Below are 288,358 nucleotides of genomic sequence, written 5' to 3'. Positions count from 1 at the left end.
GTGGGAGAGGGACCTGGGACTGACATGTGAAACATTCACATTTCTAATTTAAATAAAAACATATATTGAGAAAAAAAGACAAAGGCTAACAGAATGGATTCAAAGACAAAATCCATCCTTCTGCTGCATATAAGAAACACACCACTGCTTCAAAGACAGATGCTGCTTCAGAGTTAAGGGTTGCGAAAAGATTTTCCAATCAAATGGACCCAAGAAACAAATGAGGGTAGCAATCATAATATTTAACAAATTAGACTTTAAACTAAAATCAATCAGAAGAGATGAAGGAGGTCATTTCATATTCATCACAGGAGAAATCCACCATGATGAAGTCTCAATTCTGGCGGTGTCATATTGGTTTTTCTTTTGTGAGTTTGTTTTTATATTGTCTTCTTCCCATCCCTTCTTCCAGTGGGTGCAGAAGGAGCCTCTTCCTCTCCTGGTGGATTCGGACCCAATGTTCCCTTCCATTGGGTGCAAGCAGGCCCAATATTCTGGTGGCTCTCCTCTTCCTGTGGATGGAGGTGGTCCAGTACCAGAGCCTTGGCATTCTCATGGTGGGCTGGACCCCACTGGGATGGGGATAGCATCCTCAGTGCACAGTCCCAGACCTCAACTGGCTCCTGGCAGGGCACTGGAATTCAGGCCTGAAACAGGTCCAGGCTTACCTAGTCCCACAGGCGGAGAGAGGGACTAGGATACTAGCAGTCTCTTGGTGGGTTGTATCCCACAGGCATGAGAACCTCAGTGTGCAGTCCCCAGGCCTCAGGTGGTTCCTCACAGTGCCTGTAGTTCCCTTTCTTAAGAGTTCTTTTCAGTAATCCTATCTGTCGCCTTGGAGGGAAAACACCCCTCAAAATATTACAACTTCAGACACATGCTATGCTTGCAGATGTATGAAGATTGTGTGGAATAACTATTCCCTCAATGAAATAACTGCTTGTATACACCAGAAACCTTTCACCCAGTGTAGATGCTAATCAACCTCCCAGTAGAGAGTGTAACTTTCTTTCCCCTCTTTCTATTTTCCTGTTTTTGGTTAGCAGTCAAAGTCCTCTGCATGTTACCCTGAAGCTCTAGGCATTCTCATTCTCTGCCTGAAGAAACATCCCCACCCCATGCAGATGCTTACAGACTTTGACTGCTGAGCCTGCCTCAAAGCATGTTCTCTAACCTGGAAAGCATGTCTTACTCTTTTTCTTTACCCATCTTTCTCTCCCTTGTTACCTGCTGAGATCTGCTCTCTGCCTCCCCTGTTGCTTTTTTTTTCTTTCGAATTCCTATAAAATTGTCCTCAACTTTCCTTTTAAGCCTGTTTTTACTTCTTTTATATATGGGATTTAAGAACCCATGAAAGAGACCGTGTGCTCCTTGGTCAACCTATTGCCCATGAAATAAATTCTATCCTATAGAATCACAAGAAATTAGTTCTCAAATAGTATGTGAGGTGTGCCCTCAAAAGGTATCCACTTCCAAATCAGGTAAAATATTACCCTAGTTACAAAAGAAATAAAATAAACAGTGCTTGGAATAATCACAAAAGATTTCAAAATTCTGTTTCAGCAACCATGCACAACTTCTGGGAAATCAGTAACATTCAAGCCTTCCACGAGGCAACACCCTTTAACTGAATAGTCTGAATTTGTATAGTTTCAGTTTCTAGTTTCAAATTTCAGTTTGGAGAATCCCATTAGCATTTCCTATGCTTGCATTTCATATTCAAGATCTCTGCCAGAGAGCTGGGAGGAGAAAGGAAATTCCAAGAGCTGGCCAGTATTTATGAGAAACAAGCACGCTTGCATTCTTGCAAAGTCCTCTTGGAAGCAGCTCTTATCAGCTCTTGATTCGTCTTGCCGCCTCAACTTTGTTAAGGTAAGATCAGGCATGGCTGGGCAGAGACTTTTATGGTTTAGTTTTTTAAATGTTCTATCCAGGACTGGATGCTCTTAGCCGGGGATGCCGAATCAGTTCTAGTGAAGACTCAATTGGAGTGTTGCCAGACAAACGATTATTCATCTGGCAGCCAGAGTGTTTATCAGTGCCACTTCTGCTAACTGACAGTGAGAGAGCAGCCTGGGTGGGGAGCAGGCTGAAAGCTGGGGATACCCTCCAGCCGTTTTGCCTCCCTTGATCCCTTACAACTTCTTGGCATCCCTTATCACCGCTGAAGTTTTCTGTCTTTGTTAAAACCCATGCCCCTTTCAGTCTGTGGCCTGGGGTTTTCTAGGACAGCAGGCAATTAATTGCCCCACTGGCACGAGGAAGAGCAAAGCAGGAGTTGCAATGTCAATAGCTAAGTTGCTGAAGAGAAAACAAAAATGAAAGAAAAATGAAATGTGAAACTCCACGGTGTGCAGGGAAAATGCTTTCTGAAAACAGCAGAGGGCTTTTAGCTTTGAGCAGTCTCATCTCCTGAAGGGTCCATGTTTGCTTTTCCTTCACAGTCACTCAGTTTTTAACCCCTTTTGTGCTGGAGTCTGTCTCAGCTGCGATGTTGTCCCTACTCTTATATATCGATTCACTCAGAAATTGCCCACCAGGACCACTCACTGTGGTCCGGCTATGTTTTAACTTCTCACCCTGTCACATCCCTTATGCAGGTCATATTTAAATATTGCTGTTAGCTGCTAAATGAGTACTTTTCTCCCCCTTTCTTCAAACTCAGACCAGAAGCAATACAAAATGAGGGAAAAGCAAATAAGAATAAAAATGCAAAACTTGAGCTAAAACCATAGCTACAATGATCTGTTTTCTTCCAGAAATTTGTCCCTAGAACTCCTCAGCATTTTCTCTCAGATTTCTTGACACTTCTCTTCTCCATAGTTCCCTCCCCCCTGCAACCCTGCTGTGAAGCTTTCTTGCTTCCCTTTAAAAAAGCAATTGTTTTATTTATGTGTTTGTGCCTCAGTGTATTTATTTACATCAAATGGGAGTGAGAAGAATATCAGGTCCCAAGGGACTGGAGTTGCAAGCAGTTGTGACTCACCTGATGTAGTTTCAGCCAACCCAGGTCTTCTGCAAGAGTCTCAAGTGCTCTTAACCACTGAGCCATCTCTCCATCTTAGCCCTTTACTGATGTAAATGCTTGTAGGAAGTAGGCTGAAAGAGTTGAGTGATGTCATAATGCTAATCAGTTGCAAGGCTGAGACTGGAAATCAATTCTAACTCACCACAAAGTCAAAATGTGATTCTAAAAAATAGTTTAAATATTATTTTTATTTTATGTATATGAGTGTTTTTTTTCTGCATGTTTGTCTGTGAAACATATGTGTGCCTGGTGCCCATGGAAGCCAGATGAAAGCATCAGCTTCCTTGGAACTGGAGTAACAGACAGTTGTGAGCCAGTATGTAGGTTCCTGGAATCAAACCTGGGTCCTTTGGAAGAGCAGTCGATGTGCTTCACAGCTGAGTCATCTCTCTAGTTCCCTAAACGTTGTGGGACTCTAACAAATTACAGAGAATGTATTCCTGAGTCATAAGCTGAGCTATCCAAAGTAGAATAGTGAATTTAAGATTGTGGCTAGAGAACATTAAATATGCAATGATATCAGAGATTTGGCTCCAGTAAAAAGCACTAAGGATTCTATTCAGATAACATTTTGTGCTAACATGTAAAATGCTATGATTACCAGAGACACACAGTATGAATGTTCTTCATAAAGGCTGGAAATTCACTCATACTAGGTTCTTCCTCCATTATTGACATCATCCAAAAACACAAGTGCCTCTAAGGCTCTACCTCACTTGTAGATATCACCTTTATTGTCCTAGCTAACTGTAGATCATCACTGACAGCTTCCTACATCTATATAATCTGCAAAATATCACTTTAATCCCTTCTGTGTATAAATAAGGCAACCAGAATTCTACTGATACAGGGTAGCAATATCACACCAGAAATGGTTAGAATGGACAGGAACTTGGCATACGATTCTCAGTTCACTGCTTTCCTGCATGGCCTTGCACTAGGCACTTACTAATGTCTGTGCCTTGCTGTGGCAACATCTGTGGTGAATCTTCCACTGCCTGCCCCGGTTCTTAACAAGAGGAGAAAAAAGTGTCTTTATGATCATTAAATACAACAACAATAACAACAACAACAAAACACACTTTTTATGACTACTGGTGCAACCAATTCAGATCTTTTCTTGTTAATATTTTGTAATGAAAAATGAACTCAATGAAGAGCATGGCTTTTGAACTCCTCTATTACACAGTCAGTACTAAAATGGAAGAGAGCTGTTCCCCTGATAAGTGAAGCCGAAAAGCATGCGTTACCCTTATCATTCCGCTTAACCTATTTTGTTAGACAATTGTCAGGGTACCGGCAATGATGTCTTTTCAATTTTTTGCCAATTACAAAATGATCATGTTTTGAAGTTTGGGACATTCATAACTATGTAAAGACATGGTGTTTTATTTTAAAGTATAGCTTTAATAAGTAAATGGGTAATTTCTTTGAAAATGATATATGTTAGAATTATGGCTTGGTGGCAATGAAGTAGTAGAGTTTGGTCGTATAGCTGAGTAAGAAAAAGGCAGCAAGTATAGTGACAAGTAACAGTCAATACAAGGATACCAGTAGGTGTAAGCCAGAAACATTAGCAAGCCAGAAGTCAATGGGATAAGCTAGGCTCAAGTTGTCAGTAGGTAGGCGAAAGATATGGGTTTCCCGTGTCTATCAAGCACTTAAGAGGAGGCAGGACATGCTATTATAAGTCTATGAAGAGGCAGAAACTATTGTAATTTTCTGTTTATTTTTAGTTTTTAGTTTTCAGAAACTCAGGAAATGCTAACAGGTAATTTGTTCCAGGATTCAGTGGGTAAAATGTCTTTCTTTAAACACTAGAAGTTTCAGGTCGTTCCATTTCTTCCCCTGCAGACAAAGTAGCATCTTAGATATGGCTCCAGAGACCCACATGCCAGAACCCATATGCCTCATTGGGAACAGCGGGGAACAGCTCGTGGCCAACCAGGAAGCCCTGAAGATTCTGTCTGCCATCACACAGCCTGTGGTGGTGGTGGCCATCGTGGGCCTCTACCGTACAGGCAAATCCTACCTGATGAACAAGCTGGCTGGCAAGGAGAAAGGTGAGCAACACCAACAAACTGGTTGGGTCCCCTCTATCCATCCACACTGTGAGCATCCAGCTCAGAGCGTGAGGAGAGGAAGTGGGGGATAGGTCTGGGTCCTGAAAGTTACTGTTTGTGCCACAGCTACTGTTTGCATCTTCTGATAGTGAAAGGGAAGCTCGCTATCTGAGACTTAGCATGTGTTTATTCCTCAACATCTTCCCCAGAAAAGCAAAATATATTTCCTTTATAAGAAGTAAGTCACCAATGAAATGAATTCAATGAAATACATTCAAACTATAAAGTTTTTAGAAGCATGAAATTGTGTTTTTTAAAAAGAACACCAGATCCCAACTTTAAGTCACTAATATTATTTGCCCATTTAGATCATCACTTGTCCTTTCTACTGTCTCATCATCTTGTTTCCCTTTCACCGTAGCTTAAATTCTCAGGGGAATTCCTGAATTTCAGATCCCTCTTTGCATCAATATCACCCACTTTGCTTTTCAGGCTTTTCTGTTGGATCCACTGTGCAGTCTCACACCAAGGGCATCTGGATGTGGTGTGTCCCTCATCCCCAGAAGCCAGACCACACCGTAGTTCTCCTTGACACAGAGGGCCTGGGAGATGTGGAGAAGGTAAGGAGAGAGGACTCTGTTTGCATTGGATTTATCAGATTTATCTCCCTGTGTCTTTAAATACTCTTAGTACAGGAATTTCTCTGCTCCCCACACATAAAATTGGTATTTCCAGTTGACCTCAGTGTACTTTTCTCCCCTTTATTTTTAATGGTGAGAGCTTGATACATGGAGTGAGAAAATCTCTTCATAAGGTAGACTCAGCACTGCGGGTAGTAGAGTAATGATGAACTAAGTACTGAAACATGGTGGGATTAAAATCACTGTTATAAACCTGTCTTGCAGAGAGCTTGTGCTAATAGTTGGCTGCTACTTAGACTGAGTTGCCTAAATCATACCTGTAGCACCTCTAGTTCCATGGTTTTGACAAAAAAGAAGTCTCTCCACGTGTTTTTCCGTTTGTCTTTTCTGACTCATTATGGACACAGTGGCCACACCGGCACTGTCTAGTTGCCCACTGATAAGCATTAACACACCACTAACCATGAATAAAGAGTTTGAGTCTGCAGCGCTTCACTTTTCCCCCAAAGTTCCCATCATAATTGGCTTCAAGCTTCCAATGTGGAGTCCAATGTGGACTTGGAGAGATGTGCCTTTTGTGAATCAGCATGGGCTGGTTCTTGGACATAGCTAGAACTTTTTCTTGAATAGCCATTGCGAAAAAGCTTTTGATAGCTTTTTCTTCATTTTTTTTGATTTGTCAAGATTCACAGATGACAAACCATAATTTGTACTTGATTCACTCAATCTGCATCCTGGGAAAAGTAGTTATAAACTCATTCTTCAGTATTGTCTTAGTGAGAGAAGACTGTTAATGAGATCAGCTTAAGGGTAGTAATAAGTCATTACAGATATATGTACCATGCACATAAAGCAGTTTTGCTTTGCCTGTAAAACTATTTTAAATATTCTGGTTGCCCCACTACTTTTACTCATTTTGAAGCTTTCTAAGAGACATTCGAAAAAAGAGTAGTGAGTTAGCAATGGAATGAATCAGTATCAAATTACCAAATGAGAAAAGCATGCAAAATGCATGCTTGCAAATGATTTCTGTTTTGTTTAATGTCTGTATATCAACATTTTGTTTGTGGTGATACTCACCCAAGAATGCCCTAAACCTAACTCAAATTTGCTCTGTTTTCTAGATTGATGAAAAGAGTGATACTCAGATCTTTGCACTGGCAATCCTTCTCAGTAGCATCTTTGTATACAACACCATGAACAAAATTGACCAGGGGGCTATTGACCTACTGCAGTATCCTTTTGTGGTTCAGGACAGCACTGCACTGGAGAAAACACACCATCTATGCAGCTTTGAGACCTTTTGGACTCATAACAACTAAAATACAGGGACTAAGGAGATGGTTCAGCCAGCGAAATGTTTGTCACAGAAGAATTGAGGACATGAGTTTGGATCCATAGCATCCATATTAAAAGCCAGACATGGCAGTGTGTACCTGTTACCCCAAGGCTGGGTGTGGGTGTGGGGAGTCCAAGACAGGAGGATTCCTGAGGCTTGATGGGACAGCTGTAGAGCCAGATTCAGAAAGAGACTCTGTCTCAAAACACAAGTAGAAGATGACTAACGTATATGCACATCTATACACACAGAATTGCACACACAAACACATATACATGAGTATAACACACACACACACACACACACACACACACACACACACACACACACACACACCAGGATTTTTTTCTTTTAGGCCATCAATCAGCTCCCAAATCATGACATGGAGACTTATTAGTTTTGTACACTCAGCCTACCTTAGGCACATTTCTGGCTAACTATTTTAACTTAAATTAACTTGTTTCTCTTTATCTTTTGCCTTAGGGCTTTTTACCTTTATTACTTCTGTATATCTTACTTTTACTGCTTCTTGTGTCTGGTGTCTGCCTGCCTTCCTGTCCTGGGCATGTCCCTCATTCTCTCTTCCTTCTTCTCTCTCATTCTTCCTTTCTTCTTTCTAGATATCTCCTCCAATTTATTTTCTCTGCCTGGCAGCCCTGCCCATCCCTCTCCTGCCTACCTATTGACTGTTCAGCTTTTTATTGAACCAATCAGGTGCCTTAGACAGGCAAGTTGAAACAGATGCAACACATCTTTACATAATCAAACAAATGCAGCATAAACAAAAGTAACACACCTTTACACAGTTAAAGTAATATTCCACAGCATAAACAAATGCAACACATCTTTAGATAGTTAAAATAATATTATACAACACACATTTTTTAGCTTTTCTTTTTTTTAAAACTTATTTCTCTAGTGAAGCCTGCCTAGTACAGGGTTGACTGGTATGTTTTCTTGCCATTTGGCCCAGATATTCCTGTGGGATGTGCACTCCTACCCCACAGGAGTGACAGGTGAAGTGTGTGCCAGCAGAAGAAAGGGAAAATCAAGGCTTTGTACTACACTTGAACCAGTGCTCCCTGAAGGAGTTTATGTACACAAAGGAGGCTGTCTGAATGTAGTGCAGTCTGTTAACCTGTGTGCAAATCCCACAGTGTGTCCTTTTTACTTCCTTTTGCTGTGTTCTTGATATTTCATTTTTTTAATTTTTATTTTTAAATTTAAATTTAGATTAGAAACAAGGTTGCTTCTCAAGTCAGTTCCAGGTCCTTCTCTGTTTCCCTCCCCCTCCTCCCGTGCCCTCCCCCAACCCCCCCAATATCCCCTCATTTCCCCATGGAGGGTGAGGCCCTTCATGGGGGTGTCCATAGTCTGTCATTTCATCCAGGGCAGGGCCTAGACCCTCCCCCCAAGAGTTCAGTGTGAGAGTGCATTTCACATTGTTGGATGGGAGTCCAAAGTCCGTGTGTATAATCGGGATGGATACTGATCTACTGCTCAAGGCCCAATAGATTACCTAGGCCTCCTCACTGACACGCCCATTCAGGGGGTCTTGATCAGTCCCATGCTGGATTCCCAGGCATCAGCCTGGGATTCAAGAGTTAACCCTTGTCAGGTCAGCTGTTTCCTGGGGTTAAACCAGCCCAGTCTTAATCCCTTTGGTCATCAGTCCTCCCTCTCTGTTACTGGCTTTCTTGAGTTCAGCTCAGTGCTTAGCCTTGGGAGACTGCCTGTTCTTCCATCAGCCACTGAATGAAGGTTCTGTTTCTCAGACTCTCTGGCCATGGGATTGTAGGCTGGCACTCCCCAGATCTATGTTTAAAATCCATATATGAGAGAGTACATGCCATGATTCTCTTTTTGTGACTGGGTTACCTCACTCAGGATGGTTTCTCCTAATGTCATCCATTTGCCTGCAAATCTTAGGATTCCATCTCAGGATTCCATTGTTTTTTTCTGCTGAATAGTACTCCATTGTGTAAATGTACCACATTTTCTCTATCTACTCTTCGGTTGAGGGGCATCTAGGCTGCTTCCAAGTTCTGGCTATTACAAATAATGCTGCTATGAACATAGTGGAACAGACATCCTTGTTGTATGAATGGGCATCTTTTGGATATATGCCTAAGTGTGAAGTTGCTGGGTCTTGTGGTAGGTTTATTCCCATTTTTCTGAGGAATCTCCATACTGATTTCCAAAGTGGCTGAACAAGTTAGCACTCCCACCAGCAATGGAGGAGTGTTCCCCTTTCACAATATTCTCTCCAGCATAAATTGTCATTGGTGTTTTTGATTTTAGCCATTCTGACAGGAGTGAGATTGTATCTCAGAGTTGTTTTGGTTTGCATTTTCCAGATGGCTAAGGATGTTGAGCACTTTCTCAAGTGCCTCTCAGCCATTTTAGACTCCTCTATTGAAAACTCTCTATTTAGTTCTGCAGCCCACTTTTTAATAGGGTCCTTTGGTGTTTTGGAGACTTGCTTCTTGAGTTCTTTGTAAATTTTGGAGATCAACCCTCTGTCAGATGTGGGGTTAGTGAATATTTTTTCCCATTCTGTGGGCTGCCTTTTTGTCTTGCTGACTGTGTCCTTTGCCTTACAGAAGCTTCTCAGTTTCAGGAGGTCTCATTTATTAATTGTTGATCTCAGTGTCTGTGCTACTGGTGTTATGTTCAGGAGGCTGTCTCCTGTATCAATTCGTTCAAGGGTACCACCCACTTTCTCTTCTAAGAGATTCAGTGTGGCTGGTTTATGTTGACGTTTTTGATCCATTTGGACTCAAGTTTTGTGCATGGCAATAAACATGGATCTATCCGCATTCTTCTACATGCCAGCCTCCAGTCATGCCAGCACTATTTGTTGAAGATGCTTTCTTTATTCCATTGTATATTGTTAGCTTCTTTGTCAAAGATCAAATGTTCAAACATGTGTGGGTTAATATCAGGGTCTATCTGTCTATTTTTGTGCCAATACCAAGCTGTTTTCAGGACTATAGCTCTATAATAGAGCTTGAAGTCAGGGATGGCGATGCCTCCGTACGTTGCCTTTTTGAACAGGGTTGTTTTGGCTATCCTGGGTCTTTTGTTTTTCCATACAAAATTGATTATTATTCTTGCAAGGTCTGTGAAGAATTGTGCTGGGATTTGAATGGGGATTGCATTGAATCTGTAGATTGCTTTTGGCAGGATTGCCATTTTTACTACATTGATCCTACCTATCCAAGAGCATGGGAGATCTTTCAATTTTTTGAGGGCTTCTTTAATTTCTTTCTTTAAAGATTCAAAGTTCTTGCAATACAGGTCTTTCACTTGTTTGGTTAACATTACCCCAAGGTATTTTATTTTGTTTGTGGTAATTGTAAAGGTTGATGTTTCTCTGATTTCTTTCTCAGCCCTTTTATCATCTGTATATAGTAGGGCTACTGATTTTCTTGAGTTGATCTTGTAGCCTGCCACTTTGCTGAAGGTGTTAATCAGCTGTAAGAGTTCCCTGGTAGAGTTCTTTGAGCCATTTATGTAAACTATCATATCATCTGCAAACAGTGAAAGTTTGACCTCTTCCTTCCCAATTTGTATCCCCTTGATCCCTTTTCCTTGTCGTATGGCAATGGCAAGAACTTCAAGTACAATGTTGAAAAGGTATAGAGAGAGTAGACATCCTTGTCTTGTTCCTGATTTTAGAGGAATTGTGTTGAGTTTCTGTCCATTTGGTTTGATGTTGGCTGTTGGTTTACTGTATATAGCTTTTATTATGTTTAAGTATGTTCCTGTTATCCCAGATCTCTCCAAGACCTTTATTATGAAGGGGTGTTGGATTTTGTCAAAGGCTTTTTCAGCATCTAGTGAGATGATCATGTGATTTTTGTTTTTCAGCTTGTTTATATGGTGGATTACATTGGTGGATTTTCGCATGTTGAACCATCCCTGCATCCCTGGGATGAAAGCTACTTGATCGTGGTGAATGATTGTTTTGATGAGTTCCTGGATCCGATTTGCCAGTATTTTATTGAGTATTTTTGCATCAATGTTCATGAGGAATATTGGTCTGAAGTTCTCTTTCTTAGTTGTGTCTTTGTGTGGCTTGGGGATCAAGGTTATTGAAGCCTCTTGGAAAGAGTTTGGCAAAGACCCTTCTGCTTCTATTGCATGGAATACTTTGAGAAGAATGGGTATAAGCTGTTCTTTGAATTTCTGGTAGAAATCTGCACTGAGGCCATCTGGACCTGGGCTTTTTTTTTTGGTTGGGAGACTTTTGATGACTGCTTCTGTTTCCAAAGGGGCTATAGGTCTATTTAAATTGCTTATTTGTTCTCAATTTAATTTTGGCAAGTGATAGCTATCCAGGAAGTTGTCCATTTCCTTTAAATTTTCAAATTTTGTGGAGTACAGGTTTTCAAAGTATGACCTGAGGATTCTCTGAATTTCCTCAGAGTCCGTTGTTATGTCCCCCTTTTCATTTCTGATTTTGTTAATTTGCGTGTTCACTCTCTGCTGTTTGGTAAGTTTGGACAAAGGTTTGTCTATGTTGTTGATTTTCTCAAAGAACCAACTCTTCGTTGCATTGATTCTTTGTATTGTTTTCCTAGTTTCTACTTTATTGATTTCAGCCTTCAATTTGATTATTTCCTGGCATCTACTCCTCCTGGGGGAGTTTGCTTCTTTGTGTTCTAGAGCTTTCAGCTGTGCTGTTAATTCTCTAGTATAACTATTCTCCAGTTTCTTCATGTGGGCACTTAGCGCTATGAACTTACCCCCTAGCACTGCTTTCAAAAGTGTCCCATAGGTTTGGATATATTGTGTCTTCATTCTCATTGAATTCTAGGAAGTCTTTAATTTCTTTTTTTTATTTCTTCTTTGACCCAGGAATGGTGCAGTTGAGCATTATTCAGTTTCCATGAGTTTGTAGGTTTTCTGCAATTTGTGTTGTTGTTGAATTCTAATTTTAATGTATGGTGGTCTGATACGATGCATGGAGTTATTCTAATTTTTTTGAAGCTGCTGGGGTTGGATATGTTGCCAAGTTTGTGGTCGATTTTTGAGAAGGTTCCATGTGGTGGTGAGAAGAAGGTATATTCTTTTTTATGTGGATGAAATGTTCTATAGATGAATGTTAATCCCAGTTGGGCCATTACTTCTATTAGCCCCTTTGCTTCTTTGTTGAGTTTCTGTCTGGTATTCCTGTCTAGTGGTGAGAGTGGTGTGTTGAAATCTCCCACTATAAGTGTGTGGGGCTTTATATGTGATTTAAGTTTTAGTAATGTTTCTTTTACAAATGTGGATGCCTTTGTATTTGGGGCATAGATGTTCAGGATAGACACTTCATCTTGGTGGATTTCACCTGTGATGAGTATGTAATGACCTCCTTCATGTCTTTTGATTGATTTTATTTTAAAGTCTAATTTGTTTTATATTAGGATTGCTACCCCTGCTTGTTTCTTGGGTCCATTTGATTGGAAAATTTTTTCCCAACCTTTAACTCTCAGGTAATGTCTGTCTTTGAGGGTGAGGTGTGTTTCTTGTATGCAGCAGAAGGATGTGTTCTGTCTTCGAATCCATTCTGCTAGCCTGTGTCTTTTTATGGGTGAGTTAAGGCCATTAATGTTGAGGGATATTAATGACCATTGATTACTCATCCTTCTTCGATTTTCAATGGTTGTTGTTGGCGGAATTATGCGTGGAATTCCATCCCTTTGTTCTTTTGGCTGTTGGTAGAGAGGGATTCTCTAATGCTTATGTTTTTCTGGTTGTAGTTAACTTCCTTGGGTTGAATTTTTCCTTCCAAAACTTTCTGTAGGCCTGGGTTAGTGGATACGTATTGCTTGAATCTAGTTTTGTCATGGAATATCTTGTTTTCTCCATCTATAGTGATTGAGATCTTTGCTGGGTATAGTAGTCTGGGCTGACACCCATGGTCTCTTAGTGTTGGTAGAATATCTATCCAGGACCTTCTGGATTTCAGATTTTCCATGGAGAAGTCAGGTGTAATTCTGATAGGTTTGCCTTTATATGGTACTTGGCCTTTTTCCTTAGCTGCTTTTAATATTCTTTCTTTATTCTGTATATTTGGGGTCTTGATTATTATGTGATGAGGGGACTGTTTTTTTGTGGTCTCCTGTATTTGGTGTTCTGTAGGCTTCTTGTACCTTCATTGGCATGTCTTTCTTAAGGTTGGGAAAGTTTTCTTCTATGACTTTGTTGAATATGGTTTCTGCCCCTTTGAGATGGTTTTCTTCTCCTTCTTCTATACCTATTATTGTTAGGTTTCTTTTCATGGTGTCCCATATTTCCTGGATGTTTTGTGTTAAGGATTTGCTGGACTTAAGATTTTCTTTGGTTGATGAATCCATTTCTCCTAGTGTATCTTCAACACCTGAGATTCTCTCTTCCATCTCTTGTATTCTGTTGGTAATGCTTGCATCAGTAGTACTTGACCGTTTGCCCAGTTTTTTTATTTCCAGTCTGTCTTCAGATTGTGGTTTTTTTTTTTTTTGGTCTCTATTTCAATTTTCAACCCTTGCACTCTTTGAAATATTTCTTGCAATTTTTGGTTTATCTTTTCATCCATTTGTTGCATTTTATGAAATTTTTGGTTTGTTCTTTCTTCCATTTCTTGCATTTTTTTGGTTTGCTTTTTCTTCCATTTCTTGCATTTTTTGGTTTGCTTTTTTTCCAGTTCTTGTATTTTTTGTTTGCTTTTTCTTCCATTTCCTACCTTTTTTGGATTGTTTCTTCTTTCATTTCTTGCATTTTTTGCTTTGTTTTCCTTCCATTTCTTGCATTTTTTGCTTAGTTTCTTCTTCCATTCCTTGCATTTTTTGCTTTGCTTTTTCTTCCATTTCTTGCATTTTTTGCTTTGTTTCTTCTTCCATTTCCTGCCTTTTTTTGGTTTGTTTTTTCTTCCTCTTCTTGCATTTTTTGGCTTGTTTTTCTTCTATGTCTTGCATTTTTTTGGTTTGTTTTTTCATCCATTTCTTTGAGGGATTTTCCTATATCCTCTATTAGGGCCTCTATCATTTTCATGAAGGTGGTTTTAATGTCATTCTCTTCTGCTTCATTTGAATTGGAATGTTGGAGTCTTGCTGCTGTGGAGTCTCTAGAATCTGGTGGTGTCATATTTGTTTTTTTATTGCTGAGTGTGTTTTTGTATTGCCTCTTTCCCATCTCTTCTTCCAGTGGGTGGAGAAAGAACCCCTTACCGGTCTGGTGGTTAGGGGACCAGAATTCCCTTCTGGTGAGTGCTAGCAAGTCCAATAATCTGGTAGTTCTTCAATTCCTTGTCCTCATTCTGATCCCTTGGGTGGAGAAGAAGGCTAGGAATTTGGGGTGCTTAGCCTCCCACCTGGTCCCCTGGTCTCTTTGCTGGTTCTGCTGGTTTCCTGGTCTGGTTGGTGGGAGAGAAGACCTCGAATCTGGGGTGCTTGGCTCCCACCGGGATTGGAAGCTCTGTGCAGTTCCCAGGCAATCCCCAGCACTGGAACACAGTCCCAGATGCAGGGCCTGTTGTATCTGGTCCCACCGGAACAGCTGGTCTACAACACACATATTAAAATATGATACAGAGTAGAAGCACAAGGAAATGAGCCCTCATGCATGTCACCATCACAGTGTTAATTTAATTAAGTGCAGACAGGAAAGGAAGAGGTTTAGGGAAGCATTAGATACAGCCTTGCTTCTGCCAGTTTTCCTCAATTGTGTCTCAGCACCGTGACAGAACTGACAGATCTGCTCCAGACAAGGAACTCCTCCGACCTTAATACAGTTAGAGAACCTGCTGACATGAGCTTCTTTCCGGACTTGGTGTGGACTCTCAGAGATTTCTTCCTAAGTCTGGAAACAGACGGGCATGCCATCACACCAGATGAATATCTGGAGAACTCACTGAAGCTGAGACAAGGTAGTAGAGCAAAGAATGAAAAGCACCCAGGAACTTATTTTCTTATAGGCATCTAAGTATATATTTTTCTGTATTTACCCAGCAAGCACTTCCACAAAATAACAATGAATATTTAATTTAGAATGAAATAATAGATTCAATATTAAATTCCATTTGTCTTCAGTTATTGAAACAATTTCTCTTCTTTTTTGTTTTCTTCCACTAGTTAGTTTTTAATCTTTATGCTTAATGCAACACTAGGGTTAAGGACATTTACTTAAATTAATTAGATTAAAGTGGATGTGAATTATAGTATAGATAAATCCTGTATTTCCTTCTCCAGGTAGTGATGAAAAAACTCAAATATTCAACGTGCCCCGACTGTGTATTCAGAAGTTCTTCCCAGTGAAGAAATGCTTTGTTTTTGACTCCCCTGCTGACAGAAATAAGCTTTCCCAGCTTCAAACGCTCAACAGTGATGAGCTGAGCCCTGAATTTGTGCAGGAGCTGTCAGAATTCTGTTCTCACATCTTCACCCATTCCAAGACCAAGACTCTCCCAGGAGGCATCCAGGTCAATGGACCTCGTGAGTACTTTTCAAAAGGATTTTATTCTAACTCATCATAAAGAATCAAGGACACGTAGAATTTCTTTGTTGATTAATTGATAAAGGGGTCAGTCATTGCCAGGATGGAAATCCAATGTGACATGCTGACAATGTTACAGCAGATACCAGGCACACCTCTAGTGTTGTTTTTCCATAAACCCTCCAAGTCACATAAAAAAAATCCTAAGGATGAAGATGTCATGTTAGAGAAGTCTTACCCATTTCCTCTTAAAACATATGAATTCATGTGGGTTGACAATATATCCATAATATATTAATTAGATTTTTATTATGTGACACAGTATTTGATATGCACAAGATAAAATAAATGCATACAAGTTTCCTGTAGAAACATAATTTTTCTGTTGAAAAATTCTACAGATGTTGAATAGAATCCATTATTGTTTATGATTCTGAAAGATGTCTATTCCAGCTCTTTAATGAAGTTTATCTTAACTGCATGTTTTAGAATTTGCAAATATTATGAAAGGAATTTGTATTGCTTACATGTAGAAGCTGGCAAAGAAGACAAAGGAGTTTTGATGAAGAATAAGGTCTAGATTGTTGGATCCTATTTACAGAGGAAAGTAACTCATACCACTTTAACCATGATGAAATAAATCAAAACGGGAAAATATTTGAATGAGATAGAAAACAGAGAAGTAAAAAGTATTGGAAGCTTAAAGAAACAAAAGTCTAAAATATTTTAATCAGATGAACACCCATAATTTTTAATGATCATCTTATTTCTCCAAGGAGAAGGATAAAATGCAGGTCATCACATATATCTTGAGAATTCCTCTATTTTCTTCTTTCATCCTAACTTTCTTCTTTCAAAAAGCTAACTTGATTAGCTTTTTTGTTGCTATTTTGATGTTTTTCCTCAAAGAACCACTTGTCTTTTTCATCTCATAGTTCTTCAAAATAATTTTTCTGGGCCTCTTGAATACTATGAAGAATGCTGAAAAATACAGGCAATACATAGTTAACATTGTCAGAATGATTCCATATACATCTTAGACTCCTTTTTTAAAATTAGACAAACATTTCTCCTTCTGTGAAGGTCTAGAGAGCCTGGTGATGACCTACATCGATGCTATCAATAGTGGGGCTCTGCCTTGCATGGAGAACACAGTGGTAACCTTGGTCCGGAGAGAGAACTCGGCAGCAGTGCAAAGGGCTGTCACTCACTATGATCAGCAGATGAGCCAGAGGGTGCAGTTGCCCACAGAGACCCTCGAGGAGCTGCTGGACCTACACCGGACCTGTGAGAATGAAGCCTTGGAAATCTTCAGGAAGGATTCTTTCAAGGATGAGGACCAATGTTTCCAGAAGGAATTGAAGGTCATTATTTTCTGTATTTGTTTGTAGACATCAGGTTCAACAAAAGGCAAGAATACTTTTACAATTGGTAAAATAGGATCAATTAAAAAAATCAGTTCCCACTACTTTGGAAAGTGATGACAGTCATTTATGTGGCAGTAATATGAGTTAATTTGAAAAACAGGAAAGCCTGAAAGGAATCTGGCTTCAAGGATCTTGACATTTATTTACACACACACACACACACACACACACACACACACACACACACACACACGCACACGCACACACACACACACACACACACGCCTCACATGTACCATGTTATAGTCATGAAAAAAACTTGAATTTATTGTACCACACACAAAATCATCATTAACAATGTATTTATTTTTTATTGAGCAAGTATATAGAACTGCCTTTTCATCTAATAAGATATGATGAAAGTAGGATTAATAGAATAGGCAGATAGTGCAGCTAGTGATTCAATTTCACACACCTAGATCTAGAAAAACTCTGAAAAAATGTTAGACAGTTGGTTGTGTTTAAAATTATGGTGCAAGTGAGAGATCTAAAATGATAAAATCACATCTAGGGTGGAAATAGCATCTTGAGAAGAGTTTCAAGTAACCTCAATTAAATTCAGTGGGATACACACACACACACAAACACACACACACACACACACACACACACACACACACGAGAGTGACTTCTTGGGAATAAGAAGGGTTTTAGTAGATGGAGGTGAAAAGAGGAGATTAAATAGTGGGGGTAAACATGAGTAAACATCATAAATGCACAAATGCAGGAAAATATCAAGATAAGATGAGTAGATTAAAAATGCAAACATGCTGGGCAGTGGTGGCACATGCCTTTAATCCAAGCACTCAGGAGGCAGATGCAGGCATATTTCTGTGAGTTCAAGGTCAGTCTGGTTTATAGAGCTAGTTCCTGGATAGTCAGGGCTACCCATAGTAACCCTGTCTCAGAACAAAACAAAACAAAACAAAACAAATAAGAGAGGGTATTCTACTCACAGAAGTTCTTTCTCACTGTTCCTTAATAAACAAGGTAATAAATCTGCTGTTAAAAAGGAAGACATTTCTAACTGCCAAGTAAACATAACTTTTCATATAGTTTTATCTTTGCAACTTTTACAGCTTTGATAAGGATATAATTTTACATATATTTCTTTAAGTTTCAAAGAAAATAAAATGTATATTTCTTTTGAAAAACAATGTCCAGAAACATGGAAGTGTACTTAATATCTCCATGTTTTTTCCCCTTTAAAGACCCTACTAAGTGCAAAGCAGGATGAGATTTGTAAGAAGAATGTGGAAGCCTCTGCAAACCACTGCTCAACCCTACTTCAGAATATTTTTAAGCCCCTGGAACAACAAGTGGCACAGGGGATCTATGCTACACCAGGAGGCCACCGTCTCTTCCTTCAGAAGATGGAACAGCTGAAGGCACAGTACCGTCAGCAGCCAAGGAAGGGAACACAGGTACCTTCGTTCCTGGTACAGGAGCAGCGATGTGCTTTATATCTCTGTCCGTGATTTACTCTTCTGTTGAGTGAACTGCACTTGGTACAGATGTTATAGCAGATAACTTCTACTTCAGCCACAGCTGCAGATGAAAGCAACGCATCACTGTAATCACTAGACTTTGGTTGTAGCCATCAGCATTTATGAACATCAAAGGGGCTGATTAGGTTACACAAGATAGAATCTCAATAAGTGAAGCCAATTTAGGGAAAGCTAATAATTGACAGGCTTAAAAGGTTTTTATTTCAAGTATAGAGACATGCCAGAGTTCAAATGATGTCATCCATTTTCTTTCTTTTTATTTCTTTCCAAACAAACCCTCCTTCATTTCCCTGAGTGTTGGCTTTATTTTTAAGTAGCCTGGCACCCCCACTCCATATGCAATACACACACACACACACACACACACACACACACACACACACACACACACCCAAAAGCCTCTGATATGGCTCTAGTTTAGCTTGTCCTTAGAGACTTATATCTCAGAAGAGGGCAAGCATATCTATTCCAGCACCCATATTAGTTTTTAAAACACCCAATTTTCGGTGTTTATCCACATGTAAATAAGATTGTTAGGTGTAGCATCCCTGGGTGCTCTGATTGGCCATGCCAGCATCATTCCCATGGGTGAAGATTGATGGACAGACCCATCATGTACAGGCTGAGCATCCCCTAGGAGGGAAAGGTAGTTGGAGAAGAAATAAAGACATTTTCCAGGTTGCAAATTAGCATTTCCTAGTTGTAACAGCGTGTTTTGGGGTTCCCAGGCTGAGGAAGTGCTGCAGGAATATTTGAAGGCCAAAGAACAACTGAGCAATACAATTCTACAAACAGACCAGGCTCTCACAGCCAAGGAGAATGAGAGAAAAGGTGAGAAGGAAATGGAGGCAACGTACCCTGTACAAGAAGTTAATTAACACGGCCTTCCTGTGCAAGGAGAGGCCCACTGTACTCATCCTAGAGACTTGTGACTTTCCTTTCTCCTCAGCGGAACAAGCCAGGGCAGCAGCTGCAAGGGCTGAAGCACAGAGGTTGCGGGCGATTCGAATCCAGGAAGAGCAGAGGAGAGCTGAGCAGCAGAGACAGTATCAAGAGGAACTGAGGCAAATAGAGATCAACAAAGCAAACTTCCAGGCACAGCAAGAGAGGATCAGGAAAGAGAGGATTCAGGTACTTGTGAATTGTTTCCTCTTGATGTTACTCAGCTACTCAGTCTCCGGTCTGTTAAGGTGACAGTATGATGGCCCATGGGGAAAGACAGTCTCAAGGGGTAGCTCAGGGCAGAGACCCTGAAGCCAGACTGCTGGATGTCAGCCACAAGCACTGCCTTTTACCAAATGTGTGTCTATACATGTTGTCTCGCATCTGTATACTTTAGTGTGGCGTAGGGGCAGGAACAACACATACATTACCAGGTTACAAGAAATGCTTTAATGTTTATGTTTAGAACAATGTTTGGCACAGAGTATACATAATCACTTATTAAATAAAATCGAAAGCATTTCTTGATTAACAACCTCTTCTGTTTGTCACTTGCTCTGGACAATCATGCATCTTGATCATGGCTTTTTTAAAATTCCTGTCTTGCCTTGATCATTTCTCATTCAGTTATTCTTAACTTGAAGTTATACTTTAGTTTTATCAGCACTCAAGAAACAGTAGTCATTATTTAACACATACAAACCCCTTTGTATGCATTCTCTGATCTAAATAGTTCTGCCATGAAGCAGTTGCTCCCAGTTTCCAGGTGAATTAGGTGAATTTCCATAAAAATAACCCAAATACTGGCAGCACACAGGCTTGCAAATAGAATCTCAAGCATTGCTGTGTCTGCAGAGATGGTGTGACATTCCTATCCCCCACTCATAAACAAACTGTCCTTACCCACCCTGATGACTGACCAGTATATCTACAAGTAGTAGCTTTATCAGAAGCTACTCAAACATATTTCTGATATACCAGTGCTTTCCTGAAAGGCAGAGAGGACAATCACTCCTGTCAATGTAAGTGTGGCAACCTGGACCCTACTCTTTAGCTAGGACTCAGATGGCTGCATTTGACCCTCTGGGCAGCGTCGTGTCACTCTGAGTATAGCCTCTTCTTGTAGAAAAATGTTTGACAATATACCAAGTGTGAATGAGATTGCACATGTGATTGAGATTGCCAAGGCAATTTTTTTTGGTCTAAGAAAGAAGGGTACATTGGGCTGGAATCCTGAAGACACCACCATTTCAGAGATTGAAACGGGCTGTGTCTGGAATGAGAGGCCAAGTGTGAAAATGGATAGAAGTGGGCTGCACACATATGAATGAAGTTGTTCAGGGATTGTCTGTTGCTACCATAGAGCAATAAGGATGGACAAATCCAATGGCTTAGGAGTGAGGAAAGAGTCTGGTATTTTTATTTTTGCTAAGCTTTATCATATTTCTCCTTATTTCTTCTCAGCAAGAGGCTGCGAGGATCAGAGCAGAACAAGAAGCTAAACTCAGAGAACTCAATCAACAGCTTGAGGCTGCAAGGGCAATGAACCATCATCACTCGTCAGGCAATGATTGCATCTTACTCTAAAGCACCAAAAGCCAGGGTTTCCCATTCTAACTGCCCCTCATTGAAGACACAAAGGAGCAAGTGACTAAAAGACTTGAGACAACCACTGGTTATAAAACTCCAATGCCCCCTGTCTGACTGCTGTATTTGTCTCAAGGTATTTTACACTACCTAGGGGATGTTAATTTGATCAACATCTTGGACTCACATGTGTATCTCTCCTGCTGGTAGACACAGAAAGAAAGTACCAATGAAAAATCAGAAACAGTGTACATTTCTCAACTGGATGGAGGCCCTTAGTCTGCGGGCAGTGTGGCTCTTCAGTAATGTTAGCTGGCCATTTGCACGTTCTCTTTCCTCTGTGTTTCTTCTATGGGAGCGCAATCACATTATAGTCAGTCTTGTCACATGCCCAGCTATCACGTCACTCACTTAGAGGTAGATTTGTTTCTATTGATTGTCTTCTCTGCCAGCTTCACGTTCACATTCTATCTTTTGATATGATCATTACAGAAATTCTTCTTCACCAATACAGTGTTTTTGATACACAGAATTGCTAACTGGCTCTATTTTCATTTTTCTTCCTTAAAGTCTATACCTGCCCATGTTTATTGCTCACTTTCTACCAGATTCTTAAACAGTAGTCATACTTATATTTAATCATTTTAGTGATTTAAGATTCAAACATTTTAAATGATTTTTTTTTTTGGTTTTACGAGACAGGGTTTCTCTGTATTGTTTTGGAGGCTGTCGGTCTAGCCCGGCCTTGAACTCACAGAGATCTGCCTGCCTCTGCCTCCCAAGTGCTGGGGTTAAAGGTGTGCGCCACCACTGCCCAGCCAATATCTGATATTCTAATTTTATCTCTATTCATGGGTCTATTTACTTTACCTCTTTAAAATAAATAACTGTACTTGGTTTTTCTGTGTGTCTCAAAATTCTTTTAATTGAGTGCTGTGCATTGTTGGTTACATAATTAAGACATAGATTTATGCTTGGAATATGCATACCCCTTTTATATCAAAATGTTTCTGGCAAGTATTGGCTCAAATGTAGTTGCTCAGATGGAAATAGCCTTAGTTTGTTCTAGTAGAATAACTCTTGCCTGTATCCACCAAGAGGACAACAGAGAGACAGAGAGAGAGAATTATTTGCGTAAGTCTCATTCTGTTGCTCAATAAAATGGAATGTAAATGTAAAATGCCCTAAATTGATTCTCCTGTAGGCCTCAACTGTATATACTAAAAATTCTTGCTCACACTGAAATTCACATGTAATAGGACAGAAGCATCCTAGCAGAAACAAGAAATGAAACTGAGATAAAAATGTAGCATTTTCAGCATTTACAAATATGATTGATTAGGATTTGTTCTTGTTTTAAATAAATGTTTACCTTTGAGCTTAAATAGGTACTACTTCCTTTAGAGTAGGAACTCAAGTTAAGCTAGCTCCATGACATTGCAGTCCAGATAGACAGCTCAGAATAAGCAGAGGAAGCAATCTGCAAGAACATTCAACAAAATAAGTGTTTTTACTTCTGCATGATACCACTTGGGATTTTTATATACAAACCACATCTAACTGTCTATCTATCTATCTATCTATCTATCTATCTATCTATCTATCTATCTATCTTTCTATCCTGCATCTATTATCTGTCATCTATGCTATTTTGATGAAAAGAATAAATTCTATTAATAACACCAGCACTTTTTAAGTAATGGTGAGGGTATAAATGAAAGAGAAGAAATGAACATAAAATATGAATTCCACACTGGCTGTTGGGTAAAAACATGAGAAACCTGCTTAGGTGACCAAATAATAGCATGTGGTCGGATGTTGCATGCCATGCCAGTGATTCAGCCTCTCCGTTTGGTCCCTGAACACTCCAAATCTCAGGACACACAGCTCCTTTTGGGCATTCACCAGGGGCTGTAGCAAAGAGCAGAAGCGTACAGCCTATTATTTGTCTACCTATGGTGGACTTACAGAATGAGAGATCAAGCCCTAGATCCTCTGCTGGTATATGTGCAGTGGTTTCCTCCTGGCTGCTACATTCAATCTCAGATGCTTCTGGACATTTCTTTTGGGCATTGCAAAAATAAACAATATGCTCATGTTATAGATGGTTTAGCTGCCAGAATTCGTACTTTTTATGTTTTTAAAAAATTTTTATTTTTAAATTTAAATTAGAAACAAGGCTTCTTCACATGTCAATGCCAGGTCCCTCTCCCTTTCCCTCCCCTCCTCCCACGCCCTTCCACCACCCACCCAATAACCCCTCCTTTCTCCAGGGAGGGTGAGTTCCTCCATGGGGGTGTCCATAGTCAGTCATTTCATCCAGGGCAGGGCCTAGACCCTCCCCAAGAGTCCAGGGTGAAAGTGCATCTCTCATAGTGGGATGGGCACCCAATGTCCATTTGTATGCCAGGAATAAATACTGGTCAACTACCAAAGGCCCCATAGATTGCCTAGGCCTGCTCACTGACACCCACATTAGGGGGTCTTGATCAGTCCCCTGTTGGATTCCCAGCCATCAGTCTGGGATTCAAAAGCTACCCCTTGTTCAGGTCAGCTGTTTCTGGGGGTTAAACCAGCCAGGTCTTAACCCCTTTGCTCATTAGTCCTCCCTCTCTGCCACTGGGTTCCTTGAGTTCAGCTCAGTGTTTAGCTGTGAGAATCTGCCTCTGCTTCCATCAGTCATTGGATGAAGGTTCTGTTTCCTAGACTCTCTGGCTGTGGGATTGTAGGCTGGCACTCCCCAGATATCAGGGTTTAATATCAGGGTTTTCTATTCGATTCCATTGGTCTACCTGTCTATTTTTGTGCCAAAACCAAGCTGTTTTCAGGACTACAGCTCTATAACAGAGCTTCAAGTCAGGGATGGTGATACTCCAGATGTTGTTTTGTTGAATAAGGTTTTTTTTGGCTATCCTGGATCTTTTGTTTTTCCATATAAAGTTGATTATTGTTCTTTCAAGGTCTGGGAAGAATTGTGCTGGTATTTTAATAGGGATTGCATTGAATCTGTAGATTGCTTTTGGCAGAATTGCCATTTTCACTAGGTTGATCCTCCCTATCCAAGTACATGGGAGATCTTTCCATTTTCTGATGTCTTCTTTAATTTCTTTCTTTAAAGACTCAAAGTTCTTGCTATACAGGTCTTTCATTTGTTTGATTAGCATTACTCCAAGACATTTTATGTTGTTTGTGGCAATTGTAAAGGGTGATTTTTTTTTCTGATTTCTTTCTCAGCCCTTTTACTGATTTTCCTGAGTTAATCTTGTATACCGCCAGTTTGCTGAAAGTGTTTATCAGCTCTACGAGTTCCCTGGTAGAGTTTTTTTGATCACTTATGTAAACTATCATATAATCTGCAAATAGTGAAAGTTTGCCCTCTCCCTTTCCAATTTGTATCCCCTTGATCTCCTTTTGTTGTCATATTGCTCTAGCTAGAACTTCAAGTACAATATTAAAAAGGCAAGGACAGCCTTGTCTTGTTCCTGATTGCAGCGGGATCATGTTGAGTTTCTCTCCATTTAGTTTGTTATTGGCTGTTAGTTTGCTGTATATAGGTTTTATTATGTTTAGGTATGCTCCTGTTATCCTGGATCTTTCCAAGACCTTTATCATGAAGGGGTGTTGGATTTTGTGAGAATTCTTCTGCATCTAGTGAAATGATCAGGTAATTTTTGTTTCTCAGCTTGTTTACATGGTGGACTACATTGATGGATTTTCGTATGTTGAACCACCCCTGCATCCCTGGGATGAAACCTACTTGATCATGTTGAATAATTGTTTTGATGTGTTATTGGATCGATTTGCCAGTATTTTATTGAGTATTTTTACATCAATGTTCATGAGGGATATTGGTCTGAAGTTCTCTTTCTTAGTTGTGTCTTTGTGTGGCTTGGGTATCAAGGTTATTGAAGCCTCTTGGAAAGAGTTTGGCAAAGACCCTTCTGCTTCTATTGCATGGAATACTTTGAGAAGAATTGATATAGGCTGTTCTTTGAATTTCTGGTACAATTCTGCACTGAGGCCATCTGAACCTGGGCTTTTTTTTTTTGTTCAGAGACTTTTGATGACTGCTTCTATTTCCTTAGGGGCTATTTAAATTGCTTATCTGTTCTCAATTTAATTTTGGCAAGTGATATCTATCCAGAAAATCATCCATTTCCTTTAAATTTTCGAATTTTGTGGAGTACAGGTTTTCAAAGTATGACCTGATGATTCTCTGGATTTCCTCTGTGTCCGTTGTTATTTCCCCCTTTTCATTTCTGATTTTGTTAATTTGCATGTTCACCCTCTGCTGTTTGGTAAGTTTGGACAAAGGTTTGTCTATGTTGTTGATTTTCTCAAAGAACCAACTCTTCGTTGCATTGATTCTTTGTATTGTTTTCCTAGTTTCTACTTTATTGATTTCAGCCCTCAGTTTGATTATTTCCTGGTGTCTACTCCTCCTGGGGGAGTTTGCCTCTTTGTGCTCTAGAGCTTTCAGCTGTGTTGTTAATTCTCTAGTGTAACTATTCTCCAGTTTCTTCATGTGGGCACTTAGTGCTATGAACTTCCCCCGTAGCACTGCTTTCAAAGTGTCCCATAGATTTGGGTATGTTGTGTCTTCATTCTCATTGAATTCTAGCAAGTCTTTAATTTCTTTTTTTATTTCCTCTTTGTCCCAGGAATGGTACAATTGTGCATTATTCAATTTCCATGAGTTTGTAGGTTTCCTGCAATTTGTGTTGTTGAATTCTAATTTTAACACACAGTGGTCTGATAAGATGCACGTAGTTACTCTAATTTTTTTGTACCTGTTGAGGTTTGATAGTTTGCCAAGTATGTGGTGAATTTTTGAGAAGGTTCCATGTGGTGCTGAAAAGAAGGTATATTCTTTTTTATGTGGAGGAAATATTCTATAGATGTCTGTTAATCCCAGTTTGGTCATTACTTCTTTTAGACCCTTTGCTTCTTTGTTGAGTTTCTGTCTGGTGTTTCTGTCTAGTGGTGAGAGTGATGTGTTGAAATCTCCCACTATAAGTGTGTGGGGCTTTATATGTGATTTAAGTTTTAGTAATGCTTCTTTTACAAATGTGGATGCCTTTGTATTTGAGGCATCGATGTTCAGAATTGAAACTTCATCTTGGTGGATTTCTCCTGTGATAAGTATGTAATGACCTCCTTCATCTGTTTTGATGGATTTTATTTTAAAGTCTAATTTGTTAGATATTAGGATTGCTATTCCCGCTTCTTTCTTAGATCCATTTGACTAGAAAATCCTATCCCATCTGCAGGAGGAGACTTTAGGACTGTGCCCTAGCCATGTGGCACGCCAGAGATGCATATAGATGTAGTAATGAAATGGCAGTGAACTGCGCCACTAACTACACCCACTTTGAGCATGACCAGAGATGCATACAGATGTGGTAATGAAAGGGCAGTAAACTACGCCAAATGCCAGGCCCACTTTGAGGCATGGCTAGAGGCGTGTAAGGAGGTGGGAATAAAAGACCGTGCAGCAGATCAGCACTCTCTCTTTTCGGCTTCCGGGTCTGTGGTGAAAGCTACTTGACACACCTGTGTTGCCCGTATTATCTTGTAAGTACTTTCTATAATAAACAGTTACCTATACCCTCAACAAGTATGCCGTTTATTGTTACAGCTACATCCAACCTTTAACTCTGAGGTAATGTCTGTCTTTGAGGCTGAGGTGTGTTTCTTGTATGCAGCAGAAGGATGGGTTCTGTCGTCAAATGCATTCTGTTAGTTGTGTCTTTTTATGGTCAAGTTAAGACCATTAATATTGAGGAATATTAATAACCATTGAATGCTCATTATTCTTTGATTTGGGATGGTTGTTGTTGTTGGAATTGTGTGAGGAATTCCACCCCTTTTTTGTTTTGGCTGTTGGTGAGGTGGGATTATCTAATGCCTATGTTTTTCTGGTTGTAGTTAACTTCCTTGGGTTGGAGTTTTCCTTCCAGGACTTTCTGTAGGGCTGGGTTAGGGGATATGTATTGTTTGAATCTAGTTTTGTCATGGAATATCTTGTTTTCTCCATCTATAGTGATTGAAAGCTTTGCTGGGTATAGTAGTCTGGGCTGGGATCTATGGTCTCTTAGAGTTGGTAGAATATCTATCCAGGACCTTCTGGCTTTCAGAGTTTCCATGGAGAAGTCAGGTGTAATTCTGATAGGTTTGTCTTTATATGTTACTTGACCTTTTTCCTTAGCTGCTCTTAATATTCTTTCTTTATTCTGTATATTTGGGGTTTTGATTATTATGTGGTGAGGGAACTTTTTTTGTGGTCCACTCTATTTGGTGTTTTGTAAGCTTCTTGTACCTTCATTAGCACGTCTTTCATTAGGTTGGTAAAGTTTTCTTCTTCGATTTTGTTGAATATATTTTCTGCCCCTTTGAGGTGGATTTCTTCACCTTCTTCTATACCTATTATTCTCAGGTTTGGTCTTTTCATGGGGTCCCATATTTCCTGGATATTTTACATTAGGGATTTGTTGAAGTTAAGATTTTCTTTGGTCGATGAATCAATTTCTCCTAGTGTGTCTTCAACACCTGAGATTCTTTCTTCCATCTCTTGTGTTCTTTTGGTTATGTTTGTATCTGTACTACCTGACCATTTGCCCAGCTTTTCTATTTCCAGCCTTCCTTCAGATTGTGTTTTTTTATTGTCTCTATTTCAGTTTTCAACCCTTGCACTCTTTGAAATATTTCTTGTAATTTTTGCTTTGTCTTTTTGTCCATTTGTTGCATTTTTTGGTTTGTTCTTTCTTCCATTTCTTGCATTTTTTGGTTTGCTTTTCCTTCCATTTTTTGCATTTTTGTTTTTTTTCTTCCATTTCTTTGAGGGATTTTCCCATATCCTCTTTGAAGGCCTCTATAATTTTCATGAAGTTCTTTTTAAGGTCATTCTCTTCTGCTTCATTTGTGTTGGAATGTTGGAGTCTTGCTGGTATGGAGTCTCTAGACTCTGGCAGTGTCATATCTTTTTTCTGTTGCTGAGAATATTTTTGTATTGTCTCCTTCCCATCTCTTCTTCTAGTGGATGCAGAAATAGCCTCTTACTGGCCTGGTGGTTAGGGGATCAGAGTTCCCTTTTGGTGGGTGCCAGCAAGTCCAATACTCTGGTAGTTCTCTTCTTCCTGTTCTTAGTCCTGGTCCCATGGGTGGAGAAGACGACCAGGAATCTGGGGTGCATAGGCTCCTGCTGTGGCAGTCCCCAGGCACTGGAAGGCAGGCCTGGATACAGGGCCTGGTTTCCCAGGTTCCATTGGTGGAAATGAAGCATTTTTATGTTTTTTAAATATAGCCATACTTAATGTTCCATAGATCCACAACGATATGGAATATTCCAATCACTGTGGATTAAATATCTGTAAAAATTATCTATCAGGTTTGCTCCTATTTCTTTATCTTGTACTTTTAAAAAAGTGTATGATTCATGCATACATCAATATAATATACTAGAATTAATCTTACTTTAGCTAATTTATAGTTAAAAACTCTTAGGTTTCCTTATCTCAGTCTCCTTTTCAGTAAGAACAAAAGTGAAAAATAAATAAATAACTACTCACACTGTATAACTTTGGATATATTTCTTTTATTCCTTCCTTTAGAACTTAGGAATATACATCTGTAATGCAGCACCTACACCTAGGACTCAGAAAAAATTGTGGAAGAAGACAGAAAGCTTGTAAGATGCAGAGGACCAGGACCCCTGCTGCTAGATAGTGTCCTCTAGATAGAACAGGGAAAACGTGCCCAAGAAACCATAACAATATTGTTGCTTGAAAAAGATCAGTATGATGGCAACACCAGATTTGATGCTAACATGGACAGGCAAAATTCTACCTGATTTTACTCCTACATGAAGAGCTACAGGAAGTCAATGACTGCTTTTAGGGAGAATAGGTTTCTCACCAGGAAGAACTTCCACATAAATTGTCAAATCCCAAGTGGTCAATAATCTTGGGCACATGTATATATGAGCAATGCTAAATGGACTCAGCAGAATGTGTATATATATATATATATGTATATACATATATATACATATACATCTCCTATATATTGTATGCTATATTAATTAATATATCAATCAATGTACATTTTGTTTACTACTGGATTCCAAGCACAGAGAACCAAGATTTGTTCCTCCCCAACTAAGATGGTATTGGATCTTATCATCAAATTTACAGTTTCACTCCTATCTGTCAACAGTCATTTTGGCTCTCAAGTTTCATAGCACTGTTTCCCTTATCTAAATTACTTTTTATTTTATGTAATCCTATATTCTTCTAATTCTGCCAGAGATGGTTGTATTAGTTACATTTACGTTTGCATGTTTGTCTCTGAAAAAGTCATACTCTTGACCTATGAAAATATTTATCTGTATATTGAATACAGTGTCTAGCTTTTCATAAATGGTTACTGACAGTTTGCTGAATTTAGTTGAGTAACATGCATGCCCCAATATAACCACAGTTAACATAGTTTTGTATAGAAATATTTTTAATGCTGTACCTATTATATTCTAATGGATAGTACTAGACATTTGACTCACACTGAAAAATGAAATTTTCATCCCCTATATACATAATAGTATAACTGAGGTTTGAAAAGAATTGTTGCTAATATACACATTTAGATTTGAAATTTTTGTTTGTCTTCAAACTTTTGTGATTTGTTTACTATTGAAAGACATAAAGCCCAGCTCAAATAGTTAATAAATGTATAAGAAATGAAGAATGTACTCCTTAGTCCCTTGCCCTTATGTGCCTTAGAGTAACCCTAAGGATGACTTGTGGATCTTTACCCTTTCTGTGCTTCTGGGAAATAGTTGTCTACAACAGCATGAGCACCATATGCCTCCAGGCCCTGTAGCAACTGCAGTGTCCTTTCAGGTACCAAACTGCCATGTTTCATTGAACTTCGAGTAATGACAGCTGCAACTTTCTGCTTTGTTGTTACTTAATTGTTCAGGTAAAGGAGACAGTAGACAAATGTAGTTTAAAGTTTTGTTTGTAAATATATAATATAGGCATTTTGAACCAGAGCTAATACAGGTCAAAGCCTCTTTGATCTGCAGAGAGAGAGAGAGAGAGAGAGAGAGAGAGAGAGAGAGAGAGAGAGAGAGAGAGAGAGAGAAGTGGTGGGGGAGCGGGGCAGACATGTTTGCATGCTTCTTTCCAGATCTTGTTTGTTCTGATTAGGGTTCCATTCTGTATGTGGAAACAGAGAAATGGTCCATGTGTAAAAAAGACAACCTAGAGAAGATCTTGAACTGATTCCAGGTATCGGAGCAAGGCCTGGGAAGGGAAAGATTTAGAAGAAGGCAGGATCGTCTAAGATGCATTGTTTTTCATTGACATCAAGTTTTGAGAGTGATTGAGGTCCATGATACTGGTAACTGGTGGTTGGTTCCTGTGGACTGTTATTACTTGAAAAATTCTAGTTGTTGTGGTTTCAAATCATCTAGGAAATTTATGACTCAACATTGGACTAAGTCTGTTAATATAATTAGTACTGAAACGAACATGTGTAGAGTGCTTTCAATTTCATAATTGCCCAAGGCTTATAAAATCATGCTCTTTGTTGTGGTTTTGCCCTGTCTTCACTAGTAAACATAGCTCATCAGACTTGAAGGTGCTATAAATACAAAATCACAATGAAATCTAATGATACTTAAATTATTTTATTCATTATATTTTACTACTGATGAACTGTCTCATACTTCAAACAAATGAAATTTAGGCAGCAACTGGTTGAGAAAAATCGTAAGTATAGCTTTTTAATAAAATCTTTAAATCCCTCTTTTTATTTCTTCATATGGTCATCTTCATTCTCTAGCCTCATATAAAGAGTTATTTTAATATTGTAAGACTAACATGTATTATTTACTAGTGTAGATTACTGATGGCATCTAGAGAGGATATCTACTTCATTTGTTCATTTCCTTACACATTATGTGAATTTGTGTGTATTTGAACATAACATATATATCTCAGAGACATATAATAGGGTTTGGACATGTCTGATAAATGTGCCATGGAGATGTGAAAAAAATACTCAAGTTTCTAGGTTAATTTAAAGGAAGTGGGTGGAGATGTTTATGGTAGTTTTTGCTTATATTTAGAATCTACCTCTGTGTTGATCTCAACAACTTTTATTTTTATCCTGACATTTTTTTGCTTTTAAAATACTGTCCTTACTTCTCATATTATTTTATTTTAAAGTCTCCTTTTCATTCCTGACATGACAATAATAATTAGATATACTTCTGAGATTTTAAAATATTCATCAACTATTCAACAAATATTTAACAAGAACTCAGGGGCAGACACAACACAATGGCTGAGTAAAGTAGAAAGTAAACAACTGGCAGAATTAATAATGCAATTCAATGTGTATCCTAGCAATTCAAACCACAGGGTATAGTAATCCACATTGCTGGGGCATCTGACAGGTCCAGCCATCCTGAGAGGGGTACCTGTGTATTTGGGAAGGAAATATACAAGGGACAAGACATAGAATTGGTAGAGCACCTGGGGAATATCAGGATGAGCCCCAAGTTTATTATTCAAAGTTCTTATATATCCCAACCAAAAGTAGGGGAAGGCAAAAGACTTCCTTACCAAGATACAAAGAACAAGCAAGCATAATTACCTTCTTAAAGCCCAAAATATCAACTAAGTGCATCCTAAAACAAATACCCCGTTGTCAAGGCAAGCCACACAAGCCACACCTTAGGCCAAACCTTCTGTTGTTTCACCTTGAAAGAGCAATAGTGGGCTTGAACTCTCTGACCTCAAGTCAAGATGAAGCAGAGCCAATTTTATCGGCCCTGACAACAGGGAAAGGTCAGGAGAGCTTTCTAGGAAGGGAGACAGAGCATTGAGATGAAGGGACAACACATGTGCTAAGGGTTAAAGGACAGACAAGCAGCCAGACAGAGGAAAGTTAATGTACAGATATGTAAAAAATGATCAGTTAGGTGCTTAGGGAGCTGTGCAGCAATCTGGCTGTCTGGAACCTGGTGTAAGCTGTGACTATGTCATTGGGGTAGTAGGGTTCTAATGGGCTGAGAGGAAAGCTACTGTGGGGAGGACTCACATCTCACAATTAGTTGGACTTTAGTTCCTTCATGGCCAGAAAGAAAACACAAGGTGTCTCAAGAAAGGGTGCGAACTTTACTGGTTCCAGTATATGATTGTGCAGAACAATGATGCATTCCGAAAGAGGCTGAAACCGTGCCTGCTGTTTCTTGTGCTTCCTTGGGCAATAGTGTTGCTCTGGAAATTCCTGGACAGTAAGGCAGAGGTGTGGAAATCCATCCTTTAGTTAGCACTTTCACTGATGAATCTACACAAGGTATTGGGCAGAGCTCACTTCTTAGAAGGCTGGATAGGAAGAATTTCCTATAGCTGAAGGCATTTCTCTCTTTCTAAGCAATGCACTCTTTGCTGAATCTGAAAACAAGCGAAGCTGTGGTTGAACGTCAGCTGAGCAGGGTCTTTCCCACCACAATGCAGAATCAGCTCTTGATGGTTCCGGAGAAAATAGCTCAGGCAGTCGGTTGTCTCTGTCTCCACTGCCCCTGCTTAGCACCAAGTGAACATTAAGGAGACACTGAAAGAAAGTTTAAAGAACAAGAAGCAGCAGTAAGCTGTGGGCACTAAAGGGGGGAAGCTTCAAGGTGAGTATTGGCCAAATGAAGGAGGAAATAGAGAGGGAAAGAGAAACCCACCTGAGAGCAGGAGAAGATGCTGGAACACTCATGGCTCATTAAAGTCTCAGGTCCACCTGGATTCTCCTGCAGTCCTTGAACTCAAATTATTCCAGTGCTTCCCACATGCTGGGTCATTGTTTGCTGATGATTTCCAGATGATCTCATTGTGCTCCAATTGAACAGGGTCATAGTCCTACATTCCTGTAGTGTTTACCATCTTGCAACAGTGATCAAGTCAATCTGAAACAGATCCATTTGGTCTTGATAAAAGAGTGTCACAAAAATAGTTTTTTAAATGAAAGCTATAAAACTTGTATTTTTCGCTGGGTGTTAGTGGTGCACGAAAGCTATAAAACTTGTATTTTTCGCTGGGTGTTGGTGGTGCACGCCTTTAATCCCAGCACTTGGAAGGCAGAGGCAGGCGGATCTCTGTGAGTTCGAGGCCAGTCTGGTCTACAGAGTGAGTGCCAGGATAGGCTCCAAAGCTACTCAGAAAAACCCTGTCTTGAAAAACAACAACAACAACACATTTTTTTTTCCCTAGGATTTGCCCAAATCATTGTGTCTTCCATTCAACAGAATGCATTCATGTCCTAGCACTGAGCATGACAACCAGTAGTCAACAGGGTTCACAGTTTCCATTGTTTGACGGAAAGTGTACGTCAATAAACTAGCAAATGGGAAGTCAAGCCTACATTCCCCACTGAAGGGTAACCTTAAGAAATACTAAGGGATGATTCTCAGGCCTGTCCTAGTCCTTTGTTCTCCTTAGCTCAGTAAGATGACTCTTAGGGAATCCTAGGGAGGCAGCAAGCATGGACACTGTTCTGGTCTAAATATATATGTTCCTTAACCAAACACGAGGATGCATCTCAACCACAAAATCACCCAAAATGAAATGCACCAAGACACTTAACCAACCAAATATTACAGCTAAGTGTGTTGTATGTTAGCTGGCATCTGGGAAAAGTTACCTAAAACAAAGCTCACTTAATTGTTTCAAAACATCTCTTGAAATTGCTTTGTTTTTGCCTTTAAGAAGCTCCCGGTGGTAACACTCTCACCCATGCACAGAGAGGAATATGGTAACAGTGCAATGCATATCTCAAAAGGTAACGCTAGCTGCTTGAAGAGGTAACTATGTTAACTCAATCTACACCATACATCATGTGATGTATACAATCTGTATACATGCGTGGAAACATCCATTGCCCTGTTAATATGTACAGTATTAATATCCCATATGAGCTGAAAAATTTTAAGTTAAAAAATCTCCATTTGCATCAGGTTCTTTGAATAAGTTAACAGCTCACTGTGGCAGGGTCTAGCACATCCTTGTTGCAACACTCTTATTCGCCAATAAAAGTCAATATTTGGAGAATCAGCAAATTTGCTTTCGTTTTCGTCTGATCGTCTCTCAGGAAACTATGAACTTTCCTCTTGTCTCCCACAGATTCTGCCTTCTTTCCTGGAAACGGTGCAAAACTCAGAAAGCAAGCACAAGCCAATGTAGTTTCGATTTCAGTTCTCTATCCCCACAGCTGTGTGGATGCAACATCCTATTTGACTCCGACCTTTTAAAGAAAAGAGCTTTACCGAGGAACCAGGCGCCACAGCAAGCCTAAGGGTGCTGAGCCCCGGTAGCAGAGAATCGTCCCTTGCAATCAGGTGAGTTCCCTGCGACTCGGTACCCAATGTACACATCTCTAAGGGGCTGCAGCAAGGTCTAGAGGTCCCAGGGCGCACACAAACTGTTCGCTGAGTGCAAGGTGACACAGGCTCGTGGGCGGTGGTGCCAGGAAGCGGCTCTGTAGTCACAGGGCATGTGGACAGCGCTGCTTTCGCGGAGTAACAGTCACAGCCAGGCATGGAGGATGCCCGGTTACAACTGGATCATCTGCTCCAGGCTGCGCAATCCTATGCACATCTTCACCATAAGGGGGCGAAGTCCTTTCTACTGCAGAGGGACCTAATGCCAGGCTCCAGGCAGAGCTTCTTTCTCACCACAGTGCTTAGTTGCTCCCTCCCCATGGGCTGCCTGGGGTTGAAGAAACAGACAGACTGAATACCCAACGCAGGTTTGGCGCATCTCCGTGGTACCAGCTGCACGCTGGCTCCCTGTGGTGTGGAATCAATCACACTCTTTTTTTTTTTTTTTTTCTCATTGAAGGGGTTTATTGGAAGGAAGAATCCAGGAGAGTGTAGCACGAACAGCAATCACACTCCTCTTAACCAAAAGTTAAAAACAGCCAGCTCTCATTGGTTTTGGAGTGCTTATTCCAGAGAGATTCCTGAAACATTGTCAGCCAACTCCAACAACAACAAAGATGAAATAAGCAATAAACAAAAACTTAAGTTCATGAGCGCATTTTATAAATACATGCCAAGTGACCTGCCACTAGAGGTGGCTTGGAGATCTCAACTGAGAAAGTTTTTTTTGTGTTTGCAGGTTACCGTGGCATTTGGTGCCAGCATGGAGGCTCCTATCTGTCTAGTGGAAAATGAGAATGAAGAGCTGAGGGTAAATCCCAAAGCAATAAACATCCTTGAGAAGATTAATCAGCCTGTGGTGGTAGTGGCCATTGTAGGACTGTACCGTACAGGGAAGTCCTACCTGATGAACAGGTTGGCAGGACAGAACCACGGTGAGTGCCTCCTCAGACAGAGGGACAGAGGCCATTTGCTTAGAAGCATCCACAATGCAAACTCACCATCCTCTCCTGCTCAGATCAATTCTCATCACGTTCCCATTTTTCTCATCTTAGGTTTACTATGGAGTCAATGCAAACGCAGTTCATTGTATTTTGTTTATTAAAATCATGAAGATGGGTGGAAGGAAGAAGGGAAGAAGGAAAGGAAGGGTGGGCAATTGGATTTTGAAAACTACTCTGTGAAGCTGAAAAAGAGAGAAGGAGAGATAAATGGAGAGAAGGAGGGAGAAGAAATGGGAGAGCAAAGAGGGAGGATTTGAGTTTATGATATTCTACTTGGGTTATCTTTTTATTTTTCTGCCTCACTTCATCATGACATTTAAACAACTATATACATGTTTTCTCCTAAGCCTTTTCAAATATATGTAACGGAGCACACAATTACATAAAATACAGTGTATGACATAATTAATAAGGATAATTCTTATTTCTCTACTGACCAGGTCAAAATATAAAACTTTGTTAACATCTAAATACTTTATTCTTACCATCTTATACTTTCCCAAGACTTATCAATATTCTTATTTTCATGAAACTTCCCCCACTGATTTACAAAAGCAATTGTAAAATCTCACTATGCATCTATAAAAATCAGTTCACTTTGATCTACTTTTAAACTTCTTAAGCAGTAGATGTATACATATTTACATAAAACAATATGTCTATTTTAATGTATCAGAATTCCTGTGTTGGATGTATTCTGATGTCTCTGACTTATTTTGCTCACAAATTAAGAAATCCGTCCAGTTTGTCATAATTATTATTGAATTACTTTTTAAAAAGTTCATAGTATGTCAATATGTGAAGGTGACATCTGCTGTGGTGAGCACTGATTTCTTTGTAGAGCTTATTTTGGGGGACAAAAAATTTCCCACGCAAGCTTGCCTTTATGTTGGCACATATTTGCACAACCTTCTCTTAGTGCAACATAACCAGAAGGGAATCTAGATTTCAGGACTTTTGCATGTTCAGTGTTTCCTGATGACATCAAATTGCTTTTTAAACTTTATGTGTAATTCACACGTTTATTAACAACAGTAGAGAATTCTGTACTTCTTTATAAAAATTCCATCATCTGATTTTAATTTGTGTTAATATGGCGATTTTGGCTCTGTGCCATTAGCATATAGACAAGGTGGGACAGCTCTTCACGTATTGAAATTTGTATATTTTACTTTAGAAAACATACAAAGTCTTTCAAAAATTAAGTCTTCCTATAAAGAGTGTGCAGTGGCTATTTTCCTCCTAATATCTTGTACCTGAATCAACCCAGTGCCACTGTGGGTAGAATTCTGTCTCCTGTATCCTAAGGATTCATATGCATGCATGTTGCTTTCTTATTCTCTCTTGCAGGCTTCAATCTGGGCACCACAGTGAGGTCTGAAACTAAGGGCATCTGGATGTGGTGTGTGCCTCACCCCACCAAGCCAAAATTCACATTGGTGCTTCTGGACACAGAGGGTCTAGGTGATGTGGAAAAGGTAAGTCAGAGAGTTATAGGGGCTGGTCTTGATTTTTGTGTGCCATTTGATTGTTGAAGGCGCGTTGTCAACTGTGAGGTCATTGAACTTTGAATCTAACTTGCAGGTAGTAGTAATAGCTTTGGATGGAGGGCTAACCATTTCATCATGGGTTATAAAATTCTCAGTAACCAAGCCTGTATTAAACCAAGATGAATTCTTGTAGAAGCAAGTTGTAGTCTGACCTAAGCTTTGCTTCTATTTATCCAAATTCAACATTTTAGGAATATCAAAATAGGGAATATCAAAGATTTCCTGCTGATACATCAGGTCTTATAGGAACCAAGTCCATATGTTTCACAAGAGCAAGGGAGAGACACTATAGCTTACCCTGATGACAGCATAAGAACCATTGACTCTGGAGTTTATGGAATTGGGTAGTATCTAATACTATTTTCCTGGCTTTCACTTATAATATTTTTATTTACTGAGTATTGATCTTCCCTCATGTGTGATTTATTTAAATCTATAATTACATTTACTAGCATGTATTTGAAAAGAAGCAGATATCTTCCACGCCATCCAATCCCAGCTACACAGTCACCTTACTATGAAGTTACATAGACCTTCTTGCACTTACTAAAATTAATCATTTTCTTCATGTACTAGCATTCCATTCTGATTTTTGCACAAATGATCATCATGGCTGTATTTCTATATTTATAGGTCTGCCTCTCCCTGTTGTTACATGAAAAATTGCATTCACACAGATCATTGTAGTACTTGGTGTTTTGTAGATGTTTCATGGATAATTGTTGAATTTTAATAAATATTCCTACCTCTAATATGACATAATTGATAACCTGTTAATTACATGGTATGTTGATATTGCACATACACTGTGTCTTAAACACTGTAGTAACATTGATAGTGTCATTGATTTTGGTTATGGGAACTGGTAAGGACAGTTTCAACACTGAAAAGGAAACATGAATTTTTTATTCTTCATGACATTATTCTTCATCCTATTACTCTGCTGTGTTTCTGCTTAAGCAGCAAATAGACAAATGAAAGAATGGAGGTTAGATTCTGAAGTCTCTTGTCCTCATGTGCTTTCCAGGGTGACTCTAAGAATGACTCTTGGATCTTCGCTCTGGCTGTGCTACTAAGCAGCACCTTTGTCTACAACAGCATGAGCACCATCAACCACCAGGCCCTGGAGCAGCTGCAGTATCCTTCCAGGGACCCAACTACCATGTTTCATTGATTTAAGAGTGACAACTGGGAGTATTGCTTATATTACTCAGTTCTTAGGACTTAGGAAAAGGATATGTGGGACAACGAAGGTGCTTATAAAATGAGTTTGTAGGAGAAATCTGGGATGGGGGAGGGGAGAATGCTGCCTTTTATTCCTTAGCGAAGGTCCCAGCTATGTTACTGAACTGACAGAGCTGATCAGGGCAAAATCCACTTCACTTTCTGAAGAAATGGATGACTCTGATGAGTTTGTGAGTTTCTTTCCAGACTTTGTCTGGACTGTTCGGGATTTCGTTCTGGAGTTGAAGTTAGATGGATGCGTCATCACAGCAGATGAGTACTTGGAGAATGCCCTGAAGCTGATTCCAGGTATAAGAGCCTGGCTTGGGAGGAAGGCTCTAACTGCCTCATTCAGTATTTGCCATAAATGTCCTTTCACTCTGACTTGAACTTTAAGCCAGCAGTAAACTGATAACTAAAAAGCAATTGATGTATGTTTTCCATGGTTATTATCCTGGAAAGTCTTCAACTGCTGGAGTTTAAACAGAATGGAAACAATCACTTTATACATACATACATGCAAAAATACGTACATACATACATACAGAGTACACAGATCACATAACATCACATGAAATGAAGTGATCTACTCCAAATTGTAATTCTTTTGTACAGTTTATTTTACTACCACTTAGCTACTTAAGATTTTTTTCAGATAAAGGATATATTATGAACAGGTAAGAAAAAAATTGATATTTCCTTTCAATAAGATTCAAATCTTTTGTTTTACTTTCTTAACCTCTCATTCTCTTGACAGCCTCACAGTTAATATATTTGACATTATATATATTTTCGAATATTCAATATTTTTAGTTCTTGAGAGAGGAATCTCTGTAATTTTATTCGTTCATTCATTTTTTTTCTCTCAACAAATGATCATTGAATACTTATATGGCACGGAATTGCTCTAATTCCCAGTCAAGACTAACAGACTCTGATTTAGGAGAGAGAAAAGGTCTTTATATTACATTAAGTTAATATTATTCATCATAATTGTCAAGGAAACAGAATCTCCTAATATATTTATGGTGTGTGTCTATAGGAAGTGGATATCTGTGCTTTTCTGTCTTGACCTGATATCATTTATCACCTTTCTTTTTTCCTGATTGCATCTTATTTTTCTTCTGCATCACTTCATTTTAAGGCCCAAATTTCATTTCTGACCAGGACGTAGGCAAGTCAGAAAACTTCTTCTAACACTTTGGTTTCATTAGTTAATTTTCCCGTCAATGTTTGTTAAATTCTTAATCAACCGGGGTCTCTACCAAGTACTAGTAAGATAGAAGATTAGTTGCTGTCTTCCCATGGATAGCTTGTCCTCTTTATTTTCATAGTTACTCCATTGCTCTTTGCTTTTAATCAGAAATAGATTTATCATTGTCTTAGATGCTTAAATGAAGAGCCATGTGGTGGATTACAAGAGATGTATTGATAGAGGAACTCTCTGGAAATGAAAACACCAGCCTCCTAATCTGAAGGCGTCCTTTCAAAGAACGAATTTCTTCCATATATTTTTTACAGGCAGGAATCTCAAAGCACAAAAGTCTAACATGCCTAGGGAATGCATCAGGCATTTCTTTCCGAAACGGAAGTGTTTTGTCTTTGATCGACCTACAAAAGAAAAAGAACTCTTAGTCCATGTTGAAGAAATGCCAGAAGACCAGTTGGACCACAATTTCCAAGTGCAATCAAAAGTATTCTGTTCTTACATCTTCTCCAATGCAAAAGCCAAGACCTTGAAAGAAGGAATCATTGTCAATGGAAACCGTGAGTGACCTTTATCCCAGGGAATATCTCTCCACTTTGAAATTGTTTGCTGTAAAACTGATTAAATGTTAGTATCTCCTATGAATATACAGAAACAGCTGTTTGTGTTAATTAGAAAATTTTGTCTTTCTTCAATATTATCTCTCTACATAGGGCCTTATTGAAACCTAATATATCTTAAGAAATGACTAGTGATCAAAGAAGCAAGATGAAGAAAGCTGATGCTTGTGTTTTTCTGTCCTGACCTGATATCATATGTCATCTTTCATTTTTCCTGGTTGTATCTTATTTTTTTCTGTATCACTTTATTTTAAGGTCTTTAAAGGGAGTCTTTTCTTGTCTATATCTGTCCCACCGGACCAATTTCTCTCTGCCCACTGGGTCCTCCCAGCTGCTATAAAATAACCACTCAGAGACTTTATATTTATAATTGTTTGGCCATTGGGTTAGGCTTCTTACTGGCTAGCTCTCTCTTAATTATTAACCAATTTCTATTAATCTGTGTATCACCAAGTAGCCTTGGCTTACCTAGGTGATGCCCTGGTGTCTTGCCTTCCTGGTGGCTACATGGCATCTGTCTCTCTGTCTTTCTTCTCCCTTCTCCCTTCTTCCTTGTTTGGAATTCCTACCCAGCTAAATTGTGCCCGTTCATGGGCCAAAACAACTTTATTTATCAACCAATAAGAGAAACACCTAGTTATACAGTGGACATCCCCTATCAAAGGCCCAGATTTCATTTCTGACCAGGATATAGGAAAGTCAGAAAACTCCTTCTAAAACTTTGGTTTCATTAGTTAATTGTTCAGTAAATGTTTGTTAAATTCTTAATCCACTGGGGTCTGTACCAAGTACTAGGAAGACAAAAGATTAGTTGACCTCACTCTATTAAAGAGGGAATACCTGTGCTTGAAATAATGTACAAGGACTCAAGTAGTTGTCTGGTTAGGAAAAACAGTTCTAAAGAAAGTAAGAGACCAAGGTTCCTGAACGTTAATTGTGAGCTTGGGATAAAAATTCACTGTTTTCAGATTCAGGAGATGTTTCAGTGAGTAGGGCTTAGCTTGCAAACATGAGTTCAATTCCCAGAATTGACCTTAAAGTGCTGAGAGTGGTGGTACACACCTGTAACTGGGAAGCAGAGGCAGACAGATGATTGGTGCTTGTTATCCAGTCAGTCAGTTTTGCCTGCTTCCAGTCAGTGAGAGACTTTGTCTCAGTAAAATACAAAATTAAAGCAAGCCAATAAAGGTTATCATTTGGCCTCAACACACACACACACACACACACACACACACACACACCCTTCCAACATAAATTAACTATTGTGTTATATACACATGCCCTTCAATGAAACGGTTCTGGACTGTCCCATGATGTCTGTACTCAGAAGAACTGTTCCTCTCACATAAGGCTGTTATTGTCTTTAAATTCTTTAATTTAAAAAATATTATCATTTTCATTTGAGAGTGGGTCCAACAAAATAGGCTTTCTTTTCATGCATGAAATATTCATTGCCTAAGTAATTTAGTATTTCATTGCTGATTCGTGAGTCATGTGGAATTAACAAAAGTTAGCTTGATATTTAACCCTAAATTCTTTGCCTTGATCAGGACTGGCAACTCTGGTAACAACCTATGTGGATTCCATCAATAGTGGAGCAGTGCCTTGTTTGGAAAATGCAGTGACAACTCTGGCCCAGCGTGAGAACTCTATAGCTGTGCAGAAGGCAACTGACCACTACAATGAGCAGATGGCCCAGCTATTGAGGCTCCCCACAGACACACTCCAGGAACTGCTCAATGTGCATGCAGCCTGTGAGAAGGAAGCCATTGCTACCTTCATGGAGCACTCCTTCAAGGATGAAAACCAGCTGTTTCAGAAGAACTTGGTGGTAATGTGTCTGGGCCTTTTCTTTTTTATTTCTGATACCCACTTTGAGGAGTGTTGATTAAAGGCTGATATTTTGACCTTGTCATTTTTCTTGATTCTTGTGACTGACAGGGTTCTACAGGATCAAAATTCAGGCACTTGTTTAATTTTTCATTGATGCAAAAGAATTTTCAATAAATTTATCAGCATGAAAAAACACATATACATTACCTCAGTTCTGTAGATAATAAGCACAGTGCAGGGAAATTAGGGTGCTCTGCTTAGAGTGTCAGGAAACTGAATCATGATGCAAACTTAATTCAGTTCTCACCTGAAACCTCTGCAGAGCCTTATAACTCAAGCAGGAGACTCCTTTGGACTGTAATTTATAAGTACGATACCAAGTTTTATTATTATGTCTCCACACACCCATGCTTTCCATGTAGGAATTAATGAAGGGCTCATGAACATATACAAAGTTCCAGTTGCTGTGTGAGTTGCTTTTTCACGGGTTCATTCTCCTCCATACTAATTTTTGGAGGAAACACTCTTGCCAAACCTGTCCCATTGTTCAGCTGGTGAATAGTCAGAGCCAAAGGTCCTGCCCTTAGACTTTATTATTTCATGGGAAATGAGCCTGGCCACCAGAAAGGCATAGAGCATCCATGGTTACTTAGGCAGATAGTGAAGAGAGTTTCCTGACCCACGGTGTAATTTCCATGTCTAAGTCTATTACTTCCTTCAAGATTACAGTCACATCTGTTTTCTAACAGCCTTCTTTCCTGTTGTCTCTACAATCCCTTGGCAGGTTGCCATAGAGGAAAGGAAGGAAGATTTCATAAGACAGAACGAAGAAGCGTCTCTCAGTTACTGCCAGGCTGAGCTGGAGAAGCTTTTGGAGTCACTGAGGGAGAGCATCTCACATGGAGATTTCTCTGTTCCTGGTGGGCACAGCCTCTACTTAGAAGCCAGAAAGAAGGTTGAGCAGGGCTATGAGCGAGTGCCCAGGAAGGGAGTGAAGGTGAGGAATGAGGAATAAGCAATGGGGAGATGGGTCACAGGGTTGCCAGGAAGTATTCCTCCTTAGAGCTGAACTGTTTGTGAGGGCATGGCTGATCATGTCTACCTGTGCACTTCTGGGTTTTTTATATCCAGAGTTAGCTATTTTTATTTATTTATTTACTTAAAATTTTCATTGTTTGTATATTTCACTGTAGGTACTGTACATGGTACTGTATTATATTAAGAAATTTTCATATTCACATGTATATGATATGATGAGAATGTCCCCCATCTCTCTCTCTTCTTCTCTTTCTCAGAGAAGTCATAAAATTAGTTTTTTCCTCAAAGTAGTTCAGAATAAATAATCCTAACTGGAGTAGAATATTTTTCCATTGGTTAGCTAAGGTAAATTTTTTTCTCAACTAAATAGTTGGATTTGAAGATAAAAGACACACATAAGATAGTGATAATATTGCCTCACATATAAATTGTCAGTTGGATTCATCAGGGTAAGAAATATCCTGGCACAAACAGAGAGCAGAAATAATGATGCAATTAATAATATAGTGGTTAAAAATAATGTCCACACAGCCAACACCCTCATTTTAGGTTTTATTTCCCTTTGTATTGTTCTGAAATGGAGTTCTATGTAACAAGGCCAGAGTGGCACTGTGTCGCGTCTGCTGCGCGGCCTGTGTCCGAGAACACGTGCGGAGGGTGTCGGGGATTGACAACACAGAGACTTGTTCAATGATGTAAAGAAAACTTTAAGCAGGCCCCAAAAAGGTTCAAGAAAACTTCCCAAGAAAGGCTCCCACCAGAGAAGCTTCTGCTCTCTCCTCTACCCTGGCTGGTTCTGCCCTGACCCCAGAAACTGATCTGGGCGTGGCAGAAGGGGCGGTTAGTCTTTGGACAAGGTCGAGGTCAGGGTGGTTTCTGTAGGCAGGCCTTTTCCAGGAACTTAATGCCCCCAGGCATTGTATTGTTTTTAGCAAACATGTCTTTAGATTGTCTTACAGCTGCCAACTCCCAGGCAGAAGGGGAAGTGGGTCTCTGCTCAAGGTCTGGTGTTCCCACAATTCACCCCTTTTTATTTTTAAATGAGGCACTCCTGGCTTAGGTCAAGTAGGGTCACCCTCCCTTTCCCGTCATTGGGGGACCTTGAACCCCTGTCTTAGGCGGGAGGGGTCTTCCCCACAGGTGGCCCGTCATCAGAGCACCCCAACTTTAAATCATCTGTAACCAACCTTCATGGCTATCGGGATTGCCATGGGCTAGGCTAAGCAATACTTGGTTACGGATCTCTTGCCTCTGGAACAAGGCACGTTTGAGCCCGGCATAAAGCCAGAATGCCTACCACCACTGCCACTATTTCCAGGACCCCCATTGACATAGCGCCTCTCCATCACCGTACCCATCACCAGATCTGGGCCATAACATTCTACCAGCCTTCATCTGTTACAAGGGTAACATGTACGTGATTTACATTCTGTTACAAGGGTAACCTGCATGTGACTTAGATTTACAATTTGATAAAGTTACAATTGTTCCAAGATCTGCTCAGGAAAGCATTTAGAAAGTGCACTTGCACAGATACATTAGGTACAATCATTGATGTTACACATGTAGCATTATGAAAAATATGAACAATAGGCTTGTTGCACTATCCACAGAGCACCAATTTGTTCCTGTGGTGATGCAGTTTGTTGATTTAACGTCAGCTGATTATGCGACTTGAGTCAAAGTCTCCTTTTTGTCGCATTAGGACAAGTTGCACCTCTCTAGAAAAATACACTGGCCTAGTCGTGATTCCAGAAACAGGAACCATGAAGTCTGATATTTCAAGTGACCATGTCCTGTTCAATTACTTAAAAGAGGCTTTTGCCCCTCATCACAGTCCATACGAATGTCCAAGTGTTTTAAATGGGTCCTTTTTTTTTTCTGTTGGCTTCACAATGAAAACTCATGGGTCTGGAAGGTTGATGCAGCAGGTCTGTTGAGAAACTGGAAATCTCGAACCGACTGTTTTCTTTCTTTCTTGGGCTCTAGATTCGATGACAGCAAGGGTCAGGAACACTGATTTAGGAGATCTCACTCAAACTAGCTTAGGTAGGCTCCCATGGTCTCAGGTCCAGTTTTTCTCTGTTCCATGCCGAAGCTATTATTCTTTTCCTACAAGAAAACACAAACATGCCCTCGACCCCAAATTAGGGTCTTCTCCACTGTTTAGTGCATGGATGTCTCCATTTGACCTGAGCAATGGTTGCTCAAGTTCCATCATGCCAGAATCTGTCTGAAGCTCACTGGCATTCACATTATAAAATTTTTAAATGAGGAGTGCATTATTTGATGAGTCATATGGGGACTGGGGACATTATTCCCCCTTTTTTATTTTCTAAAAAAAATTTTTTTTTGAACTGTTGAAGCTGGACCATAATAGTAGAAGGATTTGTCTACCCTCCTTGGTTGACTATCTAGGTAAATTGGGATTACTACTTAGATTATTTGTAGATGCCCATTAAAAAGGACATATCCATTAAATATTTCCCAAAAACTTCTGAAAATCACTCAAAGATTGTAAGCTATACTGTGTCCAAATAACTTTTGAAAATTATTTGAAGTCTGTGAGCAGTCTTTCCCAATCTAACCTGTAGAGCTCTCACTAGCTGACAAGGCCTCATTTGTATCTTAAATTTTTCTGTTAAAACATTAACAGACTGGCTGGATGTTCCTTTTGTCTATATTTCAAGCAATCTAGGTAGCTTCTTAACTATTTTTGAAGGGATTTAAGTATCCTTTTAATCATATAAGCAGTTCACACTCATGCATTCACAATCACAATTTCATACATACCGGTGTGGCCACACCATACATTCAGAACATACATGCATCTTTCAGTCATCCTTTTTCCCTAGGTCATGATTAGTCTGTTGCAATGAAGCTACCTTAATTGAAATCTATGTAAAAGAACAACTCCAGCCAATCCTTGAACTAAAAGGTTAAAAAGTCCTGTATGTTCTTTATCATTCCTCCATTTGAGCTACAGTCATGGGGTACAGCTGTACCTACTCCTTGTAACTGTAGATGCAAGGTAGAGAGGCCAAGCTTTTGGCCAAAAGTTTTTAGAGATGACTCACAAAATAGAACTTAAAGGTAAACAAAATTTTCCATTCTATATACCTTTGTCTTTTTCTTTTTCTTTACTTAATACCAGTACCTTTTTACTGTTACAAATTTTTTGTTTCACCCATTTTTTTTTTTTCAGGGTTTCTCTGTATTGTTTGAGGCTGTCAGTCCAGCCTGGCCTCGAACTCACAGAGATACGCCTGCCTCTGCCTCCCCAAGTGCTGGGATTAAAGGCGTGCGCCACCAACGCCCGGCTTGTTACCAATTTTTTTTTTCTGTATTATTTGGAGGCTGTCTTGGAACTTGCTCTATAAACCAGGCTGGCCTTGAACTCAAGAGATCTGCCTGCCTGTGTCTCCCGAGTACTGGGATTAAAGGCGTGTGCTGCCAACGCCCGGCTATTCACCCATTTTCAATCCAACTTTCAACCCAGGATGTTCCCTCATAAAGGCGTGTTGGGATTAAAGGCGTATGCCGCTGGTATTAAAGGCGTATGCCGCTGGCAATCTCTTGGATTCCCCTACTTTCTGACCCTGGTATCAGGCTTAGGAGGGGGAAACTCAGAATGTCTAGTTTCTAACTTTTTAATCTCATTGGCGGCAGCCGCTCCCAATGTATTATTGGTGTTATAAAATTTGATGAACAGGGAGCTGGAATGACTAACTGGCATCAACATGGGGGAATCCTCACCAACGCCCATATTTCCCTTACCTGAGTGTTCAACAATGGTTGGATCATCTTTATCATGGTGAGCATTCCTATTATCCGGAGTAGTATTGGGGTCGACATGCCTGATGCACCGTTCGGGGACCCAAATAGGCTTCTCACTTCCTGGAGGGAAAACACAAACAGCCCCTCGGACCCTAGCTAATAGGGGGTGGGTGGCTGCCATTTTCCTGTAATTAAGTCCTTCCATTTGACCCATCCCAAGGACTGGGAGGGTTTGTTCCAATGTCTCTCCATAGCAGACAAATTATTACGGTCTAGGAGTATTCCAAGGGGACGTGGAAGGAACCAAATGACCTGCCTCCAAGTGTGCTGGGCCGGTACTTCCAAAACCTTGGTTGCCCCTTTTCTCTTTAATTTTTCTAGCCTCACAAGGAGCTGTAGGGAGAAGGAGTAACTGAGCAATCCGTTCTCCTGCAGGGATGGCAACAACCCCACTGCCCACTGATGTCATTATTTTAATCTCCCCCTCACTATCCTGGTCTATAACACTGGGGTGTACCTGGATGCCTCGAAGAATAGTACTGGACCGTCCCAAGAGTAGTCCTACCGTGCCTGGGGGCAATGGCCCATGCACCCCAGTAGGGAGGGCCTGGATCCCCATTTCCGGTGTTAGGATTGCCCGGGCAGAGGGAGCGAGGTCCAATCCTGCACTCCCCGAGGTGGCTCTAAGGAGGTCTGAGATATGAAGGGGTTGCTCTGGAGGAGAAAATGAATCCTGCCACTGCCCGGAGCAGGGGTCATTGCCCCGTACACATTGGTTTTGGGGCCCTGGGGCGGGGCCCTCCTCCCGTTTCCCTGATTATTATTAGCAGGAAGGAAATTTCCCTCCCGGTCAGTTTTAGAGTAGCAGTCTTTGGCCCAATGATATCCCCTTCGGCAACGGGAGCATAAACCAGGTCGCTTGAGACCCATAGTACTATTTTGAGGGCACTCTCTACGGAAGTGTCCCTCCCTACCGTAGCTGAAACATGTTTTTCTCCCTCCTAGAGTAGGTCTTTCTTTCCCCACTTGGGGCCGAATTGCAGCAGCTAACACTTGGCCCTGGATGAAGTTCCCATCAATGTCCCTACAGATCCGGATATAGTCATTTAGACTTTTATTACGATAGGGGCGAAGGGCTTCCTTACAATACTTATTTGCATTTTCAAATGCCATCTGCTTGATGACCGGCATCGCAGGCCCAATGCCCCCAAATATTCTTTCTGCTACCTGACTGAGACGGTCTACGAAGTCTTGAAAAGGTTCAGAGGGTCCTTGAAGGACTTTGGACAGATGATCCCCTCCTTCCTTGGAAGGCAATGCTTTCCAAGCCCCTTGGACCGCTGCTGCCACTTGGGCATAAACTGCGATGTCATATTGCATTTGTTGCTGAATGGTGGCATATTGACCACTCCCGGTAAGCATCTCCACATTTCTCTGGGGCTGTCCGGCCTGTGCATTTCTTTGGGCTGTCTGGCTGCATCTTTCCTGAAACTCACCTCTCCAAATCAAATAATCTCCCCCTGATAGAGTCGCTCGGCAAAGCTGCTGCCAATCACTAGGTGTCAAGTTAAGAGACGCAAAAGATTCCATTAAGGAAAGTGTAAAGGGAGCCTGTGCTCCATAATTTAAAGTTGCCTCCTTAAGTTGTTTTATATCCTTAAAATTTAAAGGGTTATGATGCCGAATGACCTGTCCAGCATTGTTTGGGTCTGGAACTTCCATTACTGGGGCCACCACCGGGCAGCATTGGACCCCTCCTCTGGGTCTTCCCTCCAGGTCCGAGAAGGACTGAGTTATCTCATAGGAGTCCCTTTTTTCAGAGTATGGGGAAGGGTTTCTCTCCCTGTCCTGTCTTTCCTTAAATCGAATCTTTTTAGTTCTTTTTTAAGGGCCGCGATCTCAGCAAGTAACCGTTCCTTTTCAGACTGTGACGAGTCTGAGTCTGAGCTACTTCCATTTTCTAGGTCTGATAGAGAAGGATATAACCGATTCTGACCGGAGTTCTTCTGTTTGGGTCGCGCCCGGAGATCTCTACCCGTTTTTTGTTGTTACTAAGAGACTCCTCCTCATCCTCACTAACAATGGAGCCTCTAGTTTCAGTCAGGGTCCCTTCAGATGATTCATCATCACTCTCTGCCCCTGAACTCAAGGAGGCTTGAGTCTCAGTCTCTTGTAATTCTAAAAAGCCTCTTTTGTGTCCTGAACTACCTGGCGGTGACGAACCTTATCTGTCAAAAGTGCTCCCCTCACTAATCTCCATAAGGAGAATGTCGTAGGGGGTAAGGACTCAGATCCCTCTTTTCGTAAAAGTCTGTGAAGATCACGGCGAACCTCCTCCCAATCTGGAATATTTAAGTTTCCCCCAGTAATGAACCATGGACTGGCTCGTTCGATCGATTTTAGAAAGCCTTCTAGGGTTTTAGACTTGACTGCAGTCCCATGTTCTTTAAGTAACTTTTTTAGTTGATACTGCAATGATTCTAGCTTCCCGGAACTATTCCCCATAGTTTCTTAACCCCGTCCACTTACCTCACTTTCACGATCTCGGTAGGACCTCCAATTGTCGAGTCTGCTGCGCGGCCTGTGTCCGAGAACACGTGCGGAGGGTGTCGGGGATTGACAACACAGAGACTTGTTCAATGATGTAAAGAAAACTTTAAGCAGGCCCCAAAAAGGTTCAAGAAAACTTCCCAAGAAAGGCTCCCACCAGAGAAGCTTCTGCTCTCTCCTCTACCCTGGCTGGTTCTGCCCTGACCCCAGAAACTGATCTGGGCGTGGCAGAAGGGGCGGTTAGTCTTTGGACAAGGTCGAGGTCAGGGTGGTTTCTGTAGGCAGGCCTTTTCCAGGAACTTAATGCCCCCAGGCATTGTATTGTTTTTAGCAAACATGTCTTTAGATTGTCTTACAGCTGCCAACTCCCAGGCAGAAGGGGAAGTGGGTCTCTGCTCAAGGTCTGGTGTTCCCACAGCACTGAACTTGCAATTAGACAACCTTAACCTTCCAGTGCTGGTATTACAGACACGAGCCAGTGTGCCCCGATTTTAATACCTTGCATTGTATCAGTAACTTGGAAGTGCTTGCCACTTTGGAAGAGACAATTCAATCCTCAGAATAAGATACTATTGTTGTACACAGTTAAGAGTCGTGCAATGGGACAAATGAGACACTAATGCATTGTCAGGCCACTGAAGAGCAGGTAGGGCCACTCAGTGTATTTAGCTGCCATGCAGACCTCAGAAGGCAACTTAGTGATGCTCCCTCTCAAAGAAGGCACAGAACAAAGATGGATTAACAACGGGTGTTTCCCCGGCTAATAAAAACACAAGGATTCTAGCAGACAGGACATATGTGAGTGTATTAGACATTGGAAAGAACAGTTTTGAGGATCTGCCTAGGTCCCTGTGGCTGTAACCTGGGCTGAGAAGTGGAATTCTGTTTGGAAAGAGAGACTTGGGAGAGGACTACCATATAAGGTTTTCAAGAATTACAGAAGAGATTTGACTTACTACTGTGAAAGGGAAGGAAATGGATGGGGGGCATCCTAAGAAGGATGAGAAAATGTGTAGTGTTTTTGTGGGCTGACAATTTCATTTTCCTATTTCCCCAGGCAAATCATGTCCTTCAGAGCTTCCTACAGTCGCAGGTTACCATTGAGGACTCCATCCTGCAGTCCGACAAAGCCCTCACTGATAGGCAGAAGGCCATGGAAGGTACTTGCGAGGACTTAGCTCTCACAGGGAGCTTATGGTCAGAAAGGTCTTCCTCTAAAGACTACACACTCCACTAATTTGAAATTAAGAGGCCAGTATGGTCTCACTCAGCTAGTGTCACACATGCCTTTAGCATCATTCCAAAATGTGCTCTGGAGGTATGGGGACTATAATTTAGACTTCTCCCTTGCATTTTTCAAAATCAGCTATGTCTCTGAGCCCAAGAAAGGAGAGCTCACTCCTGACTGTTGTATTTTGCCTCTCTTAAACCCTTGCGGGGCAGCTGAGCGGGCTCAGAAGGAGGCAGCTGAACAGGAGCAGGAACTCCTAAGACAGAAGCAGATTGAACTGCAGCAGGTGATGGAAGCCCAAGAGAGAAGCTACAAGGAAAACATGGCCCAGCTTCAGGAGAAGATGGAGACCGAAAGGAAGACCCTTCTGAGAGAGCAAGAGGAGAGGCTAGCACACAAGCTGAAGGTAAGGCTGTGTGGGGCCCCAGAACTCCTCAGAGAGATAGTGTTCAAGTTTGGCCTTGTCTGACTCCACTCTTGTAAATGGTGCTGAGGAAGCCACAGGATACAGCTTATTTTGACCATTTCTCATCACCCAGAAATCAGGCAAATGCATCAGTGAGCACGGTTTGGGAGAGTGACAGACACATTCCTTAACTATTTGAGTTGCAAGAGCAAACCCCTGACCTTCAATAAGTGTGGTTTTCCAAGTGTATTTTTCTTTTTATAGATCCAAGAAGACATGCTTAATGAGGGATTTAAAATGAAATATGAAGCAATGGACTCAGAGATAAGCCAACTACAAAGAGAGATTCAAAAAAATAAAAATCAGGACAGCTCATTGGGTGCACAACTCTTGGATGGGTTTGGAAATGTGTTAGTTTCAGTATTGCCTGGTGCTGGCAAGTTTCTTGGTCTAGGGCTGAAAATTCTAGGCACTCAAATGAAAGGGAAGAAGAGTTCTTCTTAGAAAAATGTAGATATGCTTCCTTACTCATGTTATTTACTTTTGAACTCCATGTCATGTAAACTTCATTTATTAAATTTCAAAATTCCAAGACCATAGGACACTTTCCACAAATTGATATCAAGGCCTCTGTGACAACACCTGCACAACTCATTGAACATGGAGAAGTCCAGCTGGTGCCCATAGCACCTTCACCCTACATGCTAACATCTGTGGCACCAGAAGATACTCTGCATGCTACCAAAGGAATAGCAAACACCAGTCCAGCTGCAAACCTCTGATCTACAATGGTGTCCTGCCTGCAAAATATGCTAGTGCATTTGTGGTACAAAGCTTGTGGGGATAACCACCCAATATCTGATTTGACCCAAGGTCCACTTCACAGAATGAAACCTACAACTGCTTGGGTGACCAAGAACCAGAGACTAGATAGCCCAGAGAGCCTAGAGTAAAACCAAACTATATACCCTCCTGTAGGAGGAAGTCTGTATGCCGCCATTAAACATGTGACTTACTAGAGGCACATACAGATGAGATAATATCACACCGCTAACCACACCCACTTTAGGCAGGACTAAAGACGTATACGTACATAGGCGGTGAACTACGTCACTAGCCAGGCCCACTTTTGGGCATGGCTAGGGGGCGTTACGGGGGAAGGCATAAAAGACAGCGCACAGGAAGTCTCGGTCTCTTTTCCCGGAGTTCGGCTTCCGGTTCAGCAGCGGAAAACTGCTTGGCTCATCTGGGTTACTTGTTTGGTATCTTGTGAGTAATTTCTAAAATAAATACTTAGTTTTACTTTCAGTAATGTGTGTCGCTTATCGTTACAGCGTCAATTGGAGCTGCACCCTCCCCTCCCAAAGTCGCAATAAAATGATGCCTAATGACATTCTGCTACACTCATACTCATAGATGAGTGCCTTGCGCAGCCGCCATCACAAAAGCTTCTTCCTGCATCAAATAGGAAGAAATTATGCAGAGAGTGAGAGACTTTGGAAAATTCAGCCCTAAATGGGGTGTCTCTAGCAAATCCCTCCCCATAGGGCTCACAAACACTGTCAAAGACAAGGCAGAAAAGAGTGTAAGAGTCAGAGGGGATAGGGGACACAAAGAAAAAAAAGGTTCCCTTAGCACTGAAGAGATTGCTCATAGTTTAAGAACACTGGCTGTTCTTCCAGAGGACTCTGGTTCAATTCCCAGGACCCACATGGCAGTTCACAGCTGTCTGTAACTCTTGTTCCAGGGGATACCACACCTTCACATAGAAATTCATGCAGGCAAAGCACCAATGCACATAAAAAATAGAAAGGAACCGTTAAAAATGTTTAAAAAAGAAAGAAAACAAGGTCTTCTAAATCAACATGATCAATGCATATATGAACTCATGAGGTAAAGTGTGCATAGAACCTGTACAGGGCCTTCATGTGTTTGCACCAGACGGGGTCCTATAACTGAAAGGAGACATGGAAATGCACCCGTATCCATAACCCAGAAGCAATCTCCAATTGATAACCACTTACAAGTGAAAATTTAGTTTTCCCCAACAGAGTTTCATTGTGGAAACAAACTACTCTATCTTGTGCAGTGGACCTTAAGTCATTGTCTGAGGGGATGGGTATGGGTGGGAGGGGGAGGTGGGGAGGAACTCGGAGGAGGAGTAGGGGAAAGGGAAATATATGTGTGTGTGTGTGTGTGTGTGTGTGTGTGTATACACATACATATATAGAGATAGAAAAAATCTATTTTCAATATGAGTAAAATAATTAAAACTAATCCATTAATTTTTTTATGTGGTGGGCACTGTTTGCCAGCCTATGGATGTGTGGCAACAACATGCCCCCCCCACTGCCTGCTGCCCAGAAGGCCACCCAGAAGCCCACCACTAATACTAGCATCAGTGGTCTTTTGCCCACATCAGAAATTGCCGTATGAAATGCATCTGTCCACATGTGCCTGCTATGCCTATTACAATACATTTGAATATGACTTTGTCTTCTTGGTTTGGTATTACTGGATGTTCACCACATTCCCAGGAGGATGAATCTGGAACTAAACAGGCAGCAGAAAATGTAAATGACTTATCTTTGATACACAGAGAGATGAAGACTGGCATTTCTTAAGCAGATTTATTTTGGGTGGATTTTCTCAGGGAGGAACTTCTTCCTTATACAGTGCCCTTACCACACAGCAGAAACTGGCCAGTGTCACTGCTCTCTCAGTTTCTACTTCAGGCTTTGTTTCTCCAGGGTCCCTATCCATAGCTCTTATAGAGATATTTCTATTCTCTAGGGCCTGGGAGATGCGACCCTTTTGTTTCCCCTTGCTGTGAAAAACGAAAAGCATTGATGAATCTATCCAATTAATTTTTAAAAGCTATGTAGACATTATGCACAGTTCATGTCAGCAGCAATTCATTGATAAACTTCTGTCTCCAACTGATTGACATCACTAAAAGGCCTTGCGTAGACATGCACCATCAACACTGTAGTAGAGTATAAACCCCTTTCCATTCCCGATACTAAAACTCTTAATGTTTACAGTGTAAAATATTTTACAAGTACATACCAATGATACAGACTAAATGATTGAAGACATAAGATCCTTTTAAGTTTCTGTACATATATCTGTGTTATACAATCCAGAGTATACTAGTATTCAAGCAGATGAAGTGAAGCAGCCAGCTTCTTTCCCTCAAATTAATTCAGCAAAATAAAACACCATAGCAAGAGTTTTATTACATTATTAAAAATTACCATATGCACACTGAAAATTTGTTCAGGTCTAAACAAGCTGTTATAATATGAATGACTTGTTAATGCTCTGAGTTAGACAATGGTTTTATTCCACAGTTGTTTAGTTGTCATTCAGTGTCTGTGTTTTTATATGTGATTATATACATATGTGACTACTTAAGAATTATATGGTATTACATTATTCCTGACACTAGGGATAATGCTTTTAACTGGCAAAAATTAATACTGCTCTCTTCAATTACTGACCCTTTTATTGGAGGACCAGACTTTTCTTTTTCTTCTATTGAATTATTCTACTCTCAAAAAAGGAAAAAAAAATAGGTTCTTTCTTTCTTGATTTTCCAAAGAAGACTAATGTTGCCTCTTTGCCATAATAAAAACTTGTCAATATATACTTACATTCTTGAATCTCAGATATAGGGTATTTCAAATTTAGGTAATGTGAAAAGAAACCAAACATTACTTAAGCTTATGTATTTCAAATAACTGTATCTTATTCCACCTTTGGACTGTAGATTTATCAGAATTTTCAGTCCTGGTAATAATTCTGTGGTTTTTATTTCTCTGTAAAAAACTGAAAAGAGTAAACAATATCTTGGTATGTTCAGAAATAAAGACTTAAGACCAGTCTTGAAGTCTAATGTCTAAAACAGCTATATCTTATAGCAGAATTTAAATTTACATTCTCTGTACATATGTTATGTGTGAAACCAAACACTGTTCAAGATGAGCAATTAGACATTTTTATTTTATCTGGTGGCAAACTAATTTGAAATTTTCATCTTAAAGGAGTTTTTGAGAACTAGCCTCCTGTGCAAAAATTAAAATAACAATCACTTGATTTTAAATCATCAACATGTCCAGAATATTGGTGAAAATATTTAAATTAATATGGATTATAAGGACTATTAGAATCACATGAATATATATGTGTGTATAGTCACCACACAGTTGAATATGTTGCACAATTATGGTTATTTCTGAATTGTAGCTTTTCTTGCTATTTTACAACTGACCAAGACCATGCTAAGAAACATCTTTACTAATGAGTGCTAACTGACATGGAGATGATTTGGTATGGACTAGATAGGATGTTGATAATGAAGCTGTATGCTTATGTCCAGATTTCAAACAATTATTTGCTATTTTGCTTTACTTTGAAGAACATAAACTTACTTTAGTTATATCATACTAAAGCTTTACTTGGGGGTAAGCATGTTCCATTGAATTCTAGTGTTATAATGTTGGAGAATATTGTTTTAACAGATTCTATCCATGTGAAATAAAATTCAATTCTGAAGAAATCTTTATATGGTGTGTGTGAGTGAACCTGCAGGATACTTCTGCTGTCTGGCTTCATCTTCCACCTTGTTTGAGACAGGGTTTCTAATTTTTTTTTGTTGCTTACTGTTGCCTAACCCAGGTTAATTGAGCAGGGTCTCTGGACTCTTTGAGCCACTCAGGATTCTCTTTCACTCTGTCGCCTACAACCATCATTATGGCTCTCTATCACTTCACCCTCATTTCTTCAAATCCACTTGTGCTGAGGAAGCAGATGTCGAGGTTCCTTGAGTAACGTTTCTACTTCCCATGGTTAGATACCAAGGAATCTGGTTAGAGAAACACCCTATGTCACATTGAGTCATCTACATGTGACGTGACTTCACCACCTAAGGAAGCTCTCTGAAGTCTCAGGAGGGCTTCCATGTGAAGCATGGGGAATAGGACAGTGAGGCTCTGTGAAGTGAGCATTGGTCATAAAGTGATACCTGGGTCAGGCTCCCCTCTGGAGTAGGAGAACACAGTCAGGCTCCGGCTCTGAAACAGGGCACAGCTTGCTTGAGCAATGGAGCCTGTCATTCCCAGTGCCCCGTTCATTTAAGAGTATGAAGTTTTGTTTCCTCTCCTAACTGGCTCGTACCCCAACCCCCACTGACCATCATTCCTACTCACTTTTGGGCCGTGACACCCCTTTGTTACTGATTCAAAAATCAGGGCTTGCTCTGCTGAGTAGCAATTCTTACAGTAGTTCTCTCAAATTAGGACAACTGACAAGCTCTGTAAAGGCACCCACATCTACCATATTGAAACTCAGTGCACAGTGCTGACTATTGCATATTTGAAGCAAATTACTATAGAATAAAGTTTAAAATTGCCCAATTTCAACCTGCTATAGACATCATAATTTATCTGATTTATCTGTAGGAACAAGCATGCCCCCTTTTGTTTTGGTCAGTAACTCTGTCATAACCTTGGTTCCTATCTAAGTCCCCATGCTGTCACAATCCCCCATTCTAAGCAGACTCTTCTATCTAAATTGCTGGTGTAACTCACCTGTGCCTAGCTAAAGCCTAATACAAGAGTTTTCTACATAACTGCTATTTATTAAACATCAGTGTACCAAGTGAATGAGGCAAAAAGCATTAAGTACCCAGGGGTTGTCTCCTGCAATGAATTATTTATTTTAACCACACAATTGTCATGAATATGTGCTTCTATAATTATAAAAGCAATTAATACGCACTAAAGCAAATTCATAGTAAAGAGAAAAGGAGTCATTAGAGTCAGAGAGACAGCTCAGCAGACAAAGGTGTCTGCCATCAAGCCACATGACATAAAATCCTGTCCATGGTTCACATGGTGGGAGGAGAGAACTTCCTTTTGTACATTGTCCTCTGATTTCCACATGCGTACCGTTACCCATTGGCGTTCGCATCTGAACATGTGCCCACACGAGCTCAAATGTGCACATAAGCACAAACAACAAGAACAATTCTTAAAATTGAAAAAAAGAGGTCAGTCTTGGGTGTCATTTCTCAAGACCCATCCATTGTGTTTGAAACAAGGTCTCTTTTTGGGACCCACTGATTAGAATAGACTGTCTGGTTAGAAAGCTCCATCTCCCCAGTAGTGGGATGCCCAGCATGGACCTCTTTGTTCATATGTTTTTGTAAGTGTTAAAGGTTGAGTTCAAGTTCTCATGCTAGAATAGCAAGTATTTTACCAAGTATGCTATCTCTGAAGCTTCAACTTTCTTTCTTCCATTTTTTAAAAATGGAAACAAACAGTGGTTCTTAAGGCCTTGGAAGAATAATAATGTATATGAAAATGTAAATGAACACAGGTGGTGGAGGCACATGCCTTTAATCACAGCCCTTGGGAGGCAGAGGCAGGTGTATTCTGAGTTCAAGGCAAGCCTGGTCTACAGTGTGAGTTCTAGGACAGCCAGGACTACACAAAGAATCCTAGTCTCAAAAACAACAAAGCAAAATAGTAAACATGCAATTGAATATCTTTACTAGCAAATTTCAGTTGGTCTGTTACTAAAGTCAAAGACTAAAAAACTTCATAGCCTGTAGTATATTGCCCTTGACAAGTATTAGAGAAACATGTATAGTTTTTTTTGTGCTTGGAGATTAATAACCTACTCACAAATCAGATATTACAGACCATCAAGGGAGGCCAAAACATCTCTATTTGGATTTTTCAAGTAGATCTTGGAATTTTTAGGATGCAGACACTCTCTTCAGCTGTTTGCTATGAGTCTCTAACCAGGGAAATGGACAATGGCAATAACACAGGGCTAACGCTAAGTAGGCTGTTCCTGGGGTTATCAGCAACAATATGACATGCAAGAAGAGATGCTCAGCTGAGGGTGGCTGAGTGGCAAAGACACCGTCCCCTGAGTGACTAATGACTAAACTGCATTCACAGCTATACTTTGATATTATGTGGGCTTTCCTTAGAATTATTCCACTCTCTGGTTCCCACTCATGCAGATCAATCTTTCCCTGTGGTCACAGAATACACACAAACTTTAGCTATTGTATTTCCCCTGTACACAGTCTGTTCCCTGAGAGATCAAAACAGGACAGGAATTCTTCCAATCGTATGCAGAGAAACGTGTGTGTGCAGTGGAGAGAAAGTGATTGAAGTGTGCAAAGCTGCTGTGTGGGACAGTCTCCTAGTGGACAGGCATGCAAACTTTTAAGAGGAGTATTTGTTTTCCTTACCCCCTCTCTCTTTTTAAATCACACACACTGCATAGAACACTATAGAAAAAGTAAGTTTTGAAAAGTAGATGCATCTCTCAACTAAATTGCTACATAAATACTGGCAACTAAGAAACAAGCAACTCAAATATTATTTATTTATTTCTTGTGCTGATGTCTCTTAATTAAATGGTGAAAACTGCTTGAAGAAATGTTCATTAGAGATCCTTCAGTGTGAGTTGCTTATGGGAAATCCTTCCAGTGTCTGGTTTGGGAGAAGGTAAAGGAACTACTTCTTTACATTGGCATCTATTCAGAATTTCTTCCTTGTCAATAGAGAGAATCACACCTTCTGGCACTTAAGGAATTTTGTGTTCTCTGATTTGCCTCATTTGGAAAATTCTCGGCACTGTCCTAGAAACTTGCCCAAACAAAGAAAGGCAGAAGTGAGAAATAGCCACCTGAAAGAGTGAATGAATTGGGGAATCTTCCTCTATTTGGAAGAGAGGCAGAAGTGTTTCTAGGCAGGTTGGCCTGTAGTAATATTACACAATAAAATGACAAATATGTTAATGGATTGTGAAAAGTGATGTGTATTTTTTTCTTCATATAACTCAATGAACTGCAGAAAGTATATACTAGGTTTTGGGTTAGATTCAAATGTAAGTTTTGTGTCCATTCCTTTTGTGATCTGCTGAACGGCATGATTTGTATATGAGCTTTCCATTTCTCATGGTGGGGTACAAATCAGAAAAAGCATGAATAGCGAGAATCTGAAATGCCTTTAAGAATTCCATACCTTCCACTCACAATTCATTTACATAGCAAGTCACATGGTCTGTTTTGTTAATCCACTAGGGAGATGTAGTCATTTATTATGACCAAGAAAAAACTGTGAGCATAAAAAATACTCATATTTATTACATAAGGACTACAACTGAGTCAGCAGTGAGGATAGTTAATAATAATATAAATGCAGTTAATAATATAATAGTATCTGTTGTGTCTCATCTGGGACCCTATTAACTGCTAAGTCAGTCTGATTATAGCATGTTTTTAATGTCACCCCATAGCATCTATATGGCTATAGTAATCACTTTATATTATTGGTTATTATTCAGGCTGGGCACTGATGTACCAGAACACTCACTCAAGGGGATGGAGCATTGAAGATGCTCTCACTAATGCCTGTAGAAGGAGGAGTGGTTTTCTCTCTATTGAAAATTTGAGTGGTTTCATAGAAACCTTCCTTTCTACTATAGAAAAAACAACTTTCTGAGCTGCATCTAGGTCTGCTTTGACCACACAACCGTAAGATATTGTTTGGATTTCCAGAATCCATGTGAAATCTCTAATTCAAATGATTTTATGGTGAGATAGTAGGCAGAAATGGGGGAACCCTTGTAATCTCACAGGCTATCCAGCCTGGCATATGCAGAAGCAAACATGACTTTGTCTTACATGAAAAAAAGAGGTCCTATACATCAAGCAGTCTTCTGAGTTGAGCATGGGCAATATAGCATGCATATATCTAAAACCTTATGAAGCCCATAATAGCCTCAAGCTTACTACAGAGCCTTGTGTGGTGATATATTGTTTATGATTTATTAAAGCTTGCCTGGGGATTCAGAAAGCAAAGTCAGCAACAAGCTGTAGAAGCCAGGCACACAAATTTATTCCCAGCAGTCAGAAGTTAGAAGGTGGTGGTACAGACCTTTAATCCTAGGTTTTAGGATTAAGAGTTAGATGATCTCTGTGAGCCCACGGCCACCCAGATCTACACAAGTGTGAATCAGTCTAAAAGAGAATTATAGCTCAAGCCTCTAATCCCAACACTAGGGAATTATATAAAACAGAAGCAAGGTCTCAGAGAGGCATTCATTTTCCAGTCACACTCAGGAGAGGCATCAGTTTGAGGCTTGGTGAGAGCTCATGGAAACAGGATCAGCCATTTCAGCCTGAGGTAGAGTAAGAGCTAGTGGCCCACTGCTTTGCTTTTGTGAATTTCAGCTTAAAGTTAGAATCCCAATATTAGTCTCTGGGTCATTTATTTTATCGTGTTTCAGCTTTGTACTCCTGATTCATAGTCCCCACCTCCAACTATATACATGTGTCACTATGCCCAGTTCACATGTACAATATTTTAAATAATTTGTGAAAAAGGAGTCTTTCTTAGAATAGAATTTTCTACTTGCAGCTTTACATCAGAGCTCAAAAGAGTTTAGTATTGGGAGGATTTGAAGCTGTGTGATTGTAGATAGGGATGCTCAAGTTCACTGCATAAGTCGCCACGAAAGACACAGTAGTCTGGGAAGTCATCAGAAAGCCAGGGGAAGCACACAGAGAATTTCTTGTGAGTCAGGCAGGGAAGGAACAACCCAGTGTTGTTAGCTCTACTGACCGACTTGACTAAATCACATGTTCTCCTTCCCAAACAAACCACACTGGGAATATCAGCTGTCTCTATTCTCACTATGTTTTATGATGGAAGCTTCAGTTATAGAATTAAACATGGAGCTGACAACAGATAAGCATTTTAAAGAAACCGAAGACTCGTTTTGAATAATAAGAAGGCTAAAATACCCAGGGCTTGGGCTTGAGCATTCATCTTTGACTCTGAAAGAAGCAGGTTCACATCCGGACATAGTTTCAGTTTCTAATTCCCTTGTCCTCTGGTAAATGCAGGAAAAGGGGAAGGGAGGGCTGTTCTGCTAGGGGAAATCCGGCCATCTGCTTTGTCATGGATGCACAGCCTGGGTTTGGGCTCTGTTATGTTGGCGCTGCTCCATCTGAGAGGGGTCGTTTCCCCAGTGTTCTGAAAGTGTGGAGGGGAAGGAGCAGGCTGCACTGCAGACACAGCTGTCTAGATCCAAGATGTCAGGGGACCCAGAGCACTGAATGACAGTTACTGAGTGGGAATACCACAGAAGAACTTGAATGCTGTGTGATTCTGCATGCTCCTGTTCAGTGGTGATGGAACATGATCCCTGGAAAGGAACAGCAGCTTCCCATATAATTTCTTTCCTTTCTAAATGGGACTAAAGAGGGTTGGGAGTAGGCAGTTCCCAACAATGAATGAAATCCAGTTATCAAATGACAAATTAAAAAAAATAGTTAAAGGGGTTGAGGAAGTAGCTCTGTTGTTGGAGTCCTTGCCTAGCACGCACAGAGACCTGGGTCTAATTCCGAGCACTTCACACCATCACCTAGGATGGTTTATGCTTGTAATCTCAACACTTTCATCTCGTCCAGGTTGGAGGACGGTTTGGGCTTATGAGATCCCATCTCTTAAAAAAAAAAACAACAATGAAACCTACCATGACAATAAAAGAAAGCAATTTTCCTCTAAAGAGAAAAAAAAGAGAGAGAAAAGAGCAAACCCCCCATTTTCCAAGTATAGCACTAACTTACACTGGGTGTCTCTTCACCAAAGCTCTATCCTGTATCTGAGAGCCCCACTCTGTATCACTGATTCTTTCTTAGATGCTGGTTCATACATCCACATTTACAAGTCTGTGCATGGTGTTTCTGTTAGGTTTGTGCTGCACAAGAAAGCAGAGTGTAATCTGAGAAGTGCCAAGGGTTGCATCAGTAAGGTGGCACATGCATGCATAATTTTACCTGATTTTACTTTGCTTTTTTTCTTTGAGACAGGGATGGGAATTGACTCTCTTGCTCAGAGTGAACTTGAACTCGTGGCAGTCCTCCTGCTTGCTAGGTTTGCAGGTGTAAACCACCACTTGCGGTTTAATTTGATCTGATTTAAGTGGTGTGGAGGGGACACAGCAATGCTCAGTCTGTGAGATCTGTCCTCTGGTTAACTTCAGAAAGTCCAGAGGAATCTGGGAAAAGCCTCTAGCTCAACTTAGCTCAACTCAGGTCAGAAACTCATTATTTTCCTCAGTCCCTCCCATCTACTGACTCCTCAGGAGAGGAGAGTGGTTTCGATTTCAGTTCCCTTCTTCTCAACTTGTGCCTGGGTTTCTGTTATTTTGCAACTTCTAACAGTGGTTGTTCCAAACAGCCTGGAGCAGGAGGAAGCCCAGTGAATGAGCCTAGTCAGCTGAGGACTTGTGCCCTGTTGCTGAGCCAGTGCTAGGTGAGTCAGTCAAGGTTTCACTTTATTCCGGTGAAGTCGTCCCTGTTTACATATTTCTGAATCTAGCCTCCAATGTCTTTATATCATTCTTCACTTGTTTTCTTCTAAAAAAGTGTGTGTGTGTGTGTGTGTGTGTGTGTGCGTGCATGTGCGAGTATGTGTTCATTCTCTGCTATTTTCTCTCCCATTTGAAGAGAGACTCACCAAGGCAGAAATTTGCCCACATTCTGTTGACTTCTTGGTAAATAGCTACCTACTTAAGGCAGTGCCCAACACATGGTCAGTACTCAGTAAACTTCCCATGCTGAGTGAGACTTTAAATGCTTTTATTATGCCAGGAAATCTTCCTGCCTACTTTGCGAGTTTATCGTGTATTTTTGCTCCACTTTCTACCAAACCTGAATGCACTCAGGGCTCATCCATCAGTCTTTTGCTTTACTCACTTTATTCTTTAAAAAGCCAGGCCGTCCTTTTCATAGCTCAAATGGGAATTCTAAGATACCATATTTTAAGCGCTGTAATGGGTTGTAAAAAGCTAAATTCATTTTTCCCCCTTTATAAATATTCGGGAGTTGATATATGTGTTTGACAAACAAAAGCTGATTGGTTGCCTTGAAAACTCATAAGAGACAACCTTGAGATCATGTGTTTCAAAGAGTGACTGTTCTGAGTTTCAGGGTGCTTGGCATCTCAGTGGACCATGGAGGCACCTATTTGTCTGGTACAAAACTGGAAAGGGCAGCTGACGCTAAATCCAGAGGCTATAAGGATTCTTGAGAAGATATCTCAGCCTCTGGTGGTGGTGGCCATTGTCGGCTTATATCGTACAGGAAAGTCCTATCTCATGAACCGTCTTGCAGGACAGAACCATGGTGAGTGTCCTTTGGACATGTGGGGACCATTGCCTTGGATTAGTTTAGGTGGGGTTAGCACAGTTTTCAAGGCTCATTCCTCTCATTAATGAAAAGTCCCTCTTCTGATCATCAAATTTATAATTTATAACCTATGGGAAAGTATCACACTCTTCTGTAGAATGATTGTCTTTCAACTTCATCAAAAGACCACAGCATTCCTCTTCACTCCTCTACTCTGGCCTGATCAGCAGCTGAACTTCAGAGTTCCATTTTTCTTCTGTACCTTTGCCCAAACGATAAGAACATTCCAAGTATGAATATTGTTCCACTTGTCCTATTAGAAAGCAGATGGGCTGAAGAAAGATGTATAGTAGGGTCCTTAACATGCAACAGCCAAAATAGACTGTCACCCAGTCTCTGGGGATTTGGCTTTCTTGCTTCTTTTTTTTTTTTTTTTTTTTTTTTTTTAGTATTACATGGTAAATCTGTTTAAAAGCTTTATTGTGTTACTTTGCTATATTATGTTGCATATGAGAATTTTCATGCATGTATATATTTTTGAGCAGATCCTCTCCCCCATAACCTCTCCTTCCTCCTTTCTTCCCTCCCTCCCACTTCCTTCTTATGTGTCCACTCCTGCTTTCATGCCATCCTTACATGTATGATGTGGGGTGTCAGCTTAAGAAGGAGCCACAAATGAGAGAAAACACCATTATTTTTCTTTCTGAGACTGCCAGCAGCACTTTTTATGAATTATTGACAATGAACTTAATGAATATGAAGTGAGCATCCAGATCAATACCCAGATCAAGAAATAAAACCTGAGTAACCACAGGAACCCAAATCATAATCTCACACACTCCCTGAAGCACCTAAATACCTTCATTTACGGGGAACACATTCATTCTTTCTCTATGTGTAGGAGAGTATATGAGTTTGTGTGGTAGGCAGATTGTGTGTATATTCCCAGGCCAGAGGAGGACACTGTGTGTCTTGTAGTTGTCACAAGTATCCATAGTTTGTTTATTTTCACTACTTTATGTCATGTTGCTGTCTGAGGATAGCATGTATCATTTATCCATTTGTTGCTGATGAGCACTGGTGCTATTCCCAGCATTCCATCATCCCCAAACTGTGAACATTAGATACATGTTTAATTTCTCTGACTTCTGCACTGCAGAACTGTATACTATTTAATCCACTATAAATAATGCTGAGCATTTTGGCATCTTTATTTCCTAGGATGTGAAGTGTGCTGTTTTCCCCTACTAAGTTGTCTCTTGTTCTTAACTGGCCTATGGGCCATTGTTCTCATGATTCTGTTTGGTGTTTCCATCTTTAAAAGCCCACAGGAAGTTTTCTTCCTAATATGTGACTTGGTTTCTGCATCAGTGACTCAGTAGCTTTTCTGATTGAAACTTGACTGCAAGACTTTTCGATCCAGGCATATCTCCAGTTTTCTTTCTCTCTTTTTTCCCCCCTCCTTACTTCCTTTCTTATCTTTTTCCTTTCTCCTGTTCTCCATCACGTTATCTGTTTCCCCTTCTCCTCCTTTCCTTCAACTTTCCTCTCCCTTTTCCCCCTTTTGCTTCTGCCTCCATACAACCCATTTGACTTTATCTTTCTAGTAAAGGAACACTTGACCATCAATCGGGGAAGATATATTCCTTTTTTTGGTTCAAATAAATTTTAAAAATTTTGAGCACTCTAAGACACAGGTATTAGACTGACAAGTTACAAAAGTATTGCTTTTATTTTCTACTCAAGATAACCTTGGTAACTAAGGTAATTTCCCAGTGCTCTGTTAAAGGAGGCTATGATTAAAAAATGCTTTAGTACTCTGAACTATATTCTCAATTTCCCATAATATAGTAGGAAGGAAGAGATTACTTTCCAACCAAGGTGCATGAACACGTGAATGTCACTTTTCATCTCTGTGGGTGACTCACTTTGAAATATTTTATTTACCCCGTGTGATTGAGATAAATGGTCTCTCATCATATTTACCCTTTTTACAGCAGGCCACATAGGCAGCAGCCTCTCCCAAGGTGAGTCAGCAGAAATCAGGTACAGATGTCTGCAGAAAAGGGCAGATTTTACAGTGTTTCCTGTGGAGATCACAGAGTAAGGCAATTCTGAAGTATGGTATACTAGGAAATTTATTCCATCCATTTCTTTTCTTTGTTGAAGGAGGGAAATATTATGTATGACAGATGGGCAGAGTCTTGGGTCAACAGGCACAGCATGTTGTCCAGTGATTCTGAGGAGTTCTCAAACCTCTCTACTGTGGGTTTAACCTTTTGAAAATAAAGACTAACAGGTGTCATGTGCCTGCTATCTCCCAAGGGAATCTAAGGGTTGTTTCACACTGATGAGGCAATAGGCACAGAGGTCATCAAAGGAATAAACTAAGGGAGGACAGGACTTCAAAACCAAAACCAAAACAAACAAACCAAAAGCTAATGTGTCCATCAGGGACCTGGCAGGAGAGAGGAGCCTACTAGGCCAGTCAGCTGCCCACCACCATGACTAAAGCATGGGAAAAGTCAATGACAAAGTCAAATGTTTGTTTTGTCTGGCAGTACTGGAGGCTTCACTCTCTGCATAATTGGCCCCTGTAGTGCATTTGGGTTTGGTGGGGAAGGCACAAATTTTAGCAGTAAGCACCTGACAGAGCTCTGCTGCTAACCATTCTCAGTAGGCTACTGACCTTGGTCTTCCTGCTGTGACCTTTTGCTGTTTTTTCTCTTCCCTTCAGGATTTTCCTTGGGTTCCACAGTGCAGTCTGAAACCAAGGGCATCTGGATGTGGTGTGTGCCCCACCCCACCAAGCCCACCCATACCCTGGTCCTTCTGGACACAGAGGGTCTTGGTGACATAGAAAAGGTAAGGTGGAATCTTATCTAATATGATTATTTCTTGTTCCTAATTCCCAGATTAACTTATCCCCCTTATATGCTTTTTTTGATGTTTTTTGTTATTAATAATTTTGACTCTCTGGCAGACATTGTCATTGTGTTTGCACTTATATGTTGACATGTTTATTAGCTATTGTAGAAATTTATCATCCAGAAGGCAACTGTCTGGAGGTTGATAGCCACAAAATGTGTCTCTGCACTTTGTCAGAAGCACATCGAAGAGTTGTACCTAACTGAATAGGGCTTGGGTCCATAATCATGACAAAATTTATAAAGGTGTAACTGCCTACTTATCACTGTCCATTGTATTCCAGGTACTCAGGAAATGTTTTTTTAATATTTATTTTGTTATTTAACTTTTTACACATGTTACTCTCAGTTCCCTTTCCATCCCCTCCTCCTCCAGCCCCCCATCACTCCCAGGCCCCCATCCCACTCCATCTCCCTTCCGGTCCCCAGGGAGGTAAGAGCTTCCATGAGGGATTTTCAGAATCTGTCATATAATCTCTGGCAGGGCCTAGGTCCTCCCCCATGTGTCCAGGCTGAGAGAGCATACCTCCATGTGGAATGGACTCCTGGAGTCCATTTGTATGCCAGGTATAAATACTGATCTACTCTCCAAGGTCCCATACATTGCTGAGGCCTCTTCTCTGACACTCAGGATTTGGGGGAGTGGTGTCTGGGTCAGTTCCATGCTGGTCTCTCAGTCATCAGTCTGGGGTCCATGTGTTCCCCCTTGTTTAGGTCAGCTTCTTCTGTGGGTTTTGCCCATCTTGTCTTCAATCCTTTGCTCATCTCTCCTCTTTGCAAGTGGGTTCCAGGAGTTCAGTTCGGTTTTTAGGTGTGGGTGTCTATCTCTGCTTCCATGAGCCACTGGATGAGGTTTCATGCATATCTCTCTTAAGGTTCTCCCTGCTTCCCAGACTCTTTGGCGGTGGGATTGTAGTCTGGAAATCCCCTGCTCCATGTCTAAAATACATATACAATTGAGTGCATACTATGTTGTCTTTTAGTGACTGGGTTACCTCACTCAGGATTGTTTCTTTTAGTGCCATCCATTTGCCTGTAAATTTCATGACTCCATTTCTTTTTTCCGCTGAGTAGTACTCCGTTTTCTCTATCTCCTCTTCAGTTGAGGGATATCTAGGTTGCTTACAGGTTCTGGCTATTACAAATAATGTTTCTATGAATACAGTTGGGCAGATGTCCTTATTGTATGATTGTACATTTTGGGTATAGTCCAAAGAGTGGAATTGCTGGATCTTGTGGTAGACTGATTTCTATTTTCCTGAGCAATCTCATACAGATCTCTATAGTGGCTGCACTAGTTGGCATTCCCACCAGCCATGGAGGAGTGTTCCCCTTTCTCCACATCCTCTCCAGCATAAATTGTCATTAGTAGTTCTGATTTTAGCCATTCTGGCAGGACTGTGATTGTATCTCAGAGTTGATTTGATTTGCATTTCCTTGATGGCTAAGGATGTTGAGCACTTTCTCAAGTGTCTCTCAGCCATTTTAGACTCCTTTATTGAGAATTCTCTATTTAGTTCTGTACACCACTTTTTAATTGGATCCTTTGGTGATTTGGAGACTAGCTTCTTGAGTTCTTTGTAAATTTTGGAGATCAGCCCTCTGTTAGATGTGGGGTTGTTGAATATCTTTTCCAAATTTGTTGGGTGCCTTTTGTCTTCCTGCCTGTTGTGTCCTTTGCCTTGCAGAAGCTTCTAGGTTCAGGAGGTCCCATTTATTATTTGTTAATCTCAGTGTCTGTGCTACTGGTGTTATGTTCAGGAAGCGATAACCTGTACCAATTCATTCAAGGATTCATTCAAGGTTACTTCCACTTTCTCTTTAAGAGGCTCAGTATGGCTGGATTGTTGTTGAGGTCTTTGATACTTTTGGACTTAAGTTTTGTACATGGTGATATATATGGATCTATCTGTTGTCTTTTACATGCCAGCATCCAGTTACTCCAGCACCATTTGTTCAAGATGCTTTCTTTATTCATTGTATAGTTTTAGCTTCTTTCTCAAATATCAGGTGTTCAAAGGTGTGTGGGTTGATATCAGGAACTTTGATTTGATTTCATTGGTCTACATGTCTGTTTGGCCAATACCAAACTGTTTTCAGAACTATAGCCTTATAGTAGAGCTTGAAGTCAGGGATGGTGACGCCTCCTGAAGTTCGTTTAATGCACACTGTTGTTTTGGCTATCCTGGATCTTTTGCTTTTCCATATAATGTTGAGGATTGTCCTTTTGAGGTCTGTGAAAAATTGTGCTGGTATTTTGATAGGGATCTCATTGAGCCAATTAGATTGCTTTTGATAAGATTGCCATTTTTACTATGGTGATCCTATCAATCCAAGAGCATGGGAGATCTTTCCATTTTATGGTATCTTCTTTCATTTCTTTCTTTAAAGACTCAAAGGTCTTATTATACAAATTGTTCACCTTTTGATTAGAGGTACCCCAGGTATTTTATGTTGTTTGTGGCTATTGTAAAGGGTGATGTTTCTCTGATTCCCTTCTCATCCCGTTTATTGTCTATATATAGTAGGACTACTGATTTTTTGAGTTAATTTTGTATCCTGCCGCTTTGCTGAAGGTGTTTATCAGCTGTAGGAATTCCCTGGTAGAATTCTTTGGATTGCTTACATATCATCTGCAAATAGTGAAAGTTTGACTTCTGCCTTTCCAATCTGTATTCCCTTGGTCTCCTTTTGTTGTCTTATTGCTCTAGGAAGAACTTCAAGTACAATATTGAAGAGATATGGAGAGAGTGGAAATCCTTGTATTTTTCTTGATTTTAGAGGAATTGCCTTGAGTTTCTCTCCATTTAGTTTGATGTTGGCTGTTGGTTTGCTGTGTATTGCTTTTATTATGTTTAGGTTTCCTCCTGTTATCCCTTATCTCTCCAAGACCTTTATCATGAAGGGGTGTTGGAATTTGTAAAATGCTTTTTCAGAATCTAGTGAGATGATCATGTAGTTTTTCTTTTTCATATTGTTTATATGGTGGACTACGTTGATGGATTTTGATACATTGAAACTTCCCTGCATCCCTGGGATGAAGTGTACTTGATCATGGTGTATGATTTTTCTGATGTGTTCTTGGATTCAATTTGTGAATATTTTATTGAGTACTTTTGCATCAGTGTTCATGAGGGAGATTGTTGAGTAATTCCCTTTTTGGTTGTATCTTTATGTGGTTTGGGTACTAAGGTAATTGTAGCCTCATAAAAAGAGGCTTCTATTGTGTGGAACAATTTGAAGAGTATTGGTCTTAACTTTTCCTTGAATTTTTGGTAGAATTCTGCACTGAAGCAATCTGGCCCTGGACTTTTTTTTTGTTGGAAGGCTTTCTATGGCTGCTTCTATTTCTTTAGGGGTTATAGATCTGTTTAAATCATTTTCTGTTCTTGATTTAATTTTGGTAAGTGATATCTGTTCACAAAATCATCCATTTCCTTCAAATTTTCCAATTTAGTGGAGTACAGGTTTTCAAAGTATGACCTGATGATTCTTTGGATTTCCCCATTGTCTGTTGTTATATCTCTCTTTTCATTTCTGATTTTGTTAATTAGCATGTTCTCTCTCTGTCTTTTCATTAGGTTGGTTAATGTTTTGCCTATCTTGTTGATTTTCTCAAAGAACCAACTCTTTGTTTCATTAATTCTTTGTATTGTTTTCTTTGTTTCTACTTTATTGATTTTAGCTCTCAAATTGATCATTTCCTGGCATCTACTCCTCCTGGGTGAGTTTGCTTCTTTTTTTTTTTTCTATTGCTTTCAGGTGTTCTGTTAATTCTCTAGTGTGGCAATTCTCCAGTTTCTTCATTTGGACACTTAGTGGTATGAACTTTCCTCTTAGAACTGCTTTCAGATTGTTCCATAGGTTTGTGTATGTTGTGTCTTTTTTTTCATTGAATTCTAGGAAGTCTTTGATTTCTTTCTTTATTTCTTCCTTTACCCAGGGGTGATGCAATTGAGTGTTGTTCAAGTTCCATGAGTTTGTGGGTTTTCTGCAATTTATGTTTATGTTGAATTCTAATTTTAAGCTATGGTGGTCTGACAAGATACAGGGAGTTTTTCCAATTTTATTTGTATCTGTTGAGGTTTGCTTTATTGTCACGTATGTGGTCGATTTTAGAGAATGTTCCATGTGGTGCTGAGAAGAAGGTATAATCTTTTTTGTTTAGATGGAATGTTCTATAGATGTCTATGAAACCCAATTGTGTCATAACTTCTGTTAGTTCTATTGTTTCTCTGTTAAGTTTCTGTCTGGTGGACCTGTCCAGTGGTGAGAGTAGGATACTGAAGTCTCCCACTATAAGTGTATGGGGTTTAATGTGTGATTTGAGTTCTAGTAATGTTTCCTTTATGGATGTGGGTGCCATTGTATTTGGAGCATAGATGTTCAGAATTAAGACTTCATCCTGATGGAATTTTTCCTATGATGAATATGAAATGACCTTTTTCATCTCTTTAGATTGATTTTAGTTTGAAGTCTGTTTTGTTAGATATTAGTATAGCTACACCTGCTTGCTTCTTATGAACATTTGCTTGGAAAATGTTTTCCCAACCCTTAACTTTGAGGTAACATCTGTCTTTGAAATTGAGGTGTGTTTTTGTATGCAGCAGAAGGACGAATTCTATCTTCGTATCCATTCTGTTAACCTTTGTCCCATTTCTCCTGGATATTTTGCGTTAAGGATGTGTTGGGTTTAAGACTTTCTTTTGTCAACAAATCTATTTCCTCTAGTTTATCTTCAGTGCATGAGATTCTGTCTTCCATCTCTTGTATTCTGTTAGTTATGCTTGCATCTGTAGTTCCTGATTGTTTATTCAGCTTTCTACTTCCAGCATTACCTCAGTTTGTGTTTTTTTTTTATTGTTTCCATATCTTGATCTGTTTGAATTGTTTCCTTCTTCTCTTCTGTTTGATTGTTTTTTCTTGGATATCTTTTAGAGATTTGTTGATTTCTTGCATTTTTTGTTTGTTTTTTCTTCTATTTCTTTAAGGGATTTTCTCATATCCTCTTTGAGGACCTCTGTTATTGTCATGAGGTTGTTTTGAAGGTCATCCTTGTCTGTTTCTTCTGTGTTGTGATGTTCAGTTCTTGGTGCTGTAGAATTTCTAGACTCTGGTGGTGTCATACTTGTTCCTCTGTTGTTGGCTGTGTTTCTATATTGCCATCTTCTGATCTTTCTTTCAGAGGGAGCTCGTGGGGTCTCTTCCTCTCCAGGTTTGTTTGGGTCTAAGGATCTCTTCTAGTGTGTTCAAGCACGTCTAATACTCCAATGGATCTCACTATGGATGCAGGTGGGTCTGAGAAAATCTCATGCACAGGTAGAGATAGGAGGGGACTGAAGACTCAAGCACAGGGCAGGGGCTGGAAAGGACTGAAGGCTAACGTGTGGCCAGACTCAGGGTGATCCTTTCTGTTGGGTTGGGTCCTATCTAGACACAGGGCATGCGTAGGGAGACAGAAGCAGGGGGATGTCAGGAGTTGGGGTCCAGAGCAGAGCCCTGACTTACTTCAAACACAGGGCAGGAGCAGGAGAGGACTGGAGGCTGAGGTGGGCCAGACTCAGGGTGATCCTTTCTGGTGGGACAGGTCCTCTCTAGGTGCAGAGGATGCACAGGGAGACAGAAGCAGGGGGATGTTGGGAGTTGGGGTCCAGAGCAGAGCCCTGACTCACCTCAAGCACAGGCTGGAGATGACATTAGGAAATGTGTTATACACACTGAATATCTTATCTTTTTATCAGTAGTTTTGGGGACCCAATCCAGGACCTTCTGCATCTTCAATATTTTTTTACATCTCTCAGATTCACTAGTAATTTGTCTGAAAGAATGAAGGAACAATTGGATGAATGAATGAATGAATGAATATTAGATTCTTAATTTTTTTGTCCTCATGTATTCTCTAGGGTGATTCTAAGAATGACTACTGGATCTTCGCCCTGGCTGTTCTTCTAAGCAAACCAAATTGACACAGCTATTCCAGGCAAAATCCAGCCCCAGAGAGGGTGAAGTAGAGGACTCTAGTGAGTTTGTGAGTTTCTTTCCAGACTTTGTCTGGGCTGCTGCACAGTTTAGAGAAATGTTGAGGGTAGTTAATGTGAGACAGGATCATTCTTTGAAATCAGAGTCCCTCAGAAGTGTGTCCATGAGATTTTAAAGATGGTACCTGTGTTTCATTAGAGATGTTGGAAATTCTAGGGATATAGGATATACATTGAGGAAAGGCACAGTCATGGAATGAATCCAGCCTAGGTGTCCTACACCATCAGGGGCAGGACTACTTGGATTATTTAGAACCCAGAAGATTCCATCACAAATCTCCTATGTAGAACTGCATGATTTAGTGTTTTCGCTGTGGGGTATTCACCTTGCTTTGATATGGTCACTCCTTGTTACACTTCCATTTTTTCATTTTGGAATAAAAATGTTTATTCTATGCTAGTGTATCATAGAACTGTGCAATTTGTTTTTATGTTGTAAGATCTCAAAGTTAAGTGATTACAACAAAATCTCAGTGTTGAAACTGTTAAAGACTTTTGAGGGTGATCTGAATTCATTTTTGCACTATGAGATGGCCATGAGTATATGGGGACAAAGTGGAAGATAATCAGCTAAAATGATGTGTGTGCATCAAGTTGACAAAGGGTGGACTTTAGATGCTTATATCAATTGTCAGCTGGGCAGGATCTAGAATTGCTTAGGCAAAAATATCTCTGTGACTGACTGTGAGAGACTATGTCAATTAGATTAGCTGCAGGACAAAGGGTCACCTTAACTGTGGAAAGCACCATTCCATGTCCTGGGCTCCATGAGGATCAGGATTCCTTGCTCTCTGCTTTCCCACTGGCACCCAATGTAGCCTGGATCTCAAGCTTCAGACACAATGCATGCCCTGTGATAGTTAACATCCCATCAGAGTATGAACTAACTCACTCTTCCTTAAATTGGTTTGGTCAGACGTTTTGTCACTACAGCAATAATGACTAATACAAAGATGTGGGAAACACTCTGCCTCCCAAACATGCATGAACAGTGAGAGGAATATGAAGCCACAGATAAGGGATATTGTTTCCACATTATAGCTGTTTGTGCACTGCAAGGAGATGGAAGTGAGAGAAAAATAAAACAAAACAACAAAAGCACAGTAAAATCAGTCTCCATATAGTATGACATTCGGTTGTCACTTGTCATCTGTTGGGTGAAGTTTCAAGGCAGAAGACTTCTCACACATTTCAAAATTCATGAAGAATTAGTGTTTTGATGGTATGATAGAGCAATTTCAATTATTTTCTCAGCAATTTTGTAGGAAGACAAGTGTATTACTCTTGCATATATTATCTGGGCTTTTTCCATAGACTTTGTCTCTATTGTGACTTTCCAGTACTATCTGCTTACCTGTTAGGGTGAACTGCAATACTTCGGACAGACCTGATTTATTAAAAACCTCTTCTATGTTGAAGTTTTGAGGGGGAAATTGTTAGAAACCATAGAAGAGGACCCTAAGAGAGACATACATGGTCCCTTGGAAAAGAGGTAAGGGACAAGATCTTCTGAAAAAATCAGGAGCACAGGGAGAGGGGGAAGAGAGGTAGGAGCAAGAGTTGAGGAGAAGGGAAGCAGGGAGAAGGACATGAGGGATCAGGAAGATCTAGTCAAGGGAAGATTAGTGAAGGAGAGCAAGAAGAGAGATACCTTACTAGAGAGGTCCATTACAGGTTTAAAGAGAAATCCGGCACTAGGAAGATCTCCAGGGACCCACAAGGATGACTCCAGCTAAGAATCTAAGCAATACTAGAGAGGCTACCTGAAATGTCCTTCTATAATGGGATTGATGATACCTTAAATGCCATCCTAAAGCCTTCACCCAGTAGCTGACAGAAGCAAAACAGAGATCTACAGCTAAGCACTGAGCCTAACTCTTAGAATCCAGTTGTAGACAGGGAGCATTGATGAGCAAAGGGGTCAAGACCAGGCAAAAGGGGAAGCCCACAGAAACAGCTGACCTGAGCAAGAGGGAACTCAAGGAACCCCGTGTAACAGCTGGGGAGCCAGCACAGGACGGAACCAAGCCCCCTGAATGTGGGTTTCAGTTGGGAGGACTGGGAAATCTATGGGGCCTCTGGCGGTGGAACCAGTATTTATCCTAGTGCATGACTGGAATTTAGGATCCCATTCCCTATGGAGGGATACTCTGTCAGCCTAGATAAATTTTGGAGGGCCTAGGCCCTGCTCCAAATGATATGACAGACTTTGACAATCCCCCATGTGAGAGCTCACCCTCCCTAGGCAATGGGTAGGGTGTGGGATGGAAGGACAGGAGAAAGAGGGAACTGGGGTTGGTGCATAAAATAAAATTGTTTTTTAATTTATTGAAAACAAACAAACAGAAGAGAAACACAGAGAAATAGTTATAGCTCAGTGATATTGCCCGTGCTTGCAAAGAGGAGGCGTGGGTGCATTAATGCAAACAAAAATCAGTTTCAAGCTTGTTTGAGAACACTAGAAAGAGGAAAACAGGAAAACTAAGGAGGATGCACTGCACAGTCTCATTAGCCTCCCCATCTTCAGACTGAGTTTTCCTATGTGAGCATGCACACATAGAGGAGGAAGGGCTTTGACCACCTGTCCATGTATGGTAGGATACTTCCATGAAGCAGAGACTGGCCAGAGATGTACATATGTAGGTTGGGTGCCCATTCTCTGGTGTGGACATCAGACAGAGGCAGCATTCTCGGTAGACTGAGGGACATGCGACAATAGTTAAAGATCATAGACTGTGACATAACTATCATTAACTATTAGGCTTCTTACTATGCACCCTGCTCATGAAAGTTTACATCTTTTCAAACGGCCACACATTCATTAATTTTATTATTTCTATCATTCCTCAGGCCAATAAGCCAACTCTTTGCTGTTAGTGTAGACTAGAATGCCCCATATGATGAATCACTAGTTTTGCCATAATTTAGGATTAGATTTATTCAAAAGCTCACTAAGCACTCTAGTTATAACTGTCTTTGAAATATTTATAAGTGCTGTCTACTCCATGCAATGGTTTGAATTTTGTGGCTTCCAAATGCCTGTGCTGAAACCTAATCCCCACCATGGTGACAATTTAGGAAGAGAGAACTTGACAATGATTAGGCCATGAGACAGAAGCCCTCATAAGAGAACCAAGAGACTGGAGTCCTTCCATTGCACCATGAAAGGACACAGCTGAAAACTGTAAGCAGAAAGTGGGCTCTTGCCAGACATTTAGTCTGCCAATAACTGGATCTTGTCCTCCAAAGATTACAGAACTGCAAAAGCAATGTCTGCTACACAAACAAAGCCTATACTTTATGAGTTTATTATAATGATTGTAACAGACTAAGACATCCTAAAATAATTTAAAATGGGTTACTACATGGACTGGCAGGTCCAATTCCAGCCTGCTTGTTCTAAAGAACTTTACCTTCCTACTTGCTCACTGGAGAAAACACTGTCACTATTTCCTACAACTGGGTCACTATAGCTATTTTCTGCCCAAACCCAGGGCATGAACACAACCCACGTTTCTCAGTACACTCTGCTCTCTATCTTTCAGTGTGAGAACCATAAACAATTGAATATTAATGTCATGAGTGTTGGTATACAGTCATCAATTCTTAAATATATATTTAACCACTCTTCTGGAGATTGTAAGGATACCTAGCAGGAAATATTTCCTGAGGAACAGAGGAATGGTTCAGTGAGTAGGGGTGCTTGACACCAATCCAGATTATATCTGATTACAAGGAAGGAGAGAACTGACTCCATACAGGCTCTGTTGAACCCATATGTGTTCATCCATTTACACATTTCACATACCCAAATATATAAAAGTATGTTTCTTAAAATATGTGATTACTCTTACAAATGAAAAATTACTTTGTACAATGAAGGTGTTTTTATATAACAAATAAATGATGGAAAATATTCATTATGCTAAAGAATTTATACCATTAAATGTTACCTCCAGCCTCATCAATAAGTTACAAATAATATTAACTTTATAGCATGTAGTCTTCTACATCTTTATGTTTTATAATATATTTATCAATAGACTTTGAAATGAACCATTCTCAACCAACACATTCAAACTTATCTATATGAGGTAACAGTTTTCTTCTTCAGGATGGGTTTGGAAAACAGAAAAATAACTTGTATTTCAGGCAAAGTATAAATTTTACCAACAAATTATCCTCTCCATAAGAACCTAGAGAAAAATAGTGATCCTCCTGACTCTACCCCCTTCAGCAAATCCTACCAGCATGCACCACCATAGACCACTCAGAGACATGTTCACAAACAGTTAAGATTTCCACAATATTTGAGCTGAAAAAGTCAAAAGAAAATGGGTGAGAAAACCCCCAAACACTGCTGTTAAGAAGAAACATTTAGTGTTTTTATATCTCCGAGAATTTATGGGATAGTCCAGAAAATTTAGCAAGTCACTTCAGTGGCACAGACTGTTGCCTGTCCTGGGAGAATGCAAGGTTCTTAGTGTCCATTTGCCATGCTCTGCAAACAGCTTCAAAGGCATGGGGCCGAGCTCCTTTCTGGGCCATTCCTAGATGCCTGAATTAACACAAGAGACATATTACAAAAACACAATGGTTTTTTTTTCAGTCAGCATCAAGCCACTGGCATGTTCTATGTCAACTTCTAAGCTTATACTCAACATTGTGGAACAAAAAGTCTATGTTTCAAATTTCTTCCAAAAAATCTAGAAAACAATATTATTTTATTATTCAGGAAGCAGAGATTAGTATGTGCAGGCAGGATTGCTGCAAGTGACTAGAGAGTGGGGATGACACTTCCTACAGTTGGTTTCTCCAAACAGAAGGAATAATTTTTATCAGAAACATTTCAGGTTGGCATATGGCTTGCTGCCCTAGGCTGAAGGCTTCCTTGTTTTCCCATAAAGGGTGTCAAGAGTGTCATATCCAGATCCTGAGGATGGGGGGCATGAAAAACTGTCCTTTGGGTGTGACATGGCCATGACACTCATAAGCCCAAAGCACCTGTGGTTGCAAACATAGGGTTCACACAAGACTAAGCAGATAGACATTCAGCCACAGGTAGAGGAGGGGCTCATGGGACCAGACCTTCTCAGGGAATCCAATTGTCAGTTGAGAACTGCTTGAGAGAAAGTCATTGTCTCTAGTCATGTACCTACTGATGAGTTACTAGTGCTCCAGTGGGCACCTCCCTCCTCTTGCCGACTCAGTGACCCTGTTTAAACCCCGTAGGTCACAAAGCAGAACCGAAAACAAAACAAGACATGAAATTGGAATGTAGGCTCAGTGGCAGAAGTAGAGGGCTGGGAAAGAGGAAGACAAGAATGGGTGGAGGGAAGAGTATGATAAGAACATATATAAATGTATGGAATTATTGAAGATAAGTTTTTAAAGTACATGAAATAAAACCAAAGAAGTTGACGATACTGGGTTTTACATGGTCAACTTCTCTGTGCCTTCCTTCAGGCAGAGAACTATGTGTTTACCCTTGGGAACTACTGCACAATATGTAGTTGATCTGAGACTAGAAAAATGATTAGTAAGCACTGTGAGGGCTGTTAGGAGTGGTGAGAGTAGAAGTGTAGAAGGTCACACAGAGTGCATCTCACTCATTTTGTACTAATGTAATTAATATATGATAAGATTTCAAAATAAAATAGCACATGTGAAATTAAGATGAGAGAGAGAGAGAGAGAGAGAGAGAGAGAGAGAGAGAGAGAGAGAGAGAGAGAGAGAGAGAGAGAGAGAGAGAGAGAAACATATGATTACAGACAGGACAGATGTGGGGGCGAAACTTCTAAGTGACAGAATTGAGCCTGTGTAGAAGTTTATAGTATAGATGGATGGAGTCTGCAGACAAGATTCTAGAGACCCTGCCTGTGCTGAGCCCGAAAACAAGACTCAGAGCAAGGTCATTGCTGCCTCTGGGAGTGACACTAGTCTCCTTAAAAGAGTACACCATAACCTCAGCTGCAAAATGGGATGCCAAGTGGAGGACAAGTCTGCATAGAAGTTATTTCTGACTCAGGTCAAAACCATTGCGACTGCTGAGATGTCCAGTCTCTTGGACTGAACAGCTACTGAGTCCTTGGCCTTTCATCAGGAACCAGCCATTGTTGGACTACTTCAAGGCCAATGCCCCGCTAAGCACAATGTGCCCCAACAGTAAATTAGTCCAGGGCACTCAAACACTGAACGTGAAGCTGCCAATGGTTCTCCTTAGCCATTGGGAAATTGTATTAAAGTTAACAGTTTAGTGAAATGACACAGATGCACTCATCTCTCAAGAAACATGCCACAAAGAAGACTTTCAAAGTTTTTTTTAAAGAAGAAATTTGTTTTATTTGTCCTTAAATTCTGCATGAATCTCAAGCATTCCAGCATGTAAATAATTTGGGGTTATCTAATGGAAACAGACTGTGCTGATCTAAAGAAAATACCAGCTGATTTCCTAGCATTCCTCTCTGTTTCCTAGAACCTCAGATCCACTTTCACTTCTAGTAATATCACCTCTTCCCACTCCCAACACAAGGACAGCTTCTTTCATTTCTCTCACCCATTTAATATATTTTGTATCTTCCTTTCACTGTATAGCATGGAGAAGCATTGCTTTTTATTCAAACATATTTCCAATTCTGGATTCTATGCAGTATCTTATGTTGTAGTTTTAGGGTACCACAAAGTCCTCACTCATCTTCTCTCTGAATCCCTTTCCTCCTTGGACAAACAGGTTAATGAGTGGCTCATAGCAGCAAAGAGAAAAAGTTAGCCAGTTGCTCTTCTACCTCTCTGAGCTCACAGGTTTTCACTCTAGCTTTTGAATTTCCAGTTTAATTAGAATGAGAGGTTCAGTTAGAAGGACCTTTAGTGGCAGCAACAGAGCCTTTGTCTGGGGCTCCCAGAACTTTTAAGAGCAGCCACTGGAATTAAGGGAAACTAGCATTTTGGTGCACAGTGTGCAGCCTGAGTTTCCAAGATGGCTTGAGGAAGCTAAAAGAAAGGAAGAAAGAATGAAAGAGAGAGAGGAGAGAGAGAGTGTGTGAGAGAGAGAGAAATTTTGACTCTTTTAAAAATCTTTGCCATACAGCAGAACTTTTAACAGCCAAAACATTGAGTGGGAACATAAAGCTTAGTAAAAATGCCCAACGTAGTGCAGGGCATCCAACTTCCTGGAGCTCTGGTGGTTGAATGAAGTCCCTGTTCAAATTCACTTTTTAATGGAAGTCAGAAAAATGTATTGCTTTGTGAAAGAGGTTATGTTTTTGTTTCTACAGGAAACAAAGGCTGTGGATCCATACAAGGTTAATACAGATAACACTTGACCGGAGGAGACCTCTTGAAAATCCTGGCTATAAAAATAAAGAAATAAACTTAGGGACATAGATTTACCTGCCCAAATATAAAACAAAAATTATGACTGGCTGTCTTGTGTATAACACACAGTACATGAAGATATGCGCGTTATCTTTGAAAATTAGTCTGTTTTCAGAGGAAGGGACTAGATACCAATGAAAATGGGTGGCTTAAGTGATCCAAACTCTCAAACTGTTTCTGTTGATGTTTCCTCAGAGTTCTGCATCCAGAATAGCTTCAAGAGTGCAGGCTGACATGGTCTGGCCTCACATGATATTCTAGGCAGGACTGCAGATAACAGTTTGCTTTCCCATTGCACAGAGACTGAACAACAAATGTTAGAGTTAGTTTTACCAGGACTTAACCATAATTTCAATTTCCTCAGGTTCCCTAAAAATGCCTTTGCCCACAGACAACAGGAAGAAGTCTAGAGAACACAACATTCTCAAGAGGTGGGATGAGTGGTTTTAGGTCATTCAGTGGCTTATGGATGTTTGCAATTATTTAGTGTGGAGATATAGGAATATGGGATAAAAAGATCAATATTAACTTCAAATATTTTACATTGATATAGATTTTGGTAATGGATACAAATTTAAAATTATTTTTGTTAAAGTGTGTACAAGTTTTTACTCTTGCTTGGATATTGCATTTATGAAGCTTATTTAAAAATGTAATATATGATAAGATATGCAGATTAGTAGTTATTTATTTATAATAATCAAGCTTGTAGTCATCTTAGTTACATTTTTCAAGGTTATACAGATGTATTTAGGTAGATAGATGGCCTTCTAACACTTCAAAGACATACAGAATATGGAATTTAAGATGTTTAGTAACCTATGATTTTTATGACAGTAAGGCATGTCTGCTCCTGGCAGCACCAATTTACTTCAGGGAAGATGATGAATATCAAAGAAACTCCACACTGAGTTTGCTTTCACTGTGCCAAAGCTAGTCATTTGGTGAAGAAACTGTCCTTGCCTTGGTTGGGGACAGTGTGTTGTGCAAACTGAACAAACAGGATACAAAGGGAAAAAATGAACTTTGCCAAGATAAGGCAGAACAGCCTATCAAAATTCCTGCTTCATAGAAGTCTGCCAGTCATTCTGTAGGACCTACAGGAAAGTGACTGCTGAACTTTGCCAAGACTAGGTGGGAAAATCCTTCAAAATTCTTGCTCCATAGAAGAGTCTGGCAGATAGCTTAAGCATGTAGGCTGAAGATGGATACTTTAGAATTGCATAAGGAAACTTGGGAGACTGTCCAGGCAGCCAGATGTCTGTCATTTCATAGCTTTGGAAGTGGCTTGCATTGTGCTTTCTGTTTCCTTGGGTAATATTACATCATTCTGGAGTCTTTGATGACGATGAAGACTAGATAGTCATATTTATACTTTTCCTTAGTTTTGATAGAATGCAAATTAGTAACAAAACTTTGAGCTTACTAAAACAGGATTAATAATGGAGAATTTTCTCTGAATCTGCCAAATATAAATCGACTGTATAAGTTAATTCTCACTTGACAAATATTCTCATTGCATATAGTCTTATCGTGTTAAAATTAAAAGTTTCTTTTTATTTAAACAAAAATGAGGAAATGTGGAATATTATTTTGACTAGGCAAAGATGTGTTATTTTTGTTTATGTGGTGGAATATTACTTTAAGTATGTGAAGGTATGTTTCATTTGTCTGTGCTGCCTTTGTTAATGATATAAATATATGCTGCATTTGTGTTAATTAAATAAAATTAACCTGGGCTTGGAAATGTGGGTTTAGCAACTGGTTGACAGGAAGTATTAGGAGGGAATTAACATGTCTTTTTTAGTTGGGCACTGTGGAAGAGAGTGGTTTCTGGAGACACCAGCAAAGGGAAAATTGGCCAGTTGTTGTCATAACTCTCTGACTTACAGTTTTCACCCTAGCCTTTAACTCTTCAGTTTTATTAGAATGACAGAGATTTAGTTAGAACTTCCTTCAGTGGCAGCAAAAGAGCCATTGTCTGAGGAAACCAAATTGCCTCCCCCAGGCTATGGCCTTAGTGAATGGGCCACTAGTACTATAAAGCACAGCCACTGTAGCAAAGGTAAAACAGCAAAGAACAATTTGTGTATACATTGTACATGAACGGAGAAAACATAATTCCTTTTAAGTTTTTCTTTTTTTAATAAATTTTTAAAATTAAAAACAGTCTTATTTTACATGCCAATCCCAGTTCCTTTTCCCTTCTATCCTCCCATTTCCTCCATCATTCCCATATCATCCCCTCTTATTCTCCTCAGGGAAGGTGAGACCTCACATGGGGAAACCATCAGTTTGTCACATCATTTGGGGCAGGACCTAGGCCCTCCCCATGTGTCTAGGTGAGAGTGTATCCCTTCATAGGAAATGGGCTCCCAAAACCCATTTGTGCACTAGGGATAAATACTGGTTTCTCTGCCAGAGACCCTGTATCCTGTCCATGTCCCCCTACTGATGCCATTGTTAGACTGCATCCAGGAATCTACAAGGGTGACTCCAACTAAGAATCTAAGCAATAGTGGAGAAGCTACCTTAAATGAACTTCCCCTATAAATAGGTTGATGACTACCTTAAACGCCATCATAGAGCCTTCATCCAATAGCTGATGAAGCAGAAGCAGAGCTCTTGAACATTTGTGGCATGGCAAATGGTGTAGGATTTAGAATAAGAAATTATCATTTTTAAATATTGTCTTCTGTTTTTTAAATCGGTTTCAAAAATGTTTCTATTAGGTTCTTGCTTAAAAATACAAATTACTGTTTTTTTCAACATTTTCATAAATTTATATCATTGTATGTGTTCCAGTTTGCTTTTCTATTGCTGTGATAAAACACAGAACAAAAGTAACCTGGGGAAGGAAAGGATTTATTTTATCTTACAGGCTATGGTCCTGTTTTTGAGGGAAGTCACAGCATGAATTCAAGGCAGGAACTGAAACATTTTTTAAGGGCTGTTCCTTAAAGGCTTGTTCTTGCTTTCTCCGACCTTTCATATACATCTCAGGCTGACTTGCTTAGGGATGACACTGCTCACAATGGGTTGCCCCCTCCTGTTTCAATCATGAATCAAGAAGTCTCACAAACCAATCTGATGGGGAAAATCCCCCAGTTGAGATTCCCTCTTCTCCAGTATGTGTAGATGTGTGCCAAGCTAACAATAACTATGACAGCATCCTCCCCCACACACATACACGCAACCTCTTTTCCCACTGGTCCTGGTTTTTTGTCTAGTTACCCTCTACTTCTGTGCTCTCTCTGTCTTCTAACCCTACCCTGTCTGCGTGTTCATGTATAAACCTAGGTTTCAAATGAACATGTGCTATTTGTCCGTCTCTGTCCCTCCTGTTATCTGATCTTGTTTCCTCTCCCACAACTTTATACCCTTTCTTCCTCCCACTATCTACTTTCTCTCTCCATCCTGCTTCTAAGACCTGCATATCATATACATGTATATAATAGTAAATATCATATGTGAGCGGAAACATGAGATGTTTGTCCTATTTCATGTAACACAATGAGCTGCAGTTCCATCCATTGTCCTAAAACCTGTTGTGTCTATGCAGCATCTCCTTTACCATTTACCTTTTATCTGCTTCCATCACTGGACTGCTGTGACTAGTACATGGGTGTTCAAAAGTGGTTTTGTGATATGCTACTCAGAATCCTTCAGGCATATTATATAAATATAGAAATAGGAAATGAATTCAATGAAGGAAGAAGAAAAACTTTAGATGAAAATTAAATTTTTTTAAAGGAAAAGAAGAAAAATGCTATGAAAGAGCAAGCGATGAAAAATCTGATGACTCAGTAATGAAAATACTTGCACACAGAACCATATAACTTTAAGAAATAGAATTAAAATAAAACCTTTTAAAAGTGAAAGTCTAATATCTTCTAGTAGCATAGTAACAAAAGAAGACAAACTGTGGTGGGGCAGATAAGAAACAAAATAAAGGAATAGAGTCCCATAGTGGCTTCCAAACACTTTGAAGACGCTTGTCTTTCATTTGGTATTGAGCCTGTAATGGACACCTTCAGACAGCTTGCCCTGCTGTCTTTATCTTAATATCGTGTGTGTGTGTGTGTGTGTGTGTGTGTGTGTGTGTGTGTAGGTATGTTTGTATGTATGTATATAATTAGTAACGAGATCTTCTAGTCAAATTTTGCTTAGTGATCCTGCTATTTTAATAAGTCACCAAATTTACTTGTGGCAAAAGTATTATTTGTGAGAATATGACAGTAATATATACTCTAAAAAGCTCTTGTATCTCACAATTATATATGTGGCAACTATCTTCTTTATTATCTTTTAATGTAGCATGAATGATATAAACACAGAAAGAGATATTGGGATTCAAGCTGAAGATCAGGGGAGCAAAGCAGCCAAGCCAACAGACAGCTCTTTCAACTCTACTAAGGTTGGGGAGATCCTGACCGCAAAGCAGCTGGAGACTACTTGCCAGTGACTGGAGACTGCTTGCCAAGGGCTGAATACTGAATGCTGCATGAGACCCTGGGATCCTTTTTATAGACTTCTCTAGTGCTGGGATTAAGGGCATGAGCTATTTCCCTTTTAGACTGTTTCACTCTCATGTAGCCCTGGGTGACCTTGAACTCACAGAGATCCATCTGCCTCTGTTTCCTGAGTCCTGGGATTAAAGGTGTGTGCCACCCCTGCCCCTCTTTTAGGACTGACTAGTGTGTCTGACTTTGCATTCTGATCTTCAGTGGGTTATTTAGATCATAAAACATATCACCACATTTTAGTTCTCCAATATCAAGTTCTAGGAAATGGGTTAGTTTTGCAGATTTCAAAATTGTATGAAGGTGGGCAATGTCTGAGAGCACTTATTCTTAGATGAGTAAACATGAGTAGTTAAATACACTGTGAGTTTAGTGTTCAAAGCAACCGAACCCAAAATAATATCATATGAGACATTCTCATTCCTACACTTCTCAAACTGTATCTCAAATACGGCATATAGGTATTGCTTCAAATCTAGCTCATCCCATTTCCAACTACCAGCAATTTCTTAGCACTCTTCCACCTAGAAAATTCTGCGAAACCGAATGATATCTGTTACCAAACACTCTCCCAGAATTCTGCAAGTTATTGATGGGTTGAGTACTTTTAGTTTCACTTTTCCTCCTTATAAATGTCCTTGCTGACATTCCTCTTATTCAGCTACCTCAGGAAAAATTATTTGCTAAACCTCTGGACCGCCCAGGAAGTTGGAGGAGAAAAGTCCAGGTGCAGAGCATCCACATGCAGGACTGAAGAAGCCTAGTGCCTCCCACTAAGTGGCTTTCTTGCCAAAGCAGAAGGATTTCTGCTCCAGGTGAGTCAGGGGAGCAGGGCAGGAAGGCTTCCAGGACACTGCTGTTTACCTGTGGAATAACCTCTCCAATGGAGAATTCTGCGTTCTGGATGTGGGTCAGCAGTTCACTTAGAATCCACAGTTTGCGGGGAGGAGAGAGCGTATCCTTTCAATGCTGTCGTTTCAACTCTGTTTAATGGACTCTAGCCTGTGGAGTCCACAGAGGGCTCATTGTCTTTACCTGAACATATCTTAAACAATCTTTGCCACCTAAAGGTTTTCACACAAACTCATCCATATTGTTGCCAGTTTGTACAGGTCTTGACAACGGAAGCCGAGCAACTTGGAGCATATAAAACAGACACGTTTCCCACTGATGGCTCAGGAGACTATTAAGGTTTCTGCAGACACCTTTCCTGGGCCAATATTATTGCTTTCTTCCAGTTTTATGGTGGCACAACTCGAGTGAAAATCAGAACTCTCAGGACTCAAGAGATGGCCCAACAGTTAAAAGGACTTGCTTTTGCTCTAGAGGAACCGAGTTTGGTTCCCAGCACCCAAGCTGGGCAGTTCATAACCGTTACAGCTCTGAATGATTTCACAACTTCTTCTGGCATTCGTAGGCACCCACAAATGTTTGGTAAACACACACACACACACACACACACACACACACACACACCTAAAAGGAATTATTATTGTGTGTTAAATCTAAATCGTCAGTTTTTGGGTCCATTGTTCAGAGGCAGAGGTTCTGATCCATAAACAAGACTGGCCTCTTTTCCCTCTTCCCTGCAGGAGACAGGAAGCAGGACAATGCATTTATGGAATTATTAGGAGCAAACCATAAGTGATAAATGTTATAGCAAATGCAAACCACTCTTTGTCTTCACTTTCTTGATGATAGCCCTTCTGACTAGATGAGGTAGAATTTCAAAGTAGTTTTAATTTGCATTTCTCTGAAGGCTAGGGATATTGAGCACTTTCAAGTTATTTCTTGCCCATTTGTACTTCTTTTGAGAATTGACTGTTCAGTTCATTGTCCTGTTTATGGATTCATAGTTTTGTTGGTATTCTTTACGTTTATTTTTTATAGTTCCTTAATTCTTAGATACTATGCTCTGAGGTACAACTGGCAAAGATGTTTCTCTTATCCTGTAGGCTGTGTATCCACTCTGTTACTAGTCTCTATTGGTGTGCAGAATTGTTTCAGTTTTGTGTAATCTCATTTGAAATGTTTGGGGTCAATTCCTGTGCTAGTAGGATTCTATTCAGAAATGTCCTGTTTATTCTCAAATGTTCCCCAAAGCTTTTTGTTTAACAAATTGAGCATTTCTAGTTTAAAGTTCAATTTTGTTACTTTTTTATGTTCATGTGTAGGTAGTGAGTGTGTGCTATGTGTGTGTGTGTGCCAAAGAAGCTAAAGCAGGCTTTGGACCCTTTGGAGCTGGAGGTTCACATGATTTTGAGTTGCCTGACATCAATACTCTGGGCTGAATTCACAAACTCTGGAAGAGCAACAAGTATTCTTAACCCTTGGGCCACTTATCCAGCAGCTAGATCTTAGACCTCTTCTTTTTCTTTTTCTCCACCCAAGTCAATCAGCGTGTCTTTTAATTCAAAGATCAAGGACCTTTGCCTTTAAGGTCATAGTTAAGAAGGGTTGTACGATTTTGTTTGCGACTCTGGTTTCTGGGTTAATTACAGACCTTTTCTTCTCCCCGTAGTATTGGGTTAGGGTTTGGTGGCTTAAAGGGTTGGACATGATTAGCTCCTTGCCACTTGTCTTTTGCTCATCTGCTGCTTCCATGAAATATATTCCTTCCTGTGTTCTCTTGTGAGAAACTGTCTCTGCTCTTCCTCTGCCTTCTCCTCTCCTTCTTCTCTTGTTCCTCTGTGACAGTACTCTTTTAAGTATTTTCAGCTCTTGTAGCTTAGTTACTGTGAATTAGTGGAACTTTTTTTTAATCTTGAAATGGTCCTATTTTCCAACAATTTTAACTGACCATTATTTACTTTCAAGGCATGAAATACATTCATTTCATGCTTCCTTTGATTTGGAAATTGCTTATAGATCTGATATTCTGATGTCTCTGTGTCTTGTACCAATTGAAGGTTTTCCCTGGTTGTTGGCTTTTATGTTTCCACTTTAAAAAGTTATGTTTACCTTTAGTAGCTCATCTTCACTTGGGTTATATTAAGGGAAAAAGTTGATCACATAACCAAGTGTATCAGTTTGATGAATGTCCAGTGCTTTATGCAGGAAGAGACACTATGTTTACTATGCTTTTGATGACAGGGTTCTAAGGGAGCAGTGCAGGACCCTGACTGGGGAAGATGTAGTGTATTTAAGTAGTAAAGAGAACAGTGAATGGGCTAATGAATGGGAGTAAATAGACTGAGAATGAATAAAAAGAGATGGCTTTCACATATGAAAAGCAGAGAGAAACATTCTACAGCACCCTTTTAGAAAAGAAGGAAAGACACAAACTTTTTCCCAAGATACAAGTTACAACACACACACACTGAGGGGGCAGAAGGTGACCAAGTTACAAAAAATTCCAAAATAAGGTGTTTTCATATCTGTGCATGTGAATATAAAAGTTTTAAAAGGAATAACAAATTAGAGATTAAAAACATATAAGCACAAATGAAAAAGAAAGGCTCTAGGTTCTCAGTCAAGTCTTCTGGTTGAGTAGAGACCACCTTCTGTGCTTTGATTGGTCTGTCCATTAGGATCCTATTATAGCAAGTTCCCTCTCAAACTTTCTGTGACCATGTAGCTGCCTCTGTCATGACTTGGGTAGAGGATGTTGAAGATCTCTTAGCTCTGGATATCTTTACTTTACTGGATGTCTTCACCGTACTTCTGCTTCTAATTCTACTGTCTCTGTGGCTTGGAATCTGTTGCTGCAATGCAACCCACAATAGGTTCCACACTCTTTCGAGGGATTCTAGGAATTCCCTTACCAGACTTGAGTTGCTCACCCCACCCTGTGGCTAGGAGTCTATTGGGATGTCACAGCAGTTTCTAGGATTGGCATCACTTTTTCTGGGGCTGAAACACATCTCTTACTCTAGTCCAATTTCCAAGGCAAATGTCAGGTAAGCTGCAGTTTTTCTAGCTCCAGTGCCTCTGTCTTCTTGCTCCAGATTCTGTCCAGGGCACAGCTCTGCCAAGGAGGGCTGGGCTAGAGGCTCTAATCCTCTTCCACTGCCTCCAGCTGTTGGTAGCAGCTGCAGTGCTTTCACAACTACAGGAGACTGAATGGGCAAAATACACTTTTGGTCACTGAGAATGGCAGATGTACTGGCTGGTTTTGTTGTCAACTTGACATAAGCTAGAGTCATCAGAGAGGAATGATGAGACCAGGCTGAAGGCATTTCCTCAAGTAGTGATCAATGTGGAAGGGCCCAGTCCATTGTGGGTAGTGCCATCACTTGAATGGTGGTCCAGGGTTCTCTGAGAAAGCAGGCTGAGCAAGCCAAGGGAAGCAAGCCAGTAAGGAGGTGGTCTTCATGGCCTCTGCAGCAGTTCCTACCTCCAGGATCCTGCCCTGTTTGAGTTCCTATTCTGACTTGGCCTTATCTTTATCATTCAGTGATGAAAAGCAATATGGAAGTGTAAGCCAAACAAACCCTTTCCTCCCCAACCTGCTTTCTGAACATAGTGTTTCAACATAGCAATAGAAACCCTAAGCCAGCAGAGTATCAGTTCTGTGACCTTCTTGATAAATAAGAATAATTGACACATACCAAACTGAAATTGGGCAAACACCAGAAAGATAAAAAAAATTGTGGGGTATTCTACAAGATGACTGGCTTACACTCTTCTAAGAATAAATGCTTCCCGAAGATGAGAGGAAGCCAGGGAGTCATCTGTTGATTAATGGCGTATCCTGGATTCAATCATGCAGCAAGGAAAGGACGTTAGTAGAAAAATGATTGAAAATATTGGGGGTCTATGGCATACAGGTTCATTGAGGTATTATAATAATGTTTCAATTCTGATTTCTACCGTATTACGATGATTGCAGAATAATGTTAGGATTTGAAAAGTCTTACCGGGGAAGTGTAAAACATTTCAACTTTTTTGGATACCTATGACCTTCAAAATCAAAGTAGTTTTAAATGGAAGTAGTTAACCTCTAGCACAGCCATGAAATCCTCTAAGAATTTTAAAAATACATAAAGTACAAGTCCCAAGTTTAGAACACTTGGGTTCATGTTATGTTTGGTAATTTCTTAAAATGAAATTATAACATTTCTCCCCTTCCCCTCCTCTCTCCAACAATCTCTCTAATGAATCACCCCTCACTCTCTCTCAAATCCATGGCCTCTCTTTCTTTGATTCTTCACACACACATTGTTATAGTGTTACTTGGATGTATGTGATTTCAGGGCTGACCACTTGGTATTGAATAGCAAACTGGGGAGTTCTTGCATGGTAAAAACTATTTATTCCAATCTCAGCATTCCTTTGCTGCCTATAATGCTTTGTTTAGGGATCAGGTCCCATGAGATTTCTCCCTTCAATGTTAGTTATTGGTGTCCTGCTTCTTTGGGTCTTGTTTAGGCAGCCAAGTTGCTAAGAGTTTGTAGCATCCCTGTCATTTCTAGGAACCTCAATGTCACACCAGACTTCTTGCTTTTCTGATTCTCCAATTTTTCATCCCCTTTTCCCCTTTGCATGAAGTTCCCTGAGCTTTAGGGTCAGGCGTTATGTTACAGATGCATCAGCTGGATCTGGTACCCCAGAATCATTTGTTTTCTAGTCTTTGATTGGTCATAGTTTTTATGTAATGATCTGCATCTGTTGCAAAGAAAAGTTTCTTTGATGAGGGATGAGAGCTGCGCTTATCTGTGGTATAAAGGTAAATATTTAAAAGGCAATTAAGAATTATGTTTGTTTAGTAAAGTGGCAGTAGTAGGGTCTCCTTCAAGGACTAGACTAGACTCAGGTTGATGGGTAGGTTCCAAACAAATGTATGCATGCCACCATTGAACACTTAGGATTATAATGCAATGCTGGTCATAGTCCAAGTCATTCAGTTGAGTTCTTCTAACTAACACAGAACTTTTTCCTGTTTTATTATTTCTTGCAAACATAAGAGTACCATGGAAATGACCTCAGAAATCAACATGCCAGGCCCAGTGTGCCTCATCGAGAACTCTGATCAGCAGTTGGTGGCCAATCAGAAAGCGCTGGAGATACTGTCTGCTATTAAGCAGCCTATGGTGGTGGTAGCAATAGTGGGCTTCTACCGCACAGGAAAATCCTACCTGATGAACAAGCTGGCTGGAAAGCAGAAGGGTGAGTGCCACCAGCAAAGCTCTGCTGAGTCCCCTGTGCCACTCCCACTGTGAGCATCCAGCAAGCAGAGGGGAGTAGAAAAAGTCAGAGTCATAGGTGATGTGGGACGGTTTGTGTCCACCAGAGGACTTGCTCTTCTCTGAATCAATCTTCTCACTGGCTCCTCCCACACTCCCGTTACTTCCTCATTTAAAGGGCTTTAATAGAAGAAATGATATATTCATAGAGAAAATAAAATTACTTTATGATGAATTATAAAACGTTTATTAGATTGTTCGTCTAGGTAAAGCAAGTGTCCACTGTTGTCTAAGGGAGAAATGAATGACTTGTCAGCATTGGGTGTTCTGCCCTCCCTTTTTCTAGGCTTGCATTTAAACGCCGTACTTGTAACTGGTTGGGCTCCTGTACATGGTAATTATGTTAATTGCAATGAGAATTCATAAAGCATGTGCTGTTTATTTCTCCATTTCATCCCCCACTCTGCAGGTTTCTCTCTGGGATCCACAGTTCAGTCTCACACCAAGGGCATTTGGGTGTGGTGTGTCCCTCATCCTCAGAAGCCAGGCCACACCCTAGTTCTGCTTGACACTGAGGGCCTGGAAGACGTAGAGAAGGTACATCAAATTCTACTCACGAAGCATCAGAAAGTCACCTTGTATTTTTCACTCCCAATCTTTCCTTTATGCTCCTGGCTAATCAAATTAGTGTATCATTGTTCAACTCTCCTGACATAGGAACCAAGGGTAGATACTGAAGACAATTGATTAGTAGCCATTCAGCCTTCATATTGATAACTGACAATGTTTTTTGCTATTTTTCTTTTCCACCATCATGCAATACTTGCTGAGACTTTTAGTAGTGTCTCTAAGCTTGACTATACATTTTCTGAACTTGTCTGATTCTTAAGTGTGAATCTGTGGAAATACTAAGAACTGCAACTTCTATATGGCATTATCAGTGAGAGAAAAACAATATTTGAACATGCCAACTATTGTTATTTTTTAAAGGTATTTAACTAAGGCTTTGCTTAGAGTTTAAGGGCTTAGTCCAATATCATCATGGCAGGGAACATGGCAGCAGGAATACCAGGCAAGGTGCTGGAACAGAAGTCCAGAGCTTCATCCTGATCCATAGAAAAACATATATATATATATATATATATATATATATATATAGAGAGAGAGAGAGAGAGAGAGAGACAGAGACAGAGACAGAGACAGAGACAGAGACAGAGAGAGACAGAGACAGAGAGAGACAGACACAGAGAGAGACAGAGACAGAGAGAGACAGAGACAGAGACAGAGGAGAAAGAACCAGAGAGACAGAGACAGATACTGGACCTCCATTGGACTTTTAAAACCTCAAATCCCACCTCCCCTCCCCACCCCTATGACACAACAAGGCTACAACTCTTAATCTATCTATGGTGACTAAACATTTAAACATATGTGCCTGTGCAGGCCATTCTCTTAGAAAGCACCACAATTTGCAGTAACATCATTCTTCATGGAGGATCACATCACTACTCTTGCCAGTCTGAGACACACAATGCCCTATTAAAGGACCTTATTTCTACTAGCACTAAAATGTCCCTATTACAAGGTGTGGCCTTTTGATTGGGTATGGACTTGCTGGAGGAACTGTGTCACTGTGGAGGTGGGCTTTGAGGTCTCATTTATGCTCAAGCCATGCCCATTGTCATAAACCTGTTCTTGTTGCCAGGGTAAGATGCAGACCTCTCAGCTACCTCTCTAGCACCAGGTCCTGCATACATGCTGCCATGTCCCACCATGATGATAATGGACTGAACTTCTGAACTCCAAGCCATCCAATTAAATACTTTCTTTTATAAGAGTTGCTGTAGTCATGGTGTCTTGTCACAGCAATAGAAACCTTAACTAAGACAGTCCCTTACCATACCATATCCTGTGAGTGAAACCCTGCATGTCAACTTAGATTTAGCCACTGATCAAGATGACCTTTAAGTGTGAATGTCCATAATGATCTCATATACACAGGTATGCATCATCTTATTTTCATTATTAGACATTCACAGAATCATTGTACAGGTAGAAAATTATTACGTAGAAGCAATGACTTACTTTTTATGCCATAGCTAATGCGGGACAGATAAAGGTTCATTTTTGGTTACTTGAGTTGATGGACAGTCTCTTAGTCACTCTTCTTCACTCACTGACCTGCAGGGAGACAACCAGAATGACTGCTGGATCTTTGCCTTGTCAGTCCTTCTCAGCAGCACTTTCATCTATAACAGTATGGGAGCCATCAACCAGCAGGCCATGGACCAGCTGCAGTATCCTTTTGATATGGTCTATAACAGTACTAAAACCTAGGAAGGGTAGCTTCTTATTTTATGAGATAGACAAGTAGGGGATTAATATATTCCCTTTTTCCTTTCCATTTGGATTTACCTCAGTCTCTACTACAATTTCAAGATTTCCAGGCCTATATGGCCTTAAACACAGCCACCTACTCCTCAGAAAATCCCTGTCTGAATTAATCCCACATATGTCCAAATCCTCAACATCAGTTAAAACTCATGACCTTGCAAATCATCATTCCTGTTAGCACCTCTAAATATTACCATTCAACCATCCAGTTATGTGCTGCAAGTCTCTCTGGTGCTCTAAGGTATTGTGTGTCTGTTTGTTTAGATTTTGCTCACACTTCGAATGTTATGGAACTATGAAGAGACAGGTAGGCTTCTTTTTCTAGTTTAGGCTGTACAGCAGCTTCTCATTCTTACATCAATAGAAAGAAGAACCTCTGGAGCGTGGGCTTTCAGGGCATGGCAGCTTCCTGTGCAGTGTTTTTCACAACCATCCATTCATCACAGCATTCTTGGCAAAAATCTTACAACTCTACTAACTTCGTAAAGACTAGAAGCCAGAGGACTCCCATGTCCATGCGGCATTCCTGTTAGCTCACCTTCTTCCACTGTTTCTATCCATACCTCCTCTATGTCATTATCACTGCTTCTCTATTTCCATGACCATAACATCAACTATTGAGCTCAATTAACTCCTTTATCGAGAGGGCATTTGTAGTATTTGGTCTCTCAATAGATGTCATAAATTGAGCATTTCCTCTTTCTGCATGACTTGACTCTTAGATCTAGAGTTTCTAAGATTTCTGCTATTCTACCTACCACACCAGAAAACTTTTTCTGTTAATATTCTCTTCCTTTTGTGTCCTCTAAGTGCATGACTCAGCAATTACTGTGCCACTGCTATCCTTGTTTTACTTTTTGTCTCTAGGTACTGTCATGTAGACTCAAAGCCTTCTGGGGTTCCTATGTGTCAGTGCCCATCAAGTTTATAGTTATGATGACATTCGATTTTTTATATTTATCTGCCTTCATGTAGCTATCTAAGACAATTCAAACTCAAAACTTACAGAGTTGCCCTTTCCTCCATGTTTCTTATTACATTAAATTTTCTAATCGTTTGCAAAATTGATCAGATTTAAAACATAGAAATCACTTGATATAGACATTTTCTAGTACATTGGAAGTCGTTATTCAATAAAAGTTCTCAGTTTCATTAGCAAACCTACTTCCCTAGATTCACATAGTTTCTACATATCTTCCACAAAAACTCTAGTCTAAGCTTTTCTTGTCTCTTGTCTTGGACATACCAATTGCCAAATTATTATTTGATTATAGTTTTAATTCCCAGGTACATTCCCAGCCTGTATGATCTTGGGAAATGATGCTGTATCATATACTATCTACATAAAGTCTACCAGTGCCTTCCATTTAGTGAAAATAAAACTGTCTAACTTAAATGTCCTGTGTGTGTATGTCTTTTGGGACTTCTGCTGATGCACCACACCAGCAATCATGATTTATACTCACCATATAGCCATACTTTCCTGTTTAAGCATTTACAAGTAATATGGCCTCATTTTACAATGTCATTCCACTATACTTCACATGGTTGGAACTGTTGACTCATTTGGGTTCCTGATAACCTAAGATCTCAGAGAACACAAGCAGCCCTTTATAAAACTCCATGGGCAAACTCCCCACACAGATGTGTGCATGAATTCACCATTTCTTGGGCTAATTCATTTTACTGCAACATAACTCTTAGCAATATCCGAGGGTTTTTTGTATTTTATTCATTTATTTATTGTCCATCTCAGTTAGACATAAATACTGTGTGTTGGTATTTTCTCACTTGTTTTTTAAAGTTTTGTCCCCAGGATGGTGCTTGTTCCATAGAAGACGTTAAATAGATGTTTGTGACTGAGTAAATTTTGAAAATGAATGATCTAACAAATAAATTTAAGTTACTTTTGAGGAATAGTGTTGGAATCTACATCATAGAAGTGGCATTTTCCCTGTAATTTTCTTAACTTAGCATGCCAGCTATGTGACAGAGCTGACTGATCTAATCAAATCAAAGTCATCACCTGAGCAGAGTGCTGTAGATGACTCAGCTAACTTTGTGAGCTTCTTTCCAACATTTGTGTGGGCTCTGAGGGATTTCTCCCTGGAGCTGAAATTTAATGAAAATTCTATCACTCCTGATGAGTACCTGGAGTGTTCCCTGGCTCTGAGACAAGGTAAATGGGCTCAATGGAAGTTGAGATAATGATAACAATAACATGAGGGTCACTTCTGCATTCTTAGTAAAGATCTTGCATCTATAATTGTGCCATCCTCACTGCTCTAATGAGAAATGAAAACACAGATTCGCTGAATTTAAAGTGTACCACCCACAGCTTCTTAGATAAAGGGTGATTTCTTTCCCATTCCGTTAACTTTTGTATTGCTCATTCCACATTGTCATTTTCCTGCTGGCTTTGGGAAAGTTATAATATTGGAAGGGTCATGTATTTTAAGTAATTTATTTGAAATTTACTGCATCTACTTCATCCTTCCTTAAGGAACGGATAAGAAAACTAAAAGATTCAATGAGCCTCGGCTATGCATCAGGAAGTTCTTCCCAGAGAGGAAGTGCTTTGTCTTCGACAGGCCTGCTCAGACAAAGCAACTTGCTAAACTAGAGACAGTTCCTGAGGGAGAGCTGAATGTAGAGTTTGTGGAACAAGTTGCAGAGTTCACCTCATACATCTTCAGTTCTTCTGGTGTCAAGACCCTGTCTGGCGGCATCACAGTCAATGGACCACGTAAGTCATTCCCTGTGCTTCCTACCTGGGCTTTTTTTTTCCTGCTCATTGTAGGACACTAAGGGAACCAGTTCAAACCATACCAAACTCCATTTGTTGATGTTGTTGTAACTGTAGTGCATGAATTGCACAATGGAATTTACTTGGGAATAAATATATTTCTCACAGTCTCATATCTGTAATAGCAAGTGGTATCACCTGAATCTAATGAAGGCCTAGGTTCTCTACAAATGAACAGGTTACCTGGAAGTCACAAAAAGCAAGTAACACATAGAACTAAAACCATAGAGTAAGACCTAAGGCAGGGCACAACTTTTAAACTTCAGGGAAGAGTTACATGACTAAAAGAAGAGAGTATATGAGAGTGTTTTTCATTGGAGAAGTATGGAATCATAGTCATGAAGGTGTGGTGATGTCCTGATAGAACAGGACCATGACTTAAGGGTTTTACAGTTGGTTCCAAGCTTCTTGGGAAGCTCTCTAATTTATATGCATATAATCCTTGCATATTTTTGTGCATAGTACTTTGCAGTTCTAAAAGGGAGAGACTGAGAAGATGCACGCTCTGTTTAATGGAGTAGAATTAAATGTTCATTAGGTTACACTAAGATTATGGCAACAGAAATTGTTCAAGTGAGATGGCAGCTAATATATTTTCATGTCACATTGAAACATTTTTATTATAGTGACAATGATAATGTGGCAGGACTTAGAGGGACTTATAAATATGTCACCTGAGATTGAAGCTCAGCACTTCTTTTATGTTGTAGTGTATCTTTCTTGAGATAGTAATACCAGGAGAAGAACTGTTTGTTTTGGAGTGGATGAGGTTGTTTGGTTTTGAATAATTTAAAGTTGACTTTCCCCTGATATATATAATAAAGTCATGCAGCTTCCTGACCAAGAGTGTAGACTAGATAGTAGAATGATTTGCTAACACTCACAAAGTTCTTGGTTTGATTCTACTGCCACATGAACTAGTATGACTGTGAAAACCTGTAATCTTAGTTTTGCAGGTGTAGAGGTAGGGGATCTGAACCAGAAATGCTAGGTCATCATTGGCTGCATATCAAGATTAAGGGGAGTCTGGGAAACTTCAGACTATTTCAATAAATAACCCCAAGATTAACACATACGTCCAACATGTAAATGGAGATTTAAGAAAAACAAGAAAATAAATGATTCATCCCAACTATAGAAACAGGAAAAAATTTCAGGATGGACTCACAGAGAACAGGAAGGATCTAAAGGTACTCTAATTGACTGAGAACTGGTTCTGGGGATGAGGTGCTTTCAGTCCTACAAATAGCAAAGATGTGGGGGAGACGTAGACGTCTTCTTTATTTTATAGCTTTTGTGAAAAAAGTATGGATAGACCCATTTATATAGTGTAGAAATGGTACTAGTAGCATGTACCACTAGAAAGGAAGGAAGGAAGGATGAAAGAACAGCAGAAGTAACAACAACAAAACACCCAACAACAACAAAAGAAGAGGAGGAGGAGGAGGAAGATAGTTCTCTCTTTGTCCATTTAATAAGAGAGAAAGGGAAGATAATGAGAAAGGATTGGAAAAAGAAGGTGATAAAATGAGTAGACATGGTGTATCATGCCACCTAAAAGTACCCTGATTGATCCAATGCAAAGTCCATTTCTGGGATAAATATGGAAGCAGTAAAATGGGCTCTAATAAATTCTGGAACTAGAGATGAATATGTTACTCCCTTGGTGTTCTTTCTCAGAAAATCCTGCAAACAGACTTGAAAACTATGTACTCTGTCCAGCAATTAATAGTCATTTTAAACTCCTTTATGTAGGTCTACAGAACCTGGTGCTGACCTATGTCAATGCCATCAGAAGTGGAGAACTGCCCTGCATGGAGAATGCCGTCCTGACTTTGGCCCAGATAGAGAATGCAGCTTCAGTGCAAAAGGCCATTGAGCACTATGAAAAACAGATGAACCAGAAGGTGCAGCTGCCCACGGAAACCCTGCAGGAGCTGCTGGACCTACACAGGCCCATTGAGAGTGAGGCCATTGAGGTCTTCATTAAGAATTCTTTCAAGGATGTAGACCAAAAGTTTCAGAAGGAATTAGGGGTATGTGTGGTACCCCAAACCCTAAGACAAAGAAAAGCCTTTTCTGGGATGAACATTGTCCTTAGCCTCCAATATAGTGATTAGATTCTGCTGGACTTTGATCAAAAAAATAGCACTATAGTTAATCACATTGTCTACAATATTTCATTCATTGCTATGAAAATGCATGGGTGTTTAATCAGTGATGATTTCTCCTTCATTAGCAAGCCCAGATTTTATTGATGGTCAGTAATGACAGTTGAGATCAAGAATTCTAGTGAAGCTAGGTAGTCAATTTCACTAGTAAATAGGTACCTTCATATCTAAATTTCTTTCAGAAAGTAATATTCATAGATATTTTATTCCATTATTCTTTTTACATGTTGAAATACCAATAATTATCATCTCCATCTTTCTTTAGCACCACAGTGACTAAAACCAAACAAAATATTACAGTATCAAAAGGTATATATTCTTTCTCTGAGTACTTCTAATAAAGCCTCTGGTCTGTGTTACCTCATAATCTGACTATAAGCCTCTGAAATTGCTATTGCTTGTCCTGGTTCAGAGACAAGGAATCATTGGTCCATGCGTGTTGAGATCACAAAACAACAGAGTGGCAGATTCAGGAACTCCACAGAAGCCTGATCTGAGCTATCCCTAAAATTAAAGATTTGACAAGACAAAGGCTTCATATTGAATAGTATTTGTGCTTGGATAATTGTTTCCTGAATCAGGAAGGTACGCAGTAGTAGGGGAACAGGAAGATGCCTTCAGGAAATCACAAACTAAATGACCAGTTTCTGCAGGAACACCATGATTTCTTATAGTGAGGTGAAGAGCATGACCACATTTACACATTCTTCTGAAGTCTGTGGTGTAGTGTCTCCCTCCTCTCAATCATCTGTGTGATTTTTGTCCTTACCCAGGAGCAGTTGGTAGAAAAGCGAGATGCCTTTATTAAGAAAAACATGGATGTGTCATCAGCTCGTTGCTCAGATTTCCTGGAGGATATCTTTGGTCCTCTGGAAGAAGAAGTAAAGCAGGGGACATTTTCTAAACCAGGAGGTTACTATCTCTTTCTTCAAAGGAAACAGGATCTGGAGAAAAAGTATAACCAGACTCCTGGAAAGGGGCTCCAGGTAAACTGGGTTACTCAGTACCATTTTGGGAGGCTTGGTGTAGAATCTCCTTCAAATGCTAGCAAGAACAGGAAAGATGCAGTGGTGATGGACAGTGCCCTTGTCTTAGATTCATCCATGTAGACAATCAATCATGATACAGATAGCAGCTTCTTCTTTGGGAGTACAATTGGACCTCCCATAAATGTTGTGGAATTCATTCGTTCCTTCATTTATTTAACATTCAACAGTGATTTATTTATCCCATGCTTTGAGTGCTTCTTGTGGTGCCAGTGTTACTTAATTTAAGGAATAAACAAAACCAAACCAAAAGTAGCTAGAAAGTTCTTGCTGACAGCCACTAAGTAATGCAAGCTCACAGACTAGTAATAATGGTAGTAATTGCAGTAGACACATAGATGGTCCTCATTGTTTTCTAGAGGTTAGTTCACTGAGTTCTGACACCAATTCTATGAAGTATTTATTATCGTCTCATGAAGAGAAAAGGGAAATTGTGGCAGAGAGAAGTTAAGATCTCACCCAAGATGATATAGTCGATGAGTACTACAGCTTGAATAAAAAATCCAAGTTATATAGTCTTTCCCTTTAATGGCTCTAAACTGCCCTACTTAGGTAATAGAGGGCAAGGTAAGATTTAACTACATAATATTTCCAAACATTAATGGCTTTAGAAAAGCTAAATATTTCTTCCCTTCTATATATAAGAAGTAAGGAAGAAAGAGCCCAGCTACTCTAATGACTTGATCATGTTCTTCATTCAAGGCTTTTTTCTTTGTTGTACTCAAGAACTGTACTATATGGTGCCTTTTTCCAGGCTATATCCATGCACTAAAGCCATTACAATCACATATGATTATGTGATTTTTTTTAGATTTTTGAGACAGTATTTTTCTCTGTGTAGCTTTGGAGCCTGTCCTGGAACTACCTCTCATAGACCAGGCTGGTCTCAAACTCACAGAGATCCACCTGCCTCTACCTCCCAAGTGATGGGATTAAATGTGTGCATCACCTTCTATGGTTATGTGATTTTTTTACTATAATTTAATCCTATCCCTGCTGTACAAAGTATATTATATATTCAAAACATATATTTCACCCATGATGTGAGACAGCAAGAAAGTTCAGCTGAGTCTTCAAAGAAGCTAGATAGAGGCACAAATGGCTATGAAGGAAATGAAAATATCAGAAACCAGAAAGATTCCATAAGAATAAACTGATGCTTTTTAAAATTATGTTTAGTCTGTGGCTAAGAAAACATTATCAGGACATAAACTGACAGACCCGAGGCTTGACAAGGCAGCGGGTTTCTTGGAGGGCACTCAAAAAGACCTGATGTTTATTTGAAAAAGTTAGAAAGTCAGTAGTGGGTTTTACCATCACTGCCTTAGTTACTGTTCTATTGAGGTGAAGAGACACCGTGAACAAGGGAAGTCTTATAAAATGAATCATTTAATTTGGGCCTTGCTTACACCTTCAGATGTATCATGATGAGGAGTATGAAGCCACACAGACAGAGAAGCATGGTTCTGAAAGAGCAGTTGAGAGCTTTTCATCCTCACCTGCAGGCAGCAGCCAGAGAGGGGGGGGTGGCTTTTCAATCCTCAAAGTCAGCTCCCAGTGACACACTTCCTCTAACAAGACCACATCTATCCCAACATGGCCACAGTTCCTAACCCTTCTCAAACACATTCATTCTCTGGTGACTAAGAATTCAAATCGGTGAGCCAGGGGCCATTCTCATTAAAACTTCCACAATGCCCTTTCTTGAACTACATGACAATATTCTGGATGCTCTGATAATGGTCTGCAGCAGTCATTCTGGCAGGAGGGAGAGTTGCAGGCAGCCCGTTTAGATAGAGCAGAAGGCCAGTGAAAGTTTCTGGTTAACACTTTAAGAGTGAGACCCATGCCACAAAACAAACTCAATGTTATTATTGTAGACTTTTTTCCCATATTGCTTCGTTTGGGCACTGCTTTTGTCTATTGGTCTTTTGCTTACACATTATGGTTTCCACTTTTGTGTTTTAGTGGGGATTGTCCTCTGTGTGTGAGTTTCTTGGTATTCTTTTTCTTCTTCCTTTTTTGAGGGATTGTTTTTTGTTCACCTGTTTTTATTTCTTAATAAAAAGGGAGAGAAAGAAAGGCATGGGGCTGGGTGGGTAAGAAGGTAGAGAAAATCTGGGAGGACTTAGGGGAAGAAAATATGTGATCAGCATATATTGCATGACAAATTTTTCAATTAAATAATGTGTTTTAAAGCCAAAGTCAACATTAGTAGCTGATGGTAACATGGAATAAATACTTTGAGATGAATAAGACATCAAAGATACAGTTAGATGAATGGAATCATCTGTTAGTGAAGATTAAGCAACTGGAAATGATTGAGTCTGAGGGGATCTTCAGTTGATTTTAAAACCTTCAACTTGAAATACTGTTTGAATCACAAAGTATTTCCTCATAGTTGATAGCATTAAATTGGATTAAGAGATGTATGCATGATTTGTATTCAACTCATATTTTTATTACCTCATTCTAATTTCTTTTGACACCTAGGCTGAAGAGACGCTGAAAAAATACTTTGAGTCCAAGGAGGCCATGATGGATACACTTCTAAAGATGGATCAGTCACTCACAGAAAAGGAAAAGCAAATTGAAGGTGAGAGAAATTATTGGCATGTGATGCAATATCGGGCCATGTGAGGTCATCATTGTAGAGAATAATGACAAATGTCTCTTAGCTCCATGGTGGCTATTTTTAGATTGGTAGATGTAGTCATCTCCATCCTTGTTAGCTGGTTTATGGGGCAAATATTCTACAGGAAATTTTTGTTAATAATAGGACTTTTTTTCCTAAAATGGTAAAAGACAAAAGCAGCTAATAGATTTCACTTTTTGTGTTCTTTGCTTTTTATTTTCTCAGGAGAACGTATAAGGGCTGAAGCTGCAGAGGCTGCAAACAGAGAATTGAAGGAAATGCAAAAGAAGCATGAGCTGATGATGGAAGAAAAGGAAAGGAGTTACCAGGAGCATGTGAAACAGCTGACTGAGAAGATGCAGCAGGAACGGGAAGAGTTAATGGCAGAGCAACAGAAAGTCATAGCCCATAAACTTCAGGTACCTGACTACACCGTTTTAATTTTCAGTTTTACAGTCCAATCCATCCATCCATCCATCCATCCATCCATCCATCCATCCATCCATCCATCCATCCACACATCCATCCATCCACAATGTATATCAAGAGCCTGAGGCATTAGGTTCAAAGGGCCAAGGCTTGTCTGGATTGTGAATGGAGACTCTGACCACAAAATACAAAGGAAATAACACAAAATCCCCCAAAGTGGAATATTCTCATCCCCTGACTACTTTTTCTCCAGCCACCTCTGGCCCTTTAAGGCTGTCTATTGCTGGATGAAATCCTTTATCTTGGAATCTCTATTAAACAGTAGTTTTGAATCGTAGATCCTATTCATGTGTTGTATAGAATTTCTGTGACTGAATCTTCAACTAATCTTTCAAGGATAATCTCTTTTTCTCATGTGCTAGGTGGAGAAGTTGTATTTTTTCTACATGTAAAATGATTTTTTTGCACCAAACTATATGATATAATATCCAACTCCATTCTGTTCTACTGAATGGAGCCCACTCCTGCCACAGCTAGCATGACCTTATCTCTGGAAGCATCCTAAAGAGCAGAGACAGTCCTAAACCACCAAGAAAATGGTTAAATGCTCACAGGGCCAGGGACACCCTGTTTTCTGGGTGTCCCTCCACATCTGTACCTAGGCTCCATGGATGTTAATAAAAACACCGCCGTTGCTTCAATGTACTTCCTCTCCCATCTTGGACACCAAAATTCTGGATGTATTCTGAATTCTTTGATTGAATGCTTGCCCTAATTCTGAATGAGTCAGTAAGACTCCACTTGGTTTTTTGGCCATATTTATCCCCTTCTTAGATGTGTCTGTGAGTCTACACCACACAGATAAGAGATGAGGCAAGAAAGACAGAAGCTGTTGTTGGTTTTATAGAAAATTGTGTTTTATGTGAGTCGAAGGAACCCATAATGGGACCTGAGAGTTGTGGGAACTGTTAGTGTTTCTAAAGCTGGAGAAAGCATAAGAAATCTATTGCCATAAGTAGGAAATGGGTAGAGAAATTATGAACGTTAAGGAAAAAAATATTTTGAGAAAAAATGTCAAATTTCTGCCAGGGTGTAGTATAACTTTCAAAGAAAGGCTTGTGAGATCCTCTGAGGAATACAGGAACCTGAGTTCAATCTCCATCTCTATTTTAGGAACAGGAACGGCTTCTCAAGGAAGGATTTCAGAATGAGAGCAGGAAACTTCATCAAGAGATAGAGAAAATCAAGAGCAGTAAGGCACCTTCAGCATGCACCATATTCTAAAATTCAAACCAACTTCACCACTTTACCCAGGTCTTACTCATCAAGGAATTTTCTGCTGGGCCAACTTTGGACTGTGAAGCAACTTGACATTGAGCTATACTATTGTGCTGGGAGGAGGGTGAAAATAAAATTAACAAAGTCCTGTTCTGCCTATGAAGTGATTCGGGTCATGTTTATATTAGAACTAAAAAGCAATATGAGCTTTCATTGCTTCTTATATTTGATTGGAATTTTTTATTGCACAGTGATATGGCAGGTCTCTTTAGATATACCTTTTGTGTCATACACACCACCTTTTGGATATGTGTCAATGCATGCTCACAAGAAATGAAGAACTTCCCTTTGTCCTAAGCTGAGATTGGCATGAGGAAAATGTAAGGAAAATGTGACATAGGACACAGTGGAGATTCATACCTGTTCTGTGCTCCCCGGATCTCATGATGTCTGCTGACAAGGGTAGCATGGACCCTGATATTTGTTCCAAGTGTAGACACTGGGGAGTCTCAATGTGGAAAGGGGGTGTGGCTGCTGGATGAGTAGAGAAGGACCATAGGACAGTGGCAGAGAAAATTTCCCTCCATGCAGAATGCAAGTGTGAGTGGAAGTTTCCCCTGCTCTATTTAGAAGCCTTGTGCCACGCCCACTGTGCAGCCTGTATCCAGGAATGTGTCGAGGGTGTCGGGATTGATGACACAGAAACCAGTCGGTTGCGTAAAGAAAACTTTATGCTCCCCAAGAAGGCTCAAGAGAAGTTCCCAAGAAACGCTTCCCTCCGGAAAAGCTTCTGCCATACACACTTTTTCTGATGATACCTTAACTTACAGAATAATGGCGTTGGTAGAGTGTTTCCAAGTTGCGGGTCTCACCCCTCTCATGGAATATAGAAACATAAAAATACCTTCAGTATAATTCTTTTGCTTTTGCTGTCCTCTAACCTGGGCTTTGATGGATGCAATTCTGATGATACCTTAACTTACAGAATAATGGCGGTGGTAGAGTGTTTCCTCAATACACTTTTAAAGGCATGCTTGTATCATGTGGGCTTGTCGAAATGGTTCAACACTTGTATATGGAAAACAAGAATCAGGCCTATTGTCTGATTAGAGTTAGGTCAGATGGAACGTTTTAAGTGCTGGTCAGTGTGTGCATCAGCATGAGGGTTGATTAGGTATCTCCCAGTGGCCGTTTCCAGATAGTGGGATATTCCAAAGGCTCACAGACATCTCAGAGGTTTAGGGCTGGCAGTGGCTTTCCTAGGCCTCTCACATGTTATTTCCACTTAGCGGTTATATGTCCCTGACACCAGAGTCAGCAGCAGCAGGAGCAGGGGTTGGGAAGAGGCGGCTAGCCATTGTAAAGATTAAAGTCAGGGTGTTTCAGTGAGGGAGCCCTTATCAGGAACTTTTAGCTCCAGTAAACATTTCTTAGGGCACTGGATTGTTTTCAGTGAACATGTTTTCAATAAACATTGTCTCACAGCTGCCTGCTCCCAGGCTGATGGGGAAGTGGGCCTCAGGCCAAGGTCTGTTGTTCCCACATTGCTGCCTTGCATCATGCTCCAGCCAACTGTGTTTCCTTTCTAATCTCCCTCTTTTTAATATTTTAAAAGTTTTTCTCCTCCGTACAGTTTTAGAATGGCTTCTACAAACACAGAATGGGCAACTCAAAATAAATTCCTTTCTATTCTTCCAAGGATCATGACCACAGACCCATCTGTTCTGAAACTCACCTCCATTTTTATCTGTGTCCCAATACTGTGACATCATTTGTAAATCTGTGAGGATAAATGCATCCTCCAACAAAGCAGAAGCACAGGTTAAGTGAAATCTGTTAATAAAAAATGGTCAGCCTACTGTGATTGTTTCAAATGTTGCTACACCTTGTTCATAAGGTGAGAAAATCCTCTTCTCAGTTTTAATAAGCAGGGAGTTGATTTGAAGAGTGTTAGCTTTCACACTGTGACAGTGGCTCTGCATCTTAACATTTAGAATAAAAGCACCACATAAAACAAGTGTCCAAGTTGTGGGTCCAGATAGTGGGACATTCCAAAGGCTCACAGACATCTCAGAGGTTTAGGGCTGGCAGTGGCTTTCCTAGGCCTCTCAGATGTTATATCCATTCAGGGGTTTAGAGAACGGGCTCTGATTCACTGTCTTAAGGGAGCAGCTACAAAGAAGACTGGAGAACCTGCCCCTCAGCTTAGAAACAAAGTGCTGCACAGAAGACTGGAAAACCAGCCCTTCTAACCTTAGAAACAAACATGCTACAAGGATGACTGGAAATCTGGCCCCTAGGCTTAGAAACAAACCAAAAATCCTTTTTGTTAACCCTTAAGCTCCATAAGATTGACAAATACTCAAGTGGTGCTAAATTGTTTGGGGATTGTATAATGTTAATAGATTATAATGTTAACAGATTTTACTAGTCCAAAAGGAAAACAAACCAGCTGATTTCTAGGCATTTGAGATGCTTAAAAGAACTCAGACTCACTTTCACTTTGCAATATTTTCTCCCCCTCCCTCCCTCCCTCTCCCCCTCCCTCCCTCCCTCTCCGCCTCCCTTCCACCTCCCCTCCCTCCCTCCCTGCTTCCATTCCTGCTTTCCTCCCTCTCTCCTTCCTTTCCTTCTCTCTCACTGATCCTTCTAACTCTACCCTTTTATTTCTTTCTGTCTCTATTCTTTCATAGTATAGAGAAATGGGCTTTAAATAAATCCATACTCTACTCTGAATTGTACAATCTCTTGCTACCTTCATGCAGCTCAGTGGGGTTGGGGCAACTTCCCAAAACAAACACTAATGGCCTAAAGGAGCAAAAGGTAACAGGGGGCGACTTTAAAACCAAGCCCTCCTCAGTAAATGCATCACTTTAGCTCTCTAAAGACGCACATAAACTCTGGGGTTCAAGCCACCATTTATCAGTCTGTAGTTGATCCATGTGAGGCCTTTGTATTGGCACACCCCTCCCTCCTCTCCAGTGGTTGAATCATTTCTTCAGTTCAGTGCTTTCTGCTTTCACTTTCATCTTCCTAAACACAGCTCTTTTTATCGAGCTAACTCCTCCTAAGTTCTGTGGTGAAAATCTGGAACTTCCTAGGCTGCTGCAGAGGGCAGGAGCTCACAGTGCCTGTGAGGACAGTGCTCTGCAGCCAGACTCAAAAGCAAAGCTGACAGCATCTGGCACTTCACTCGGGCTGCTTTCTCTGGGACAAACGGATTTGCTTCAGGTAAGACTTTACCAGACTGTGACTCTGTACGGGAAAGACTTTACCCGATTGTGACTTTACCCTAAAAAGACCTCTTCATGGGAGGCTGAAACTGAGACAGGCATGAGTGGGACAGATCACTTGAATCCCAGCGCTGGTTAACAGAGGTAGCTTTTACTCTTAGTGTGCAGGCCCCACTATGGTGAATTAATTAGGCTCTTCTAAGGGGGAGTCCACAGAAAAGATTATGATTTTTTTGTTAAGTTGATATTCTTTCGTGGTACCATTTTTGATTATGTTTACAGTCTAATGAAACTCAGACAAATCTCCGCTACTTGTTGCCAAGGTCTACCTATTGTAAAGTTAGGCGACCTGGAGTTTGTAAAAAGAGACAATTCCCCCACTGATAATTTAGGAAGTTACAAAACCTTTGTGTAGTTTTAATAAGTATATATGTATGTAAGTATATATGTATGTATACATACTTTGATATTTCATATGTGTAATGTGTTTGTTTTTGTTTTTTTGTTTTTGGAGACAGGGTTTCTCTGTATTGTTTTGGAGGTTGTCCTGGAACTCACTTTGTAGACCAGGCTGGCCTCGAACTCACAGAGATCCACCTGCCTCTGCCTCCTGAATGCTGGGTTTAAAGGAGTGTGTAATGTGTTTTTTATTGTATATAATGTGTACAATATTCCCTCATATCACCCACCCCACCTCTCTAGCTCCATTCTCTTCCCTGTTTCATGTCCTCATTGAGTCAAGTTATTGTGGTTCCTTTGGATATGGGCACAAGGACATCTACTGGAGGTTGGGTAAATTACCAGGGACCATAACACTGAAGAAAACTAACCCTTTGCCCTAGTCATCAACTGCCAAATAGTTCCTAAACTACACCCAGAATTTCCGGAGCCTCTCACCCACCCATAGTGGAATTTTGGCTGCTGGGATTCATGCAGGTTTTCTTTGTTGCTGTTGTTTTTTGGGACAGGGATTCTCTCTGTATCCCTGGTTGTCCTGGAACTTGTTCTGTGGTTCAAGCTGGCCCCAAACTCAGAGATCTGCCTGCCTCTGCCTTCAGAGGGCTGGGATTACAAACAAGTACCACCACCACCTGGCTTTATGCAGGTTTTCTAGAGGCAGCCACAGCTTCTGTGACTTTGGGAGTTCGAAGGCCCTAGCATGTTTCAGAAGACACTGGTTCACCTTACAGCAATGAGTGTCCTCTGTGTGTTATTTTGGCATAAGTACCACTGTGCACTGAAAGGAACCAAAGCTTTGGGAGGAATGCTCAACTATGGGGCAACACAGGGAAAACTGGAGATGGCTCTGAAGGAGTCTGTGGTGCAGGAAAGGACTGCAGCACCATGAATGTGATGAAAGACTGCCAGCCAAATACTGCGTCCAGCTGAAGGAGCCTCAGTGAACACAGGGTACATGCCAGGAAGTAAAATAAAGAATCATCACACAGTACTAAGGCACACAGAACAGAATAAATACCTAGGAGTCCATACTGATGCAATCGAATGAATGAATGATTTAATGACTGTAAGTAGGAACAATACTCCTACTCACTGTAGACCTCCAATTAATAAGAGGCATGATAAGAGTGGGCAGTGATCTTTAGCAAATGAAGTGGTTAATTTAGAAGCTTGGATTATTATTAGATACTAAAAGTAGTGACCAAAGCCACGAAGTATAATAAAGTTACATGTGCTGACTTTTAAACGTGTCTCTCTAGCTGGGTGATGGTGGTGCACAGCTTTAATCCGGAGGCAGAGGCAGGTGGATCTCTGTGAGTTCAAGGCCAGCCTGGTCTACAGAGCAAGTGCCAGGATAGGCTCCAAAGCTACACAGAGAAACCCTGACTCAAACAAACAAACAAAGTGTCTCTCTAATTGATAACTTTCAAAATCTCTCCTTGTTTTTGTTTTTACACTTAAAAAACTGTTTTATTGCTGTATATATTAATGGGTTTCCTTAAGACAATGTATATTATTGTGTCTCACCTATATTGGCCTCCCCAGTATAGCCCATCTCTCCTTACCTAAATGTCCTCATAGTTTTCATCTCCCCAGATAGTTCCTCCCAGGCTTTTATGGAATGGTGTTTGTGTGTTTATGCACACATTCACGCACCTAAGGGTAAAATGTGTGCTACTGTGCCTTTGTTCCTCCTGTCACACTTTTTCACTTTTTCCTCCATCACTATCTCTCTCTTCCCTTCAGAACTGTTCCTCCTTTCTCATTCTTGCTCTTCTAACTTCCTGTGTCTGAACACATATTTGTAAACATAAGTTTAACTATATTCAAATTTAGATTTCACGAATGAGAGAAAATATGCAATGTTTCTTTTGCTCAGTCTGGCTTATTTTGCTTCACATGGTGATCTCTATTCTCGTCTATTATATCCGCAAATCATATACCATCATCTCACCTTATGGCTGAATAGATCTCTACTGGGAACATGCACTATGCTTTCATTTTTTCATTCATCTGTTGATGGACAGCTAGACTGGTTCTATAGTGCAGCAAAAAAATGAAGATGCAAGCATCTTTGACTTATAATCCATATATATATATACATATACATATATATGTGTGTGTGTACATATACACAGACACACAGACACACACACACCAATACACACACACACACACACACACACACACACACACACACACATACACACACATATCCAGAAGTGATAGTTGGTCACCTGGCAGTTCTAAGTTTTTTGAGGAACCTCCATACTGCTTTCCATGGTAGCTGCACCACCACCAATGGATAAGGGTTCTCTTTCAACCCCCTTGAAAGCACTTGTTTTTTTTTTCTTTATGCTACACATTATCAGTGGAGGGAGAGGGAACCTCGATATATTTTAACCTTGTATTTCCCTTGTAACTAAAATTTTAGACATTTTAAAATTATTTTTTCCTTCAGTATATGTTTTCATTTAAATTAGAAACATGGATGCTTCATATGTCAATCACAGCTCCCTCTCCCACCCCTTCTCCCTTGTCCCTCCACCAGCCCCTCTAGCCCCCCACCCAATCCCCATATGATTCCCCAGGGAGGGTGAAGCCCTGCTTGGGGGGATTTCCAAAGTCTGTCATTTCATCCAGGGAAGTACCTAGTTCCTTTCCCATGTGTCCAGGCTGAGAGAGCATCCCTCTATTTAGAATGGGCTCCCAAAGATCATTCATACACCATAGCAAACACTGATCTATTACCCAAGGCCCCAGTGATTTCTGTGGCCTAATTTTAAACTTTTTTTTCCAAATATTTATTTGCTGTTTGAGTGGTAATTTTGGTTACAAAACAGTAAATATCATGGGGCTGATCCAGACCCCCTGAATGTGGGTGTCAGTGAGGAGGCCTCAGCAATCTATGGGGCCTGAAGTAGTAGATCAGCATTTATCCCTGGTGTATGAATGGACTTTGGGAGCCCATTCCACATGGAGGGATGCATTCTCACCCTGGACTCATGGGGCCTAGGCCCAGCCCCTGAAGATATGACAGTCTTTGGAGATCCCCCATGGAGGGCCTCACCCTCCCTGGGGAGCAGAGGGGGGATGGGGTAGGGAGCTGGGGCTACTTGGGGGGTGGAAGAGGAGGGGAGGAAGAGGGAGAGCCACTGGGATTGACATGTAAAGCAAGCTTGTTTCTAAGTTAAATAAAAAAAAATCCAGTAAACAGTTCTTAACTGAGAGATCACATTCAAAAGAGTAATATCAGAGGAAGTCATGTCACCATCATTAACCCTTTGATTGGATCAGTGAAGATCTCAGAGTACCAGTCCTGTCATCTTCTTGCCCAGTATTTGCCCATGTAGTTTCAAACTAGTATTAAGGAAACAACTAAAAAATATAACTGAAAGGTACTCTACAAAATGACTATGATATACTCTCCCAGGGTGTGAAATAGTGAAGGATAAAGAAACAATAAGGATCTAGTGAAGATGAGAGGAAGTTAAAGAGATGTGAGGACTAATGGGAAATCCTGGATTAGATCACAAAGTAGAAAAAGGACATTAGTAAAAACCTTATTTAAGAAAAAGTGGAGGTATAATATGTAGCTTCAGCGAGGGTGTTGTATAAAGGTTGAAAGCCTAGTTAGTTACCACACTGTGTGTATGCAAAATACTAGGATTGGACAAAGCTGAGGAAATGGTATATGCAGCCTTTTAAACCCATTATAGCTTTCAAGTTGTCTATGAACCTCAGACTAGTTGTATTTAAATAGAAGTAGTGAACCATCTATAGGGTAGCCATAAATAGTCCCAGAACTTTTAGAAGTGCACAAAGAACATAGTTCAAAACAGGAAAATTTTAGTACATACTATATCGTTCCTGTGATTGTCTAGAAATTGTTGTCCAATTGCCTTCTTAGAGACAAAAGAGCATGCTGGACATGGCCTCAGAGATCCACATGCTGGAACCCATGTGTCTCATTGAGAACACTGAGGAGCAGCTTGTCATCAATCAGCAGGCTCTAGGGATCCTGTCTGCGATCACACAGCCAGTGGTGGTGGTGGCCATCGTGGGCCTCTACCGCACAGGAAAATCCTACCTGATGAACAAGCTGGCTGGGAAGAAAACAGGTGAGTGCCACCAACACAGCTGTGCTGGGTCCTTTATGTTCACCCATGTAGGCAGCCTCCTAAAAGCAGTTGTAAGGAAACATGTCAGACAGTGGGAAGAATATGAAAAGACAATGTCAATCTATCAGCGGAGTTTATTTTTGCTGAATTATCCTCTACTCACTGAACAGTACGCTTGTTTGCCAACTGAAAGTTGTAGTTATGTTTTAGTGCAAGAACAAATACAGTCACTGAGAAAGCTAACTTCCTTAATGATGAATTAGAAAACAGTCATTAGGCTGTCTATATAGCAGGAGCAAATATCTAGCACTAAGGAATGAATGTATTGACCAGTATTAGATATTTCAAGTACCCTATTTGTAGGGTAGTAATTGAAATCAATACTTGAAGTTGTTTTACAATTTAAAAAATAACTACATTAGTTTTCAACTCAACATCAGAAGCACCATTATTTAATCCCTTCCCCCCTTCCACGCCCATTTTGCTTTGCAGGCTTCTCTCTGGGTTCCACAGTGCAGTCTCACACCAAGGGTATCTGGATGTGGTGTGTCCCTCATCCCCAGAAGCCAGGTTACACCCTAGTTCTGCTTGACACCGAGGGCCTTGAAGATGTTGAGAAGGTAAAAATAAATCTTTAAGATTCTATTTGTATCTTACTAACAGCTCACTTTGTAGTACCCATCCAACTCCAGATTTATACATTTAAATAATTAAATAATATCCTATTCTTCAAGTGTGTTCAAGAGCCAAGAATAGTGGATTAGAACTTAGATAGCTAATGATATTTTAGTCATTTATTCACACCAAAAGATTATTTTTGTTTGAAACACTAATGATACCCTGAACTTGCCTGTACACATTATAAACATTACTGAATATTCAGTGTGGGACCATGATAAAAATATAATGTTTGAAATTCTCAAAAAATTAATAATATATGTTTTAAAAGAAGAGTCATTTCCACATAGGACTATTAGTAAGAGAATGACAGTGTAAGATCTGCAACAATATCTTCATTCATAAAGAACACGTGTTACTACTCTTCCGAAGCTGAGACAAATAACAAAACTCTTATTGAAGGAACTTACTTTCACATGTGCTTAAATATCCCTTGCCATACTATGTCCTGTTAATAAAGCTCAACATGCCAGTTTAGATTTAACCACTGGTCAACATTATGACCTTTAAGTGTGGATATCCTTCATGCTCTCATACATCCAGGTGTACATTTTCTTATAGAAATTGTAGAGCATGAGTTACATATTCATAAAATCATTGAACAGGTAGACAATTATTATGTAGAAGCAATGACTTACTTTTGATGCCATAGCTAATGGGGGACAGATAAAGGCCCATCTTTGGCTACTTAAATTGATGGACAGCCTCTTAGTCACTCTTCTTGACTCATTGACCTGCAGGGAGACAACCAGAATGACTGCTGGATCTTTGCCTTGGCAATCCTACTCAGCAGCACCTTCATCTACAACAGCATAGGAACCATCAACCAGCAGGCCATGGACCAACTGCAGTATCCTTTTTGTGTGGTCTAGAACAGTATTAAAGCTAGGAAGAACAGCTTCATTATTTCATCAGATAGGTAGACAAACATCCTTAGTATTTCTAAGTCATTAACCAATGCCTTTATACTAATCATGTGAGTTTGCCTCAGTTTCCTCAACAAGTTCAACCCCTTAAGTTATTCATTGCAATCAACCTAGTGGCACACTGTTGAGAATATCCCAATCTAACTAATAGCCTGCATTTGTCCAAAACCTCAACGTGATGCAGAACCCATTTTCTCAATAATCACTATTATCATTATCTCTAAATGTTACTTATCTCCTGACTACACACAGAATGCTATAGGTAATATTTATCCTGCAAACCCATAAAAAGATCTGCGACGATGATTGCTTTATAGCCTCCAGTGTCAGTCATCTATGCTTCTCCAATCTACAGCTCAGCCACTTGTTCATTCTTCTGCCATTGGAAAGATGATCTCCTTGGAAGCCAAGGCTCTCCAACCACATCACCTTTCTTTGCAGTCTTTTATCAGCCCCTGACCCACACAGACTTTGCTTGCTGAAGATTTTAAGCCCTACTGTTGGGAGACTGGTAAACAATAGACACCTGTTTTCACTGTTCTCTCCCAGGTCTTTCTCCTCTTATCTTTTCCATCTACTTTCCTGATTACCCACCCGTGTCAGTATCAGTGGTGTAAGAATTTCTATGAACTTAACTTTGGGTATCATACTGTATTCTTTTACATATCACTATGCTCATTCAGAAGTCATGTTATTTCATCTCTTACGGACATTTCAAAAATCAATTGTGTTTCTCTTCTGAACCACTTTGTTCTTGCATCTAAAACTTCTTAATTTTCTAATATTCTATTTCCTTCTCTGGAACACTGTTGGTTATTGCTTTGCTGTATATAGCTTTTATTATGTTTAGGTATGTTTATGTTATCCAAGATCTCTCCAAGACCTTTATCATGAATGGGTGTTGGATTTTCCAAAGGCTTTTTCAGCATCTAGTGGGATGATCATATGATTTTTGTTTCTCAGCTTGTTTTTATGTTGGATTACACTGATGGATTTTCATATATTGAACCATCCCTGCATCTCTGGAATGAAGCCTACTTGATCATGGTGGATGAGTTTTCTAATGTGTTTTTGGATTTGATTTGCCAGTATTTTTGTCATCTTTTGAAATACCATCATGTCTACTTCTTCTACCTTCAACATCTATTGATGGCTTCCTACTTACTAGAAAACAAACATGAACCTTCTTACTTTGTCCTTCATAATTTGTATGTCCTGGCATGTGTTTCTTTATCACTTGTACTCTATGGACCAGAGTTCATGTATGTGTCAGAGGTACACATGCTTTTCAATCAAAGGCATTTTGAGTACTCTCTGGAATGTTCTCCAAGTAGAAGTTTGAATGTTTTTATTTGCCTGTGTTTGTGCAAATCAGGTCCCTCTAAGACCAGATTTTTTATATATCCTGAAACTTGAATCTGGGAACTGAACTGCTCCTAACAACTGAGTCATTTCTCTGGCCTCTCCACTGAGGCTTTCATGAATGACTCCTCTAATTCCTTTAGATTTCTGCTAATCAGGGACTTCAGAAAGCACATGAAGTTCTCTGAGTAACTAGGCATACACAGTTATTATCTAGTCTTTAGATTAAAGCCTTTGCTACATCAAAATGCTAGTAAATATCTAAGATTTTAAAATATTTTATCTACCTGTTTTTGTTTCTGTATTCATCTGGTACAATGTAAGTCCTATAATAGCAGCATCCTTTCATTAATTTTTTTCCTTTTTTTCAATTTAAGTTAGAAACAATCTTAATTCACATGTCAATTCCAGCTAACTCTCCCTCCCCTCCTCCTCTGCCCTCTCCACCAGGTCCCCCAGTCCCTCACCCAGTCTCCACTTCGATCCCCAGGAAGGGTGATGCCCTCCATGGTGGATATCCAGTGACTGTCATTTCATCCAGGGCAGGGCCTAGGCCCTCCCCCAAGAGTCCCAGCTGAGAGAGTATGCCACATTATGGCATGGGCACTCAAAGTCTATTTGTACGCCAGGGATAAATACTACCCAAGGCCCCATAGACTGCCTAGGCCTTTCATTTATTTTAAAAATTATTTCCTGGAACTGTACCTGATTCATATCAGGGGCTCAACAAATGTGTGCAAGTGATTAATGTCCTAGTTTCCTTTCTGTTTCTGTGGTAAACGTTATGACCCAAAGCAACTTGGAGATGAAAGGGTTTGTTTGGTTTATATATTACAGTCTAGCGTCAAGAGAAGCCAAGACAAAAATCCGGAGGCAGAGACTAGAGCAGAGGCTGAGAAGGACTACTGCCTACTGGGTTGCTTTTTGTGACTTACCCTACTACTTTTCTTATACAAACAGGGAACACCTGTCTAGGAATGGCACCACACACTGGGCACTGGGGCTTCTTAAATCAATTAGTAATTGAGAAAATGTCCCCACAGGCATATCTACAGGCCTGGCTGATAGAGTAATTCCTCAGTTCAGGTATTTTTCTCCCCATGTATCTCCAGTTGTGTCAAGTTGACAAAATCTAACCAACACCATTAAAAACAAAAAGAAAATATTAATTTGGGGATGGATGTGTAGAATATTTAACATAAAATAGTAAACTTGCTTTTATAGTTTTCTTAATTTACAATCTCAGCTATGTGACAGAGCTGACTGATCTAATCAAATCAAAGTCATCACCTGAGCAGAGTGATGTAGATGACTCAGCTAACTTTGTAGGCTTCTTTCCAACCTTTGTGTGGGCTCTGAGAGATTTCTCCCTGGACCTGGAAGCTAATGGAAAACCCATCACTGCTGATGAATATCTGGAACATTCATTGACCCTGAAAAAAGGTACCTGGGCTTGGTGGAAAACAATTTCATAAATGCAATTTCTGCACAGTTGACACAGGTCTCTATTTTGTAGTTGTGTTATTCTGACAGTTGTTGTAGGAAATGAAACACAACTTCACTGTATCATTTGAACTCCATGTGAAATTTCACAAGCTACTTCTTAACAAAACGGTGTTTTCTTTCTTATTCCTTTAAGTTTGTATCATTAATCTGTTTAAGGTGTTTTTTTTTTTAGCTTACATAGGCTTTTAGAAGTTATGGAATTGGAAGTGTCATATATTGAAGTAATTCATTTGAAGTTTACTATATCTTATTTTCATTTTTGCAGGATCTGATAAGAAAAGTAAAAGCTATAATGAGCCTCGGTTCTGCATCAGGACATTCTTCCCAAAGAGGAAGTGCTTTGTCTTTGACAGGCCTGCTCAGAGGAAGTATCTTTCCAAACTAGAGACAATTAGAGAAGAAGATCTTAGTGGTGAATTTGTAGAACAAGTTGCAGAATTCACCTCCTACATCTTGAGCTATTCCAATGTCAAGACTCTGTCTGGTGGCATCATAGTCAATGGGCCACGTAAGTCTTCCCCTGTACTTCCAATCTGGGCTTGTCGTCTGCTCGTTGTAGGATATGTCATTGAAAATGTGGTGCATGCATCACATGACGGAATTTACTTAGGAACTAAGGCCATTACTCAGCATCTCATATCTGTAATACAAAAAGGGAAATTGAGAAACAAACTAAAATCTAATCCAAACCTAGAAGCCTTTTCCCCTCATCCATGGTTCCTACTTATAAAAAGGATTGTTAAAGGTTAGAAAAACATGAAAATTCCCTATATGGAATTTGTCACTACAATTTTTAATGTACAAACAAAATGTTTAGTAACGACTTTAAAGAGCCAACTATTGGGTTTAATAAGTCACATTCCATCATAATTACAACAGAAAAACACTTTAAAAGAAAACAAAAAACCCAACCATTCATAGTGATAAATAATAGTTCACAAATTAATAAGGAGTGGCTACATGGGAGCCAGACGTCTAGGTAAGGGACATAAGTCCATGGGCACAGAGAACACATTGGTTTTCTCAAGTTGAGTATGGTGAGAAGTTGAAATGGGTGTGAGGTACCCACAAGGACATTGGGTAATACCTGAGGTACTAATGTAACAGGAGAAGGCCCAAAGCAGGACACAACTTTCCAACTTCAACAAAGTAAGAGTCACGTGACTGAGAGAAGGGAGTGGATAAGAGATTCCCCCATTGGAGAAGTGAGCAATGGTGATGTCGTGAAAAGAGACGAACTTGATTTAAGGAAATTACAGTTGGTTCTACGCTCTATGGAGGATTTATCAAGCAGAGATTCTGGAGGACAAGATAAAGTTTTTAAGTTTACATTCGTAACTATCTTGAATATTCTGCATATGACATATTGTCCTGCTATAAAGGGGCAGGAAGATTCCTGGAGTGTGATGCTTTCAATCAATCAGCAAAGTCATGATCAGAGCTAGATGGTGGGCTCATCTATTTACAGCTTTGTGGAGGTTCTGGGCTGGTATCTTCATATAGGAGAAAGACAGGACTGCAAAGATGTAGCACTTTAAAAACAAACAACAACAAAACCAGTATAAAAACAAAACTATCAAATGGCTACTAAAAATTAATGAAAATAAAAAGGTAAATTATGAGAGGAAAGAAACAGATTGAGAATAGAGAGAGAAAGGGATAATAAGATTTGATATCACAACTCTCTTCTCCTAATGCTGGAAGCCATTCAGTCAAACATCTATCTTTGGAACAAATGAAGGAGAATGAAAAAGAGGATTTAATATCCTCTGAATCTTAAGATTAATAAATTACTAAGTTGCTATCCTTTCTCAGATAATCCTGAAAAGTGATGAGTGCTCTTTCTACCAGATAACAGCCATTTTCTTAACTTCTTTGGTTAGGTCTACAGAACTTGGTGTTGACCTATATCAATGCCATCAGAAGTGGAGAACTGCCCTGCATGGAGAATGCTGTCCTGACTTTGGCTCAGATAGAGAACTCAGCTGCAGTGCAAAAGGCCATTGAGCACTATGAAGAACAGATGAACCAGAAGGTGCAGCTGCCCACGGAAACCCTGCAGGAGCTGCTGGACCTGCATAGGCCCATTGAGAGTGAGGCCATTGAGGTCTTCATTAAGAATTCTTTTAAGGATGTAGACCAAAAGTTCCAGAAGAAATTAGGGGTATGTGTGGTACCCCAAGACAAGCATGGGCCTTTTCTGGGATGAACATTGTCCTTAGCCTTCAATACAGTGACACTCAGGGATGTGTACAGATTTGCAATGGCTATTGAAAGATTAGAATATGCTGGAGTTTGATCAAAAAGCATGACACTATAATAAGTTATGTTTTGCACACTCATGCACATGTACACATGCGCACACATGCACACACACACACACTCCATTTTTGTTATTTCCCCACTCTGGAAACAATGTTCTCAGACACTGAGAGAATTACACAACTGCATTTACAAAGGGTTGTTTCATTAGCTTTTTCATAATATAATGTTTTTACTCTTTGAGAATTTTAAGTATAATGTGTTTTTTTCATATTCATTTCTAATGTAGCTTTTATTGTCAAGAATTCACTGCTTTTGTGTTCTGCACTAGCAATGAGTAACTAAGCATAAGAAGGTTTATGGATGTTTTGCCATTTCATCAGTGGCAATGCTTCTCAGATTTCCAAGGCTGGTTTTTATAAAGGACATGTGGCTTCATTCAGAAGTTCTGGGGAAACACGGCAGTCAATGTGAAGAAGACATTGACTACTCCCCGACCTAAAAGAGATACAGAAGTTGATATTTAGTTGCTTTCTTGATATCAAATAGAGAGAGAACTCTTCTGTTATGGTTTCCAAACATAGAAGATCCCCACATATCATCTTCAGTCCTTTCATTATCTGTAAAGAGAGAAAATATAGGGAAATATTCATTTGTGAAAGAGCACTGCATAATCAATTAGCCTCTACTGAGTGTTTCTTTATCATCTCTGGGCTTAGTACTCTGTATTAGCTCATATAGTCTAACAAGAAACCTCTGAGATTAGTGGTGTTACCCCATTCTTATAGACAAGGAAACTTTAGCCCACTAATGACATGTTCATGACGTTACAAAAAAATGGGTTCAGGAAGTCTGCACAGAGTGGCCTATCTTTAATTTATAATCTGAAATATTCCTTCAATTAGTAGCTTCAGTAGATAGACATTTCCTGTGAAGTAGTGACTGTACTCTGGAAATATCTCTGAAGAAGGAGAATAGAGAACAAGGTCTGTAGGAAATCAAATTTGAAGTGTAAATTGCTATAGCCAGCACCCTTTTCAGGGGTATCTTGGATCTCACAGTGAGGTGAAGAGCATGGCCCCAGTTAGTGATTTCCCAGTAGTCGGTTGTGTTATCTCCTTCCTCTCAACAATCTGTGTGATTTTGTCCTTACTCAGGAGCAGCTGATAGTAAAGCGAGATGCCTTTATTAAGAAAAACATGGATGTGTCATCAGCTCGTTGCTCAGATTTGCTGGAGGATATTTTTGGTCCTTTGGAAGAAGAAGTCAAACAGGGGACATTTTCTAAACCAGGAGGTTACTACCTCTTTCTTCGAAGGAAACAAGAGCTGGAGAAAAAATATAACCAGGCTCCTGGAAAGGGGCTCCAGGTAAACTGAGTAGTTGGTACCATTTGAAGGTGCAATGGTGTTGGCGGGGAGTGCCTTTGTCTTACATCCATCTAGGCAGAGAGCTAACCCTGAGACAGATAGCATCTTTCTCCTTGGAAGTACAACAGGACTTCTCAGAAATGTTTATGGAATTCATGCATTCACTCAACTATTCAGGCATCTAATCATCTAAAATGATTTGTTTGGCTTTGTGTGTCAATAAATTCTCAGGTTGCTAGAGATAAGAGGATTAACAAAAAAGAAGGAAAACTAATTAAAAGTTATGTTCATTCAAAGTACTTTAAGAATGAAGTAATTTGAACCCATGAACAAATGTCATTTATCTGTTAGCCCTTAGATAGTTCTCCCTGTACTTCAGAAATGTATTCTCTTAATTCTCACACCATCACAGAAACCGTGCATTACTAGGGTGCCATAAAGAGAAACAAACACGAGGCATAGTGAAGCAGAAGCCTTGCTTAAGATCACACAGCTAAGAATCAGCAACTCTTGAGTGCAGTACCAGCTGGCATCATCTGTATCCTTCATCTCTAGACTACTCTATGCTGATATTAGAGTTCAAGTTTGGGTTTGACTTTGCGTTTTTTACAAACAACAATGTCATTTAAATGACTAAACATTTCTTCTTTTTCTTGTGTACAATAAGTCATATTGGAATAACCCCGTGCTGCTGTGGTGGCTTCATTACCTTCTTGTTCAAAGGCGTCTTGCTTTGTTTTCAAGAATATTAGTCTAGGGACTCTGCCTCCAAGCTGTATCCATGCTCTCAGACAACACTGGAGCATCAGGCTTTTCTTCAAATTTATGCCATGGAACAAAAAGGAAGGACAAAGGACAAAAGGATGGTGCTTCAACTCCTTTTAAAATTTTAAGGCACACCATAACACTTTTTTGATTATATTCCTTTCAGAAGAATTTAATCCCATGGATTTATAAGAGACACTGTAATTTACTGTTTTGATAAAGTATGAGGTAAAGATTTAACAAAACATTCAAAGAAGTTAGACAGGAAGGGAAGTGGCTATGTACGGGATGGGAATTTTAAACAACAGAACAGGTCCATAAGAGAAAATTAATGTGTATTTGAGGTATAGCAAGAAACCTGTTATTCCAGTAGATGATGTGCAATGCAGAGATTAGCCAGAGATACAGGAGATCACAATACAAATAGGAAGCATCTTAGAGGACACTGGAAAATTTTTGATGCTCATTTGTATGAGCTATAAAGTCATCTTTAAGCACTGGAATAATATGACCGTTCTTAAAGTAACATGGGGAAGTTCTGGTTACCCTGAGATAAGTGATCTACAGTAGTCAGAAAGCAATATCTGGGGCTTTGAGACTTGGATGCTACAGATGGCAATCAAAAAGCTGAGGTTACATTTTTGAAGCTAAAAGTGACATGATCAGTTCATGGTCACGTAAGAGACATGGGAAGCCTGTAAGCAAAGAGATCACATATGCAAGTAGTTCAAAAGTTTTAATAGAGTCTAAAAGATGGGGATATGGAAAGGATTGGATTTGGGGAGGGGCTCTCTAAGTCAGTCTTAAGACCATTAAATATAAGAAGCTCTTTGACTTGTTACATAGCTGGTAACACTAAAGTCAGTAAATAGACACATTGGCTTGTCTTCAACTTATTCTACGCAACTAGGCAGAAGAGACGCTGAAAAAGTACTTTGAGTCCAAGGACGACGTGGCTGAAACACTTCTAAAGACAGACCAGTCACTCACGGAGGCAGCAAAGGAAATTGAAGGTGAGAGCTGTTGAGACTCCAGTGCTTGGAAGCCCTTGATGCATTTAGCAACATTGGTCTATTTGAAATCATCATTGCAGAGAAAGAATCACAAGTATCATTCTTGGTGTTTTTAAATTGGTATATGTGTGAATTTTTAAAGGAGATAAAAAGCGAAAGTAACTCATAACAATTTAATCTTTTTATTCTTTGCTTTTCCTCCTCAGTGGAACGTATAAAGACTGAAGCTGCTGAAGCTGCCAACAGAGACTTAGCAGAGAAGCAAAAGAAGTATGAGCTGATGATGGCAGAGAAGGAAAAGAGTTACCAGGAGCATGTGAAACAGCTGACTGAGAAGATGCAGCAGGAACGGGAACAGTTAATAGCAGAGCATAACAAAATGATAGCTCTCAAACTTCAGGTACTTGATCATATCATCTCAGCAAGTTCCTGTGGGCCAATCAAAAAGGAGCGTATCAGAGTGGTGAAAAAACAGCTTAGTAGCTAAGAGCATTTATTGCTCTTACAGAGGACCCAGGTCTGCTTTTCAGCACCCTACACAGGGCTTAAAAAAGTCCATAACTCTAGTCCCCCTTCTGACCTCTGCAGATACTGCACGTATGTGGAACATTTACGTATATCTCAAGTAAGGCATTCATACACTTAAAATTACACCAATAAAGCTAAAACTCAAACAAGGAAACCAAAAAGCAAGTTTATCAGTAGTCTGAGGCAGGGGGATGACTGGTTCCACGTCAGCCAGAGATATGAAGACTTTCACAATAAAAACTTCTGCAACACCGTAAATAGTTCAGATATTCTGATACATTTTCCTTCCCTCATGACTTATCTTCAGCCGTGTCTAGTGAGTAAGAGCTGTTAATGTCTGGATGAAACCCTTCATTAGGCTATGCATAGACAATGACTAATCAGAGCTGCTTATGTATCTCCTATTTAACAACTTGGGACTATATTTTGTGCTGGATGGAGACGTTGTGGTTTTATCAGAATGCAGGATACAATATCCAGCTTATTTTCTCCAGTAAGTGGGACCCACAGGGATTTCATTTTTGCCACATCTAACATGACCTTGTCTCTGGAAACATCCTGATGGATAGCAAGAATCCCTAACCTTCTACCCACTCAAGCACATTGGTTAAGTACTCAAATTGCAGTACTCTACTGTTTTTCATGCATTCCTCTGCATAATGCATTCCTCTGCATCAGTGCTGAATCTCCATGGTCGCCCTTATGAGGACCTCGGACCCCAGTTGCTTGAGTGTATTTCTGTCATCTAGCTCTGTCAGTAAAATTTCGGACATGTGCTAAATTCCTTCATTGAACACCTGTCCAGATTCTGAATTGAGTAATAGCCTTCCACCCATCTTTCTTACCTTCTTAGGTGTGTTTGAGAGTCCACACTACACAAATCACAGATGAGGCAAAACAAGAAGGAAGCTGGAGTTTTTACAGAAAAAATTGTATTTTACATAAGTCAAAAGAACCAAGAATTGGATGTGAGAGTTGTGAGCCACTAGTGCTGTAGGAACTGTTAGACAACATTTCTAATGCTGGAGAAAGCATAAGAAATTTATCAGCTTGCATAGGAAATAGGAGAGAGGGCAGGGAGGGGAGAGAATGGAAGTTAAGGAAGGAAAAGGCTTCAAGAAAAACAGCAAAATTACTTTAGGAACTAATGTAACAAACAAAGGAGAGCTTGTGTGACCCTCTTAAGAATATGGGAAGCTGCTGAGTTCCCTCTCCATTTCCATTTTAGGAACAGGAACGGCTTCTCAAGGAAGGATTCCAGAACGAGAGCAGGAGACTTCGGCAAGAGATCAACAGCATACAACTGAGGCAACCACCTCGGAAATGCACCATACTCTGAATGTCTGAGGTCCGACTCTTTCTGCCCAGCTACCTTTCATCAAGGAACATGTTGATTGGGATCCTTCAGGGTTTGAAACAACTGTTATTAAATTAGCTCAACTCAATGCAAATCACCTGTAACTCTGTGTTCACTGTGTGACGCTGGACATACAGAGGAGTTTCAAGTCTGCGAAATGCATGTGTGAATGGAATCTCTGCCGTCTGTGTTTTAGAGGTCCTCTTGACCTGCTCCGTGCCCAGGATACATATGTTTCTCCTTTATATCTTCAATTTTCTTTTTTTTTCTGCTGTATAGTGTCTACAATCACAGAGCAGACAACTTTTAATTAACTCTCAGAATGAATTCCTTTTTATTTCTTAAGGAATCTGATTTTTTAAAATTACAGTCATTCAAAAACTAAACCCCATCCCTTTTCCCCCTTTATCTCCCTGCTATGACATCCTGACTTGTACTTTCTAAGCATACATATCTTGCAGAAGTTAATAAAAAGCATTAACCCACTGTAATTATTTCAGAATATGCATTTTATTTGTGGTTCATTAAGGAAATAACAAAATCTTCTAGTAAACTAAAAGTTATTTTATTTTTGATATCATTAGGTGGCACCCAAGTACTCTAGGATAGTAGGGTGCCTACTCTCTATCTATTTCATTAAGAATAATGCCACCACCGAAAGATAATGTTGAAGCCATGTGTCTCATCTCTCTCATGGAATGTAGAAACAACAACACCTTTCATATGTTCACTTTTGACTGGTGCTCATATCAAACCCAGGGCTGTAACGAGGCACTTTGACTAAAACACTAAGTCACAGAATAACATCAGTGGGTATAATGTTTCCTTGATAAAGGTTTGGATGTAAGCTGGTAGTACTATGTGTGTTCATAGAAATGGCTCACTGTTTACAGCTGGGGAATCAAGAATCCTGTCTGTTTCTGTGTTTGTTCAAATGCAGGCTTTAAGATGGTACTCAGTGGGTAGAGCAACAGGAGCGTTGACTAGGTACAGAAAATGTCCTGAGGGAAATGAAATCCTCCTTTAATTTGAGTTTATAAATTGACTCACACACTGTAACGTGTACTCTTTAAGCCAGTCACTTGGGTCCTGTTGTCGTTTTAGCCCCCAAATAACACATGAGACACTATATTAAATATAAAGCTGTTGGTCATTCGATTGGTTTCTTATTGGCTAGCTCTGACTTAACTATTAACCCATAATTACTAATATATATCTTTATAAGGACTTATCTTTTTGAGGACGGCCTCCTGATGCATCCTTTCCTCTCGGGAGATCATGACTCTCTTGACTACATTTCCCAGAATCCTCCTTCACTCGTAGTCCCACCTATCTTGCTTCCCTATTGATCAACAGTGCTTTATTTATATATACACAGAAGGACTTCCCACATCAACATGCCAATGTTTTATTTTATTCAAAGTGTGTGTTATAGTGCTGGTGATTGTATCTCAGTTGGGACAGTGCTTACCATGCATGCATGAAGGTGGGTTTAAGGGTTGCCCAAACCTGGCAAGGTGGCATATGCCTATAATCTAAGCATTTGGAGGGCAGATAGGAAGATCAGGTGTTTATGGTCTTCCTCTGCTACATAATAAGTTCAAAACCAGCCTGGGCTAGAGATTTCTTTAAACAAACAAACAAACAAAAAATAACAATGTGTATTATTGGTGAAATGATCTAATTGCCTTGTATATTTGTGAAAAAAAATGTCCTTTTCAGTCTCCTGATCCCTTTTGCAAATTAGAGGCACTAATTAATAAAGTATGGTTTTGCCTTGTTGCTAAATTAATTAAATAACACACACACAGACATAGACAGGGACACACACACACACATACACACACACACACACACATGCACACACACACACCCACACATCAATTTTACAGTGAAGACTTGTCTAAAGGTAGCACCCCAGCTTGTAGGACCTGGTATCCAGCCTCTAAATGAAATGTGAGGAGCTTTCCAATGCTACTCTGGATGCTACCTGCATTCCATTTTCATATTCTTGGTAAATATTCAGTGCCTCCCTCTCCCTCTCCCTATGAAGAGCTGAATATTTTGATTGTTCACATCTCTAGATGAGTCCCGCCTACCTGCCTCTACATAGCAGAACTTGAGTCATAAGATTCTCCTTGGGCTACTCTGTGATTATAGCTGTCTTTCTCCCACTTTGGAAGTAGAAACTCATTAGGTACTATAGCTAATTCACATTACAGTTAATTATGTCATCTAGGGAGATCCTTTGGAGATGTGCCCTAGCACGCTATAATTGAAAAACTCAGTCCTATTTCCTTGTAGATCACAACAGCATACTAATATTTCTCATGCCATCATTCAGTATAGTTTGTATTGTTTCATTGTATATAAGACATAATGAAATATATCTCCAACCCTATAATTACAAAATAACCTAGTTGTACACTTTTATTTGAGATGTATTCTTCCTCCTCAACATACCTGTTATTTTAATTTTACCATAGTTAATATTCTGTATCTACTCCCTTGTTCTTACTTAAAATGCCTCTGTAACTTTATCAAATTATTATTTCCTATTAGTTCATATTCAGTCTTCTTTTTTTCTCTTCTCTGAATCCAAACAAAAAAAATTTCCAGTTTGTCAAAATGAGGAATTTTCTCCCAAATTTTGTTGGAAGTTCACCCACTTCTCCTTCCTTCTATCTCAGTTGCCATTCATTAATATGGCTTGAAAGTATTCCCCCTCTATAAGTAAATAGTAAGCAACATTCAATTATTTCCTATTGCTGCTGTATTTCCCCTAGACACACCAACTCTTGTTTATGTAACCTACAAGCTGTGTCCACGGAATGGGGTAAGGAAAACCTCCTCATATGATATACTGTTGATGTGGCTTGGTTTCCTCTGGGAGGGTTTTCAGTCCTTCAACTCCATGGAGGCTCGGAGTTATCTGAAGATGTCTAAGCTGGAACCTTCCCAGAAAACCCTCCTACTGTGGTCCTATCTGACTCCCTTCCTCATACCCACTCTTCTACAATATACTACAGAAGACGGTGAGGACAGTGCTTCATGCTGAGCATTTCTCTCTGGATATTTAAGGCTTAGAAAATCCCAGGAGTCTAACCAGGGAACAACTCATGTGCACATGCTTAGCCACACCTTGGAGGGAGTGTGTCCTCAAATGTACCCATCTCCCCTGTTTCACCACAACCCACTCCACCTAGTGTCTGCTGTTAGATGTTTCAGAGCATGCTAGCTCACCAGTCCTATCACACACACATTCTAGAACATACTTATCATCTTTGAACAGGATCTCCATAGCTTGGAATGAAAGTGAGAAAGCATAACATTACACACTTCCATCAGGAGGTGGGGAGACAGAAGGGGGTCTGGATATCAATGCACCTTCATATTTCTCTCTATGGAACGACTCCTCTTGCCAATCTTCATCACTCTAACAGATCATCAGTTTCCTACGTGGAATGTGTGTTTTTTCTTAGTTGTGTGCATTTATGAAAAGAATAATCACACTTGCAAAGATGATTTCAAAGAGATAGAGGCATGTGGCACACAGAATTTGAGTCTACCTTTGAAGAACAATAGGCAGAAATTAAACCAAATTGTCTTTCCTCTCTGAACCTGGGTTGATCATGAGGACCAAATGTCAGAAATCTTGGACATGATCTTATGTGAAAAGTCATTATAAGCCTTTAAACTATAGTCACTGTGAAATGAGGATGACCAACTCATTTTGGGAAAAATTGAACGATTTTAGCATAATGCCTCTCATATAAGTTTTAAATACTACATTTAAATATAACATTCTTCTTTCAGGGCAGATATTTTATATATTTTAAATTACAACGATCGGCACATATTAATTGCACAAATGACTAGAATCCACTGTGACGTTTTTGTACATTCTGAGACTGTGTATTGATCTCATTACCTACCTTCCTATGGTGCTTCTTCAATTCTTTCTCTCCACTTTTGGCAGTCTGTTCCCGATTTACTTATATTTCTATTTTCCAATTCAGGTCATGTTTGTTTGTTTTACACGTGATGGAAAGCATGCAATTCTTGTCTTTCTGGTCAGGGATATATCACTTAGCATGATATCCTACAATAATATCCACATTCCTGTAAATGACAGGATTTCATTCTTCTTTATGTCAGAACCTACATCATTGTGCTCTCTCTCTCTCTCTCTCTCTCTCTCTCTCTCTCTCTTCTTTATTTATCTATTGTTGGCAGTTCTATGATTCCATTTCTTGGGCTTTTTAACTAATGCCAAAATGTACATGAATCTGTAGGTATGTCTTTTATCTTCTTATTTCCTCCAGACATATACCCAGGAGTTCCTGGGTTTCCGTAGACAATGTTCCATAGTTTCCATAGACTTCCATCAACTTTGTCTCTGCCTGGACGTAACAGTTAATATTGTTTGTCAACTTGGCAAAGTCTAGAATCCCCGAGGAGGCAACCCTCTGGGCATGTCTGTGAAAGAATTTCAAGACTGGATAAATGAATTGAAAACACCCACACTGAATGTGGGCAGTACTGTTGTATTGTGTGGTATCTGAGAATGAATTCAAGGGGGAGGCCAGGCAGGACTCCGGCATGCATTTGTCTCTGCTTCCTGGCTGTAGATGTAAGGTGCCAGCAGCCTCAAGCTTCTGCCCCCATAGTGAACTGCACCCTGTAACAATGAGCCAAAGCAAACCTTCCACTCCTTCACTTGCTTTTATTAAGTATTTTGTTGCAGCCAAAAGAAAAGCAACTAATACAGAACATTGGTGCCAGCAGGGTCAGCTTTACTATGTTAATCTGACCACATGGTGCTTAGAGCATCCAGTTATAAAGTGGCCCTTCCCTGTGTTCTATTGCAGCCTGAATTACACGTTCATGAAAGACTGTAAAAAGTAACACTAAGCCACCATACAGTTATTCTGTCATTTCGAACCGAGTAACAGGAAGTGTATGTGATCTGGTAAGAATGTGAGTGGTACATCCCAGGGCATCAGAACACTCTCTCTGTTGAAATTCCCAAAACTAAACACAGGGTGATCAGTCCTTTGAAAATGTAAACAGAGAAAGTAGAGAAGCGCCACATGACGTCTATCCGGGCAGATGTGTGCTCACATGGAATCAGTCCCCACATGTTAGTTTTGTCAAAGTTACCATGAATCACAGACACAATGTAAAACGCATCATTTAAACAGTCTGAAGGATAAAACCTCTTGACATGAAGTGTTGTATGATGTCACAACTATTTAGTTTTATTTTTTCCAATATTATAAGTAGAATAAGGTAGAAAAGACCAATTAGTAGATTTAATATACATTGCTTGTATAGCACATTTCTAAGCAGGACTTTAGTTGCTACCGGGAACAGAGCTACCCAGAGAAATAGCTGAAATAACAGATCATAGGCCTTAGCAACCCCACATGTTTCCAGCTGTCAACTTGACCAATACCCTTTAAGACAAAAGGCTGACTGCAATGCGTGCTCTGTGAAATATCACTGGCTTGCTTGTCCCACCTTGTGGTTTTCGAGTATAAAATAAGAATTCAAACTGGACCTGATACAGAAGCCCTTCTTTAGTGGTCCTGGCTTCTGTTCATCAAGGACATCGCCTCTGTACCACTCTCCCTGATGTTGAACTGCTTATCACAGACATACTACCATAAAAGATCAGTCAAACCATTCAGAGTTTCTGTACAATGCTCTCTTTGCCCCACTTACGGAAAATTCTAGTATACTTTCTAGTTCTGTAACTTTAGATGATCACTACATTTCATGTAAATAAAAAGATAAAGCATGTACTATCCCTCCAACTCTAGTCTTAGCACAGCCCTTTGAGTTTCAATAATATTCACATGTATTGAGGCTTTCATCTGTTGACAAACAATATTATAGTTTATGAATACCACATTAAATTTATCTGTATCTCAGTTCATCCTTTGCTCTGGTTTTACCACTTAGCTATTTGGATATTATTTGCCACAGTTGTGCAGCACCGTTTATGTGGACACATGTTTGTTTCTCTTCAGTTCACACCTAAGAGTGCAATTGATAGATTCATAGTAACTCTGTTTAGCTATTTGAGGAACTGCAAACCTATCTTAAAGTGCCAGTACTGTTATACAATCTTCACTGATTAATGGGATCTGATGTCTTTGCATCTTCAGTAATATCACTGTCAGATTTCTGAGTGCAGTTACCCTAGTAGTAGGGATGGAATTGTATTATGGTTTTGACTTGAAACACCCTAATGCCTGGTAACCTAGAGTTTCAATGTTCTTCTTTGCTGCTTGAACACATAAAGAAATATCTCCTCATGTGCGTTGTATACTCTAGAGTGCTTGAGTTTATCTTTCCACTTACTGCTTCACACAGCAGGCATGGATATGTGCTTCTAATCCTGTGATCTGTATTTCTTCACTTTCTTGCTGTTGTGATTTGAAATACAAGCCTTCATTTTTAATTGTTCTTTCACTTTTTTGTTGTTTTTTTCTCTAAAATCCTTTTTGGGGGGCCGGTTCTGAGAACCAGAGTTTCTTTGTGTAGCCCTGGCTGTCCTGGAACTCATTTTCTAGACCAGGCTGGCCTCAGACTCACAGAGATCCACCTGCCTTCCGAGTGCTGGAATTAGAGGCATATGCCACCACACTAGAAGATTTCTTTCTGTTGTGAGCAGCTGTTGATGAAATCCAAGCCATCAAATATGACAGTTTGTTATTGTTCAAGGTGTCAGTTATTTTAGCCCCTACACTTTGATCATTGGTATAGTTGGGTTTATTTTTTGCATGGTTCTATATTCAGTCAGTTATGTGTTTTAGTTTCCATATAAGGTCAGAAAAGATGGATTAGTGAATGAGAATATTTGCTACATAAGCACCCATGTTAAAAAAAAAAAGAAAAAGTTGAATGTGGCTGCACACACCTGTAACCCGAATGCTGGAGTTGGGGTAGAGGCAGGAGGATTGCTTTGACTTGCTGCCAGCCTAGGCCCAGGTCAAATGAGAGGCCCTGCCTCAAAAGAATAAGGCAGAACACACTCAGGGTGTATATATCACACATACACATGAATGTGCACACACTAAATTAGCAAAACATTTAGTAAAATCGTATCACAAATGTGGTTTCTTAAAACAGAAAAGTCATTCCCCTATAGTTCTGCAGAGTGGGTACCCAAGCCAAGATGTCACAGGCTACCCTCTCTCCACGGTTCTGGGGAAGAAAGAATCTATGCCTTGCTTCTTCCAGCGTTCCTTTGCTCTCAGATGCTCCCTGGTGTCTCTGCCTCCTCCTTAAGTGTGTCTGGCCGCTTACCCGGTGTCTGCATTCTCTTCTGTCTCTCACAAGGACACTGATTACATAGTGGCTTACTCTAGTGGACCCACAACGCTCTCTCATAATGCCCATGTCTGCAAATACCATTTTTTAAAATGACATAGCATTCTGAATTTGTGGGTGTTTTCACGTGAAACTGACTTAGTAGGTGTTCTTCACTTCTCTACTATGGCGTTCACTTCCACATGCCTTTTATAAAAATTTTGCCTTCTGTGTTTCTCATGTATGTTTTGTTCTTTGAATGTCCTTCATTCTCTCCCTTTGTCTGAAGTCGATGGCATTTTATTTTTATGTAGCATCTTATTCCTTTTGTGGTTTCTTTCTAGTACCTTTTTTCAGTTATATTCATTTTAAAAATGGTTTATTTTATATTTTAAGTGTGTGTGTGTGTGTGTGTATGCATGTATGTATGTATGTATGTATGTATGTATGTATGTATGTAGGTAGGTATGTGTTTGTGAATGCTGTGGCCCTGCAAGTGAGACGCATTGGGTGCTGTAGAGATGGAGCCACAGTCATTTTAAACTGTCTGGCATGGGTGCTGGGATCCAAACCAGGGTATTCACTTCTGATCCACCACTCTAGGCCTCTCAGTTATAGTCTTATGCCTACAATAGGCTTCTTGGCTTATTAAATTTTACTTCAAATCCTTACCAAGTTAATTTCAGTAATCATCAAAGGATTATAACACTAGTCTTTGTCCCATGTTGGGCTTTTATTTTATCACCTAGAATATGTAAGAGTCACAATGCAAGATTATAACTGTTTTTATATGATACGATGTCTCAAAGCTTCAGAAACGTCCGTACAAGTAATATACTTACTGGACAGGTTATTCTTAGGAATAAAGACATATATGCATACAACAGTGATCAATAAAAAAGAGGACATGAGTTTGGGAAGGTTTGGAGAGAGGATCATAATTTGTTGGCTATTGAGGGGGAATAGCAAGAGTAGAGAAAAACTGTAAGAGCCAAAGATAACCTGTGAACCCCACCTGCACAAAGGCAGGGTAACATGTTAGGAGCTATAATTCATGGCAAATAACAAGCCACATATTTTCATTTCCCTATACAAGTTTCTTTGAGCCAACTACACTGGATGTGCTTTATTAAGATGTAGATGGGAGGTATGTAGGCAAGAAATATATCAGGACATATACTTGTTCCTGATTTGACCTGGTGGGAAATGCAATGGATTGTAGGTTTTACCTTTCAAGCCCCAACAAAATGTGACTCATGGCCATTCCCTGGGAACCTACCTGGCCAATATTTAATTAAAGTGTGTTTCAAATATGGCTCAAAATATGGAGCTGTTTTTTCTCTCATGCATTTCAGAACTAGCAAAATAAGTAAGAAAAATTTAAGGATTACTGTAGCGAGCTGCAAGTGTGTTCACAGCTACAGTGCTACCATACTTCATAACGATCCGAGGCCAAGGGCTAAGGATGAAAATAAAGACAAAGACAGTAGCTCATTCTTGCAAGGAGAATGGCATTTATTATTACAAGAGTGGAGCCTTATATACCGAAGGCAGGTATGGTGGAAAAACACCAAGGCCAGAAGCCTATGTTCCAGGGCCCTCCAGCAAAGGGTGGGCCAAAAACAGGAATTAGCTTTTAGACAATAAACAGGAACTTGCATGCAGGCCTTACTGGGAGGAGGGGATGAGAAATGTTTTGCTAAAAGCCCCTAGTAACAAGCAGTCAACAGACCCCCATGGGGGAAGCGTGCAACAGATTACAACTAGAAAGAATATCAAGAGAGCTAAAGAGTAAGTGATCAAAAAATGCGTTTTTGATACACACATGCTTTCAGGTTTTCTCTTCTTATTCCTGCTCTTAAATTTGAAGCTTAATGAGAACGAGGAAAAGGGAGAGATGGAGAATGAATAGAACAGAAGCAAAGCAATAGGAAGAGGGGGAGAGAGGAGAGGGAAGAAAAGAGAAGAGAAGCATGATTTCCAGAGGATTTATTGTCTAGACAAGATTTCTTAACTCAACAGATCATTTTATTTTTCTGTCAGTGCCTCAGTTCCTGTGAGGAAATAATTGTTACGCATATGCTACGCAATTCACATGAATCAGCCAGCAATCAACTGGAGCACCTGTTTTCTACCAGGAGCTTCTCCTAAGAGAGTAGTAAGTACTTAAGAGCCAGGTGCTGAGTTAGGTGCAGTGTATGTGATATGCCCTTTTGACATGTTTGCTACATGTCTAACAGAACCTCCCAAACAACTTAAGTGTGTCTAAGTCGACAATTCATTAAAATGATGGATTGTGTCCTCTTTCTAGCCTTCACAGAATGTCGCAAATCTTCACTTTCTGGGGTCTCTCCCCAGATGGAAACTCTGTGGGGTAAGATATCATGTCTGGATTCTCAGTCTACTGGCAGTATTTGCCGCAATCTTTTTATAGCTATTAGATCAGATGTGGCTCTACATAGTTTTGCTTTCACAAACAGAACAGTACTTAATGTGTTTCTTCTGTGATTTGGGTCCCAGAAGGACATCAGAGGTAAAGGAAGAGCAGGCAGAGGCAAACGGTTGTGGAAATCCTCCCTCAGTGGAAGAGAAAAGCAGGTAAGAGCTTCTCTCCTTCTTGCTAATACTGGGTACTAGAGATGACCCTCCATGTAAGAACCACAGCACCAAGCAACCTGCACTCGTGAAAAAAAGGATGAAACATTACATCCTGTTTTGACTTCTGATTCTTTGCTTGTTGATGACTGTAGTTAGCTATTCCTTCCATTGTGTGATGGCTGGGCATCTGTTTTTCCAGATGTGAGAGTTTGTATGATTATGGGTCTCATGTTTTACTATAAGTAAACAAGTTAACCTTTTCCAGTGTAATTTCTTTTCCTGGGAAACAGAGACACCCAGGCTGGAAACTGCATAAATAAATATTCATTTATTTTAAAAATGTGATATAAATAATCAATAAATCTACTTTCTCACCAAAGCAGTTCTCTCTCCCACTCCAAAGAGACCTGTATTTTTGAGAGGGAGTAGGATGATGAGATTCATGCGGTGAGTCACAGCCTCAGCTTACTCCTTTAAAGATTGATAGAAACCAGCCGAGTCTAAGCTGAAGCAGGAGTTCAGGGTATACAGCAGCATTACCTGGCAGCAGTGTGTCCCCAGGGACTGGGTCTATGTCCAACTGCACCCCGATAGATGTTTGGCTAAGCTAAAGTCAAAACGTCTCTGCATTGTCCCTTCTTAGGGCTTGCAGTGTTTTAAGGGACATGGATTTCATTGTCCTCGTCATTGAAGGAATTTGCTCAGTTCAGTCAAACTGCAGGTAAGAAATCGAAAGGAACTTGGTTATGTTTTTTAAGGAGAAGACAAAAATAGTAAGTCAGATGCAGTGTAAACAGGCCCTTGAGTGAGAAAAAGAAAGTGAAACCCAGAGATAGGAGGGAGGTGTCAGGTTGAAAAGAATCTGGGACAAATGACTAACTGTGGTAACAACCAGCATACCAAAGTGTCTGCTGGCCTCCACCTCACTCAGTACCTGAGGCTCCTCTCAGCTTTCTCAGCCTGATCTCCTGATGTAAACGTCTGCAGTTCATGGGCTTCCCTTTCCCCAGCTTCTCGTTCCTGGGCAAGCCTCTCACTTCAGCCATGCATTCCTCTTGGTTCCTTCTCTCTTGGCTCTGGCCTTCTTGCTCCTCTTTGCTCCCTCTCTCTTGATCCTCTCTCAGGCTCTGCTTGGCTCCCCCTCCCTTGTCTCACTCTCTTTGCACTCTCTCTCCTCTTCCTCTCCCTACCACCAAACACCTAGCATGACCTGGTTTAGTGTAGGTGACATGTGCAGTCCGCTACTTCCTCTCCCTGCTCTGACACTTCCAGATATCTCTGGTTTTCTGTCCTTCATATCTACGATAAAACCTTCTTCTCAGCCATTCCTTAGAGTGGTCATGACCACACTTTATACTCTGGTGTCAAAATCCTCTGGGTAGGGCATAAATGGACCCCTTTCAGTGGGCCCAGTCTCTTAACCAAACCAAACTGCTAAATTGACTCTCCTAAGGTATGTGTTGATCATTTGCTACCACTGGATTCTGCAACCCACCAGAGTCTACTCTGGATTCCAGGATCTAGCCACTTCTCCCCTCTTCTGCTATGCTTCTTTATTGTGATTCAGGGCCTCTCTTAGTCTTGAGAGCTCATCATGTAGACTTCTTTCTGATAAAACCCCTCCCTCTCCCTCTATTGGAATCCTCCCTCCAGTGACATTCAGTGGCCTTTTCTCCCTTCCTCCTCAGACTCAAAGGTTAAAGACATACCCATCTTACTGTAAACAGCTTGGCCTTTGCACTGTTCAAGGAATGGTCAAAAGGTATCCTTGATTTTATGATCCCCATATCTTTTATGTCTAAACTTTCTCTGCTGTACAGTTTTTAAAGTCTATGGTCTCTAAGCTCCTTCTACTTCTCACTATTGAAAATCATTTATATCTATAAACACTTTACTTTAGGATTTGCAAGTTCATTGAGTATGTTAGAAAAAACAAGTTATCTTAAAACTTACAGCAAAAGGCTGATAGTTTAAATCTATGCATAAGTAATCTTAATTTACAATGGTGTTACTATGTAAGTAACTTGGATTCAACTCTTGTTTGGAAAAATAAGTCTACTACAGCTTGGATTACATCTACAGTATATGTATCTTGGATTCAATTCTTGTTAGGAAAACAGATGTTTTAAAATAGCAACTCTGTGACTATCCTCAGTCTTAGGTGGTGACCTCTTCGGGATGGAAGCAACCATGTGGCTGGCTAATAATAATTCAGATGCAGGGTAAACAGGCCCTTGAGTGGGAAAGGGAAAGTGAAATCGAGAGAGAGGAGAGAGGTTTCAAGAGTCAGGTACAAAATAAACTGGAACAAAAGGCTAACTGCGTATCAATTAGCATGCCAACATCTCTGCTGGCCTCCACCTCACTCTTACCTCTGGATCCAACCATGCTCCAAAGTATGGTTGAAAGGAAGGTTTTGTTGTAGATATGACAGAGAGAACAACCAGAAGTGTCTGGAAGTATCCATATCAGGGAGAGGAAGTAGTCTTCATTCAGTCTAGGAGACTGAACCAGACCATGCTAGGAATTTGGGCATGGGGAGAGTAAGAGAGGAAGAGAAGAGAGACCAAAGTAAGTCATATGTTTGGATAAACAATGCACTAGTAAAGCAACCTTATTTACTATGGTTAAAAAAAGAGTACTTGCCATGTAGCTCCATAATCAACTTGATTAAGGAGGGGGATCAAAACAATCTGATAATTTGTCTCCACACAGTTGTTAGAATTATTCTTATAAATAGTTTGAAAAATCAGAAAATCCATTTTCTTTAGATTTTCCATTTTAGTGCAGTACAGGTTTTCAAAGTATGCCCTGATGAGTCTTTGGATTTCCCCAGTGTCTGTTGTTATGTCCCCCTTTTCATTTCTGATTTTCTTAATTAGCATGTCTCTCTCTGTCTTTAGGGTAGGTTGGATAAATGTTTGTCTATCTTGTTGATTTTCTCAAAGAACCAACTCTTTGTTTCATTAATTCTTTGTATTGTTTTCTTTGTTTCTACTTTATTGATTTCAGACCTCAATTTGATCATTTCCTGGAGTCTACTGGTCCTGGGTGAGTTTGCTTCTTTGTGTTCTAAAGCTTTCAATTGTGCTGTTAATTCTCTAGTGTGACTATTTTCCAGTTTCTTCATGTGGGTACTTTGTGCTATGAATTTTCCCCTTAGAACTGCTTTCAAAGTATCCCAAAGGTATGGGTATGTTGTGCCTTCATTTTCATTGATTCTGGGAAGTCTTTTATTTCTTTCTTTATTTCTTCCTTTAACCAGGGGTGATGTAATTGAACACTGTTCAAATTTCCATGAGTTTATGGGGTTTCTGCAATTTGTGTTGATGTTGAATTCTAATTTTAAGCTGGGATGGTCTGACAAGATACAGGGGGTTATTCCATTTTTTGTATCTGTTGAGGTTTGCTTTATTGCCAAGTATGTGGTCAATTTTAGAGAAGGCTCCATGTGGTGCTGAGAAGAAGCTATATTCTTCTATGTTTGGGTGGAATGTGCTATAGATGTCTGTTAAACCCAATTGGGTCATAAATTCTGTAAGTTCCATTGTTTCTTTGTTAAGTTTCTGTCTGGTGGACCTGTCTAATTGTGAGAGTGTGGTGTTGAAGTCTCCCACTGTAAGTGTGTGGGGTTTAATGTGTGATTTGAGTTCTAGTAATGTTTCTTTTATGAATGTGGGTACCTTTATATTTGGGGCATAGATGTTCAGAATTGAGACTTCATCCTTGTGGATTTTTCCTGTGATGAATATGAAATATCCTTCTTCATTTCTTTTGATTAATTTTAGTTTGAATCTGTTTTGTCAGATATTAGTATAGCCACACCCACTTCCTTCTTATGTCCATTTGATTGGAAAATCTTTTCCCAACACTTAACCTTGAAGTAATGTCTGTCTTTGAAATTGAGGTGTGTTTCTTGTATGCAGCAGAAGGATGGATTCTGTCTTCATATCCATTCTGTTAGCCTGTGTCTTTTTATAGGTGAGTTAATATCATTGATATTCAGGGATATTGATGCCCATCAATTGTTGATTCTTGTTTGCTTTGGATCTGTTTTTGGTGGTGGTTTTGTGTATGAGTTTTTCCCTTATTTCTGACTTCTGATAAAGTAAAATTATCTACTATACATGTTATTTTGAGTGTAGTTAACTTTCTTGAGTTGGAGTTTTCCTTGTAGAACTTTCTGTAGGGCTGGATTTGTGGATATGTATTATGTAAATCTGTTTTCGTTATAGAATATCTTGTTTTCTCCATCTATTGTGATTGAGACTTTTGGTGGGAATAGTAGTCTGGGCTGGAATCTGTGGTCTCTTAGTGTTTGTAGAACATCTATACAGGACCTTCTGGCTTTCATAGTTTCCATGAAGAAGTTGGGTGTTATTCTGATAGGTTTGCCTTTATATGTTACTTGGCCTTTTTCCTTTGCTGCTTTAAATATTCTTTCTTTATTCTGTATGTTTGGTGTTTTGCTATGTGGTGAGGGGACATTTTTTGTCCAGTCTATTTGGTGTTCAGTAAGCTTCTTGTACTTTCATAAGCATCTCCTTCTTCAGGTTGGGATAGCTTTCTTCTATGATTTTGTTGAATATGTTGTCTGCACCATTGAGCTGTGCTTCTTTGCATTCTTCTATATCTATTATTCTTAGGTTTGGTCTTTTCATGGTGTCCCATATTTTCTGAATATTTTGTGTTAAGAATTTGTTGGGTTTAAGGCTTTTTTTGTCGATGAATCTATTTCCTCTGGTTTGTCTTCAGTGCATGAGATTCTGTCTTCCATCTCTTATATTCTGTTATCTATGCTTGCATGTTTATTCAGCTTTTCTATTTCAAGCATTACCTCAGTTTGTGTGTGTTTTTTAATTGTCTCCATTTTGGTTTTCAGGTCTTGAAGTGTTTGAGTTGTTTCCTTCGTCTGTTTGATTATTTTTTCTTGGATATCCTTGCTTTCTTTAAGAGATTTGTTGAGGAGAGAAGGATGAGAGATACCATAATAGAGGGAGCTATTTTAAATTGTAGGAGAGATCTGGCACTAGTGACATCTTCACAGATCCACAAGAGTGACACCAACTGGTATTAAAGCCTTAAATGCCTTCCCATGATAATGGGATTGGTGACTACTTTATATGCATCCAGTGGCTGATGAAAGCAGAGGCAGACACCCACAGCTAAAGACCAAACTGAACTCCTGGAACCCAGGTGCAAAGAGGAGTAATGAGCAAAGGAATCAAGACCAGGCTGCCCACAGTGGCAGCTGCCCTAAACAAGGGGGAATGCGTGGACCCCAGACTGATGCCTGAGAGGACAGCATGGGACTTATCCAGACACCTCCCCCTGACCCCACCCCACATTTGGGTGTCAGAGAAGAGGCCTTGGCAATATATGGGACCTTGGAGAGTAAAATAGACTCTGGGAACCCATACCACGTGGAAGGATGCCCTCTCAGCCTGGACACATGAGGGAGGACCTAGGCCCTGCCTAGAATGATGGGACAGACTCTGAAAACCCCTCATGGAAGTCCTTACCCTCCCTGGGGTGTGGAAGGTGGATAGACTGGGGTGGGGTGTTTGGAGGATTGGGGGTTGGGGGAGGAGGGGAGGGAGAGGGAACTGAGAGTAACATGTGTGAAAAGTTAAATAAAACATTATTATAAAAAAAGAAAAATCAAGAGAAAACTGAATAGAAACACATACAAACATAGTACATTGCAGTCACAAATAATGTATCTATCCTGAGTCCATATAATGACAAACAAAAATAAATTGTATGGGCTTGAGATGGCTCAGTGTTGAATGGCATTTGTTGATCTTCCAGAGAACTGGGTTTGAGTCTCTGCACCTACATGGCAATTTAAAACCATCTGAAACATCAGTTTCAGAGGATATGATGCTTCTTCTGTTGTCATCTGACTTCAGGCACCCAAGTGGTATATAGATAAACATGCAGACAAAACACACATATGCATAGAATTAAAAATAATAAATAATTTTTAGTTTGATGAATACACAAATACATATATATCTTACATATACATACATATATAAATAAATGAAAGATAAATGATAGATTGATAGATGATAGATAAAAATTTCACTAAAGGTATTCTACTTTCTGCTTAATGACTATTGTAAACTCTTCAATGAGAAATCTCAAAGAAAAAATTTATTTTTTTACTGTAAGTTATCTGAGTACTTTTGGTCATCAGAATTATTTACTGCAGATAAAACCTTTTCGTAAAAATATTTAGCTCTTGGCTACTTTTGAAGTATCCTGTGACAACATGAAATTACACAAGTATTCATCACGTTTCTCTCTCTGGTGCACAGCTTGTAGCTTGGCAAGTCTCAGAGCATTCCAAAGGCAGCCTGACTTGTAGAATCACTCTCTCATCTGAAAGCCTGGGATGCTCCTTAACACATCTCTTCCTCTGCAGTCAAGGAACTCCAATGGACATGGCATCGGAAGTCCCTGTGTGTCTCATTGAGAATGTGAAAGGACAACTGAAGCCTAATCAAAAGGCCCTGGAGATCCTGTCCGCGATCACACAGCCAGTGGTGGTTGTGGCCATCGTTGGCCTCTACCGCACAGGAAAATCCTACCTGATGAACAAGCTGGCTGGGAAGAAAACAGGTGAGTGCCATCAACACAGCTGTGCCAGTTCCCCTGAGTCCGCCCACAGTCATATCTCAGCACAAGGTATTAGAATAGAAAGTTCAAAACAAGGATGAATACTGAAAGGTAATTGCTAATCCTTAGTGAAAAAGAGAAAGAAATTTATTTAAGACTAATTTACCTTAAAGAGCTTTATGTGCTGCCTATATCTAAAAATGCAAATCAGTTTTATGAACTTCTCTTTGCTACAATCAGAAAAGGAGAGCCAGATACTGTTTACTCAATTTATCCTAATTCCTATTTTAAAAATTTAATATTCTTTCTGTTTTGTTGAGCAAACTGGTACAGAATAGAGGCTACTGCTATAGATACATTTCAAAGTTACAAAATATTTAGTAGGGTATTCATGTAACAACAGTGAACAGCCACTGACCATGGAGATGACAGAAAAACTTACAAAGCAAATGGAATATTCCTTTGTCTCGTTTTCTTTTCTTTCTTTTTGGTAATTATTACTTTTGTTCTCTTGTACACTTCCCCTGTGTACACCAATTCTGGCCATGATGACCCATTTTTTAACCTTTATTTATATTAACTTCTGTTTCTATTTCCAGAAGCATCTGCTAGGATTTCTACCCTTTTCTCTCCTCTGCCCTTTTCAGGCTTTTCTGTTGGATCCACAATACAGTCTCACACCAAGGGCATCTGGATGTGGTGTGTCCCTCATCCTAAGAAGCCAAACCACACCCTAGTTCTGCTTGACACAGAGGGCCTGGGAGATGTGGAGAAAGTAAGGAAGGAGGAGGGCGTTTGGATTAAGCTCCTTAACTCTTGATGGTCTCTAGAGCACCTAGAACTCCCTCTGATAACCATGTGCCTTTTGTTTCTGTCTACTGGTGAGAAGTTTGATAACTAGTATGGAAAAAGACAGTCAGAAGCCAGCATTCTGGGAGACCATGATCACCATGGGACTGGGCTGTCATCATTAATGGAACTAATCCACTTAATACAGATGTATAAAGATGCTTTCAGTAGAATTGCTTCCGTGAGTGTTTCTCTCCAGGGAATGTTGGTTAATGATCGAGGAACTGCAGTACTGAGACTTTATGTTCAACAAATAGCTCTTCTCCTTACAAATTCTGTAGTTTCAACAAGGTATATGAGTTATGTGTACACTCTGCTGTTGAGTGAAATGAATGGAACAGGTCTTTGTCTGACTTACAGCACATTGCATTTACTAAGATTAGCAATATAGAGTATCCAGTAGTAAGGTGACCACGTACTGTTAAATAACCCCACAATTAAAGGACTGCACATGAGCCTACTTAAGCAGTAGGAGACACAACTCATGTACCCCTTCAACATAAAGACCGGCCAGTTGGAAGAAGAAGGTTGGTGGGATGGTGACAAGAGATGATAAGGAGGATAGATATGCTTGAAACGGATTCTATTGGTGTGTGAAAAAATGAGTTAAATTTAAAGCCTTTAACATGCAATAATTTCTCAAAAATTAAACATTATTACTCTTATGGTAGGCAATTAAACCTTATATTAAGGGAAACTTTTAAGAGTCCCTAAGACTTCAGAATCTTCACCAATCTGGACTCTTTATCAAAACTATCCATCAACGGGCATTAAAAAACTTGTTAAGCTGGCAAAGTACAATCAGTTCTAAGGAGTGATTACTAATCAGAAACAATACATTCTGTGAGTTCTACTAACGAGAATGTAGCTCTATATTTTGCTTTTTCTAACAATCCAATACATAAGTTCACTCTAAAAAAATGAGGCACATTTTGGAGCACTTCATCTAGAAAGGGCTTTTCTGACTTCCAGGGTGACGGCCAGAATGACTGCTGGATCTTTGCCCTGGCTATACTTCTAAGCAGCACTTTTGTGTACAACAGCATGGGAGCCATCAACCAGCAGGCCATGGACCAGCTGCAGTATCCTTTCTGTGATGGAGAACATGGCAGCCTGGGAATGATACAGTCAGTGTTGACAGATAGGAGACAGAATAATCCCAGCACAAGGGGATATCTCATATAGAAGCTAATGAGCTCATCCTGAGTTAGCACAGGGCAAAATCATGTGTGGGGTGGATGAGACCAATGTGAGATGAGATGACTGGGGACTCTGGTTATTCATCACTTCTCCTTAGCTACCCAGTTATGTGACAGAGCTGACAGATCTGATAAGTGCAAGATCTTCACCTTGTAACAGAAGAGTTGAGGACTCAGCTGAGTTTGTGAGCTTCTTTCCCGACTTTGTGTGGGTTCTGAGGGATGTGACCCTAAGACTTGAAGCTGATGGACAAAGTCTCACAGCAGATGAGTACCTGGAAAATTCCCTGAAGCTCAAGCAAGGTACAGAGATTGGTGACTGGAGAACAGAGGGGAATCCCATGAATTTACACTTTATGTGGGTGCTCACATTTGCTTTTCTTTTTTAGAGTTTCAGGCTGTTTCTAAGAAATGATTCCTGTTTAGTATTTGTGTTAACATGTCAATTGCAATGGAAATGTTCCCTGGTAATGGAGACATGTTCACCCTATTCTGTGATCAGACTGTTTTACTCTCCCTCTTAGGTTTTGTAGAGATGCACAGCACCAAAAACATGAAGCAAAATGAACGTTTTATTAGGAGGAATCTTTAAGTGACACATTAACACCGGGCTAGCTATGTGATTATATATGCTTTACTCTCTCCAGGTACCAGTGAAGTAGATCAAAATTACAACCTGCCCCGGCTCTGTATTCGAAAGTTCTTCCCCAAGAAGAAATGCTTTGTCTTCTACCCACCCACTGAGTGGAAGAAGCTTTCTGAGCTTGAGAGCCTGTGTGATGATGAGTTGGATTCTGACTTTGTGCAGCAGGTGGAAGAATTCTGTTCCTTTATCTTCAGCTCTTCCAAGGCTAAAGCTCTCCCGGGAGGTATTGAGGTCAACGGAGCTCGTGAGTCTCTTGCCCTGTCCTTCTTGATAGCTTTAGAGAGTACACATTTTGGGGGTGATATAATATCGACCTTAACTCAACTTTTAACTATTTTGCAAAATTCCAGATGGTTTCAGATAATACTTAATGCCTTTGTAAGTAAGATTTCTGTATGGAAAAAGTTTATAATGATCAGGGAAGAGAGTCTTTATTCTCAACATTTCTATATTAGAGTATTGGATATTTATACTATTAAATTTGGCATCAAAAGACATGTATATCTATTTGATTAAAAGAAATTTGATTAAAAGAAACTTAAACATTCAAATCATGTACTCACTTTGAGTGTTCAGTAGCTATGTAAGACTTGTGCCAATAATAATGGGAATCATAGGCATAATGTATATTCTTCAGTCTAAAGTACTATTGGGCAACACTGAGCTTTGCAAAACCAAGTAACACTCCATTTACTTGAATTATATCATGTGTTGTTCATATAATGACTGAATCCTGCCAGAACCAATGTTCAAAGAATAGATGATGAACACATTAATGGAGAGAGAATAGTCTTGTTTTAAAGGTCCTAAGACTAGCTGGATACATATTCAATAAACCCAGCTTTATTTTATTTAAAAGGAGGGTTTGGGCCATTGACAGGGACAAATCACATGAGTACCTTGCTTAAGGGAAGGTTCTGAGGTAGAGCAGCTGCTTAGAAGAGTCAAGGACAACAAACACCAGTTGATCAATAAGAAAATTAACTGCATTGATAAATAAATACAGAACAGAGCTAGCGTGCACTTCAATTGGCGATCATTTATGCAAGAATATGGCTTTGTTCACTAATAACATAATCAACACAGAGATATTTCCTATTTTGTGTCAGTCAGAAATTAAACAGCATGGCATGAGTGATATGCAATAGTTTTTATAATCAAATGTAGAGTCACTCTTCTGCCCAGAGGTAGATTTTAGACATTGGGCCCATGTGATATCACAGAGACTATAGTGAAGTGGGTCTTGATAGAATGCTTCAGTGGTAAAACAGGATTCCTATGAAGTTACCAGTGACCTTGCTCAGTCTTGTTGGTCAGCACAGAAAGGAATCCTGATAAATACAACCTGTCTCCCATGGTAGTCTGCCTCACCTTGGGCAAACCATTTTATGAAGGAGAGACTGCAGGAGAGAAATGTAGGTTATGGATTCAACAATTTCCTCACTCCCAATCCCCCTCACTGAACCCCCATGAAAGGTCACAGGCAGCTTTTCCCCCTGGAAGACTCCTCAGTTTCCTCCTAGGGAGAGGCTGCATCTCACTGTATATTCTACTTAAAATAATCCTGTCTGTTGAAGGTCAGACCCTGGCCTCTTTTTGCCTTCTGGCACTTTATGCTGGCTCATGAATCTAACAAGCTCATTTTGTACTAACCTTTGTCTTACTGCCTTGAAATTCTAGATGTTCTTTGATGTGGACTCCACTTGGAAATGGGGTTTACAATCTTAGCATTTAGTGCACATAAGAGGTCATTTCATTTAATTTCAGTGGCAAAAATGTTCCTCCAAGAACATCTGAAGATAATGCTTGAATCGTTAATTTTATAATGTAGTGAATTAAAGAAAAATAAAAAACAAATTCAACAAGAAAAAGGTTATACCATTACATGAAAAAGGATTCCTAGAAGTTGTACATGAGGGCAAAGAGGAAGATAAGAAAAGAGAAGAAGTTGTCTTCAGTATAATGTGACTTTAAGAATGAAGACCATAAAACTTTATGAAATAGGGATATGAATTCTAACTGTCATGTCTCACCAGAGCTGGGGATTCTAGCACATACCTATGTGGATGCCATCATGAATGGATCAGTACCTTGCTTGGAGAATGCAGTAAAAACACTGGCTGAGTCTGCGAACTCCATAGCTGTGCAGAAAGCAGCTGACCACTACAATGAGCAGATGACTCAGCAAGTGAGGTTCCCGACAGACACACTCCAGGAGCTGCTGGACATACATGCAGTCTGTGAGAACAAAGCCATTGCTGTCTTCATGGATCACTCCTTCAAGGATGAGCTGTGGAAGTTCCAGGAGAAGCTTGTGGTAATATCCTTAACTGATGCCTGCCTTTCTTTCATGTGGCTTTGGCCCTGCATTTTGATCTCATGCTGATTCCTTCTTATCATTGAAGAAAGCAGGGTTTTCATAGGTAACAGAGTTCTTCCACAAACTTAGGAAAGTAAAGTGATCGAGGAGTTAAAATATGGCACTTGATTTTCAACAGCAACTTGAAACAATGCGCATCCATTGGGTCATGCTGCTGAGATGCAGCACAAGGCATGTGGGTCTCTGCTCAGTGTGCACCAAGCTAAAACAAGGAGTTGAGTGGGCTTTCACCCAGAGAGCTCATTCAATATTTAAAATAGAAAGAATACATTCTATCTATCATTGTTTCTCATCCCCCAGGTTTCCCTTATATAAAATCCATTATAGACAACTAATTTTCAAGGATCAGTGTAATTGAATAAGGTGAATGACTCAATGTTAGCTAGAATTTAAAAGACAATGAGTATCTATCATTTTATTGGAATGGTTCTCAACCTATGGGTCATAAGGCCTTTTGGGGAGGTCCAAGCAACCCTTTCACAGGTGTCACATATCATATATCCTACATATTAAATATTTACATGATGATTCCTAACAGTAGAAAGTTATACTTATGAAGTGGCAATGAAAATAATTTAATGGTTGGGTCATCACAACATGAGAAAATCTGTTAAAGGGTGGCAGCATTAGGAAGGTTGATGGCCACTTTTTTATGGGACTTGAAAGAACAAAGAAATCATGGAAAAGAACTGTAGTAGCTTCCTCTTAATTCTAGTGACCAGAGACCCTGTCACTAAACGTTTATCTTTTAATCTTTCTTTGACCATCTTATGAGTGACAAAAATGAATTAATTTATCCTGAAACTACAGACCAATTGTAGTTTACATGTATCCACTATAAAATCTTCATCCTTTAACTACACACCCCTCACTCTGCTTGAAAGAATCCATGAAACCCTCACTACTCTGTTCATAATGACCCTACTCAGAACTGACAGGCGAATTTGCTGTGCGGATATTTTCAGTCTCACGAAGCACATTCTGCAAGGATGCTGTGTCCCCCTCCTGGTTGAACTTTGCTTTCATTGTTGATGCATGGGCACTCTTCAATGCATCTGACAAAGAAGAACACAGATTCTGTGCTCATTCTCCTAACTTTCAGAGTTTGTGAGTTTGAGGTCAAGGAAACAAGGAAGGTTTCCAGCAGTCGCACAGCTGAGTAGACCAGGGCTAAAGCAAGTTCCCCATTCCTCCTCCTGTCCCAGTCCACTCTGGTACTGTCACATTGATTTATCCAGGAATATTACAGTCAGACCTTCCTTCTAACAGCTTCTTTGCTTTGTCTTCTACTCACATGGCAGGTCACCATAAAGGAAAGGAGGGAAGATTTCATGCAACTGAATGAAGTAATATCTCTCAGTTACTGCCAGGCTGAGCTGGAGAAGCTTTCGGAGTCCCTGAGGGAGAGCATCTCACGTGGAGATTTCTCTGTTCCTGGTGGACACAGCCTCTACTTAGAAGCCAGGAAGAAGGTTGAGCAGGGCTATGAGCGAGTGCCCAGGAAGGGCGTGAAGGTGAGGAATGAGCGTGGGTGTGGTCATACAGCTAGAGCATAGCCAGAGTGGTAACGGCTGCCCCTGGAAGCTAAAACCATAAAATCTTCTCTGGACAGAACTCAGACTATCTGGTATCTTGGTCATTCTAGTCTTTACACTCACAAAGTACTGTGTCATACTAAATAACTAAAAAATACTCATTTCCTCAGAAGAGATTTAGAATATAAATTCAAATGAAATAGAACATTGCTTTATTTTATAATATTATATTTGTTTTGGGGTGCTGTAATTTTGATTACTTTTTATTAAAAACTGCATTGAGGTCTGGAGAGATGGCTCAGAGATTAAAAGCACTGGCTGCTCTTCCTGAGGTCTTCATTTCAATTCCTAGCAACCACATAATGGCTCACAACCATCTTTAATGAGATTTTGTGCCCTCTTCTGAACTTCAGGGATACATACAGATAGAATACTGCACTGCAAATATAATACATTAATTAATATTTAAAAACCCAAACAAAAACTATATTGATTGGTAAAGGTCCACCTTTATGATAAACAAATCCAGAAATGGAAACTTACTCTAAAACAAACAGACTTCTGATAGTCATTATTTTTCTCTTTTGGACAGCTTATTGTTTTTCTTTTGTTACACCAATGAAAAGGTGCCTATAGAAAGGTGCAATATAAACCATCTTTAAAAACAAAAGAATATAACTTCTATTAGTTCCTTTGTTTGTTTGTTTGTTAAGTTTCTGTCTGGTAGTCTTTTCTAGAGGTGAGAGTGGGGTGTTGAAGTCTCCCAGTATAAGTGTGTGGGGCTTTATATGTAATTTGAGTTTTAGTAATGTTTCTTTTACAAACGAGGATGCCTTTGTTTTGGGGGCAGAGATGTTAAGAATTGAAACTTCATCTTGGTGGATTTCTCCTGTGATGAGTATGAAATTACCTCCTTCATCTCTTTTGATTGATTTTAGTTTAAAGTCTAATTTGTTAGATATTAGGATTGCTACTCCCACTTGTTTCTAGGGTCCGTTTGATTGTAAAATCTTTTCCCAACCCTTAACTCTAAGGTAATATCTGTCTTTGAGGCTGAGGTGTGTTTCTTGTATGCAGTAGAAAGATGGGTTTTGTCTTCTGTTAGCCTGTGTTTTTTTATGGATGAGTTAAGATCATTAATATTGATGGATATTAATGACCATTGATTGCTCATTTGTGTTTGTTTGGCAATGTTGTTTGTGGTGGAATTATATGTGGTGGATTCCACCATCTTTTCTCTTTTGCCTGTTGGTAAAGTGGGATTATCTATTGCCTATGGTTCTCTGGTGTATTAACTTCGTTGGGATGGAGATTTCTTTCCAACACTTTCTGTAGGGCTGAATTAGTGGACATGTATTGTTTGAATCTGGTTTTGTCATGGAATATCTTGTTTTCTCCATCTGTAGTGATTGAAAGCTTTGCTGGGTATATTAGTCTGGGCTAATCCAGTTGGGTTTAATAGACATTTATAGAACATTCCATCTAAATAATAAAGAATATACCTTTTTATTAGCGCCACATGGAACCTTCTCAAAAATTGACCACATATGTGGCAATGTATTAAACCTCAACATGTACAAAAAATTGGAATAATTCCAAGCATCTTATCAAACCAGCATGCATTAAAATTAGAATTTCTTAACAACACAAATTACAAAGAACCCACAAACTCATGGAAATTGAATAATGCTCAATTGCACCACTCCTGGGACAAATAAGAAATAAAAAAAGAAATTAAAGACTTCCTAGAATTCAATGAGAATGAAGACACAATATACCCAAACCTACGGGACACTTTGAAAGCAGTGCTACGGGGGAAGTTCATAGCACTAAGTGCCCACATGAAGAAACTGGAGAACAGTTACACTAGAGAATTAACAGCACAGCTGAAAGCTCTAGTACACAAAGAAGCAAACTCACCCTGGAGGAGCAGACCCCAGGACATAATCAAACCGAGGGCTGAAATCAATAAAGTAGAAACCAGGAAAACAATACAAAAATCAATGTAACAAAGAGTTGGTTCTTTGAGAAAAAAACAAGCTAGACAAACCTTTATCCAAACTTCAAAAACAGCAGAGTGTGAACATGCAAATTAACAAAATCAGAAATGAAAAGGGGCACTTAACAATGAAAACTGAGGAAATCTAGAGAATCCTCAGGTCATACTTTGAAAACCTGTACTCCAAAACATTGGAAAATTTAAAGGAAATTGGACAATTTTCTGGAAAGCTATCACTTGCCAAATTTAAATCAAGAACAGATAAGCAATTTAAATACAACTATAACCCCTAGAGAAACAGAAGCAGTCATCAAAAGTCTCCCAACCTAAAAAAAAAAAAACCCAGGTCCAGATGGCCTCAGAATTCTATCAGAAATTCAAAGAACAGCTTATACCAATTCTTCTCAAAGTATTCAATGCAATAGAAGCAGAAGGGTCTTTGCCAAACGCGTTTTTATGAGGCTTCAATAATCTTGATACCCAAGCCACAGAAAGACACAACCAAGAAAGAGAACTTCAGATCAATATTCCTCATGAACATTGATGCAACAATACTCAATACTGGCAAATTGGACCCAAGAACACATCAAAACAATCATCCACCATGATCAAGTAGGTTTATCCCAGGGATGCAAGAGTGGTTCAACATATGAAAATCTATCAATGCAATCCATCATATAAACAAGCTGAGGAACAAATACCACATGATCATCTCACTAGATGCTGAAAAAGCCTTTGACAAAATCCAACACCCCTTCATGATAAAGGTCTTGGAGAGATCTGAAATAACAGGAATATACCTAAACATAATAAAAGCTATATACAGCAAACCAACAGCCAATATCAAACTAAATGTACAGAAACTTAACGTGATTCCTCTAAGATCAGGAACAAGACAAGACTGTCCACTCTCTTCATACCTCTTCAATATTGTACATGAAGTTCTAGTTAGAGCAATAAGACAACAAAAGGAGAACAAGGGGATACAAATTGGAAAGGAAGATGTCAAACTTTCACTATTTGCAGATGATATGATAGTTTACAAAAGTGACCCAAAAAACTCTACCAGCAACTCCTACAGCTGATAAATACTTTTAGCAAGGTGGCAGGATACAAGATAACTCAAGAATCTCAGTAGCCCTACTGTATACATAGAATAAAAGGGCTGAGAAAGAAATCAGAGAAACATCACCCTTTACAATGGCTACAAACAACATAAAATATCTTGGAATAACGTTAACCAAACAAGGTAAAGACCTGTATGGGAAGAACTTTGAATCTTTAAAGAAAGAAATTAAAGAAGACATCAGAAAATGGAATGATCTCCCATGTTTTGGATAGGTAGGTTCAATGTAGTAAAAACTGGCAATCTTGCCAAAAGCAATGTACAGATTCAGTGCAATCCTCATTAAAATCCCAGCACAATTCTTCACAGACCTTGGAAGAATAGCAATCAACTTTACATGGAAAAACAAAAGACCCAGGATAGCCAAAACAAACCTATTAACAAAACAATGTCTGGAGGCATCACCATCCCTGATTTCAAGCTCTATTATAGAGCTATAGTCCTGAAAACAGCTTGGTATTGGCACAAAAATAGACAGGTAGACCAATGGAATCGAATTGAACACACCAATATTAACCCATATACGTATGAACATCTGATCTTTGACAAAGAAGCTAAAAATGTTCAATAAAAAAAGAAGCATCTGGCTCGGCGGTGGTGGCGCATGCTTTTAATCCCAGCACTCCGGAGGCAGAGGCAGGTGGATCTCTGTGAGTTGGAGACCAAGCCTGGTCTACCCAGCGAGTTCCAGAAGAGGCTCCAAAAAACAATACAGAGAAACCCTGTCTCGAAAAAACCGAAAAAAAAGGAAGCATTTACAACAAATGATGCTGGCATTACAAGATGCTGGCATGTAGAAGAATGCGGATTGATCCATGTCTATCGCCATGTACAAAACTTAATTCCAAATGGATCGAAGACCTCAACATAAATCCAGCCACACTGAACCTCTTAGAAGAGAAAGTGGGAGGTACCCTTGAACGAATTGGTACAGGAAACCACTTCCTGAACATACCACCAGTAGCACAGACGCTGAGGTAAACTATTAATACATGGGGCCTTCTGAAACTGAGAAGCTTCTGTAAGGCAAAGGACACAGTCAACAAGACAAAAAGGCAGCCCGCAGAATGGGAAAAGATATTCACTAACCCCACATCTGACAGAGGGCTTATCTCTAAAATTTACAAAGAACTCAAGAAGCAAGCTTCCAAATCCCCAAAGGATCCAATTAAAAAGTGGGCTACAGAAATAGAGAATTCTCAATAGAGGAGTCTAAAATGGCTTAGAGGCACTTAAGAATATCTCTAGCCATCAGGGAAATGCTAATCAAAACAACTCTGAGATACCATTTTATGCCTGTCATAATGGCTAAAATCAAAAACACCAATGATAGTTTATGCTGGAGGGGATATGGAGAAAGGGGAAGACTTCTCCTCTGCTGGTGGGAGTGCCACTTTGGAAACCAGTATGAAGATTCCTCAGGAAAATGGGAATCAGACTACCATGAGACCCAGCAATTCCACTCTTAGGCATATACCCCCAAAATGCATATTCATACAACAAAGTTGTCTGTTTCACTATATTTATAGCAGCATTATTTGTAATAGCCAGAACCTGGAAGCAACCTAGATGCCCCTCAACTGAAGATTGGATAGAGAAAATGTGGTACATTTGCACAATGGAGTAATATTCAGTGGTAAAAAACAATGAAATCTTGAAATTTGCAGGCAAATGGATGCCACTAGAAGAAACCATCCTGAGTGAGGTAACTAAGTCACAAAAAGACAAACATGGTTTTTACTCACTCATATGTGGATTTTAGATATGGATCAGGGGAGTGCCAGCCTACAATCTCACTGCCAGAGAGTCTGGGAAATAGAACCTTCAACCAATGACTGATGGTAGCATAGGCAAACACCCACAGCTAATCACTGAACTGAACTCAAGGAACCCAGTGTCAGAGAGGGAGGACAGATAAGCACAGGGGTCAAGACTGGGCTTGTATAACCCACAGAAACAGCTGACCTGAACAAGGGGTAGTTCTTGATTCCTGCACTGATGGCTGGGAATCCAGCATGGGACTGATCCAGACCCCCTGAATGTGGGTGTCAGTGTGGAGGCCTAGGTGACCTATGGCGCCTTGAGGGTAGTAGATCAAAATTTATCCCTGACATACAAATGGACTTTGGGTGCCCATCCCACATTGAGAGATACTCTCTCATCCTGGACTCTTGGGGTAGGCCGTAAGCCCTTCCCTGGATGAAATGACCCACTATGGACACTCCTCATGGAGGGCCTCACCCTCCCTGTGGAAAGGAATGGGGATTGGGTGTGGGGGGTGGGGGTTTTGTAGGAGTTCATGGGAGGAGGGGAGGGAGAAGGAGAGGGAGCTGGGATTGACATGTGAAGCAACTTTGTTTCTAATTTATATTTAAAAATAGAAAAGACTAAAAAAGGAAAAAAAAAAGAAGCTAAGCATCAAATCAAATCAAAACAAAAGAAAACCAAAAGAACAATGCTTCACAAGAGACTATGAATAGAACATGTAATTAGCTCATAAAAATCGTATCAAATTTGTTAAAAACATTCACATCTAAAAGCTCATCAAAAATGTTTTTGCAGAAGTATCACATGAAGAAAATAATTTATCAATATCTAAAAAAGTGGGTTTGTTCATGGTCAGATATCTGAGAAGTTACAACAAAATGTGATTGGTGAGACATAAGGAACTGCAAAATTATTCTTCTAGAACCCTTCTAGGTCAAGTTTTTCTAGTCAGTAATCTAGCTGAGGATCTGAAACAAGCCACTTCTAAAGGTGAATACATTTTTGGTCTCTCCACTCCCCCTTTCTTTTTGGTCAGGATTTATTTTTGTCATCAGAAGTTCTTACTGAACTTACAACTAACTGACTTGCCTGCTCAGAGGTAAGCAGGAGGTTCTGAGTACAGGAGCCTTTACTTCTCCAGTCCTGTAAGTGTAGAGGTCTACATGGGCAAATGATGTGTCCTCCCATCTTGTCAGAATGTAATCTTTCTATTGGCAAAAAGAGGTACCCACTCCTGCAGACCAAAGGGAGTTTTCTTGGTGGAGATTTCCTTTCAATGTTTTAAAACTTTGATATTTGGAGCTCTTGATACAGCATTCCATAGTAGCTTACTCAGAACCTGCTGTGGCCAAGGGACCAATAAATGGTTAGCTCTATTCATCATTTGTGACTTGATGCATAGATGAAAATTTTAACACAGAATAGCAGAAGCTAATCATTAATAATTTATGTCCTAGTCTTCTTGAAGCAGATGCCATGTTCAGTTTTCTAGCTCTGATAGCTTTAATACTGCAATATCAGTGATGCCCAGAATCAGTTTAAATGAGCATCACATTCCTTTTGTTACTTCATACAATTCTGAACAAATACTTTCTAGAATTCTTTGCTATTGCTCTTTGTTCTCGATTGTCCCGTGATTTATGGGCTGGTTGGCAGAGGGAGCTTGAGAAAGATGTGACACTGTGGGGAGGTTGAAAGTCACCGGGATGCCTCTAGGGATGATCACTTCCATAGTTGCAGGAAGCCCTCCTGGAGCTACACCTGGTATGCCTGGTGGATACCTATATGTGGCACTCTTGAGCTTTGTATGAGTTGCTTGTTGGTTAATGGCTGACGAAGGAGATGAAGTAATAAATAATTATTTGTTGACACTGTTTCATACGATTTATGGAATGCACTCTGCACTTTCTCAGTGAATTTCAGTGGCAGATACCTCCCTCATTTCTAGAAATGCTTGTTCACTAAATCAGGCTGTGTTAGGTGAGCATATGAGACTTGTTGGGTAATTCAATGGACCAGGAGTGAAACAAAAGGACTTATACTCATGCACATCTAGGGATGCTTCTCATATCCGTCCCTCTTTGAGGGCCTAAGCTAAGGCTTTCTCATCCACAAGGTGACTTTGGGCTGCATTCATGAGTTGTGCTCCTTGCCACATCTGCTGCTAGTAAAAGCATTGATGAGGTGATGGTTATGCTAGTCCAGGTTGAAGTAAGGCAGATTCAGTTGCTCATATTAAGTCCTGCAGGTTGTAGATACTTTGCACTTCCAGAGATTGCTCTATACCATCCTGTAAATAAGGATCAGAAAATATGATGCTGAATCAAAAGCCTTGGTTCTAAAACCAACCACCTGTCCTCTGTAACCAAATCCAAAGAGGCCCAGTGTCTCCCATTGGATCCTAGCCACTCCTGAGGCAACCTCAGAAATCGGTTTCATGCTCTGTAGTCCTCTCCTAGGGTGTGGTACAGCTATGTGCTGCACCAATAGAGATTGAAGATGTGGCGACAGTAGAATCAGCTGTCTCCTCCACTGTGGTAGATGAATGTTGCACAAGTGATCACAAGTTTAACAGAAGCCTTGACAACCAAATCAATAACAATTTGTACCATCATTGTCAGAGCCTTGAACTTCTCCAGGTTTTCCCTTGTGAGGAACCTAAGCAGTCAGGTTAGTAATTTCATTGAATGATAATTCTTTCATCAAAAGAACACATACAGCCACTTAAAGTTTTCTCTCTTCTGGTACCCAGGCACGTGAGGTGTTCCAGGACTTCCTGAAGTCTCTGATCACTATGGAAGAATCCATCTTGCAGTCAGATAAAGCCCTCACTGATGGACAGAAAGCCATGGCAGGTACAGAGGAGGAATCAGATCTAAAAGAGTTCCTCTAAAGCCCTCTGACTTATGAACAAAAATACCACCAACACCCCAAAAAGCAACCAAGGAGACCCTCCTACATCCTCAACTAGATCTGAAAATCATAATTGGGTCTGGTGTTGCATGACTAGATGGTCAGTATATTTACAGTGCATATGGAATCATGACCACTGGTAGGAAGATGCAGATAATTTCTATGGGGTAATAAGCTTGGTTTGTAAGATCATGAGGGTATCTCTCATTTCTGAATATCCTCTCTTCTCTCTCTAAAATCCATTTTGGGACAGCCGAGCAGGCCAAGAAGGAGGCAGCTGAGATGGAACTAGATATAATGAGGCAGCAACAGAAGCAGCAAGAGGAAGCAAGGGAGGCTCGCTTGAGAACGGTTGAAGAAAACATGGCCCAGATACAGAGGAAGATGGAGATGGAAAGGGAGAACCTTCTGAAGGAGCAGGAGAGGATGCTGAATCACAAGCTGAAGGTGAGGACAGATGTGATGGGAGTACCTGGTGGACCATGCAAGGAAAAGTGTGACATTGCCAAGGAAATCATGATCCCAGAGAGAACCCCCAAAGACATGTGATCGCAGAAAGCTCAAATCTGCCTAGATCCTGGTGAAGCTCTTAATTCTAAAAATGCACCACCTTCTGTGGTGTTAGTGATCTAAAGAGTTGGAGTGAAGAAAAGAATAAACATCCACAGGGGCTGCTCTTGTGTAGTTTAGAGTAGTTTCATTTTACTCCAAATGAAAATACCTCAGTCCAGCTCTCCTAAGAATTCTTAGCACAACTGTCCAGGATATCAGTTTGAAATGAGCAGATTAGTCATCTTAATGAACTGGAAGTCTGAACCCCACAGTGTCTGTTTCCAAATCTGGTTGGTGCATTCTACAAGCCTAGAGTAGAGTGCAGTCTTTCTCCCAACCCAGAGCTTGACAGCTCTGCTCTCAGGCAGCAGTCAGAACCATCATTTGTTACAGACTCATAGTTGGCCCAGCTCAGAGAACCTGAGACTGAATGAGAGTTAAAGCCACACCCCCTGCCCAAATGGCATTGTGCTTTACCCCTAGTTCTCAGGGCTGTCCTTGCCCCAAGTCTGCTCCACCCCAACGAAGGAATTGTAACCAAATATCAGTTGTAGCTACTCTCACTCTTCCAGTCCAAAAGTGTGAGGTTTTGGACAAACTTGTCAAATGCTATCTTTTTATAAGTGTAGGAAATATGTACATATATGAATGCTAATTATGAAATTTTAGTAGTGTATATTCTTAAATATAGACTATCTCTTTTTCTAGGAATTAGAAAAAATGTATCAGGAAGGAGCTGGGAAGCAAGTGGATGACTTAAAAATTGAAATAAATCAAATAGCAAGAAAAATTGACGCCATTAAAAAGAACTCCTCTGATGAAGTTTTAACTATGCTGCGTGAAATACTGGTGAACGTATTCAGCTCATTTATTAAAAGCTCACTGAAGAATTGTTGACATAGTGGCTCACTTTTGTAGTGTGTATGTCGATAGATTCATTCAAGGGCAATTTTAAGTTAAGGGTTATCACACAGTGTCCGAGCTGACAGCTAAGGAAGTCTATTGAAGCACACTGCATGAAAAAGGTAGCTATACAGTGACAGATGTTCACAAGCCTCACTATGATGACTATTTTACAATGTATATGCACATTATTTATAAGCCTGTAAACCTTAAATATAAACAATAAAAACAACTGCCAAGTATCCTGTGTGGTCACCTCATGAAAACTACTACCCTACACCAAACCTGAACACCTGACAGCAGTGTCATTTCTGAACATGTCTACTCATCTGCAGAAATACTCACCAGGGAAAAGTTGCAATTTGTCTCATTCACATCTCCATTGACATTTCAGAGAAACAGATTTATTTACAATTATAATGTTTCCGTGGAATCATTCAGAAAAGCATCATGAGAGAAAATCTATATACAAATTGGCACAAGTGTGTGTGTGTGTGTGAGAGAGAGAGAGAGAGAGAGAGAGAGAGAGAGAGAGAGAGAGAGAGCGCAGAAAAGCATCATGAGAGAAAAATCTATATACAAACTGGCACAAATGTGTGTGAGTGTGTGTGAGTGTGTGTGTGTGTGTGTGAGAGAGAGAGAGAGAGAGAGAGACAGAGACAGAGACAGAGAGAATTGTATTGGCATATTTTGTTAATTTTACAAAATTGCAGACATATTTTAGAAAATGCAATCTTCATTGAGAAAATGACTCACTAAGGTTGGCCTGTGGGCCAGTCTGTGGTGTGTTGTATTGATTGATGGTTAAATGTTGTGGATGGCTCAGGCCAATGTGAGTGATGTGTATCCCCACCAACCCCCCACCCAGTAATCCCTACTCCACTCTTCAGGGAGTGTGAGGCCCTCCATGGGGGATCACCAAAGTCTGTCATATAATCTAGGGCAAGGCCCCATGTGTCCAGGCTGAAATAGCATCCCTCTATGTGGAATAGAATCCCAAAGTCCATTCGAATGCCAGCAGCTCTTTATTTTTTATACTATGAAAAAAATCGGTGACTGGACCTATAGTTTGGGAACAAATGAAAAGTCCTGTTGCTTTTCTTTCCAAGCAGTTTAATGCAACAGTTAGGGGATAGCAACTGTGGATTTGTGTACAAGCAGCAGCCTCCTCATTGGCACAGGAGGCCTCTAAACTCACCTTTGTCTATTTGTGTCTGTCCTTCCACCAACCATCTCAAACATCTCTTTTCACACAAAAGCCTCTTAATTTTTCTTCTTTTAACCTTCGACTTTTCCATGTCCCCTTCCTAGAAAATCCCGATTTCTCAATTGATTCTTGCCCTCCTCTCAACCTTTCCAATGCCACTAACCTCACTCACTTCTGACTAGAATTACTCAATGTCCCTCCCTACAAAACTCCACAATTTACTATTGCCCCTGTGTCACAACCTGGCTATGCTTGGTTTATAGGTGGAAACTCATCTTTCTGCTCTACTGGCTCCTGCCAAGTGGGCTATACCTTAGCCTCCCCTGCCTAAGTTATAGAGCCTGTCCCTTTACCATCAGGCACCACTTCGCAGAAGACAGAGCCATCAACAGACACTTAGCACGGATCAAGATCCTTAATGAATAAACAGATTCTAAATATGCATTCCACATCCAACACCAACCAGACTTCCATTTGACAATAGAGGGATTGTGTTACCACTAAAGACACAACCATTACCATTGGGCTTCTAACTCTACAGCTGCTGGAAACCTCTTATCTTCCCAAGATCAGACCCCAGGTCTACTAATTATATACATTTGGAAAATGCTTTTGCTGACGAGACTACTGAAGAGACCAGCCCAAACTCCCAACTTCCTTCCCCTATCATCATCTTGGCCTAATTCTACTTCTTCTAGGCCTAATTCTTCCCTACACCCAAAGGCAAGCTCTCTAGGCCATGGAAGCATTTACAGGTCCACAGGGCTGGCTCATTCCACAGGACATGTACTGTCTCCCTGATACCCAGGTAAAACTTTACTTGACATCTATTCACAAGTCCTTTGATGCTGGTTCCTAACCTATGTACCATTATCTTCTCTTTTCTACCTCTGCCTTTCTGCCCTCCTGAGGGCTATTTGCCAAGGATGCTCCACTTGCCCTCAACCCTCCCCACAGAGGGCCTTGTGACCCTTCCTTCCTTCAGTCCATACCAGTTTTTCTGGGAATCCTGCGGGGAGGAGACAGATGGATTTCACACACATGCACCCTAACAAAAAAACACACACACAAATATCTTCTTCCTGTGGTAGACAGTTTCTCAAGATGGGTAGACACTGCCCCATATTCAAGACTTCAAAAGTGATGTTCCCACCTCATAACTAATATTTTGCCCTTGTTTTGACTTAGTTTAGAGGTACAGTGGCACATTCCATACTGCGTCCAGTCCCCAGGAAATGTAAGAAGGACTAATGGCCTTAGTAAAACTCACTTATCAAATCTGTCTCCTGACCTTCACTCCACTCCTACCTCTCACTCTAACTTGCATTGAGACCATGCTCTGGGCTCCCTCCTTCCTCAGTCCATTTCAGTTTATGTATGGTGGTCCTTTACTTTTGGGAAATTTACCTCTTCTGGAACAAGCCTCACTCCATGAACATTTACCTTCCTTCATTCTCTTAAGATACCCTGTTTGGGAACAAGCAAATTGTGTCCTCCCTCAGCAGTCTACAGATCCTATTACCCAAACCATTTTCTTAAGAGATTAAGTATCCAAAAGACTCTCGCTCATAGGACCTTGGCCCACATGGAAAAGCAACCTCTGCAGAGCTTCAGGGAGTTGAGATGTGGATGCATCTGTCACAATTAAAATGAGCTCTGGACCCCTGTCCTGATAAGTGCTTCTGTGGGTTGATGGGACCACTAATGCTTAAGTTCTCCTGGCTAGTGCCTATCTCTGAGCAGCTCTTTCCTCCCACCCTTGCCCATATTTTTAATATTATGACTGCTCCTGTCTCTTAGGTTCTTCTAAGGAACAGTTGGTACCACAGATATTTCTGGTGGAATTTCCTCAGGTTTCCTACCATTACCTGCTGGCTTGAACCTCTGCTTTGGACAAGTATTTGAGGTCAGCTTTCCTCGATGGGGAAAGTCCTTCTGTGTATATGTTTGTTTTATTGGTTGATAAATAAAGCATTGTAGGACAATGTAAGATAGGTGGGACCAGGCTTACGGGAAGAATGCTTGTAACATATGGTGCCCAGACTTGGGGCACAAATTTCCACTTAACAAAAACTTAAAAAAGGATTTTTAAAAACAGAAGAACAGAGAGAAGCATTGGCTTCTTGGTAGCAGTATTTTCTCAGGTGGGCTCTGTTTTGCTAGAGACAAGCAGAGACTCACATGACTCCTTTAAGGGAATCTTCCTGACTCAGCATAAGTAGAAAAAACCCTGAAAGGCTCTTTAAAGAGTCCCTGCTACCAGTTGAATGGTGTGTATGAATACCTGGCAGCGACCACATCTCCTAGAGGCAGCATGCTGGTTTATGGCAGCATAGACCAAGGTGGTTAGCGCAGCTCTCAGTACTGGCAATAAATGTACACCCACCATCTTGGAAAGACAGCAGTTAAAACAACCACAGCTTTATTTTTAGAAATGTTGTTTAGCAGATAAAAGACACATGACCAGAAAAACATAAAGATTTACATTAAAGTCAGATTTAGATGAAGTAAAACCTCTAAAAGGTTTATAGTATGTTTAAAAATATACATAGGCTTGGGAGAGAAAAGAAAGGAAGGAAGGAAGGAAGGAAGAAAGAGGGTAGCTGAATGGTGGTGCATGTCTTTAATCCTAGCACTCAGGAAGCAGAAGCAAACAGATCTGTGTGATTTCAAGGGCAGCCTGGTATACATAGGGAGTTCAAGGACAGTCAAAGTACACAGAGAAACCCTTTCTCAAAAAAGTAAATGGTAAAACTGAAAGATAAAGAGTAATAAAAAAGCCACATAAGGATGGAAAATAAACAGAGGATCTGAATGCTGTATGCTACTGTGTTGTCTTTCAGTTGTTCATTTTCTAAGGAAGGAGCAACAACTGCTAAAATATACTTATTATAAATGCTGCTGAATTAATCCAAATTACATATTTTAAAAATGCATTGACTTCTAAATTTAAACATTAGGACAGGTTACTTTGGAAAATAGTTTTTGCTTGTGTTTCCACGGAAAATGTAAAGCTATGGTTTCCTTCCAGACTTACATGGTTTGGTGAAAGCAAGACCCTCTGAAGCAGTGTCCCAAGTGATCCAACATCTAAAACAAGGACCTGGCCAGGTTTCTGTGTTTTGTCATGATCCCCATGGTATGGACAGTGTCCTCCAACCAGCAGGAAGCAGTTAGGAGTAAACAACGCCCAAATTTCCAAATAATGTTTATAAATTTTTGTTTTCATTTAAATGGGGCTGCTTATAAATGGTTAATGATCACAACCAATCTCTTTTTAAAGGTAAAAGGGAGATTATGGTATAGAAATGAATATTTTGTATTAGTATGGATTTTCATTTATTGATACAAATTTAAGGCTAATTTTGTGATATGTATATTTCTCTTGTTTAAGTATTGTATTTATACTTACCTTCTAAAATGTAATACATAATTAAATACATATTATATATAATCACCTATAATAGTCAGAACTTATAGTTAGGTTAGTTAGGTTTTTTTAGATATACAGAGATGTATTTTAGGTGGATAGATCTTCTTAAATGGTTTAGAGTTTTTCATGATAATGTGACACAACTACTACTGGCACACCAATTATGTCTGAGAGGAAGATGGGCATCGAAGAAACTCTTTTTGGAGTTTGCTTTCAACATGTCAAAAGAGCCATTTGCTCTTGCCTTTACTGTTTGATAGACTGGACATGCAGGACCCACAGGAAAGTGACTGATAAATTTGATGGGACAGTCCTAAAGTGTTCCTGTTTCATAGAAGAGTCTGCCAGGTACTCCACAGGACACGCACGCACGCGCGCACACACACACACACACACACACACACACACACACACACACACAATGACTGACAAACTGCCAATGCAGGCAGACAGTTGACATTTTTCTGCTTTGCTGAGAAGTCTGTCAGACACACTGTGACCTATGGACTGAAGATGGATGCCCCAATGTTATAAGTTACAGAGGAACTTTGGGTGACTGTCCAGGTAGCAAGATGTCTCTGTCAATTCTCGTGTTTCTATATTATCCTTCTGTGGTCTTTGATGGAGTTGAAGACAGATAGTTATAGTTTTCCTTGGTTATGCTAAAAGATAAGCTACATATAAGACTTTAGACTCACACAGATAGGATAGATGATAATATACTTTCTCTAAACCTTGCTAAATGTTAATAGACTAAATATTGTAACTATAGTTCTTACATTAACTGTTCTGTTACATATAATTTGACTATGTTAAAGTTAAAACCTTTCTTTTTATTTAGACAGAAAAGAGGAGATGATGGGGGAAGTCCTTCTGTGTATATGTTTGTCTTATTTGTTGATAAATAAAGCACTGTTGGCCAATAGGGAAGCAAGATAGGTAGGGCTAGGAATCATGGAGGATTCTGGGAAATATAATCAAGGGTAGAGGCTAGGAATCATGGAGGATTCTGGGAAATATAATCAAGGGTAGAGGGTTGCCATGAAATTCCCTGAAGAGTGAATGTGTGCTGCTGGTGCTCTTGGTAAAATAAGACCATATATATATATATATATATATATATATATATATATGTAGTTATGGGTTATTACTTAAGACAGAACTAGCCAATGAGAAGCCATGGAAATTGTCTGACAGCATTGTAACTAGTAGAGCCTCTGTGTCTTATTTGGAGCTGATGCATCTCTGGGACCAGGCTAGTGGAAAGAATGCTCACTATACCCATACTTTTAATATCATGACTTCTCTTGTCTCTTAGGTTTTTCTGAGGAACAGTTGGTACCACAGATGCTTCTGGTGGAATGTTCTCAGGTCTCCTACCATTACCTGCAGGCTTGAACCCCTGCTTTGGACAAGCATTAGTGGCCACCTTTCCCTCCATCCAAAGTACTTTCCGAGCTGGAAGTAGCCAGAGGACTACTGTTACCCTTATCAACAAATGGCTGGAATTGTAGATCATAAAGCAGGCTTCAAATCTGGCAGTACTGCTTACAAGATTCTAAGAGGGGGGCTGAGTTCAAACCAGGCCAGGTTCTTACAGGTAAAGAGAAGGATTGTAACAGGGTAAAGAGAAACCTAAACTAGGCATTCCCCAGAATTCTCCAACCTTCCTAATGCTGCAACTCCTTAATACAGTTCTTCATGTTGTGGTGACAACCAAACATATAATTATCTTTGTTGCTACTTCATAACTGTAATTTTGCTGTTATAATGATTCTTAATGTAAATATCTGGTATGCAGATGGTCTTAGGCAACCTTGTGAGGAATGGTTTGATCCCCAGAGATTGAGAACCATGGCTCTAAAGCAAGTTTCTGTTTTTGATGAAAGCAACTACATCCTGTCTCCACTCCCCAACAGCAATGTGTATCTAGTTAAACAAAACAGTGGGTATGAGTTCAAATCCCCATGCTAACTCCTCAGCTGTTGCTGACTCCCACCTACCTCCCATGGCTACTTCCCCAGATAAAACTGACAAGAATATGCTCTAATCTCTGAGAACTCTTGGCAGTTTACTCAATACACTGTTCTTTCTACCTATGGAATAGTCTGGTTTGGTGGTTTCACTACACCTTGCTTACATTTGCAAGCATGACGAACTGTGTTTAGATTCCTAGAACCCAGGTATATGCAGACTTCGGAGAACATGTCTGTAATTCCCATGTTCCTACAGGGATATGCAAAGCAGAGACAAAAATCCCTTGAAGATGGAGAATCAGTTACCTTACATGCAGCAGCAAAACAGGAACCTGTTTGATCAAGGTGAAAGGCAGATGGGAACCCAAGGTTTTCATCTAACTTCCAAAAGTTCACCATGGCACACATGCACCCCCTTCATAGGAACACACACACACCACACAATCCCCACAAACACACACACACACACACACACACACACACACACACACACCCTCCTCCCATACACTCACCCCCTACATCCACAAACATATACCATGCTAAAACACAGGCATGATTATGAATATGACCAGCACTTGAAAGCAAGAAATTTCAGGAAAAAACTGGACACAGATTGCTTTGCTTTTCAATGTTACAGACATAATTATAATTGTGACAAGCAGGCACAATGGCAGCACAGAGGCAGGCCACTTCATTTTGTCTCCAGAAATCAGGAAATGAAAGGCTTTAAGGAAAAGTAAACTCACAAACAAAGGACATGGGATGGAGAAACCCAGTTGTCCAAAGGTGTGTGTCTGTGTGCAACTTCACACAGAAGCTCACAGTAAAGAGAAAGCTTCCAGCTGTGGAAATTACTTGACTTTCATTCACCTATAACAGTCTTAACCACTGTGTATCTGAAAAAGATTCTTAACATGTTGAGTTGACACAAAAGAAAATAATGTCTTTTATGAGTCATCATTTTATAAATGGTGTAGGGGGTGCAGCAATATCACTGGGTGCCATATATTATAAAGTAAGATAGAGAAATGACCTATGAGAGAAACTCCTGAATGTGGATTTTACATGTCAGAACATATTACATTTTGATGAATAATTCCTACATGTCCCTCCTTACCACTAAACATGAGACTGTCAACTCCACAAACCCTACCCAACTCGTGTTACACCAACACTCTTCTTTCTTGTTCACAATACAAGTAAAACATGAACGTTTTAATTATATTTTTGTAGGATTTTATTTCATCAAAACATACATTTCCCCATTTATTTATGCCTATTAAAATGTAGATGTCAGTCTCTTATCCAGCCCTTCCCAATATACCTCTCCTTGCTCTCTTTCTAATTCATGGCCTCTTTTTCCATTAATTATTATTGCATGCATATATTTATATGCATTTACATATACATTCCTAAATACTGTTCACCCTGAATAATGTTACTGTTATGTATGTTTTCAGTGTTGGCCATTTGACATTGGATAACCAATTGGTGTGCTCTTCTCTGGGGAAGTCTATTTCTCTTGCTCGCAACATTGCTTAGTTATCTGTAGTTCTTCTCACAGGGTAGAGGGCTTGTGGGTTATTTCCCATCTACTTTGACAAGTCATCTGTAGTTCCTTGTGTGGGGTAGAGGGCTTTTTAATGTCCACTTTGGCAAGTTTATTGTATTTGTTCAGCTCCTAGTTGGAGTCACGCTGGTGAGAATTCATAGGTTGACCATTTATTCTGTGCCTTAACTACATATTTTCATCAATGATTTCTATTTATCCAATAAAATTTTACTTTATTTTTAATTTTTTTGGCTGGGGAAGCTGTCAGCCTCTGATATTCTTTGATAATACTTTAATTAGAAATAGCTGTTGAATAAATCCATGATGACAAACACATTAAAGAGTACATATAACAGTATTACTACCACATAAGAGGCCATCATATTATACTTCACAGGAATCCTCAACCCATCACATAGGAGTTGAGAATCTGCATCCCCACATTACACAACATAGGGAGTGCTTCAATAAATACATTGCCAGCAGCATCAAGGATATTCTTAATGGAGTTGTTTTTAATATCTTCAATCTCTTCTTCTCTTAGCTTTATTTCTCGTCTTAAATCTTCACATTTCTCCTCAACTCCATCAAGAAGTAGTTCTTTTAGGGCCTACAAAAAGATAGAGTCCATTTTTAAAATATACACTACTAATAGCCCATAATTAATAATTTAGGCAGTTGTTCACATGTGTACATATTTACTACATTTATAAAAAATAGAATTTGACAAGTTTGTTCAAAATCTCACACTTTTGGACCAGAAGAGTGGGAAGAGCTGATTTGGTTACAATCCCCTCCTTGAGTTGGAGGAGACGTGGGGCAAGGACAGCCCTGAGAACTAGGGGTAAAGCACAGTGCCATTTGGGAGGTCTGTGACTTTAACTCCCATTCAGTCTTAGGTTCACTGAGCTGAGCCTACTGTGTCTCTGTAACAAATGATGGTTCTGACTGCTGCACTGAGAGCAGAGCTGCCAAGCTCTGGGTTGGGAGAAACGCTGTACTGTACATTACGTCTGTAGAATGCACCAACCAGATCTGGAAACAGACACTGTGGGGTTCAGACTTCCAGTTCATTAAGATGACTAATCTGCTCATTTCAAACTGATATCCTGGACAGTTGTGCTAAGAATTCTTAGGAGAGCTGGACTGAGGTATTTTCATTTGGGGTAAAATGAAACTACTCTAAACTACGCAAGAGCAGCCCCTGTGGATGTTTATTCTTTTCTTCACTCCAACTCTTTAGATCACTAACACCACAGAAGGTGGTGCATTTTTAGAATTAAGAGCTTCACTAGGATCTAGGCAGATCTGAGCTTTCTGTGATCTCATGTCTTAGGGGGTTCTCTCTGGGATCATGAGTTCCTTGACAATGTCACACTTTTCCTTGTATAGTCTATCAGGTACTCACATCAGCATCTGTCCTCACCTTCAGTTTGTGATCCATCACCCTCGCCTGCTCCTTCAGAATGTTCTCCCTTTCCATCTCCATCTTCCTCTGTAGCTGGGCCACATTTTCTTCAACAGTTCTCAAGTGAGCCTCCCTTGCTTCTTCTTGCTCCTTCTGTTGCTGCCTCATTAGTTCTAGTCCCATCTCAGCCTTCTCCTTCTTGGCCTGCTCAGCTGTCCCACAAAGGATTTTAGAGAGAAGAAAGGACATTCAGAACTGAGAGATACCCTGGTGATCTTACAGACCAAGCTGATTAATCCATAGAAACTCTGCATCTTCCTATCAGTAGTCATGATTCTATATGCACTGTAAATGTACTAACCATCTAGTCATGCAACATCAGCCCAATGGTTTTCAGATTTAGAAGAGGATGTAGGAAGGTCTCCTTTTTTTGGGGGGGTGTATTTCTGTTCATAAGTCAGAGGGCTTTAGAGGAACTCTTTGGGATCTGATTCCTCCTCCATACCTGCCATGGCTTTCTGTCCATCAGTGAGGGCTTTATCTGCCTGCAAGATGGAGTTTTCTATAGTGATCAATGACTTCAGGAAGTCCTGGAACACCTCACGTGCCTGGGTACCAGAAGAGAGAAAACCTTAAGTGGCTGTATGTGTTCTTTTGATGAAAGTGTATTCATTCAATGAAATTACTAATCTGACTGCAATATTTGAGTCCTTCTTAGGTTCACATGTGAATCCTTAATTCTGTGACTGCAAGAAAGTCTATGCTCTTTGCTGAGATTAAAGACAACTATGTAACGGTTCCTGATAGCTGTCCAGCTCTGTTTCCCAGGAATGTCTCCCACAAGCCATTCCAGGTATCAGCCCCAATCAGAGCTGTGTTCAGCTCTCTTGTAAAATATTATTTTAAGATGTGTTACATTTGTATATGCTGTGGAGCATTTGTTTAATGATGCAAAGATGTGTTGCATTCTTTTATGTTGTATTTATTTAACTTCATGAATCTGTGCCTTGTTAACACCTGATTGGTCCAATAAAGAGTTGAATAGCCAATAGCAGGGCAGTAAAAAGGATAGGCAGGACTGGCAGGCAGAAAGAATAATCAGAAAGGGGAAAAGGGGATCAGGGAGCAAGAGAACAAGGAGAGGAGAATGCTAGAAACCAGCCACCCAGCCACACAGGTGACCATAGAATAAGAGTGAAAGTAAGATATACAGAAGTAAGAAAGGATAAAGCCCAGAGGTAAAAAGTAGATGGGATAATTTAAATTGAGAAAAGCTGGCAAGAAACAAGTCAAGCTAAGGGCTGACATTCATAAACAATAAAAAGTCTCCATGTATTTACTTGGAATCTGGGTGGTGGGTCCCCCAGAAGAACAAAGAGCCAAAAGAGTAAGGAGTATAAAAACCCAACTACCCAGTTCCCCAAATGCCTATGAGGCAGGTTTAAGGATAGATTGGTAGTCTGGGATCTTATTTGGTTTAGGGTGTGCATCCCTCCCCATCTTGTAATGATGCACTTTCCACTCTGATTCTTTACCCACGTCTATTATGCACACATACCCCTCTCAAAACAACTCACTCAACCCCTCAGACCCTCCCACTGCATTCTAGGACTGGCTACATATTTACTGCTCTCTGAACAATAGTATAAGTGTCTCCATCCCTATGTTAATCAGGCCATGACATGTTCTCTTCAAGTATATTGCCAATGTGTCCTATATAATGGATCTTGTCTCCAGTTGCTTTCAGACATGCTCAGTGCAACCAGGCAAACTTTGTCCTTAAAGCAAAATTTATGAAGAATACCTGTACCTAGTATCTCATGCCTGTGCACAAATGAGAATTCATATTACTAAAATCAGATATACTATATGCATTAGGGAAATTTAATATATGGCCTAATGTATCCTTCAAAGTAGAGAACTACTCAAACAATGACTGTAGTAACTGCCTTTGCCTTCTTTAGAAGTGGGCCATGGTGGGTCATTTGAATATCCTCACAAATATGGCCTCTGCCAGTTTGAACAATATACTCCTCTCTTATATGTATGAGCACTTCACTCTGAATGAACTTGTCCAGCTCCTTTTGGAAATCTGAGTGAGTTTCTCTGTGCAGCACACCCTCAAATGTACAATGGAGAAACTGTTAACAACTAATTGGTATTCCCATGAGGATGATAATACTAACTTAATTTATGAAATGAGTATTCAGTATGCTAGTATCAGCATCATCACCACCACTACCAGTGACATCATCATCTCCATTTCTACCTCCACCTCTTTAAGTTTAAAACTACGTCCTGTTTAGCAAGGAACTATTTGTCCAAGTCAGCTAAAATCATACACATCCTTAGAATCAAAGCTCTTTCTGTAATAACATATATCTTGATTAAAAATTAACAGATTATTCAGCAAATTTCATTCTACTGAGGAAGTGAATTTTTTTAGCTACTTAATATCATACAGTATTTTGTGGGTATAAAGACTAGAATGGCTGAGATACAAGACACTCTGATTTCTCTCAGGGAAGATTCTGTATCTTAGCTTCCAGGAGCAGCCATTACCACTCTGGCTGTGCTCTAGCTGTGTGATCACACCTGCCCCTACTACTCACCTTCACTCCCTTCCTGGGCACTCGCCCATAGCCCAGCTCAACCTTCTTCCTGGTTTCTAAGTAGAGGCTGTGCCCACCAGGAACAGAGAAATCTCCACGTGAGATGCTCTCCCTCAGGGACTCCGAAAGCTTCTCCAGCTCAGCCTGGCAGTAACTGAGAGATGCTTCTTCGTTCTGTCTTATGAAATCTTCCTTCCTTTTATCTATGGTGGCCTGACGGGTAAGTAGAATAAGACAAAACAAAGAAGGAAGTTACAACTGTGACATTCCTGGATGAAGCAGTATGACAGTCCCAGAGTGGACTGGGCCAGGAGGAGGTATGGAGGACTTGCTTTAGCCCTGGTCTGGTCAACTCTGAGTGACTGCTAGAAACCTTAATTTCCTTGGCCTCAAGCTCCCAATCTATGAAAGTGAGATGAAAGGGCATGGAATCTGTGTTCTTCTTTACAGACTGTGATGAAGAGTGTTCATTCATCAACAATGAATAAAAAGTTCAACCAGGAGGGGACACAGCATCCTTGCAGAATGTGCTTTGATGTGGGTGAAAATATCTGCATGGCAAATCCAGTTGTCAGTTATGAATAGGTCTGTGATGAACAGAGAATTGAGTGCTTCAAGAATTTGTTTAAGGAGATTTATAGGTATGAAGTTAAAAACTGAAATTTTAATATTTAAACTTTTAAGTTACAATTGTGCTGTTTTTCTCTCTATTGATGATGTTTGTCACATTTAGAATGGTCAAAGACAAGACACTCAATCCTGCAGAGGGACCTGGAGGCCACCATTCCTGCCTTTCCCCTCCACCCTCTGGTAGATCGAGTGAGAGAGCAAGAGAGCAAGAGAGGGAGTGTAGAGGGACTACATCTGGGAGTGAGGAGAGGATGGACCCTTGAACCCATATCTATCAGAAGAGGGAGAGACCCCAACTATAACCCACTAGAAGAAGAGATGGGAAGGCAACAGGATAAGAGCCCATCCAACAACAGAAAGTCTTATATTACACCACCAGAGTCTAGGGACTCTACACCAACAAGACCTGAACATATCAATGCAGGTGATACAAAGGAGAATGACTTTAAAAACACTTCATGAAGATTATAGAGGCCCTCAAAGAGGATATGAGAAAATCCCTTAAAGAAATGGAAAAAGGGGCTGGAGAGATGGCTTAGAGGTTAGGAGCACTGGTTATGCTTCCTGAGGTCCTGGGTTCAATTCCCAGCAACCACATGGTGGCTCACTACCATTTGTTGAGATCTGGTGCCCTCTTTTCACCTGAAACATGCAGGAAGAACACTGTGTACATAATAAATAAATCTTTAAAAAGAACGAATCCTTTGTATATATCAAAAGTGTACAGTATTAAAAAAAGAAATGGAAGAAAAAACAAACCAAAAAATACAAGAAATCAACACCTCTTAAAGAAAGTAAGGAAAGCCAATTCTGGAAATAGAAAAGCTGAGTAAACAACCAGGAACTACAATTGCAAGTATAACCAACAGAAAGCAAGAGACAGAAGACAGAATCTTAGGTGCTGAAGATAAACAAAATGAAATAGATTCATCAACCAAACAAAATCTTACATCCAACAAATCCTTAACACAAAATATCCAGGAAATATGGGGAACCATGAAAAGACCAAACCTAAGAGTAATAGGTATAGAAGAAGACAAAGAAGCCCAGCTCAAAGTTAAAGAATACATAGTCAACAAAATCATAGAAGAAAAGTTTCCCAACCTGAAGAAGGACTTACCTATGAAAGTGCAAGAAGCTTACCAAACACCAAAAAGACTAGACCAAAACAAAGACCACTCACCACATAATAATCACAACACCAAACATACAGAATAAAGAAAGAATATTAAGAGTAGTGAAGCAAAAAGGCCAAGTAACATATAAAGGAGACCTATCAGAATTACACCTGATTTCTCCATGGAAACTATGAAAACCAGAAGGTCCTAGATAGATGTTCTACAACGAAAGATGCCAGCCCAGACTACTATACTGAGTAAAACTCTCAATCACTATAAATGGAGTACACAAGATATTCCATGACAAAACCAGATTTACACAATATATATCCACAAATTCAGCACTACAGAATGTTCTGGAAGGAAAATTCCAATCCAAGGAAGTCAACTGTACTCAGAAAAGCATAGGCAATAGATAAGCTCACTTTACCAAAAGCCAGAAATAGGGGGAAACCATGCACAATACCTCCACTGAAAACAAATCCAAAACAAACAAGCATCAACAATCAATGGTCATTAATATTTCTCAATGTTAATGGACTTAACTCACCTATAAAAAGACACAGGCTAACATAATGGATATGAAGACAGAATCCATCCTTCTGCTGTGTACAAGAAGCACACCTCACCTTCAAAGAAAGAGGTTACCTCAGAGTCAAGGGTTTGGAAAAGATTATCCAATCAAATGGCCCTAAGAAGCAAGCTTGGGTAGATACCCTAATATCTAACAAGTTAAACTTCAAATAAAAATTAATTAAAAGAGACGCAGAAGGTAATTTCTTATTCATCACAGGAAAAATCCATCAAGATGAAGTCTCAATTCTGAACATCTATGCACCAAATACAAAGACATTGACATTCATAAATGAAATATTACTAAAACTCAAATCACACATTAAATACTACACACTTATAGTGGGAAGCTTCAACACTCCACTCTCGCCACTAGACGGGAACACCAGACAGAAACTTAACAAATAAATAAAGGAACTAACAGAAGTTATGACACTATTGGTATGACACCTATAGTACATTCCATTCAAACACAAAAGAATATACCTTCTCAGTACCACATGGAACCTTCTCTAAATTCGGCCACATACTTGGCAATATAGCAAACCTCAACAGATAGAAAAAATTGCAATAACGCCCTGTATCCTATCAGATCACCAAGGTTTAAAGTTAGAATTCAACAACAACACAAATTTCAGAAACCCTACAAATGCATGGAAATTGAACAATGCACAATTGCACCATTCCTATGTCAAGGAAGAAATAAACAAAGAAATTAAAGACATCCTAAAATTCAATGAGAATGAAGATACAACATACTTAAACCTATGGGACACTTTGAAAGCAGTGCTGAGAGGAAAGTTCATAGTACTAGGTGCCCACATGAAGAAACTGGACAATAGTCACACTACAGAATTAACAGCAAAATTGAAAGCTCTAGAACACAAAGAAGCAAACTCACCATGGAGGAGTAGACACTAGGAAATAATCAAATTGAGGGGTGAAATCAATAAAGTAGAAACAAATAAAACAATAAAAAGAATCAATGAAACAAAAAGTTGGTTCCTGGAGAAAATCAAGAAGATAGACAAATCTTTATCCAAACTTACCAAAAGGCAGAGAGAGAGAGCATGCTAATTAACAAAATCAGAAATGAAAAGGGGAACATATCCATGGATACTGGGAAAATCCAGAGAATCTTCAGGTCATACTTTGAAAACCTGTACTCCACAAAATTAAAAAATGTAAAGGAAATGGACAATTTCCTGGATACATATCACTTAACAAAATTAAATCAAGAAGAGATTAGCAATGAAAATGGACTTATAACCCCTAATGTAATAAAAGCAGTCATAAAAAGTCTCTCAACCAAAAAAAGTCCAGGATCAGATGGTTTCGGTGCAGAATTCTACCTGAAAGCCAAAGAAGAGCTAATATCTGTACTGCTCAAACTGTTCTACACAATAGAAGCAAACTCTTTTTATGAGGCTACAATTATCTTTATACTCAAGCCACACAAAGACACAACTAATAAAAAGAACTACAGACCAAAATCCCCACGAATATTAATGCAAAATTACTCAATAAAATACTAGCAAATTGATTCAAAGAACACATCAGAGACATCATCCACCATGATCAAATAGGCTTCAGCCCAGGGAAGTAGGGATGGTTCAACACATGAAAATCTATCAGTATAATTCACCAAACTGCAATAAACAAACTGCAAAAGAAAAACCACATGATCATCTTACTAGGTGATGAAAAAGCCTTTGACAAAATCCAACGCCCTTTCTTGATAAAGATGCTGGAGAGATGAGGGATAACAGAAACATACCTGAAAGTAATAAAGGCAATATACAGTAAACAAACAGCCAACATAAAACTAAATGGAGAGAAACTCAGCATGATTCCTCTGAAATTAGGAAGAAGACAAATCTGTCCACTTTCTCCATATCTCTTCAATACTGTACTTGAAGTGCTAGCTAGAGCAATAAGACAACAAAGGGAGATAGGGGATACAAATTGCAAAAGAAGTCAAACTTTCACTATTTGCAGACAATACAATAGTTTACATAAATGACCTGAAAAACTCTACACAGGAACTCCTACAACTGATAAACACCTACAGCAAAGTAGAAGGATACAAGATTAACAAAAAAAATCAGTAGCCCTACTATTTACAGATGATAAAAGGGTTGAGAAGGAAATCAGAGACACATCACATTTACAATAGCCACAAACAATATAAAATATCTTGGGGTAACACTAACCCAACAAGTGGAGCACCTGTATAGCAAGAACTTTAAGTCTTTAAAGAAAGAAATTAAACAAGATACCAAAAAATGGAAAGATCTCCCATGCTCTCGGATAGGCAGGATCAATATAATAAAAATGGCAATCTTGCCAAAAGCAATCTACAGATTCAATGCAATCCCCATCAAAATACAATCACAATTCTTCACAGACCTTGAAAGAACAATACTCTACTTTATATGGAAAAACAAGAGACCCAGGATAGACAAAACATCCCTGTACAAGAAAGGAACACCTGGAGGTATCACCATCCCTGACTTCAAACTCTATTATAGAGCTATAGTCCTGAAAACAGCATGGTATTGGCACAAAAATAGTCAGGTAGGCCAATAGAATCAAATTGAAAACTCTGATATTAACCCACATACCCACGAACACCTCATTTTTGACAAAGAAGCTAAAACTATACAATGGAAAAAAGAAGGCATCTTCAACAAATGGTGCTGGCATAACTGGATGGTGGCATGTAGAAGACTGCAGATAGATCCATGTCTATCACCATACACAAAACTTAAGTCCAAAAAGATCAAAGATCTCAACATAAATCCAGCCACACTGAACCGCTTAGAAGAGAAAGTGGGAAGCACCCTTGAACAAACTGGTACAGGAGACTGCTTCCTAACATAATAACAGTAGTGGAGACACTGAGATTGACAATTAATAAATGGGACCTATTGAAACTGAGAAGCTTTTATAAGGCAAAGTACACAGTCAACAGGACAACAGAATGGGAAAAGATATTCACTAACCACACATCCGACAGAGGGCTCATCTTCAAAATTTACAAGGAGCTCAAGAAGCAAGTCTTCAAAACACCAAATAATCCAATTAAAAAGTGGGGTACAGATCTAAATAGAGAATTTTCAATAGAGGTGTCTAAAATGGCTGATAGACACTTGAGAAAGGTGACCAACATCCTCATCCTTAGCCATCAGGGAAATGCCATTCAAACAACTCTGAGATACCATCTTACTTCTGTCAGATTGGCTAAAATCAAAAACACCAATGACAGTTTATGCTGGTGAGGATGTGGAGAAAGAAGAACACTCCCCCACTGCTGGTGGGAGTGCCAACTTGTACAGCCACTTTGGAAATCAGTATGTTGTTTCCTCAGGAAAATGGGAATCAGTCTACCACAGATCTAGCAATTCCACTCTTATGGATATACCCAAAAGGTGCACATGCATACAACAAGAGCATCTTTCAGCTATATTCATTGCAACATTATTTGTAATAACCAAAGCCTGGATGCAACCAAGATAACCCTCAACTGAAAAGTGTATAGAGAAAAATTGGTACATTTACACAGTAGAATACTACTCAATGGAAAAAAACATTGGAATTTTCAAATTTGCAGGCAAATGGATAGCACTAGAAGAAACCATCCTGAGTGAGATAACCCAGTCACAAAAAGACCAACATGGTATGTACTCACTCATATATAGATTTTAGACATGGAGTACAGGATTGCCAGCCTACAGTCCACACTGTCAGGGAGACTGGGAAACAGTGAGGACCCTAAGAGAGACATACATGGTCCCCCGGAGAAGGTGAAGGGGACAGGATCTCCTGAGCAGATTGGTAGTATGGGGGAGTGGAAAGGGAGATGGGAAAAGGAGAGAGGAAGAAGAGGAGGGGAGAGGAAGAAATGGGGACGCAGGAAGATTGAGTCAGGGGAAGAATAGAGGAGAGCAAGAAAAGAGATTCCATCATAGAGGAATCCATTATAGGTTTAAGGAGAGATTTGGCACTAATGAGATTTCCAGAGATCTACAAGGATGACACTAACTGGCAATCTAAGCAATATTGGAGAGGCTACCTTAAATGCCCTTCCCCTATAATGAGACTGATAACTACCTTATATGCCATCCTAATTCCTTCATCCAGTGGCTGATGGAAGCAGAGGCAGACACCCACAGCTAAACACTGAACTGAACTCCCGGAACCCAGTTTCAGAGAGGGAGGATTGATGGGATGGGAAAGGGGGTCAAAACTGGGGTGGTGAAGCCACAAATGCAGCTGACCTGAACAAGGAGTTGCTCACCGATCACACACTGATGGCTAAGATGCCAGTATGGGACTGATTCATACACCTGGAATCTGAATGTCAGTGAGGAGGCCTTGACAATCTATTGGACCTCTGGTAGTGGATCAGTATTTATCCCTGCCATACAAATGGACTCTGGGTGACCATTCCATGCAGAGGGATGTGCTGTTGGCCTGGACACATAGGGGAGGGCCTGGGCTCTGCCCTGGATGATATGACAGACTTTGGCGATCCCCCATGGAGTGCCTCACCCTCTCTGGGGAGCAGAGGGAAGATGGGATGGGGGTTGGTGGAGGGCAGGTAGGAGAGGAGGGAGAGTGAGCTGGGGTTGACATATCAAGCAGGATTGCTTCTAATTTAAATAAAAATAGTCAAAGATAGAGTAAAAGAAAAACATTATGACAGCATCTCTGGTCATTAGAATGATGCTGTTACAAGAATTTCCTCACTTGGCATCTATATCCTGCATCATCCCAGAATAAGGTGGACATTAATCCTGAGACTACATCATTATACAGCAGAGACTGGCTTGAAGAAATGGCCTTTACTGACCCAGAAGGGCAGTCATAACCTAGAGAGCTTCAGCATGTCAACTCCCCAAGTATACATGAATTCATTAATTTATAGAGACATTTTAAAGAGAAGTAACAGTTGGTCAGCTCTGATGGGTAGATATCACATTATTGCCTTGGAAGATCCTAAGAAAGACAACATTTAACCTGTTTTTAATATTTAAACTTTGTCAAGAGTGAAAATAAAAAAGGAATGATGTTTACTTAAGCATAGGAACCTGCCAAAATCACCTGTCTGCAGTTGATTACAGAGAGGAATACCAGAGATGAGAAGCAAGAAAGGACAGAATGCCCACTGGCACACTAGAGCCAGAAGGGACTCTCGGAGCCTGTAGACAAGAGCAGAGACCCATATGCCCAATTCTGCATATGATTTGAAGAATAATGGCTTATAAATATATTTTTAAAGACACTAAGCACATACCAACCTATTCTATAGCAATAAAAATGAAGTTGGACTAGAGAGATGGCACAGCAGTCAAGAACAATGACCGTTCTTCCAAATGGCCAAGGTTCAATTGCTAGCATCCACATGAGAGCCCACAACCATCTGTAAATCCCCATACAGGAGATCCAATGTACCACTCTAGTCTTTATGGTCACTACATACCTTTAATACACAGGTGTAAATCCCCATACAGGAGATCCAATGTACCACTCTAGTCTTCACGGTCACTACACACCTTTAATACACAGGTGTGCAATTGACAAAAGACCATACACGTATTTTCTTAAAAACTATTAAAAACAAAAAGCATATAATTGAGCAAAGGATAGAGTTGTGCTGAAGAACTCTGCTACCCAGAAGAACTATGGCTCCTTCATGATAGGAAAGATACAACGTGGAATCAAAATATAGAGCCTTATGGCAGCAGAGAAGGCATCAGTAAGGCCAAATGCTAAGGCATATTACCACAAGCTTCTTCTGGAACTTCCACTGGTCATCTGAGAAGGAGTGCTCCATGAAGACAGCAATGGCTTCTTTCTCACAGGCTGTGTGCACACCCAGCAGCTCCTGGAGTGTGTCTGTAGGGAGCCTCAATTTCTGAGCCACCTGCTCACAGTAGTGGTCAGCTGCCCTCTGCATTGCTATGGAGTTCTCACGCTCGGCCAGTGTTTTTACTGCGTTCTCTATGCAAGGAACTGCCCCGCTATTGATGGCATTCACATATGCCGCCACTAGAGTTCCCAGTCCTAAGGAGACATAATATTTAGGGTGCACTAGAAAATTTTCATTCCCTGTTTTACAAGATTTGGTTGCCTATGTCCTTGAAAGCCCCATAATGCTGAATATAAAGTTCTCTTTTCTTTCTTTGATTTTCCTCCTTGTCCCCATCTTCATCCTGCTTCTATGAATTCACTTGCATGTAAAAATACCAATTCTATTTCTTATTTATCAAGTTTTATTGTCCCTCATCACACTACAAAATTAAATTAAGTGATTAAAGCAGTATGTTCAAAACATACCCAGAACATTTTTCCATCAAAACAAATGAAATGCCCTATTACATAGAAAAAATGTTTAATTTGTGAGCCCCATATGCAAATGAAAATGTAGAAGCTTTGTCCATCAAGTCCAGAGTTTCAAGGCCATGAGGCAGAAGTGAATGAAGCATGGACCTGTCTTAGCATGGATTATTGCAGATGTCCCACATCCACAGAGCCTACTCTGTAAAGAAGATTAAGTTCAAATTTCTTTCTCACTCTTTCACTAACCATGCACAGCACTCATGGCCTGCTGTGTCTTTTTCTGACTCATGTAAATCAACCGAAATCTTTTGTTGGTTGGCTGATGGACTGTGATGCGGGGATTGAACTTATGATCCTATATGCATGCTAGGTCACCATTCTTCCACTGAGCTATACCCAAAGTGCTGCTTTATATTTAATAATTTATCTATTTATTAATTAATGTTTTCTGGTTTTGAACATGAAACCACTGGCATGCTTACCTTATGCCTTACTTGCATGCTGGTCAAGTGCCTTCCTATTGAGCTAGGTCAACATGCCTGTTTTATATCTATTTGTTAACTTAAGTAATTGACAGGCTAGTTATTTTTTTTCTTGTTCTGGTGATTGAGCCAGTTCCTTGCCCATTGTAATCACTTTCTGCACCACTGACCTCAGCTCTCCCTTCTTTTGTCTATTATCTTGAGACAATTTACTAAGTTGGCTTGGTTGATATCAAGCTAGAGATCCCCTTACCTCAGCATCCTATATAGCTGATATTACAGCTACGTATCAAAACATGTTTTATGTATTTACTGAGAAACCATTATCTTATATTCTTTATTACTATGCAGATTTCTCTCTTTCCTAAATAGGGAAACTTTAATAAAGAAGTGTAGATTTCTATGTATGACACAAGCTTCTGCATTCCCACATTCCTATAATATAGTAAATAAAAGTACCGACAGTTCTATCAAAAAATCCAGACTTCGCCCTGTAGTGACCCACCAAAGACACAATAAGCCTTTCAAAAGTGACTTACGATTCCCCGTGACCAGGATTCCCTCTCTGAGTTTCTTGGTACTTGCATAGGTGAAGATATGAGAACAGAAAGTCTTCGACTGCTTCTGAAATTTAGGATTCAGTTGGTTTTCTTGTATGCTCTCAATTTTGGCTAAGAGTTGTGGGTCACTCACTGGCCAGTCAAAGACAAAACATTTCCGCCTGGGAAAGAATTGTCTTATGCACTCCCTGGGCCAATTGGATGCCTGGATTTGGGGATTCTGCCCTGAGGAAGAGAAAAAACAGTCCGATGGGCATATCTGGTGGGTTGAAAATAAGTCACAGTTTTGCTTGCTTGTTTTTTTAAAAATTTTTTGTTTTTTTTCACGTTTGGTTTTGGCTTTTAGATAAGGATTCAAATATCCTAGCCTAGGCTGGCCTTGGACTCCCTATGTAAACCAAAAAGACCCCGAATTCTTGATTCTTCTGACTCCACCTGCTGAATGTGAGACTGCAGGAGTGTGCCAGCACACCTGGATTAGGAGGTGCTAGGCATCAAAGCTAGGGCTTTGCCTACCATAGACAAGCAGTTTATCAACTGAGCTATAATCCAAGCAGGCAATGGTTTACATTATTTTCATTTTATTCATTAATTTATTTAAATAGATTTGTTTTCATACAATATATTCTGATTACAGTTTCTCCTTCCCCCAGCTGATCTCACCTATTGTATTTCCCTCACCACACAAATCCATACCCTTTCTTTCTCTCTCTCATTAGAAAACAAACAAAACATATAATAACAACAATAATAAGATAAAATAAAAAACAAACTAGAACAGGACAAAATGGGCAAACAGAAAAAAGGTTCAGAGGAAAAGTACAAGAAACAATTACAGACACAAACACACACACTTTTTCATACAGAAAACCCCCACACAAAAACCTGGCAACTATAATATATAAGTAAAATATCTGCAAGGTTAAAAATGCCAGACAAAGCATTTGAGACCAAAACACCCTCATAAATGCTAATTAGTTCACATTGCGTTGGCAATGTGCTCCTGGGCATGAGTATTTTGATTTTTGAAGGTGCCATATACATGGATGTGTGACAATCTTCACACACTACTTCCCTCTCATCCCCTCCCACCAACTCCTTTCTCCTTCCCAACTCTCATGTCACATTTTTTCCATCTTTCTTCCTTCCTCCAGGCCCTATGCATACAATCACATGTACTACTCTGTGCATGACTGCAATGACCATATCACAATCAAGGCAAGAGAACCCCAACACATCCCTCACCACTGTTTGAGGGGAGAGTTGTCTTCATGCCTGTTTAAAAAAATTATGAAGAATATACCTGAACAAGTTTTAGAAAGTATGTTTTTGAAATTAGACTTAGTATGTTAAATAGATTATTCCAACAGACAGTTTTTTATTGAGATTTTGTGTCTAACAAATAAGCATGTAATTATTTTCAGCAAAGTAAAGCAGAAGTCAACATAGCAAACATAAATGCTCAGTCTTCAAAAATTTCTCATTTTTCCTCATCTGAGTCTAAGATATATCTTGGGTAAAATACAACTTAACTTCAAGTATCCTTGTTTGGTATTGGACTCTGCTCTTCTTGAGTGAGTTTAAATTTCTAACCTTAAGTATTTCCACCCAACTTCCAGTTCCCATGTCTATGGACTTCAGTTTAGCCTCAAATGCCAATGTTACTCCAGACATGATGGGAAGTACTCAGTGGATCCCACCCCTACTAAGATATCCTGTATCCAGTTGAAGCTCTGATACCTGGAATCAGCTTCAAAGCATTCTCCAAGTATTCATCTTCTGTGATGCAGCGACCATCTAACTTCAGCTCCAGGGTGAAGTCCCGTACAGTCCAGATAAAATCTGGAAAGAAACTCACAAACTCTCTAGTATCTTCTATGGCATCAGATCTTGGGGAGGACTTTGCTTTAATGAGCTCTGTGAGTTTTGTCACATAACTAGAACTCAGCTAAGGAAAAGGAACTCAAAATCACAATTCCCACAATCCCTTTATTTAAAAAGTACAAACATTGTTTTATGTTCTGTCTTATCTGATCCATCAATAGCAATTCAGCCACACCTGAGTCACATTAATAAAAGTTCTTCAATAAAAGATAGAACCTTGGCTCCTTGAAGGATACTGTAGCTTCTCCAGGGCATCATTGTTGATGGTGCTCATGCTGTTGTAGACAAAAGTGCTGCTCAGAAGAACGGCCAGGGCAAAGATCCAGGCATCATTCCTAGGGTCACCCTAGAAGGCACAGGTGTAATGGTCTTTGGAACTAACTCTTTTCTTAACCCTCATTTAGAGCTCACCATATTTTTGTTCTCTTGAGCTTTCATCTACTATTTCAACGAATCTGCAGAGGAACAAGCTTTAAGGACATGAGCACACATTTCAGTTTTAATTATTGCATTGGGAATTTTTGTGAACACATTTTCTTGATGATAGAATTTGACTGATATTTTCTTTATAGTGTTTTCTCTTCCTTCCTTTCTTCCTTCCTTTTTTCTTTTTTTTTTTAAACAATGAGATCGAGTAATGTAGTGCCTATAGTAAAACCCAACATGGTATCTAGAACAAAATTAGATGTTCAGTGGAATGTACTAGTAATTATTCATTCAGAACGCATTTGAGCTTTGTACCATACACTCGACATGACTGAGGACTCTACCAATTAAAAACAACAGTTATCTATACCAACTAGGTGTATCATACTGTGTGTATACTCCATGGAAAATTTGAAAGCAATGTATTGCAAACTGGGGAATCCAGCCTCCAGTCAGCACCAGGGTATGCAAAAAAAAAATTCATGAGTGCAGTGAGAACTAAACTTCTCTGTCTAAAAGGAAATAAGGAAACACACCTGATGGTAAATTTCTTTTGACTTCACCTTGAGAAAAACTTCACTCTCTGCAAACCTCTCTTGCTCCTCTACATGACTCTTCTTAGATTGCCAATCAGCTCTACACAGGCTCCTTATTACTCTACATAACAGCGTCCCTATACAGCCAACCTCTGGAGACTTATATGTTACATTTTCAGGGCCCGACCCATTCTCATAAGATAAGCTTGCACAGTTTTTCTAGAGAGGTCACATTGGCTGGCCAGTGAGTAATGGTTGGCCATGTACATAGTTCTAAGTTGGTGAGGGTTTCCAGACATAAAATGACATTGAAATTCAGGACTTAAGAGTATCAGTTAGTTGTATCCTGAATAATAGGAAGTACATGCAGAAAGTCCATTACTTTATGAGGTTTATGTCTACCAAAGTTGTCTCAAGCCTAACCTTAATCAACAACAAACACCTGGGAATTTGTCCTTGTGTATTTATCTCCATGGACAACCAGTTTGTTTTGAATTTGTTCTGAAGTCTAAAAGTAGACTTTGTGACTGAAAATACTATAACTTTCCTGTGTCAGTCTGAATAATGAAAAATATCCTAGTATCATTTCTACTCATCAAAATTACACAGTTAAATAGAAACCATCTCCCTGATCAGCCACAGCTATATATGTGCTCAAAGTTGAATATTTTCATGAGACAAATACAAACGGTGGAAAAAATACCCATAACATGGGGAAAATTACATACAGGAGCAACTGGACATTTACAGTGAGTTACTTAACTCCACAGTGTTTTCAGGTGGGGCTCCCCTTCAGAGAGCCATTTGTTTGGAGGGACAACTTGATGAATACTCCCACTGCCATTGCCACCAGCGGTTCTCGGCAGTAATGGCAATGATAAATTTATAAGATGAATTCAACAAGCTTGGGCTTTCCTATTAATGACAGATAAGAGGATGGCAAGATCTTCATACATTAAATTGAATATGTCTCAAGGGAAAAAAACATTAATTTAGACAGTTGGAAAACTACTACTGGCTAAGTTGTTCTGGGAGCCCACCACGAAGTGTTAAGGACTTGTTGGAATAAGGACATGATGGACTGATGCTGTCATGGAGGTGGAAGCCTGCAGAAGCACCGCCATAGATACAATACTGTAGAAATACTTCCAGTCCACATTAAGTTACTTTCTTTGCTACTGGAGGGGTTAAAATGTTGGACTGAATTCAGAGGCAAGATGACAAAAGACCTTAAAAGTCAAGCAATTTTGCTTATATAAATTATACTACTCTCTAAATTACAGTATAATACAGAAATTATGTTTTCTGTAAATGGTTTATAAAACATAGTCCTTAGCCATTAAATAAATGCAAAAATAAAATTTTTGATAGGGATTGCCCATGGACTTTTTGGTGAAAAAAGTTGCCTATAGAGCAAAATTTAAGAAGAAACCAGTTAGGAAAATCAATAGTATGAACTGTGCTAAAGGACAAAACCCTTAAATACTGGGAAGATAACTTTGTTTGGTGTGTGGTTTTAAAGGGAAATTGACTCCCTAACTTCAATTTGGAAATACATAAAGACTTATAGAAATACAGATATTCTTTATAAATCAGTCTCCAAGTAAGATTAAAGAAAGAAAAGAAAAACAAGAAGTAGCACTTACCTAGTGTATTTTATATTATAAAATATCAGAACATTCATCTAAGAATGTTTGATTTTATAAAAATCCTGGGAGTATGGTCTCACAGCCATGCTGCATGGTGTGTGTGTGTGTGTGTGTGTGTGTGTGTGTGTGTGTACAGTAAATATCCACAGTAAATGCCATCAAATTTCAATGCTGACTTCAAAATGCGCTGTTCATCTGGTGCCTCAGAAAGTGGCTCCCAAGTCTTCCTTAACTTGTGAGACGGGTCATTGCCTCTCTGCTTCCCTTTTAGGTCAGCTTTACACCTATCAGCTGTGATGAAGCCCATTATTTGTTGAGTGGGGAAGTTCTAGGCAGTACTAGCACACAAGCTCTGGTGAGTGGTGATGAATGACCCCTTGCAGGTGTTAGCCTGATGATGAGAACTGTCTCCATGGAAAACTTCCAATTATGAATTGTTGTTCCAGTTCAAGGCAGAGGAATCATTTTTGAAACATAGTTTCCATGCAATTGAATAAGTTTTGGGAATGTCCCCTCTACCTTACACTTCTCCTACCCCCATATTCCACAGGTTTCACCAAGGGGTTTGTGCCAATAAAGCATTGCACCATATGGTTGCTCTCATGGGAGCCCACCTTGTTTAAATACTGATGCAACAATAGCAGGAGATCAAGGCTACCAAATACACATGGTTAGGATACCTGCATTAGGGCAGAGCCTTTCCTCCTTTCACCAGTGTCTCTAGAGCTAATTCCAAGGGACTAAGACTGAGCTGCTAAAAGAGTATTGGTTAAATGCAGTGTGATTATTCACTTCTTTGAAAAGCAATAAATACTTTATCTAACAGTATACAATATTTGGAGTTCTCTTTTTCCTGGTAATGTGGCTGAAAGCACCAAGTTTAACTTATCTTCTATAGTTTCGTTTCTAGACAGGAAGATTACATGCTGTATGTTGAATTGCAGGATATTATTAAACCACAAGGAGAAATCAAGAGTACTGTCATCTGACACTCCCTTTCTGACTCACCTTTTCTACATCCCCGAGACCCTCAGTGTCTAGAAGGACGAGGGTGTGATTTGGCTTGGTGGGATGGGGCACACACCACATCCAGATGCCTTTGGTTTGGGACTGTACTGTGGATCCCAGAGGGAAGCCTGAAGGGAAAAGAAAAAGTATATATATATATATATATATATATATATATATATATATATACACACACACACACACATACACACACACACACACACACACACACACACATATATATATATATATATATATATATATATATATATATATATAGAGAGAGAGAGAGAGAGAGAGAGAGAGCAGATAGACCAGGCAGGAAAGGAACTGTTTTATTTCAACATGGTAGAAAATCCCTGGAAATTGAATGGTGTTGTCTCCATTTCATCATTAGCATCTGACTTTGTTTACCATTCATTTTAAGAATCGAGAATAAGTCAGTTGTTTGGACAATGCTAAGTAAGGGTCCGAGATGGAAGTGGAAGTGGATCTTCTGAGTGAATTTAAGTGAACGCTGCTGATGACAAGACTAAGTCTGAACAGACAGGCTTTAAAGCCTGCACGGAAAAAGGATAATCAACTCGACATCATCTCCAGTCACACAGTGAGTTCAAGGCCAGCCTGGTATATCAGAAACCACACCCACAAAAAGAAATGTATATGTAAATAAAAGTTGAAGTTAAATTTTAAAATAAATGGTGGCTTGAAACATGTAGAGGCTATGGGGGAGCAGGCAAGAAATTGGAAGAATATCATTTTATTTTTAAAAAATGGTAAATGAGTCACAGGGTACTCATGGTGGAATGTGGAGACCTAGGGATTTGAACATGGTGGGTAACAAAGTCACCTTAATATGATAGGCACATTCCACACAGACAAAAAACATTTTTCTAAAGAGGGGAGATGCAACTACAACTTTCAAGGAAGAGAAGGCTAAAACAAACTAATTGGAATGAATGTCGATCATTAACTCAAGGTTAAGATTTACTTTTCTTTTCCAGATAGATTGGCCTTCCCATATGGGAATCTATCACAAATAAGAACATAAGCTATAAGGAATTGAAGCAATTAGCCTCTGTTCAGGACAACACTCACCATTGTTCTGCCCAGCTAGGCAGTTCATCAGGTATGATTTCCCTGTACGGTACATTCCCACAATGCTCACTACCACCACAGGCTGAGAAATATTGTTAAGAATCTGAATGGCTCCTGGATTCACTGACAGCTGCTTGTTCTTATTTTCCACCAGGCACATGGGGGCCTTCATGGTTTCTGCTGCCATGACAACCTGTCCAATCAAAAAGGCTGTTAGTACAATACTGCATCCTGGACGTACTTCAGATGGTGCTTATTCAAGGCATGTTCATCATAGCTTCCTGCTTGTGTAGCTCGAAGCTTCCTGGCTTCTCTCAAGTCATGATGGCACAAACTGCATGTTAAAACCAAAACAATGTTTTTCTTGTCCCATGTTTGGGTCAAACATCCAAATGTTTGGTAAGTGGGCAGGGCAATGTGCTCTGAGGGAAATTCGGGGGTTAATGCTTGTCTCTGAATGCCAGCTGGCTCAGGTCTTTCAAGGAAATGTCATTTCATTGGTAGTTCATATTCCATTTCTTTGACTTCTGTCTCTTTCTAATTTCCCTCTGCCTCTTTCTTTAAAGTACATTAGTCAATTATACAAAGTGCTCACAGAAGGAAAAACAATGCAGCCTTCTTTTAAGACTTATAACTTAATTATGCCGTTGACAAAATCAAATCTGGAGATGACATCCCAGGAACTTGCTCTGGCAGCTAGGACGTGGACACATATTTGGAACGCTGAAAAGCAATCAGTGTTTTCTTTCTTGAAGAGTACCCTGTGTTGGAGAGAGTAATCCTATGACCCTGTTTTAGACTTGCTGAATAGAAGCAGCAGGATTTCTGTTAAATGCCTTCTGGACCTGTGAGGTTCATATTTGCCTCAAATGCAAATTATATCCATTGCATTCTAACTTCTATAAAGCCTTTAACTACTGTGACATTAGCTTCATTTCTAAACCTAAACTTAAATGCATGAAATCTAAATATAAATCTATTTAAGCCATCATCTAAAGTCTTATTGACTCAGTGTTTCCAGAACCCAAATGAGTCTTCTGTGTACATACTAGGGTTCCATATAAGAGCACAGAATGGTGCATTGCTGATTCTTCACGGATAGCCCATGTTCACTTCTCTTTTGTGCAGAAGTCCTGAGACGATCCATGCATCACATGGCCAACACATCAACAAAAATTTCTCCATCCATGCACTTGGTTTTCTTTGTACAGTACCTTTCCCAAGAGGAATTTCCTAACTGTGGCATCCTTTGGAATCTTCATGGATAGGTCAAATATTGCCTACTGTTTCCTACTTACTTTCTTCCCTAACACATTTTCTCTAAGCAGCAAGGAGAAACAAGATTTCCCCTTCAAATCACCACAGCTAAAATTCAAGGTCATTCTTACAAGTATCTCTTTCATACATGAATGTTAATTAATTTAGGCACGTTTTCTGCTTCTAGTCACATGCTCCTCACTTTCTTCTGTGCCTTGACCAACGTCTCCTTTATATTCACTTTACCAGCACCATTTTATTAGTGATAATATGTGTCTGTTTCTTAGGATGACATATGCTTTCTGTGACATTCTCCTCACTTCCTTCCAAGCTATCACCAGAAAACCTAGTGTCCACATTTTCACCGACATTCCTTTCAATGCAATCTAGAACTTTCTATGATTCTCTAGCTTCCAATCATTGTTAACCTGTAGTTACTTCCATGGGTCTAAGTATTTGTTATGGCAACATGGTATGTTTCAGTGGCTAGGTCTTATTGATTTCTAAGTCTACTTCAACAAAAAGGCAAATCAAGTGGCTTGAAATATAGAAAATTACTCTCTCATCTCTTGGAGGCCAGAGGTTCAAAAACTATGTAAGAAGTGGTATGCCTCTCATCAATTTAAGATGAGAGTCTTCCTTGCTTCTTCATGGTTTTGGAGTCTCTTCAGCTTCAGGTTTTTCCCTCTCTCTTTTGCTTGATATCATCATCTCCACTTCTCTGTTATTATTAGATAAAAAGCTTACCTTAAAATCCAAGATGACATCATTTTGAGAGATTTAATTAGTACAAATGTTCAAACATATCACAGCACTTGAGTACCATCTGAATCCAGCATTCCATGCAACCAAATCTCCTGTCCATGACCAAATACCCAGTGACACATTTTATACAATACTATTGATAATGAATGTATCTGTATAGAAATGCTTATTCTCTTTATCTTACTGATCCTGAGAGGGAGCCTGGAGACTGCCAAGGAGCAAGGCAATAAATAGCATTCCTCCCTGGTCTCTGCTTCAGTTCCTGCCTCCAGGCTCCTAACTCAAGTCAGGCCTTAACTTTCCTCCAAAATGGAATGTGACCTGAGAGTTGTAAGTTGAAATAAACCATCTCTCTCCAAGCTGCTTCTGGTCATCATGTTTATCACAGAAATAGAAACCCTATATAATGGTGTAATGCAACAATCACCCTTCTATCTCATTTGAGATTCTGTATATATTATTAAACATCAAACTAGCCCACTTTCCAAAACTGCAGTAAACACGTTTTTTAATTTTTATATGTTCTCTGCCTATTCTGTGTGAATAATGTGGGATGGAATACCTGACATCCAAGAGCCTCTTTCTTTTCCTCAGCTAATTGCTTCATGTGTTCCTGGAGACTCTCTCCTTGCTGAGGTATTATGTGCTGTTCCATCTTGTGCATATCTTCCAAAATTTTCATGGCAGCATGGGGATATCCAGCTTCTTCTTGTACTATTGAGAAGGAAAATGAATGAGAAAAGTAATGTAGCATTACTCTGCCAGTTCCTTCTTTATGCTATCATTGCTATTACATAGATAAAATTCTGTCACCTTAGTTTTTCACTGGAAAATCCCACCTCTATTAACCCTTCATGCCTTACTCATGAATAGTTTTATGAACTATAGAATTCCTTTGTTACATAAACACTTTATATATATATATGTGTGTGTGTGTATGAAAGAGAGAGAAGAGAGAGAGAATATTGTACTTTAATGATTATATGTGGAACAGTATGAAGGGCTGTGGTAGTTAAGCAAAGGGCTTTTATGGACATCAGATGCTAAACCTCTGATGGTGTCTGGGACATGGATCACTGGCTATATACCATGTAGCTGTGACCCATCTGTGAGCTTGTACAGTCTATACATCAAAACAAGACCATCATCCTAACTTGTGGAAGATGAGGATGATGAGGACTTCCTCCTCATGGTCATTGGCCACAAAGCAAGCATGATCCTGAACTGCATCCAGAGACGTCATTTAGTCCCATCCAATTCATCTTATTATGCATCACACGCCTGGTATGTCCCAAGGTGCAGGTAGGCCCTGAGCAAATCCTATGGACTGAAGATGTCTAGAAGCATGGTGGGAATAATATTGAAGTGATTCAGATTATGGCACAGGTAGCTCTCTATTTTAAATAGTGTCTTGGTTGTACAATTGAAAGGGCATCTCAACTTGTGATGGACTTTTCACAGAGTACTGTTTAGGTTACATTAGTCAGTGCCAGTGCCATGGTAGCTAGTGGCTAACACACTTTCTTCCTCCATAGGTTTCATCTTTACAAAACTGATCAAAGAACAGATATGCATGCATTAAGAGTAGTTCATTTAGTGACAATGACCTGATGCCCTGAAGTTGCTCTTAAATTTGTGCCCTGGCAAAAGTGTAGAGGAGAAAGCTCTGTTTTAGAATTTATAGATTATGACAATTCATAGACAATGTACCTTTTTCTTTGTTTCTCTTTTCCATAATCTGAATCTCATTCTGAAGCCTTATACTCTCTTCTTTGATCCCCTCCTTAAGCAGTCGCTCCTGTTCCTACAAAGAAAATTGAGTAGTGAAGCAACAAGAATAACAAGATGGATGAATTTATTCTGAGCTTCCAAACTCACTCTCTTTTTACAATCAGCTTTCAACACCTTTTCTCTGTTGCTATAAGTATTATTTGACATTATATATATATATATATATATATATATATTGCATTCTGGCCATTTTCATCACCCATTATCCTCTTCATTCCCTTCTGGGATAGGATGGGCCCACTGTTAAATTGGAGTCTTACCTATATCTCCTGATTGTGGGCTCCATTAAAGAGAGAGAGAGAGAGAAACAAAAAGACCCAGGATAGACAAAACAACCCTGCGCAATAAAGGAACTTCTGGATGCATTACCATCCCTGAATTCAAGCTCTATTATTGTGCTATTGTCATGAAAATAGCTTGGTATTGGCAAAAATATTGACAGGTAGATGAATGAAATTGAACACTCCAATATTAACCCATACATATATGAACACCTGATCTTTGACAAAGAAGCTAAAATGATATAAAGGATAAAAGAAAGCATCTTCAACAAGTGGTGCTGGCATAACTGGATACTGGCATGTAGAAGACTGAATATAGATTCATGTCTATCACCATGCACAAAACTTAAGTCCAAATGGATGAAAGACCTCAACATAAATCCAGCCACACTGAACCTCTCAGAAGAGAAAGTAGGAGGTACCCTTGAATGAATTGATACAGGAGACTGCTTCCTGAACATAGCACCAGTAGCACAGACACTGAGGTCAACAATTAATAAATGGGACCTCCTGAAACTGAGAAGCTTCTGTAAGGCAAAGTACAAGCCAACAAGACTAAAAAGTAACTCACAGAATGGGAAAAGATATTCACCAACCCCACATCTGACACAGGGCTAATCTCCAAAATTTACAAAGAACTCAAGAAGCAAGTTTCCAAAACACCAAAGGATCTAATTAAAAAGTGGGCTTTAGAACTAAATAGAGAATTCTCAATAGAGGAATCTAAAATGGCTGAGAGACACTTAAGAAAGTGCTCAATATCCTAAGCCACCAGGGAAATGCAAATCAAAATAACTCTGAGATACCATCTTACTTCTGTCAGAATGGCTAAAATCAAAAACACCAATGACAGTTTATTCTGGAGAGGATGTGGAGAAAGGGGAACACTCCTCTACTTTTGGTGGGAGTGCCAACTTGTATATCCACTTTGCAAATCATTATGGAGATTCCTCAGAAAAATGGGAATCGGTCTTCCACAAGACACAGAAATTCCACTCATAGGAATATACACAAAGACACACATTCATACAACAAGGACATCTGTTCCACTATATTCATAGCAGCATTATTTATAATAGCCAGAACCTGGAAGCAACCTAGATGCCCCACAGCTGAAGAGTGGATAGAGAAAACATGGTCTATTTAAGCAATGAAGTACTATTTAGTGGGGGAAAATGGAATCTTGCAATTTGCAGGTAAATGGATGGCACTAGAAGAAATCATTCTGAGTGAGGTAACTCAGTCACAAAAAGACAAACATGGTATGCTCTCACTCATATATGGATTTTAGACCTGGATCAGGGGAGTGTCAGCCTATAATCCCACTGCCAGAGAATCTGGGAAACAGAAACTTCAACCAATGACTGATGGAAGCAGAGGCAGACACCCACAGCTAAACACTGAACTGAATTCCTGGAACTCAGTGACAGAGAGGGAGCACTGATGAGCAAGGGGTCAAGACTGGGCTTGTTTAACCCACAGAAACAGCTGACCTGAACAAGCGGAAGCTCTTGGACCACAGACTTATGGCTGGGAATCCAGCATGGGACTGATCAAGTCAGTGTCAGTGAGGAAGCCTAGGAAATCTATGGGGACTTGGGTAGTAGATCAGTATGTATCCCTGGCATATAAATGGATTTTAGGTGCCCATTCCACAATGAGGGATGCTCTCTCAGCCTGGACTCTTGGGGGAGGGCCTAGGCCATGCCCTGAATGAAATGATAGACTCTGGATATCCTCCATGGAGGGCCTCATCCCCCCTCGGGAATGGAGTGGGTTTTGGTGGGGGACTGGGAGGGTTGGTGGGGTGGCAAGGGAGGAGTGGAAGGAGAGGGAGCCAGGATTGACATGTGAAGCAACATTGTTTCTAATTTAGTTTAAAAAATCGAGAGAGAGAGAGAGAGAGAGAGAGAGAGAGAGAGAGAGAGAGAGAGAGAGAGAGGGAAAGGAGGTAGCCTTAGGACTGCCAAATTCATACCTGAATTTGGTGACTTAAATACTGACAGTCCAGTGTTACAATGAGCATGGCTGCATTGGTCCATTCAGAGGTTTACTTTACCTGAGGGATCATTAGCATTAGAAATGTCAACCAGAGATACAACACCCTTTACAATAGCCATAAATATTATAAAATATCCTGGGGCAACTCTAACCAAAAGTGAAAGATCTACATACATGAACTTTAAGTCTTTGAGAAAGATATTGAAGAAGATAACAGAAAATGAAAAGATCTCCCATGTTCTTGGATAAAAATGTCAATCTTACTATAAAGCCATCTATAGATTCAACAAAATACCCATCAAAATCAACACAATTCTTCACAAACCTCAAAAGAACAGTGCTCAATCTCATGTGGAAAAACAAAAAATCAAGGATAGCTAAAGGAATCCTGTACAATAAAGGTATCATTATCCATGACTTTAAGCTCTATCGTAGAGCTATGGTAATAAAAAAAACATCTTGGCCTTGGAATAAAAACAGACAAGTGGATCAATTGAATAGGATTGAAGTCCCTGACATCAATCCAGAAACCATGAACACCTGATTCTTTAGAAAGAAGCCAGAATCATACAATGGAAAAAGAAAGCATCTTCAACAAATGATGCTGCCATAACTGGAGGTTGGCATGTAGAAAAATGCAAATATATCCATATCTATTATGATAAACAAAACTCAAGTCCAAGAGAAAAAAAACCTCAACATAAATTCAGTTACATTGAACCTGATAGAAGAGAAATTGGGAACTAGCCTTGAACACAGGAGGCTACTTCCTGACTATAATATCAGTAGCACAGACTTTAAGAGCAACGATTAATAAATGAGAACTCCCCAAAGTGCAAAGCTTCTGTAAGGCAAAGGACACAGTCAATTAGACAAAATGTCAGCCTACAGAATGGGGAAATGTCTTCACCAACTCCACATCTGACAGAGGGCTGATCTCATAAATACATATAAAGAACTCAATATACTAGACATCAAAGTACCAAATAATTGAATTACAAATGTGGTACAAATTTAAACAGAAAGTTCTCAGCCCAGGAATCTCAGATAGTGAAAAGGCATTTAAAAAATTGTTCAACATCTTTAGACATCAGGGAAATGCAAATCAAAACAATTTTGAAATACCTTCTTACACCTGTCAGAATGACTAAGATCAAAAACACTGTTGATAGCTTATGCTGAAGATGATGTGGAGTAAGGGTAACACTCCTCCATTGTTGGTTGGAGTGCAAACTGGTACAGCTACTTTGGAAATCAATATGGTGATTTCTCAAAAAAATGGGAATCAATCTACCTCAGGACATAGCAATTCCAATATTGGCCGTATATTCAAAGGATGCTCAATCATACCACAAGGACACTTGCTAAACTATGTTCATAGTAGCATTATTCATAATACCCAGAACCTGGAAACAATCTAGATGCCAAAGAATGGATAAGGAAATGTGGTACATTTACACAATAGAGAATTGCTCAGCTGGAAAAAATGACCTCATGAAATGTCCTGGAAATGGATGGAACTATAAAAAATAATTCTGAGTGAGGTAACCCAGAAACAGAAAAACAAATATGGTATGTACTCACTCATAAGTGGATATTAGGAGTAAAGTACAGGATCACCAGAGAGCCTAGATAACAAAGATGGCCTACAGAGGGATGCATGGATTTATTTTCCTGAGAAGGGATAATTGATGAGATCTCCTGGGTAAACTGGGGGCAGTGGTGGAGGTAGTGGGGATTGGGAATGTAAGGGAGTGGATTGGGCAGTCTGAGTGCAGGAGGCAGTTGAAGGGGGCAGGCTGGAGGGCTATGGAGAAAACTTGTACCAGGGAAACTCTCTGCAATCCACAAGGGTGACCCTAAATAAGACCCCTAACAGTAGTGGAGAGGGTGCCTGAACTAGTCATCTCTTATAATCAGATTGGTGACTATCCTAATTGTCATCTTAGAGCCTTTATCCAGTAACTGATGGAAGCAGACTCAGAGATCCACAGCCAAGTACTAGGCAGAACTCTAAGAGTCCTTCTGAAGAAGGGGATAAGGGATTGTATGATCCAGTGAGATCAAAGTCATGGTAGAGGAATCCACAGAGACAGTTGATCTGAACATTTGGGAGCTCATGGACTGAGGACCAACACATAGGGAGCCTTCATGGGACTGGCCTGGGCCTTCTGCATGTGTATAACAGTTTGTAGCTTGGTCTGTTTGTAAGGCTCCTACCAGTAAGATCAGGACCAATCCCTGATGCTTAGCTGACTTTTAGGAACCTGTTCCCCATGCTGGATTTACTTGCCCAGTATTTATACAGGGAGAAGAACTGGATCTTACTTCAACTTGATGAACCATGCTATCTATGCTCAAGCCTATGGGAGGCCTGTCATTTTCTGAATGGAGACAGAGGAGAAGTGGGTGGATGAAAAGGGGGACAGATGGGAGTGGGGGGAGAGCAGAGGAATACTAGGAGAAGAGGAAGAGGAAACTGTTGTCAGTATGTAAAATACAGGAAGAAAAGTTAATTTAAAAAAGAGAAAGAAAGGTCAACCCAAAACTTCTCTTTCTTGGTAGTACAACAGTCAAGGGAAGCCACCATCATTATCAAGGCATTAGAAGAATGCATTGACTCCCTCAGACAAATGGCCCGACAGAATCGCAATTAATGTTTAGTGGCCCAGGCAGGCTTAATGAAATGCTTAATGAAATGAATTGCATTTGGAGTAATAGTTCATAAAAACTAAAATAGAAGACTAAGGTATACTGTGAGATTTAGCCCTAAAGTGTGCTTTTGAAAGAGGACAGTGGATGTTGAAGCTGGAATGACAACTCAATACCTGCAGTTTAAGGGCCAGAATCTTCTCTTGCTCCTCTACTATCTGAGCTCGTTCCCTTTCCATCTTCTCAGTCAACTGCCTCACTCGTTCCTGATGGCATATTTCTCTCTCCCTCATCATTTGCAAATGCTTCTCTTCCCTTTCCTTCAGCATTTTTATAGCAGCTTCTGCAGACTCAGCTTTTGCTCGTTCAACTGAGGAAAAAAGGGAAGAAAAGTAAGTACCTTTTAATTATTATCTCTTGCCTCATTCTCCACTTCTGAATAGCAAGATGTGTGATTTTATAGAGGGAACCACATAGGGCTGTTTGTTCTTTGTGGAAAACATAATGCTGATGAGTGCATTTGCCAAACTCAGCAATGACTTCAGAAGCCATGACAATCTTGCTCTTCTTGCTCTTGTTTAATGACAACAGATTTAGTGGGGACTATTGAAACTGTTAAGAGATAGTACATAGAGTTTCCTGGGTCAGTTCTTACCTTCAATCTCCTTTTGTTTTACTGTGAGAGCGTGATCTGTCTGTAGAATTGCCTCAGCCATAATTGCCTTGGACTGCAAGTACTCCTGCAGAATCTCCTGAGCCTTGGAGTTTCAAGAACACATGTTAACAGAAGGAAATGGTACAAGTGTTTGTTTCTGTCTGTCTCTGTCTGTCACGGAGCTATGCTTCTTGTATTTGGTAGTGCTGGAGCTCAAGTCTTCCTGTCACATGCTGCCACAAAGGCAATTGTGAAACCTTCAAGATGGGGTCTTGTAAGGAGTTATAGGGACATTGAAACAAAGAAAGTTGCTGCTCTTCACATTAAGAGCCATTTCCATTATTTGAAACACTAAAACTATGGTTTCAGGTTGGCTGAAGATGCTCAAAAATGAGGCCTTCATGAGAAAAGCAAATTAGAGGAACTAAAACAGGGCAGGAAAGGAGGGAATGGAGTGCAGAGGTAACACCTGGAAAGAAAGAAGATGGCCTTTGCACTCATAGATCCTGTTTCCCTAAAAGCCATATTGAAGGATAAACTCAGAAAATATCATTTCTACTTAAGCCACTACCGTTGCATCTCTGTTCTCTGTAACAGCAAATGTCTAGCTGCAACTGTGGGTTACCTCATAATCCATGCTATGTGAATGTACTGCCTTTGATGAGCACTTGAACACATCTGATGTCATCAGTGGGCTCTACTGAGCACACTGTGTACAAAACCACACATCTATGTGCACTGACATATGTGCCTATGTGACACTGGTGTTCTAGGTAGGCATGCCAGTAGCCACTCAGTGTTAATGGCCAAAGCTTGATTACCTGTATCCCCTTCCCAGGTTCCCTGAGGTACTTTTTCTTCAGCTCATCTCTTTCCTCAACAAAGAGAAGATATCCACCTGGTTGAGAATAATCACCCTTTGTCACTGCTTCTTCTAGAGGGCCAAAGATGTTCCGAAGTAACTCTGAGCACCGGTCTGATGATAGTTTCATGTTCTTATTACAGGTGCCCTTCCAACTCTTTTCTAGCTGAGCCTTTAATACAAAAATAGGAAGCAAAACAGGGGTAACAGGAAAGCTTTAGCTGAATCCAGAACTTGAGGCAATTCTCCTAGAAGAGAGAATTTATGACAGAGCCTCATATTTTCCCTCAACTTGGATTTTCTCATGCAACTTATCTAAAGGGTGTTTAGCACAATCAGAGCTACTTTTACAACACCCAATTGAAATAGTTCCAGCTCAAAGCTGACCAATCACCACCATAAAGGAAATACATGTGATACAATAACTGCCTGGTCAAGTTTCTTTGCTCTGGTTTAGCTTTACAGTAAATTGGTATGATGACATAAGACATCTTATCAAATTGGAGCCTCCAAATAGCTCATATGTGTGCAATTAGAATGAAGAGTGTAAATGTACAATATTTATACAAATATAAAGTACAAGGTTTATTTCAAAAGCTTCAAAATTTGGGTCCATAATAAGAAAGTTCTTTTTAATGATTATTAAAAAGAGGACAGTTACCATCGAGGGAAAAGTGATTCTCAAAGTAAATGCCTGGTATTTCCTCATAATATTTTGAATTTCAGTACCTGTTTAAACACGACATAAATTTCACCATCCACTTAAACATGGCATAAATTTCATTATCCACTTAAATATGGCATAAATTTACCAATAATTCCTTTTGAAATGAATGGTCTTCATCTTTAAAGGAGGTCCTGAGGAAGATTTCTATGGCCTCTCTCTCACAGGTCCTGTGAATTTCTAGCAATTCCTGGAGGGTCTCTGTAGGCAGCTTCACCCTCTGGCTCATCTGCTGGTTATAGTGGGCAATGGCCTTTTGCACTGCAGCAGAGTTCTCTATCTTTGCCATGGTCAGTACTGCATTCTCTATGCAGGGGAGATCCCCACTGCTGATGGCATTGATGTATGTGAGCACCAATTTCTCTAGTCCTACATACAGAAAAAATGTGATGACATTTATTTTAGAGTGAAGTAGTCTCCATATGTTGTAGTTCTGAGCATGTCCACGAATAATCAGTATACTCTTCTAGCAAATGCATGCCTCCAATTTAGCCAACCTCACTATTGTGCAACAGAACTTTAAGCTAAACAAAATGTTTTGCATCTGTGGCTCCTATTATCACTAGGCAATAGCTGTATATAGCAATTTTTCTGTCAAAATATGAACATGCACATTGAGTTTGTACTCTTTAAAATCAAATTACATTGAATCTAAATAGTGACATATGTGTCTTTGATTGACAAATTGTGCAATGCAAAATGTCAATGATATGGATTGAGTTGCTTTGCTTTAGCCTACATAAATTTTTCAAAGACAGTTCATTTTTTACCCCACAATTTAAGTATTAGTTTAGGATGTCTAGAATTTGAGAACTGTCAAAAATGAAGTTTGTGGGTATTATCACCAGAGTAAAGCTATCAAGCAGGACTGGGCAGAAGACTCACGAGCTCCGTTGACCTCAATGCCTCCTGGGAGAGATTTGGCCTTGGAAGAGCTGAAGATGAAGGAACAGAATTCTGCTGCCTGCTGCACAAAGTCGGAATCCAACTCATCATCATGCAATTCATCAAGCTCAGAAAGTTTTTTCCACTCAGTGGGTGGATAGAAGACAAAGCATTTCTTCTTGGGGAAGAACTTTCGAATACAGAGTCGGGGGAGGTTATACTTTTCAACTTCTTTGCTGGTACCTGGAGAAAGTCAAGAAATTACAGTCATACACCTAGTAGGTGTTAATGTATAACTTATGGCTGTTTCCTAATAAGTGTTTCTTCTCCTCCATGTTCTTGACAGTATGCATGTCCACACAACCTAAGAGAGAGCGTAAAACAATCTGCTCATGGTACAGGGTGGATATGTCTCCATCACCAGGGAACACTTTCACTGAAATTGACATATTGATACAGATACCAAAAACTACTTCTTAGAAATAATCTAGAAAAGTAAAATAGTGACTATTAACACCTGCAAAAAAGGAAAAAACAATACAGGTACCTTGCTTGAGTGTCAGGGAATTCTCCAGGTACTCATCTGCTGTGAGGTTTTGTCCATCAGCTTCAAGCTTTATGGTCACATCCCGCAGAGTCCACACAAAGTCAGGGAAGAAGCTCACAAACTTGGCTGAGTCCTCAACCCCATTGCTATGAGGTGAGGATGTTGTTCTGATCCGATCTGTCAGCTCTGTCACATATCTAAGAGGCTAAGGAAGAAGATGAACACACAGGTTCCAAATCCTCACATTAGTCTCATCCATTCCCACAATTTGAATGGCTCTTTCTCTGACCCAATTATCAAGTCAGTGATAGGTATCTGATATTGTCACTACTATGACCCACTATCACACACACGTGTGTGTGTGAGTGTGTGTATGTGTGTGTGTGTTTATGCTCTGTGCTACAGAAAGGATACTGCAGCTGGTCCATGGCCTGCTGGTTGATGGCTCCCATGCTGTTGTACACAAAGGTGCTGCTTAGAAGTATAGCCAGGGCAAAGATCCAGCAGTCATTCTGGTTGTCACCCTGGAAGTCAGAACACAAGAGTATGACCACCTAGAGTGCTTCTAGAAGAATTATAAAATCTATATAATATTTATGATCTATGCAAGACATCCAAATTCAAATACCAATTTCCAAAGAAAATGACAATTTTATGTGCACTTTTGTTTATTATGATTCTGATTAATGCTGCTAGCCTGTTGTTAGTCTCATGAACACTGTGTATTAACCACATTGCTCTTCTAGGATCCTTGAAATTTTTTTCTCAATTCTGTTAACTAAACTTAGACATATGGTAGGTAAATATAAATGAAATGACATTAAAAGCTATCTAATGTAAGAGATGAGGGTATGAATTGCAACATCCCTCAATTCTTACTTTTTCAATATCTCCCAGACCCTCTGTGTCAAGAAGAACAAGGGTATGGTTTTCCTTCTGGGGATGAGGCAGACACCACATCCAGATCCCTTTGGTATGAGACTGCACTGTGGAGCCCAGAGAGAAGCCTGCAAAGCACAGAAAAGGAAAGAGAGGAATATAGTTAGTGGCATGTATTTCAAGAAATGTATATAAAATTAGCATATGCTTCCTTCCACATAGGGGATATCTAGAGTCTGTCATTTCACTCAGGGCAGGGTCTAGGCACTCCCCTAAGAGTCCAGGCTGAGAGAGCATCCCTCTTTGTGTTATGGACACACAAAGTCTGTTTGTATGCCAGGGATAAACACTAATCCACTGCTCAAGGCCCCATAGGTTGCCCAGGCCTCCTCACTGACTCTCACATTCAGGGGGTCTGGATCAGTCCCATGCTGGCCTCCCAGCTGTCGGTCTGGGGTCTAAGAGCTCTCCCCTGTTCAGATCAGCTGTCTCTGCTGGTTTTGTCAGCCCATTCTTTGCCAATTTGCTCATCGCTCCTCTCTCTCTGTCACTGGGTTCCTTGGGTTCAGTTCAGTGTTTAACTGTGGGTGTTTGCCTCTGCTTCCATCAGTCACTGGATGAAGGCTCCAGGATGGTTATAGACATCAAGTTCATTATCAGGAATGGGCATTCGAGGTGGTCTCTCCACTATTGCTTAGCTTGCCAGTTGGTGTCATCTCTTTAGATCACTAGAGGACACACTGGTGCCTGATCTGTCTTCAAACCTATGATTCCTGGGTGGAGGGGAAGGAGAGGTAACTGGGCTTGAGATGTTAAACAAGCTATTTAAAATTAACATAATAAAAAAGAAAATGAAACAATTAGCATATGCTAGGCCAGGACAGCTAAATGAAACCAAAGTTTCAGCAGAAAAAAATAAGTACTTCCAGCCATTGAGCATGCAATAGGCACACATCCATCCGGTCTTGCACCAAGGTTGCAGAAGGAAGGTGCATTCGTGAGAATGCTGTGAACAAAGGTGAAGGTGAAGCATAAGCTGCAGGGGATGCTCCAGGATGCAGGCGATGCCAGGACCATGTGGCATCCACTGAGAAAAGCTACAGGTAATGGGTGTAGCCAGTCTGAGATGGAGGACATGGTTAGAGACAGAACTAAAAACCTGTTGGAACCTGTATGAAGCTTCCATCTACTTTGGCTGCTGGATGTGGAGCTTGGTTTGGCCTCTGCCTGGACTTTATTCTTATTTTGGTATAGTTTTGCAACCATCATGTTTATCTTTGGAATGGAGATTTTTACTCTACATTATGATGTATTAGAAGAGTGTAACTGGTATTTTGATTTTCCACAGGATCACAGCTAAAAATTTGCCATGAATCTCAGAAGAGACATTGGAATTATGTATGCTATTAGAACTTCATGACTATGAGGTCTTTGGAAATTGAGTCAAATGAGTTTTGCATTCTGAGATGGCTATAAGCCAATGATGCCCAAAGGTAGAATGTTCTGGCTAGTGTGCGAATCATCTCCCTAAGGTTCATTCGTTTTAATACTTGGTCCCAATAGGTAGTGTTAATTTTTGGAGATGTAAACCTTTGGAAGGTGTAGATTGACTGGCAGAAGTAGACTAGTAGAAGACCCTTGATGATAAACAGTGACTCTAACTTGGGTCTTATACTTCTTGTTGCCTAGGTGTGATGTGAACACTCCATAAGCTTCCATCGAAATGGATAGAACTACTATGTCAAGTCTTCCTTGCCGTAATAAACTAATAGCCCTTTAACTGTGAGTTAGAGTAAACCCTTCTTCCTAATGTGGCTTCACTTGGGTATTTGATCATAGCATGCAGAATATAAGCTTAAATAACAGCATGAACTCAAACAGATTGTTATACTAATATTCATGTTAGCATTTGTCACAGCAGCCAAAGGTTTCTGTGTATCAACAATAGATGACAATAGTTATACACATACAGTTATTGAACTCTAAAAAAAGAAGGCAAAATGCTATGTGTTCTAGCAATGAAAAGTCTTGCCACTATCATGCTATGTGAAAGAAACAACTTACAAAGAAACAAACCTAACGATTCCACTTATGTGATTTTCCCGCTGCTGTAAAGTTGAGGAACACAGATGTCAGATAATGCTAGGAAAGGGACTACAATAGATTTCATTTCTCTAGGGGGAAATGAGATAGTTCTAGAGCTAGACGGGCATGATGAATACACAAAAATTTACCCATGCCAAAAATGTATAGCTAACAATAATTTTAAATTTTATGTTAGACATTTTACAACAATACAAAAAATTTAAAGCAGATAATATAGGTTGCAACTTTTAAAGTATAGACACCAGTGGAAACTAGTTGTCATAGAGACATAATAACATGTTAAATTTTACTAATATATAAATTAGTAATTTGGATTATTGCTTTCATCTAGAAAAGGAATGATTTATGTTTCTAAAAGGAAAGCTAGGAGCCACTTGTGATGCTGCATGGGCAATAGCCCCAGCACTCTGGAAGCTAAGGAAGAGAATCATGAGTTCAAAGAAAGCTTGATTGGCAACAACTAAACAACCAGTGGAACTCTGGTGGAAATACTAAATTCTTCACATTTGTATCTGGAAGCTGATGATGTGGGAGGACAGAGGGGACTCAGAACAGCTTTGTTGGTGGCACTCACCTGTGTTCTTTCCAGCCAGTTTGTTCATCAGGTAGGATTTACCTGTGCGGTAGAGACCCACAATGGCCACCACCACCACAGGCTGTGTAATGGCTGACAGGATCTCCAGAGCTTTCTGATTAGGTCTCAGTTTCCCTTTTACATTCTCAATCAAGCACATGGGGCCTGGCATGTAAGTCTCTGAGGCCATTTTTTCAGGGTCGTCTCCTGTCTTCAAGTAGATTTAATTAGAATTAGTCTTTAGCACTCAAAAGGCAAAGAACTAAAATTTTCCAGTTTTGTTTCTATCAGTGAGAAAAGTGAGTGAAAACCTGTATTTTTAGGAAGTTTTAAAACTATTAAAAAGAATTTTATGTAAAATGTCAAAGCAATGGTTTAAAATTCTGCTGCTCTCTACTCAAATATTTCACTCAGTTTATCATTAAAATTTTTCCTTATCAAAAATTTTATGCTTAAAAACACTGTGAGATTCAATAACAACTGGGCAGGCACGATATACCCATTGGTGCAATACTGATATGCAGGCATGGAATAGTCAGTTTCTTGGTGATTAGATTTGAGGTTTGATCCATGAGAGGAAATTCATGCCTAGTATGGTAAATATGATCAAGGCTCATAGCTGTGAGGTCAAACACCCTTAGGCGAAACCTGCCATTGTTTTACTATAAATGGAAATGTTGACAAACTGCCTTCTACATTTTTGGGGGCTTATTCCCATAGATTACTATGCTCTCAACCTTGGACAGAGATGCTTTATTTTGAATAGTTAATATAGACATTCCTCACTGGACAAAGTGCTGAGAGTAAGTGACTTTGAGTACAGTTGATGACTGGAATTCTCAGCCCTAAATTGGAAAGCCAGATCACCCCTTCCCAAGACTCAAGGAACATCACAGGAAAGAGGGACAGAAAGAATGTTGGAGTCCTGAGATGAGGCTGTGAACCACTGTCTTCTGGACATGACACAGCCCTATACTCCTGAACTCACCACAGATGGGGAAGAGGATGTTGATGCCCCACCCACACCTAAGAAGCTATTGGCAGTCAATAGCTGGTGAGAAGAGGGAATGCTCTTGATTAGTATAGGCCTGTAAAGTTGCCCATGCTTCAGTAAACCAACCACACCCCTGCTTACGTGAACAAAGATAATTAAACTCAAAGAAACATCTCTAAAAGGTATGAGTCACTGAAGTTCAAGGTAAGGAGTTTAATGCGAAAATGAAACCATTTTATTTCAACTCTACTAAAAACTGTTTGCTTTATTAGAAAATAAAAACATGAATGTAAGGTTCTGTGCCTGTTTGAAAGCTCTTTTTCAACAGAATGCGTGTAAAATAAAGCCAAATGTTTGGATTGTCATCTCTTTTATGAATTACAACAGCATGGGTATTTTAAGGTTCAGTCAAGGCAGTAGGTATGAAATTAGGTAGCAAATGCTTAGTGGTGTTAATGTCATAATAGAAGCTCTCAAATCTTACCCACAGTATATTTTGCTGGTGGACAGAATTCTTATTTGTATCTTAATAGTTGGGCATGCTCTTACCAAGTACTGAGGTTTGTTTATTTTTTAATTAAGAGGTGCTAAATTGTTTCTTGTCCCTTCATCTTATAGGTTGAGATTTTACAGACAAGAAATCTTTATTTTACTGTTCTATGAATTATGGTGTGCTTCTAAGGCCTTTAAGCATTATTAATACTCACTCCTATCATTATTGAATGACACTATGCAGCACAGTTTTACATCAATTTGACACAAGCTAGAGTCATTTGAAAGAAGGAACCTCAATTGAGAAAAAAAATGTCCTACCAGGAATGTCAATGAGAAAGAATGTGGTGTATTTTCTTGATTGATTATTGCTGTGGGAGGGCCCATCTCACTGTGGGTGGTACCACACAGGGGTGGTAGTCCTGGTTGCTATAAGAAAACTGGCTGAGCAAGCCATGAGGAGCAAACCAATAAGCTTGACTTTTGTGTGAAATAGCTCCTCTCCTGGTGAAAGATTGTCACAGAAGTTCACAGAGGAAACTCTGATCCTGTGTCATACCTGAAAAATATTTGCAGAAGAAGGACCATCTCAATGTGATAGTTACCAAATTACCTTAAAAACAAGTGTTAGTGACAGGCAGGTCATCATCAGTGACACTGTTGTCTGCAGTTTTACCTGCTATTGTTTTTCATACACTACCGAGGTGAGTTAATATCTTGAAATATGAAGTATTTTAAAGCTAACAACTAACTAATGCAGATTTTTCCCCTGAAATTCTGAGTTGTTTCCAGACATACTATGAGTTTGTTGTCTTTAGCTTTGCTATGTGTTGAGTTTAAAAAGGGTTTTAGTCTCTCCATTGACACTACACTCAGGATGTAAGTGGTAGACAAAGCTTTCTTTAGGGAAAAAATAAAGATGAAGGTAGGAATAGAACTTGCTGGGATGGAGGGGTGAACGGGTAGTGGTAGAGAGAAGAGAGGGGAATATGATCAAAATATGTTACATACGAGAATGAAGAAATTGTAAAAGAATAAATAAAAACATTGAAAGAAAGCAAAACATAAGTTCTTAAGCAAAAAAAAAAAAAACCAACAGACATTGAATGGAAAACAAAGCAGGAATTAGAAAATTTATTTTTACCCCAACTATAAGTTTGGGGTAAAAGCAATAAGTTTGATTAATTTGTCCATTTACTTATACAAGGAATAATAATCTCTATAAATAGAAGCTTATAAATAGAAGCTTCCTCTTTTGATATATGCTCTTGGAATAATTCCCAGGACTTTTAAAATGTGTTTATTTATTCCTTCCACACATGTAACTGTGTTAATTTCCTGGGCATGATACTCAGTCCTCAGGACTACTAAAGAATTTAAGAAACTAGAAATCAACAAAGCAAATAATTCAGCCAAAAAGTTGGGTACATATCTAAACAGAAAATTCGTAGCATAGGAAGCTCAAATGGCTTTGAAAGACTAAAAGAAAGGCTCAGCATCTTAGCCATCAGGAAAATGAAAATTGAAACAACTCTGAGATTCCATCTACCTCCAGTCAAAATGGCTAAAATAAAAAAAAAAGTGACTGGAGAGGATATGGATCATGGGAAACACTCCTCCACTGCAAACTTGTGCAGACAATGCAGAAATCAATATGGTGGTTTCTCAGGAAATTGCCAATAAGCACACTTCAAGATCCAGCTATCCCACTTGTTAGCATATACCTACCCAAATGATGCTACATCCTACCACAAGGACACTTGTTCAACTGTGTTCACAGCAGGTTTATACATAATAGTCAGAAACTGGAAGCAACCTATATGTCCCTTAAACAAAGTATGCATAAAGAAAATGTTGTACATTTACACACTGGATTTTATTCATCTGCTTAAAAACATGACATCTGAAATTTGGAGGCAAATGAATGAAACTAGAAAAAAAATCATTCAGTAAGGTAACTCAGAACCAGAAAGACAAAGATGGTATGTAGTCACTTATAAGTGGATATTAGCTGTTAAGTCAATGATAATTACGCAATAATCCACAGACTCAGAATGATAAGTAACAAAGAGGGATCTAAGGGGTATACAAGGATCTCCCTGGGAAGGGCAATAGAAGAGATACTTTTGGGTGTGTACTGGAGACATGGGAGGAGGAACAGGAGAGATTATGTGGTAGAAGGGGAATGGAGGGAGATAAGACTGGAAATCGGGGATATTTCAGGGGCAATGTTGAAACATACTACAGTGAAAACTTCCTGGAACCTATAAGGGTAATTCTAGTAAAGACTCCTTGTAATGGGGGATACACAACCTGAAATGACCATCTTCATTAATCAGGCTTCTAGTGGAATTGGGCTATCAGCTCAACAACAAAGCCTTTGATATACAATTTATTCTACCTTCAAAATGTGCTTGGGATAATGGAGGCTCAGAACTTGTGGGAGCAAAGTGGAAGGCTACAAGATCAACTCAAGAAAATCAGTAGCCCTACTATATACAGACGATAAAAGGGCTGAGAAAGAAATCAGAGAAACATCACCCTTATCAATTGCCAAAAACAACATAAAATACATTGGGGTAATGCTAACCAAACAAGTGAAAGACCTGTATTGCAAGAACTTTGAGTCTTTAAAGAAAGAAATTAAAGAAGACCTCAGAAAATGGAAAGATCTCCCATGCTCTTGGATAGGTAGTAAAAATGGCAATCTTGACAAAAGCAATCTACAGATTCAATGCAATCCCCATTAAAATCACAGCACAATTCTTCCCAGACCTTGAAAGATCAATAACCAATTTTGCTGGAAAAACAAAAGATTCAGGATAGCAAAAATAACCCTGTTCAACAAGGCAACGTCTGGAGGCATCACCATCCCTGATTTCCAGCTCTATTATAGAGCTATAGTCCTGAAAACAGCTTGGTATTGGCACAAAAATAGATAGGTACACCAATGGAATTGAACTGAGAACCCTGATATTAACCTGAACATGTATGAACATCTGATCTTTGGAAAAGAAGCTAAAATTATACAATGGAAACAAGAAAGCATCTTCAACAAATGGTGCTGGCATAACTGGATGCTGGCACATAGAAGACTGCGGATCGATCCATGTCTATCACCATGCACAAAACTTAAATTGAAATGGATCAAAGACCTCAACATAAACCCAGCCACACTGAACCTCTTAGAAGAGAAAGTGGTTGGTACCCTTGAACGAATTAATACAGGAGACAGCTTCCTGAACATAACACGAGTAGCACAGACAGTAAGATCAACAATTAATAAATGGGACCTCCTGAAACTGAGAAGCTTCTGTAAGGCAAAGGACACAGTCAGCAAGAAAAAAAGCAACCCACAGAATGGGAAAAAATATTCATTAACCCCACATCTGACAGAGGGCTGATCCCCAAAATTTACAAAGAACCCAAGAAGCAAGTCTCCAAAACACCAAAGGACCTAATTAAAAAGTGGAGTACAGAACTAAATAGAGAATTCTCAATAGAGGAGTCTAAAATGGCTGAGAGGCACTTGAGAAAGTGCTCAACATCCTTAGCCATCCGGAAAATGCAAATCAAAACAACTCTGAGATACCATCTCACTCCTGTCAGAATGGCTGAAATCAAAAACACCAATGACAATTTATGCTGGAGAGGATGTGGTGAAAGGGGAACACTGCTGGTGGGAGTGCCAACTTGTACAGCCACTTTGGAAATCAGTATGGAGATTCCTCGGAAAAATGGGAATAAACCTACCACAAGACCCAGCAATTCCACTCTTAGGCATATATCCAAAAGATGTCCATTCATACAACAAGGATGTCTGCTCCACTATGTTCATAGCAGCATTATTTGTAATAGCCAGAACTTGGAAGTAACATAGATGCCCCTCAACTGAAGAGCGGTTAGAGAAAATGTGGTACATTACGCAATGGAGTATTACTCAGCAGAAAAAAACAATGGAATCCTGAGATTTGCAGGCAAATGGATGGCACTAGAAGAAACCATCCTGGGCAAGGTAACCCAGTCACAAAAAGAGAAACATGGCATGTACTCTCTCATATATGGATTTTAGACATAGATCTGGGGAGTGCCAGCCTACAATCCCATGGCCAGAGATTCTGGGAAACAGAACCTTCATTCAGTGGCTGATGGAAGCAGAGGCAGACTCCCAAGAGTAAGAACTGAGCTGAACTCAAGAAATACAGTGACAGAGAGGGAGGCCTGAAGATGGAAGGGATTAAGACTGTGCTGGTTTAACCCCCAGAAACAGCTGACCTGACAAGGGTTAGCTCTTGAATCCCTGACTGATGCCTGGGAATCCATCATGGGACTGATCAAGACCCCCTGAATGCGGGTGTCAGTGAGGAGGCCTAGTTAATCTATTGAGCCTTAGGTAGTATATCAGTATTAATTCCGGGTATACAAATGGACTTCGGACTCCCATTCAACAATGAGAGATGCACTCTCACCCTGGACACTTAGAGGAGGGTATAGGTCCTGCCCTGGATGAAATGACAGACTATGGACACCCCCATGGATGGCCTCACCCTCCCTGGTGAAATGAGGGGATATTGGGGGGGGGGGTTGGTGGGAGGGCAGGGGAGGAAGGGAGGGAAATGGAGAGGGACCTGGAATTGACATGTGAAGCAACCTTGTTTCTAATTTTAATTTAAATTTAAAAATAAATTTAACTGCAGAAACAATTGACAGAGTTAGGAGAAGGTATCAGGTAATGAAAACAGAGACACCATCCTTAGTCCTTTGAGGGACTCTTAAAGGAAGCCCTTTAGTAAAACACAGGTCTGCATCCTACAGTGTGTTCAATACAATTTTAAAGTACAAGAGCCAATGTTTTCTTTGGTCTACAGGAGCAGGAGACTAACAAACTTGGAACGTGGTGTCTGGAATGACCTGAATCTATGTTCCTGGGTCGTCATCACTCAAATTTGGTTCCAGAATAAACTGTTAGTCTCTTTAAATAGGAGCTGTGTTTTTACATTAGCAGTGTTTCCTCTCTTTCCCCTTCACCATGATGATGGCTTTTTACCAGTGGTAGTAGGACTAAGTTCCCTGCATCACTGATCCTAGTCATTTAACTGTGTATCTGTCAGTGGAGAAAATATGAGCACAGAGAAGGACAATCCTGATGCATCCCCCGCCCCATGTTAGCTGCATGTCTCAGGGTCTCTTACTCAAAGCAAGCCCAATAGTGGCATTTAGAGACAGGCTGCCCTGATAATAGCACACAGGATCCATCTGTTGCCATGCTCCAGCCCACACCCAGGAGCAGCCATTCCTAGTTACAGCAGTTTTTAAAGAAATTAATTAACCCTCATCAATATCTTCTCACCCCTGCCCAGTGTATGACCCCAGAGCTCTTCAGAGCTGGAGAGAACACTGAAAAGAGAAGTAAGTCTCCTACCGGCTTTTGATTGCAGTGTTGGTGGAAAGTCTCCTTCCCTTGTGATATTTCCTCTTAGAATGCTGTGAGGCTCTCTGGATTTCCTCAAGTGATAGCATATTGGAAATCCCAGCAACCTTCACAGTGGATCAAAGGGCTGTGAAACTGAAACCACCCAGCCCAGGCAGTGAATCAACAGTCACATAAAGGGCTTTCAATGACGAATCCCCAAATATTTAGCTTCAAGAGAACTTCGAACCATATTCTGTTTAAAACGCACTTCCATAAGACTTGGAATATATATGCTTTTCATGTAAGGTGCCATTTGGAACAGCACTATCATGAGGCAGCCTATTGTTTTTAACTCTAATCTCCAGAACTAGACTTACTCAGTGGACTGGGTGTGCTGTTAGAGACATGATGATGGAGGGAAACAGAGTGTCTTCCAGCCTCCTCAACACCCCCACCTGGTAGTTATGCTCACTGCAGTCAGGTTGAGGCCTCTCATTGCTCCATAAGGAACTTGCTAACTTGCTATTAGGGAAGCAACAATTGCAGAATCAGGGCAGGGTACTTGTTGATTTCTTAGGATCCAACCCAGGGAACCTCCTGAACATTTCTGGGGAAATGAGGATAGCAGACTCCCACAGAGTGTCAATATGATACCTGTTATAGCACTGTGAGGGGTACAGAGTGAAGATGTGGATGTGAATGGCTGAGGTAGACCTTCCCTCAAGTTTAAAGGTATATAATAAGTGTTTTGCCCGTAAAGGTGCCTATGCCACTTAACAACCCAAAATAAACACTCACACTTGTGTGTGGCAAACCTTTTCAGGGTCAAACAATCCTTTTCCAGGGGTCACATATGAGATATCCTGCATATCAGCTATTTTCATTACAATTCACGACACTGCTAAAATTACAGTTATGAAGTAGCACCAAAATAATTTTATGGTTGGGATCACTACGACATGAGGAACTGTATTAAAGGGCCACAGCATTAGGAAGGTTTAGAACCACGGTTCTAGATAACTGCATGCCAGCAAATCCTGAAAATGGGCAAATTCCTAAGACATAACTGATGCTCCACCCTGAGTTAAAAGTTTTCTTCCCTCTCTTCTTTCCTAATGATAACTATGATTCGGTCACTTTGTCCTGTTTTCTCTCAACACCCTGTTCACCTTAATGTCTTACTGTAACATAGCTAAAATGCATTGGCCTTTGCCATATGTATCTCCTATTATGATAGTGGTCAAAATTAAAAGGAGCTTCAAGGAAAATATAAAACAGACTGACTGAGGGAAAACCACATAGCATTCAAATGTGACTCTGATGGGTGCTTTCTCAAAATCACAGATTCAGGAAGACCAATGGTCTCCCAACACAGGTAAGATTATCACAACCCCCTATCTAGAATTGGCCATCTCTTAAGACTAGTAACCTAACTTGATGCCCATCTGCCTGGATTGGAGATAACATATCCAGGAAAGGCTCTGCAAATCCCCCTTGACTTTAGACAAGGCAAGGTGGCTCTTGTAGGGGTTGGGCTCTCATCTTCCAGAATATTGTTCCTTGCTAAGCTGTCTCCTCCTTCACTTTTTCTGAAGTCACTGGTAGAATTTCTCAGGTGATTTTAGGAACAGAATATTTTGTAGTTACAAGACAAATAAAACTGTGTCAGAAATGAGTATCAGACCACTCCCTTCCCTATGCTCTCTCTCTATAAACCCTCTCTCTCTAGGTCCCCTTTCCCTACACCCTTTCTCCTTAGAACCTCTCCCCCTAGACATCCTTTGCTAGTTCGTCTCCCTAGACCTTCTCTCTCTAGGACCCTCTCCCTAGACCTACTCTTCTTAGATCCTCTCTCCCTGGCCCCTCCCCCAGGCCCTCTCTCTTCTGGGCCCATCTCACCTAGGTAGTCTGCCAGTAACTGAGCCCACAATCAGAACAGGCAAATTACTTTGAGAAGAATATAAATGTAATGTGTTCTTGGATTTGAATTGATATCTTATTTAGTATTGCTGAACTTTTGAGTAAATCAATGCTCGAATTTCCTCGATTTTCCTTTGTCATCACATCAGTACTTGCTTATTAAAATCATTTGACAATCATTCATATTAAAGAAGATGGAAACTGTGTGGGTAAAATTGAAATGATTTTCTCCTAGTAAATAATTTCATCTGAACAAAAAGGAAGGAAAGAAGAAAGGAATGAAGAAAAAGGGACAGTCTCAAGATCCAAATAATCTTTTAGTTTCTGCATATAGGAGAAGAGGACAGGGATTCTCAAAGTGTGAGGTGGGGGCAAGGGGAACGTGGAAAGCACTGCTTTGTGGCAAATCAGTGCAGGAGAAATGTTTGCCTTTTTCTCTGTTGACATTCCTTTCTGTAAAATGGTTTATTTAAAACTGCTGCTGCTGCCGCTGCCGTGTGTGTGTGTGTGTGTGTTTGTGTGTGTAAGAGAGTATTGTGAGTGTGTGTGTGAGAGAGTGTGTGTGTGTATGTGTGTGTGTATCAGAAACAAAGATTAGGAGGTGATTTGAGAAACATAGGGATTAGAGTATTAGGGGGAGGAGAGGAAATGTGTTGGAAACACATGCATACACACACACACACACACACACACACACACACACACACACACGAATGTATTTCACCAAGAAACTCTGGCTAGCCTGGAATTCATTATGTAGATCAGGCTGATCCTGTACTCACCTGCTTCTGTCTGTTGACTGCTGAGATTAAAGACTTGGTCCACCAAACCCAGCCCGAATGTTACTAAATTTTAATTTAAACATATTTTAAAGTCTGCCTCATTTTTACATCAGTTGGTTATTATCTTATTTCCAAGAATAAGCAAAGAAGATATTCTATGTTAAAATCAAGTCTCCAGACACATGCACACACATGGACATGTGTACCTGCATATGAATTCAAATACACATACATACATACATACATACATGCACACCCCACAGACAAATACCTGTACAAAAGAAAACTAAAGATAGACAAAAATATAGAGGATAACTTCTAGGAAAGAAAGAATTATCTGTCTAAGATGGAATGGAACCATAGCTAGCAGTTAGGATATCTGGCCTTGCGTCATGGGCTGTTTTTAATAGATTTGAGAATAACAACTTAATATCTTACAGATATAAAATTTTATGAAAGCTCAGGCCTCTCTTGAAAGAGATCAGTTAGGATAAGGCCATGAAGACATAAAGAATAAGATTGTAATTATCTGCATAATTCAACACAAATTACAATATTCTGTGATGTTCCCTGAAAGAAGCAAACAAACATTTATTCATCACAGATAGGGCATTGACAACAGATCAAGAAAATCATATCACTTAAGTTCAGTTTAGTTGAACCAGTGAGTTTATTGGACTTACTTACAAAAGTTTGGAAGGCTATCTAACAGGAATGAGTGTAACAAAAGGCACACCCAACAGCATTACTGAAAAGTCCAACGAACAATCTCAATAAAGCAAATGTCAGTCCTTATCTAATTTGCTGAATAGAACTCATAAAAGGCTACTGGGCAGGAAAGCATGGTGAAATTCCACCCTTGAGGAACCCTCTCTCCATTTTCAAGAATTTGTTTCATTTTTCCCTGCTAAATCTAGGTCTACACTGTTAATTCCTAGTCCATGTTTCTTATTTCTCTTGGGCATGAGATAGTGAACTCATAATGGGAACCACTGGCTGGGATGATTTGAGTGAATGTCTTCCACCATCAATCATAGCAGGAAAAGTCCACATTCTAATGTAACCATTGGTGATGCTCCCCTACCCTCCAGCCTCCCAAAGCTTCAGATAATGATATAGGTAGCTGGCAGGAGGTTTTCTGCTCAGGTTCAATTTATTTTATATGTGTCTGCAACCAGAGTGTAAGGTGTTTTCAGTAATAGTATATTACCATCTAATTCTGAAAGATAGCCCAGGAGCATTGACAATGGCCAATTGTTTTGGGGACCTTGGAACCTTCCTCGCCAACAAAATTTCACAGTTTTCTTACAGATTCTCAGGCATCGTCTAAGGAGACAATGGAGTTCTGTCTAAGATCAGTCACACTCAGGCCTCATATCTGATTCCTTATCACTTTAACATAAATATCTAGAGGGAAATCCAACTCTGTGTCAGTGGCTGATGGGGGAATGTCCTTCTATATGCTGTGAATATATGTTTCCCTCATTGGTTGATGAATAAATGAGGATTGACCAGTAGCTAGGCAGGAAATAAAGGCAGGGCAACCAGACTAGGAGAATTCTAGGAAGGAGAAAGGCAGAGAAGTAGTCGACAGAGAGATGTCATGTAGCTGCCAAGAAAGCAAGAGATGATGGCATCACCGGTAAGCCCAGACTATGTGGAGATACACAGATTAACAGTGATGGGTGTAATAATTAAGAGAGAGCTAGCCAAATAAAAAGCCTGAGCCATAGTTCAAACATTTTGTAGTTCGTATAATCCTCTGTGTGTTTATTTGGGACTAAAGGGCTGTGGTTCTGAGTGAGACAGAAACTTCTGTCCAGGAGGGAATTGGTCTGAAGTTCTCTTTCTTAGTTGTGTTTTGTGTGGCTTGGGTATCAAAGTTACTGAAGCATCATAGAAAGAGTTTGGCAAAGACCCTTCTGCTTCTATTGCATGGAATACTTTGAGAAGAATTGGTATAAGCTGTTTGAATTTTTGGTAGAATTCTGCACTGAGGCCATCTGGCCCTGGGTTTTCTTTTGATTGGGAGACTTTTGATGACTGCTTTTATTTCCTTAGCGGCTATAGGTCTATTTAAACTGTTTATCTGTTCTTGATTTAATTTTGGCAAGTGATAGCTATCCAGAAAATTAATTTCCTTTAGATTTTCAAATTTTATGGAGTACAGGTTTTCAAAGTATGACCTGATGATTCTCTGGATTTCCTCAGATGGCCCCCTTTTCATTTCTGATTTTGTTAATTTGCATGTTCATACTCTGTTGCTTGATAAGTTTGGATAAAGGTTTGTCTACCTTGTTGATTTTCTCAAAGAACCAACTCTTCATTACATTGATTTTTCTGTAGAAGCTATTCTCCAAAACACCAAAGGACCCAATTAAAAAGTGGGGTACAGAATTGAATAGAGAATTCTCAATAGAGGAGACTAAAATGGCTGAGAGACACTTGAGAAAGTGCTCAACATCCTTATCCATTAGGAAAATGCAAATCAAAACAACACTGAAATATCATCTTACTCCTGTCAGAATGTCTAAAATCAAAAACACCAATGACAGCTTATGCTTTAGAGGATGTGGAGAAAGGGGAACACTCGTCCATTGCTGGTGGGAATGCAAACTTGTACAGCCACTTTGGAAATCAGTATGGAGATTCCTCAGGAAAATGGGAATCAGTCTACCATATGACCCAGCAATTCCACCATTAGGCATATACCCAAAAGATGCCCATTCATACAACAAGGATGTCTGTTCCACTATGTTCATAGCAGCATTATTTGTAATAGCTAGATCCTGGAAGCAACCTAGATGCCCCACAACTGAAGAGTGGATAGAGAAAATGTGGTACATATACATAGTGGAGTACTACTCAGCAGAAAAAGCAATGGAATCTTGAAATTTGCAGGCAAATGGATGGCACTAGAAGAAACCATCATGGGTGAGGTAACCCAGTCACAAAAAGCAAACATGGTATATACACACTCACATATGGATTTTAGACATGGATCAGAGGAGTGTCAGCCTACAATCCCAGGGCCAGTGAGTCTGGGAAACAGGGAGGTTCCCAAGAGATATGCATTATACCCCAGAGAAGTGGAAAGAGGCAAAATCTCCTGAGCAGGTTGGGAACATGGGGGGAGAGGAGAGGGAACCAGGAAAAGAGAAGGGGATAAGTGGAGGGGAGAAGAAGACATGGGGGAGTAGGAAGGTTGAGTCTGGATAAGAATAGAGGAGACCAGGATGAGAGATACCATAATGGTTGGAGTCATTATAGCTTTGAGGAGAGAGCTGACACCAGTGAGATTTCCAGAGATCTACAAGGATAATACCAACTGGAAAACTAAGTAATAGCACAGAGACTACAATAATAGCCCCTACCTAATGTTAAGGTTGATGACTTCCTTTTATGACATCCTAGAACCTTCATCCAATGACTGATGGAAGTAGAGACAGATACTCACAGCTAAACACGGAATTGATCTGCAGGAACAAGTGACAGAGATGGAGGAGTGATGAGCAAAGGGGTCAACACCATGCTGGTGAAACCCACAAAGGCAGCTGACTGGACAAGTGGGAGCTCTTGAACCCCAGACTGATGGCTAAGAGGCCAACAGGGAACTGATCCAAACTCCATAAATGTGTCAGTGAGGTGGCCTCAGAAATCTCTGAGGCCTTGGGTAGTAGATTAGTGTTCACCATGGCATTCCACATGGATGGATGCTCTCTCAGCCTGGACACATGAGGAAGAGCCTAGGTCCTGCCCTGGATAAAATGACAGATGGTGGAGGTCCCCCTAAGGAGGGCCTCGTGATGCCTGGGGAAATATGTGGGGATTGAGTTGGGGGTGGGAGGGTGGGGGTGCAGCTGGGTGGCAGAAGGGGGGAGCTGGGATTGACATTTGAAGCATGCATGTTTCTAATTTAAATAAAAAATAATAATAATAAAAAAGAATATACCGTCTTCTCAGTGCCACATGGGACCTTCTCTAAAATCAACCTTATAGTTGGAAACATAGCAAACCTCAACAGGTACAAAAAAATTGGAATAACCCCCTGTATCTTATTGAACCACCATGCTTTAAAGTTAGAATTCAACAGCAACACAAATTGCTGAAACCCTACAAATTTACGGAAATTGAACAACTCGCAATTGCACCATTTCTGAGTCAAGGAAGAATTAAAGAAAGAAATTAAAGACTTCCTAAAATTCAATGAAAATGAAGACACAACATATCCAAACTCTTGGAACACTTTGGAGGCAGTACTAAGAGGGAAGTTCTTAGTACTAAGTGCATATATGAAGAAACTGGAGAATTAACAGAACACCTGAAAGCTCTAGAACAAAAAGAAGCAAACTCACCCTGGATGTTTAGATGCCAGGAAATAATCAAGTGGAGGGCTGAAATCAATAAAGTCGGAACAAAGAAAACAATACAAAGAGTCAATGTAACAAAGAGTTGATTCTTTGAGAAAATCAGCAAAATAGACAAAGTAACTAAAAGGGGAGAGAGAACATGCAAATCAACAAATTAAGAATGAAAAGGGGATATAACAACAGACACTGAGGAAATCCAGAGAATATTCAGGTCATACTTTGAAAAACTGTACTCCCCAAATTCAAAATTTTAAAGAAATGGACAATTTTCTGGATATATATCATTACCAAAACTAAATCAAAAATGGATAAGCAATCTAACCAGACTTGTAATCCCTAAGGAAATAGAAGGAGTCATCAAAAATCTCCCAACCAAAAAAAACAAGGCTCAGATGGCTTCAGGGCAAAATTCTACCAGATAATTGAAGAAGACCTTATTCCAAAACTCCTCAAAGTGTTCCACACAATAGAAGCAGGAGATTCTATTGAAAAACTCTCTTTTCGAGGCAACAATTACCTTGATACCCAAGCCACACAAAGACACAACTAAGAAAGGGAGCTACAGACCAATCTCCCTCATGAACATTGATGCAAAGATACTCAATAAAATATTAGCAAATCAAATCCAAGAACACAACAGAAAAATCTTCCACCATGATCAAGTAGGCTTCATCCCAGGGATGAAGGGATGGTTCAACATATGAAAATCTACCAATGTAATTCACCATATAAACAAAATGCAAAAGAAAAACCACATGATCATCTCACTTGATGCAGAAAGTGCCTCTGACAAAATTCAACACCCTTTCATGATAAAGGTTCTGGAGAGATCAGTGATAACAGGAACATACCTGAACATAATAAAAGCAATATGCAGTAAACCAATGGCTAACATCAAACTAAAAGGACAGAAACTCAATGCAATTCCTCTAAAATCAGGAACAAGACAAGGCTGTCTTCTTCCTCATATCTCTTCAATATTGTACTTGAAGTTCTAGCTAGAGCAGTAAGACAAGAAAAAGAAATCAAGGGGATACAAATTGGAAAGGAACAAGTCAAACTTTCACTATTTGCAGATATGATAGTTTACATAAGTGACCCGAAAAATGCTACAAGAGAACTCCTACAGCTGATAAACACCTTCAGCAAGGTGGCAGGATACAAATTTAACTCAAAAAATCAGTAGCCCTGTTATATACAGATGATAAATGGGCTGAGAAAGAAGTCAGCGGAACACTGCCCTTTACAATAGCTCCAAACAACTTAACATATTTGGGAATGATGCTAACCAAACAAGTGAAATACCTGTATCTCAAGAACTTTTAGTCTTTAAAAAAGAAATTAAAGAAGATACCAGAAAATGGAAAGATCTCCCATGCTCTTGGATTGGTAGAATTAGCATAGCAAAAATGGCAATCTTGCCAAAAGCAATCTACAGATTCAATGCAATCCCCATCAAAATACCGACACAGTTCTTCACAAACTTTGAAAGAACAATACTCAACTTTATATGGAAAAACAAAAGACCCAAGATAGACAAAACGTTCCTATACAATAAAGGAACTTCCAGTGGCATCACCATCCCTGACTTTAAACTCTATTATAGAGATATAGTCCTAAAAACAGCTTGGTACTGACACAAAAATAGACAGGTAGACCAATGGAATTGAAAACCCTGATGGTAACCCACACACCTATGGACACTTGATCATTGACAAAGAAGCTAAAAATTATACATTGGAAAAAAGACAGCATCTTCAACAAGTTGTGCTGGCATAACTGGATATTGGCATGTAGAAGACTGCAGATAGATCCATGTCTATCACCTTGCACAAAACATTTTTTCTTTTTTTTTTTGGTTTTATGAGACAGGGTTTCTCTGTATTGTTTTGGTGGCTGTTGGTCCAGCCAGCCTCAAACTCACAGAGATCCACCTGCCCAGCACCTTGCACAAAACTTAAGTCCAAATGGATCAAAGAGCTCAACATAAATCCAGCCACACTGAACCTGTTAGAAATTAGGAGGTACCCTTGAAAGAACTGGCACAGGAGACTGCTTCCTGAACACCAGTAACACAGACACTGAGATTGACAACTAATAAATGGGACCTCCTGAAACTGAGAATCTTCTGTAAGGCAAAGGACACAGTAAACAAGACAAAGAGGCAACACACAGAATGGGAAAAGATATTCACTAACCGCACATCTGACAGAGGGCTGATCTCCAAAATTTACAAAGAACTCAAGAAGCAAGTCTCCAAAACACCAAAGGATCCAATTAAAATTGGGGTACAGTACTAAATAGAGAATTCTCAATAGAGGAGTTTAAAATGGACGAGAGACATTTGAAAAAGTGCTCAACATCCTTAGCCATTAGAGAAGCACAAATCAAAACAACTCTGAGATACCATCTCACTCCTGTCAGAATGTCTGAAATCAAAAACACCAATGACAGTTTATTTTGGAGAGGATGTGAGATGTTCAGGGGCTTACAAGGATGACACCAACTGGCAATCTAACCAATAGTGAAGAGGCTACCTTAAATGACCTTCCCTGATAACATGATTCACAACTTCCTTGTATGCAATCCTAGAGGCTTCATCCAGTGGCTGAAGAAAACAGAGGCAGACACCCAGAGCTAAACACTGAACTGAACTCTTGGAACCCAGTTGCAGAGAGGAAGGAGTGATGAGCAATGGGGTTAAGACTTGGCTGGTGAAACTCACAGAAACAGCTGACCTGAACAAGGGGGAGCTCATGGACCCCAGACTGATGGCAGAGAGGTCAGCATGGGACTGATCCAGACCCCCTGAACGTGGGTGTCAGTGAGGGGGCCTCAGCATTCTTTGGGGCCTCAGGCAATAGATCATCATTTAGCCCTGTCATCCAGATGGACTTTGGGAGCCCATTCCATGTGGAGAGATGCTGTCTCTGCCTGGACACATGGGGGATGGCCTAGGCCTTGCCCTGGATCATATGACAGACTTTCGAGATCCCCCATGAAGGACCTCACTGGCCTGGGAGAGTGGAGTGGGGATTGGGTGAGGAGTTGGGGGAAGGTTAAAGGGGTCAGGAGAGGAGAGGAGGGAGAGGGAACTGGGATTGACATATAAAGCAAACTTGTTTCTAATTTAAATTAAATAAATAATAAAAATATTTATTAAAAAAGAAAAACTTTGCAAATCCCTTTGTATTTAGTCAAGGCAAGGTGGCTGTAGGGGTAAGGCTCTCATCTTTGAAAACATTGCTCCTTGCTAAGCTGTCCCCTCCATCACTCTCTTTCTGAAGTCACTGGTAGCATCTCTCTGATGACTTTAGAACAGAATATTCTGTAGTTACAAAACAAATAAAACTGTCTCAGAAACGAGTATCATATCACTCCCTCCCTAAGCCCTCTTTCCCTTAACCCCCCTCCCTAGACTCTCTCCACCTTAGGCCCCCTCTCTGTAGACCATCTCTTTCTAGGCCCTCTCTCCTTAGAATCCCTTTCTCTAGGGCTCTTCTCCCTAGGACCCCTCTTCCTTTTTACTTCAGTTGGTTATTACCTTATTTCCAAGAATGAGAAAAAGAAGACATGCGATGTCAACCTCAAGTCTCTGTACACATGAACTCACGTCGACATGTGTACCTGAATATGAATTCAAATACATATACATACATATATACATACATGCCCTACAGACAAATACCTGCACAGAAGAATATTCAATATGGACATAAATACAGAGGACAGCTACTAGGAAAGAAAGAATTATCTGTCTAAAATGGAATGGAGCCCTATCTAGCAGTTAGGCTGTTTGGCATCATGTCCTGGGCTATTTTTAATAGATATTAGAATAGCAGCTTACCCTTATTATAGATAGAAAAATTTATGATAGCATTAGCCTCTCTTGATAGAGATAAGTTAGGATAAGGCCCTGGAGGCAATAAGGAATAAGAATGTGATTGTCTGTATAATTCTTCACATGTCACAATATTATTTGTTTGTTTCCTGAACAAACATTTATTCATCACAGAATAAATTGGCAACAGAGAAAGAAAATCATATCACTCAATTTCAGCTTAGTTGAGCCGGTGAGCTTATTGGACTTATTTACAAAAGTTTGGAAGGCTACCTTACAGGAGTGTGTGTAACAAAAGGCACACCTAAAAGCATTACTGAAAAGTCCAACGAACAATCTCAATAAAGCAAACGTCAGTCCTTATCTAATTTGCTGAATAGAACTCATAAAAGGCCACTGGGCAGGGTAGCACAGTAGAATTCCACCCTTGAGGAACCCTCTCCCTCATTTCACAAATTTGTTTTCATTTTTCCCTACTAAATCTAGGTCCACACTGTTAATTCCTAGTCCATTTTTCTTATTCCTCTTGGGCATGAGATAGTGAACTCATAATGGGAACCATTAGCTGGGAATGATTTGAGTAAATGTCTTCCACCATCCATCATAGCAGAAAAGGTCCACATTCTAATGTAACCATTGGTGATGCTCCCCCACCCACAAGCCTCCCACAAAGCTCCAGGGAAGAGATGTAGGTAACTGGCAGGCAGTTTTTTCTGGCCTGGTCCAACTTATTTTTCTCTGTGTCTGCAACCAGAGTGTGGGGCGTCTTCAGCAATAGTGTTTTACTATCTAATTGGGATAGATAACTAAGAACATTGGCAATGGCCACTTGTTTTGGGGACCTTGGGCCCTTCCTGACCAACAAAGTTAACAGTTAACAGTTTTCTTACATATTCTCAGGCAATGTAGGGAGAAAATGGAGTCCTGTCTAAAATCAGTCATCCTCAGTCCTTAATTCTGGTTCCTTACTACTTTAACATTAATATCTATAGAGAAACCCAACTCCGTGTCAGCAGCTGATGGGGGAATATCTTTCTGTATGCTGTGAATATATGTTTCTGTTATTGGTTGATGGACAAATGCTGATTGACCAGTAGCCAGGCAGGAAATACAGGCGAGGGCACCAAACTCAGAGAATTTGTTAATCTTACCACAGAACCAACCTTTTCTCTTGCTAATTCTATGTATTGCTTTCTTAGTCTCTGTGTCATTAACCTTTGGCCTGATTTCCATTGTTTCTTGTTGCATTCTGGATTTGGATTTGGTATCCTATTGCTTTCCTAGAACTTTGGGTGCATAATTGGATTTTTCTCTTCAGATCTCTCTGATTTTAAAAAAATTATCTAGAGCTAACTGGCTTGGTTGCATCTCATAAGATTCGGTTTCTTGGAATGTTCCAACTTCCTGATTTATTAAAGACTTGCTGCTCATCCCAGTATAGGTTGTGAGGTGTTCAGGAGGCCCCATCTCAGCAGAGGAGTTATCTATTGGCAAGTAATGGCTTCTGAGAGGCAGAAAGTCAGTCTTTCCCAGAGATATGGTCCCCAGTGAATGATACCATACCAATACACACACAGGCATCAGTAATGGGACTTAGTAAAGTATTTTTATAAAAAAAATTAAAGGAAAAAGTTTAAATAGGGGAAATGAAATTTGGGAGCATTGGAGATATCCAAAAGTAGTTGGAAGGGGAGTTTGGGGGATAATTATTATAAAAATGCAATATATATGTACAAAAATTTCAAAAGAATTACACACACACACTTTAAAGTATATTGTTTAATCTTAAAGTATCTGTGTATTTTCTAAGGTTAGTCTTGCTGATTTCTCATTTGACTCTGCTGTGATCTGATAGGATGCAGGATAGTGATTCTTTTAATAATTAAATGTTTTTGTTTTGTGTGTATGAGTGTTTTACTTGCATACTTGTATGTACACATTCATGTGGTGGCTGTAGAAGTCAGAAGAGTTTCTCAGGACCTATGGAACTGGCGTTGTAGGCAGTTTTAAGTCACCATGTGGGTGCTGGGAGAACACATGTCCTTCGCATAAGCAGTAAATGCTCTTACCATCTGTGCCATCTCTCTAGCCCATAATTTTAGTATTTATCTATTTACTCAGGTTTATTCTTTTGCAGTGTGGGCAATTGTAGACAATGTTAATGTGCCACTGAGACGAATGTGTATTTCCTGTCTGGTGGAATTTTCTGTAGATATCTTTTGAGTCCAATTTATCAGTTCAGTAATTTAGTTCTGAGTTTTTCTTGCTGAGTTTTTATTTGGAGGTACGATATATCTAGATATACTGAATTATTCCATTATTAATGTGTCTGTACTCCTGCTGTCTTCTGGTGTTTGTGTTTTGAACTCAAGGGAACAAAATTTGCTGCATTTTATAAATTATAATATGTCCTCTTGACTTAAGTGTTTCATCTGCCAATATGTAGCAGCCAACTTTTGTTCTGATTAGGTTGGTTTAAAGTCTACTTTGCAAGAATGAGAATTGCTACATCAACTTGTTTACTTGCACTTTATTCTTAGTAGTTTGATTTCTAACCTTTGGCTCTCAGGTTATGGGTGCCTTTATAGATATGTGTGTTTCCTAGAGACAGCAGATAGTTTGTTCATGTTTTCAAATCCAGTCCAGTAGTCCATGTCTTTTAATTGGTAAGTTAAGGGTGAGTTTGCATTTAGAGAATGACTAAGAAGACTTTTCTATTGTTTATGATTTTTTTGTTTATTGTTTGTTGTTCTCATTGGCTGGTTAATTGTTAGTTCTTGTTTCCTCTCCTGGAAGCACTGAATACTTGCTGGCTTGCTGTGTTACACAAGATTTGTTCCTCATTTGCTCTGTCATCTATCCATTCACGGCTTCCATGGGATATAGTCTTACCTGTGTACTTCTTCGTGAAACTTTCTTCTTCTCTGTAGGGTACCCCTGTAAGAATTTTCTGCAGCTCTTGCTTAGATGTAACAAATGGTTTTAACTTTTGTTTATCTGGAAATATCCTTATTTCTCCATATACTTTAATACATAATTTTCCAAAATATTCCAATTTTGGTTTCTTTTAAGACTTGAAATATATAATTCATGCTTTCCTAGCTCTTAAGTCTGCTGACAATAATAAATCTAATGTTATTCTGATGTTTCTGCTTTGTGATTTTTTTCATATTATTATTCTTTTCTGTCTATTCTTTTTGTTTCTGTGTGAGTGTGATTTATGTGCATGTTTTCATGTGTGTTCATGTGTATGTGAGCATATGTGTGTATTCATGTGTGTGTCATGAGGGCATGCATGCATACATGCATGTGTGTGTGTGTGTGTGTGTGTGTGTGTGTGTGTTTCTTTGCTCTGTTTTGTGCATCTCCTAGGGTGTGTCTACCCTCTGGTTTCTAACTTTTCTCTTTTCCCACTGTTTTTGTTTGTTTTTTAAAAAATGTGAGTCTTCCTAGTGGGCTGTCTTTGATTGAATGTATGTTCAGGGGGAAGTCAACTGTAGTAACAACCATGATAGTTTGACAAGTGTTAGCTAAGAGGGAAAATACATATTCTTGACTTGAGTTCTCTATAGAGTTCATTCTGCCTTGCAGCATCACCTGTTCTGGGATTCTTGATTGATTGATTCATTCATTCATTAATTGATTGAGTGATTTATCTCTGGGATTAAGAATGCAGTTCACAGAAGACCCAACAAGAGTACTTTGAAGATGTAACCCAGGTTCTTTAGTGCCCATGGTCCCTTACATACACAATCCCCACATAGCCACACTTCCAGTTACCCAGTCTAATTTACATCCCATATTTCTCTCAGAACCCTAGGCCCTGCAACTGATTTTTTGATTCTGCCCACTCTCTGATGTATGCTTTTCAAAACACTTTTTAAAAGAAGGAAAGCATCAAATGTAAAGAGAGGTTCTTGTCCCAGCTGGTCCTGTGGCCCTTGAGCCCCAAATAAACATACAGACACTATAGTAGTTATAAATATGTTGGCCAATGACTAGGGCTTCTTATTGTCTAGCTCTGTCATAATTATTAACCTATAACTACTAACCTATGAATTTCCATGTGGACTTGGCTTACCAGAGAATGCCAGACTTGCAACTCCTTTGACTACTACATGGTGACTGACGCTGGCGGGCTCTCCTGCCTACATTTCTCAGACTTCTCCTTCTCTCCTTGTCCCACATATCTTCCTGTCTCATTGACCATTGTCCCAACAGTGTTTTATTCATCAACCAATAAGAGAAACATATGTACAGAAGGACAACTCCCATCAATCAAATGAATTCAAATTCCAAATTCGCAACTCAGGGAACTACAAAAAGAACATACTAAACCTTGGTTGGTGAAAGGGGAATGATGAAGATTAGAGCAGATATATATGATCCGAAAATAGAAAGCAACAAAAAATCAACATACCTAAGAGTTGAGTTTCCTCAGGAAAATGGAAATCAGTCTACCACAACATCCAGCAATTCCACTCTTAAGCGTATATCCAAAAGACATACACTCATACAATAAGGACATCTGCTCAACTATGTTCATAGCAGCATTATTTGTAATAGCAAGAACCTAGAAGCACCCCAGATGCCCCTCAACTGAGGAGTGGATAGAGAAAATGTGGTACATCTACACAATGGAGTACTACTCAGTGGAAAAAGCAGAAAAAAATAGAATCTTGAAATTTGCAGGCAAATGGATGGCACTAGAAAAAACCATTCTGAGTGAGGTAACCCAGTCAAACAAAATCAAACATAGCATGTACTCACTCATACATAAATTTTAGGCATGAAACAGAGGATTGCCAGCCTACAATCCCACCTCCAGAGAGTCTGGGAAGCAGGAGGACCCTAACAAAGATATGCATGGTAACCCAGAGAAGGGTTATGGGAGGAGATCTCCTAATTGGATTGGGAGCAGAGGGTAGGAGAGTGGAGAGGGAGATGGGAGAGAGAGGGGGAGAAGAGGAGGGGAGAGGAGGACAAAGGAGAGCAAGAAGAGAGGAGAGGAGAGAGGAATGAGAGATACAATAATAGAGGGAGCCATTATAAGTTGGAGGAGAGACCTGGCACTAGTGAGATCTTCATAGATCTACATGAACGACACCAACTGGCATTAAGATTGCCTTAAATGCCCTCCTCTGATAATGAGATTTATAACTACCTTGTATGCCACGCTAGAACCCTCATCCAGTGGCAGAAGCAGAGGCAGACACCCACAGCTGAAAACCAAACTGAAATCCTGGAACTCAGTTGCAAAGAGGATTGATGAGCAAAGAATCAAGACCAGGCTGGCGAAACCCACAGAGCCAGCTGACCTAAACAAGGGAGAATGCATAGACCCCAGAGTGATGCCTGAGAGGCTAGCATGGGACGGATACAGACACCCCCCACCCTGAACCTGGGTGTCAGAGAAGAGGCCTCGGCAATCTGTGGGACCTTGGAGAGTAGATCAGTATTTATTCTTGGCATACAAATATACTCTGGGAGCCCATTCCACATTAAGGGATGCTCCCTCAGCCTGGACACATGGGAGAGGACCTAGGCCCTGCCCAGGATGATATGACAGACTCTGAAAATCCTTCATGGAAGCCCTTAACCTCCCTGGAGAAAGGAGAGGGGATGGAGTGGGGTGGGACGTTGGAAGGATTGGGGGACCCGGGGAGGAGGGAAGGGGAAGGGAACTGAGAGTAACATGTGTAAAAAGTTAAATAAAAAAAGATCAACAAAAGTGACAACCCCATATCAGGCTTAGGGGAAATAAATAAATTTAAAATGAAACTGGTGTTATATCTGAGAATGGCACACAAAAGTATTTATAAGGGAGTAGAATCAAAAAGTACAAGTCAATGGGAATGGGTGGTGGTGGCGTACACCTTTAATTCCAACACTTGGGAAGCAGAGGCAAGTACATCTTTGTGAGTTTGAGTTCAGCCTGGTCTACAGAGTGAGTTCTAGGAAAGCCAGTGATATTTAGAGGAACACTGTCTCAAAAACCAAACCAAACCAACCAAACCAAACCAAAACAAAACAGTATAAGTCATTGGTTGGGAGATGAAGAAAAGGTTACCTCAGTTTGTTGATTCTGTGTCCTAGTCTATATTTCTGTTATGAATACAAAGCACTGGACATTGGGTGCTTCATAAAGTAAAGAAATTTATAGCTCTGCTGTGTAGCTGAAGCTTGAGATCGGGCAGCCTCATGGACTCAGCAGACTGCCTAAGGAATAGGAATATCACGGGGGATCGAGGGAGCCATGGAGATCCCAGAGACATCTGTGATGACTTCCCACTAGGCTCTATATTTTATCAGTCATACATACCATCTCCTTCTATCACCACATGGTGAACCAAGATTCCAAAAGGTGGACCTTTGACCCACTAACCATCCCCAAGCCCTGGGACCACACCAAACAGCAGTAGGGTTCACGTGACAAAGAAGCAGACATGTAGAAGATGCAAGCAGGGTCAGGGATCAGATTTCTGCCACTTTTATCACAGTCAAAGCAAACCTTATAGGGAACTGACTCATGTATGCTTTCTGGGAAAATACAGTTTTTACATGAATCAGTCATTTTTGCCAAGAGTGTGGGTAATATTTTTCTGCAAAATAAAAAATAAATAAGCTAAATGAGTTTGAAGTAGACTTAAGAACAGTGAAGCTAAAATGTAAAAAAAAAGATAGAAGAATTTGACTAACATTGTAAAACAGCATTAAGAAAAAATTCCATGTAATTCACCTTTACTGGTCTGGAACACCTTACAATAAACAGAGCCCATCCTGACTGCACCAGCTGACAGGAGTGAGTGACAGAAGGTTCTGGGTATTTAGGAGCGTGGCAAACATACCCTTTTCCCTCACTAACTAGTTCTGAGAGAAGAATCAGCCATGAAATTATTTTAGGCAACTAGATTTAAAAAATAGTATTCTGCCTTCTCATCTCAGATGATCGCATGGTCCCCAACCTTCAGAGTAACTTCCTATATGGAAAGCATCCATATCTAACACAGTTGTCGAAACAGCAAGTGGAGACAAAGGTCTCCTCCAAGCAAATGTTTGACAGCTCTGGCTGAGAAGTCCTGACAAACCCTCCCACTAGCTCAGCTCCAGAAACCACTTTTATGATGGTTGATTCACTGCTGTGAACTGAGCACTTTCGTTTCCTTATTTTTCTCTTCTATTGAGAATGTTGCTGTACACTTGATTAACCACAGTCAAAGTTTCACCTCTTTGGAGAAGGGAATAAGAGACCAGTGAGGAAGCCGGTCATGAACAACAAGAGCAGGTAAGGAGGTTCTCTTCTTTTTCCAGCTCTGGGAAGTTCTGCTCAGGGATATGGGGTCTATAATATCAGGAAGGGGATGGGAAAGTTTTATAAGGTGCCATCAAGAGGGGTGCTATCAGGTTAGACATCCTTACGTTCCAGTACCTGGCTTGAATTCAGCTGGAAATAATGAAACTATGCTCGCTCTTCCCTATATTCACATTGTCTCTACTGAGTGGGAACAAACGAAATGACCATGGATATTGAGAGTACTTGCTCTTTTCTGCTCCTACTGCAACTGAAAAGGCTACACGTGCATCGTTTCCATGAAGGGAAGAGATGAAAAGAACTAATATAAAACAAGAAATGATGTGGAAGTAGAAAGGAAACGCTGGAACCCAGAGGGAACGATTAAGACCAGGATAACGAGCTTTCTCCCACTTACCTGAACTTGGCTACTAAGTTGATTTCCTCTTTCACTGGACAGACTCTCTCATTCCTAGAGCCCCTTCCTTACCTCTCACCTGTAGGATTCAGACTTGTGTTTCTTTAAAAGGCTTCCTCCACAGAATCCCAAGCAGTGCAACAATAGGGGCAGTGTCTCCTTTTAACTTGCCATCCCATCAGACCTTCGAAAAGCCCCTCCCACGAGTTCCTCAGGCACCAGCTTCACTCATCAATGTTCTCTCTCCACAGCAAACTCTTACTTCTGCATCCTGTACTCCTGTCCTCTCCCCATTCTCTTTTCTCTCTTCTACCAAACAATAAAATGAAGCAGGACACCTAAAAATGGGCCACAGGAAACAGTCGTTTTCCTTGAACAACTTCGTTCTGTTCTCGATCTTCCTGATTTTTAGTCTTCTTGTCAGTGTTGTTTTGAGCTTCTTGTGGTATTTTAAAAAGTTGCTCGTAGAATCCCTCCCCATTTAGGTTACCTTAGTGTGAAACTAGGGATGTTTCAGGCCACTGCTCTGGCACATGAAACCTTAACTGACCAAAACACAAAACAAACAAACAGACAAAAACCCCAGCTCTTACTTTTAACAGATAAAGGAATAATTTATTATTTTGGCGCTAAATATTGTGACATTGAATACTCTCATTCAATATGCAGTATAAATTTTAAAATTGTAATCCAAAAGGAAATTCTCTCATGATAAATTTAAAGGAAGAACTGAGTTGTTAGCAGTGAATTTTAACAATTTGCAAGGACACAGATAAAGATTACCATCAAAACCAGGTTCCAACAATCTAACAGTTTCATAAAGCGTTATTATAGAACAGAAGAAAAACTGTAGCTGACGACGCTTTCAAATACACCCCTGGAAGCATCAGGTAGGCAACTTAAAGCACATTAAGTGAAACAGGGCTCAGCTGCCCTCTGGCAACATCGTCACCCTTTGGGTGGTGGAAGCCAGGGCTCTGTTTGTACATTCCAAAAAGATCGAACAAATAGGAGGATCTTAGGTCAAACACAGAAGTGAACAATAAATATGATCCTGGGTCTGAGGAAGTAAAGATAATTTGGCTCTGAGCCTTCAACATTCCAGCTCTCCAGAGTCACTGAAGTTCCCACCAGGGAGTCAGGCACTTATAGAGGGTTCATTGAGGTGGGTTCTTCTTTTGTACCCATCACTTTTCTGAAAGAGTTTCTAGTCCAGGATGACAAATACACACAAGTAAAATGTGCTAATTTCATTCCTGGAGCCACAGCATAAGGGCCCCTGCTCGTGTTGAATTCACCAAAATGTTCCTAAGAGCCAGAAAGAGGGCAAATACTAAACACCTGTGCAGATAATTATCCAGGTGCAAACACGAAGAAAATGGGGCATTTATTCATTAGAGTTTTTACTCATTGAAAGAATTCATGAGCGAATAAATTCATACTGAATTTCTTTCATGTAGTCTAAATAAAAATAAATTCTCCTAATGTTGACTTTAGAGAAATTCTAATTTTAAGGGGTTTTACATTTTTGTCACTTACCTATTAACTTTGTGTGTCATTGTGTGTGGGGTGTGCACATGTCATGGAGCAAGTTCATAAAGCAGAGGAAAACTTGGGAGAGTCACTGTTCTCCTGCCAACAATAGTTCTTGGGGACTGAGCTCAGGTTGTCTTGCTCCACCCTGAGCATCTTTAGAGCATCAAACCAGCCCCCAAGAAAGTCTACTTTTTAAAAAGACAGTTTCATAATTAGAGTTTTAAAAATATTTTCAGCTTTGAAGACATCAAAACAAGTAGCATTGTGTAGACGGAACAGGTTATATTTAGGAATATATACATATATACATGTGCATATGCATATTTGCATGTAATAACAAGCAAAAATGGAGATTTGACTGACATTGTTTGTGGAGATTATATGGGAGGATTTTGAGGGAGAAAAGGGAAAGGAAATTTAATTCAATTATAATCTCAAGAATTTAAAAACAAAATTAATAAAAAAATATTTCTCATAAATTATCTTTCCTGGCTAATATCTAGCATAAATTTTGAAATTGGATTCCAAAAGGAATATACCCCACGATAACTTAGAAGGAAGGTTTGAGTTGCTGGTAGTTGAATTTTGAAAATTCATTAGTACTATCATTTTTGTTCAACTTCTTGGATAATATTTTCATAACTTTCTAAAACTATGCAGATTTTTCCTTACCAATTTGACAACACAGTACAACTTCTGTTTGTGCAGGAGGCTGTGTGACCCCACCTTCTGAGAAGAGAAGGAATTTCTAATTCATTCCTCCTCTTCCATCAAAGACAAGAAACCACAATGGACACGACCCTAATGGTCAACATGCCCAGGCCCCTGTGTCTCATTGAGAATGTGAAAGGACAACTGAAGCCTAATCAGGAGGCCCTGAGGATCCTGTCCGCGATCACACAGCCAGTGGTGGTGGTGGCCATCGTGGGCCTCTACCGCACAGGCAAATCCTATCTGATGAACAAGCTAGCTGGGAAGAAAAAAGGTGAGCGCCTCCAGCAATGCTTTGCTGAGTCCCCTCTGTTCAACCACACTTTGAGCCTGGGTTGTGAGGAGAAAAATTAGAGGAGATGGATTCTGAAACCTATTCTGCCTCTCAAAGTTGGGCTTTTCATCTTTATTCTATCAGGAAGTCAGTCAGCTCCATGAAACTCTTTACTATCTTCAGCTCCGTTTTAAAAGTAGGAAATCATTCCTGTCCTAGAAAGGGAGAAAGCACTAATAAGAATAATTAAATTACATAACAATCTGTAGCACGGTCATTAAAAAGTGAAGACTGGGCCAAGAAGAGGCTCAGCAGGTAAAGGCCCTTGCTGCACAAGGCAACCTGGATCCAGTACCTAGAAGTAGAAAGAGAGCCAAATCTACAGAGCTGTTCTCTGACCTCCACACACATGCTGTGACATAAACATACCCAAACACGCACACACACACACACACACACACACACACACACACACACACACACACACAAAATGATCATGACTTTTTAATTAATAAGCTCATGGGGTAACAGTGAGTTTCCTTGGGCCTTTAAAGTTCTAAAAATGTTTCAGACTGAATTGGAAATTCTTACTGTCATGAATAAACATAACATAAAATTAACTCTTCTGATCATTTTAACTGCAGTTCTACGTCATTAAACAAATGAACATCATTTTACAATCATCACATTAATCCATTTATATATTTATTATATTTTCCCCAACACAAACTAAGTACCCATCATACAATAATTATCTATGGCAGTGACATTTTGCTTGTGTTTTAACAAATAAAGCTTGCCTGAAGATCAGAGTGCAGAGCTATGCCCCTAGAGGCCATGGAGTTGTGGCACACACCTTTAATCCCAGGACTCAAGAGACAAAAGCAGAGGGATCTCTGTTAGTTCAAGTTCACCCTGGGTTACACAAAACTGAATCAGTCTAAAAGAGAAACAGAACTAACACAAAGGTGATCCCAGCAACTGAGATCCCAAACTTTCAATCCCAGCACTAGAGAAGCATATGTGTCTGGACGAAACAGGAACTCAAGGCTATTTGCATGAGTCTGAGGAGCAGTGCAGTCTAGAGCAGTCTGAGGTTGGGTTGCTCACCCCTTCTGTGTGAGCATTGTAGAGGTGAGAACTCTCTACTGGCTGGTGCTTTGCTTCTCTAATCTTCAGCTTTAACACCAATATCTCTTTCTGGGTTTTTATTATTCATGCTACAACACATTCCCCCATTTTCCTTCACTGTTCTATAATCTGTTCCTGTGGTTTTGGACCTTAAAATATGAAGGGCATGAGGACTGTAGTGCAGAGAAGAAACCCCAGCAGTTTCTGAGGTTGGAAGGTTTGAATCCTCTAGTGTAACCACAGCTTTGATAACCAAACAAGGTCTTTGTCACAAAGAGAATGGGCATTTCATGTAGTTCTGATATTTTAAAAACATTCTTTACTGCAAACTTTAAACATTTTTTGTGTTTTCTGATTTTTTCTAAAAACAATTTGTGCGTTTCCCTTTGTAGATTTGTCAGCTTGTAGATGAAGTGCATTCCCAAGTAGTTTATTCTTCAGATGGAATTATAGGTGGGATTTCTTAATATCCCGTACATTATTGTTCAGTTACTCATTATTGGTGCATAGAAAATGAACTAATCATGTAAATCACAGCAATAATTTGGTGTGTTGTAGCTATACTGGATTAATTGATTACATTCAACATTATTCTCTGGGAAATTTAAATGTACTAACATATAAGATCATACCAACTGTTACAAAGATAACCTTATTTTTCCTTTCCAATTTGGCTGCCAGTTATTTCTTTTTTTTCCTAATTACTTTGTCTGACACTTCAAGTACTGTATTGGACACCACTGTCCAAACTGGGCACATTTTTCTCTCTTATGATTTTACATGAAAAAACTTTTAAGATTTTACTGTTGAGTATAATATTGTCATGGATTTTCATATATGGAATTTCATACATTTGCATTAAGAAATTCTTCTAGTCTGTTGAATACAATTTGTAATGATAACTGTGGGGTATTTTCAAGGTTTTGCTATTTCTCTAGTTGCAAGGTTTCAGTTAGCTCTATTGACTTGAATTGTTCTCATCTTTACATCAATTTCCTGAAACACTTGTTTCTAACTCTTCATCCACTTTGTCCTCTCTTCTTCATGCCACAGGCTTCTCTCTGGGCTCCACAGTGCAGGCTCATACAAAAGGAATCTGGATGTGGTGTGTGCCTCATCCCCAGAAGAAGGATCACATACTTGTTCTGCTTGACACCGAGGGCCTGGGCGATGTTGAGAAAGTAAGAATTGAGAGTTCAATTTGCAATTCAGACTCTGATATCTAAATATCCGTGATTTTTAAACAAGAGCTTGAATTTATTGTAACACATGTAATTAATTTTAGCCTCTACTAATAAATAAACAGTCTCAGAGAGTAACAGGATAGTCCCTCTGTAGTATTTCAGCAACTAAAAGGCTGTAGCCTAAACCTGGTACCCAATCTTATGAAAGTACTAAGGACAAATTTAGTGTCATGTATCTGACCTACACAGAACTTCAGTTACAAATTTGAATTTCAGAGCCCATAACTGTGTTTAAATGGAAACCTTAAATGGAGATTTCGTTTAACCTCAACTTTCTAATCTATCAACTGAAATAAATAAACAGTACTCTACCTGTCTTATGGCATTTCTTTGAATATTTAATAAAATAATGTTACTTGTATATAATGAGTACCCACGAATGACGTATATTGACCTATCTAAAGTCCTGTGTGATTGACGAGCTAGGGCAAAGTCCTATTTTCCATTTCCAGCATGAGAAGAAAGAATTAAAAGAGATTTTAAAAAATAGCCACAGGCATTATTAACCACATGAAAGTATATCTTCTCATTAGCAATGAGAGAAATACTTAAATCTACAGCATATTTGAAATTTTAGAATATCTACAAACATCTGTTTAACAATTACCTGCCAATGGTCAAAAGAAAGCCTTCAAAGTATAAGTACAAACCAAAACTCTCAGTAAAAATATTCAAAATTCAATGGAATTCATGATTCCTTTTGTTTAGAGTTGTCCTGTATAGGTTTTTAAGACGGCATTAGTTTTACTAATCACTGTGGAAAACATCTGATTAAACAAGCATACTTTTGTCGCTGCTCACCTGAAAACAGACACAGAATAAACTCCTGACCCATGTGAGTTCTGACTTCCAGGGTGATAATCAGAATGACTGCTGGATCTTTGCCCTGGCTATACTTCTAAGCAGCACCTTTGTGTACAACAGCATTGGAGCCATCAACCAGCAGGCCATGGACCAACTGTAGTATCCTTTCTGTGATGGAGAACATCGCTGCTTGGGAATGCTGCAGAGTCAGTGTAAACAGACAGGAGACAGAATAATCCTAGCATAAAGGGGAGATCTCATAAAGCAGCTAATGAGCTCACACTGATTTAGCACAGGGCAAAGTCATGTGCGGGGTGGATGAGACCAATGTGAGGTGAGATGACAGGGGAACCTGGTCACTCACCACTTTTCCTTAGCTACCCAGCTATGTGACCGAGCTGACAGATAGGATAAGAGCACGGACCTCAACTGACCAGGAGGATGACATGGAAGACTCATCTGAGTTTGTGAGCTTCTTCCCTGAGTTCGTGTGGAGCCTGAGGGATATGACCCTGAAATTGGAAGTAGATGGATGCTGTGTCACAGCCGATGAGTACCTGGAAAATTCGCTGAAGCTCAAGGAAGGTACAGAGATTGACACTGTAGATGAAAATGCCAGAAATTAGTATCCTTTTAGGGTGCTTATATTCAGTTTTTCATTTCCCTGTCTCCGGCTATTCCTAAGAAGTAATTCCTATTTACCATCAACTAACTGAACCGATATTAACTACGTTAAGCTGCAGTTTCTTTGGCTGCCCTTTTCCAAGTACTGTTATCAGATCAGGTTCATCTCTTTACTTAATTTACCACTTATGTGGCAAAGATGCACATAACCAAAAACTGTAACACAGAGAGAAGTTTATATGAAGAAATTCTTAAATGTCAAACTGACACTTCCACTAGTTATTCACTCTCCTTTGGAAAAATTATTTCCCCAGGTACCTGCAAAGAAATTGAAAAATACAACTTGCCCCGACTCTGTATTCGAAAGTTCTTTCCAAAGAAGAAATGTTTTATCTTTTGTCCACCCACGGAGTGGAAAAAGCTTTCCCAACTGGAGACATTGCAAGAACACGAGATTGATTCTGAATTTTTGCAGCAAGTAGCAGAATTCTGCTTGTACATCTTGAAGAATTGCAAAACAAAAACTCTTCCAGGAAGCATCCTGGTCAATGGGCCACGTGAGTCCCCATCTTAATTTTCTACTCATTTCAAGATGAAAGGAGAGTGAAACATTCATAAATTTTCCCCTTTCAGAAGTGTAGGGGCTATGAATATTTATGTTAAATTCCAGACAGTTTACAGTGATCTACTAGTGAGATAGGTAGTGGAAACCTAGTTTAAATAAGTTAAGCTAAGGTAAGTCTCCATATTGTTGTGTAAAGATATATGCTTCTGTTCAGTATCGAACCAACACATGTAAGGTCATTTAAATTTAATTAAAATAAGTGAAATTATTTCAGCTTAAAAAGTGAAAAAATTAGGTTATACTGCCTCATTTCTCATGGTTACTGTGAGATAAAGCACAGCCATTAAACAGTTGGTTCCCCTTAGAAATTTCTATAAAGCAACACTGAACTAGAGTGAGACAAAGAAGAACAATTTTTTTTTAGACCATACCTACTTTAACAAGGTCCTATTCCCAATATTGTCACTCCCTTTGGGGGGCATTTTCCTTCAAACCACCACAGCCATGTTCTAGATCAAGGACTATTTTTACTTTTACCTTTTCCATGATCCACAAAGAGGGTCAAAGCAGAAATAGAATTGGGAACTGCCTATATGAAATCTCTAAATATTGTTCCACAATGTAAATTCTTTTTTTTGTTAATATTTTTTTTATTTTCCATTTTAAATTTAGATAAGAAACAAGGTTGCTTCACAAGTCAGTTCCAGGTCCCTCTCCCTTCCCCTCCACTCCTCCCGTACCCTCCCCCCATCCCCCCCCCCGTTACCCCCTCATTCCCCCAGGGAGGGTGAGGCCCTCCATGGGGGTGTCCATAGTCTGTCATTTCATATAGGGCAGGGCCTAGACCCTTCCCCAAGAGTTCAGGGTGAGAGTGCACCTCACATTGTTCTATGGGAGTCCAGAGTCCGTGTGTATACTTGGTATGGGTACTGATCTGCTGTCCAAGGCTCAATAGATTACCTAGGCCTCCTCACTGACACCCAGATTCAGGGGGTCTTGATCAGTCCCATGCTGGATTCCCAGGCTGATGCCTGGGATTCAAGAGTTAACCTTTGTCTGGTCAGCTGTTTCTGGGGGTTAAACCAGCCCAGTCTTAATCCCTTTGATCATCAGTCCTCCCTCTCTGATACTGGCTTTCTTGAGTTCAGCTCAGTACTTAACCAGCCACTAAATGAAGTTTCTGTTTCCCAGACTCTCTGGCCATAGGATTGTAGGCTGGCACTCCCCAGATCTATGTCTAAAATCCATATATGAGAGAGTACATGCCATGTTTCTCTTTTTGTGACTGGGTTACCTCACTCAGGATGATTTCTTCTAGTGTCATCCATTTGCCTGCGAATCTCATGATTCCATTATTTTTTTCTGCTGAATAGTACTCCATTGTGTAGATGTACCACATTTTCTCTATCCACTCTTCGGGTGAGGGACATCTAGGTTGCTTCCAAGTTCTGGCTATTACAAATAAAGCTGCTATGAACATAGTGGAACAGACATCTTTGTTGTATGAATGGGCATCTTTTGGATATATGCCTAAGAGTGGAGTTGCTGGGTCTTGTGGTAGGTTTATTCCCATTTTTCTGAGGAATCTCCATACTGCTTTCCAAAGTGGCTGAACCAGTTGGCACTCCCACCAGCAATGGAGGAGTGTCCCCCTTTCACCACATCCTCTCCAGCATACATTGTCATTGGTGTTTTTGATTTTAGCCATTCTGACAGGAGTGAGATGGTATCTCAGAGTTGCTTTGATTTGCATTTCCCGGATGGCTAAGGATGTTGAGCACTTTCTCAAGTGCCTCTCAGCCATTTTAGACTCCTCTATTGAAAACTCTCTATTTAGTTCTGCAGCCCACTTTTTAATTGGGTCCTTTGCTGTTTTGGAGACTTGCTTCTTGAGTTCTTTGTAAATTTTGGAGATCAACCCTCTGTCAGATGTGGGATTAGTGAATATTTTTTCCCATTCTGTGGGCTGCCTTTTTGTCTTGCTGACTGTGTCCTTTGACTTACAGAAGCTTCTCAGTTTCAGTAGGTCCCATGTATTAATTGTTGATCTCACTGTCTGTGCTACTGGTGTTATGTTCAGGAAGCTGTCTCCTGTACCAATTCGTTCAAGGGTACCACCCACTTTCTCTTCTAAGAGGTTCAGTGTGGCTGGATTTATGTTGAGGTCTTTGATCCATTTGGACTTAAGTTTTGTGCATGGCGATAAACATGGATCGATCCGCATTCTTCTACATGCCAGTCTCCAATTATGCCAGCACCATTTGTTGAAGATGCTTTCTTTATTCCATTGTATATTTTTAGCTTCTTTGTCAAAGATCAGATGTTCGAACGTGTGTGGGTTAATACTCGGATTTTCATTTCGATTCCATTGGTCTACCTGTCTATTTTTGTGCCAATACCAAGCTGTTTTCAGGACTATAGCTCTATAATAGAGCTTGAGGTCAGGGATGGTGATGCCTCCGGACGTTGCCTTGTTGAACAGGGTTGTTTTGGCTATCCTGAGTCTTTTGTTTTTCCATACAAAATTGATTATTGTTCTTTCAAGGTCTGTGAAGAACTGTGCTGGGATTTTAATGGGGATTGCATTGAATCTGTAGATTGCTTTTGGCAGGATTGCCATTTTTACATTGATCCTACCTATCCAAGAGCATGGGAGATCTTTCCATTTTCTGAGGGCTTCTTTAATTTCTTTCTTTAAAGATTCAAAGTTCTTATGATACAGGTCTTTCACTTGTTTGGTTAGCGTTACCCCAAGGTATTTTATGTTGTTTGTGGCAATTGTAAAGGGTGATGTTTCTCTGATTTCTCTTTCAGCCCTTTTATCATCTGTATATAGTAGGGCTACTGACTTTCTTGAGTTGATCTTGTAGCCTGCCACTTTGCTGAAGGTGTTAATCGGCTGTAAGAGTTCCCTGGTAGAGTTCTTTGGGTCACTGATGTAAACTATCATATCGTCTGCAAACAGTGAAAGTTTGACCTCTTCCTTCCCAATTTGTATCCCCTTGATCCCCCTTTGTTGTCGTATGGCAACAGCTAGAACTTCAAGTACCATGTTGAAAAGGTATGGAGAGAGTGGACAGCCTTGTTTTGTTCCTGATTTTAGAGGAATTGCATTGAGTTTCTGTCCATTTAGTTTGATGTTGGCTGTTGGTTTACTGTATATGGCTTTTATTATGTTTAAGTATGTCCCTGTTATCCCAGATCTCTCCAAGACCTTTATCATGAAGGGGTGTTGGATTTTGTCAAAGGCTTTTTCAGCATCTAGTGAGATGATCATGTGATTTTTGTTTTTCAGCTTGTTTATATGGTGGATTACGTTGATGGATTTTCGTATGTTGAACCATCCGTGCATCCCTGGGATGAAACCTACTTGATCGTGGTGAATGATTGTTTTGATGTGTTCTTGGATCCGATTTGCCAGTATTTTATTGAGTATTTTTGCATCAATGTTCATGAGGGATATTGGTCTGAAGTTCTCTTTCTTGGTTGTATCTTTGTGTGGCTTGGGGATCAAGGTTATTGAAGCCTCATAGAAAGAGTTTGGCAAAGACCCTTCTGCTTCTATTGTGTGGAACACTTTGAGAAGAATTGGTATAAGCTGTTCTTTGAATTTGTGGTAGAATTCTGCACTGAGGCCATCTGGACCTGGACTTTTTTTGGTTGGGAGACTTTTGATGACAGCTTCTATTTCCATAGGGGTTATAGGTCTATTTAAATTGCTTATCTGTTCTTGATTTAGTTTTGGCAAATGATAGCTGTCCAGGAAGTCATCCATTTCCTTTAAATTTTCGAATTTTGTGGAGTACAGGTTTTCAAAGTATGACCTAATGATTCTCTGGATTTCCTCAGAGTCTGTTGTTATGTCCCCCTTTTCATTTCTGATTTTGTTAATTTGCGTGTTCACTCTCTGCTGTTTGGTAAGTTTGGACAAAGGTTTGTCTATCTTGTTGATTTTCTCAAAGAACCAACTCTTCGTTGCATTGATTCTTTGTATTGTTTTCCTGGTTTCTACTTTGTTGATTTCAGCCCTCAATTTGATTATTTCCTGGTGTCTACTCCTCCTGGGGGAGTTTGCTTCTTTGTGTTCTAGAGCTTTTAGCTGTGATGTTAATTCTCTGGTATAACTGTTTTCCTGTTTCTTCATGTGAGCACTTAGTGCTATGAACTTCCCCGTAGCACTGCTTTCAAAGTGTCCCATAGGTTTGGGTATGTTGTGTCTTCATTCTCATTGAATTCGAGGAAGTCTTTAATTTCTTTTTTATTTCCTCTTTGACCCAGGGATGGTGCAGTTGAGCATTATTCAATTTCCATGAGTTTGTAGGTTTTCTGCAATTTGTGTTGTTGTTGAATTCTAATTTTAAGGCATGGTGGTCTGATAAGATGCATGGAGCTATTCCAATTTTTTTGTTGCTGCTGAGGTTTGATATGTTGCCAAGTATGTGGTCGATTTTTGAGAAGGTTCCATGTGGTGGTGAGAAGAAGGTATATTCTTTTTTATGTGGATGAAATGTTCTATAGATATCTGTTAATCCCAGTTGGGTCATTACTTCTATTAGACCCTTTGTTTCTTTGTTGAGTTTCTGTCTGGTATTCTTGTCTAGTGGTGAGAGTGGTGTGTTGAAATCTCCCACTATAACTGTGTGGGGCTTTAGATGAGATTTAAGTTCTAATAATGTTTCTTTAACGAATGTGGATGCCTTTGTATTGGGGGCATAGATGTTCAGGATAGACACTTCATCTTGGTGGGTTTCACCTGTGATGAGTATGTAATGACCTCCTTCATCTCTTTTGATTGATTTTATTTTAAAGTCTAGTTTTTTAGATATTAGGATTGCTACCCATGCTTGTTTCTTGGGTCCATTTCATTGAAAAAATTTTTCCCAACCTTTAACTCTCAGGTAATGTCTGTCTTTGAGGGTGAGGTGTGTTTCTTGTATGCAGCAGAAGGAAGGGTTCTGTCTTTGAATCCATTCTGCTAGTCTGTGTCTTTTTATGGTTGAGTTAAGGCCGGTAATATTGAGGGATATTAATGACCATTGATTGCTCATCCTTCTTCGATTTGCAATGGTTGTTGTTGGTGGAAATATGGGTGGAATTTCACCCCTTTGTTCTTTTGGCTGTTGGTAGAGAGGGATTCTCTAATGCTTATGTTTTTCTGGTTGTAGTTAGCTTCCTTGGGTTGGAGTTTTCCTTCCAAAATTTTCTGTAGGGTTGGGTTAGTGGACACATATTGGTTGAATCTAGTTTTGTCATGGAATATCTTGTTTTCTCCGTCTATAGTGATTGAGAGCTTTGTGGGTTATAGTAGTCTGGGCTGGCATCCATGGTCTCTTAGTGTAGGTAGAATGTCTATCCAGGACCTTCTGGCTTTCAGAGTTTCCATGGAGAAATCAGGTGTAATTCTTATAGGTCTGCCTTTATATGTTACTTGACCTTTTTCCTTAGCTGCTCTTAATATTCTTTCTTTATTCTGTATGTTTGGGGTCTTGATTATTATGTGGTGAGGGGATTTTTTTTTTGTGGTCCACTCTATTTGGTGTTCTGTAGGCTTCTTGTACCTTCATTGGCATGTCTTTCATAAGGTTGGGAAAGTTTTCTTCTATGATTTTGTTGAATATGCCTTCTGCCCCTTTGAGGTGGATTTCTTCTCCTTCTTCTATACCTATTATTCTTAGGTTTGGTCTTTTCATGGTGTCCCATAATTCCTGAAGGATTTGTTGGATTTAAGGTTTTCTTTGGTTGATAAATCCATTTCTCCTAGTGTATCTTCAACACTTGAGATTCTCTCTTCCATCTCTTCTATTCTGTTGGTAATGCTTGTATTGGTAGTGCCTGACTGTTTGTCCAGCTTTTCTATTTTCTGCCTTTCTTCAGATTGTGTTTTTTTTAATGTCTCTATTTCAGTTTTCAACCCTTGTAGCGTTTGCATTGCTTCTTGCAATTTTCTGTTTTTCTGTTCGTCCGTTTGTTGCCTTTTATGAATTTTTTGGTTTGTTCTTTCTTCCATTTCTTGCATTTTTTGGTTTGCTTTTTGTTCCATTTCTTGGATTTTGTGCTTTGTTTCTTCTTCCATTTCCTGCCTTTTTTGGTTTGTTTCTTCTTTCATTTTTTTCATTTTTTGCTTTGTTTTTTCTACCATTTCTTGCATTTTTTGCTTTGTTTCTTCTTCCATTTCCTGCCTTTTTAGGTATGTTTCTTCTTCTAATTCTTGCATTTTTTGCTTTGTTTTTTCTTCCATTTCTTGCATTTTTTGCTTCATTTCTTCTTCCATTTCATGCCTTTTTCGGTTTGTTTTTTCTTCCAATTCTTGCATTTTTTGGTTTGTTTTTTCTTCCATTTCTTGCATTTTTTGGTTTGTTTTTTCTTCCATTTCTTTGAGGGATTTTCCAGTGTCCTCTTTTAGGGCCTCTATCATTTTCATGAAAGTGCTTTTAAGGTCGTTCTCTTCTGCTACCTTCGCGTTGGAATATTGGGGTCTTGCTGGTGTGGAGTCTCTAGAATCTGGCAGTGTCATATTTGTTTTTCTGTTGCTGACTGTGTTTTTGTATTGTCTCTTTCCCATCTCTTCTTCTAGTGGGTGCAGAGAGAGCCCCTTCCTGGTCTGGGGACCAGAGTTCCCTTTTGGTGGGTGCTAGTAAGTCCAGTAATCTGGTGGTTCTTCTATACCTTGTCCAAATGCTGGTCCGTGGGTGGAGAAGAAGAACAGGAATCTGGGGCGCTTAGCCTCCTACCTGGTCCCCTGGACCCTTTGCTGGGTCCTGTTGTACCTGATCCGGAACAGCTACTCCCCTGGTCTCCCTGGCTCCTCTAGTTTCCTGGTCTTGTTGGTGGGAGAGAAGATCTGGAGTCTGGGGTGCTTGGCTCCTGCCGGGATTGGGAGCTCTGTGCAGTTCCCAGGCGATCTGCAGTCACTGGAACACAGGCCGGGAAGCCGGCCTGTTTACCTGATGCTGCCAGAGGAACAGCTACTCCCCTGGTCTCCCAGCCTCCTCTCGTTTCCTGGACTCGTTGGTGGGAGAGAAGATCTGGAGTCTGGGGTGCTTGGCTCCCGCCGGGATTGGGAGCTCTGTGTAGTCCCCAGGCGATCTGCAGTCACTGGAACACAGGCCGGGAAGCCGGCCTATTTACCTGATGCTGCCGCAGGAACAGCTGCTTCCCTGTACTCCCAGCCTCCTCTGGTTTCCTGGTCTCGTTGGTGGGAGAGAAGATCTGGAGTCTGGGGTGCTTGGCTCCCGCCGGGATTGGGAGCTCTGTGCAGTCCCCAGGCGATCTGCAGTCACTGGAACACAGGCCGGGAAGCCGGCCTATTTACCTGATGCTGCCACAGGAACAGCTGCTTCCCTGTACTCCAAGAAGAACACTTTTTGATAATGGAAGTAATATTTTTTCACACACATTTAAAACCTTCCAAGGCAGTAATATAGAGGACTTACTAAGTGGTCCTCAACCTCCCTAATGCTGCAGCCCTTTACTACAGTTCCTCATGCTGTGGTGACCCTCAACTACAAAATTACTTTTGTTGCTACTTTGTAACTGTAACTTTGCTACATTTATTAATCTTAATGTAGATATCTGATATTTCCAATGGTCTCAGAGGATCACAGAGGGGTCTCCACCCACAGGTCAAGAAACATTGTGAGAAGTCTTAGTCTAAATGTGTTGGAGGACTGCCATATTCATGGGCAATATACACAGGCCTGTTTTTATCTTTTCCTTGGAGAATTAAGTTCTACTTTAGTGGATGTCATCATTTGCTCTCTGTTTATAGGACTAGAAAGCCTAGTGCTGACGTATGTTGAAGCCATCAGCAGTGGAGACATGCCCTGCATAGAGAATGCAGTCCTGGCTTTAGCAAAGATAGAGAACTCTGCTGCAGTGCAAAAGGCCATCACCCACTATGACCATCAGATGAGCCAGAGGGTGCAGCTGCCCACAGAGACCCTCCAGGAACTGCTAGACCTGCACAGGACCTGTGAGAGAGAGGCCATAGAAATCTTCCTCAGGACTTCCTTTAAAGATGAAGACCATTCATTTCAAAAGGAACTGGGGGTAATTTCCTCCTATGTTTATATGTCAATATTGTATAAGGCAAAGTACATATCAGACAATGAAATGAGTGTGAATTTTGAAGAAAACCATCCTTTGTATCCCTTAAAATAGTGACAACTGCCTCTTTATAAGCATAATACTCAGAAGAGGCATTTTTAAAAATATGGACTCAAGTTTGAAATAATTTTATGAAAATCACTTTAGCTTAAGTGCACAAAATTAGTAATTGGTGCTTCAAATTAAATTGTATACTTGACAGACCAATTTTCTTTCACTTGGCCAAAGAGATGAACTTGTAACTTTTGTTGTCTCCTCAGACTTATGCTTTCTTTTCTTCATTTCTTTCATAGCAACTATAAGTTTAGTTTAAAAGCAAAGTTTGCACATTATGTCAGTATGTTTGGTACAAACCTCTGAGCATCATTGCTTGTAAGGAGGAGGTTCTTAAGAAGGATCCAAACTCAAAGAAGAGCCACAGTTTTTCTCAACTAGCGGCAAGTTTCTGGAGGCATTAAAGGTTTGGGGGAAGCCCTTGGAGAAATTCTGACCTTTGTTAACATCTCCCTCTGGTATTCTTTTTAATACCCGTTTTCTCACTACAGCTGCAGCTAGAAGATAGGTGGGATGACTTTTGTAAACGCAATCTGGAAGCATCATCAACCCGTTGCTGCACATTGCTTCAGGATATCTTCAGACCTCTTGAAGAACATGTGCGGAATGGCACTTTTTCTAAGCCTGGAGGTTACGGCCTCTTTGTTCAGGAGACACTAAGGCTGAAGAAAAAGTACTATGGAGAACCAAAGAAGGGCATACAGGTAACCAAGACATTTATCAGTGTGCTCTACCACTGCTGGAATGCCCCCTTGATCCAAACGTTCAGAAAATGTCACCTTTGATTGATGGATGATTACTTTTAAGTTCTACATTCTGGCCATTTCAACATTATGTCTATGTCTCTCTGAACTGTTTTCTCCTGAGGGCTTTTCACCTCAGCATCTAAACGCTCAAGACTACCCACTCCAACGCATATGCCTTCATCCATACGTACAAAATCACTTCCTCCCAGTTATCAGCCAGTAGGGGGCCTCCATTTGGCTGCCTTGCATGGTTTGCCCTGTGGTAGGGAGTCTTAGATGAGGAACAGTTCTTGAGGGTGGTAGGGAGACATAGATAGATTTCCTTCCACTGACTTATGTTCTCTGGACCCTAAGGCTGAAGAGGTTCTACAGACTTACTTGCAATCCAAGGAGGCTGTTTCTAATGCAATTTTACAGACAGATCAGAGTCTGACAGAAAAGGAAAAGCAGATTGAAGGTAAGAAATAAACAAAAAAATACTTACAAAACCTTGGAACAGTTTAACTGTTTGCCTGTCTTAAAATAGTAACTCTTAAATTGAATCAAGAAGGAGAAAGATGAGCCTATCCCCAAAGCTTGTTCTGACCATGGTGCACATGGTCACTGGTGCTATGGTAGCAGTTACCTCAGGAGTAAGATAGCCTTATAGGCTTTTTTTCAAATAGTGATGACAACAAAGGACTACAGAGAAATTTCATGGTGAAGAGCCCTAGATGCTCTTCCAGAGGACCCACCTAGTGGTTCACAACTGGCTGTAGCTCCAATACAAAAGCACCCCTTCTGGCCTCCACAGGCAACAGGCAATTCACATGACACATGCAAAACACCCATACACATAAAATAAAATAAAACAGGCCCAGAACCAGAGTTATGACTTGATCTGCCCCAACATCCACCCTATCTATGGACTTCTGGAGCATGTGGAGGGGTGTGACCCAAGACCCAAAGCTGCAGGATCTCCACAACACAGGGCAACAACAGGATATCCGAGATGAGTCCTAGTGAGGTTCTGGCAACAATAGTGTAGTAGAAACCAGAGGTCTCGAACCAGACCAATGATTCTTTGCAATATGAACACTTGCAAGTAAAGATATATGAAGGCGTTTACTGCATGTCTGACTGTGTCACACTGTACCTTCCATGGTGAGATTTTTAATTTATTCCCTTTAGAAAAATTTTGTTTGTTTTCTCTGCCTCACCTCTTCTCTTAAATTTTGTTTTACCTTGGGGAGTCTTCAGGGGAGGAGGGTGGATGAAAAAGGATGAGGATGGAGATACATGATGCAATAAATAAAAAGAAAGAAAAAATTGAAAGAAGAACAAAAAAAAACCTAAAATGTAAGAGTATCAAGAAACCACGGAAGGAAGAAGGAGGCAGTAGTGTCTCTCTCTGGGAGGACTTCTGTGACAGAATGCCATAGACAGGTGCCACAGGTAAAACAAAAGTAATTCCCACAATTCTGGAGAACAAGAATCCAGAGTCTAGAGTCTCAGATGATCAAGAATGCCCTCTCTAGAATCTTGATTTCCCTCCCAATACATCCTTGCAGGGTGGGAAGATTGAACTCTGGTTTTCTTACTTCTTACAACAGCACTGAGTTCCTGTGGCAGCTCCATCCTCACAGTGATTTAAATCCAATTACCTCACCAGAATCGTGCCTCTGTGTATCATCACATTGTGTCTACAACTTCAACCTGTGAGTCCACAGAGAGCACCAGAACTAGGTGCCTTCCCGCTGTGGACCCACATAACATTTATTTCCCCTCTTTCTCAGTGGAGCGAAAGAAAACTGAGTCTGCAGTGGCCGCTGCAAAACTGTTGGAGGAAACACAGAAGAAGAACGAGAAGCTGATGGAGCAGAAAGAAAGGAGTTATCAGGAACACATGAGACAGCTGACTCAGAAAATGGAAAATGACAGAATACAGCTGAAGGCAGAGCAAGAGCGGACATTAGCTCTTAAACTTCAGGTACACTGTCATTCTTATCCTCCAGAATATTTAACAGAAACCACTCTGAGGGGGTTAGATAATCACATGGTATAAGGAATGCATACTCCTGTAGCAGCCCCTTCAAGCTTACTGTACCTACCACTGTGCATTGATAACTGTCCAAAGCCACTTGATCACATTTTAAAAATGCCAGTAGATTGTACTTTCCTGAATCACTACAAACAACAGCTATCCACAGACATGCATTGTGCAAGTATTTTACAAGCTTTATGTTTATACATCAAATTTCATTCAGGATTTAAACTTTAAAAATATTTGGAATATTTTGGAGAGAGAGAGAGAGAGAGAGAGAGAGAGAGAGAGAGAGAGAGAGAGAGAGATTAGAGATTGTACATTAGTACATTGGTACAAGGGACCCTATAGAAACCCCCGAACATCAAAGGCCATTGCCAAGTCTATTGGTTGCTCTCTACAACTTGATGGCAAGTCCCTATTGCTGGAGACAATACTTTCTTATGTCACTAAACACAGAGAAGTCAAGCTGGTACCTAACCAGAAGCCTCATGCCTCATTCCTACTGACTAGCACTCATGGTACTGGAAGTCACTCTGCACACTACAGTAGAGGAAGGCAATCATTAGTATCACACAGCTATAAGCCCTGTAACCTACAACAATGACCTGCTTGTAAGATATATTGTGCAAGAGTGACCACATGCAATGGGAATAGCCAACCATTTTTAATGATTTAAGGCTCCCTCCTGACATGGATAATGTTGAGAAGAACCTGAGACTAGGTCACAGACCTATGATAAAAACTACTACTTCTATTTTGCTAAAGAAACCTGTCAAGCCAATGACTCATAATAACATACTGCTATACTCACAGATCAGGGCCTTTCTCACCCCACATCAGAGAAGCTTCTTCTTGCAGTAGACGGAAATGAACACAGAGAACTACAAACGGACAGTATGCAGACAATGGGAGATTTGGGGCCCTCAACCCTAACTGGGATGTCTTCATCAACACCCACCCCCCAAAGCTCAGGGATCTATGCAGAAGAGCCATACAGATTCTAAGAGCCAGAGGTGATGAATGACTCCAAGGAAATATCAATTTTCTGGAACAATAGGAACAATGCACATATGAGCTCACAGAGATTCGGGAAGAATGCACAAGACCTTTAAGGTTCAAGCCAAACAGGGTCCCAGCACTGAGAGTTAGAAACAGGGTCCTACCTCTAATCAAGAAGCTATCTGCAGTTGAAACCCATTGGCAAGGAAAAGCTTGGTTTTCTCCAATGAAGTCTTAATGAGTTTTACCAATCACACTTTAGGGCAGGCCCCACAATCAGGAATAACTGGCCAACACAGAATGAACTCAGTGGTATTTTTCTGGACTTGTGTTTCATTTTGCTTTGTTTGTTTTTTTGTCTTACTGATACAACCATTTGTGTGTGTGTGTGTGTGTGTGTGTGTGTGTGTGTGTGTGTGTGTGCTTCAGTACCAGGAATACATGAATGCACATATGGAAGCAAAATCATCTGGAAGAATAAAAATGACAAGAGGATATAGATGTGAGAAAATGTGGAAAGTCATGAAAAATAACATGACCAACATACAATATAGATTTGTACAAATGATTAACTTTGGCACTGTGTTGATGGAGCATAGGATCCAGCAGAGAGTTGTCATGCAGCAAGTCTGCAATGTGTGCATTCTTTGATTGATTCCTCATCTTGAAGGAAAGTAATCTGAGTTGTTCTAAGTAAATGTTCTAGGTTAGATCTCACACAAGAGTGTGTAGGTTAGGCAATTATCAATCTGATTTTGTCACACCTTGTCGTACTCTGGGAGCACCTAGAGTAAAAGACATATCAACAACTGATTCAAAATCAGTCTCCCAACACATTTCTCTTCATAGCCTCTCCTCTAAGTATTGAGTCTAATTGCCAATTCAGAAATGCACTGTAAGCCATATCAGTCCTTGAGGTCCTCAATTCCTATCTCTTACTCTACATATGAAATTTGGAAGCTTATATACAAATCCATGAGATGATATTTCACTTTATTCTGGGAGTCACAGACTTAAATTTCCATTATTCTTGTATAATAGAGTTATCTGTCAATGATTGTGAGACAATAACTCCAATGCCCTCATGGTTGTCAGTGGTGCTCAAGTTCATTATTTTTAGTGAATAATAATAAAAGAAATGCCCATATAAACTCAGTGGCGGAGAAATTTAAAAAAATATGTTTTCCCAAAGTTGGTAGAGTCCAGATTACTGGGACCTGTCATTACAGAATGCCAAGTGGGAAAGCAGGAACTATACTATATCAATGCCAGTTAATGGAAATTTTGTCTGGTTTAGGTGTGATGAGTAAATTCTCTGTGGATTCACAATTCCCAGGGTAGAATTTCAGATCAAAACTTTTTCACGTACAGTATATACACACTACATGTGACCAAATAATACCAGGGATTGTATTAAGGGCTGAAAACTCAAGAGAGGAATGGGAACTGAGTTGCATGAACAATATTTAAGAGTGAATACCAAAGGTCTTGGGGAAATTACTTAATTTCAAAAGCACTAATTTGGAAATTGTTTGGTAAGTTTTGTTACCTGTTCCTTTGGTGCAAAATTAAATACTCTCTTTCCCTCTTAGGAGCAGAAACAGCTACTCCAAGAGGGGTTCCAAGAAGAGAGCAGAAAGCTTCAAGAAGAGATAAAGAAAGTGGAGAAGAAATACAAAGAAACAAGTATAAGCACTCTAAATGTAAAACTATATAGAACAGGGTTGGTAAGAGGTCTTACCACATAAAAGGCATTTCGGAGAAGCCTGGAGACATGAGTCCTATAATAATGAACTTGGGGTATCTGGCATCTCACACTGCTTACCACTTGAAATCAAGATATTTATACTATCCCTGAGCCATGAGTCATGGCATTTATACCATCAGTGACTTACAAGTTAGCAAAATGAAATTACCTATAAATCCATTCTTCCATCCTAAGTTTTACATGTCATTTTAACTGTGTTATATACTTTAGCATAACCTTTACTGGCTTCTATATTTGAATTGTTCATCTTTCTTTCTAAAGATGCCATAAATTATGTAATTAAGGAGCATGAAAGGAGAGAGTGCTGCCAGGAAATTTGTGAGAGCTTTTCTTTCTCCATCAGTGTAATATTCACACTCTTCAACCCTGTGCTCTTGCTTACTTTTGTGCATTGAAGAGTGAATCAACTCTTAACTGTTGAGTATTCCTGCTGATAGGCCACAGACCACACATGATTATATACAAAGGGAAGCTCTGGGGCTGAAGAGATGGATCAATAGTTAGAGCACTGGTTGCTCTTCCAGAGAACTGGTTTAATTTCCAGCACATGAGTGGCAGCTCATAATTGTCTGTAGCTCTAGTTCCAAGGGATCCAGTGCCCTCTTCTGACCTCTATAGGCAAAAGGCACGCACAGTAAAACATTCAGGCAAAAATCCATATGTAGAAAGTAAAATAATAATTCTTTTTAAAATAAAAGGAAGCTCTTTATAGCCATCAAGTCCGATCACAATAGTTTCAGTGTGTGTCTGGTCTACAATTAACAAGTGGTAGGAAAGTAGTGAGAGAGCTATAGAAACCCCATCACCCACACACACACACATCAGTATTCACCCATTGCTCTATAAGTCTGTTAGTAATTAATGTATATCCTCAGAGATAGGTCTCCTTAGAGCAAAATAAGCAAGGATGCACCTTCACATCCCAAACTATGCTTTGGTGAGATATGTCAGAGGCATCACGGTCTCTCATAGGGATATTCTGTTACCACATAACTCCAAGTATCCAAAAGCAGACTACCAAACAGGTGTTGGCAGAAGATGAAGACATCATGGCAATCCTACATCTTTTTCTTTCTTTTTCCTCCACAGTGGATCATATGAAAGCTGAGTCTTCAAAGGCTACAGTAAAAATAGTGGAAGAAATGCAAAGGAAATATGATCAGATGATGGAAGATAAAGATAGGAATCACCAGAAACATTTGCAAGAGTTGACAAAAAAGATGGAGAGAGACCGAGCTCAGCAAGTAGCAGAGCAAGAGAATATAATAACTCTTATACTTCAGGTATTCTATTGTGCCATCCAACATTCTCATCTAATGGCAGGAATAAAAGACACCAATTAGAGGCTACTGCAGTTAATCTAGGTGAAGGACACTCTACTACAGTTTTATATCATTTGTGTCGGTATTTTAGAAAATCAGCAGTTGCTAAAATCCTCTTACTGTGCTCCCTGGAGCCTGCATTATACTCTCAGTCACTATATAGTAGCTAGTGTTCACCAAGCCCTGCACTAACAGCTGCCAATAAAATGTGTATTGTAGCCACATCAAATGATACAAAATTGGCTACCTTTTCTAAAAGGAAAATTGTGGTTGCAGAAGAGAAAAGGAATTGCTGTGCCACTTACCATGGTAAAATACCTCACACATATTTTCTACCTGGTGGAATCAATAGTCATTTTGTCTTTGTTGAAACACACGGGGAGATGCTCTCCTCACTGTTTTACCCTAACTTCTCCCTGGGCTTCATCTAAATGTGGAGAGGCTGTATGTTGAGGCAGAAGTGTATTCTGAGCAGCTGTAGTCCTATATTCTCAATTTTATTTTCTTATTATTAATAATCCCAATAGAATTCATGATCTAATTATACCTGTTTCTGAGCACCATGGAGAAAATCCTGCCAAGTGACCATAATTTTTAAATGAATACCCATACTGCAGAAGAAGGAAGTTGGAAGAGGAAAGGAGTGTGTTAATTATACACAATTGTGTTACCTATTGGATCAAGTATCCCAAAATAGAACTCTACAGCAGTAATAATACTTCAGGACTCCACAAATGAGTCTCTACTGAAGACTGTGAAGATGTGCTTGGGAAATAATTCCAAACACAGGAGTCTCAAGACAAAGTAACATGCTATAAGATAAGATAAGAACGATAAGACAAGAAAGACAAGATAGAAAGAGAGTTTCACATCTGATTAGGAAATTAGTCTGAGAAATGAAAGAGAAAGTTATTAGACAATTATGAAACAATTTCTGTGAGATCATTTTATGCTATGCCTTTTTAACCACCCTATTCCTCCTTAGGAGAGAGAACTACAATTCAAGGAAGAAATCTCTGAAGAGAGAAGAAAACATGAGAAGGAGATTCAGGATTTAGAGACAAAAAACAGAGAAACACTCCTAAAATGTAATAGACTGTACAATCATACAATCAATATTTCCCGGCCCCACTGTCACCAGAGTGCAATCAATAGCACTGAACATGAATGAATCATGCTTGCAGAGACCCTGGCCCCAAACACTGCAAAAAAGAAGACAGTGCATAAAGGACAATAGCTGCTACTGAGGCCATTTCTGTTGATTCCCCTCTTATTTTACTGCTGATGGTTTTAAGGATAGTTAAGTGCATACTATATCTCAAGTATTTACATTTAATTTAGATAAAATATAAATATTATAATAAGATATATTTTAAATAAGGAGCTATTGTGTACTCTGATTAAGGTATATTTCTCTTTCCTCATCCACACAATACTTTTAGACCCAGGCTCTGATTTAAGTGTTCACTCCCACTGTCAAATTTGGTAGGAATGACATGAATATAGAGAAAATTAGTTGCGAAGTGAACAAAGGAGCTTTATGTCCAACAAAGTATCACTATTAGGGGTTCAGTGAATAATGTTTCAGCTCACATTGAAGGAAATGTGGGGTTTTTTATTTTATTTATTTGTATAAAATAATGGTTTTTGTTAAATGGTCCCTTGAATGCTTAGTCATCTGAATTAGCCTAAATTCAGTGTGTAAAAGGTCCAAGAGGAGTCTTGTCCCTATGAAGAGCAAGTCTGTAGACCTTCTGACTCCCCTGTCAAGGAAGCCCCAGCATAACTACTGCCTTCTCATTGGTCCTGGCTCTGTTAAATCATATTTTCAGACTATAGCAAAAAGAGCAAAGCTGTGTCTTTACTCTTGAAAGTCATACCTGCCTTAGGAAAATGTGCCAGAGGAGCTATGGTCACTCCCAGAGAAATACTACCCCTAAGAATTCCCCACATAAAGAATCAACACACATAATTAGAGGGGGGAGAAGCTACTCATTGATCTTACATCTTTAATGCTCATAATTTTTATTCCCAGTCGAATCTGAACAAGCTCAGTCCTCAGAGAACACAATAAAAATGCTGAATGAGATGAAAGAGATGAACCTGAAGATTGTGGAACAGAAAGAAAAAGCTTTTGAGTATCATTTAAAACAATTGACTGAGAAAATGGACAGGGACACAGCGAAGCTACTGGCAGAGCAAGAGGAGGCCTTGACCAATAAGCTTCAGGTAATTCCTTGTGACATCTTAATTTTCTCATTCAGTGACCAGTGATGAAAGACATTGATTAATACTTAGTACACTTGATTAGGTAAGGACTTTCATGTGTAGACACCTTCACCTTTGTGTCTCTGACAAAGAAGGGCTCATTATAGAAAGATTATGCTCCATGAACTCTGAATCACTGTATCCCTCAAAAGATATAAGCAAATAACTAAAACCCCTGCACGAAGTACTTTAACCCATTGAACAATGCTTGTTTAAGGGCACAGACCTCCTCTATTACCTTTTTATTTCATTGTTTGTTAGACAGGATCCTTCTGTGAAGCTCAGGCTAGACTGGAACTTCAGGTCAACCTTCTTCAGTATCCCAAATCTGACAATACAGCCTTGTACCACTCCACTCGCACTGAGATACCTATAAGCATTCTAAAAAGTAGTTTCATCTGCCTAAGTTCACTTACAAGCACTGATTGTAGGTGCTTTCCTGTTTTTCTGACCTTGAGTCTGAGGTACACTATGCATAAATTCACGCCAAGAACACTTCAGTGCTTTACTCTTTGTGGTCCTGGCAAAATCTTACAGGTCAACATAAAATTCCCCAATCATGTGTCATTCTTTAATCTAGAAACCATCCGTCACTCTTCTAAATGCATATTTATTACCCCATTCACATATGTATGATATTCACATCACATCACATGGTTAGAAATCTTTGAAAAGATATTTTTAAAGATAAAATTGTAAATATGGAGTAAGACTGAATCTAGGACAACAGAGCAGCACTATGGTAAGGAATGTAGACAAAACATTTCAGGTGCTAAAGTAGAAGACCACTCAATCTATGAGGAATCACACTGAAGAAATGAAACTGTGGGCTGGAGAGACGGTTCAAAGCATAAAAGTGGTTGCTATTCAAAGAGAAGGGCATGAATGTGAATCCCAGAGCCTGTGTGTCAACAGGATGCAGTAGCGTGGATTCCTGTGTTCCCAACTCTTACAGGAGATAGAGAGCATAAAGGAGAGAATCCTGGGGAACTCACAAGCCAGCTAACACAGAAAACACGGCAGGAAAACGGTGGAGGGTCATGACTTAAACAAGGTGGAAAATGAGGAGCGACACAACGGCTATCCTCTGAAATGCTCTCGCTCTCACGCTTGTGCTTGCTCTAGTGCTCTCGCTCTTGCTTTCTCCCTCTGTGGCTCTCTCTGCTCCCCTCCCTTCTATCTCTTTTTCCAGCTCCCTCTTACACACACATTCACACTCATGAGTGTGCACAAACATCCTACACACGCAGCAGACACAACACTAAAAGATACATTTAAAAAATTTTAAAGGATACTTGTTTGACCATTATTGAAAAAAATATCTTAGTGTTGGTTATTTATTATATATTAACAGTACAACTTACAGGTTTCTTTACAGCATTTCCATGACCAGATTTGATGACATTTTGTTAGTCTTTAATGAGCCCTCTCCCCCTCCTCTTTTGCCCTAGTATTTCCTCTATGTGTCCTTCTCTCCCTTCTCTGGATTCCACAAGAGACACACAATTTTTTTTAGTCCGGATTATGTCATTTCCATTCACTTACTGAAAATACTGAAATTCAACTCTCATTTAAAGCTGACAGAGATATAGTTATATATATATATGTATATATATATTACAAGGTTCCTCACTTTTTCATCTATTAAAAAACATCCAGTCTGATTGTATAAGCTAGTTAGCTAGTTTTTGGAGACAGTGTCATAATAAACATGAGAATATAGGTTTCTCTGTAGTGTGTTGACTTTCATTATATTGGATGAATATCCAGAAATAATATGTCTGGATCCAATGGATGTTCTCTCATAAGATTTTGGAGGATCCTGCGAATTGACTTCTGAAGTAGCTATAATAATTTAATTTATATTCCAAGCAGCAGTGTATATGGGTTCCTGTTCCCTGCATCCTCATTGCTATCCCTTGCTCCCTGGATGACAGGTATTCTTAGTGAGGTAATGTCACTCTGCAAGTTTCAGTTTCAAGTTTTTCTTTTCAGGAACAAGGAGAAATTTTTAACAAAAACCTCAAGAAACAGAACAAAAGGCATGAGGAGGAAATCAGGAATATCAAGATGAAAAAGAACTCTGGTTGTTCTATGATGTGAAAGGCCTAAGCACACCAGCTGCCTCCCCTGCTGACTCCTTTCAGGGCAGCATCTGATATGGTTCAGACCATCTCACACTCAGAACTATATATAATACAAAATAATAAAGATGGCAAAGCCAAACAGCATATGGTCTTTGTACAACTGAGTATGATTATAAAGTGTCACTGTGTCATTTCCATAGATACATAGGAAGTGCTCTGTTGTTACAACAGTGAAAATATACATGCCATGTTTATTAATAGTATTAATTATCAATATAATGATGGAGATAATTTTCATAGAAATCTTTACTGTGGGTGGATATTCAGTTGTGTGGCAGAGACATACTTAAAATGTTCCCCACAGAGGTGTGTAAAGGAGAGAAGAGGAAAAGGGGAGGGGATAGGAGAACAGGAGGGATCAGGAGGACTGAGACAGGGGAGGAAGAGAGGAGGGTAAGAAAGGAGATGCCTTGATAGAGGGAGCCAGCATAGGTTTGGAGAGAGGTCTGGCACTGGAAAAAATGTTCAGGGATCCACAGGGGTGATGCCAACTAAGAATCTAGGCAGTAATAGAGAGGCTGCCTTTGATGCCCTTCCCCTATAATGAGTTTGATGACTACTTTGGTTGCCATTCCTAGAGCTTTCATCCAGTAGCTAATTGAAGTAGAGTCAGACACCCACAGATGAACACTGAGCCAAACTCCTATTTCTGGGACAGAATTCACAAAGGCCTTCTTGTTTTTGTGTGCCACCACACCTGGCCAACAAGCCTTTTTTCAGCTACTAAAAACCAAACACAAGCCAGGTGCAATGACCCACACCAATAGTCTTGTTACATCATGAGGCTGAGGCAGGGAAAACATGAGTCAAGGCCACCTTTGGTCACACATTCAGACCCAGAAAAAAAACCAAGAACTAGAAAGTGAAAAAGAAGAAAGTAAAGAGAGAGTAATAATATCACTATATCTGGCAAACATTTAGTGTTGAGTGTGCAGATGAGCATAGTAAAGGATTACATAAGGATTATTCATAGAAAGGATGAATGACTAACAGCCACATATGGCATATGATTTGTTCTCAAAAGTATGGTGTTGAGCCCTGGTCTGTGGTCCCATTATATTAGTCACCAGACCAGGATGACAGTCACCTTTGATGGTCAGAGCAGATTATAGATCCTGAACAGAAGCAAGAAGAAACCTGGACCCTGATATGTCCTGCTGTAACGTGAGCAATCCCAGAATCATGAGCTTGGAGTGGACTATCACATATATGGCAGCATCCATTATAACCTGAGTCTAAGTTTTAAAAAGTCTTTCTTATCATTAGCTAAAGCTACGCATCCTTATGTGCTATGTATCCCGGCCTTCTGGATAATATTTAATTGTATAGCCTTTGGATCCAGACTCAACAAAAGCTTAACAGTCACTGCCACTGAGTCCCCCCTCCCGGCAGAAGCCAATGCACCCCAGCTTCCTGGTCTTCTCCACCCATAGAACCAGTAAACCTGGGTCTGTTTCCATGCCTGTGTTCCAGTACCTGGGGACCACCACTGAGTCTCCCCTCAGATGGGAGCAAACACACCCCAGCTTCCTAGTCTTCTTATCCACCCACAGGTCCAGGTAAACTGGAGCCTGCTCTGGGCCGCATTCCTGTGCCTGGGAGGTGCCACTGCAGCTCCCACCCAAGCAGGAGCCAATGCAACCCAGAATCCTAGTTTCCTTCTCCTCCCACAAAACCAAGCCTAGGAGAAGCAAGAAGAGAACTACCTCCAATACCAAGTATTGGACTTGCTTGCACCCACAGAAAGTGAACCCTGGTCCCCTACCCACCAGGAGAGGAAAAGGAAATTTCTTCACCCACTGGGAGAAGGGATGAAAAGGAGACAATACAGAAACAAACTCAAAAACAGAAAAACAAATATGACACTGCCAGAATCTAGAGATTCTACACCAGCAAGACTCAAACATTCTGATGCAAATGAAGCAGAAGAGAATGACCTTAAAAACAACTTCATGAAAATTATAGAGGTCCTCAAAGGGGATATGGGAAAATCCCTTAAAGAAATAGAAGAAAAAACCAAAATTGCAAAAAAAATGGAAGAAACCAAACCAAAAAATGCAAGAAAGGGAGGAAAGACAAAGAAAAAATTGCAAAAAACAATTGAAACAGTGCAAGGGTAGAAAGCTGAAACAGAAACAATAAAAAACCATAGTCTGAAGGAATGCTGGAAATAGAAAAGCTGGGCAAATGGTCAGGTACTACAGATATAAGCATAACCAACAGGATGCAAGAGATGGAAGAGAGAATCTCAGGTATTGAAGATACACCATGAGGAATAGATTCATTGACCTAAGAAAATCTTAAGTCCAACATATCACTAACACAAAATATCCAGGAAATATGGGACAACATGAAAAGACCAAACCTAAGAATAATAAGTATAGAAGAAGGTAAAGAAAACCACCTCAAAGGGGCAGAAAACATTCCATAAATCACAGAAGAAAACTTTCCCAACATGCCAATGAAGGTGCAAGATTACATAACATCAAAGAGAGTGAACCACAAAAAATATCACCCCCCTGCCTGCCACATAATAATCAAGACCACAAAGATACAGAATAAAGAAATAATATTAAGAACATCTAGGAAAATATTCAAGTAACAAATAAAGGCAAACCTATCAGAATTACACCTGACTTCTCCATGGAATCTCTGAAAGCCAGAAGGTCCTGGATAGATTTTCTACCAACAGTAGGAGACCACAGATGCCAGCCTAGACTGCTATACCCAGCAAAGTTTTCAATCAATATAGATGGAGAAAACAAGATATTTCATAACAAAACCACATTAAAACAATGGGTATCCACTAATCCAACCCTACAGAAAGTTCTGTAAGGAAAACTCCAACCCAAGGAAGTTAACTACAACCAGAAAAACATAGGCAATAGATAATCCCACTTTACCAACAGCCGAGAGAAAAAAAGGGGTGGAAATCCACATAGAATTCCACCAACAACAACCATTTCAAAACAAACAATGCCCGTTAATATCTCTCAATATTAATGGTCTTAACTCACCCATATAAAGACACAGGCAAACAGAATTGATCCGAAGACAGAGTCCATCCTTCTGCTGCATACAAGAAACACACCTCATCCTCAAAGACAGACATTATCTCAGACTTATGGGTTGGGAAAAATTTTTCCAATCAAATGGACCCAAGAAACAAGCAGGGGTAGCAATTCTAATATCTACCAAGTAGTATTTTAAACTAAAATCAATCAAAAGTGTAGGAGGAAGTCTGTATGCCGCCATTAACCATGTGACTTACTAGAGGCACATACAGATGAGGTAATAAAAGGGCGGTTTACCACACCGCTAACCATACCCACTTTAGGCATGACTAAAGATGTATACGGCCGGACGTAAAGACGTATACGTACGTAGGCAGTGAACTACGTCACTAGCCAGGCCCACTTTTGGGCATGGCTAGGGGGCATTACAGGGGAAGGCATAAAAGACAGCACACAGGAAGTCTCGGTCTCTTTTCCCAGAGTTCGGCTTCCGGTTCGGCAGCGGAAAACTACTTGGCTCAACAGTGCTTTATTGACAAAGGACTTCCCCAACATCTCCTCTTTTCTGTTTAAACAAAAAGAAAGGTCTTAACTTTAACATAGTCAAATTGTATATAACAGAACAGTTATCAAATAAGAACATAGTTACAATATTTTAGCAAGATTTAAAGAAAATATCATCCATCTGATCCTTGTGAGTCCAAAGTCCTATATGTAGCTCATTACAGAAGAAATCAACCAAGATGAAGTCTCAGTTCTAAACACATATGCCCCAAATAAAAGGCATCCATATTCATGAAGGAAACATCACTAAAATTCAAATCACATATAAAACCTAACACACTTATAGTGGGAGACTTCAACATCCCACTTTCACCACTAGACAGGATTACCAGACAGAAACTTAACAAAAAACAAAGGAACTAATAGACGTTTTGACACAATTGGGTTTAACAGACTCTATAGAACATTACATACAAACACAAAATAATATACTTTCTTCTGACTACCACATGGAACCTTCTCAAAAATCGACCACATACTTGGCAACATATCCAACCCCAGAAGCTTCAAAAAAATTAGAATAACTCCATGAATCTTATCAGACCACCATGCACTAAAGTTAGAATTCAACAACAACACAAATTGCAGAACAAGCTCTTGGAAATTGAGTAATGTGCAATTACACCATTCCTGGGTCAAAGGAGAAATAAAAAAGAAATTAAAAGCTTCGTAGAATTCAATGAGAATGAAGACACAATATACCCAAACTTATGGGACACTTTGAAAATAGTGCTAAGAGGAAAGTTCACAGCACTAATTGCTCACATGAAGAAACTAGAGAATAGTCACACTAGAGAGTTAACAGCACAATTTAAATCTCTAACACAAAGAAGTAAGCTCGCACAGGAGGAGTAGATGCCAGGAAATAATCAAATTGATGGCTGAAATCAATACCACCATAGGAAGTACTAAATATAGATTGGGTGTCTGTATCACCTTCACAGAGACTGAGTGCTCAGTCAGTAAGAATTATTCATTAGTATTATAGGGACTTTAAAGTAGGCTCAAGAGAACCCAAATCCACGTTCTCAGCAAAAAGACTTATTTGCTCCAAAGAGACAGAGATCAGGGAATAAGAGACAAAAATGGGAGACAGAAGACCAGGGAGAAGGGGGAGAAAACATGGCAAGGGAAGAAAAGGGGCAACTAAGAGGGGGCAGGGGTATTGATTGAGGAAGAATAGTAATGAGAAAACACTGCCTCTGAATAAAGGGACAGATGTGGTCCATGGGCAAATGGAGCTTATAAGGTAAATGGGAAACTCTATGTTAAGGATAAGTGCTTAATGTTGAATGGGCATGTAAATTTGGTGATTGCTGTTTTTTGATTGCTGGAATTCAATATTTGATAGGTGGATTTGGTAGTCAGTCTCAGGAAGAGGAAATGGCCAATTAAGGAAATAGACCTTGGGGACTAGCTTTAGAGATTTTATCTTAATGTTTTTAGGTAAGCAAAGGGAATGGGGAGAAGGCAAGGCCTGCCAGTGCCAAGTGTGCAATGCTTGGGCCTCTTGTGTCCTTTCAAGTTTATTCTGATAGTCGTGGATCTTGAGTTATTCTGAAAATCTCTGTTCTTAGATTGGTTTTTAACATAAAGATCCTGTATGTGCTGATAGATTTGCAACTAACTATTCCACATTTTTCTCTAGTTATTGCTTTGTAAATATTGGTTTCTGCTTGTTCATTGCTTGCATATATAAATAGTTGATGTTTGCATTTTGTTGACTGAGATAAGATGGTGAGAGGTGTGTGTGTGTGTGTGTGTGTGTGTGTATGTAAAATGTGTGACTTATGTATTTTCTGTGAGCATTCGTATGTGTGCATAAGGAGGCCAGAGGTCAACACTGGTCATCTATTTATCTATTGCTACTTGTAAGGGCTATGAGACCTGCTCCAGCCCCTACCCAGGGTTCCAAAGGTGAAATGTTTCTCAGGAGCAAAGGAAGGGTAAAAGATATCTATAGTAACTTCATACACAATCTGAGGCTCAGGCTCTTTATTTCATGTGTTCTTTATCGTTCTGTTTCTACTCTAATAATCCTGTCCTGCTTCTAACTTATCCATGATTCTTCTTCTTCTGGCTGCTTTTCTATTCTAAAAGTTGTTCTCTATTGAAGTGATAAAGAAGTTTCTCTCATTGAAAGGCACATTCCTAGAGGGAGCATTAAGGAGCTGAGCCATTTACCATGACAACACAAGGGTCCAAGGCCATAGGTGCAAAATCATGACCAGACAGGGAAGGCATAGTGCCCTGTGATAATTTTAAGACACAGATCTATTGTTATTAAATTGGCAAGTGCAGAATTGGCATGCTTTTCTTAGTAACCTTGGTAGATATCTGTGACTCTGACCTTGTACAAGCTGTAAAGATTTCATTATACAAAAGCCGTTGGTGTAGTTTGAACTTGCTCTGAGGTGAAAGTGAGATAATTGTGTGTAGTAATCTGAGCAAAAGAACAAAGCAGGTGGTTAAGTGTCCATAGTCCTTTTGGGACAAATAGATTCGGTTATAAACCATGTGCTAGCATATATTCTATATATCAAAACTATATAACTAAATGGAAAGTCATCTTCCAGACTATCCAAAGAATAAGTGTTCAGTAAACAATTAACACACTGTAGTGTTGTGGGAAGAATCCCTAAGCACCAACAACAATTTTTGCTGGAGAGGATGTGGTAAAATGTGGTAAAAGGGGAACACTCCTCCATTGATGGTGGGAGTGCCAACTTGTTCAGCCAGTATGGAGATTCCTCAGAAAAATGGGAATAAACCTACCACAAGACCCAGCAATTGCACTCTTAGGCATATATCCAAAAGATGCCCATTCATACAACAAGGATGTCTGTTCCACTATGTTCATAGCAGCATCATTTGTAGTAGCCAGAACTTGGAAGCAACCTAGACACCCCTCAACCAAAGAGTGGATAAAGAAAATGTGGTATATTTACACAATGGAGTACTATTCAGCAGAAAAAATGGAATCCTGAGATTTGCAGGCAAATGCATGACACTAGAAGAAACCATCCTGAGTGAGGTAACACAGTCACAAAAAGAGAAACATGGCATGTATTCTCTCACATATGGATTTTAGACATAGATGTTGGGTGTGCCAGCCTACAATCCCATGGCCAGAGAGTCTGGGAAACAGAACCTTCATTCAGTGGCTGATGGGAGAAAAGGCAGACTCCCATGGCTAAGCACTGAGCTGAACTCAAGAAAGCCAGTAACAGAGAGGTAGGACTGATGACCAAAGGGATTAAGACTGGGCTTGTTTAACCCCAGAAACAGCTGACCTGACAAGGGTTAACACTTGAATTCCAGGCTGATGCCTGGGAATCCAGCATGGGACTGACCAAGACCCCCTGAATGTGGGTGTCAGTGAGGAGGCCTAGGTAATCTATTGAGCCTTGGGTAGTAGATCAGTATTCATCCCGAGTATACACATGGACTTTGGACTCCCATCCAACAATGTGAGATGAACTCACACTCTGAACTCTTGGGGGGAGGGTCTAGGGCCTGCCCTGGATGAAATGACAGACTATGGGCACCCCCATGGAGGGTCTCACCCTCCCTGGGGAAATGAGGGGATAATGGTGGTGGAGTGGAGGGGAGAGTACGGGAGGAGGGGAGGGAAAGGGAGAGGGACCTGGAACTGACTTGTGAAGCAACCTTGTTTCTAATCTTAATTTAAACTTAAAAATAAATAAAAAAATATTCCAGCAGTTCTTTAAATATTGTTGAAAACTTTATTTTATGCATTTGATTTTATTAAATATTATACAATATATTTTGATGAAACAGAAAAAAAAGAATCCCTAAGCTGTAATGGAGAGAAAGATATCTTCACACAAGAATTTGCATTGGGGACAGCTGACAAATCAGAAGGCAGAATTCCTTACATCTTTCACATAATGTTGAGATATGCAACTCTGTTGACAATATTCCTCATCACCTTGCTAAATGAGGTATATCCTTCAAGACATAAGCGAGAAGGAGCTGGTCCACTTCCATCCACACTCAGGGCAGAGGGCAGAGGCAAGCTCTGGGTCCCCATCTTAGACCAAATTTTTCCTGCTTGCCCTCTCTTGGATCCCCTGACCTGGGAGCATAGCCAGGTCAACTTGTCCCAGAGAGATGACCAAGGACCAAGCGACCAGGAGCATGCAGAGAGAGCGGGACCACTTCTTCTGACACTAACGACAGAGGACAAAGAGAAGAGAGCAGAGGCCAGAGAGTATTGGATTTGCTTGCATCCACCGAAAGGGAACCCTGATCACCTACCCACCAGGAGAGGAAGAGGCTCTTTCTACACACACTGTAAGAAGTGATGGGAAAGAGGCAATATAAGAACACACATCAGCAACCGTAAAACAAATATGACACCACCAGAGTCTAGAGATTCTTCACCAGCAAGACCTGAACACCCCAGTGCAGATGAAGCAGAAGGGAATGACCTTAAAAACACATTCATGAAAATGATAGAGGCTCTCAAAGAGGATATGAGAAAATCACTTAAAGAAATGGAAGAAAAAACAAACCAAAAATTCCAACAAATGCAAAAAAAGGGAGGAAAACACAAAGCAAAAATTACAAGAAACAACTAAAACAGTGCAAGGGTAAAGCTGACATGGAGACAATAAAAAACACAGTCTGAAGAAATAAATGCTGGACATAGAAAATTGGGGAAACAGTTAGGTACAACAGATGCAAGCATAACAGAATACAAGAGACGGAAGAGCTATAATCCTGAAAACAGCTTGGTATTGGCACAAAAATAGACAGGTAGACCAATGGAATTGAATATAAAACCTTGATATTAACCCACACACATAATGAACACTTGGTTTTTGACAAAGAAGCTGAAATTATAAAATGGTGCTGGCATAACTGGATGCTAGCATGTAGAAGACTCCAGATAGACCCATGTCTATCGCCATGCACGAAACTTAAGTCCAAATGGATTAAAGACGTCAACATAAATCAAGTCACATTGAACCTGTTAGAAGAGAAAGTGGGATGTACCCTTGAACAAATTGGTTCAGGAGACCACTTCCTGAGCATAACACCAGTAGCATAGACATTAATGGGAACTGCTGAAGCTGAGAAGCTTCTGCAACAGAAAGGACACAGTCAGCAAGACAAAAAGGCAGACCACAGAATGGGAAAAGATATTCACTAACCCCTCATCTGACAGAAGGCTGATCTCCAAAATCTACAAAGAGTTCAAGAAGCAAGACTCCAAAGCACCAAAGGATCCAATTAAAAAGTGAGCTACAGAACTAAATAGAGAATTCTCAGTAGAGGAGACTAAAATGGCTGAGAGACGCTTAAGAAAGTGCTCAAAATCCCTAGCAATCAGGGAAATGCAAATCAAAACAATTCTGAGATACCATCTTACTCCTGTCAGAATGGCTAAAATCAAAAACACCAATTACAGTTTATGCTGTAGAGGATGTGGAGAAAGGTGAACACTCCTCCACTGCTGGTGAGTGTGCCAACTCGTGCAGCCACTATGGAAATCAGTGTGGAGATTCCTCAGGAAAATGGGAATCAATCTATCACATGACACAGCAACTCCACTCTTAGGCATATATCCAAAAGATGCATATTCATACAATAAGGACATCTGTTCCACTATGTTTATAGCAGCACTATTTGTAATAGTCAGACCCTGGAAGCAACCTTGATGCCCCTCAACTGAAGAGTGGATAGAGAAAATGTGGTACATTTACACAGTGGAATACTCTTCAGCAGACAAAAAAAAACCAATGGAATCTTGAAATTTGCAGGCAAATGGATGTCACTAGAAGAAACCATCCTGAGTGATGTATCCCAGTCACGAAAAGACAAACATGGTATGTACTCATTTATATATGAATTTTATACATGAATTGGGAGAATGCCCATCTACAGTCCCACTGCCAGAGAGGCAGGGAAACAGGAAGGACCCTAAGTGAGACATACATGGTACCCCAGAGAAGGTGGAATTAGGTAAGATCTCCTGAGCAAATTGGGAACACAGGGTAGGGGATGGGAAACAGAGACAGAAAAAAGGAGAGAAGAGGAAGGGGGAGTAGGACATGGGGGAGCAGAAAGGTTGAGTTGGGGGAAGAACAGAGGAGAGCAGGACAGGAGATATCATAATAGAGGGAGTCATTCTAGGTTTGAGGGGAGATCTGGCACTAGTGAGATCTCCAGACATCTACAAGGATGACATCAACTGAAAAACTAAGCAGTAGTGGAGAGACTACATTAAATGCCCCTCCCTAATAATGATTTTGACAACTAACTGTCTTACATAACATCCTAGAACCTCCATCCAGTGACAGAAGGAAGCAGGGGCAGACACCCACAAATAAACACTGAACTGAACTCCTGGAACCCAGTGACAGAAAGGGAGGAGTGATGAGCAAATGTGTCAGGATTGGGCTGGTAAAACCCAGAGAAACAGCTGACCTGAACAACGGGGAGATCTTGGACCCCAGAATGATGGCTGAGAGGCCAGCATGGGACTGATTCAGACCCCCTGAATGTGGGTGTCAATGAGGAGACTCAGGCAATCTATGGGGTTTTGTGTAGTACATCATTATTTATCCCTGGCATACAAATGGACTTTGGGGACCCATCCCACAATGAGAGATGCTTTCTCAATCTGGACACTTTGGGGAAGGCCTGGACCCTCCCAGGAATGAAATGACAGACTCTAGAGATCACCCACAGAGGGCCTTACTCTCCCTAGGGAATGGAGTGGGGATTGGGTGGGGAGTTGTGGGGGCTGGTGGTGGGGTGGGTATGGAGGGGAAGGAGAGGGAGCTGGGACTAACATAGGAAGCAACCTTGTTCCTAATTTAAATATATAATAAAAAGTGTAATAAAAAGATAAAATACGAGCAAGCTTTGAAAATAAAAAATTAATTTAAAGATGAAAAAAGACATAAGTAATCTCTGATGGATTAACTCTTGAAGTATGTGCTGAACTCTCACTGCATAAACCTGCAGTCTGTAGCAACTTCCCACCCTAGTTTTTGAGAAAGATTTTCTCAGTGAATCTGGATTCACAGATTTGGGAAACTCACTGATTAGTTGCCAGAATAGTTTTGTAGAATCCCTGGGATTTCCAAAGCAATAGTGCCTGCAAACAAAGATACCTGTGCCATATCATTTCTGATCCACATGCCTTTAGGATCCAGTGTCAGGCTGAATGTGAGTGGTGAGAATGGAAGCCCTAGGATTTTTCCTAGGTCAAAGGGGCAAACATTTAGTGTCTCATTAACTGTGATGCTGGTGAAGGCTTTTGTAACTGTTCTTTAGTGTCTTGAAGAAGTTGCCATCTGACCTGTTTTGGTGGTGCATAACCTACAATCCCAATACCTGGGTCGTGGAGAATGAAGATTTGGTGCAAATTTATGGGTAACCCAGGCAATGTAAAAAGACCCTATATCAAAACAAAAAACACAACAAAAAGCAGCAAACATCTCCAAACCCAAAAGCAATGCTCTGGGGATTATTTTATGGGTGTCCTGTCAGGACATTTATGTAATTGTTTATGGAATCCAGCATTTTGTTTAGTCTTCTTAAGCTTTCAATGAATTGAATTAAATGTTTTGTCTTCATTTTCCTTAGGATAAATCAAGCCTGATGTGCATTAGTAGATTTCCTGGCTGATATTTTATCATGTTGTTTTGCATCTAATTTCATGAAAGATATTGGTCTGTGGTTTCTCTTTGTACTGTTTTTTAACAGACTTTGGTACCGAGGCAATGCTATTCTCACGTAATGAATTAGAAAATGCTTCCTCCTCCATTTTCTGAATGAAACTCAATAGAATTTATATTATTTCTTCTTTTCATGTGCAGTAACAGAAAGCCTCCTGGATCCAGACAAGTAGTTGCAGATGGAGGTTGGACTGTACAACAGTGACAGCTGGTGTTAAAAAGTCAAACTTGGCAAAGCTGACTCACCAGGCACTATTGGGGACCATGACAGGACAAAACCAGGGCTTTGGTGACTGAATGGTTGTATCTGTAACTTTTTTTGAGACAGGGTGTCTCTGTATTGTTTTGGAGGCTGTCCAGGAACTAGTTCTGTAGACCAGGCTGGTCTCAAACTCACAGAGATCCGCCTGCCTCTGACTCCTGAGTGCTGGGATTAAAGGCGTGCTCCACCAATGCCCGGCTGTATCTATAACTTTCTAAGGTACTACTGTTATGCCTTCTTAATAAGAAAATATTTCCACATCCCTTTGGTGGTGTGTTTTATACTTTGTCAGCATGTATGGTCAGGAAGATGATCATAGGCTGTGTAATTTTGATGAACAGAAATAATACTAGGATATTTCACATTACTCAGACAGGCATGGGAATTTCACTCACAAACAGTCTTTTATACATACAAGCTAACTCAGACTTCAGATCTAATTTAAATCAGGCTGGTTACCGCTGGAGACAATATTTGGTCATCCATGGAGACAAATCCACAAGGTCATTTCCACATGTGTTGTGCTGATTCAAGGTCAGAGTTTAAAGTAACTTAAGTCTGCATGTACTCCCAAAACTCAAGGTTCAGCCAATTGTTTACTTGTTGCCTGGGACCCGGCACTGACTTACAACTATATGTAAGGCCACTTGCTCACTGCCTGGTGATTAGGACATTCCTAGCCTGAAAGAAACTATGGAACTTACCTTGGGGGTTGAGAAGGAGTCAGGCCCTAAAAATGTAACTTATAATTGTCCAGAATTGGGCTGTGGGAAAGAAGAGCCAGGGGAGAAGGCAGTGTGAGGCAGAGAACAAGAAGGCAGAGGCAGCAGCAATGTGGGGAGGCAGACCGTCAGAGACAGCAGACAGCAGCAGGGATGAATGCAGGGAAAAGGGACCAGTCAAAGAAACACACCCTGAGCAGAGCCAAAGAAACCACTTTGGCCCTGCAACCAGAACCAAAGAAATGTACCCTGACCCTGAAACCAGTGCCAAAAGAACACACTTTGTCCCTTGTTGGGGAAGTCTAATGTCAATAAAGCACTGTTGAGCCAATAGGGAACCAAGATAGGAGGGACTAGGAGTCCAGGAGGACTCTGGGAAGGAGAAACACAGGAGAGTCGAGATGTAATGCCGCCATGGGGTAGGAAGCCCAGAAACTTCTCCAGTAAGAGACATACTTAGATTAACAATTATGGGGTAATTACTTAAGTCAGAGCTAGCCAGTAAGAAACAAGCAAGGGCAATAGCTTCATAATTAATATAGCCTCCTGTGTGTTTATTTGGAACTGATGCGGCTCTAGAACCCGGCTGGCGGGAAGGCTTCTCTCAAGAAAAAAGCCTCTCTTTACAGTCCCTGGAATCAGAGTCAGTGAAAGAAATGCACCCTGGCCCTAAAATTGGAGCCAAAAGGCTAAATAGGACCAGAGAAAGAAACACACATTGGTGCTGAAACCAGAGCCAAATCTGACTCTGTGCAGAAAACTAACCAATCCTTGAGCAGAACTCTAGCCAATCTGAGCTCTGCACTAAAATCTGACCAATCCCCACCCTGGAAGCCCTAAATAAACCATGTGTCTGTTCAGCTTGTGTTTGTTCCCCCAGCCTGGCTGTCCTCTGCCACTCTGGCAGAGGGCAGCCACTTTCCTGGATTCTTCCCTTCCAATAAACCCCTTCAATGAGCTTTGGGTGAAGATCTTCTTTTGCTGCTGGGGCAACGGAGCAGAGGTGAGCAGTGCAAGCAGGGCTGTAACACTTTTGCTTGGGAAACCTCCCCTTGGCAGAGCAGAGTTGTTTGCTCCCCACTCTTGGGAGCAGAGCTGAACTGAAGCAACTTTGCCCAAATAACCTCCTGCCAAGTGGAAAACTGCTACATTAGGCATACATCCCCAGCTGGAAGACCCTGTCCTGCCGGATGGAGCCAATACACTGGGGAAGCCTTTCCCTGAGGCAAGGCTGTAAGCTGCTAAGCTTACTGAAACCTGTGGTGGTCCTTGGCTCCCGCGCTCCAAGATACCTTTCCAACTGAGCTGTGTAACACTTAGTATTCTGTGACTCCCGAGCTCCAGGATACCTTTCCACTCCAGTGCCAGAATACCTGACCCATCCCAATCCGACCAAAATGGCAACAATGAAGAGGAAGAAAGATGGCAGCAAAGTTGGGGCAGAGAGAGAGAAGGAGAGAGCAAAGAAGAACATGTAGACTAATTAGGGAGAAACTGCTGAATAGAGAACATTGGGAAGAGAGATAGAGAGATTTTTCAGAAAAGACGTTTCAAGATAAAGAAAATAGAAAGTTACCACCAGATAGTGTCTGTGTTTCCTTATCTTTTCCCCCTCAGATAGAAAAGTCTAACTCTTGCCACATTTGTGGATTTTTTAACATACCCTGGTGCTGACTGGGGGCTGGACCCTGATAGTCAGCTACAAGTAGCTTTTAGATTTTTTTAAAAAACTATAAATCTAAAATTTAAATATAATTCAGGTGACCTTGTTTATCCTAAAAGAGTATGACAATAATAATGATAATTAATGTGACAAGATCTTGAATCACCCTGGGGACACACATTCAGGCATATCTGTGGGGGGGGGTTCTTGTTTGGGTTAATGGAGGTGTGGAAACTACCCTAGCTGAGGTCAGAGAATTCCATCATCTGGAATTTCTGTCTAAACAAAAAGGAGCAATTGATTGAACCACCAGTATTCATGTCTCTGTGTCTTCTCACCATGGATGGATGCAACATGGCCAGCTTCCTCATACTCCTGCTACCATGATTTTCCTGTCAGGATGGACAGTACACTTAGACTATGAACCAAAATAAACCTTTTCTTCCTTCAATTGATTTTGTGAAGTATTTTGTTGGTGCAACCCAAGAATAACAATATAGCGAGTTTAGTGCTTTATGTTTCTTTGAGGAAGGAGTTGACTTATCTGAATTGTCAATGTTATTTACATGGAGTTGTTAAAATGCTTATTTTAAAAAATAGTCTTTGTTGATGACAAATTGTTTTCATTACATACATTTATTATATACACTGCTGTGTCATAAAACCATATCTTGTTTGTTTGTCATATGTCTCTATGAAAGACCTCGGCATCAAAGCACCGGGCACCGAACCGAACCCTCTGCCCAAGAATGGGGCCAGACCACGGGATGCAAAAGCAAGAGGTGGTTTATTGAGTACACAGGCACCTGCGGATGCTACTGCAACTTGGGTGCAGAGCATACTGGGCTTGCAGGGAGCACAATATTTATAGAGTTTTAATGGTTACATAAGTATCAGCATAGCAACAGGTATTTCATTGGCTCATCTTGGGGGCAGTGGTAGTTCCCACAGACTAGGTTTCCTGGTATTACCTCATGAAAGACCCTGGCACACTTCAGAAATTATTATCCGGGTCCCATGACTGTTCTGGTGATCACAGACATCCTGTTTGACATCCTGTTTGAGGGCGAGGCACCTGGTCTGGGTTTTCCCATTAGGCAACAGCTTGGCCTTGTTTTTCTTTTCCTAGGGGGCCCTAGGTAGGGGTCTTTCGTCTATAGGCAGTCAGGAGGTGTATATCAAAGAAAATGTATGTTTGTCTTTCTGAGACTGATTAAATTTCCTTAGTATGATTAAATCTGGTTGCATCCATTTCCAGAAAACAGCATGGCCCTGATCTCAATTTCTTTCCATATTACTTTTAAAGCAGGGTCTCTCAGTGAACCCAGAGAGTTGACTGTGCTGACTGACTAGTAGACCCCAGTGATCCTATCTACCCTTGCCCCAACTTCAGTGCTAGGCTTACATTTGTGTACCACCAGGTAGTTTGCTATGTGGGTGATGAAATCAGAATTTATGTCCTCATGTTTGCACAGCAAGCAGTTTACCCACTGATCTACAGCCCCCAAATGTTCTCAATTCCGTCAAAATCTGTTAACCACTTACTTTGCACTTCTTGCAGTTGTGATATATTTAGATATACTCATTAATACAAAGAGCTGATCAGAAATAGGGGAAAATAATCTTTATTCTTCTTGGGTAAAAATCAACAGGATTTCACATACAGCTGCTAATCATAGGAAAAGAGTAGTGTAAGTTTATGGTTACAGATAAATCATTCAAATACCTTTGATATCTGTAGATCACCGATCATCATATAAAATCCATCCTTAAAGTTACTGTTCTACATTATGCTTAGTTCATCATCTTAGTACATAATCAGTGTCAACAGTTAAAACTTAGGAATGTCCCATTACAGCGTCAATCTACATGAACTGAAACATTCCCTGGACCTGTGATTCAGCTTCTTGTCATGCTTAATGGCTTCTTCTCTTTTGTTGTAGATAATATACATAGTACTATAGGTCTCCATGCAGGTGTCTTGATTTATAATATAATGTGTCGATAGGGTTATCCATCATCAGTGTTCTCAAATCAAACCATTGCTGAAAGGTTGAACACTTTTGATATAATGGATAACTTTGCATTGTAGGAAATGAAGCTGGCTATTTCTGACCTACCACAGTCCTGGACAACTTGGTTCCAAGTTATGGGCCAATGATTAAGAATGTGTTAAGTGTTCATTTGTATCCATGAGATCATCTGAAAAAAGTACTTCCTGCTGAGTAGTGCTGTTGGTACATCCTCTATGGTAAAGATGTCAGTGGAATTCTTGATGCACAAACTTATATGAAGATAAATTTGATTTCAAAATTCACGCTAAATATTTTTGCACAGTTTTTTTCAACTAGAGTCACTCTTCTTCCCAGTTCTGTACCCTAGTCAGCTCTTCTTCGAATGGCAGAGTGGCTCAGCTCTTTAGGCCTTTAGCTTATGAAACATCGCTTTTCCTTCAAATGTCTTAATTCTTCTTTAAGTTTTATATTTTCCTCCCGTTCCTGTGAATAAAGCTAAAAAGTGACAAGTAGAGATGATTCATTACATTGAGTAGATCCTTATGTTCTATGTGGTTTCCATAATAATATCTTTATTAACTTCTTAAAATTTACTAAATCTTAAGTTTTATTATAATTTTAAACTGTTTTATTTGTAAGTAAAATTTAACGTTCAGTGTGTTGCTTTTGCTTATCCTTTTTTGGAATTCTTTAGCCTCATACCCAAAATGTGCCTTTTCTTAGGCAGCTGTGGTCATTTTTCTTTGGGGTTATTTTAGCTAAGAAACAGTTCCATTGATGAACCTAAGTTACCAATGTTGATTTTTTTTCATCGTTGACAATAACCTCTGAGGAAAGCATGTGTTTGCCTTCAAATTTTATTGCCATAGACTTTAATACAACCTCCTACTCACCCCTTATATAAACATGCAACACAGTAATGAATTCTGAGTATCTCACTAAGGCTTTGAATCTTTCTCTAAGAAATATAGTTGCGTTGGAAGTGGGGGTGTGCCTGAGTCAGGAACATCTCTGCTGGAGTCTCAGGTATCCATGTCAGAGCTACATACAGCACTGTTCTGTAATACCAGATGTGGAAGGCACATATACACAGATCCTTGAAACTTAACAGATGTTAGCCAGAAAGACTATCTGAGTGAGCTCGAGATTCTGTAAGAGAACCTGTCTCAAAAAATAAATTGGGGATGACAGAGAAAATTGAAAGTAGATCTCTGGCTTTCACATCCATGGGCAGAGATGGATAAGCACTAACATGCACATGCATGTGTACACTCAGAGAGAGAAAAGGAGAGAGAAAAGAGGAGGGGTAGGAAGGAAATTTAGTGTGAGCTTTCACAAATTTGTAGCAGGGTTACAAATGATAGGTAAGAATATGAGAGTACCAGACTGAAGATAATGAATTTCCTCATCTAACTCCCAAGTAAACACAAATTGAGAGCAGAGTACAGGAAAGAGGAGGGACAGACAGACTGTCACATACTTATGAGAGTTAAATAGTTCCTCTCCTCATAAATATTCTCTTAGGACTAAACTCTTACCATGTGAGAAAGAAAAACTACCTTCGTGAATTCCACTATGGAAAAACCAGTTCAGTCTAGTGTACATATCTTATAGCTAGTTTTTGTTTGTTTTTTTGAGACAGAAGCTATTGCTCTGGTCAGTTTTCAAATCCCTATATAGCTGAGGATGCCTTTGACCTTTTGAATCTCCTGCCTCCATTTCCCAAAGTACTAAGACTGTGTATTCTTTTAAACATAAGTGAACCTATGTCATAGGTTAGTTCTTCGTTCACAGAGTCTTAAGAAAGAAATAAAGATATAACACAAAGAGAATAGCTGAATTATACAGCATATAAATTACTAAATGACTTAGTATGACACCATTAAACATTACTAACTTAATCACCAGACATGGGAATTAGAGTATCAAGCAGGTATTTAGGAATAAACAGCACAAGGGAGCAGGCTTGATCAACCTTTAGGCTTCATTACATTTAAAGATGAAGAGAAATGGAGAGAACAGAAGGCTGGATAGATGATTCAGCAGTAAAGAGTGTGTTACACACTGGAATTCAGTTCCAAGCAACCAAGTCTGGGAGCTCACAAGCTCCTATAACTCCAGGTTCAGGGAATCTGACTCCCCCTTTGGGCCTTAACAGATGCTACATGAACATGTGCAAACACACACACACACACACACACACACACACACACACACACACACCTTTAAAATATTTTTAAATGGACAACAACTTCAGTAATTTAAATACCTGGCAAACTTTCTCATAATCATTCTGTGTCTTCGCCATCTTCTCAGTCAACTCTTTCACACGCTCCTTGTGACTCTTTTTCACTTGCAGCAATTGTTCATTCTTTTGGTGCATTTCTTGCATCTGGGCCTGTGTTTTCTCCATCGTCTCAGTCAACTGTTTGATACGCTCCTCATGATTCCTTTTCTGTTGCAGCAGCTGTTCATTCTTCTGTTGCATTTCTCGCATCTGGATCTGCACTTCCTCTGTCTTCTCAGTCAACTGTTTCATGCGCTCCTCATGGGTCTCCTCTCTCTGTTGCAGCAACTGTTCATTCTTTTGTTGCATTTCTCTCACCTGGGCCTGTCCCTTCTCCATCATCTCAGTCAACTGTTTCATGTGCTCCTCATGGGTCTTTTCTTTCTGATGCAGTAGCTGTTCAATCTTCTGCTGCATTTCCTGCTGTATTTGTACTGTAGTCTGAGCAGCTTCAGCTTTCACATGCTCCACTGGGAAGGCAATCAAGAAGGAAGGTGTAAGTGAGCCGTGTGATGCTCTCCTCCTCACCTGCTTCATTGTTACTGCTGACATCATAGTACTACTCATGTCTGATACTAGACAGTGAGGCACAGTTTTGTTCTTTTAGATCTGCTGTAGCTCCCAGGTTTACAAGTAATTTATGCACTCCACAGATTTCAATGGCATGTAGTTCCTTAACTTGTGCCTCACCTTCAATGTTCTTTTCCTTTTCTGTCAGATCCTGGTCTATCTGTAGAATTGTGCTAATCACATCATCCTTGGATTGCAAAAATTGTTGCAGAACTTCTTCAGCCTTCAAGTACAGAGAACATGAAGTAAACTTCAGGAATGTCTACAAACATTTGTGTCTATCTCCCTACCCCCATTTCCTATAGTGATGCCTCTTGATGCTAAGATTCCTGGAACAGAAACAGGTACAAGGCACTCATTGGACCCCCACAGGACTTATTTTATTGCAAGCCTGTTTTGTACAAAAAATTATGGTCCTTCTAGACTATGAACTCTAACTTTGGAATTAATGGTGCTGTGGTGATAGATGGGATGAGTTTGCTGTAGCTTTTATATTGAACAAAAAGATCTGAGGGAATGATTAAAAGAGGATACTGTTGTTAGATCCTAGGTAGCAGCAAGAACTACATTTGGTCCCAGGACATTCTTCTCTAAGCTGTTTTCCACAATTTTCTGAGGCTGAGTTGCAAACCCAACCCCCTGACAGGTGTCTAGAATAAGGTTACTCCACAAACAAGCCACTCCCTTCTGATTGGTTGGCCCCAGCACTGGCCACAACAACCAACCACAGGAATACCTTATAAGCTAAAAGTGTACTACCGTGGAAAGTCACCAATGTTTCTTCCCATATTACATTCTGACTGAATGAAACTTGGGAGCTGTTTCTTTCTGGTTTTCTCCCTTAAAACTATTGCCCCTGCCTTGGGGACATTGTATGGATCCTAAAACCAACCCCTTCCCTGATATATCAGGTTTTTAAATAAATTTTCATCCTGCTCAAATCCTGCCTTTGAGGTGAATTATTTTTGGATTCTCAGACCCTAACATGTGGGACCTTGTCTGAGATCTGATGATCCACTGGTTTGAGCCTCTGGCTCAGTTGACTACTCCTGACTTGTGGGGCAATCTTCAGAGGTAAGCACTAGAGGTTTTGTGGTCTGTGAAATCTTTTTCTTGGACCCAAGAGAGGAGAAAATGAGTGCAATATTGTTCCCTGGACCAGAGGGAGACTAGAATCATCTCAGTATCTCCTTGGGCCTCTGGGCATTGGGAGTATCTGGGGCAACTGGTCTGAGGGACTCAGCTGAAGAGGTGGCTGATCCACTTAGTTCTGAACAGGACCATCTACTGATACCCCGTCTCCCTGGACTCTGTCTATGTCACTGTGGTTTCTCCATCTCTGTCAAATTGAACTCGGCTTCACTTTGGATACTCACTATTTGTCTCCTCTCTTACTTTGAGATCATGGAGCAAACTCCATCTTTGTGCCACTCTAACTCCACCCTAGACCACATCTTACAGCATTTTAAAGTCTTCAAGATGAAGGTCCAGGCATCAGGAGATTCTGTCTTCCCTGGAAAGCTGCACAGTCTCTCACAGCTCAGGTGGCTCTCTTTTGGAGTCGACTGACCTCCCAACTGTAACCTCTCTATTTCTCTTGCAGGCCACACAAGAATATTTGGCAGCCCTGACCACCTTGACCAAATGCCTTATATAGTGACCTGTGTGTTGTACTTGGAAGACTACCCAAAATAGCTCCAATCTCAAATGTGAGCCTAATTAGATGGAATGTATTCTGTCTGCCCTGTTAAACCTCAGGTTCCTATCTTACCACCCTATGAGGAAGCCTCCTGCCTCTTCTTTATGAGTGTACTCAAGAAACAGAGAACTCAGAGGCTTCCAGTGTTGCCTCTGCCTGTCTCCCTCATAGGCCTGCTCAGGCTCCACGTCTTTCCCTGCCTTCCTTCTACCAAAAAGCTGAGGGCAACACTGTATCCACCTTTGACTCTGATTCCCTTTCCTCACTACACACACCCATTCTAGGATGCCTTACCAGCCTACATGTGGATGCCTGGAACCCATGTCCTGCCCTTGTGGCAGGCCCCTCACATACAGGGGATTAAAACAATGGGGAAACCAGAACCTGGAACCTTATTATGTGTACACTCCCTTCAGTAGTAGTGACATTTATAACTGGAAAGCTAGACTCTCACATTCAGTGAGAAGCCCCCAAGGTGTCCCTGTTAGAAACCATTTTGCATACTTACCTTGCACACCTGGAATGAAGTTCACCTATTCTTCTTAGTGAAAAGAGGAAAGACTATCGAGGGAGGCTAGGAAGCTGGAACTGGAGAGGATGGAAGTCAACCACTACATCTGCTGCCATTGCAGCAGCTTTCCCTTCTCTGTGGACCGACTGGAACCCCAGTTCAGGTGGAGGTAAAGAGTCCCTGAGAGTCTTTCTCCAGACTTTATTGGGTAGTCTCTGGGTGGTTGCAAAGCAACCCACAAATTTGTCCAAACACATTCATATAGTACAGGAAACCAAGGAGTCCACAGTTGCTTTTTTTGGAACAATTGATGGAAGTGTATCTCACCCATTTCCCTATAGACCCAGTAGCAGAAAAAATAGGATATCAACATAGCTGTTTTGACTCCATCTGCATCTAACATTAAGAAAACAGCGTCATTTCAGCCATACTGAACCTCTTAGAAGAGAAAGTGGGTGGTACCCTTGAACGAATTGGTACAGGAGACATCTTCTATGAACACCAGTAACACAGACAGTGAGATCAACAATTAATAAATGGGACCTCCTGAAACTGAGAAGCTTCTGTAAGGCAAAGGACACAGTAAGCAAAACAAAAAGAAGGCCCAGAGAATGGGAAAAAAATATTCACTAATCTCACATCTGACAGAGGGCTGATCTCCAAAATTTACAAAGAACTCAAGAAGCAAGTCTCCAAAACACCAAAGGATCCAATTAAAAAGTAGGCTACAGAACTAAATGGCTGAGAGGTACCCAAGAAAGTGCTCAACATCCTTAGCCATTAGGGAAATGTAAATCAAAACAACTCTGAGATACTATCTCACTCCTGTTAGAATGGCTAAAATTAAAAACACCAAGGACAATTTATGCTGGAGAGGATGTGGAAAAAGGAGAACACTCCTCCATTGCTGGTAGGAGTGCCAACTTGTTCAGCCACTTTTGAAATCAGTACGGAGATTCTTCAGGAAAATGGGAATAAACCTACCACAAGACCCAGCAACTCCACTCTTAGGCATATAACCAAAAGATGCCCATTCATACAACAAGGACATCTGTTCCACTATGTTCATAACAGCATCATTTGTAATAGCCAGAACTTGGAAGCAACCTACATGCCCCTCAACCGAAGAGTGAATAGAGAAAATGTGGTACATTTACACAATGGAGTACTACTCAGCAGAAAAAAACAATGGAATCCTGAAATTTGCAGGCAAATGGATGACACTAGAGGAAACCATCCTGAGCGAGGTAACCCAGTCACAAAAAGAGAAACATGGCATGTACTCTCTCATATATGGATTTTAGACATAGATCTGGGTAGTGCCAGCCTACAATCCCATGGCCAGAGAGTCTGGGAAATAGAATCTTCATTCAGTAGCTGATGGAAGAATAGGCAGACTCCCATGGCTAAGCACTGAGCTGAACTCAAGAAAGCCAGTGAGAGAGGGAGGACTTATTACCAAAGGGATTAAGACTGGGCTGGCTTAAACCCCAGAAACAGCTGACCTGACAAGGGTTAGCTCTGGAATCCCAGACTGATGCCTGGGAATCCAGCATGGGACTGATCAAGACCCCCTAAATGTGGGTGTCAGTGAGGAGGCCTAGGTAATCTATTGAGCCTTCGGCAGCAGATCAGTACCCATCCCGAGTATTCACATGGACTTTGGACTCCCATCCAACAATGTGAGGTGCACTCTCACCCTGAACTCTTGGGGGAGGGTCTAGGCCCTGTCCTGGATGAAATGACAGACTATGGTCACCCCCATGGAGGGCCTCACCCTCCCTGGGGAAATGAAAGGGTATGGGGGGTTGGTGGGAGGGCATGGGAGGAGGGGAGGGAAATGGAGAGGGACCTGGAATTGACATGTGAAGCAACCTTGTTTCTAATTTAAATTTAAATAAAAAACCTATCAGTAAACAGGGAATTGCACTCGCTCTGGGGGCTGCTGCAATAGCTAGCCAAACGGGGTCCCTGTCATGGGTGGATGAACAATCATTAAACTTTGCTTTTGAAGTTTGGTGGGTCTGTCTTCCTGGTAGTCTCTAGGGACTTTGCAACTTGGGCACAACAGTAAGACGCACATGCTCCTCTAACTCTTGCCCATGCTCCTGTGAACAACCCAATGAAACTCCTCATTGGAACACACTCACCCCCAAAGAACATGGAAGTACTTTGGGCTACTTGGGAAGAGGAAGGTGTCGGTAGTAGTGAGAAGGGGACAAGAAAGGGGGGTTAAATAGATTCAAAGTATACGTGAGTAGGCAGTGAACTACGTCACTAGCCAGGCCCACTTTTGGGCATGGCTAGGGGGCGTTACGGGGGAAGGCATAAAAGACAGCACACAGGAAGTCTTGGTCTCTTTTCCCGGAGTTCGGCTTCCGGTTCGGCAGCGGAAAACTACTTGGCTCATCTGGGTTACTTGTTTGGTATCTTGTGAGTAATTTCTACAATAAATACTTAGTTTTACTTTCAGTAAGTGTGTCGCTTATCGTTACAGCATCATTTGGAGCCTCAGCAGGGGGAGATGGTCAAGCAAGCAGGCCTCCACAGATTGGAGACCTGTTGGGGACAGATTCTGCTACAAAGAAATGAGTGTCCTATTTGTAAGGGATTTGGACATCATCACGGGGACTGCCCCAACTGGTCAGAGAAAAAAATTAGCAGTAAAGTCCTCAACCTTGAAGAAAAATGAGGAGGTCAGGGCTTGGTCTCCATCCTGGAGCCCAGAATAACTCTCAAACTAGAGGAATGTTTGTAGCTGTCCTAATGGACACCAGGCCAGGGCATCACTAACCCCACCCAACAGATTTTCATCCAAAGGTTCATGGGTACCCATAAACTACTGTAAGAAAGGTCAGTCTAAGGAGAGGCACGGTGACTCATTCCTTCATAGTGATCGAAATGCCCTTATTACTTCCTGGAGTGAGATATGCTGCAAAAACTGATCTTCAAAGACTTTACCATAAACATAGAATTCTCCCCACAGAAGGCTCCAAACCCTGGAATATTTGTTGCTCTTTGCCTGGGGGAAGAATACCTCTTTAATCCACAGGGGAAGGGAGACAAGGAATGTCAAGCAAATCCCTCTACTGAAGAAGCTCCAATTAAAGTTAACACTGCTGTGTCCAGATAATAACACCCCTGAATTCACGCAGCACTTAGTCCAAATCATAGTGCAACTGAAACCAGAGGCCCACACCCAGATATGTTGTTCACGCCACTATGCCCGTATATGAGCTGCCACCTCCCACCCAAAACCTCATAACTAAAAACCAGGAGACCTTACCTGGGTCAGAAATCACCAAAAGGAGTGTTTGCAGCCTCTCTAGAAGGTACCGCATACCATTATTTTGACCAACCCCTCAGCAGTGAAAGAAGATGAAATTAAATCCTGTGTACTTCACTCCCATTTAAAGCTAGTTCCAGACACATGATCCAGTGAGGACAAAACAAAACATGGACTATATGACCCCACCCACAGGACCCACTATAGCTAAGACTCATTTCTACCTTACTTTACTATTCTCCCTAATGGAATTGATAAATGCCAACAATCCACATATATCAGTCCTGGTGTCATGGTCCATATCCCACTGTAGGGATTAGACTATGATTGCAAATGTTACCACATGTGGGTTCCCCATGTTCCGTGTGTATCTCTGCATCCTGCTTGGTTGGAAGCCCCCTGAAGGATCAGGGGCCCCACTGATAGAGTTATGAGTATTAAGACTTCGGCTGTGGGCACCCCTTTCTGTAGACTGACCTGGCAAGAAATTCATTCTATGCTTTCCCAGTGGACAAACCAAATTGTGGGGAACCAGAAGATTATTACTGTCCCTCCTGGGGATGTGAGTACACACGGGGCATGGGGAAAGAAGTATGGAAGGGACAATGACATGAGAAGAGAGGGACACTGATCTGGCCAGCAGGTGGGAAAGCTAAGCCTGGCCCAAATAACGGTTTATGTTGGTTTGTCCACTGCTTGGACAGCGAGAAAGACTTGGGGACCCAGGATGTTCAACCCGGTCCTCCCAGAAACTGGCATATTTTCAGCATTCAGAAGTTTCACCCACAGGAGGGATGGATACTAGAACCTATTGCACCTAACTGAATATTGAACCCTGTTCAATATGGGGGAAAGGTTTTAGGCCCTACCACCATACCTACTCAGGCTCTTCAAGGAGGAAGGACAGTGACCTAGACTCCAGTCCCAGGCCGGCCCAACAAAGAGAGCCCTGCAGCCCTTATCTCAGTATATATAGTAGGTATTCAACATCTTAAACTCCTGCTATCCAGATCTCACACAGAACTATTGGCTGTGTCTTGAACCCAGACCCCCCTATTATATTGGGATAGGCTACAGAGCAGAAATGAGTGCCAAGAAATATCATATTAGAAACCTGACATCTCCCTGATTTATCGGCTTTTAAAATAAATTTTTGGCCTATGCAAACCCTGTGTTTATGGTGGAGTATTTATAGATTCTCAGACCCTTTCAGAATCAGGCTGGGTAAGAGTGACAGACAAAGAGACATGGAATGATATTACCATGTCAAGTTATCTATTAAAACTAATTCCAAGGCCAAACTGATGAATTATAAGTTTTTTTAAGGGCCTATCATTGGGTCCTTTGTAACACAAAAAAAAATCTAGCTGAAACAGGATGACAGTCACACTGGTAGTTAATGTTGTTTATCATGTGAACAATCGTTAAGGGAGTGCACTGTCTCTGAGTAAGCAGGGCATATCAAGTATGATAACCTTCACGTATGTAATGTTGAAGGAGCATATGCCTGGAATGCAAACACTAAGTGATGTTTTGGGTTCACTCTGCTGTCTGAAGGAGGTCAGCAGCTTCCCAGAGCACACATATAACCTTGGTTACCTGAACCCCCTTCCTGGGTTCCTCATAATATTTTTTCTTGAGCTCCTGTGTCTTCTGGATAAAAAGATGGTATCCCCCTGGTTTATAATAAAAACCTTGCTTCACATCTTCTTCTAGTGGACTGAAAATATCCTGAAGCAGAGCTGAGCAGCGATCTGAGGATGCCCATTCATTTTTCTTAAGGAATTCCTCTTGCTTTGTTTCTAGCTCAGCCTTTGATTAAAAATGAAAAGAACATAATTAAGAAAAGAAAGAAGCCTGAGTTTAGAATTTATGATGCTTTTCTCAAAACAAAAACAAGTTCGAAGCCAGCCTGGTCTACGTAGTGAGTTCCAGGACGGCCTCGAAAACCATACAGAGAAAGCCTGTCTCGAAAAACAAAACAAACAAACAGAAAAAAAAGCAAAGGAAAACTTATAAGCACTGACTATGCCTTCATGTTTCCTCTGATGCCAGGTTTTTACTGATGTCATCCTTGCTCCTTGTCAGTGGAGTTTACAGCTTTAGAGATAAACTGATTTCAGACTGGGCTCGAGATACCACGTGAAATAAACATGACTCAATGTTACTTTGCTTCTGATAGCTCAAGCTTAAATAGCTTTGCTATTGGATTGAACATTGGATCACTCTACTGACACTGGGCATGCAACTTGATCAGGCACACAAATTACTTTTCTGTACTTAATTCAATGAAGGGTGAATGCTACTAGCTTATTTTGAAAGGAGAAATATTTTAAAGATTTGAGTCTATGATAATCCATTTTTGCTGTTTAGTATGATTATTAAGAAATAGTTGTTGCTACTTTAAAATCTAGTAAAATATGCCAGCCTCAAACACTGATTTCATTTACTCACAACAAATTGCCTTCCAAAATCTACACCTAGGTAAATTTGAGAGAAAAATTACCACTAATTTTGTCATGAATACTTGATTAACATCTTTGAAGGAATTTTCCATGAAGATCTTGATGGCTTCTTTCTCACTGGCCCTGTGCAGGCTCATCAGCTCCTGGAGGGTCTCTGTGGGCAGTTGCAACTTCTGGCTCATCCTCTGGTCATAGTGAGCAATAGCCTTTTGCACTGCAGTTGCATTCTCTGTCTGGGACAAAGCCAGGACTGCATTCTCAATGCATGGCAGACCTCCACTGCTGATGGTGTTCACATAGGTTACCACCAAACTCTTTAGTCCTGCAGCCGGAAAACAGATAACAAAATTTGCTACAGATGGATGATAACAACTCTATTCTGTTGGGATGGGGGAAGTCTTTCTGTGTATATGTTGTCCAATTGGTTGATAAATAAAGCACCATTGTCAAATAGGGAAGCAAGATAGGTGGGACTAGGAGTCAAGTAGGAATCTGGGAAATGTAGTCAAGAGTAGAGAGTCTCCATGTGATCCCAGGAGGACAGAACACAAGTCTGATGTTCTCTGTAAGATAAGACCTTATAAAAATATGTATTAGTAATTATGGGTTAATAATTGAGTCAGAGCTAGCCATTAAGAACCCATAGTAAACAGCCAACAGCTTCATAAATAATATATTGTCTCGTGTGTGGGGCCCAGGCAGATGGCAGAAAGAATACATGTTGCACTGTTTAATTCTGCATGTCAGTTACTGATAAGCTAAAACATCAGTGTCCTTAGCATCATTTGGAAAAACGACAGACAGAAACATTCCAGCCTCTACCTCACATTGATGAGATTATACCTTCCTCTGTGAAAAGATACTCTCATGAGATGTGAGAGCCCAAAGGCTAAGAATGCTGGATGGAGATTACATGAGCTTGTGTCTGTGGAACGTTTGTGTCCCTTTCATTGCAAGCACCATGAGAACAGGCTCCATACCTGTCATGTTTGTCTGTGTGACTAGCCCTGTCCATGGTAAGCATTTTAATTTAGTAATAAAACATACACTCGCAGTCAAAATTCTCCATCAGATTGATTAGAATAAATTGCTTTACCCAATAAAACTTTACGTGTATGCTGATGTGAAAATGACTAGCTCTGTGTGGATTCTATGTACTGATACCTAAACTTGAAGAGCCACCCTTGTTTAGTTGCTGTCTGGTGAATGCAGTTTTCTAGAGTAATTTAAAACGTTTTTTCTTTTACACCCTTTTCCTTCTTCCCAACAAGAAAATCAAAGCTGAAGTTGGTCATGGCTATCTCATGGTAATGTGGCCTAAATGGTGAGCAAAAGGACTAGGAAGAGACTCACGTGGTCCATTGACCTTGATGCCTCCTGAAAGTGTTTTAACCTTGGAAGAGTTGAACAAATAGGAACAGAACTCTGCCACTTGTTCCACAAAGTTGGAGTGCAGGTCTTGATCCTGCAGCGATTCCAGCTGGACAAGCTTCTTCCCATGCACTGGCTGCTCAAAGACAAAGCATTTCTTCTTTGGGAAGAACTTATGGATACAGAGCTGAGGCAGATTTAACACTTTTACTTTATCTTTTTGGCCAGTACCTAAATAGAGCAAAAACAGGATTTTCAGCAAGGACATGGAAGGTGAGTATACATTTTTAAATTTGGTCACATGAGCTTTTGTAGCATAATAGAAGCTGAGGTAGGAGGATTATAAATTGAGGCCGGCCAGCCTGGGTCAGACAATGAGACCCTAAAAACACAAAGCAAAAAAACAGAAAAGAGGAGTTGTGCTTGCTTTAAGGATTTTCAGGCTAACAAAAGGTTTACTGCTTTGTTGGGCTTATTTGCAAAATAAAGAATACTTCATTCTAAGTATTCAACCCACTTAGTGTATACGTAAACTCAAGAGTACAGTATCATTTGATTTCCAAAGACAACTGGAAGATGGGGGTCACGTTTTTCCAACATTTGTACTATAATACTTTTAACAACTTACCATTTTCAAATATATCTTCATATGTACTATATTCCCTGCTTCAATACAAAAACAAATCTTAATAAGAGAGATGGAATAAATCAGTATACAGGGAAAGATGAAAGACAAATACATTTGTTCTTAGTGAAAAGAGAGTCAATCTTTTAAATCATATATTAAGTATTAATTCTTAGGAGCAGCTAGCTAGAAGAAATAGAAACTGCAGATACATGAAAACTATACAGAGAAAAATCTGAATTCTGAGAGGATTAATTGACATCCTCATTTGGCAGTTTTAGGTCTCTTACCATGTTTAAGATTCAGGGAATTCTCTAGGTATTCATCTGCAGAGATGGGTTTCCCATTTACTTTCAGCTCAAGAGAGAAGTCCCTCAGAGCCCACACAAAGTCCGGGAAGAATCTCACAAACTCATGTGAGTCCTGCACCTCATCCTGTTCAGGTGAGGACCTTGATCTGATTCTGTCTGTCAGCTCTGTCACATAGCTGAGCAAGTTCATTAAGGAAATCCCACAAAACAACCACAGAACCAACCGAAACTTCATGGTCCCCATTCCACATAATCCCACATCTTCCTGGAACCTAGCCCTTACCCTTCATTTGTCTAGTGCCTAACATGAGTGTGAACTATAGGTAATATATGCAAGGGTTTTGTTTGTTTGTTTGTTTGTTTGTTATTTCATTAAGCAAGAGCCAGAATTATGGAGCTGGTTCATGACATTACGTCACCCCACTCTTTCTGGTGTCATTTTGAACCTCAAAACGGATACTGCAGCTGGTCAATGGCCTGCTGGTTGATGGCTCCCATGCTGTTGTACACAAAAGTGCTGCTTAGAAGTATAGCCAGGGCAAAGATCCAGCAGTCATTCTGATTGTCACCCTGGAAGTCAGAACACACATGAGTCAGGAGTTTGTCATGTTCTCATGTCACTTTTTAGATCAGCAATACAATATACAAAACAAAAGGAACACTAAAACCTAAGGATGCCATCCACAGCTCTTGATGGATGAACATTCTTGTGACTCTTGGTTTTATTTGTGATGATCATTCCTGGTGCTGCTTAGCCTGCTGTTAATTTTAGCTACCACCCTGATGTTCTGCAACCCAGTCCTGTGACAACCTCCCTCATTATTGTAGGCTAAACATAGCACATGTTATATAATAAATATCAAAAGGATGCTATGTTAGAGTTAAAACTCTTATTGAAAACTGACAGTCTCAGTGAAAGACTTGGTGGGTAAAAATGCTTGCTACCCAGCCTTGGAGCCTGAGTTCCATCCCTAGAAGCCACATGGTGGAAAAGAGAACTGACCCCACATGCTTTTCTCTAACCTTCACATCTACATAATGGCACATCCATCAGGGCACATGCAATGCGTGTGTAGGCAGATGCTCACACACACTAAATTAATACATAAATAATAAGGGTTTTTGTTGTTGCTTTTTTCATTATTTTTATTACATTTTTTAGAATAGATATTGCTCCACATGTCAATCCCAGCTCCCTCTCCCTCCCCTCCTCGTGCATCCCCCCACCATTCCCCCAACCTCCCACCCCATCCCCACTCCCTTCCACATAGGGGATATCCAGAGTCTGTCATTTTGTTCAGGGCAGAGTCCAGGCACTCCCCTAAGAGTCCAAGCTGAGAGAGCATTCCTCCTTGTGTTATAGACACACGAAGTCCATTTGTATGTCAGGGATAAACTCTGATCTACTGCCCAGGCCCCCATAGGTTGCTCAGGCCTCCTCACTGACTCTCACACTCAGGGGGTCTGGATCAGTTCCATGCTGGCCTCCCAGCTGTCGGTCAGGGGTCCAAGAGCTCCCCCTTGTTCAGGTCAGCTGTTTCTGCTGGTTTTGCCAGCCCATTCTTTGCCGATTTGCTCATCACTCCTCTCTCTCTGTCACTGGGCTCCAGGGATCCAGTTCAGTGTTTAGCTGTGGGTGTTTTCCTCTGCTTCCATCATTCACTGGATGAAGGTTCCAGGATGGCATATAAGGCAGTCATCAAGTTCATTATCAGGAATGGGCATTTAAGGTAGTCTCTCCACTATTGCTTAGTTTGCCAATTGGTGTCATCCTTGTAGATCGCTAGAGGTTTCACTGATGCCAAATCTCTCTTTAAACCTATAATGACTCCCTCTATTATGGTATCTCTCATCATGTTCTCCCCTATTATTCCCCCAACTCAACCTTCTTGCTCCCCCATGACCCACTCTCTCCTCCTCTTATCCCTCCTCTCTTCTTCCCAGCTCCCTCTCCCCTACCACCCCCCAGCCATGTTCCCAATCTGTTCAGGAGATCTTGCCTCATTCCTCTTCTCTAGGGTACCATGCATATCTCTCTCAGGTTCTTTCCTGTTTCCTAGTCTCTTTGGCAGTGGGACTATATGCTGGCAATTTTCTGATCCATGTCTAAAATCCATAGATGAATGAGTACATACCATGTTTGTCTTTTTGTGACTGGGTTACCTCACTGAGGATGGTTTCTTCTAGTTACCATCCATTTGCCTGAAAATTTCAAGGTTCCATTGTTTTTTCTCCACTGAATAGTACTCCATTGTGCAAATACACCACATTTTCTCTATCCATTCTTCAGTTGTGGGGCATCTAGGTTGCTTCCAGGTTCTGGCTATTACAAATAATGCTGCTATGAACATAGTGGAACAGATGTCCTTGTTGTATGAATTTGCATCTTTTGGATATATACCTAAGAGTGGAATTGCTGGGTCTTGTGGCAGATTGGTTCCCATTTTCCTGAGGAATCTCCATACTGATTTCCAAAGTGGGTGTATGAGTTTGCACTCCCACCAGCAGTAGAGGAATGTTCCTGTCTCTCCACATCCTCTCCAGAATAAATTGTCCTTGGTGTTTTTTGTTTTAGCCATTCTGGCAGGGGTAAGATGGTATCTCAAAGTTGTTTTGATTTGTAGTTCCTTGATGGCTAAGGATGTTGAGCATTTTCTTTAGTGTCTGTCAGTCATTTTAGACTCCACTATGGAGAATTCTCTATCCTGAACATAACACATGTAGCAAAGACACTAACATAGACAATTAACAAATGGGACCTCCTGAAACCAAGAAGCTTCTGTAAGGCAAAGGACACAGTCAACAAGACAAAAAGGCAGCCCACAGAATAGGAAAAGATATTCACTAACCCCACATCTGACATAGGGCTGATCTTCAAAATTTACAAAAAAACTCAAGAAGCAAGTCTCCAAAACACCAAAGGATCCAATTAATAATAAGGTTTTTAAAGCAGCATGGAAAACAGGGTAGACTATTCAGAGATCAGGGAAGGAATTGGAAACTGCCCCCAGTCCTTACTTTTTCAACATCTCCCAGGCCCTCAGTGTCAAGCAGAGCCAGTGTGTGGCCTGCCTTCTTGGGATGAGGCACACACCACATCCAGATCCCCTTGGTGTGAGCCTGCACTGTGGAGCCCAGAGAGAAGCCTGCAAAGCAGAGAAGAGAAAAGAGGATTAGATGTGTAGGAATAAGAGCTTCCTGGAAGTGATAAAAATTAGGACAATCCAGTTAGAAACATGTTTCAGTGGCTAAATGTGCCTGCTGCTCTTGTAGAGAACCACACTTCAGTTCTCAGAGCCTACATAGCAGCTTACTCCTGTGTATAACTCTAGTTTCAGGGAATATTATACCCCTTTCTAGCATCTGTGAATGCCAGGCATTTATGTGATACATAGGCAAAATACTCATGCCTGCAAAATTAAAATAAATCTCTATTGAAAAATCAGCACAGTCACCAGGCGGTGGTGGTGCATGCCTTTAATCCCAGCACTCGGGAGGCAGAGGCAGGCGGATCTCTGTGAGTTCGAGGCTGGGCTGGACCGACAGCCTCCAAAACAATACAGAGAAACCCTGTCTCATAAAAACCAAAAAAAAAGAAAAAAGAAAAATCAGCACAGTCAAGTCAGGAGAATTAACTGAAACCAAAGATTTACTGATATCACAATTGGAGACATAACATAAATTCAGTTTTCACATATGCAGATGCAAGTCACAAGACCTCCAAATTGCACCAGGGCCACATAGGAAATGGTTTGCAGGGTCAGTCTCTCATGTGCAGCTCCTGAGCTTTCTGGGTGGGGGACTGTGAGAGTAAAGCTGAAGCAACAATGGAGACCGGGAGATTTAGAGATGCCAAGACTATGGGATGTCCACTGGGGAAAACTAGAGTCAATGTGTGGACCTGGCCCTAAAGAGAGCACTCGTGTCTTATAAACAGCAGAGCCTGATAGACAGGGTCTACAAGCTGATGCCTACAAGAGGACACCACATATCCTATATACTGCACGTGGAGCTACAGCGTTTCGTATTGTTCTTCTGGGTTGAGTCTTGCTAAGGTGTGTTCTGTCCTTCCTATCCCCCTGAACGCTGTAAATGGGAATGTTTGTTCTGTGCCATTGTATGTTACAGGTTGCCTTGAATCTCAGATGGGATGGTGGACTTTGATACTAGAACTCTAAGACTGTGGGGATTTTTGAAGATGCAGCCACAGCATTTTGGGGCCAGGAGTAGAATGTTATGGTATGAAGGTAAATGTTCTTCACAGGTCCATGTATTTGACCACTTTGTCCCCTGTTAGTGGCACATATGGAAGTATTAGGAGGTAGGACTTGGCTGACAAAGGACGAGCCTTTGGAGGTTACTGCTGGCCTTGCTTATGGCCCTCTACTCTCTGCTTCCTGATCAGCCACGGCATGAACAAGACACAACCTCCTACCACTAAAGGTATAATCCTGTCTCCCCTCCCATAGTGAATTAATATCCCCTGAACTGTGTCTTCCTTTTATTGTTTCATCAGGCATTTGATCAGTGATGAGATGAATACAGCCCAGAAAACCTGAAAGCCTCGACTAAAACGGTGTCTCTATAACTATATTCATGCCAGCATCATTCAGAGCACTCACCTGTCTTGTCTACAGGTGAGTGGAGGATAAGATTTTTGAAACGCTTTTCTCATAGTGACAGACCTTGAAGGTGTCATGTTAAACGAAAGAACCAGTCACAAAAATCAACATTTTTTATGACTCTACTTATATGAGATTACTAGGACAGCCAAATCCATAGATAAAGCATGTAGAATAGCGGTGCAGGTGGCAATGAGCTATTTCTAGAGATCAGTGGTGGAGATACATAGATGCACAGTTTTGTGTAATACCACAGAACTGGATACTACACAGTTATAAGGACAAATGTTATATAATATAGCATAGTAAAAAAAGTCAATAAGTATTATATAAACAGTATAAACAGCCTCTTTTGACCATAAAGATCAGTAGAAATTTGATGTCATTCTATGATAGTTTTAGCAATACCTTAAAGTTTATTATCATATAAATTACCTTTATTACTGCCTTTCTCCATCTAGGAAAGTAACCAGTTGCACTTTTAGAAGGGAAAATACCGGTTAGATGTGGTGATACATGTTGTAATCAGGTCCCATGAGGCCAAGGCTAGAAGATCATGACATAATTGCCAGCCTGGACTATATGCTGAGCTAAAGGCCTGCTGTGCTATACAGCATGGCTTTGTCTCAAAAATAAAAGTAAACAAAGTAACAGCAACAAAAATATTCTGAACATCCAACTGCAACAAGAAGATTAAATTCTTCACACATTCATTCAGGAAGCAGACAGTGTGAGTGTACTCTTGGGACCCAGCACAGCTGTGTTGGTGTCACTCACCTGTTTTCTTCCCAGCCAGTTTGTTCATCAAGTAGGATTTACCTGTGCGGTAGAGGCCAACAATGGCTACCACTACCACAGGCTGTGTGATGTCAGACAGGATTCCCAGAGCCTCCTGGTTGGCTATCAGTTGACCTTTCACATTCTCGATGAGGCACATGGGTCCTGGCATGTGGACCTCCGTGGCCATTGCGCTGACTTGTCCCCTGTGTATAGAGGGACAGATGAGACTAGCTAGAGTCTTATTCTTTCTCTTAGAAGGAAGAGTATGAAACTCACAAGAAAACACAGCACTGTTGTGCATCAGGCACATAGTTGAAAGTAACCTGTGTGATATTAGAATCATATAAGATATTATTGAAGAATTTCACTTACAATATGACCGTGACAACATTCTCCTGTTCACAATACAAATATAATTAGTCAAATATTCATTTATTCATTAGTTTACCATTCTAACTAATAGAGACCTATGGAGTTAATGCTTCATTGTTTGATTCATGCCCTTACAATGATTTCTAGATGTTATAAAATATATTTATTCTGTGCATCTGAATAGTTATACCCATGTTGTGGCTAGAATTTCTAGAGATTATACAGTGTATCCAAAGTATCTATCCTAGTAGTTATTCTCATGTGACATATAGTCCCTATCCACAGAATTAATCGCATTGTCATTCCAGCAAAAGAACCAACATAATGTGGTTTTTGAAAAACTTGTAGATGTGACAGTGTTTATTCCAAACAAATGGCTTCACAAGAGCAGTGCCTTGAAAATTAAGCTTCATTAACTATGAAAGAGCAATGAATAAAAACTGGGTTTAGACTCACAGCAAATGAGACTATACCAAACGATGCAAATACTGAATATTGCACAATGCAACAGTGTTGTAAATCGCGAGAAATTGGGGAGCTGATGGTTCAAATAATGACTTTGTGCCATTCTCCTTAAGTTTTCTATATAGTTTTCATCTGGTAGAAAAAAAATGAGAAATGCAAAGAGAAGGAAGAGAAACACTGGGAGTCATAGTATGACCAGGCTGAGCAAAGCTGTCAAAGAAAATGTGATGAGTGAGAATGGTTTCTGGACTAAGGTTCTTGTTTCTAGAAGACAGAAAAAAGTACCTGAGGGCCTGGAGTTGGGGACAAGGTAATCAGACTTTGTCCTCAGTCTTGTGTGTCCAGGAATCTTCTAAGAAAACCCTTCAGTTCTGTATAGGGTCTGAGCCTTCAGGGGAGAGTTAAGGAGTCCAAGGACATGGGGAATGAACCAATCTTATGAGTTAATGAGTCAATCAAGGAGGAAATTCAATTGACCGCCATGATCATATGTGATGGTGACTGACCTCCATCATCTCTCACTCTGGGTTTCAGCTGTGAACTGAGGTTCCCAGAAAACATCCATAACTATGTCAATGAACCTACAAGGATGACTGACTAATTAGAATTTTGTATGATCGTGGAGATTGGAATGCTGCAGTGTTTAGAGCCAGAATTTCCTAGGTTATTTTTAGCTGCCTCCGTGTCCATTTCTTGTATGAGAAGGCCTGTAACAATCTCCACCAAACTGCCATTATCTGCCTGTCCCATATTGCCACCAATGTATCTTAAAAACACCTTGATCTATGACTTTCTTTATCCTATTGCTACAGAAACTTCAAGAAATTTGCCAAGTTGGAACATGCTTTGTGTCATAAGCTGAGCTTGTGTTCTGGGGCCAGTGGTCACCCATAGTCAGCTACAGAATAGACCACATCTTTCACACACTTTGTGTTCCTACAGCAACACAGCATTCCCTCTCTTTGTCCTTCACCAAGGCGGTTGCTCTTCCCACGCCTCATTCTGTTTCCCTCTTGGTATCAGTCACAGGCAGCCCTTTCAGCAGCAGTTCGGCTCCATGCTGACCACAGTCATTTCACTGTGTCCTCGTCAGCACAGACAGGTGAACACCAAGGAAGACGGTCTCAATGTATATCCTGCCCTGTTGCAGTCACATGTCTCCTTGTCTCTAACTCAAAATTAGAATAGTGGTGGCATTTACAGTCTGGCTGCCCTGATGATATCTCCCAGGATTTATCGGCCTCTGTGCCCCAATCCTGCTCAGGAGCAGACTTTTCTAGTCATAGTAGTTTTAAAAAGTGAGTTAACCCTCAAAAAATCCATCTCGTTCCTGCGCAGGCTTGTGACCACAAATTCTGAAGCAGAATTCTCAAGACTTAGCAAGGTTAAGTGTCTCTTCTTACCTGCTGTTGCTGGTCAGTATGGATGGAAGTATTCTACCTCTTTTCCTTTATATCCTCCTGTAGTCCTGTGAGGCTTTCTGAATTTCCCCAAGTGAGCAAATGATGAAAAGCACTGTAATTTGTATAGTGGAGTGAAGTTCAGAGAAACCAAAACCATTACATTAGGTCACAGAAGTAAATCAACAGTGGTGTAAAAGTTCAGGGAGGAATTTCCAGGATTTCCCAACCAGAATCTTCAATATTTGGTTCAAAGAGAGCTTGAACCCACTTATTATTTAAAACCATGCCACAAGAGGGAGCCCAAGACTGACACTGCATGTATCGCCAGGAACCAGTGCAGAGGCTGGATAGCCCAGTGATGCAGGATAGAAACAAATAATAAATAAATAAATAATATGGAATAATGTTTAGTTTATGTACTGCTTAGAACATCATAGATGAGGTTATGGAATATATATATATATATATATATATATATATAAAATCT

General features: G+C 40.1%; 8 protein-coding genes, 2 long non-coding RNA genes and 1 pseudogene across 22 annotated transcripts; 7 read left to right on the top strand and 4 right to left on the bottom strand.

Moving 5' to 3' along the window:
• The first annotated feature begins 1,719 nt into the window (after positions 1–1,719).
• On the top strand, positions 1,720–21,892 carry LOC106022099 (guanylate-binding protein 5). The gene is made up of 11 exons (XM_013121853.3): positions 1,720–1,872; positions 4,883–5,091; positions 5,584–5,711; positions 6,857–6,966; positions 14,772–14,965; positions 15,288–15,530; positions 16,615–16,895; positions 18,170–18,382; positions 19,195–19,297; positions 19,416–19,597; positions 20,873–21,892. Exons 2-11 carry the CDS (start codon positions 4,902–4,904, stop codon positions 20,993–20,995), a joined length of 1,767 nt encoding a protein of 588 aa, XP_012977307.1. The 5' UTR covers positions 1,720–1,872; positions 4,883–4,901; the 3' UTR covers positions 20,996–21,892.
• Positions 21,893–31,521: 9,629 nt separating this feature from the next.
• LOC106022108 lies at positions 31,522–34,119 on the bottom strand. The gene is made up of 2 exons (XR_001197164.3): positions 32,736–34,119; positions 31,522–32,617 (listed from the first exon to the last, which is right to left on the bottom strand). It is a non-coding gene; the product is annotated as an uncharacterized LOC106022108 (long non-coding RNA).
• Positions 34,120–34,245: 126 nt separating this feature from the next.
• LOC101825087 (guanylate-binding protein 4) lies at positions 34,246–51,964 on the top strand. 2 transcript variants are annotated; one of them, XM_040751691.1, is made up of 11 exons: positions 34,246–34,385; positions 35,167–35,362; positions 36,782–36,909; positions 38,009–38,118; positions 38,318–38,514; positions 39,727–39,972; positions 41,583–41,863; positions 42,650–42,862; positions 50,288–50,390; positions 50,674–50,867; positions 51,461–51,964. In XM_040751691.1, exons 2-11 carry the CDS (start codon positions 35,191–35,193, stop codon positions 51,647–51,649), a joined length of 1,833 nt encoding a protein of 610 aa, XP_040607625.1. In that variant the 5' UTR covers positions 34,246–34,385; positions 35,167–35,190; the 3' UTR covers positions 51,650–51,964. The 2 variants fall into 2 exon arrangements, with proteins under 2 accessions (XP_040607625.1, XP_012977305.1); XM_013121851.3 differs by having other exon boundaries at positions 51,132–51,466.
• A 1,103-nt stretch (positions 51,965–53,067) lies between these two features.
• On the top strand, positions 53,068–55,428 carry LOC121142309. The gene is made up of 2 exons (XR_005879295.1): positions 53,068–54,039; positions 54,077–55,428. It is a non-coding gene; the product is annotated as an uncharacterized LOC121142309 (long non-coding RNA).
• A 6,629-nt stretch (positions 55,429–62,057) lies between these two features.
• LOC101834839 (guanylate-binding protein 1) lies at positions 62,058–102,995 on the top strand. Of its 7 annotated transcripts, none has more exons than XM_040751686.1 (17): positions 62,058–62,215; positions 62,893–63,087; positions 65,828–65,955; positions 71,203–71,309; positions 71,921–72,045; positions 83,747–84,089; positions 84,614–84,767; positions 89,859–90,060; positions 90,547–90,674; positions 92,265–92,374; positions 94,454–94,650; positions 94,975–95,217; positions 97,033–97,313; positions 98,222–98,434; positions 100,988–101,090; positions 101,355–101,548; positions 102,732–102,995. In XM_040751686.1, the coding sequence occupies exons 8-17, from the start codon at positions 89,865–89,867 to the stop codon at positions 102,840–102,842; spliced, it is 1,776 nt and encodes a 591-aa protein (XP_040607620.1). In that variant the 5' UTR covers positions 62,058–62,215; positions 62,893–63,087; positions 65,828–65,955; positions 71,203–71,309; positions 71,921–72,045; positions 83,747–84,089; positions 84,614–84,767; positions 89,859–89,864; the 3' UTR covers positions 102,843–102,995. The 7 variants fall into 7 exon arrangements, with proteins under 7 accessions (XP_040607620.1, XP_040607621.1, XP_040607619.1 ...); XM_040751687.1 differs by adding an exon at positions 65,088–65,117 and having other exon boundaries at positions 83,747–84,767; XM_040751685.1 differs by having other exon boundaries at positions 71,921–72,037; positions 83,747–84,767.
• Positions 102,996–105,476: 2,481 nt separating this feature from the next.
• LOC101824821 (guanylate-binding protein 2) lies at positions 105,477–122,907 on the top strand. The gene is made up of 11 exons (XM_005081921.4): positions 105,477–106,067; positions 110,439–110,649; positions 111,142–111,269; positions 112,068–112,177; positions 114,862–115,058; positions 115,387–115,629; positions 117,005–117,285; positions 118,541–118,753; positions 120,429–120,531; positions 120,738–120,931; positions 122,288–122,907. Exons 2-11 carry the CDS (start codon positions 110,451–110,453, stop codon positions 122,396–122,398), a joined length of 1,779 nt encoding a protein of 592 aa, XP_005081978.1. The 5' UTR covers positions 105,477–106,067; positions 110,439–110,450; the 3' UTR covers positions 122,399–122,907.
• An 8,928-nt stretch (positions 122,908–131,835) lies between these two features.
• Positions 131,836–155,069, top strand: LOC101831921 (guanylate-binding protein 4-like). 2 transcript variants are annotated; one of them, XM_040751682.1, is made up of 13 exons: positions 131,836–132,110; positions 132,257–132,334; positions 135,347–135,385; positions 138,765–138,961; positions 139,606–139,733; positions 140,780–140,889; positions 141,113–141,309; positions 141,654–141,896; positions 143,689–143,969; positions 145,334–145,546; positions 153,212–153,314; positions 153,626–153,819; positions 154,633–155,069. In XM_040751682.1, exons 1-13 carry the CDS (start codon positions 132,058–132,060, stop codon positions 154,819–154,821), a joined length of 2,025 nt encoding a protein of 674 aa, XP_040607616.1. In that variant the 5' UTR covers positions 131,836–132,057; the 3' UTR covers positions 154,822–155,069. The 2 variants fall into 2 exon arrangements, with proteins under 2 accessions (XP_040607616.1, XP_040607617.1); XM_040751683.1 differs by lacking the exon at positions 135,347–135,385 and having other exon boundaries at positions 131,837–132,110.
• On the bottom strand, positions 152,066–153,107 carry LOC101834575 (annotated as a pseudogene).
• A 7,593-nt stretch (positions 155,070–162,662) lies between the features above and the next one.
• LOC101834044 (guanylate-binding protein 1) lies at positions 162,663–206,288 on the bottom strand. 3 transcript variants are annotated; one of them, XM_040751679.1, is made up of 23 exons: positions 206,212–206,276; positions 201,111–201,348; positions 199,304–199,514; positions 196,624–196,751; positions 196,159–196,268; positions 195,745–195,941; positions 195,198–195,440; positions 194,401–194,681; positions 193,548–193,760; positions 192,727–192,829; positions 192,248–192,441; positions 187,057–187,150; positions 185,909–186,060; positions 183,325–183,517; positions 182,227–182,354; positions 178,844–178,953; positions 178,464–178,660; positions 176,703–176,948; positions 175,125–175,405; positions 167,016–167,228; positions 164,909–165,011; positions 164,422–164,615; positions 162,663–163,605 (listed from the first exon to the last, which is right to left on the bottom strand). In XM_040751679.1, exons 2-23 carry the CDS (start codon positions 201,174–201,176, stop codon positions 163,399–163,401), a joined length of 3,864 nt encoding a protein of 1,287 aa, XP_040607613.1. In that variant the 5' UTR covers positions 201,177–201,348; positions 206,212–206,276; the 3' UTR covers positions 162,663–163,398. The 3 variants fall into 3 exon arrangements, with proteins under 3 accessions (XP_040607613.1, XP_021089593.1, XP_040607615.1); XM_021233934.2 differs by lacking the exon at positions 201,111–201,348 and having other exon boundaries at positions 206,212–206,288; XM_040751681.1 differs by lacking the exons at positions 162,663–163,605; positions 164,909–165,011 and having other exon boundaries at positions 164,430–164,615; positions 206,212–206,285.
• Positions 206,289–224,221: 17,933 nt separating this feature from the next.
• On the top strand, positions 224,222–251,233 carry LOC101833788 (guanylate-binding protein 1). 2 transcript variants are annotated; one of them, XM_005081953.4, is made up of 15 exons: positions 224,222–224,400; positions 227,069–227,345; positions 229,530–229,657; positions 230,574–230,683; positions 230,910–231,109; positions 231,463–231,705; positions 239,482–239,762; positions 240,365–240,577; positions 240,974–241,076; positions 242,395–242,588; positions 245,237–245,330; positions 246,502–246,695; positions 247,720–247,822; positions 248,770–248,963; positions 250,998–251,233. In XM_005081953.4, exons 2-15 carry the CDS (start codon positions 227,150–227,152, stop codon positions 251,103–251,105), a joined length of 2,361 nt encoding a protein of 786 aa, XP_005082010.1. In that variant the 5' UTR covers positions 224,222–224,400; positions 227,069–227,149; the 3' UTR covers positions 251,106–251,233. The 2 variants fall into 2 exon arrangements, with proteins under 2 accessions (XP_005082010.1, XP_040607612.1); XM_040751678.1 differs by lacking the exon at positions 227,069–227,345 and having other exon boundaries at positions 224,223–224,400.
• A 15,465-nt stretch (positions 251,234–266,698) lies between these two features.
• Positions 266,699–288,006, bottom strand: LOC101833537 (guanylate-binding protein 1). Of its 2 annotated transcripts, XM_005081952.3 has the most exons (11): positions 287,872–288,006; positions 285,629–285,834; positions 283,248–283,375; positions 280,690–280,799; positions 280,209–280,405; positions 279,276–279,524; positions 277,964–278,244; positions 277,057–277,269; positions 270,082–270,184; positions 269,374–269,861; positions 266,699–267,599 (listed from the first exon to the last, which is right to left on the bottom strand). In XM_005081952.3, the coding sequence occupies exons 2-11, from the start codon at positions 285,816–285,818 to the stop codon at positions 267,516–267,518; spliced, it is 2,043 nt and encodes a 680-aa protein (XP_005082009.2). In that variant the 5' UTR covers positions 285,819–285,834; positions 287,872–288,006; the 3' UTR covers positions 266,699–267,515. The 2 variants fall into 2 exon arrangements, with proteins under 2 accessions (XP_005082009.2, XP_021089592.2); XM_021233933.2 differs by lacking the exon at positions 277,057–277,269.
• Positions 288,007–288,358: the final 352 nt, after the last annotated feature.

Source organism: Mesocricetus auratus, unplaced genomic scaffold (genome assembly GCF_017639785.1).
Source record: "Mesocricetus auratus isolate SY011 unplaced genomic scaffold, BCM_Maur_2.0 Super-Scaffold_100009, whole genome shotgun sequence".
Taxonomy (NCBI): domain Eukaryota; kingdom Metazoa; phylum Chordata; class Mammalia; order Rodentia; family Cricetidae; genus Mesocricetus; species Mesocricetus auratus.
The sequence above is the reverse complement of the archived record's forward strand: the minus strand, read 5'-3'. Positions and strand labels throughout refer to the sequence as shown.

Coding starts and splice junctions, on each gene's coding strand:
- LOC106022099 (XM_013121853.3), top strand. CDS start 4,902: ATGGCTCCAGAGACCCACATGCCAGAACCCATATGCCTCATTGGGAAC. Junction 16,896..18,169: donor GTTTCCAGAAGGAATTGAAG/GTCATTATTTTC, acceptor TCCCCTTTAAAG/ACCCTACTAAGTGCAAAGCA. Junction 19,598..20,872: donor TCAGGAAAGAGAGGATTCAG/GTACTTGTGAAT, acceptor ATTTCTTCTCAG/CAAGAGGCTGCGAGGATCAG.
- LOC101825087 (XM_013121851.3), top strand. CDS start 35,191: ATGGAGGCTCCTATCTGTCTAGTGGAAAATGAGAATGAAGAGCTGAGG. Junction 35,363..36,781: donor GTTGGCAGGACAGAACCACG/GTGAGTGCCTCC, acceptor TCTCTCTTGCAG/GCTTCAATCTGGGCACCACA. Junction 38,515..39,726: donor TGCCCTGAAGCTGATTCCAG/GTATAAGAGCCT, acceptor TATTTTTTACAG/GCAGGAATCTCAAAGCACAA.
- LOC101834839 (XM_040751688.1), top strand. CDS start 89,865: ATGGAAATGACCTCAGAAATCAACATGCCAGGCCCAGTGTGCCTCATC. Junction 97,314..98,221: donor AGTTTCAGAAGGAATTAGGG/GTATGTGTGGTA, acceptor GTCCTTACCCAG/GAGCAGTTGGTAGAAAAGCG. Junction 101,091..101,354: donor AAAGGAAAAGCAAATTGAAG/GTGAGAGAAATT, acceptor TTATTTTCTCAG/GAGAACGTATAAGGGCTGAA.
- LOC101824821 (XM_005081921.4), top strand. CDS start 110,451: ATGCTGGACATGGCCTCAGAGATCCACATGCTGGAACCCATGTGTCTC. Junction 118,754..120,428: donor CTCCTGGAAAGGGGCTCCAG/GTAAACTGAGTA, acceptor CTACGCAACTAG/GCAGAAGAGACGCTGAAAAA. Junction 120,932..122,287: donor TGATAGCTCTCAAACTTCAG/GTACTTGATCAT, acceptor TTTCCATTTTAG/GAACAGGAACGGCTTCTCAA.
- LOC101831921 (XM_040751682.1), top strand. CDS start 132,058: ATGTCGCAAATCTTCACTTTCTGGGGTCTCTCCCCAGATGGAAACTCT. Junction 135,386..138,764: donor CTGGAGTCTACTGGTCCTGG/GTGAGTTTGCTT, acceptor CTTCCTCTGCAG/TCAAGGAACTCCAATGGACA. Junction 153,820..154,632: donor TGCTGAATCACAAGCTGAAG/GTGAGGACAGAT, acceptor CTCTTTTTCTAG/GAATTAGAAAAAATGTATCA.
- LOC101834044 (XM_040751679.1), bottom strand. CDS start 201,176: ATGGGCCCTCCCACAGCAATAATCAATCAAGAAAATACACCACATTCT. Junction 194,682..195,197: donor CATTGAGGTCAACGGAGCTC/GTGAGTCTTCTG, acceptor TTCTGTATGTAG/GACTAGAGAAATTGGTGCTC. Junction 167,229..175,124: donor AGTTCCAGAAGAAGCTTGTG/GTAATATGCCTT, acceptor CTTACCCGTCAG/GCCACCATAGATAAAAGGAA.
- LOC101833788 (XM_005081953.4), top strand. CDS start 227,150: ATGGACACGACCCTAATGGTCAACATGCCCAGGCCCCTGTGTCTCATT. Junction 229,658..230,573: donor GCCTGGGCGATGTTGAGAAA/GTAAGAATTGAG, acceptor TCTGACTTCCAG/GGTGATAATCAGAATGACTG. Junction 247,823..248,769: donor CAGAGAAACACTCCTAAAAT/GTAATAGACTGT, acceptor TTTTATTCCCAG/TCGAATCTGAACAAGCTCAG.
- LOC101833537 (XM_005081952.3), bottom strand. CDS start 285,818: ATGGCCACGGAGGTCCACATGCCAGGACCCATGTGCCTCATCGAGAAT. Junction 280,406..280,689: donor CAGGCCATTGACCAGCTGCA/GTATCCGTTTTG, acceptor GAACTTGCTCAG/CTATGTGACAGAGCTGACAG. Junction 267,600..269,373: donor ATTATGAGAAAGTTTGCCAG/GTATTTAAATTA, acceptor GTCACTTTTTAG/CTTTATTCACAGGAACGGGA.